The sequence below is a fragment of the Lutjanus erythropterus genome, chromosome 7 (assembly GCF_056507025.1).
Source record: "Lutjanus erythropterus isolate fLutEry1 chromosome 7, fLutEry1.hap2, whole genome shotgun sequence".
NCBI lineage: Eukaryota > Metazoa > Chordata > Actinopteri > Lutjaniformes > Lutjanidae > Lutjanus > Lutjanus erythropterus.
In genome coordinates this window covers 17,687,756-17,926,884 of record NC_139323.1, presented here as the reverse complement: position 1 = coordinate 17,926,884, position 239,129 = coordinate 17,687,756, and the positions used below count along the sequence as shown (strand labels likewise).

The 239,129-nt window shown below is 39.4% G+C and overlaps 10 protein-coding genes across 13 annotated transcripts; 4 read left to right on the top strand and 6 right to left on the bottom strand.

Moving 5' to 3' along the window:
• Nucleotides 1-1,081: 1,081 nt before the first annotated feature.
• ssbp3b (single stranded DNA binding protein 3b) lies at nucleotides 1,082-22,500 on the top strand. Of its 2 annotated transcripts, XM_084722995.1 has the most exons (18): nucleotides 1,082-1,265; nucleotides 1,968-2,040; nucleotides 2,713-2,774; nucleotides 2,863-2,947; nucleotides 12,988-13,077; nucleotides 14,218-14,292; nucleotides 14,526-14,588; nucleotides 16,120-16,183; nucleotides 16,290-16,363; nucleotides 16,521-16,585; nucleotides 16,685-16,733; nucleotides 17,011-17,046; nucleotides 17,181-17,235; nucleotides 17,325-17,389; nucleotides 18,826-18,904; nucleotides 19,094-19,122; nucleotides 19,228-19,329; nucleotides 21,055-22,500. In XM_084722995.1, the coding sequence occupies exons 1-18, from the start codon at nucleotides 1,210-1,212 to the stop codon at nucleotides 21,082-21,084; spliced, it is 1,152 nt and encodes a 383-aa protein (XP_084579121.1). In that variant the 5' UTR covers nucleotides 1,082-1,209; the 3' UTR covers nucleotides 21,085-22,500. The 2 variants fall into 2 exon arrangements, with proteins under 2 accessions (XP_084579121.1, XP_084579123.1); XM_084722997.1 differs by lacking the exon at nucleotides 14,218-14,292.
• A 6,541-nt stretch (nucleotides 22,501-29,041) lies between these two features.
• dio1 (iodothyronine deiodinase 1) lies at nucleotides 29,042-33,610 on the bottom strand. The gene is made up of 4 exons (XM_084722205.1): nucleotides 33,212-33,610; nucleotides 32,975-33,118; nucleotides 30,795-30,994; nucleotides 29,042-29,129 (listed from the first exon to the last, which is right to left on the bottom strand). Exons 1-4 carry the CDS (start codon nucleotides 33,546-33,548, stop codon nucleotides 29,064-29,066), a joined length of 747 nt encoding a protein of 248 aa, XP_084578331.1. The 5' UTR covers nucleotides 33,549-33,610; the 3' UTR covers nucleotides 29,042-29,063.
• A 5,919-nt stretch (nucleotides 33,611-39,529) lies between these two features.
• glis1b (GLIS family zinc finger 1b) lies at nucleotides 39,530-137,830 on the top strand. Of its 2 annotated transcripts, none has more exons than XM_084722993.1 (10): nucleotides 39,530-40,007; nucleotides 75,996-76,188; nucleotides 77,906-79,436; nucleotides 107,169-107,330; nucleotides 111,071-111,169; nucleotides 115,468-115,612; nucleotides 121,861-122,041; nucleotides 134,854-134,978; nucleotides 135,845-136,000; nucleotides 137,077-137,830. In XM_084722993.1, exons 1-10 carry the CDS (start codon nucleotides 39,722-39,724, stop codon nucleotides 137,211-137,213), a joined length of 3,015 nt encoding a protein of 1,004 aa, XP_084579119.1. In that variant the 5' UTR covers nucleotides 39,530-39,721; the 3' UTR covers nucleotides 137,214-137,830. The 2 variants fall into 2 exon arrangements, with proteins under 2 accessions (XP_084579119.1, XP_084579118.1); XM_084722992.1 differs by having other exon boundaries at nucleotides 111,071-111,181.
• A 1,577-nt stretch (nucleotides 137,831-139,407) lies between these two features.
• On the bottom strand, nucleotides 139,408-145,301 carry elovl8b (ELOVL fatty acid elongase 8b). The gene is made up of 8 exons (XM_084722994.1): nucleotides 144,888-145,301; nucleotides 144,738-144,795; nucleotides 143,057-143,244; nucleotides 142,800-142,880; nucleotides 142,583-142,639; nucleotides 142,377-142,491; nucleotides 140,491-140,618; nucleotides 139,408-140,401 (listed from the first exon to the last, which is right to left on the bottom strand). Exons 2-8 carry the CDS (start codon nucleotides 144,793-144,795, stop codon nucleotides 140,237-140,239), a joined length of 792 nt encoding a protein of 263 aa, XP_084579120.1. The 5' UTR covers nucleotides 144,888-145,301; the 3' UTR covers nucleotides 139,408-140,236.
• Nucleotides 145,302-146,735: 1,434 nt separating this feature from the next.
• Nucleotides 146,736-155,625, bottom strand: mutyh (mutY DNA glycosylase). The gene is made up of 15 exons (XM_084722990.1): nucleotides 155,442-155,625; nucleotides 154,067-154,197; nucleotides 152,896-152,935; nucleotides 152,743-152,816; nucleotides 152,023-152,064; nucleotides 151,858-151,929; nucleotides 151,633-151,746; nucleotides 151,367-151,464; nucleotides 149,972-150,116; nucleotides 149,655-149,730; nucleotides 149,222-149,404; nucleotides 148,605-148,750; nucleotides 148,366-148,515; nucleotides 147,085-147,135; nucleotides 146,736-146,982 (listed from the first exon to the last, which is right to left on the bottom strand). Exons 1-15 carry the CDS (start codon nucleotides 155,563-155,565, stop codon nucleotides 146,839-146,841), a joined length of 1,590 nt encoding a protein of 529 aa, XP_084579116.1. The 5' UTR covers nucleotides 155,566-155,625; the 3' UTR covers nucleotides 146,736-146,838.
• A 562-nt stretch (nucleotides 155,626-156,187) lies between these two features.
• armh1 (armadillo like helical domain containing 1) lies at nucleotides 156,188-161,440 on the bottom strand. Its single transcript, XM_084722991.1, has 11 exons — nucleotides 161,227-161,440; nucleotides 160,037-160,105; nucleotides 159,784-159,950; nucleotides 159,492-159,688; nucleotides 158,783-158,867; nucleotides 158,473-158,589; nucleotides 158,170-158,242; nucleotides 157,320-157,449; nucleotides 156,829-156,906; nucleotides 156,637-156,718; nucleotides 156,188-156,538 (listed from the first exon to the last, which is right to left on the bottom strand). Exons 1-11 carry the CDS (start codon nucleotides 161,430-161,432, stop codon nucleotides 156,516-156,518), a joined length of 1,227 nt encoding a protein of 408 aa, XP_084579117.1. The 5' UTR covers nucleotides 161,433-161,440; the 3' UTR covers nucleotides 156,188-156,515.
• Nucleotides 161,441-163,077: 1,637 nt separating this feature from the next.
• LOC146323854 (galectin-3-binding protein A-like) lies at nucleotides 163,078-165,641 on the top strand. Its single transcript, XM_084722204.1, has 5 exons — nucleotides 163,078-163,168; nucleotides 163,382-163,576; nucleotides 163,689-163,820; nucleotides 163,955-164,213; nucleotides 164,375-165,641. The coding sequence occupies exons 1-5, from the start codon at nucleotides 163,111-163,113 to the stop codon at nucleotides 165,396-165,398; spliced, it is 1,668 nt and encodes a 555-aa protein (XP_084578330.1). The 5' UTR covers nucleotides 163,078-163,110; the 3' UTR covers nucleotides 165,399-165,641.
• A 3,441-nt stretch (nucleotides 165,642-169,082) lies between these two features.
• On the top strand, nucleotides 169,083-178,300 carry mpnd (MPN domain containing). Of its 2 annotated transcripts, none has more exons than XM_084722988.1 (13): nucleotides 169,083-169,777; nucleotides 170,294-170,496; nucleotides 171,354-171,575; nucleotides 172,545-172,644; nucleotides 172,746-172,824; nucleotides 172,915-173,011; nucleotides 173,101-173,173; nucleotides 173,284-173,360; nucleotides 173,824-173,992; nucleotides 175,026-175,108; nucleotides 175,249-175,338; nucleotides 175,421-175,513; nucleotides 177,229-178,300. In XM_084722988.1, the coding sequence occupies exons 1-13, from the start codon at nucleotides 169,774-169,776 to the stop codon at nucleotides 177,313-177,315; spliced, it is 1,377 nt and encodes a 458-aa protein (XP_084579114.1). In that variant the 5' UTR covers nucleotides 169,083-169,773; the 3' UTR covers nucleotides 177,316-178,300. The 2 variants fall into 2 exon arrangements, with proteins under 2 accessions (XP_084579114.1, XP_084579115.1); XM_084722989.1 differs by having other exon boundaries at nucleotides 169,085-169,777; nucleotides 175,026-175,096.
• A 2,533-nt stretch (nucleotides 178,301-180,833) lies between these two features.
• On the bottom strand, nucleotides 180,834-197,268 carry sh3gl1b (SH3-domain GRB2-like 1b). The gene is made up of 9 exons (XM_084722987.1): nucleotides 196,848-197,268; nucleotides 190,393-190,461; nucleotides 188,615-188,687; nucleotides 188,388-188,531; nucleotides 187,967-188,100; nucleotides 187,655-187,813; nucleotides 186,127-186,230; nucleotides 185,794-185,927; nucleotides 180,834-182,982 (listed from the first exon to the last, which is right to left on the bottom strand). Exons 1-9 carry the CDS (start codon nucleotides 196,890-196,892, stop codon nucleotides 182,789-182,791), a joined length of 1,056 nt encoding a protein of 351 aa, XP_084579113.1. The 5' UTR covers nucleotides 196,893-197,268; the 3' UTR covers nucleotides 180,834-182,788.
• Nucleotides 197,269-203,766: 6,498 nt separating this feature from the next.
• On the bottom strand, nucleotides 203,767-219,954 carry rorca (RAR-related orphan receptor C a). The gene is made up of 10 exons (XM_084722986.1): nucleotides 219,539-219,954; nucleotides 210,788-210,873; nucleotides 210,020-210,161; nucleotides 209,423-209,863; nucleotides 209,182-209,303; nucleotides 207,800-207,932; nucleotides 206,561-206,668; nucleotides 206,320-206,430; nucleotides 204,524-204,636; nucleotides 203,767-204,413 (listed from the first exon to the last, which is right to left on the bottom strand). The coding sequence occupies exons 1-10, from the start codon at nucleotides 219,543-219,545 to the stop codon at nucleotides 204,252-204,254; spliced, it is 1,425 nt and encodes a 474-aa protein (XP_084579112.1). The 5' UTR covers nucleotides 219,546-219,954; the 3' UTR covers nucleotides 203,767-204,251.
• Nucleotides 219,955-239,129: the final 19,175 nt, after the last annotated feature.

Below are 239,129 nucleotides of genomic sequence, written 5' to 3'. Positions count from 1 at the left end.
ATGAAAAGATGTTTTTTTTTAAACTTGATTTCAATGTTTTCAATTTGAAATTTTCTGTCAAAGGCGAAAAAAACAATTAAGGGACCCACGTAGCTTATCTAGTCTTTAACCGAGTTCCCGAGTCTTTTTACTGATTTGCTGTGTATTTTTAGGGCTCTTGTATTTGCTAATTGAAATGTGTTTTCCAAAAAAACAACAAAAAAAAACAAACTGATTTTTCATCCTATAAGTTGCTCGCTCTTGAGTAATACACTTAAAACTTGACCCCGACTGATATATCAGCCAAACGATAATATTGGCCCAATATTGGCCTATGACAGCTTTATCAGTCGATATTGGTATCAGCACACATATGTTGTATGATATGTAAACTTTCTTTTTTTTACAGAACATAATGTAGATATATATCTATAATCTATAATATGTATATTAAATTCTAAATAAAGAATAGTGGTTGATACATCAAAATCAGAGGGTTTTTTTTACTTCCCCATTTGAGTATCGCTATCTGCTTGAAAAATCCTGTATCGGCTGGCTCTACTTCAAACCCCATAAAATACAGAAATGTAAAGCTTTTTTGATATGGAGCCTCAGATTATCAGACAAGTCAAAAATACTGACTGAATACAACCCATAAAAGTAATACTATTGGTAAGAATTGGTAATTTACAATTAAAGTGAAGAGTCATGAGAAAATATATCTACACTTTGGCTTTTAGTTCAAATCAGTTGGTAGAAAACTTTTCCAGGGCACCATTTTGAGATTATATAAGTCTTATATCATAATTACTTTATATCATAATTATTTATTACTTTATGGATACTTTCCTTTCCCATACATCAATTGAATTTATTGTAACATATTATTTTGGAAAGCTGAAGATGTCAGAATCAAGTCAAGCAAGTAATTACAGGGGAACTATTCATTTCTTCATTAACTTGATAACATCGATATCGCAGCTATGAACGTGAAAACAGCAAACTGAAAGCACGACGAGGCAGACCTTAAGGCAAACGGCGAGCTCCGATTGGCTGCTGGCGGCATCAGTCAGGCGTGGCCCCGCCTCTTCCCCCCGGACCATGCTCGGTTGAGTCTTCGGGTTGAGCTGGGAGTGCGGTTGGAGTGCGAGAGGGTCGCGGCCGCGATGATCTGACAGATGAAATAGCGAAAAAAAGAAAGAGAAGGCGGGCGTCCTCCCACACAAAACAATGTTCCCCAAAGGCAAAGGCACCCCGGTGCCGTCGGACGGCCAGGCACGAGAAAAGTAAGCTCAGAAACGTTTATTATTGTGTGTTTTTCGCCTCGTAAGTTTTTCCCTCTTGCTCTCTGTTGTTCGCTGGACAGGCTAGCAAGAGGCGATTTCCTCCTACCGAGAATGGAATTGAATGAACCGCCTTGTCTGCTCGCCATTCCTCCCTGGAGCCGTGTTTCTGCTGCCTTTGGCTTATTGCTGTTTCTTTACATTTAAACCGAGAGCAGTTTGGTTGTGTTTTAAGCGGCGGTTGTCTCATATTTTTACGGATATTCAGTCGAGAGCACGGAGAGGAGAAAACAATAACATCGCCTTGCCACACAGTACATTGTTTTCTCTGTTGCGCTCTGGATAGGCTCCGTTTTTATTTCCCTCAGCCCCATCAGTGCCACCAGGATACTGTATCTAGCTCACACACAGCAGGCTGCTGCTGCTGGGCTTTTCACATCACGACGTTAAATTATACTCCTGCTTTGGCCACTTTCTTTTCACCTTCTCATTGTGGTGAATCTTCACCAGGTTTTGGCTTGGTTACACAGACCCCATTTAATTTTTTGGCATAGGCTATTGGCAGCCATTGTTCAGAGGGCCTGTACCCGACTCTAGTCACTATGTGTGCCCGTTGAGGAAGATTTAACCTGCTGTTTCATGTTTATTTCATGTCACTTTGTTAAATTAAACCTAAATTAATGTTTTTTTTCCCCTCCCACACAGGTTGGCTCTGTATGTCTATGAGTATTTGTTACACATAGGAGCACAGAAGTCTGCACAGACCTTTTTATCAGAGGTATGTAGAATTTGGAGAAAAAGTTGGACCATACCATGATGTTCTTTTCAATATTTAAACTAGAGCCTGACCAATATGGTCAACTGATATTATTGACCCTATATTATCCGGTCACAGCATTGTCTGATACTAAACTTAAGTATCTAAGTATCTGCACTAAACTCATGAAGATTGTTTTATTTGTTAGCTTGATAGGCAGCAGTGTGTGTATTTTTGAAACCTTCCTTTATTCAGGTTTAATGTATACATATATATTTTTCCTCTATTTGTGTTTTTTTTTTTGATATGTAGTTATTCATAATTATTAAAAATAACAGTGAAAGTTTACTGTGTCAGAGCCCTGATGTCGTTTTGTTTATTGTTTAAAAATATGAATTGCCCTAAAATATTACCTATCTTTGTTATGCATTAACCAAATTTGATGTGTCTGTATGTATTATATATTCTGTATATAATATGATGCATGAAGACTATTGACGTTTATATAATTATACATTTTTTTATTCCCTAATATCTGTATCAGCATTGGACTCCAAAATTCAGTATTGATTGGGCCCTGATCTAAACACATTTTTTTGTGTAAATACATTGCTTGTGCTCCTATAGGATCAACAATATTTATATACATTTAATTGACAGCCATGGATAATTATTGAAATCCTCATGTCCTAGATCCGATGGGAGAAAAACATAACACTTGGAGAACCTCCTGGATTCCTACACTCCTGGTGGTGGTAAGAGCCAATGTTCTCATCTTCCTGTAAACATGTCCAGGGGTTGTTTGTGTGGTTTTGTTTGCTTCATGACCTGTCTTGTCCACAGTGTTTTCTGGGACTTGTATTGCGCTGCACCAGAGAGAAGAGAGACATGTGACCACTCCAGCGAAGCAAAAGCCTTCCATGATTACGTGAGTAGTGCTTACATGGGAACTGTTGCACAAATTGCTCTGTCCTCTGCTAAAGAAGACATCAACTTTGGTATATCAAGGCAAAGAAGTGGTGTAAATAATGCGCCCCTAACTCAGGGTTGTGCAATGAGTCAGAATTTTTTTTTTGTTGGAGTTATCAGAGCAAAGTCCTCATAATCTCTGTTTGTCAACACTCAAGTCCTGACAAAATCCCACATTCCCCTTCAGGAGTGATACAGCTGCTGTATTTCGAGTTATTGTGATTCTCTTTTTAGCTTCAAGAATTATGATGATTCACCCTAAAATGACATCTGTCTGGTTGCTGCTTTTTTTAAATGCTTTCTTTAGTATATTTTGCACATTGTTGCAGAAATGTAAGTCTTTTTGTGTAGCTGTATTCAACTACCTAATGCAAATTGGGATTGTAATTTTTTCTCCTCTTGAATTTACGATCGGTCATCTTGCCCTGTCGGTGGGTCGAATGATGCGCCCAACAACGAGCTTTATAGGCTTCTGGGAAAATGGTGCTGATGTCAGCATGTCCTGAGTCAGACCTGTCGAGTGCTCTCCCCGTATCCACGCCACGCTCAAGCTCCCTGCCTCCGTCGTGAAGATGAAAAAGAACCTGCTGTGTGTTCTGTCCAACTTCCTGAGGCTTTATACACACAGCTTGATTTTTGACAAAGACCTCCAGCTGACCTGGTGTGTGGTGGCTCAAGTACCTTCTGAAATATATTACCTGTGCTGACATAATCCTGATGGATTTGAAACTGAAGAGCTGTAAAGGCTGTCTCTGGTCAAAAATCTTTGTTGCTCAGAACAAGTGCACCCTCTTATGATAGCACTTCCATATTTGCATGGTATGGCTGTTTTGCATCCTGATAATTATGCCGTTTTTGAGACAGTATTTTCCCTTTTTTCATGTGCTGTATTGTTTCCTGCTTTGAGTCAGCATTCAAAAGGAACATCAAAAAGATCCTCCTGAGGATCAAAGAAAGTGCGAACTGCTTGTCAGTGGCTTCTGCCGTTCCACTCCTTGTGATTCTCGAGCCTCATCTGAAAAGATGAGGTGCATTGTGCAGCTGATGTAAATAAAATAAAGACGCTTCTTCAGGTTTGACTGTATCAGCACAGCCAAGGAGAGACGTTAGAGGTTAAGGAGTCTGCTCAGGATGACTGATGCATACATATCCCGGTTTGTAGGCGGACAGGTGACGTATCAGACAAGATGGGGTTAAAACGGAGATGTTGGTCCTGCTCTTGGCAGATAGGGTTGTCAGGGTAACAGGCCTCCTGATCTGGCAGGTGACCTGGGAGCCAGGGGAGAGGCTACAGCGTAGCTCTGCCCTTTCAATAACCACATTCCTTTTTATTCCAACTCATAACAGACAAAAGAGGAGTGCATTTTGATTGAACCCAACCTTTATTCAACTGGCTTTATAGTATTTGAATGTAATATCTTTGATTGCTTATTTTGATAGGATGTGTTTTTGTGTAGCAGCAGAAGGACACAAGGGCTGTAACTGTTTTTTTCCATTAACGATTAATCTGTTGATTATTTTCTTGATTAATCAATTAATTGTTTGGTCATAAAATGGCAGAAATTGATCACTGTTTCTCGGGGCCTAATGCCTTGTTTAGTCCACTGCACAAAAATATACTGTCATAGAGGACTAAAGAAACTAGAAAATATTCCCATTTAGCTGGAAGCTAGATTCAGAGAATTTATACTTTTTTCTTAAAAAAAAACAAACTTAAGCCAATTTAGTGATGATCAAAATATGTGCTGACTAATTTAATAGTTGACACCTAATCATTTAGTCATTGCACCACACTGTATTCTTGAAATTCTCTGTTGTAATCAAACTCCATTTTCCTAATTTAGCAGTTTTCCCTTGTATTATAATGGTAAAACCTCCTCAGACCAGTTTTGAAAGGTTCAACAGCACAAAATAAGCTGTTAGACTGCAGCTGGTTTGACTGAGACCATTTTCATAACATGGAAAACATTAAGCAAATGAGGGACCAGTGAAACGTCAGTCTGGGCTGTGGGAGCTTTGAGAGTTTCTGTGTGGCAGGCTCTCCCCGACATCTTGTGGTTGCCCATCGCTCTGATGTTGGTTCTTCGCGTGTTCGCTTGTGGATGTTGGGGGTCAGACGAGTGTGTCTGTATGTATATGTGTGTGTGTATGTGGACAGTACTAGTCCTTGGACCCTCCTCGCCTTTGTCTAGGTGTGGGGGAGGTGAGTGCTGCTCTGTTAGCCGGCAGCGCTCGTAAAGCCCCCGGCGGGCCTGATGAACGCTTCCCTAGGGGCCCCGTCGCCATGGCGTCAGCGGCTGATTGATGGCTGTCACGGTGCTGAGGGGCAGATTGGAAAAAAGGAAAGGGGAGTGGCACTGTGGCATATGCCCAGCATCCAGCACCACCACTGAGGAGGAGCTGAGGGAATAAAAAGAGGAGGGGGTGGGGAGAGGAGTGAGATGAGAAGTGGAAGGGACCTGCTGGAAGTAGAGAGAGGGAGCATCCAGTCAGGATCCAGAGTCGGTTTTATGATGTTGATTGATGGTTAAACATTTACAAGCTAAACATAGGGGCTGGTTTCTTTTGAGCGCTGGTTCCAGTGGAAGAAGTGAGGCTGTTAAGAGCCCGCTAGGTCAGGAGACGGCAGTTGGGTGGTCTGTGCTGCAGCCCAACACCCCCACATCACATCTTCTCCTTTATCCCCTTTTAAAGGAACAGTTCACTCCAAAATAAAAAAGAAATGGCATATTTTCCTATTCCCTGTAATTCCATTTATCCATCTAGATTATTTTGGGGTGAGTTGTTGAGTTCTGCAGATATTGGCTGCAGAGATTTCTGCTTTCTCTCAAATAAAATGGGACTGGATCACACTCTGCTTGTGGTGCACAAAGGGCCAAAGAAACACACACTAGATAACACACAGACCTTGTTTTGAGCAGTTTAATGTCTGTAGTAGGATCTACCAGAACTACTTTCCTTCTATTAGGGAGGAAGTAGTTTCCATATGAAACTGCTAACAACAGGGTCTGTGGATTATCTTAAGTAACCAGGTCATGGTTTGTGGAAAGAGACATTAAAGGGACAGTTCACCCAACAAAATAAAAAATACACATCATTCCCCTGGCCTATAGTGCTGTTTATCCATTTAGATTTTTTGGTGGGAGTTGCAGATTTTTTGAGATATCTGTCATAGAGATGTCTGCCTTATCTGCAATATAAGGACACCAAATGGCACTCAGGTCGTGGTACTGAAAGCATTAAAAAGAAAAAAAAAATTGGAATCTCAACAGAAATGTCTCTCTCCAAAAATCATGCCCCAGTTACTCAAGATAATCAATCTTGTTGCGACAAGTTTCGTGTAGATACTATTTTGTCTGTATTAGAAATGAAGTTGTTCTGGTAGATTCTTAAATAGTTCCAGTAGATTCTACTACAGAAAAAGTAGCTCCAACATAAAACTGCTCTCAACAACATCTGTGGATTATTTTTCACAACCAGTCCACAATTTCTGGAGTTTCTCAGACATATTTGTTGGCACTTTGAGCACCACAAGCAGAACTCCCTTTAGTCCCATTATGTTTGAAATAAGGCAGACATCTCTACAGCTGATATCTCCAAAACTCAACAGCTTTCACCAAAAAATATCTAGATGGATAAATAGCACTGCAGGTAAGAGAAAAAAATATGCATTTTTGTTCCTTTTAATGTTGAGTAGGTCTGCAACTAACAATTTTTCCAATACAATACACTCCAACGGTTTTCATTGTTGATTAATCTGCCCATCACTCTCTGGGTAAATCGATTAGTCATTTGGTCTAAAAAAAATATCAGGAAATGGTGAAAAAAAATTCAAAAATTTTGAGTTTACTGCCATAAATGAGAAAAGAAACCAGAAAATATTCACACTTAAGCTGCTGGAATCAGAGAATTTTTGCTTTTGTTCTTAAAAAACTCAAACAGAAACTGTTCGTCTCTCACTCTCTGTGTGTACCTTTGCTTTTACCCCAGTCAACCTCTTGGTCATCCTCACTCTCCTCTCTTTTTCCTTCTGTTCCCTCCCCCTTGTGTCCCCCACTCCCCTCTCTCTTTGTTTTTGTAAGAGCACAAGCACATCCGCCGTCACTCTGGCCTTTTTTAACCTCCTTCAGTGATTCAAGAAGAATTCAGGGAAAATTTGCTTGGCCAGGATCGCTCATGTGCTCTTAAGTACACACATACACGCTGAATCATGGTGGGTGCAGAGGGGGAGGTTAGTCTGTCTTAAAGGAGCTCCCCTGGGGAGTTGTAAGGAAGGCCCCAGACAAGAGCCTCATAGCCCGGGGCAGGGCTGAGACATCTGCCCCTTTCCTGTACCAGAGAATCTGTGGCGAGACAAGGTTCGTTTAGGCTAAAAAGCAGCATCAGGCTGTTTGGGACAGTCCAGCAAGCACAGCTGTGGGCTTTAGTGGGACATGATAAAGATCTAACACAACATGCCTGGGAAGCCGCCATGCACGTTGCTTTTCGGTCTAGCAAACAGTCTCTGACTTCTACAGAGCTGTGTAGATTGTTGACATTGCTTTATGACTTTGTAGTCGGTGCCTTAAATACAGCTTTGTTTTATTTTATTATTTCTTTACAAGAGAACAAAACAAATTGCCTTGGCTATTTCACTCTGAAGGGCCGGATGATGTGGTTGTATTATCTGAAATGAGCCATAAACTGTTGATCAATCTTTATCTTGCTTATAATTAGCAGAATAACCTTTTTTTCTCCAGAATGCCCTCATATCTTTAGTTTAAAATACAACACTTACTTTACCAGGGTTGAAGAATTTAATGCTGATGTTGACAAAAATATTTGTCACACCCAGAGAAACAATTAAAATTCTATCAAGCTTTAATTAATATCGTCAATGAGGACAATAACATGACTTATTAAAAACATAGAAGTGAAGCCTCGGCCACAGCTTCATTGCAGTGTCTGTGCATCCGATACATATGCTTTTGTAGAGCCCTATTACGGGAAGCTTAATACAGACCACTGAGTTTTTGCCATGGCTATAAAATTTAAGTGCTTACCTGATTTTTCTACTGATGGTTACAATATAAACACTTAAGACTTATTTATTTTCTATAGTTTATTTGAGAAATTTATTATAAAAACTAAGTACGTTTGTTGCAGATTTAACCAAGATTTGGTAGCTGTCTTTAAAGTGGTGATGTCTATAGGAAATTTCAGGTGATCAGGTATTGAGTTCCAACCAAAAAAGCTATCTGAGCAAAAGAGGGTGTTTTTTTTTTAGGATTTAAGTCATCTAGCCTTAGTAAAAAATTAAATTATCAAACATCCCAGGCAAACAGATTAGCATATGAGGTCCTACATATGCTACAAGGCCTGGGTGATACAGCTGAAAAATTTATCATGACAATAAAGTTTCATATCTGTTATCGATAATTGATCATGTAGGTTGTTACAGTCATGCTGCGTAGTCTAAAGGGTAGAAGGAGCTAAGGTGATAAAATATGATGGTTGTATTGCTGGTGTTGGTCATTAAAGTATTCCCGCACAGTTTATACACACTGATGTTCTGATAGTTGTTTTCTGTCCATCTGTCCACCCGTCTGCGTATATAAATGTGGCTTTGTGACAGGCCTTAATGCGTTGTGGAGCTGGTAAAGTTAGGTACAAGCTGCTATTTGAATATTAAAACTTACAGAAGCTAGATCTAAATAAACTCTCTGCTTCGTTATAAGAAATGAGATCACTTTAGGAGGGTGTGCTTGCCAAGAAGTTGCAAAATACTAGTTACCATGAATATTCAAGAGGTCAGGACTATGAATAACCCCTTTACCGTATAATGCAAGTGACTCATGAAATTCTTGGGCCATGGCAGAAGCTTTATACTACATTCAACAGGGTGCATAGCAAAAAGTTTTTGTTCATGTTGACTTTCTAGAGTGCAGAATAAGGGAGGTTTGTTGAAGCATCTGAAGCACTAAAATGCTAGACTACTAAGGTAAAGGGAACTGATCAAAATACTTACATCTAAATATGCTCATTAAAAACTTGCTTCTCCTCTACTTCTTCAATACCATGAACTGTCTTCTGAGTATTGTCTCTTTCTCTATGATCTCAGTGCTTTTAGTTCCTGTCATAAACCATAAGGCTTGAAGAAGTATATAATTGTATAAAAAAAGTAAAATAGTAGTGATAACAATGAGGCTGTACTTCAAGGTATTATCCTTTCCAAAGTGTTTTAAAGAACAACTCAGAATTAGTTATCTTCATAAATGGTAGCCTACTTAATTTGACATGGCACAAATAAAGTACACCATATATATCAGTAATGTTGAAGAAATCTTTATTCTGGTCATAATACCACCGTGTCAATGTGCTTCTAAGATGCTTCTCATGCATTTGATTGAATCAGTCATGAATTTTCTTTTTATAAAATAAATATTAGGGGAAGCATCTAAAGTCCCTTTCATGCATTCAGTCCATCCCTGAAATTTTCTGGAACATTTCCTGCATGGGGTCATGTGTGAATGGGAGTGGGGTTTGATATTCATGGGAATCTGTACCTCCAATTTCCCACCTCAAGACCTGGTAACAGATCTGAGAAAATGTCAGTGTGGCATGAGGGGTTTGGTATTCATAAAATGCTCCGTTTCACTTCATATTGTCTCTGCTTTAATAATTAAAATACTTGGAAATTCAGTTCAAAAACAGAAAATGCCAGTATGGCTGTGTTGTGACTGAAAGCAGTAACATTGCAAGGACAAGCATGTAAAGCGTTACAGCCATGTCCATGTGAAAGCATGGAGCGAGCAAACCAATCACAAGACTCTGACAACAATTGGAGTTATGGCGAGACACTTAATGCTCCTTTTAATGCTTCTGATTCAAGTAGGCCATGCAGAAACATTACTTCTCTCACAGACTTGTGGCTGGTCAGCCGTTCTGCCATGTACATGTTCATCTGGCCTTGCCCCATCTTCTTCTATATTTTTTTTATGGTGGTTGGCATTCATAAGTGTTGCGTTATTGCCCTCCACTGGACTGTCCCTTGTCCCATCTCTTCCTGCATTGCCATGGCTTGCGAGAAAAGTTGCAAAACTCAAATGTTTCCGAATGCAGCTGCGTGTGAGAATGGTGGAAAACACTTGCAGAGCCTGAAACGTTATCATAGTATTTTACTGAGACCTATGTCTGAAAGGGGCTTAAATAGTTACCCAGAATTCTTTGTGTTGTTATACCAGTCAGGCCAGGCAGGGTAGATGGATGACTCCTTAGTCTGACTGATGGGATCTTTACTTCATTCTTCTTTAATTTGCATGTGGATGACTTGTCTGGGCAGTTCAATTCTTGCAAAACAGGTAGTGTTTAAGTATGTAGATGATTTGGTTATATTTTCAGCAGTTGTTGAGTTTATACTCCAATATGCTGCTGACTTTGTCACCAGATTAAATGCCAAAAAGATACATATTTAGTAATAATTTGTTGTGAAGAGGATGGAAGATTTAGGCTATGGCATTTTTTTGTAATTCAGTGAAAATGCCCTTAAATATGTTGGCCAGATGATTTAATGGATTATAGCAATAGATGCAATATACTATAAATTACGATCTCAGGTCAGTTGTGTGTAAATTTCATGTCTTCGATTCATGTCATGGTCTCAATGTTCAGGGCTCTTACTGTGTGTCTGTAAACTTTGAAAAAAAAAAAAAGCAGTCAACGGTATTACAATGATGATGAGGACATTATTGTGTGAATCAAGGTTGCTAGTCATGTGATTGTCAGCCTGAATGTTCACTCATGTCAGGCAGAGATAAGAATCCTTGTGAATAAATGCATATGCAGATTGGATAAGGTAGAGAACAGCATAACTGATGCATTGGTGAAGCCTACACAAAGCTGCACTTTATACTTGGACGATACAACAAATCTACTGTGGAGTCTGAGAATGGGTGATGCACAGAAGTTTAATTTGCAATGCTTTATTTGGCCTTAAGTGAGTGTTGCATCTGCCCGTCATCACATCATCAGGATGCTTTTATTATAACCTTGTGTATGTACAGACTTTTTATTCAGAAGCTGTAATCACTGAACAAAACTTCTTCCCTCGTTTCTTGTGCCTTTGGTAAGAAAGCATCACAGACCAGACTGGTCACGGAGCATGTACATGCTGTGCGCACCTTAGTGGGATCACATTTTATGGTTTCTGGGTATGTGAGCTATTTTCTTCAAGTAGGTGCTCAACAGGCTGCTGAATTTGAGTGAGTCACTGTAAATTTAGTAGTCGGTATATGTGTTGTGTGACATTTCTATCTTTCGACATTGAATCTTAGTTAAAATGTTATTTTTACACAGATTTACCCAATTCTGAGAGCAACCATTTCCACTTGAATTGAGTGCTGGAGAGTTACTGATAAAGATGGGTGAGCAAGTTCAGCCTGTAGAGCAACTTCTTCTCCTACACATTTTAGCGGAATATGTTTTAAAAAAGAGCTCAGTTGTTAGCCATGTTTGAAGATTTCTAACTATTGCAGCTCGCTGATTTTTTTTCCCCTACACCATCCTTTGACACCTAGTAAAGAAATAGAGTTTCCAGGCTGTCTGTGTCTCTGTGCCCGTGTCCCTGTGGTGGTGGGGCCTGATGAGACGTGACTTCTCCCTGTGGCCTCACTTCTCTGCCTGCTGAGGTATTTCACAGTGGCCCTGCAGTGGCAGCCTGAGCAGATATAATTAGGGGAGGTGCAGTCGATACCAGGGAGTGTGTTGGCTATTGACCAGTGATGTCTGTTGAGCTCTGGACAGAGACGAAGCATGTTTGTGTGTGAGTGTGGGTGAGTGTGGGTTCTGGTACATCCATCCCTACTTGTTTGCGCACATCTCCTACACTTATGACGTGAGTGAGCTGTGCATTAACAGATGAGACTGAAGGAGCTTCTCTCATTGTGTAGTTGTTCTTTGGAAGCTAAACCCCACAGCTCTGAGGACATTAGCCCAGCTCAGATTGCTTCAGCTACAGGGAAGAAAAACTCAGTCAATTAGGAGCGTGTGACCGAAGCAAATGGCACATTAGTGAATTAGGGCTGTGGTTTGAGCAGGAAATCGGCCCAGCAAGCCCCCGCTGTGCAGCAGCACTTTGGAGACACTGACTCAGTGAATCCCACTGATACTTATCTGATCCACTGGATCAGCAGGGCTCAGAAACCTCAATGAGGACCCCAGTAACACCTCTTCCATACTGAAGACCCACGAATGATGTGGGTTCACAGAATGCATGTTGGTTTCTTTCTTTTTAGATGAGTAAAGGATAGGTTAAGTGGTGTTTAAACAGCAATTAAATGGAATTTAATTAATTAAGTCTGGACAAGGGTCATGAAGCCCCGACACATTACACACATTCAGATCGATAGCCAACACAGATTTAGCCTGCGTCATTGTGTTCGATTCTTCAGATGTGTTCCTCCTGTCGCCAGCTGTGCCAAGAATCTCTGTCATGAGGGGATGAAATAGATTTCCAACTAGACATGCCCAGATGGATTGGCTGCCGATTGCTATCGTAAAGTAAAAATATGCAATCATTGCAATCAATTAATACTTTCTAGTCACTGACCACAAAAAACAATAAGATATAAAAACCTTGAGCCAATTCTCAGATGAGTTTTTGTCATTGTTGCATTCTATCTAACCAAAAGGAGCGCTTTACCTCGAACGTGATTTGTACATCAATTACTTATCCTGTGTTACCTTGATCTTCAAATCATTTTTATTTTGCATGCCATTGCCATTACTATCTGCAATAACAAGACAAAGGATTGGTTGGTATTGTCCTTGTTGTGGCTGATATGGCTCATAGACGATTGGAAATCTGGACTGGTGACCAAAAAAATTTGACTGGGGCATCCCCATTTCCAACAATAACATTTCACCTGTATGTTAAAGTTCCATGTCTGTGTTAGTCAACTTGTCATGTGCAGCACATTGAGAGGTTGTAATGTTGCTGTTTTGTCTCTTTTTTTTCTTCAGAGTGCAGCAGCAGCCCCCAGTCCTGTGATGGGAGGAATGCCCCCTGGTGAGGGCATGCCAGGAGGACCCATGCCCCCTGGCTTTTTCCAGGTCAGCCAATGACCACACTGATCCCGCCTATTACCAGGAATACTCTTAAATCAACTCACCCCCACATTTACTATTAAATCACTTCATGATCAATTGTCAAAATAGTGGGAAATTTAATGGACTGATCATTTCAATAACTGCTCCTCAGCAGGCTTGGGCTTTGCAAAAATCTGTCAGAATTCTGTTCGTCTGAGGTCTCGACATTGGTGTCTATACTGCCTTTGTCTTTTGTTTTGCTTCACTCTGCTCAGTGAACTTGTAGTAAACGTCATAGACGTTCTGTCTGCCTGGGCCCCTCCAGTGCTGTAAACAGGCAGGCGTGGCCTGGCCATTTTCCCTAATGGAGAAATCGAAAGGTGCAGCACCTACTGTAAATCAATAGCTCATGAGGATAAACTCTTGGCAGGCATCTGTGTGGAACTGGCTCTAAGAGGTGACATAAAATCGCAATGTTGCTCTGCCTTCACTAGACCAAACTGTTCGCTTTAAATCCACCAGCTTATTATGTACTAGAAGCCACAAAGGCGTGACTCATTATGTGATCATGTTAATATCAGGAAAGACATTTTGACATTGATACGTGAACGCACACACACTCATACTTTCCATACCAGAATCCATTGGAGGAGGCTCAATTAGACCCCTCACTCTCTGTCAGATCAGCAACATTAGCGACACAGTGCCGGTGTTTAGTGTTGTTATACAGCTAATTGCATAGAGCTTAATTGACGCTGTTAATTCAGGGAAATTAGCACTGATAACATGCTGCATGCAGCAGGCTTCTTAATGTCTTGACTGACAGGCAAAAGAGCACACATCCTCTCCATCTCTCTGTCTCTTTTCTTTCATTCAAGGCTAAGTCATCTGCTTGCTCTTCTCTGCTCAGTCTGTCTCTCTTACTGTGTTCAGTACATGAAAATGAGCATCTTATTTTTGTACATTTTTATATTTTTTGCGCCACACTTTGGTTCTTGCACTCCGACTGTCCTCTGCCCTGCAGTAACCCTGCTTCTCTCTCTTACCCCTCTTCTTTTGTCGCTTCTGTTTCTTGCTCCCTCCTCCTCTCTTCGTCTCATCCTCCTCCCCTCTCCCTCCTCTTTATCTTCCTCCTTGCCTCTTTTATTTTGTGCGATGCCACAGGGTCCTCCTGGTCCCCAGGGCTCTCCTCACCCTCAGCCTCCTCCCCCTAACAGTATGATGGGACCTCACAGTCAGGTAACTCTCCCTCTCCCTCTTTTCTCTCTTTTTCTCTGTTTTTGCTGTCTGCAGTCATTTGGGAACGCTGGTTCTCAGTGCTGATGCTTCATGCTTTGGCATTCGTCTCAGCTCAGTGCTTTATGCTGCTTTCAGTATTCATACAAACATGCTATTAAGAAATTAGAATATCACAATTTGAGAGATTTGTGTCTTTATTGAAATCTCATTCAGCAATCTTGTCTATGTTGTAGTCCTTCATGTCGCCTCGCTTCGCTGGAGGCCCGAGAGGTCCCCCCATCAGGATGGGCAACCAGGTGGAGCACACACACACACACACACACACACGGAGGTCGCGTTGACTGAATATTTTTCGTCATTGACTGAACAGTGGTGAAAAAATCTGAAGGCTATCTGTCATTTTGACAGATTTAAACACTGAGGGCGATGTATTGTAATGATTGGTTGTGTCAGTTTCAGCGAGGGAGAGTCCACTTTAGGACATATATAAGATTGAGAAATCTTTAGCCAAGTAGTCACAAACTCAAGTAAAAAAAAAAAGACAACTCCACAAACAGAGGGTGAAAATCAAATGAACTATGTACAGATTTACAAGCTATAGGAACATCATAATCCAGAGACCTGAAGAGTAGAGTAGGAGAGAGGCTCCGGCGCTGCATTACTTTGAGCAGCATGCACAGTAATGGATTACAGTATAATATATTTCTTGTCTTTTCCCTGATGCTCTTAATAAATTGTTACATTTGTCACAAGTTGCTTTTTAGAAATAAAGTCACTAAGAGGGTCTGAAAAGTTGTGAGAAAGTGGCAAAGTTGTCAGCGCTGAATTATCATGAGGTGGTTGATAAACGAGGTTAAAAAAAGAAAGATTGATATTGTGGAGGATGAAGGACATATAAATGGCTAAAACTACATTTATCAGCCAGTGGCAGTGCATCATGCTGTCAGCAGACCTCGACTGTTGACATTAAAAGTGACCACACGGTCAGTGTCTCTGTTCATCTTTTCCCTCTATTAGAAGTGGCTGTTATGGATATTTTAGGGTATTCTGTGATAATAGTCTTGACAATACAACAAAATATTGAAAAATATTTCTGGTTTAGAACTCACATTAGCTGTTGAGCTCTTCTTGCAGGATTTTTTGTCTCTCCTCGTATGTGTGTTGCTTGAGGTGTTTCTGCTCGAGGTGGTGAAATTAGTTTGTCATATTGACTCCTTTTGTTGTTATAGTCTTCTTGCACTTTTTGTGTAATGTTAGCATGGTTTGTTGTGTGTATAATCTTCTCTAACCACACAGTCTCCACACTACTGAAGTCACTCTCCTTTTTTGGAACCAGCTCCTCTGCTGAGGAGCCTGTTGCAATGTTACTGTCACTTTCAGTGTTTCAGTGTTAAAAAACTTTCAAGTTTATGAGCGTTGTGAGGCAGAGATGTCATGTCCTACAAGTCAGATTCTACAGCCTTAAAAAAATGTTTTTCAATCAAAATAACAATAATCATGTAAAAAATAATCATCACCTCTCATATCATATCTCAACTGCAATATCAGTACATTATGGCACACCCCTACTCTCCATGCCCTTATAAATACATAATCTAAGTGTGATTGAGTTTTTGAAAATTAAATGTTATTCAATAGATTATGTCTGATTGTCATAAGAAAACTGAAAATGGCGGCCATAAATACATTATAACAGAATTTTAAGACCCTGTCCGTCAAAATGATCAACAACAAGAAAGTCTAACACAATCTCTGCACACACACAAACACGCACAAGTAATGCCAAATACATAGTACATACTTAAAATTTTGTTCTGTCCCCTGTAGCCACCAGGTGGAGGACCAGGTCCTCATCCCATGCTGCCTAACATGGACCCTACACGACCACAAGGTGTGACCCAGTGCTGTATATTCACTTCAGCTATATATGACACCTGCAGTGCAGAAATTATCACCTGGCTTCTCTCCTCATATTAATTATTTTTTCCCCCATCCAGGCCATCCTAACTTGGGGCCAATGCAGAGAATGAGCGGCCCTCGAGGCATGGGGCCCATGGGGCCCGGCCCTCAGGTAGGCTATTCTACTAACATAGAATAATATCACCACTGCCATTATATTATATCAGAAGCTCCAAACCAAAGCTATTTTGATGGTCCTAATGATTTTTCTTTTTTTTACTGTACACTGGGCCCTTTTCACAGACAGTTTTATGATTTTGTCTTCTCAGAACTTTGGTGGTGGAATGAGGCCTCCACACAACACCATGGGTCCTGGTATGCCAGGAGTGAACATGTGAGCCTTTTTTTTTTTTTTTTTTTTTTAGAAATATTCTCTCACAAGACTTTCCAACTTAATGCATTATCTAACATTTCCATTGGTCTTACCCTCCAGGGGCCCTGGGACTGGTCGGCCATGGCCCAATCCCAACAATGCCAACTCTGTGAGTACTAGCGCTCACACACACACACACACACCCAGAAAAATGCTGGTTCAGATTGCAGTCAGATCTGCTCTCAGAGCTGTCGAGGTCTAATGTGTTCCAAGGTTCTAGTCTGGGATGTAATTGTAGTATTATGTGTCACGGTTTCCACAGACAGTTGGACAGACAGCCATAATGGGATTAGGATGATCAAATGATGAATGATGACATTTTGAGGTATAGAAAGGGTTTGCACTCACCCATTTCTGGTCTGTAATGTTTGTGTTTTTGGTTTCAGATGCCTTACTCATCACCCTCTCCTGGTGCATACGGGGTGAGAACACAAACACATCCTGGCGTCTTAACTTACACATACTGAATCAATTTCAGCCCCAGAAAATAGCACTTTTTATAGACAGTTTTTACATCTAGGTTTGTATCTTGAATTTTTTGACTTACTCTTTGCAGGGTGCTTCTGGAGGTGGGGGACCCCCAGGAACTCCCATCATGCCCAGCCCTGCAGGTTGGTGCTCTCTTGAGCTAAGCTATTAATGATTACGCTATTCATGCAATATCACGTACCAATTATATGTATGATTGCACCTTTTTCAGACTCAAACAACTCTGGTGACAATTTGTACACCATGATCAACACTGGACCTGGCAACCGAAATAATGTAAGTTCTTTTCATTCTAAGTGTTTTATTGTGATTAGTAAGTGAAGTAGAAGGACAATTATTTTTCTACCTCACTTACTACCTAAATACTTTCCATTTGCACAAAGCCCACAACCCATAATAGCGTTGTCCTGTGTTGACCAAACCGTTTTAACGACACACCTAAACATCAGGGTCAGCCCTGAGAATGTAATGGGGGTTATTTACTGAAAATGTCATTAACAAAGGACAACAATTAAGTGGCTGAGGTACTGGTTGTTCTGGAAAAATTTGTACCATTAAATAAACACCTGACCTTTCTACCACCCTAACAACCAAATAACAACCATCCTAACCAGCAGTGATGATTTCGATCCTTTTGTCGATTCATTACAAACAATCTTTATATTTTCAAACTAAATGAGTAAAAATGGATTGGATGCCAACTCCACGATAAAGTGACTGAACCTGGACTGAAATTTTACTTAATAATGTCCTATGCCAAAATATTGCTTCCATTATTTGATCCAGTCTTATATCTTAGGCCACGTGTCCACCCAAATAACCCAGAACTTAGCCTGTTTTCACTGTGTTCTAATGACAAGTGAAGATTAGGAAAATTTGTCCACTGGTGTATGAAAAATGTTTTTGCATGTCATTTTTTTTACATGTAACATGGCCTATACAGCCAACAATAACAAAGATGATGCATTATAAAGTGAAATACCTGGACGTCGTCATACGCCAACGTCATCTGTCGTATGCTTTCTTCTGTAACGCCATGTTGATGTGTCAAAGTGCAATGAACAAAAAATAAACCACAGATTTTTTTGGGGGGTCAAAATAATGTCCCTGGAGCTTAATTTAAATCTTGCCCCCTCTATAGTCCCTGCAGTGGAAATTCAGGGATCATGGAGGGGGGGATTGCACCTTTTGTCACAGTTAGATATAGGGTATAAGATTTAGCACAGTTCGGATGGATTGGCACACGCATAGACCTCCTGCTACTTTAAATTGTTAAAGTACTTCTCAAAGTTTATTTTACAAATTTAATTTCCTTGTCCATGAATAGCGTGGATGCATGAGACTATTATACTGGCCTTATTATAAAACACATTAGCATTCTGCCTGTGTTGCTCTTATCCACTCAGGAATGTACAGATAAGATTTTTATAGAAACAAATGCACTTGATATACTCATTCTGTTTGTGTGTTATTTGATAGGTTACTGTTTCAGCATCTTGAAGTTGAAATGATCAGAACAAGGGTTTTTCAGTGGAATCTGTGACTGAAGCTCACAGTAGCAGAAATAATTAAATGCACTGTATAGTAACGGAGTTCCTGGTTATTTATAGTCACTTTTACTTTGAGCCTGGTTGGTACTGTGGATGTTCACTTGGGTGTTAACTGTGCTGTGATGCGGTTACTGAGTCCATGCCGTCTTGTTTCCCATCCAGTTCCCTATGGGCCCCGGCTCTGACGGCCCCCTGGGAGCCATGGCTGGGATGGAACCACACCACATGAACGGGTCACTAGGTAACACCATTCACTACAACACACTTAAACAACACAGAAATGTTTTTTTTTTATTATTAAATTAGTTAAATTTTACGTACTTCAGTAGATACACTATATTGTATTTCAAGTAGAGGTACTGCATAAAAATGTCTTATGTTATGTTGTTAAGAATCCAAACATTGTTTTTCATGTTGTTTGTTTCTTTAGGTTCTGGTGATATGGATGGAATGAACAAGGTAAATGTTGTCATCATCCAGACAGTCTTTGCACTCAGAGCTTAATCTTGACTTTAGTGAAATGTTACACATTTGAAAAAAACATTTTGCACTCTTTGTCTCCAGAATTCCCCAAACAATTTAAGTGGCATTAGCAATCCTCCTGGGACCCCAAGGGATGATGGGGAGCTGAGTGGAAACTTCCTCCACTCCTTTCAGAGCGAGAACGTAAGTCATGCCAGTTCCTCTCCTCAGCTAACAAGGCTGGACTGTAACAGTGCTTTGATGAAGCCCGAGGTAGAGCGCTGTTGACCACACAGTGAAGCCACAGTCCCAGCATATTAGCATCATTGACTACAGTAGCAGTGTGGAGAGCTAGCTGGGCGTTTGACCGAGGACAACTCTGTCGGCAGTGTTGTAGTCAAGCCCACCTAAAGCGAGACAAAGTCATGACCAAGACCAGACTGTAGTGAGACTGAGACCAGACCAAGTGCTGTCATATATCTACCTCTCTCACCCAAGTGAGGATGAGGGAGTGGTACCACATCCTGTAGCGTTTATGTTAGAGATGACATTAGCTAACATTGATGTAATGTTACTTTATAAATTAGCTCTATAGCTGTATGTGCTCTGCCTTGTTTACCACAAGCAAAAACAAGATTTTAGCTAGCTAGCTTTGTTAGCATCACCTACACTTAACTTTTCTTTTCTTTATGTTTCCTTTCTAAGTGCTGAAAGTCTGATGTGGTCCCAGTCGCCTTTATAAGCATTATATTACAGAATTTACACTCTTGTGGTTTAGGTAGACAAACTGTCCATCAATGCCATTGTCAGTTAATTAGTTGTTTTTTTTTCTCTTCTTGTAAGTTGAAAAATAAATCCAAACTTGTGGAGCACATTTGGACTTATTTTTAAGTTGTTTCTGTAAAGATTATCTTCATTATCAATCAGTCTATTGACCATTTTCTCCAGTAATCAGTTTGTTGTTTGGTCCATAAAATGGTGAACAATATTGATCAGTGTTTCCATAAGTGCAAGCTACTATCCTCAAATGTCTTGTTTTGTCCACAACACAAAGATATTTAGTTTGGAGGAGTAAAACATTTAAGATGCTGGAATCAGAGAAATTGAACTTTTTTTTAATAAAAAAAAATAGATGGAGATCAATTTAATAATCGTTTCATCGATTAATCATTGCAGCTCTAAATTTTATGATAGAAGATTTGGGTGACATCTCCAGATGGCCACAGCTTCCTCTCCTGTCTCCCATTTTCTTTGAATGTGTGTGAAGGCAGGCGGGTTGCTGTGACAGCAGTAACATAACAAACATGTCAAACTAGAAGCAGGAAGTTTTACATCCAGTCTCAGTAATGATGTTAAATAAATCAGACAATCCACAGGCAGTTCAGTGATATCTCTGCAGTAGGGCTGAAACAAAAATTGGTTTCACCATAAACCGCAATAAAATTCCAAATGATTAATTACTTTTTCAAATTTGAATTATCATTCCTGCCATGTTTGATAACCACACTTTGAAAGTCACAGTAAATATTGCTCAGCATCAACCAAAGCTAGCGATGATGGGTTTGTTTTGCATCTGTGCAAACACTGACATCACAAAGGACATGATGCCATTTCAAATCATTGAGAGATTTTCAATATATCATTTGGCAAAATGTTTTTAATGCGTGTATTAGTGAACGTTTTCACCACATTTTAACAATACTACAATAATACTGATAACTCGAGATGTGAAATTTTCATACCCTTTCATCTCTGCAGTTGTGGTCTCAACCAGTCTTGACATAAAATCCTAATTATTATTTGTCCAAGACAAGGTCAAGTAAAGACGAGAGAGTCCTTAAAAATGTCGTCTTTAAACTGAGCTTGTGTATTACAACACTCCTGGTAGGTCACAGGTGTGTTTTAATCCTCTTTTCTGTGCCTCCACAGTACTCTCCAACCATGACGATGAGCGTGTGACCCTCTCCTCCACCCCACCCGACATAATTTGCCATCATTCCGAGGATCTGAACTCACTATAGGACACGGCCAAACACATCAGCACCGAATCAGGGACAGGCGCCATTTTGGTTCCACACTAACGCCAGAATGCTGATCGGAGAAATTTTCAAGATGGCTGGCGACTACTGCTCCTTGCTCAAAAATGAAGGACAATTTTTCCATTTATCACAACCCCAAGTGTGACAAAACCAGCTACTGAAAATGCATACATGACACGTTTTATGTTCTTTGCAGAGCCCCCTCAGTCCCTCCCTCTGAACCCTAGAGCGAAGAGAAAAAAAATGGTTGAAGTTTACCTCTTGTACTTTTTAATTATTGCTTTGTGGTGCAAGATGTGCAGGAAATGTCTCCGCTTTTGTCACTTAAAACACTGGAGAGTGTGTATATGCATTGTGAGCTTGGAAAGTCTTTGTCTTGTCATTTTACTTATCGCCATGCATACTGTGTCACAAAAGTCAGTTGACATAGGACTCAGATTTTGCCTTTTACTCTGTGGCCACCTTTCTGAATAACGTACTATTCTTCCCGATGCCCACCCTTCTATTTAAAGAGGTTCATAAAGGGGGAAAGACTTGAAAGAGCGGCTTTTATTTTTTGTGCCGACCTTTCACGGTATGTAAGTGCTCAGATGGTTCTTACAATGTCGGATTGATCCCGTTTTGATCAATTTCAGTCTCTTATTGTTGACAACGACGCGATCCGGCACTCTTCGCTGTTTTAACCTAAACGGCTGGGTTGCTGTTTGCGTTCTGTCGAGGGAAGCCAGACTTCGGCATAAGAAGTGAGTGCATGAATGCTGAGAATCTGTGTACAACATACTACCTAGTGCTGCTCTTCTCTATGTGGACACCTGCTTTAAGATGTGGTGTATATCTCTTTACCTGTCTGTGCTTAACACTCTGTGCTCTTCATCGTCGTAGCCTTCTGTGTTATTTCCAAGTTTGGTTGAATTATGATGAAACGGCTATGAATGAGCTGCCCATTTTAATCTCTCTCTCTCTCTCTCTCTCTCTCTCATACATTATTGGTTGTTCATACTTCCCCCTCCTGTATCATTGGTCGTCCCCTTGGCCCCTGCCCTCCCCCTCTCTTGCCCACCCACACATTTTTTTATATTTTGATACAATCTTTGACTACATATATTGCCCCAGTTATTCAGAGTTAGTCAAAGCTTTCTAAACCGATTCTAGTAGGCATCATTATAAACTTAGCGGCAGTCTTGTAAATGTGATGAAAATTTTTTTGTTTCTTTTTTTTTTTCCTGTGAACATTACGCATTATACACATCTGTCCTATGTTGCCTTTATTTGCTGATATTTTTTTATTTCAAATTGAGGAAAGATTGCTTGTTAATATAATTTTACAATAACTTAACTACCTGTGTGGGTTGTTTTATTTTGCCTTAATCTAGACTCATATCACATTAGATTTATAACTAAAGTGAAGATCAGAATATACCACTGAACATGGACAAGTCAAGAATTGTTAAATGAATGCTTTAAGTTGGATAGATACTACAGCAACATATTGCTGCAACACTAGAACAAGAAAAACATCCGCATTCTGTTTTAGCATGAAAAGTTTGTTAAAACAAGATGTTCTTCATGTTATAACAACATATCTTCACATTATTACAATGTGCAAACCTTTCATGTTATAACGAGAAACTCTCGTTATAACTTGACACGTTTCTCGTTCTAATGCGATAACTTACATTTTATAAGGTCACGTTATAACTATTAGTTATGATCTGAAATATTTTATGTTATATCCATAAGTTATCACATTACAACATGAAATGTTTCATGTTATATCAAGATAAAAGTAAATTGTTAAAACAAAAAGTTTATTGCTCCAAGAATGTTATCGCATTCTAACTGAAAGCTTTTATGTTATATCAGGATATCCAACATAAAACTTTGTTGTAACAAGATAAATATTACTTTAACAAGAATGTTTCTTGTTATAAGTTTGTGTGTTGTAATAACATGAAAGTATCTTGCTATAATGTGAAAAATATCTTATAACAATTAACTTTTCATGTTATAGCATGATACTGATCCATTTTTCCTTTTCTGGCGTGGCAGCAATACACTTCCATAATACACAAGTATTCGACTGAAACATAAAAAATGCCAGATATAGCGGTTAGTTTTCATTCACCAGGGGTCCTCAACAAAGAATAGTGGAACAACAAGGGAAGGCATAAGGTTGCCAGTTTGATTGATCATAAATTATAGTGATCCTTGTTTGATTATGATTGACTATTAAGTCTTCAAACCTAAACATAATAATAAAAATACTCAGAGGGGATTCCTTAAGACAAAATAATCTCTAACTGGGAGTCCCCGGTCTGATGTGCATCTATTGCAGGTTCCTTACCATGAAACCATATAGCAAGATGTTTTGTGATGTAAAAGACCAGGAGGGATCCATTTTCAGCCTACACTCACTATCAGCACAGAGTAGCTCATTGTTGTGGCAGGTGTGGGAAAATACAGGTGTAAAAAAAAAAAAGGTATAATTGTCCTGCAGCTAACATTACATTCACATCTCCTCTCCTTTCACTGTTACTGCTACAGCAACACAACACACGCACACTCAGCAGCCTGCAGCGGGCAGCGGGCAGGCTGCGCCGGCATCACCACATCACCGACCTCTTCACTTATTTGTGCCTGCAGCAGAGCCAGAGGCTGCTGTAATACACACGCAAGTCAGCAGACCAACAAGAGGAAATCCTGGAGCATGAGGGAAACACACTGCATGCTGTGACAGGAGAAAGGACAAGTGTTTCTCAACCTGTGGGGCTGAGACCACTCCAGTGGGTCACTAGTTAAATATGAGGGGTTAGCAAGATGATTAATATGATAGGAGGGGAGAAAAAATTTAGTTACCAGCCACATTGAAGTGATGTATGCATTAATGCATAAATAATTCTAATTAAATAATACACTATACATTATTCTGAAAAAGGCCATTCTGCACGAGGAGTACTTTTGGTACTTCCAAGTATATTTGTACTTTTACGTAAAGGTAGAATGAGTAGGATTTGTCAGAGCTGTTCATAAATGCACCAGAAACATATTTTCTAGTTGAGCCTCATTCCTAAGATACCAGAAACCAGCGTTTAGGTCCAGAGCACAGAAAAATAATTTTAAAAAAAAGGAAATACAGGCAGAGGGCGCGGTTGGGCGGGGCATTTTATCCCTTTCAGTAAAAAACTTGAATGCATGACTTTTACTTGTAACACTATTTCTACACAGTGGTATTACTGCTTTTACTTACGTACAAGATCTGAGTACTTCTTACTCTTATGGAGTCAAAAGCAAAAAGAAGGGAACCCTTAGGTCCACATGTGAACTGTTATTATCATGTCAGATTATCCTTTACCTGCCCACTTACCACTACCAGTACTATTTCACTGCTAAAATTTTACTCAATTACAAGTAAAAGTACTGGTACTAGAAAAATACTTAAAGTACAGAGTATTTGTCTCAAAAAAGTATTAGTTACTTTTTAAGTGTTGATGTTTAATGCATTATGACTAGGGGGTTGCAAATTTTGTGGATCTTCCTTAATCAATTAACCACTAACACTTTATAATATGCAAAACATGTTTTTTTTTCTCCATTTTTTTCTGTTTCTTTGTAATTTTTTTTTTCTCATTTTATGTCTAAGTTTAAATTTCCTTATTCAACCAACAGCTCTGTCAGTCAAAAAAAAAATGATGATGATTAATATCCCTGCCCCCAAACATTTTGTCTTGTTATTTATCTGTATCTCCTGGTTTTCATTGGCCTGTCTGTGATCAGATCACCTGATTGGCTACTAAATGCAGATGAATGGTTTAGATATTAATTCAAACTGTACTCAGTGTTCAACTATGATTTTAAAAGTAACTAAATAGATTAAATAGTGAAATAAATATTTACAAGTAAATTTTGTCAGTAATGTAAATCCATGTATTACAATATTAAAGTAATTTAACTTGATTACTTTCCATTACTTTTGGATTACCTCAGTATAAGGTGAAATTGTTTAGCCTAATATAGTGTTTTTAGGGCTGCAACTAATGTTTATTTTCATCATTGATTAATTAGTTGATTATTTTCTCAATCAACTGATTAGTTGTTTAGTCCATGAAATGTCAGAAAATGGTGAAAAATGTTGATCAAAGTCCAAGATGACGTCTTCAAATGTCTGGTTTTGTCCACAACTCAAAATATTCAGTTTACTGTCAGAGAGGAGTAAGGAAACTAGAAAATATCCATATTTAAGAAAATGATTTTTTTTTTTACAAAATAAAAAATGACAAAAAAAAAAAAGATTAATCAGTTGCCAAAATAACTAAACTAAGCTGATCAATAATAGACTGATAACTGTTGCAGCTCTAAATGTTTTATGTTCATTCTTAGGTTAATTTGTCCATCTGTTCCTTCTTTTGTTGTGCGCAACTGATTTATTGATTGATTGATTCAAAGAGAAAAACCTGTGACATTTCCACCCAGCACAGCGTCTTTTTTCATGGCAGTGGTGAACTGTCACTTTAAAGTTAATATGTTTTTTTTGTTTGTTTGTTTTGTTTTGGTTTTTTTTGGGCCACTTTATTTTGAAGATGATACAAACTCCAAAGTCTTGGAACCAAACAGAAAAACTGCCTCATGTTTTTCCTGTTTGGCGTAAAGATGGCTTCACATCGCCCTCTGCTGGACGTCAGTGGACTGTCCTCCTTTGAAGAGACCTCTGACCCACACACAATATTTACCCTCCCTGAAAGCAAATTAACTCACTATAGAATCTGGCTTTGCTTTTTACCACAAGATTCACATGTGAACGACTTAACAAAAGTCCACGGTTGTCGGGATCCGACAGTGTTCTGGTTCCTGTCTAACAATAGGAAGTGAGGCTGAGCCGCTGCTGGCTGCTCTCCACAGGATGTGGCCTGGCTGGGCAGCAGCCAAACCTGCTCTCCAACTTCAGAGCCACACAGTTAATATTATGAAAGCTGTAGCCACACAAAACCGCTTTGTTCACTACCATATCCTACTAGTAGACTTGTAACCACGAGCTGTGATCCTGTGCTTTATATATCAAGGTATCAATTACTTTTTTTCAACAGGATTTACTTTTACAGTCACTTTTACACTAATTAGACGAGTCAAGGCCCACATTACCACTAATGCTGCTCTTTTGTTGCCTGAATCATGATGAAAATATTACAGAAGAATATTAAATGAACCCAAATAGAAGAGCAGATGAGGAAAAACTACAACAAAGACAAGAGGAAAGCCAATTTAACTAAGGATATAAAAATATTGGATCTCGCTTTATTTTACAGCTCTTAACTTGCTTTGTATCAAATTAAACAAAAACCCTCATTAGACTTCATTAGAGGGTAATTAGAGACAATTTCAACAGAACTGCTCTGTAAACTATTGTGTATTATTTCCCACTGTTAGACCCTTATTATACTTTATTAGAGAGTAATTAGGGATACATTTTGATTTTGGTTTTTACTTGATAAATCTGGTTCACATATCGTTTTTAAATGGGAAAGTAGCAGATATGTGATTTCACTTTAGTTAATAGTACAGTTCTGTTGAGATGTGTCCCTTATTATCCTCTAAGAAAGGCAAATAAGTGTCTAATAAAAGGTCTAAAGCTGTCTAATAGAGAACATATTTCTAGTTTCTGTGTGATTTAATCCAAATTACGGCTTGTTACGTCTTATTAGTATGCTGTAAGGTCTAATTATAGTATATCTTCTGTCTAACAAAGAACGTATTATTTCTAGTTTCTGTGTAATCTGACACAAAGTACGGTTTGTTATGTCTTATTATTGTACTGTAAAATAAAGTGTGACTAAATACTGTTGTGTAACTATGCCTACCTTGAGGAAAAACAAATATCTGTTGCATCTACAGTACTTTTCATTATCAAAATAGTTATAAGCCATTTTGTGCTCATTCAAATAGACCATGAATAAAACTCAGACCTCGAGAAGCCACAAAATTCACATTTGATTAAACTGTTATATAACACTATAGTAGACATTATTTTAGAGATACTGGAAGCCAAAATCAATGGATGTGCAAAGATTAGACAGTTAGGCATTAACTCATATCAGGATGCCACACTCCACAGCTCACATGTCTGCACGTATGCCCGCTGGATTCAGTGAACCTCCATGACCCACATACGGTACAGTACATTTACCATTTATCACTTCCAGACAAGACAGCAAACAACAGCCACATTGTCATGTGGTGGAAAACTGCTGTGTGCGTCAACATTAAAGCCCCACAGCCATTTTCTCCATTGAAACATCATGTAAGAATAAAAAAAAAAAAAAACCTCTGGAGCTTTGCAGACAATCTTATTTTGAGAAGCGACAGTACGAGTACAGATGTGGGGAACACAATGGCTTACACACAGTTCTCACGCTTCTCACTTTAATAATTTGCTGAGAGTAATAACTTAGATCATTCATGTTTTTATGTAGTGGAGTATGGGAACTGTTCGTTTGGTAACCAGTGTCATGATAAGAAAAACAAAATTCAAATTGTCAAACGTAACAGATGAACAGCAACATACTTAAGAGGTTGATGTGGGAGTCTTCCAATGTTAGTCTTTATTACACTTTAATACAATCATTTAAAAAATTGTTTTTTATCTTGATATAAGGACATTTAAAGGAAATGCAAGACTGTTTAACAAGAGGCTTATTATCCATTAAATGTGTCAAACATAACTCCTTCATAAGGCCTACTTTTAATTCATCAGATCACAGTTACCAGAGGTTTGCACTGAAATCGTCATATAAAAAGCAGGTTCATGTGAAATTATGTTGGAGCGTTCACAGACAATAGAAACCCTGAGGCTAGGTTGCACCAACAAGGATTTTTAAACCTAATTAAATCAAACCAAAACCTTACACTTAACTCTTGCAACAAAATTTCAATTTAAAATGCGATACACCATGAACTTTAAACCTCCTTCCTTTTATGAGTCTGTTCTTTCTTTCAGTCCAGTTGTTGTGTCCGTTTTTAATCTCCTATTATTTGGCCATATTGGCCTATTAATTCAGCCAACCGGTTTTTCTCAGAGAAGGAGAAATTAGGCTTTAGAAATAGGCTGACTAGGCTAACTTTTTAACTTGATATCAAACAATGAAACACTTTAAGTTTTTATTCTAGGTCCCAACAACACAAAATAACTATATATCATATTTATTTATTTATTTTAGGCAATCAAGCATTTCTACAATGATTCAAAATTTGAATTTCACAACTTGGATTTCTTAAATGGAGATTAGTTTTTAATTGTGCAACAGAGCTCTGCTTAATTTTAAATGTGCATTTACTCACTTTAAACCTAGTTTTGCTAAACTCTGAATAGAACTAATCTCATCGTAAAGGTTAGTCTTTGTTGGTACAACCCAGACTGACACAGATTTAAATGCTGGTGGTAGACTTAAAGACTTAAAGACAGTGCAAATCAAGCTCTTTCACTGACTTAAGATCTTTTAAGACTTCAGACAACTTATGCGATGTCTCCTGTGCATGATGTGATATCTCAGATACAAACTCTCGACCCGACTGTCTCTCTGTGTTTCACTTCATCTGGCTGCAGAAGCCAACGGTTTAATCTGTAGCCATCACTAAGAAACACTGAGAGGTGAGTTCAGGCTCAGAGGTCGACAGCTGAGATACGTTTTCAGAGCACGGGAGAGTGAGAAGGCAAAATTAGTGCAGGTTTGGAGCGGTTATAATACTCACACAACGGTTAACAGAAGAGGTGCAAGAGAGCAGCTTTAGGACTACAAGTAGATGTGCTAGTGTATTGATTTGAGTCTGATTACAAAAACAGTGTGGTATTGTATTAAATCAGTGACATACAGTATGTTGGTTACAAAGGTTGGCTTGGCTGAAACAACCTTATTTCATCTTCTCCAGCAACGACCGCACCTCCATGGGATCGTAGCCCCAAGGCCCCATCTTCCCCTGAGGAACATAGAGTAAGGACTATTAATGACACAAAACAAATAACATTTTCATCATTTCATCATTCAACATAACCTTCAGAAAAAACACACTTTCATTTTGATCAGACAACCACAGCGATCGACTGCTTATGTGGATGAAACACTTTGAGACAGAATCATCCCTGGATAAATGCTGTTTAAATCATTTGTAGAGATGAGAGCAACACCAATCTGCATTCCTACATATTGCCATGTGTTTACCACATGTTTTTTCTATTTGTAAACACACACAAGTTGCAGAGCCTCATCACTGCAGACTGTGAGCTGAACAACTGTATTTCACTGTTTCTCTCCATATTAAATGATTTAAGAGAAGCTCATTTTAAATTTTAGCACGATATAGCTGGAGTGAAGAAATGTTCTAGCCGCCTCACTCATGGTGTCACAATAAACCAGCACAAAAATGAAAATAGACACCATACACCAACATGTTACAACCACGAGACAAATGCATTTAAAACACTTAACAATTGCACTTTGGAACATAAAATAACAAATTTAAACTCTCATCAACACCTCATGCGAAATTATACAAATGAGGGCTGTCTCTCAGCCTTTCAGCTGCACAAGTGAATGTCACAATCCACAGCACCCCACAGTGGCTGAAAGACAACATTACGCAAGTTGCATTACACAAACTACATAAGCTTTCCAGACTGAAGTTCAGTTGTAGCCTCATTTAATCTTACTACTACTACTACTACTAATAATAATAATAATAATAATAATAAGAAGAAGAAGAACAATAATAAGAACAATAACAACAGTAATAATAATAATAATAACAATAATAATAATAATGGGTGAAATAATAATAATATTAAATAATCATAAACATCGAGAAAAGAGAGCTGTTATTGGTATAAGCAAATATCCAAATTCAGATATTGGAATATTGGAATTGATAAAAAGAGGAACAGTATCTCTCTAGTTCATTTTGGACCTTTTCATACAGGACAATATATGGAAAGAAAAAAATAAAACTATTTTTTTTTTAAAAAAACTGCTTCCACCTGCTATTGGAGGCTGCTGCTTTGTGCATATTGAAATCATGGTAGGCAAAGGAAAATCATACTTCATTAAAGTGTATTTGACTTGAACACAGTAATTTAATTTGTACAGTAATTTGAAAAGTGTTTGAAACAGCTGTTGCGTATTTTGAAACAGCCAATAAAATGCAGTAAGCTCTCCGTTTCCTTGCTTTATATTCAAGTAATGAATATGAATATGGTCATCTGCATGAAAAATAAAGAAAAAGGAGAAAATCTGATTCTAATAATCATACATTTATAGTGATCGATTGAGATGATTGATTGAGATGATTACCACAAGAGGTTTCCACTATAACAGTAACAGATGTCAGAGACATGTCTTTGCCATACAATTAAGTTCAACTTCTGGCTCAGCTAACATGAGCCTGGCTCCACTCCAAGAATCTGAGTGCTGCGTCTGTCTTTCACTGCTCCTTCTCACGCAATAGCATGAGAAAAGATAATGTGGGGACCTTTACACCCACGATGCTGGTATTACTTTAAATTGCACGATTACATAAGAGGAGCAATCAGGATCACATAAAATAAAAGAACAGGAATGTGCCTTTGTGTAAGCCGTGCACAGATCTCACCTTGTAGACAACTTTCCCAGCCTGCAGCACATAGAGCCTCTCAGGCAAGGCGCCATACTTTATGGCGGTGACATCGTTCATTTCATCCACGACCACCGGACACAGGGGCTCCTTTTTGACCAGGATCTGTGCTGCGGAGAGCCTGTCCTCCAGGCTCTGGTGCTGGCTGATGTCAAAGTTGTTGGTAAAGGCCCAACCATCTGACACAGAGATAAAGAATTTGATTTCACCGGAGTGACTCTGAATGCAGCTGAACAACAAAGTTAAAGGTGCAAGAAGTGGTCCTGAAGAGAGATAGGAGATTCTTGAGTCTGATTCCCAGGTCGTCAAATACCTGAGAATGAGACTCAACAATCAGCGAACTCACCAACTAGGGTTGCAAATCTTGTGCATTTTCCTTTAACTGCTAGTTTAACATAACAATTAATAATCTATAAATCATTGTTAATAAATAAGATGCAAAACACGCACCTTTTTCTCTGTGTAAGTTTTATTTAAACAATTATAGCAGCACATTAATTATGTGAGACTAATTAATGAAGCACAAATAATTTGAATGAACAGAATAATAAAACAGGAAAGCCTCTTGCTTGTCAAATTACTGTCATTTCTGGACTGACGAGGCAAACCAATCCAAATCGTGAAAAAACATTTGAGCGCCGCAGAAATGGTACACAAAACATACATTGTCCACTACTAAATCGATTAATCATTAACATCCCGATTACTGACCTGTGATTAGCCAAAGTCTCCTGTCACACACTAGATTTTCTAAACCTTGTAAACAGCTAAGAGGATGAGCCGAAGTCCAGCTTTTTTTTTTTTATTAAGCCACTTGAATTACAGTATGCTTAAAGGTTATCGTGGAACTTCTTCCCAATAACGTCAATAACCTTCCTACCCAGCTTTAAGGAGAAAACGTGCATTACAGTTTCAAGAGCGAAAGCTGTTTTATTCGGGTGAATTCAGCCCAGACTACGGCTTTGTTACTGCCTGATCTGTAAGCACAGAAGTTCATCTCATGGACTTTTCTACAGTTGTTTTATTTGTTTTTGGTGAACTCAACAATAGACTGATTTAAATGTTTGACTGTTTTGCTTTTCAAGAATTTTCAAGGTGCATTTTCAGGCTTTGGCAGCACCTTACAGCTTGGGTAAATTAAACAACCAAAATTATGTTTTGTGACAGCATCCTACAAAAGGGTGATGAATTAAAGGGAAAATACAACAAGGTTTCGTGTTTCAAAATGTGTCACCTGTCTGTAAGCAGACTCGGCACCCTATACAACCTGGCTGAGCCAATATTTGAATGATTTTATTTCTTTTGTGAGCAAACTATTCAGTCGAGTAGCAGTTTATTATTAAAGTAATATAATTGTAATTTAAAGCTGTTTTAAGCTAAATGAAACCACTTTTAAAAACCTGAAAACAGTGAAATTCAAGTGTTTTCAAGAATTTCCAGCACCTGCACAAACCCAGATTTTGGTTAAAAAAAAAAAAAAAAAAGACGACATAAGTCTTTTATAGTTTTCTTGTATAGAGAAATGTTTTCCATCAGGATGAAAGGTTGTGAGGGTCACTGATAAATACATATTATACTGTTTATTTGAGGGTAAGGAAAATACTTACAAGGTGCACGTCCATCTTCAAAACTTCTAACAAGCTTATTTTTGTCAAATGTGCACTTTTATGTATGGCTGAGTAATATATCAATATTATATTGATATTGTGATATGAGACTAGATATCATCTTATCATGATATATCACCAGCGTTGTATTTTCCTGGTTTTAAAGGCTGCATTACATGAAAGTCATTTTCTGAACTCATCAGACTGTTCCAACTGTTCTATTATTTGTCTTTACCCACATTTTTATTATATCCACATTACAGATGATCAGTCGTCAAAAATCTCATTGTGTGAATACATTGTGTAAGCACCAACAGTTATATTGTCGCAATATTGATAGTAATTTATTTATTTATTTATTATGAGATAGATATATTTGATTAAAAATATTGGGATATGCCTGTTGCAAAATTGCCTAAATTTAATATTATTTATAAGCCCAGCCCTAGTTATAGGTAGCGCTAATAAACTGTCTTTCACCTTATAAATATTTTATGTATGCAGCAATAAATGTAAAGTTGATTATTACTTCACCTGTCGACTTTTTCTCACCTGTTGAATGCGCCTCGGCGATGTAGACCACCAGAAAGTCAGCGACATCGCGACAATCCTTGACGAGTTGCTTGAACTCCTCAAGTTTGTAGATAAACGGGGGTCAGGTACAACTTCCAAAACTCAACACCAGCGGTCTGCTGCCTGCAGAAAAACAAACAAACATACAAATACAGCTCAAAATTAAGGAGCAGAGAGTGAAATTAACCTGAACAAATCAAGAGTCTCATGGTGCACCTTTCAAAAACTTGCAGATGGTAGTTTTCTTTCCCTCCATCGTGATCACAGGTGAGTCTGGAGCGTCTCCTCCTACAAACGCCTCCTGACCGAGAGACAGCCACATGTGCTGGGAGGCGGTTTTGAGAAAATTTGAAGAAGCAAAGGTAGGACCCCAATCTTCATACTTAAAGTTGGGATTCTGGGTCATGGTGGTCCTTTCACCCATCCTGAGGATGATCTTCTTGCTGAGGCTTGGAGAAATGAACTGCATGATCCTGGTTATGAGGCCGAATGTCATCATGAAGCAGAAGTAGCATACTGTCGACAAGTAGACCATCACTTTTTGCAGAAACATGTTTGCTCCTTGGCGGTGAGGTCCCGTTTTCACAGCGTCTTTTGCAGATCCGACTGTTTAACATGTCGGTTAACGCCCACTCGGATCAACAGCTGCTGCCTTCAAGGACCATCTCCGAGCTCGTACTTTCTAGATCCCAAGTCGCAAAGACTTTGGTGGAAACACTGAGTTTGCCTTGTAAAGTGTGGCTGAGTTCCGTTCCCCTTGAAATGTGTCCTCGTTTCTTCCCTACACCCTTCTTACCTTTTTAATTCCAAAAACCCAAATTGATGTTGTCTTACCGGACCTCCCAGAAATTATGTTACTTAAAGGTTTCCCTTAAGGAGGCTTTGTCCAAAGAGGCAGGCTCATTCCCATGTTCTCAGGGTCCTATGTTCCCCATATTTATATGGCACATAATATGGACATTAAGGGTCCTATGTTGCCTCAGTCAGGCCCTTCCAGTGGAACAACTCCAATTTGAGTTTTCATTAATTGGTGAATGCCTGTGGCTATAGCCTTGTCACAGAACTTTCCATTAAGGAAAATGGGAAATCTCATAACTCAATATATTCCCACTGTTGTACAGATCTTCCAGAAAAATTAGGTTTCTACTAGTAGAAGTTAGGTACATAACATCATTTTCATGCCAGCAGGACCTGCTGATAAAACAGAGATAATTTTAGAAGTAGTTTAATAAAGAAATGTATTTTTTTTAAAAAAAGAAGTAGTTTCGTAATGTTGAAATTACAAGATAAGAGTAATTTCAGTCCACCTACTTGTTTAAAGGTGTTATGAGGAATGAAAAAACAAATAGTTTCTGGGTTTTCTAAGTATTTCTTTTCTTTGAACCATTTTACTTTAAATGTCTGGTTCAGATTCGTAAAAATCCAACATCTCGAAGCCAACCTCAATTTTTTAATCTGATAAATTCCCCTCTTTAGGTGGTGATGTTTATTCTTCCAAACAAAATCAGTGAATATTTTGTTGATTTCTTTGCATGTGGAGTCATTCAGTGCTAAAGGACTGTGAACTGATAGACACACCCAGAAGTTGTATAAGTGACACCATGAGTTTCTCCCTCTGAAACTTAACAACGATGCAACTTAATAAAACGTTATCCACTAAACATTTACTTTCATCTGCCATGGAAACTCATTTTTCCTGTTATTTTAACACTGAATGAAGGCAGGAGAGGACACTGGGAAATAGGACTCTGAGAACGCAGAGCCTTGGGAACCTAGGACCCTGGGAACATAGATACGCTCCCTACCCCATAATGTAGAGACATGCAACCATATCAGGGCCCTTTTTTGAAGGAGCTGGCATGGCTGGAAGTTGATTATCCCATGTGTGGCCTCAGCACCCTGAACATTACATTGTGATTTGGTCAGATAACAGTTGACATTTCCCACCAAACTAAAGGGAAAAAGTTAAAAAGTCTTTTTTTCACCTGTTAATAATTCAACAGGTTGCATCTTCAGAGGAATTTTCATAATGTGACAGATGTTTACTTATCTACCCAAAATGATAAAATATTTGCCTAAACTATTATTGTTGGTACGCCACTAGAACAGGACTGTACACAAGCCATAAGGGAAAAAATGAGAAGAGGAAGATTTTATTCACAACTTTTAGATTTTATTCCCAAATTGCAAAATTATTCCTGGCTCTCAGGAGTGGGATAAGTGGTTCCCACTTGTGTGTCTAGAAAGGAACCCCTGATTTGCAAAACTCTAAAGATACTTGTAGACATTGTTTCTTCATTGCGCTCCTACTCCTAATTATGTTTTATAATGTGACAACATTGTGGTAAAATCTAGGTAGGCCTAGGTTTAGGAAAACGTTTGGTTACATTAGTGAAGAATGTTTGGATTGAAATGATCAATCGCATGAAATCTTTCGTGGGTCTGGGGTTCTCCTCTAGTCACGACCCCAAACTTTAATATCAAGGATCCTCACAATAGATGCACATTAGACCAAGGACCCATGATTTGAGAGGATTCTGTCTTAAGGAATTGCTTGTGACTTTTTTTTATTTTTTATTTTCAGGTTTGAAGATAATAAGTCAATCACTGATCAAACTAGCATCGTTATAAATTACAATCAATCAAAACAATCAACCTTATTTTTTCACTTGTTGTTCCAACTTCAAAAAAAGTGTTAAAATTTTAAAAATGTGCTCTTTCTCATTGTGCTTGGGACATACAACCCACTCAGGGACCTCTGTTGGTCCCTGGACCCCAGTTTGAAAATCATTTACTTAGCATCATTCATCTCTTCTCTGTTTCTGTCAGTTGATAAAGGGAAGAGCTTCACTGACCTGTTTCCTTGTTAGTTAGTGTTGGACTATCTCCAACACTAACTAACCTGTTGTAATAATCCGTGGCCACATGAGCTTCATGCAGTCTGCAGGACTCTGAGAGACTACAAAGCAAACTTATAATGAAGATTTAACTTGCCATTAGTCATATGATAAGATGAGCTGTGAGATTTTAACTGCACTAAGCCAAAGCTAGCTAAGTCCAAAAAGGTTTTAGAGAGACAGTTCACCCAAAATGAAAATTCAGTCATCATCTACTCACCTTCATGCTGATTGAAGGCTGGGTTTTCGTTTGAAAACTGTTCGCTATTCACTTAAATTGTTTGGGAGCTTCTGCAACGCTGATTTCTTGTGAAACTCCAGCAGTGTTTTGCGGACTGAAAAACTACATCTGACCTTCAATCGGCATGAGTGTGAGTAGATAAAGACTGAAATTCCATCTTTGGGTGAACTATCCCTTTAAAATTTACAAATTTCTTAGCATGTGAAGGCCCCATTGATTGAGTTCAAATTTATACAGTAACCTCTCGCTGTGGCTCGCAGAAGGTGGCGTGGAGCAGTTTATGTAGGAACTACCTTCTTTCTAGTAGAAAGAAAGTAGTTCTGGTAGATACTATGGAGGAAGGCAAGTAAGTTGTACATGAAACTGCTGACAACAAGGTCTGTGGATTATTTCGAGTAACTGGGTCCAAGGCAAGATTTCTGGAAAGACTCATTGCTATTGAATTTTTCAAATGTATTTTTTTGGTGCTTTGAGCACAACAGCACCATGTAGTCCCACTATATTCAAGAGAAGGCAGACATCTCCAAAACTCTGCAACTCCCACCAAAACGATCTACGTGGATAAATACTACTACAATAGTACACACTAGAGGAAAAATATGTATTTTTGATTTTGGGGTGAACTGTCCCTTTAAGTGGCATTCAGGAAAGAACTGAAAACTCACATCAGCTAGAAGACATTTGATGACTCGAGAGTTAAAGATACGTATGTCTGTACATTTCTTTCACATTTTGGCTGTATGTAAAAAATAGACAAAATAGATAACAGAATCCTGTTGCATGTAACAGTGTGAGTACTGTGAAACTACAGGCCTGTATGGTCAGACATCGTTTTTCTTGTTCTGTCCTTATTTATCAGCCCACCATCACTTACAAAGGCCCAAAAGCTGCACTTGATGTCAAAGTTGATACGACTCCCAAATGAAAGTGTAACCAGATTCAATTTTTGGCAACATTTTGTTCTAGAAATAATTTGGTCTGTAGTATTTTACAGCAGAGTGAAGAAGAGTCAGATGAATGAGATAGGTTGCATATGGCTTCTAAACCTCTTTACTGAAAGTAAAACAGCTTCAAGTTATACTGAAGGAACAAATACTGTACATAAGTGCTCCCTCTCGTTCTCTTTATCTGGCAGCATGTGATGGCAGAAACAGATCCAGTTAGTCAAGTTAGGCATTTTTCTGCATTTTTGCAGATGTCAGACTGCGCTGGCGGAAACAAGAAACACGCCCCCACTACAACATGTATAACCTTTAACTCAGACCCTTTTCACAGCAGCCATTTTGGCATGAAATAGTAGCATAAACACAGATGACAATAATTAGGGTTCTCTTCCATTCAGGTCAAACAGAGTCAAGGTGTTGCTATTGTGCTTGTTGACTCACTGGAAAGACCCTGCTACACTAAATGGAACAGGACCCTAATTAATTTAATTGGTCTGACTAAATCTGTGTTTACCTGCTGTTTTATGTCAACATGGCTGCAGTGAAAAATAACACCCTCAAGTATGTTTTTACTGACAGTGTCAACTCTGACTTGAGTTAGGATTTTCCATTCCATTGAAGACCACTAGATGGTGGTACAGAATAGCATTTCCTACATCAAAATACTGATCCAGGTGAACACCAGCTCTCTCAGCGTTGAGGTTATTACAGGAAAGAACAATTTGACGCGTGATTATGAACATCAGTAAGACTTGGACGATAATATTTTATTTTAAAACATAGATTGTTTTACAGTGAGTCAAAATTTAAAATACAAAATTCTAAAAAATATCTTAGTGATCAGTGTTTTCTTTCGTCCCTACACACTTTTGAAAGCGGTCAATCAGACGTGATGAACCAATAATTCAAAGAATAGTTTAAAGATAATTCAATGAATCATGCAGTTGAAATAGACAGCTCAAACAAAACTGGTAAAAACGAATGCCTTTCAGTGTGTAAATTTTAATATATTAATCTGTTAGTTCCTCTGTCATTTTCATTGGGGTTGCCAATCACTATATTCTATCTTGATTAATCGATTAGCTCTTTGGCCCGTAAAATGTCAATGCTGAAAAATCAGTGTTTCCTAAAGCCCTCAAATATTATTTTGTCTACAACCCAAAAATATTCATTTTAGTAACAAACCAAAGAAAACAAAGAACCAAAGAACCAAAGAAACCAGCAAACACTTACATTTGAGAAGCTGGACATTTTGACTTTGTTTTTTTCTTAAAAATGGCTCAAAATGATTAATTGATTATCAAAATAGATGACAGTGAATTTAATAGCTGACAAATAGAATTGATTGATATTAATTGATTAATCAACTAATTGTCGCAGCTCTAATTTACATGCATTTTTGAGGATGAATGAATGTGTGGGAAATTATTCAGTCATTTAGTTAAATTATGTCAAAATCCTCAGCTGCATGAGAATTCATTTCCTATTTTTCTTAAGTATCCGTTCATGGCATTTCCCCATCAGATTTAAATCGGGATGGAAAATAGAATAGCAGACAAATCCTCCATCGCCTTGTAAAAATCGCAGTAGTCTGTATTATAAAGTCAAACGGAACCGTGAAGCCCTTTAATCTGTGGCTTTCAAAGTGGAGACTGGGGACCAACAGGGGTCCTTGACCGGGCTGTACAGAGTCCCCGGCAAAAGGAGAAACAGAATATTTTAACTGTTATCATTTTTCATTATTTTGAAAGTTGGAACAACAAGGGGAAAACAGGGCTGGCCGTTTTGATTGGTTGTTATTTAAAGTGATCATGGTTTGATCATTGATAAAAAAAAAAATTGACTCGGGGGATTCCTTGAGACAAAATCTTCTCAAACCGGGGGGTCTAAGGTTTAATGTGCATCTACTGTGGGGATCCTTGACATGAAAAGTTTGTGAACCCCTGCTTTATAGCGTAATTGCTTGCGCTCTTTCCTAAATAGACTACAAAAGACATAAAACGTCTCCTGATCATGCACATGTTTGGAAACAAAGCAGAACAATGGCTGATATGATTTGATCCGTGTGCTCGTACACTAAACCTTGGACAACAGTTGTTGAGTGACCTACTTTATATTTAAATCGAGACTTGAAGGCTAAGTATTATCACACCATACGCGCATGCATGAGCTCGCAAACTTCGCTCATAACTACAAATACAGCCGTCTCGATCCAGATCTTATCCTCCCACAGAAACACGGACACAGTCTTCATTGGTGCTCCTGAATCCCGTGGAGCGGTGTGGAGCTATCGGGTGTCAATCAGCGGGAGGGAGGGAGAGGGAGACGCATGGGATGCTGATGACTGCCTCTCACTGAGAGGATGCTATCGATCAGGCGTGCAGATACTTTCCCCTCCAGTTTGATAAACATGCTCATGCGCGCAATTAGACTTTCTCTGCTCCTCATTGGCTAATTGGATAAGGTAGGTGTTACCCTCGAGTCTTCCTCTTGTTCAGCTGAATGCATGGGTCGCACAAGTGAAAACAAACCGGTTGTCTTCGCGTTGATGCAGTTTGCAGTGATTTGGTCGTTTTTCTCTTCACGTGCGCAGGTAATGTGAGCAGCGGCCGCACGTACACTGCATGGGAAAGCCGAGTCATCAATGCAGAACCCCTCAGCGCTGTTCGGGATGGTGAGCCACTGTCAGACACCAACTTTCCCAGACTTCACCGGTTTGTCGCTCGCTGTGTACGGCAGCAAGGCGGACATGTGTGCGCGGCGAGCCGGGAGCGCTGCTTTTGGATCGCAGATTTGCCGGAGCTCCCACCACGACACCCACACTCACATGAACTGCGCCAACCCGAAGAGGCTCATCCAGACGCCCGAGGAAAAGACGCATCTGTCGGCCAAAGCTCCGCGCTCGTGTCTCCCTCTGCCACCTGCGCAAGGTAGGCCCCCTGGTTTCAGGTCCAAATCACGTGTTTAATTAATGCTGTTGAAGAGTTGAGTCGCTCATTGAGTGATTTATCCACATCAAAATCATATTGATATCATGGTCTGAGATTAGATATCGTTATATCGTGATATGGCGTAGGTGTTGTCTTTCCCTGGCCTTAAATGCAGCATTACAGTAAAGTGATCTAATTTACTAAATTTACTAGACTGCTCTAACTGTTCTATTATTTGTCTTAGGGATGGAAGTAACTATAGCTACTAAAATCACTATAATAACAGGGTTCAACTTATTTTATTATTTTTACTTGCCCAATTGCTCCAAGTCAGTTTTTACTGCCCCCTGTACAAATTGTTCTATTTATTAGTGATTTAAGTTAATTGTCAAAGTCCATGTCTGCGTTGTCTTTAAATGTCTTTTTTTGTCAAACAAAAACACAAATATATTCTCTTTAATGTGATTATAAATGAAGAAAAACAGGAAATGCCATGTCTGAGAACCGAAACCAACCTTTTCTGCCATTTTTGCAAGAAAAATTACTTTAAACGTTAATCAATTATCAAATTCTTTAATAGTTTGAGAAACATTTAAATAATGTGACAGTGGTTGCACCTGAGTACAGACTGTAGGTGCTCCTTCCACCACTGGCATTTACCCTCAGTCATTATATCCACATTATTACTGGTTATATATCAAAAATCTCATTGTGAAATATTTTATGAAAGGATAGTGATCAATATAATGCTGCAAAGTATTTGGTTAAAAATGTTGTGATATTTGATTTAGTGCATCTCACCCAGCCCTGACGGTATGTTATTTTAGATATCTTATATACAGAATAGCCTAAAAATATCAAAATGTTATTTATAAGACATATCGTCCAGCCATAATTGGAATAACATTTATTGTAGTAATGATTATTGCTCTCATTAAAACAAACTAGGATGATAACAATAACAAATTCAGTCAAACAGCAGCTATATCAGTCTTTGCAATTTCACCAATTAGGAGTTAAAGCACCTGAGACTGATAAAAGCCGTCATCTGAAATAATGCTGCTTCCATATGGGCTCCTCAAGAGCATCCTTTGATGCAGCTGTGCTGTGTATTTGTGTTTGCAGTTGTGGATTAGAACTGTTAATTAAACCCAGAGCTCTTTTGGATCCACGGCCAATTCATAAATAACACCAGAATCAAAGTCTCTGTTCTGTTACACACGAAGGCCATGTGAAGCAATGTACAGTGTGTGGAATAACTGCCAAGCAAGTGTGTGTTTCCTATGGATGTTAACAAGGCATGGCAGCGTTAGTTAGTGAGATGTTGGCTCATTTAGTTAAATGTGGAAAACTTGGCAACTTTAAGTTTTAATAGTTTAAAACAATTGTTTAAAGAATAATTAATTTAGAAATATTTATTCTGTTTTTTTCTCTCAATTTCAGAAATAATAATTAAAGTCCAAATGCTGAAAATTCATATTTGAATCCCTTTTGGTGCCTTAAAAAATCAAGATAAACTTTGACATGGCCTCATTAGTGACAGCAAAAACTTTAAAACAATTACATAGATGAAATGAGCGCCATCATACAGATAGCATCCAGAGTGGAAACTGGGCTTTGAGTCTCTGTGGAAGTCTGCTCCATCCTGTTTAGACAGAGTGTTGTTGTGAGAGGGCGGAGGTAATTACAGCCCCATCCTAAATTATGATTAGACGGAACAGACTTTTATATTAGCAATCATCCTTGCAGCAAGAAGAGGATCAACGGATTTGATTATTGTTTCTTCTCGCTAAACACAAACCATATGTGTGCAGAATGTGTCTCAGCATTTATGAGTTCTCTTGGAGCACAGTTGTGCCCTCAGCCCTCCATCCCCAGCATCCCCGAACCAGAATGAATCGTCTCATTGTCTTTGCAACGCTTTTGAACTCGCTTCCCGTAAATTGTGGGAAATCAAGATGTGTTATGTGTTTGTGGATTATGTTGTGCAGATTAACAGTGAAACAGACACATAACATATCTGTTTGTTGGGCTCTGACTCTGCGAGGCAGTTGAGTGACATTTTAATAATTTCAATAACTTGTGGGTTTATGAATTAAAATAGTTTTCAGCTTTCTTTTGGAGAGCAAAAAAATAACCCAACATATTGAATCAATTGCATACCGAAACAGATGACACATTCATGATTAGTAATTCATTTTCGAATTATTTTTTACTGTAATATTTCAGAAACAAAAAGTTTTATTCGGTTCAACTTGTACTACTTATGTTTCTATCTCAGTCCAATACGATTATACGCTGTATTCCAGGCATTTTTGTGTTGTTTTATAGTCTCTTATGGTGAGCACAGAGTATGAAAGTGATCTCAGAACTCATCAGTCTTTTGTATCATGGCTCATTTCAGACTGATCGTATTACATACTCCCATTTGGGGACAGAGCTGGAGTTTAAACTGCATTCTCAACCATTACTTTAGATTTATACTGAAAGGAATCTCTGAACAAACACGGACCGTAATATTTGTCCTGATGGAAGGGAGACGGTGGAGGAAGAACTTACCTCAGACTGGAGATTTCTGACCTTTTACATGTACCCTGGGATTGCAAAATCTGAACGATTACTCAGTGATAAATGTGATTAAATATTGTTTGCCGCTGATGTTTCATCTAATTATCCTGCCGATTTCCTAATTACTCCCTTAAGTGTGTCGAATATAAAATTTTTATTATGTCAGTGTGTCTGCATCTATGTGAGGTTACAAGTATATAAATAAGTGAAAGTGATAGAAAGACTGACCGTGAGGGAGAGAGCGTTGATGTTAATGAAGGAGTGCGTTCTGGAGCTGTGTCAGTAAACGCTCAATACAGATTTGGATTCAATTTTTACAGGCCAGGTATCTTAAATGAAAAACTAAGTTAGCGTACAGTCAAAACACTGTTTCGGTGCACCCTCACCGTTGCCGTGCCGTGGCGTTTTAAATAATATTCCCAACACATATCCAAGGAAAATGATTCTATATTTTTCTTTGCATCAAGCCGAATGAAGCAAAAAATCACAGTGGCATATGTCACACCTGGTGTGTCGGTTTGGAAACTGTGTGTTGCTCTTTGTGAGTGGAACAGCGGCTGATCATCCTCACACTGCGAGTCCACTGTGCTATAAATATTAGTGCCCACCAGCAAAGAAAATATTTTGCTTGCAAAGAAAAACACTTGACACCTCCTGAAAAAGAATATCAGGTTTGAATGAAGTGTGTACTCTAGCATCATTTGATACCTTACTAAAGTTTCTCCTGGCCGAAACGAAGCTGCGGAGTGTGTGAGCTTATTTGAGGAAAATGTTTGAGTTAGAGGAGTGTGTTGGAGTCCGACACTCCATCTCTCAGATAAATGCAGAGGTCTGTCTGTTGATTCAGCCTGAAAAGAGATGAGTAATGGATTTTTGGATTTAATCATTGCTGGAACTTTTTTACATTTCTACGGCTACCAACACACATCATCGTGACATGTTTTCTCTAAACCTGCACTTACAATATTTATACATATGCACACCTGTGTGAAAGCTCACAAATGCACCAATATCCATTGCTAATACATGCTGACACTGTGCCAGCATATGCTGAACACACACATGCCACCCTCTGACACACTCACACACAAACGTATACACACACACACACACACACACATACTTTTTTGCAGTGAAGTGGCATTGGCTCCAATGTTGAATTTCCTTAAAGTGACTTAGTTTCCTGTGTTTTCCCCAGCAGCATTTGTAGACGTCAGACTGTGGGGCGATAATCTGACTGTTATGAGAAACAACCGACCGTTACAGCCCCGCTTTGAGCCTCTGCTGTGTCAAACGCTTAATGACAGCCTCCCAGTAGCTTATGAATAGTTTTGGTTGCGCATGCACAGAGAAACTCATTCGGTAAAATCACTTTTTCTAATCAAACTATGTGGTTTATTTATTATTGTTCTTTAGAGAAAGAGGAGTGGGCAGACGCCATTCATTTTTTTTTCTTTAAGACAGTTGAAAGGCTGCATAGGATGGAGTTCACTGTTAATTTCAAAGGCTGGTAAAACTTTTATCTCCATAAAAATGTGGATATTAAGCAATAATTGATAATGCAAATGTTACAAAAACATATATTACTCATCAACAAAGTAATCAAATCCTAACCTACAAGGGAGCTGGTGTACTTGTTAAACATATCTCTGTTCCTATGTCTTCTTTGGGTTGGTGTCTTGTGACATTCCAGTAAATCTTCAGATTTGTGTCGCATAAAATGTTTACACAGCTATAATTCTGGGAACATGTTTGCTTCAGCTGTTTGAAGGGGTTTTGAATTTCTTAAATGACCTTGGTCATTGCTTTAAGTTTTACTTTGCAAACCGATGTTATTCATTCATCCTGGATCTCTGTGACTTTTTTAAGGTTGTCATTTGTGACACTCTTTTGCTGAATCAGTGGTTTGACAGAAGTCATATGTCAGTTATTCAATACTTGTGTGGTTAAATTGGTTTAGTGATTTGTTTACTTGTTGTTTAATATTGAAAAAAAAACAATAAATGGTACTGGATCCCAAATCTTAGAAAAATAGCACTAATGGATGGCCTGATCAGCAGGGGGAAATGACAGAGCAAATACACACAGTGCAAATATTTAGGTTGCAATCTTATACGAGTATAAGTAATAATAAATGAGTATAATAATGATATTCTCCTTAGGGTTGTAAGGAAATATCAATACACTTGAGCATTGCAATATGTTTTGTGATACTGCATCGATTCTCAAAAAAACACTGTATCGTGGCATTGTGTTTAGGCTGCCGACCACTAGATAGCAGCATCATCTGTCTTCCCTGTATTTATTGCATAAAAAAATTAAACTTTAACTCAGATGTCGGTCAATATGGCAGAAGGTTGTAGCAGTGATTCAAGGTTATAGCAGCTATTCTTCCCAGATGTTGTGAAAGACTGATCAACCCTCAGAGGAAACATCTTGCTGTCACTGCTTCTAAAAGACATTCGACCTTTTATTGAACTTGTGGTTCACTTAGATTCACGGCCGAGGTTAACCGAGAAACATTTTTGCACCAGATTGTGAAAAGGTTATACAGTGAAATTTTTTGGCATTACTTGTCAGTTTGCACCGAGTGATAACCAACAGCCAGACATCCTCTCTTTTGTGCCTCTAAATCAAGTGGAACCATACATGCGGGCCTGTTTATGTGTATCAAAGTAGTTCAGTGATAGTAACATTCTTTTCACAAGTTTTCTCAGCATTCAGTACGTTCCCATGAGCCAAAGAGAGCGCCTCAGCCCACGTCTTTGCGTCTCGTATGAGCTCAGCAGTGAGTTATGGGCAAATGCGAGGGTGCTGCCTGGGAAGGGTGTTGCAGGGTGTAATGTTTGCAGCATGTTCCATTGATTCATAAAGCCGGGGCCCGGTGATGATTCTGCAGCGGTATTCCCGTAAACCTCTGTCTGGCTGAGAAGCTGACGAGGGAATGCTGGGTAATGGAATGAGAACGCTTCCTGAGTCACGGCCACTAGAGAGGGAGAGTGAGAGAACACTCCAGGTCTGGCATCTGCTTGGCTGAATCACCTCAATCAAACTTGGCCAAGGATACACATGACGTGTGTGGAAACAGGAGATAAGTGGCAGAGGAAGAGATGAGTGTTGCATCAGCTCAACTGAGGTTGGATTCAAAGAGGGAGAGGGAGATTTATGGGAGGTTGCGACCGTTTCTGCTCAAGTATCTTCTGATTAGTCCTCTGAAGTTGCAAAATGGATTTTGTGCATGTATAAACAAGGGCTGGGTGATTTGGCTTAGAAATAATAAAGATCACAGACCCCTAGTTTGAGAGGATTTTGTCTTGAGTAACCCCTTATGAGTAATTTCTTTTTTATTTATTTTTAAGAATGAAGATAACAAAAGAAATCTATGATAAAACTATGATTGCAAAGAATTCAATCAAACACAGTTAAAATATTTTATCTCTGCTTTTATTCAGGGACCCCAGGGTTAAACGATTTTATTTTTCACTTGGCCTGTCGGGCAAGTGGGTCTGAAATGTACTTGCCCAAAGTCAATGTTTACTTTCCCCTGCACAAACTGTTTTATTTATTATTGGTTACCAAAAAACAACAAAGAGTAGAGCTACTTGGCATGTTCAGTCTCAGGCTATAAATATATTTAAGTCTTTAAGTGTCAGAAAATAGTGAAAAATGTCCATCCCAGTTTTCCAAGGTCCAAGGTCTTGTCTTTAAATGTCTTGTTTAGTCTGTCTAAAACCTGAGCCCTGCAGTGGATAGTTGAGCTAGGATCCCTAGAAATTAAGATCAGTCAACTTTATTCCTTTCCTTGTTCTTACAACTTCCAAAAAATGTGATAAAAGTTAAAATATTCTACTTCTCCTTTTGCCAGGGATCCCCTACAACGAACATAAGGGCCCTTGTTGGACCCCATGCCCCTGTTTGAAAACTGTTGGATTAAATTACATTAAACCATGTAATGCCCAGCCATATCACCGATACAATATGGTAAAGTCAGAAAATGACATCACTTAATTGTAATGCAGCCTTTAAAACCAGGAAAAGACAACACTTATGCCACAAAACAATTTCCAGAATCTAAGATGCAATCTAATCTCACATCAATATATTGATATAAAATCAATATATTACCCAGCCCCAGTACGAACACACAAATAAACCAACACAAAGCTTTGATTTTTAGCCTCTGCCTCTGCACTGTCCTCTTCCTTCTCTGTATTCAGTGTCAGGCAGGTCAGATGTTCTCATTCTTATGTGACCAGTGTGGTATGCCTATGGCATCTCACTGTAACCAAAGGCATTCTGACTCTCTTTCTGCCAATGAATCCAAGACAAGTCACACAGAAAAAATATGATCTGGTTTGAGTAAGTGTCGAAATATCACTGGAATACCAGAAGAAATGTGCTCTGGGCCTCAGTTTAATCAAGAAAAAGCTGCATAGTTGGCTCAGATATGTCATCATAAAAATGTATTTTTAGCTTAAACCTTGCCTTGAGAAGTACTCACAAAGTTTCACGTGCTACACTTTTGCTGATGAGGGGAATGAGCTGCCAGGTCTTGTGAAGTCGACCAGATTTGTCTTACCTTTAAACTGTTTGTAGCAAAGATAAAGATGCGTGTCTAATTCTCCCTGATTCTGTTCGCCTGGACTTACATGCCACAGCTGACCACATGTCTATAGAGTCCGTATTACTCATGCATTTTCAGACAGCAGCAACTCCTCTCGCAGACCTTTCTGTGTATGACTTAGCACACGGGTGGGTTTTTGATTTACATCTCGGCTGTGCCACTTGCTGTTCTTGGCTCGACGCTGCTGTGTTTCATCAAAGAAAAATCCGCTCCACTCTGACTGTGGCAGTTAAGGCGGCCGTCCGCCGCTGTGCTGCCTCTGCCAGAGCAGGGCCGAGAGCCGACTGGGCCCTCACAGCTGTCAGCTGGAGAGAGAGAGAGAGACACAGAGAGAGAGAGAGAGAGAGATGGCAGGAGAGAGATGTGGCCATTAGGATCAGGGCTTCACTGACCTCCCTAAACAAGCTGCAAGAACAGTTTGTTTGAGTGTGAAAGGGCAGTTTTGGATGTCTGAGTCAATCGTGAGGATGCTGCCATTTCATCTTTTCCACTAGAGGGTATGCTACCACTGTATCAGCACTTTATCTCATTTTAATGGTGATCAACATATGAGTAACATTCACAACACGTAATCGTTGCTAAGTGTGCATCAGAGCTTTGTAAACAACAGATCACCGTTTAAAACTGCTACAGCAACAGTTTCAAATGCTCAGAGTCTCAGCTTTTTTAAATGGTGTCTGAAATGGACCTTTTTTTTTTTTTTTTACAAGGCTGGGCATGTTGGAGATTAATCAGCCAGCCAATCAAACACTGGCTTCAACCGAGTGGTCAAAAACAAATGAGCAAACATGATGCGAGCCGAGGCTGTTTTAATGCCTTCATTAGAGCAGAGGAGAAAGCAGCCAAAAAGCTTGAGTTTTATCCTCTCTCTTGTTCTGTCTCCGTCTGTGCCAGGAAGCTGCCATGGGGCAGTGCTCAGTCAGCTCACTGCACCATTGGCTGGCGTTGCCCCAGAGGACTATGAAAGACATTATAAAGTCTAATAGTGCAGTTTATATACTTTATTAGTGCTTGTTAATAGAAGCCCAGCATTCTGGAAGTATTACTTATTTTCTAGTCATGTGCAACGCAATCCAGCCCCTGTGCTGCATTAACTTGCTCACCAGGACTAATAAGTGCACAAAGGAACGACGGCATAAAGGTTGCTCAAAGAAAAAGTGCTCTTGCCTGTCTGTGAATGATGTGGGTCAACATCAATCACAAACCCTGAGCGTGACAACTTGCACTTCTGTACTCTGCTGCTTTGGACTCAGATATTCATACGTGCATTATGCCTTGGCAGGTGTAGATCTGTACACATTATTGTCCTAGATAAAGGGCCAAGTTTCATCACACAGAGTCAATATCTATTGAATTATTCTTTCAATGATATATTGAAAGAGCTGGCAAGCAAATCTTTGCGTCAAAATTTATTATAGCTTATGTATTGCTTGAAGGCAAAGCCTCCAATGTTCCATCATAGCGGAGAGTGATATCATCCTGTTCATCCAATGTCGGCACACAGGCAGGATTGTAGCACAGGTGGAGTGGTGTTTTGTCAAAGTGTTTCTTTTTAGTAGCAAATCTGGACAGCACGGTGCTACACGATAAGAGGAAGTTGAGGATTTTGGGAAAGTGAGGCTGGAGCCCTGTTCAGGTTAATGCTTGTAAGTCCGAGTTGCAGGGAGCTGGGAGGCTCGCCAAGCCGACTCTGGATGTTAATAAAGTTTAGAGGCTGGATGCCAGCACTGTGATCTGTAATGCTTAGGGTTATTTTTACAGACTTTTTACTGACAATTATATTTGAAAGGGAAGGCTGTTTTTCAGTGGGTTAATATCAGAGCAAGGAGATAAAGTATGTGATAAGAAGATGCAATTTCCCATGATGTGATGCATGGGAGTGAGTTTTCTTTATTGTGTGGGAATATTTTCTGTATGAGAACTTGCCGTGTAGTAGTGACACAGCAAACAAGACAATAATGGAGCAGTCCACACAAAAACGACAACCATAAAACTAAGAACATGCCTTTTTAAAATACGTTCTCACTCAAGTGGATTTTACAGCACAACTATGACAACAGCAGTGGTGAATTATATTGCACTTTCAGAGCAATTTGTTGCGTGACAGAGACACAGACAGCCAATCAAAATCCATCCAAAGTTACATTTACTCCATTGGTACCTATGATGGGAAACGTGATTATTCATCAGTTAGCTTAAAGGTAGGGTGTGCTAATCTAATCCAATATGCTTTTTGTCAGATTCAGTGATTTCACAATTCTGGATCTGTAAATTGGATATAGAAAAAGTGGCTTGGACTGGCTGGTTCTTTCTGTTTCGTCCCTCCTGTCTCTCTTATTTCCCCCCTCCTCTCTGTACGTTCACAAAGTAACTTTAAAATACATTTCTCCTCTCGTCAGCAGACAGCACAAACAGAGAGACTAATTAGCCTACTGTAAACAGCTGAACGTGGCTCCTCCATGCGTCACTGCTGCAGACAGGTTGAGACACAAGAGTGAAGGTAAATCCACTGTTTAATCTGAAAAGTTCAAAAAACAAACTGAGCTCTCCTTTTACCGGTAAGCAGGTCCACGACTCCTCCGTGGGTCACTGCCGCAGACATGTTGAGAAGCAGGAGTGAATATAAATTTGCTTTTTAACCCCAAAAGTTTGAGACATAAACTCTGGTGTGTCCCTGGCTCTCTCTTCAAAGCTCCCTGACACTCAGCAGCTGTCTGACAGTTCGTTGCTTCAGCTCCGCCTTGGTCCTCATCATATTTGTATTTTCATAATGATAAAAGATTACATTTCTTTAACTGAGGCTACCGGTGACTTACCATTGGAGATGTAACATAGTTTTTCTTAACATAGTGTTAGATTGTCATTATTCCGCTTGTTTTTTTTGTTTTATTTCTCTGTGCAACATACAGTAATTACAGTTTATCATTGTATGTGTGTGCTTGGCGCCACCATTTACAGAATATTATCATTCATCGGTGTGGATGCTCATGATTATAGTTATTGTTATGGTTATAGTTCTTGGTATGGGCGACATTTAAAAGTCCAGTGTGTACAATTTAGGGGGGTTATTGACAGAATATGGCAGAAATGGAAGACAATATTCATAATTATGTTTTCATTAGTGTATAATATCTAGAAAATAAGAACTGCTGTGTTTTTCTTAACTTAGAATGAGCCATTTATATCTACAGAGGGTGTGGGTCCACTTTGTCACAGGTTGCCTTGTTGTACTGTCATGTTTCTACAGTAGCCCAAACTGAACACTGGCTCTGGATAGGGCCTTTGCCTTTTTTGCAAGTTTCATGGCCACTGTAGTTTGTACTTCACGTTTGGAAGGGGAAGGTGAGGCATGGTGCTAGATACCAATAAATCCTACACAGTGGTCCTTTGTTAATTTTGACTTGTATTGTTTAACAGTTTGAAGGTTTAATAAAAGTGATTTTTTTTCCAAGAATGCTCTGCTTCATCATAGCCACACAGCCTAACACCTGGTAGTTGTCTACCACCATAACTACAACCACAGACAGATGGTGAAGCCTACAGGGTGCTTTGACAACATTTTATAAGGGAAGAGTGAGCATTGTTGGTTCATATTCTCAGTCTATTTTCTCATCTAAGCCAAGGTTTGTCTATTTACTCTTTTTGTTACATGCCAGTGTCTTTGTTTAATCGTCACTGACAGACCGGTTGCCGAACAGGGAGTTGAGGGAATCTAAAATGACAATAGCTTGTAGTTGTTGTAATGATATCGCTGCCCACCAGACATGGCGGCTTGATTTCATTCCGCGGAGCCGAAAACTACGTCTCACAGACGAGCTGGCTGCTCTGTCCAGAAGAGACATCTGTTATCTTCTGGCTCCTGTAGTATCTGTCTGCTTTACATTCTCTACATCAAACTGCATTTAAAGAAAGCTGTGCATTTTTAATTTGACAGTGTTTTCCTGTAATCCCCAATGGGGAAACAATTCTGCTATTAGTAGTTTTGTTGAAAACAAACTGTTCTGTGCTTCTTTAGTTTGCTGTTGCCAGGATTCAATGTAGGACCCCCTTTTTCTCCATTAAATGGATCCATATTCCACTGAGTAATAGCCTCAGTATGCACTCTTCATTAACATGCTTAACATTCCCCCCAAGACCCAGAAGTCGGCTTCTATAATACACCGCTTAACACAAACATCATGTTGGACACTTAAGATCTCTTATGGGGCTCGTTGTTGGCAGTTTTAGTAGTGAGCGGGTTTGGACAGTGTGTGTATTTGTGTGTGCGTGTGTATTTGGGTCAAAGTGGAGGACAAGATGGACACACATTGATGAACTCTGAACATAAAAACCTTGAAGTTAATAAAAAATACACAGTTTTTGCCAGCTAATTAGAGCAGAGATCCAGCAGAAAAGTCTAGTGAAGAGGTTAATAAAATGCTATTGTTTTTAGCTTTTTTTTTTTTTTTTGGCTTGACAATGAACTCTGTTGCAACACTGGTCAGCCACTTGTTGCATGTTTCCAAAACATGACACACAACTTTTGTGTTTGAAAGTAAGAAATCTCAGTACTTGGCAAAGTAAATGCTGAGCTAGTGATTTTTTCCAACGACTGAATCAATCACCAAAGAGCTACGATGGCCATTTGTTGCTTTGGGACATTTGAAGACATACCTAATATTTTTGTGTTTGAGATTGTCTGTTTGTTGGTTTCGTACATGTAGATGTCTGTTTTGATCAATATGTGAAATGTTTGCTTTGGATCTCCACCTGTTGGAGTTTCCAAACCTTGATTTTTTTCATATTTAATAAAGACAGTGGTGGTAGGTAGCTTATGTTTAAAACGGACTTTTAAAAAAATTTGAGTCTAATGGGAACCAGTGCGTATCTGTCCTTGCTGGCTTGACATTTACAGCCGTTTCCCCCAGCTCTGCATTCAACGTTTACGATGAAGCCAAAACCCATCAAGAGGAGCTTCACTCACCTTAAAACTGATACGCTGAGATTCTTGGATCCACAAAGACAAGACACATGGGTTCACACGGTTTCAGTAACCAATAAACCTTCTCGTAGCAGGAAATGTCTCTTATATATCACCAGGAGTTTTTGACAAGAATATTTAGGATGAGTATATGGCTTTTTTCCCCCAGAATGTCCTCACTGAAGCTTAGTCACAGATTTAGTAGACAGATAGAAAGAGTGAAGAAAAAAGAGTAAGATTTCTCTCTTCTCCCCTTTCTGTTTATCTAACTTTTGCCCTTAAAAAGTCAGCTCACAGCACATGTTGACTAATACCGATAAAAAGCCTAATCAGGCACTTTCAGCTCGTATCGACAGTGATCTAATAGGCATGTGTTTGAAAGTTGAAATGAATTAGGCAGCGTCAGAGCCGTGACAGCCAGGTGCTGAGCACTTGGCCCAGTGTGCCGGAGCCTCAGCCAATTGGAAAATGCTTTGCAGAATTTATCTGCACCCTTCTCCCTTGACAAATTATTTTATTGTTCCCACACAGTTGGTTTTCATTTAGTCTTTTGGCTAATGATAGGCTGAGAGCATGTGGTCTATTGTTATTCCCTTATTCAGCATAGATACTGTGACTGGAAGTGTTCACATCTGATAGCGTAGTCCCATTGAATAGAAAGCAATCGAAACATGACACACAGAAGGTCTACAATTGTACACAGATGGTATGCAGAGCAGGAAACCTTAATATTAAAAGTCCATAGAAATAAGGTAATAAATTTAACTTACGGATTAAGGGTGATTTTGGTTTTTATTAAGTTCAATTTTTACTAATTTGTTAGTGCTAAGTATAGAGACACTGGAACTCAGTCAGAGAATTCATCATACTAAATAGTGTGTGATATATAAAAAGTTGGTATCTAAAATAAAGTAATAAGAAACTTTATCTAAATCATGATTTAGTTAGTAATGTTCTCAAAATAGTCACTGAATAATAATACAAAAGTTTCTCATTATTTTGAGATAATAAGTCATTATTTTTAGAAAGTTTCTCATTATAATGACTTACAGGATCATTGTTTCATCACACTGGCGATAATGGGTTTCCATAGAGACAGACAGCGCATCCAGAAGTTCGGTGAAGAGGAGTGTCTGTAACACAGATCCAGCTGTTTTTCACTGTTAGCAGAGACTCAAGTCTGCAGTGTAAACCACAGAATTGTAGAGTCATGCTGGGGTTCATGATCAAAAAAAGTCGTGTCAACACTTATGTCCATATTCACACTGACACGAGTCATCACAGTTACACAGTCCGTTTTCCAAACAGTTCATACCAGACTCAAAATCTAACTCACCATTAGTAAAGTGGGCAGCGTTTCACTTGATGTTGCCCAATTAGAATCTCAACAGTCTGAAAACCGCATTGACAGAAAAGAGGCAGAGGAGAAAACGGCGAAATCAGCTGGTGCAGTGCTGGAGGGGGGGCATCAAGACCGCTGTGGCAGCAGAAGGCCAAACAGAGGGGGCACAATGACCACGGCAGTCGTTGTGCTGCTGTGAAATTCCTGCCTTTGTATATAATGTAAGATGGACAATCTTCATATGCTTATTACTTTCTAAATACTATAAGGGCATCTGTGGCATGACCTTAGTGACTGTGTGTCAAACTGGGTAATGTTGCTTCCTGAAGGGATAACTTCTGTACAATCTCCCCTCAGCGAACTCCAAACCCCTCGTTTCAAACCCTTTAATCACATTATTCTGTGTGTCTCATGTACCCGGACTTGTAGATATGCTGTGTGAGAGCTGCAGATGGGAGAGATAAGGTGAAACCCGCCTCGCGTCCGAGCCCTGCACTCTGCCTGACCTGATCTCAGTACAGCAGGACTAGGCCGCTAATCTTTAACAAATGCTGGGAGTCTCCATGACCGGGCCCTCGCTGAGATGGCTTAGTCAAAACAGGCTCGCTGCTCCTGAACACAACCTCAGCCTCTAGCTTAATTCAAACGCTGATTAACTAACAAATACCTGCTGCTTGTTCCACAGCATTACACAGCCTGGTGCGTTCTGCAGCGCTCCATGGAGTTTGACAGGTTGTTTGCTGTGCTGTAGAGGAACACACAGGCCTACTGTGTTACAGGCTTTTTGGGATTTGTTGCAAGACATGTTAAGTGAGCAGAAGCATAGAAATGCTGCACAGAATGAAGAGGGATTTATTGTTTAATCTGTCATTATATATTTCAAGAGTAGTGCTTTGCTGTCTGAGTTGGACTGTATAAATAATGGTTTAGCATTGTTACTGCACTGCGTTGTGAAAACCTGTGGTATTTCACATAATGGGATACAAACAAACCAAAAAAAATAGTGTACAACAAATTGACATGTTTTCCTTTCTCCCTCTAAGCATTTGTTACAATCAAACTGTGATTTACATTTACTGTGAAAATAAATCGGCAAACTCAGCAAGTACCAATTCACACTGACAACCATAAACCAAACAGCCAAGATTTTGATGGTCTGGCTCGAATTGAATGATTTTGTGATTAAGAGGAGAGCTGATTTGATGACAAAGTTGCATCATCACAGTGTCTACCGCCAACTAACTCGATGGGTAAAAACAAAACAAATGCTTCTAGCTAATGAGGCTGGTAGAAGTGATAAAAACCTGTCTTTTGCCCAATTTAAAATTTCATTGGTATCCCGTATCACCCCCCAGTTTCTATTCTTCTCACTTCCCATGTTTTCAAGAAAGCCCCTGGGTTTTACTGTTGAGTACATTTCCCATTCCACCCGATTACAACAACGGTGCTGCCAGCACTCATCGGACATGACTCTGCCTCATCTCCTCGTGCACTGTCACTGTTAACATGAGCTAGCCACATTTTCTGACCACTCTGGGCTTCAAACAAACACCATGCAGGCCTCCTGCCAGGCTCAGACAGAATTAAACTTTGTACATGGAACAGTTGGCACACCTGACATGTTAAATTAAGTATCATCGTCTTTGAGAAATATTGAAATGTTCCAAGTGTTTCATTGAAACGAAACCAAATCCAAGGGTGAACCAACTGTGATGTCACCCACTGGTTAGTGGACTACCGATCTGAAGCCTCAGTTTTGGTATTATGGGGGTGCTGATGAGGACTGTTCAACAGGTTGCAAAGAAATAGGCAATGTAGTAACAGAATATTGATTAATATTTGACCAACACTCCACTGAGCTCCATTGGAAAATAGACACACAATAGTGGTCGCCTGGTCACAATTTATTTTATATATGGCTAAACAGTACACCAAACGCTTTTTCTAAAAACAGAGAAATAGGCAGTGCAGTAACAGAATCTTAAGTGGAGTTTCCCCCTGCTGGACATTAGAGAGAATGCACGTTTAAGGCACTTCCTCATAGACTTCTATTTTTCAGACCCAGAAGCTCTGTCCACTATTTAATAGTTTAATATTTAATATACTGTTTTATATGGTCTAGCCTATGGTGTAACCTCTCAAGGTTCTTGCCTAAAGTTGGACTTTGCACATGAAACAGCTGACATGTTGAATTAAGCACCACCACTTGCGTTTTAACCCGTCTTTGACAAATATGGAAATGTTCCAAGTTATGTTTTAAGTATTTAAAATGACATTGATGCAGAATATATTGTGAAATACAACAAAGTATGTATGGTTTCAGCAGTCACTGTTAGCAATGAATAATTCAAGTTTATTTTTGAGCCATTTTTGTGCAGCTGTGGTGCTTTGATTGTCTTGGTACTCATATCTGATTGGACATAAACGGCAGTGTAGCTCTGGCGTCCAGCATTAACTGCCAGTATGTTTTTTTTTTTTTTATTATTTGTAAATTTTTGAGAATGATTTGATACACTGGGAACAATAAATCTTCAACTATTTTTGCAATAACACAGTCATTATTCTAAAGAATGCTGCTTTTTATTCCAACTACAAAAAAATTGGAAGTTCGACAGTAACTATAAACTGAAAAGAATATTTCTAAAAAAATGAAGCTTTGCGAGGATGTACTTTCATTAGAGGGTTAAAAAACGCTGCAGTTAAAGAAATATTTAATGTATAGCCCCGAAAACCACAATTCAACAAAAGTCAACAGAACTTGTTAGCCATGTCCTTGATAGCTTTAGCTGTAAATGTAAATGCACAGTTTACCACAGCGCCCACTTTTACAGGGCCAGGCCTGTCATTTGACACGAAAATATGGCCAATCTAGGCCACTGTAAAGATGCCAGTCTTCTACAAGCCTCAAGAGCTCTGAGCCATGAAGGAGTCCAGCGAGAGAGGCAAAGCATCAGTATATGTACACTGCAGCCTGCCAAAGTACACTCATTTAACAGCACAAAAAGACTTGCACTGAGAACCCGCATGTTTATGTTAGGGATGATGTAAAATGGCCAGAATTCATATTTCACATCAAATTTCTCTTTTAAGATGGCTTCTCTCAATTTTTACGTGCAAGGAAACAAACATTTGCATTTCAAAGTTCTTCAAATAAAAATAAATGAAAAGCAAACCCTTTTATGGGTTTGGAGACTATATTGGAAAACAGGTCAGGGGCGAAATGAATATTTTTTATGGTTCGTAAAAGAACTTCACAATGAATGCCAGGTTATGTGAAAGGCTTGACACATGGTACAGGCCAGAGCCCTTCAAGGTTCCTTCTTTATTCAGCCTTTACACTCTCTGGCCAAGAGCAGCCAAACAACACAAATGGCAGAGGCCAAGACGATGATGAAGAATGATTTCTTTATTTCTGCTCGTTATCGTCTGATTAGGCTCCTTCTCACCACAGACCCATCCAAAAATCTATCAGCTAACAACCTTTACTTTTTCCTTTAGGGTTTATCGCACTGTGATTGATGCATTTATAATCATTTCAGTTCTCACAGCCATTCCTGTTTAGTTGGTATTTCCTCTTTCTTTATTTTTGACTTTATTCATGAGTGGATAGAGGAAAGCCGATGGGGGTGGGGGCAGGGCGGTGGGGGGGGGGGGTGCTATATCCACACACCAAGGACGTTATGATTACAGTATATAGTATGCATCTATATATATGCATTTATTTGCAGACATAATTTAATATGGACTGCTGTAGTTTTTACTAAGTTCTCATTGCTTTTCATACATATATGTTACATTTGGATGAACTTCAACTATGTGACATACTGTAAATGTGCATATGCTGTATGCATACATACTGTGAACTATCTGATATTGATTATTAAAAAAAAATACCAGCGGACTGTCTAGGTCTAATGTAAACTTTGAATATGTGAGATGTTTTTTCCTGCGTAATTATGGTCACTTTAATAGAAACGTGTAGTTTGGCTAGTTTTGTATAATGTACCACATGTTTTGTGTATGACATACTGTACCAGTCAAAAGTTTTGGCATATCTTGCAATTCACTTAAAGGGACAGTTCACCTCAAAATCAAAATCACTTCCCTCTTACCTGTAGGGATATTCATCCATCTAGATTGTTTTGGTATGAGTTGCAGATTTTTGAAGATATCGGCTGCAAAGACGTCTGCCTTTCCTCAAATATAATGGGACTAAGTGGCACTCAGTTTGCAGTGCTCAAAACTCTAAAATAATACATGTGAAAAATTCAACACCAGAGTCTCTTTCCAGGAGTCATGACCCGGTTCCTTAAGAGAATCCACAGACCTTGTTGTGGACAGTCTCATGTAGGAACTATTTTCTTTCTACAGTAGAATTTACCAGAACTACTTTCTATGTACTATAAATAAAATAGTTCCTACATGAAAGTGCTCACAACAGGGTAATTGGGTCACAATTTCTGAAAGGAAACGTTGCTCATGAGTTTTGTATTTTTTGGCACTTTGAGCACCACAAGCCAAGTGCCATTTAGTCCCATTATACTGAAGAGAAGGCAGACATCTCTATTGCCTATATCTCCAAAACTTGGCATTTCTGACCAAAACAATTTAAATGGATAAACAGTATTACAGGCTAGAGGAAAAAATAGTATTTTTGATTTTGGGGCAAATTTTCCCCTTAAATTAGAAAGTGCATACAAACGTTTGACTGCTCCTGTGTATGTACATGTCATGTCATGTCAGCAAAATATCAATAGGATCTGTGGGAATCCTCGTTTATTTTCAGTACAAGCTCACCTTGGCCGACATTCTTGGTCAACAGGTGATTGATGATGTGTCTTATCTTTTGCTTACAGTGCTTGTATGTCCTTTTGCACCATGTGTCTTTGTTCTGCATGTGTCACGATACACTTTAAACTCTCTAAAAGAGTTCTCGTTAAAACACCAAATTTAAACATACTCTCCCTGTTTATGTGCTGTTCTTACTGTACTTATCGTGCTGTTACTGAATGTGCTGAACCCACAGTCACACAGAGTGACAGGTTTCAACTCTGAAATCATTTCACCACTGAGACAAATCTCATGTCTCACTTTGGCCGTAACTGTCGGCTGACTCACGTGGCGAAGGGACGTAGCAAGAGCAGAAATCATAATAAAAGGAATCTTATTACAGCCATTAAACAAGAGAAGGGAAAACACGGGAGGGCTTTAATGCTTGGACATCTAAAATGCTTACGCAGTGAGAATATATTTGCTCATAAAGCTCTTTGATGGTGGCCCTGTCCGTTTCAACACACAGCGCTGCTGTCTGTGTAAATAGCTGTGTATTGACCTCCCACCGCACAAGATTGAATGTGTTTCCATAGGTGTCATTTGGTACCATTTTGGGTTTTTACAGGCCCCACTGTGCCTTTAGTCGCTGTAACCGCGGGGGTGCAGGAGTCATGCCATCGCTGCTCAAACAGTGGGCTCTTCCTGAGGCTGTATAGAGATGAGAAGTGGACTATGAACTGCAGCCCCCTCCTCCTCATCCTCCTCACAGCAGCATTATGGGGCTCTGTTTGATGTGGCGTGATGTATAATGTCTGGTGGACTGTCCATCTCAAGTTACCTAGAGTACATGCTCTGTCTCTATGTGTGATCTGTATTTGTGAGTTTGTGTGTGTGTGTGGTTGTGATGGGGGGTGGTCCTCCGTGCCAAAGCCTTTGGTGAATGAGGACTCCCCACACAATAAAAGAATGGTATTGCTGACTTCCTTAGGTATGTGTGGTTTGAAACTCAACACAGGTTTGCTCAGTGGGGCCCTCTCTTATTTATTCTCTGTATCTATGAAAACCCCCAACACTGTGGTGCCCTGTGAGTCAAGGAAGAGGTCCCTCTCCAACCTGGGTTCTGGTCATTTTTCAGCCAAGTTAATGCCCTGTGGTTGCAGATGTTGACTGCTGTGTAATAGCAAATCTTGTGCACAGTTCCTCACTGTTAGTTTGAGTCAGTAACAGAATATTAAACATTTTGCTCTGTGTGTCAAAACTGTCAGCAACAGCAAAATTTTTATTTTTGGGGTGGCCGATTTTTTTTTTCTTGTTTTTTCGGTGGGTATATTATATTACCATATTACAAAAATAATAGTTGCCTGGCTCACCTGGTCTACGCTGTGGTTATAAGCCCGCCATTGGACAACTTGTTTCAGTCAGCATCGTGGCATCTGCTTTCTGTGTTTTTCTAAGTACCCAGAAAACAACAACCTCCAAGATAGCAACCTACACTCTGAAAATGGCAAGTTAGCACCTGGGACGCTGATGGTTCAAACATAAACAAGCTAGCGGCTGTTGCCTTTTCTCTTGCAGCGATAAGTTCCCCCTACTACTATTTTGCAGGGTCACTGTTGCTGCATCCTGGGCTTAGTGCTGCCTAAGTCAATTGTGATTGGTTTAGAGAAATACAAACAAGGCAGACCATTTTCTCCCTTCCCCTGAGCGCTGGGGAGATCGGTCTGGCTATGCGAGACTACAAAAATAATAAGTGGATATTCCGGTCGAAACATGATTCTATCAGCTTTCACTCTATTGGCAATGTAAGGGAACATAGCTTGTGAAAGCAGATGTGTTTATTGGCTCCAAATAGGAATGAAAATGAGCTATACATGTGTTTTGAGAGGAGTAACCTGATCCATAATTTAGATTAATTAGTAAACATAAAGTGATTAATTCTCAGAGGTAGAGAAGGGCTAAATTAGCATCTCAACAGCATTTATTTGGCAGAAAACCCAAAGCATAAATATAAGTACAACAGTTGGGATACCACAGGCCATTACATTAAGTACATTTACATACATCAGCAACAGACACACACAGCAGAAGGGGGTTCCTGTAACTAAAGCAGTCCCACATCCAACCCCCTGCTCTGGTTATTTAACTGGCTTCAAATGAGGCTTAACGTTCACACAGTTTCTCTAGAGTGAGCCTCAATATTAAAACATCAACAGTAGTTTACCATACCAGCCTGTGGGAGTGCAACAAATGCTGGCCACAGGCCCCCCAATATGCTAACGCAACATGTAGGACAGGTTAGCCTGGAAAACGAACAGTAAAGCAACTTAAAAATGACAAAGCGTACAGCTTCCGAGTTTGAAGTCAGTACTGATCCATCCGAAGCTTGCTTTGCACTGGCCCCACATTAAGAAAGCACCCCAGAGAAAAATGGTAAACTTAGCTCACACATATGGGGACACGGGGACATTTCCATCAAAAATAAAGTTGGTCCACTTTAGTCACGTCCTCAGATGTTGGGAATAGATGAAAGCTTTTGTGCTGGTTCTTGCAGTAAACAACAGAGAAAACTTTGTTCGTTACCTTCTACAGTTTGTTCTACACAGTCTGCATGTTTCTTTGAGTCTGTGTTAGTAAAAAAAATAATAGTTACTAGATGTAACTCCAATAACTCCAGTTCTAGTAACTCATAGCCCTTTACCTGTGTTTTATCGCAGCCTTGGTAAAGCACATTAAATTTAAAATGCCAAAACATTTATCGCGGTTATGTCAGTATTGCTAAATCCATGTCGTGACAGACATTGTACCACGGTTGACTTCTCTCACAGGGCCGGGCATCATTATAGTGTCTTGCATGATGCGTCCTGTGTGTAAGAACACATTTGTTTTGAGGATACTTGAAGTATTTAGTTCCTCATGTTTGAGTGGATCAGCTTACTTTTTGTGCTGAAATGTAAGGCTTCAGAAAATGGTGACATGAAACAACATCAATAATCAAATCAAAATAAAAGCTTCCCCTCTGTGCCTCTGCTGTCAAAGCAAATTGTGGGCTTTTGAAAAACTCATTTTCCTCAAAGAGCTCCATTTTGGGGCTGAGTTAACCCCCAATCATCCTGACTAGCTAATATTCATTGTGGACACTGGAGAAGCACTGGGCTCAACTTTAACCGGAAACTTCAAAAGCCAAAGCAATTACTATGCATGCTTTGAACATATCCTTTTCACAAAGTAACATTCCATTATTCTTCCTGCGCTAAAACAACAAAAAGTAACAAAGAAGTAGGAAGTGAAATTGGAGTCCTCTTTTGGTTCCCAAAACATCTGGTTTGGCCCTTGTTTTAAACAACTAGCATCCCCTCTGAGAATAACAGAAGGTTATGTGCACTGTGTGTAGGTAACAAAATAATCATTTTCAAATGTTGCTCCATTCAGATGTGATCTAATTACCAACTTAAATTCAACCTCTCAGTTGGACCACCGACCATCAAGGGAATTTTCCTCCAGACGTTTTCCTAACTATTCATTTATTTCTCTCCCACTGCTGCCTCTAAACCGTTAAAAATATACAGTAATTGCTGCAAATTGATCACTTGTTTTACAGAAGTCACATAAATCTCTGCTCTTGTCAAACTGTAATCGATGGCAGGAGGCGGCGCTGGGCGAGAAGAAGAGAGAATATCTGTCAGATGGGCCTCGATGCGTCTGCTACATGGAGATACTCTCATGTTCTGTGGTTGAGCTTGGCCACTGTCATTTCCGAGGAATTTCCTGCCATCTGTGTTCAATCGAATTCTCTCACAGATTTAGGATTGCTTGTAAATATTGGGTGCTGGCTGAAGGGGACTGAAGGAGTACTGTGAGTTTTGTACTGACAGCCTCTCGGACCAGAATGAAAGGCCACAGGCGCAGGGATGAGCTAGTCTATCCTAATCACTTTGGTGATGCCCTGACTTTTCCTCTAACACCACCATGACATTCACACATATAGTTTTCAGTGAAATGTCTCGAGCTATAGGATGGATAGCCATGAAATTTGGTACAGATGTTCATTTCCCCTTCATGGTGAACTGTAATCACTTCGGTGACCCTTTTACTTTTGCTTCAGCCCCACCATCAGACAAAAACTCCAGCATTTAAAGATATACTAAGCAGGATTTTTCCAAAACAAAAAAAGACAACATACAGAGTCATGAAAATAATCCCTCTCAATCATCACTTGTGACCCAGTCGAAGTGTGCGGTGGTATCTGCAGAGACTCTGCTCTCTACCTGCATGTTCTTTTTTTGTTTTTCTTGGGATGTTGCATAGCTTCCTGCCAATAACAGCACGCAGGGTGTGAGGTCAGAACTCACACACACACACACACACACACACACACGCACACACACACGTTTGTTTCTCTTATTCACTGCTTTGTTTTCTCTAATGTTGCTCCCTCTCTTCAGCTTGCTTGAGCTTGAGCAAGTCCTGCACAGTCTACATTTAAGTTTATAACCAAATATTTGCAAAACCAATGACCATCGACCTCAACTGTACTTCATGCTTAGTGCCAATTGACCAATGTTAGCATGCTAAGATGATGAACATGGTAAACATCGTATCTACTAAACATCAGCATGTTAGCATTGTCATGAGCATGTTGGCATGCTCATATTAGCATTTAGCATGAAACTCAAACCCCTCTTTGAGCTTTCCTCAAAACAAGGATGTTTGGAAATATACAACTGATATTTTTTTGTTGTCCTTACTCAGAATGCAATACATGAAATCATACCATAATAATAATATCTTTTCTCAGTCCATTTTTAACTAAGCTCACCACCCTCTTAACTAGTTAATCTCGTCTTGTTGTGCTTAGGAATCTTATAATTAATTGTCTAACTGGACAAATAATCAAACCCATTAAGTCTTAACATGCACAAGTTTTGGAACATAAAGATGATACCGAAACATCCGAAAATGTATTTCTTGCTAATGATAAAAAGAATCTTCATAATAATCCGAATTCTAAAACTGTGCACAAATATGCATATAAAAAGGAGGGTTACTCTGATATATTAATTGTCAATTTTGGCTTCTACAGATTGTATTTTTTCACATCCCAATGTTTTGGAACTTTTAAAAACAGATTCTTGGTATCATGATCAAGAAACAAAGACCAAATCTGTTTCTCCACACAGATTTTATGGGATTTTTTTTTTTATGCCATTTGCTTTTTTACGTAAATTGAAACATAGAGACTCTTGTGCTGTCAAGAGTCTCTATTTTATTGCCATGACAAAGAATCTAATTCAACATGAGAATAAAGCCCTCATTACAAATGACCTCTGTTTGACAAAAGTTATTTTCCTAACCCAGCAGTTCTCAACAGTATGGATTCATTGTGCTATTATAGTAATTTTGACAAATAGTGGACCACGCTGATGTTTGACAAATGGATCTGATTTCACTACAGTTTCAGAGGGACGTCTGCTGTGTTTTGATATGACTTGAGCGGGCACACGGACAAACTAAGGCCTATTGTTCAGAAAAGGGAAAACGCAGCTTCTGCACTAAATCGCTGTGTTTATTTTTTACAGGAGATTTATATACACTGGTTATTCTCAAGAGTGGACACACATACACACTGAGAAACAAAAAAAACAGGCACTCAAAGTAACATATCTAAAATCTTTCAAATAAACACTGATTTAAAATGTTTCAAAGTACTCCATAACACTATTTATGTTTAGTTGTTGCAGGAAATAACTCGATTCCGTTGAGAAGTCTACAAGTGTCACCTTTAACACTTTCTCTGAGGGTGTGGTGTGTCGAGTGCTCGTCAGTCCTCTGGACTGGCCACATTACTCTGCCAGGATTTACTGCCGCCTCTCAAAACAGAGCAGCCTCTTGTCTGGCTTTTTTTTTTTTTTTGAAGCACCTCCTGATCCCATGCCGAGGTTTCAGCACCGTTGGCCTGGCTCCGGAGCCGTGTTGTTCACCAGGCCTATAAAGGTGTCTGTCACTAAGCCAGACGTCCCTGTCACGTCTGCCGGCCAAGTGCATCATGTCTTGTCAGTCTGCCGGTCTATCAAGTCAGTCTCCGGGCCTGACTGATGCTTTGTGCACTGTTTCGCCTTTACAATTATGTGGCTTCTCAGTCAAATTATAGGATGTGGCTTGGCTGAGCACTCCTTGTAAAACTTGTGATTGTCTGTGATTAATCCTGGCAGTGTATGGATTTGTGGGCAAAATCTTGTTATGATAGTGATTATCAGGACAGGGCTGTGGCTACTAGTGGCTTTAAAGTGGTTTGATGAATATGCACATTTTTGTTAAATTAACAAATGTTCTAAAAGGGTTTGACTTAAAGATAGAGCACATGCTTATTTTTGTGATAATCAATCATTGCTGTGGTGTTTTTTTTACTGCCCTTCCCAGAGGTCAGTGAGCAAACATTGTCTTCGAGTACTATGCAGCCTGGTCCTTGGATTTCCTGGTGATTCAGTGTGGGTTTCTGTATGCTGAGTTCTGTTCTTTTTCTGTTCAGATATCATCATGCAGTTATTGTCGCTGATGTTAATTACTCTGTTCTGTTGATTCTAATTATCTCTTTGTTATGGCTGCAGGAAACGCATCACTTCCTGGGTATTGAGTTTACATTTAAAGAAATCTTTAATGAAAAGGACGCAGTCTGGATAAATACATTGAAAAACTAAACAAAACATGTTACCAGCCAGGTGAGTAACTTTATCTGAGAGCTGTCTGTTTGCTGGCCAAGGAATCACATGCAGCAAAGCTGATAATGAGCTGCTTCAGAGGCCAGCTTTAAAATTCAGTGAGACTATTACATAACTTCTGACTGCCTGATCTGAGCCCGAACCTTTATTATCTGCAGGTCTTTTTTTCAGTCTTTCTCCTGTCGGTGTGGATCACCTGTTGATAGGCTTGTTCTCATGCTGGATGGTCTGGTGGGCACGACCAGTGACAAGGTGCTACCACCAGGTGGTGACATGCACAAGTGTAAAGTTTTAATTATGTTAATCAGGGAGGACAGCAGAGAAAATGATTGGCTGTGATGGTTAGTGGGAGGCGGTGGGAAGTGATCAGGAATGACCACAGCCATTCAGTGCAGCTGCCTCTGTCAGGCTCCAGCGTGAGTGTGTTCTTTTTATGGTGGATGTGTGTGTGAGAGACGGGGAGAGAAAGAGGGTGAGGTGTGTGTGTGTGTGTGTGTGTGTGTGTGCGTGTGTAGAGTCACATAATCCCACATCATTTTCTCCTGTGTTTGGGTTTTGACTTACAGCGCCCTCTCTTTAAGCCATGTGGTGAAGTGGTTGGTCTCTGGGACTCAGCGGGCACTGAGCCTGGCACTGGGATGGGGTGGGTGGGGTAAATTGATGGTGCTGGGGATGGGAGGGTGGTTGGCTGCCAACTATTTGTTTGTGTTCATGACTGCGGTTAGCACTGCTTCATTTGATGAGCCTGGTATTATGAGGACGCCTGCTTCCCACAACATGTGCACTTCTTCTCTAAAAGGCAGGAGAGCTAATCATTTACCGACCACTGAATTCATCAGTTTGACTTAAAACTTGTAGCCACTTAGTACGAACAACCAGACATGTCCACAAAGAGGTTTGCTTGGACGACTGGGCTCATAGCTGTTTCTCAGTGTTTTAACTCTTTTGGAGCTGAAGATGCTTTTGTAAACAGAACTACTCATACACAGTTAGTATCTGCAATCATGTGCTGGTCGATCGCAGGAACATCTTAAGATCAGTATCACTGAAATGACTTTACTGTGGCTTTATTTGCAGTAGGCAGCATGTTTTGCCTGTAGCTTCTTCAGATTCACTTAGCAAAATTACATTAGCACTCACAGGTGTGAAAAAATGTGGATCACATGATTAATTGTCGCAGTCCACATCTGTATGCCTCTGCACCGGTAACTTTGTGGCCAGAGACAGGTTCTCCAGCCCTTTGTCCCATTCTTGTGAGTGCGATATCTCAAGAACACTTTGAATTCCCTCAAATTTTGTACAAACATCCACTTAGACTCAATGATAAACTGATTAAGTCAAGGTCACTGTGACTTCATGTCTGCCCCATTCCTGTGAATGTGATCTCTCAGGAATGCCTTTAGGGAACTGTACATCTGGCACAAGTGCCCATTTGTGCTCAAGGATGAAATCATTAGATTTTGGTTGTCAGTGGTCAAAGGTCAATGTCACCTTGACCTCAAGCCTGTCTCATTCTTGTGAATACGATATCTTAGGAACACCTGGAGGGAATTTCTTCAAGTTTGGCACAAATGTCCACTCAGATTCAAGAATGACCTGATTAGATTTTGGTGGTTAAAAGTCAAAGTTCAGTGTCACCATGACTTCATGACCATCCCATTCTGGTGTTGATATTTCTTGATTGAATTTCTTCAGACTTGGTACAAACATCAGTTTGGACTCAAGGATGAACAGATTAGATTTTAGTGGTCAAAGGTCACTGTGACCTCACAAAACATGATTTTGGCCATAAATCAAGATTTCTCATGCTATTATGATAAAAAAAATATTTCTTGATCATGAGGTGATGACATTTTATATCCAAAGGTCAACTTCAATGTGTCATCATAATGTTCTGCAAACCAGTCAGTCCACTGCACTCCTCTGAAAAAATAGTCTGAGTGAAGACAGCACTCAGACAGGAGGTGAATATATAACTTCCATTCCACCAAAAATACACTCCAATTCCTTCAAAGTTCTTAAATACACATATTGTATGAATCTGGAAAGACGTGGATGTAAATGGCAGCTTGACTGGTCGGCGGAGGCAAACTCATACAACACAGTTACAAGAATTACACCATTTTACAGTTAATTAGAAATCTAACTCCCAACTGACTGAACAGGAGTTCAAAATTTCTTTTTAAAAAACAACAGACTATCATTCCAACACCACTAATTGCGAAGGGCGAGTGCCAAGGGAAATTACCTTTGGAGAGATATACAAGTTAATATTTTCTTGTCACAGAAGAGAACTCGAATTCTGTGTTTCATTAAGTCTATACAGTTTGATTGTGTTCAGGATATTTTTGTGCTGTGCCCAGAATTGGTAGAGGCTTGCCGCTGGAAGCCTCTGGAGCCAAGAGTCCCTCTGCTTCACTTATGTATTCGACTTTTTAGAAGCTAATCTGAGGTTTTTGTGTGACCAAGCTGACCATGAGAAAACAGACGAGGGACAAAGATACCTGGTCGAGAGCGGCTGAAATCGGCTATAACAAATTGATTTTATCCTCATGAAAGTTCTCATGTCTGCTGGTACTGGTAATCCTTCTACAAAAACACTGACATTTCTGTGCTCCAACAGTAATTTAATAGAGTTTTTCTTCTTCCCCTTGCTCCGCACCTGCTTTAAGAGGAGCTTTCTCCGTAGACATTGTTATTTTTCATTTACTTGTGCCCCCAGGATTTTCAATCATACATCCATTACTAAGCAAACAAATAAGTTCCGGGACTATGCCGCAGACACAAATATAGACATGAGTTATGAGATTCAGAGAGGCCGGGAAAGGCTTTGGACCCTAATACACAACATCTGCACCGGACACAACCAGAGCATCCCTCTACAAAGTCTCGCTGCCTGCCTGCTGTCGCACACTTGTATCTGTTGACCTGTCTCATGTTGAAAGAGGGGAAGGAGAAGGGGGAGGACGATGGCAGGTGGGGGTGTTGTGGTGTAGACAGGGACAGAATTATCATTATTAACTGTTTAAGTGCTGAATGTTATGATTTATGGAGCCAAAGTGGGGCCAGTTGAGGTGTCACATCGGATTTCCAGAGGCATCTGTCTTGTGGTTTTGGCAGCTTGTTGTACCTTGGGTTCAGATATTTGCATCGCACTCCTCCGTTCCACCCCCCCCTCCTCCTCCTCCGACAGCCTCCTCCCGCTTTAAGTACAGTACACCTCTGATCGCTCCCCTTTCCTCTCCCCAAACCATCTATCCATCTGCACATCTGCTTTTCATTGAGGCCTGCATGTCTCCGAAGACTTGAACGCATTAAACGCTGGCACAAGCACAGTCTCACTCTGGCACTTAACACAACGCTTAGGTGACTTAAAAGGGAGAGGCGAGAATTATAGAAAATGAAGTGTCACCGAAATAAAAAATCGCCCCAGATTACCACCAATTACACTTAATAATGCTGTCCAGACCATCTGCTGATCAGATGGAGGGCTGGTATTGTCTCTGGAGGAATAATGACACCAGAGACCATGAGAAGGAGAGATTCATTGAGGGAGACAGGGACACAGACTTTCAACTATGTGATGATGTGGTTTGATCTTTTCAATACTGTATAGACTGGAATGCTTTGTATGGTAATGCAGTCATAACTGCATATCTTAGGATAATAGCTATGTTGTTTCAGAGGGGTTAAGTTCTGCTAGATTGGAGACATGTGTCTGCTCTGCTTTATTAGTCATTTATTAGTCACTGAGGTCAGGGGAGAGTTTTTTAGCCAAGGCACAACACTGCTGAACTTGAACATGACTCGGATCATCAGCCCCTGAGGCAGCCTGAATAGGTGTACAATTACAGCGCACCCTAACTGGCCATGATCCCCAATGATGTGAAATTCATCCAGCGTGTTCAACAATCAATGTAATCACCGTCACAGTGACCGCAACCTTCCACTAAAGAGTGAGTCGTGCCCTAATTATCAGAATTATTGGGTCTGCGTTCATTCACTGTTCCTGTCTATTGTCTTATTTCTCAGCCTCCACGGTCACAGTGGCTGCATTAATCAGCAGGAGAAGGATTAGAAAGCGCTTTCTGCTCATGATCATGAGGCATCTGAGTTTTACGGCTTTGTTCGCCGTGTTCCCAAAGGACTTTGACAAGAAGGGTGCATGACAAATGGATGACATCAGAGCAGGCGTACTGTGGGGTGATTGGAGCCTCGTTTCCCTCCACGACTGCAGCCAAAAAATAATCATACATGTCCCAAAACAAGTTCTCAAATAACCAAGTTTATCCATTTATAATTGCACTCTTGTAGGAAGTATTATTTTTTGTATTCAAGTGCAATGAGGCATGCAAACTGGCATACTGCTCCTTTAATTTTTCTTCTTGTACATCTCAGTGAGCTCCTCAGTTTACCTTCATTGTGCCACGATGCTCACTGAGAGGAACGTGCTGTTTTAATTATACAGTAGAGAAGAGGAGGCTGAGTGAGTGATAGATACCACGTGATCACATTTGTGGAACGGACGATGGCACTTCAGGTGTAACAGAGTATTATTAGACACCGTGTTATTAACGGGGATTGTTTCTTGCCCATAGTGCTTGTTCCAAAAGTGATTTTTTTAGGGTATGTGGATAACAATAGAGTCCTTATTTGTGCCTGTGTCTTTACTTGGCAATGCTGACATCAGTGGCTCTTTGTGAGGATGAGCCAGCACATCTGTACATAGTCTCTGTACTGAACAACAACATTTGCCCCTGGTGCTTCTGGCACTGTCCTACCTCTTTCTCTCTCTGTCTTTCTCTCTGCCCCTGCGTCCCTGATCTCACGCCCTTGCAGCGTCACTCTTAATTGGGCCTGAATGCTTGCAACTGTGTATATCAGGGCAGCATCCCACCCTGCTTGTTCTGAAGTGCGCACTAGACTTGGACACAATGCTGAACTACATTTACATAGATAATCTGCAGTGATTATCTATAAATGCAAGGAATTTTTAAAATTGCTGTGCCTACAGATTGAAATCAATTCAAAAGTGCCCTGTGGAGTTTCCGTGTGAACAAACAAAACTGTGTATTTACATTCAGTGTTTCTTGCCAGTGTCCTTGAGGTCTAACAATATGGTGGATGCATTTCCTTTTTCATAAAACATTTGCAAAGGAGATTTTTTGAAACTTGCATCATTTACATTCATGTTCTTCTTTGCATGTGCATTGCTATGCTCCTTTGCACATTACTGACACTAAAAATGGATTGTGACGTATTTCTATGTTATGAGCTGCACATCAGTTTACTTTATGTCAGTGCTATAGTTACATTACCTTCATCTACAAATTTAGTGATTTTTAAACTAGTTACTTTTCCTTTTGCAGTAAGCTTGAAAATAGTGTTTACTGTTTGTTTTGTTTTTAGTGTTTTTGAGTATTTTGGTAATCCCCTCAGTGTCTTAGATAACCATAAGCAAAGTTAGCTAGCTAGTTAGCATCATCTTCGTTCAACCTCACCATTTATTTTGGTTTCTGTTGAAACACGAGACACTGAGGTGATTATCACAATGCTTAAAAACACAAAAAATCATTCTTCATTCTTAGGTTAGGGTTAACTTTTTTGTTAATTATTTATGTGTATCAGTGGATTACACAGAGAGATATTTTTTTACTAAAATATTTCTCAGAACATAACAAGGAAAAAAAAAAATCAAATCCAGAGCCAGAGGAATTTAAAGTATGATGAACATTCAGCTGCCTTGCTCAGCAGACCACCCATTAACTCAACACATTTAAAAGAAGAATGGTCGTCTCTTGCTTTATTTCTCTTTTACACAGTCACATTCATTCATTCATTCACACAAACACACACACACAAGCACACACTCTCACTCCCACAGACTCTCCCCCGACTCTTGTCACTGCTGCTGGATGGTCTTACATTTCACCTCAGACCCCGTTGCTCTCTCTGGCTTCCACCTCCTGATCAAACTAGGCTCTAACACACAATGAAATGTTCAACGCTGAATTACCATGGCACATTCAATATAAACTGAATTTACTGTTGGGTCCCATCCAAGCCACCATATGTTGAGGAGCCTGTTTCCCCAACCTGAGCATGACTGATTCTATTACTGTAGCAAAGCTCTAAATCAGCGGCCCACTAACTTTCTGCAACAGGGGGATCAAGACCTTTAACACTCATTTAACACTCTGACTTTAATGTCCCGGAGACACTAAGGAGGTGTCTCTAAGATGGAGGCACTTGAGTCTATTCGAGCTTGCGCAACATAATGCAACACTCTTCACAAATGTTGGACAAGGGAGTCAGCGGGTCTTTTTTTAGCCCTTTTTGGAAGTTCTACTACCTGTTTGTATTTGAACGAGTAAATTAAAGCCATGCAAGGAGGGTTTCAGTGACACTCATTGTCTTTTTTTCCAGGCCAGTTGATGATTGTGCCACAAATTGTCACGCAAACTCCAAGATGCAATTAAAACACATGTGAAAGTCAGATACTCGCAGGAGGTGGACAGTCCAGATGTATTTGTAACTTCCTAGGAAATAACATGAAATGAAAAAGAGAAAGATGAGAAAGACTTTAAAGCTGCTGCAGCTTTTGCATCGTTGCTCCAAATGGAAGTGAGAGATACTTTGAAAATCCAGAAATTAATAACGTCGCTTCTTTGTTTCTCCTCATTCTTGCTGTCTGATGTAGATAGGGAACATTGGAGACCACCGTGGTGTTTAGTTAAACTAATTTACCTGTTCGCTTAGAGCATGTGCACCTCATGCTGTGTGCACGGAGAAAGCAAAGCACCTCATGTTTTATAATTTGTGTTTATTCACATTATTTTCATGAGTTTGATTGTAGGATCATGTTTATTCTCCCCAAGCAGCCAAAATACATTAGACGTAGAAGCTAGTGAGCAACAGCAGGTACCGATGGTGTGTGTGTCTGTACATTTGTGTTCAGTTCAGCCTCTGATTGGACTGAGCACTCACCAGAGACTCGGGTTGTTTCTTTTATTTTCCTCCAGTCTCTCCTCTTTTCCCCCTCTCCTCTCTGTAGGTTCATGAAGTAAAGTATATTTCCCCTTCAGTTAACGGTCAACATGGACAAAAGAGACTAGTTACAGTACATCATATGCCTGACAATGGAGGTCAGCGCCTCCATGGATCACTGCTGCAGACAGGTTGAGAAGCGAGAGTGAAGATAAATCCAAAAAGTTAAGAAATAAACTGAGCTCTCCTCCTACAAGTGAACTGATGTGGATCAGAGCACAATACGGTGTGACTTTGGGTGATAATTCCTCCAGGTGCTCAGCGGCTGTCTCTTGGGGAGCTGTGGCTCTGCCCCTCCGCTATGCCCGTTCCTCCCCACACAACACTCTGTGATACATGCAGATTTGTTGCATAAATACGCACAAATACGCAAATGACGTGTATTTGTATTGGCCATCAGAATACATGTGAATTTGCATCTCTTTACATTTACTTTGTATGTAATTACACAACATGTAAAATTCACTTTGCTGTCTGTGTGAACACACCATTAGTATTAAATGATCTAGAGATTATAATCGCCCCCTTCTCTACTCCACTTGCATCATTATCCTTGCTTTATTTGTTATGTTTGCACTATACTGTAGAAAAGCCTGCCAATCACATGACCCCAATAGCTACCCACTTCCTTGTTTTGGTATGGTAGTTTTCACAACTGATACAAACCGTACTCAGGTGCACATAAAGCACCACCTTTTCCAGTGGACCTGGACACTGATCATCACAGGTATGGTATAAAGTGTTCACACTAATCAGATGACTTTGAGGTCAAATGTACTTGGATCCAGGCCCAAGTCCCTGACGTGAAAGCCTCCTAGTTGGGTATTACTTGAAATTTTGGATACCAGTACTGACACGATACCTGACTTTTATCAACACCTTACTTGCGAAAAAAATAAATAAATAAAACTTCTACAAACCCCAGTTGAAAAGCTGAACAAATGCATTAAGAATCCCCAAATTGTCTGTTGTCTGAGTAACACAAGGAAACATTTCCTTACATTTACTTTCATTAAAAAAAAAAAAATAGTCTAAACCTAGAAATCTTTTTATTTTAATCTGGAACTATCTGATAATAGAATAAGTACATAAGTGTATGAATCTGACAGCTTTTGGTTTTAGAATTGGTTCCACGGACACATATCAGTGTTGGTGCCAAAATAGTACTTAGGGTCAATAGCCAGTCCTCTTACCAGGTGTGTGGTGTTTCGCAAAAGACTTTCAGCCTCAGTGCAACATCAATTCAGTGATTTCTGGCAGTGAAGACTCTTTCAAATATCATTTCCAAGAACATCGCTGGTTGTGTTATCAGTCTGTTTTAGTAAAATGCTTTGTCAACAAGTAATCAGTGATCTCTGTCTTTTCTCTGTGTCGACCTCCTTAATATGGTCGACTTTTCCTGGCAAACATCCATCCTGTATTGTGGAACAGAGCAATAGCCTTTAAAAGAGCATTGTCTCATAATTCCGGTTACATTTACCGGCTGCCTGGTGTGGGTCTGTGTTTTATATGGTGGTGGTGACTATGATGTGTGTGAGAGTGAGCATGTGCATCCAGTCAAGGCCTCATTGACCGACTGCCAGTCCATTCAGCGCTGCCTTGTGATGACAGTGTTTTTATTTGGTTGTTTGTGTTTTTGTGTGCATGCATATGGACAGTCAAGGCCTAATTAAAAGATCTCTGATGATGTTAGTCATCTCCATCCTGACTCATGTCACTTCTGGCCATCCTGATTGAATTACTCCTGACTTCGGGCAGGGAAACACTTGGCTTCACATCAGCGGGCCTTGAAACTTTCATACAGAAACACAGTCGCATACACTGAGCAAACAAGCACTAAAAAAAAAAAAAAAAAAAGCAGAACAATCCAGGATTTGGTAAACAGAACAATTTGTATTGCTTGAAAACAGACCAGAGCTGAAAGACATCTTGCCTTCTGTTAACGGCTTTGAGTGAAACCAGCGTTGTTCCTGCGGTCCCCTGGCGATACTGGGCCGTTTGCATTGCTCGCTTGGCCTTTTCTCCACTTCTTTGTGTTTCTGCTGTGACCTGTGACAAGACAGATGCAGAGGAGACTAATGATACATCGACTGTAGGAGGGACGTGTGTAAAGATGTGCCTTAAAACGAGGATAGCATGGCTCACAAAGTTCCTTGTTTTCTCTTTTCTTTTGTTCATCCTTGTAACCTTTTTCCCATATTCCAAAACACGTCCTCCCCTCCTCTCTTGTACTGTTTACTCTCCCCCTCCATCTGTTACTCATGTTGTAATATCTTTCTCCTTTGTTAGTCTTTTTCCCCTTTTCATCTACAGCCGGAATCCTTACTTTTGCTCAATATTTCTCACACTATTTTCACATTTAGTTCATTTTTTGCCCCTTAAATCCTTTTCTTTCATTTCAAGTACCTTTTTATGTTTCCTGTCTCATATAGGGTGTTTGGGTTGACTTTATTAATAATAGCTCATAGTGTGTGATAACATTGTCAATAACATCGTTAGGAGAAAATTGAATTTTAGAAATTGAGTTAGGAAAGTTGGAACAGGGGACATGTGGCCGCCTACACATGAGTGTGTGTGGGGATATCAGCTTACCCTTCACAAATATTTCCTCACACACCGAGGCCCTCCCTTCGTTCACTTTCATCTCTCGCTTTCCTATTTTTAATATTTTTTTTGATCAGTTGTTTTCAAACTAGGGTTCAGGGACCAACAGGGGTCCTTGAGTGGATTATCAAGGGTCCCCAGAGAAAGATCAGAATGTAATTATTATTGTCTCAGATCAGCTATATATATATATATATATATATATATATATATATATATATATATATATATATATATATATATATATATGTAGCATTACTAATACAAGTACATTTTATTTATTATAATTTAATTGTTTATAAACAATAAAATAATTATATTAAGTTTCACTGACCATTTTAATTTACCATTTTTAATTTTAATTTACCATGTTTCTATTATAAAGTGTTGCCTTGGCAATGAAGACTTTGTCTTCTTCGAGCTAAAAAAAATATAATATTAATAATCATAATATGGGAGTCTGTACAACATATTTTGTTACACCTGGAGAAGATTTGTAGGCCGCAGCATCTCTGCAGCATCACTGTACTTGTGTTGTTGTTGCAGCCTCTGTAATTTGATTATTGCTGTTGCCTACATTGCAATTTTGATGATATTTTGATTAATTGTGCAGCCCCAAGTGACATAAAACCTGAAATCACTGAACAAGATTTTTGATTAAAGAAGCTGAAGCAAGTCCAAATGTCCGTGACTTGGCACCTCTAGTTTAAATCACTGAGTACTTACACCCCACTTTAATTGCAAAGGTTTTTTTTCCAAAATAAATACTAAATTAAATAATTACAAAATGACAAATAATTTAATCAATTAATGAGGTCAGTATTTTCACAAAAGGATTGACAGCATAACATTGGAATAACTGATGATAAACTTAAAGGGACAGTATTTAATTTAGATTCTTGATTGATACAGTGGTTGTACTTTTACTCGCTGGATCTTCCGGACACATTAGTTTGAGTTAGTTTATTTTTCCAATATGGACACATCGCCGTTTGGAATACAGTTCCTCAATTAGTCCAGCAATAATGTTTGGCAATAAATCTCTCTGGCGTTATTCTTGCTGTCACCAGTCAGACTGTGCCAAAGAACAATCCATATATCACTAGATACTACAGCTGTGGCAGCCAACAGTTCTTCCTCAAGAGAATATTCATAATCTAATAGGATTTCAACATGTCGCTGATGGCATGGATCCCACTATAAACTGATTATTCTTCCAGGGCAGTCAGTACATCACTTTGGTCCAATCTGTTTAGCCAGTTTTTAATTTGAGAGTGACACCGGGTCACTGCTCTGCAAGCTACAACACTCTCTAATGTCTTCACATGTGATATTTCTCCCGCTCTTCTTTCAGTGAACGGTGCCTACTGCTCAGAGAAGGACGTAGACTCTGAGCTGGGCGACGCTGAGGGTGCCCTGATGCGATGTGGGCAGAGCTTGCCACTGCTGGTGGGGGGTCATTTAGGGGGGCTTTATACCCAGAGCCTCCACTGCGACAGACCTACACCTGACCTCCTTCTGCAGGACGGCCCTCAGCAGGACACCAGGTAAACTGTCACTATCATTGCCGTTTTGAAATGATTTTGTTCCTGTTCCAGTTTTGAATGTTTCCTGTTGGGTGTAGTGTTACTAACAATTTGCAGGTACAATGTGTTTTTGATTATCTTTGCTTTTGTGGATCAGATGCATACACATATGTAGCTGGAAAGCTTTACCCAGCCTCATAAAACACACTGAAGGGGTTCAGAGTACAACATTTATGTTACACTAATGCAATTCTTCTGTTGTGCAATCTTCGACTACTGTTGGTCAAGTCAGAAAGAATTTCCAGTGAAGCTCTCCGTTGTGGGGTTCGTCCCTCCTCCTCTCTATCCTCAGCCATCCGACCAAAAGTGCTTCTGGACAGACATTCACTGCTTTCATATTGTCTCTCAATATTTTCACTACAGCCAAACAGGAAATGGTCCTTCTGAATAAAAAGAGGAGGTGGGGGGGTCAGGTCTTTATTAACAACAACGATGACAAAGTCTGCCAGTGGCTCCCTCCAATCCTAGCTAGCGTTAGCTCTGTTTTTCCCCCGGCGTGCTCAGGGGGAAGAGACAAAGACGATTCCTTCATGAGACAGCCCGGAGAAAAGAGAGCTCTTCTCACATCACTCAGGGGCTTTGGACAAAATCCATAATGAGCCAACTGACAGGAATGATTATGTAGGAGATCACAGCAACGCATGGAGAAATCTGACCTGGCTTCCCCATTCAGCAGGGCAAAGATTCCCACCATAATACACAGTATTGTAAACGGTGACCCTTCATAGGCTGCAATTATGCCACCAAAACAGGTGACTCCCTATTTATCCCCAATGTTGGGTTGGGTTTAACCCCTTTGTGTCATCAAAGCCTGTCAGATGGACACAGTAGCCAGTGGCCTCTCGCTCTCAGTAGCCATCCATCCCTCCCCCTCTTTCTATTCTTAGTCATAAATGCCCATTCATATCCTCTCACTACCAGGAGATCCTGTTTCATTTATTCATAAAAACACTAGATATTACCTGGTATCCAGCATCACCAAATGATGCCGAATCCTTAACATGGCACACACAACATTAACGTGTTCTGTAACAGGGATTATGAAGTTAATGTTACTTTTGTAAAGTTGCATTAACTTCAGTATAGCTTTTAAATGTTTTTTTTTTTTTTTTTTTGGTAAAAACATTTGTATTGATCACATTGTAAAAACAACAAAAGAAACCAACATGAACCAATAACCTCTAATGCAACCTGTGTAGCCTGGACAGAACTTATCACAGCACACCCAGCTAGTGTGTCCTCATCAAAATAAAAACTGTCTAGAAGAAATAAGTTACAAAGGTTTCTGTTTTAATATTACTTTGTTCTAATATGGTTCAGTCATTTTGATTTCCTTCATATCCCTCGTACTTGTTTGCCAGTATGAATGTGAAATACGTCTAAATTGCATTTATGATTATGGTCTTACAAAGTCTTAAATTTGACTTGAGAAACCTGCAGAAACGGTGCATGAGGTCCCTGTTATGAATGAGAAACTTTAAAATGTTTTAGGTCAGTGGGCTTCATTTCGGATGATTTTTATGTAAACTGAGAGAATGACTGGAGCAGGAGGAGGGGTAAGCAGGAGGCTAAACTCTGACAGTGCTGCTGGTGGTGGGAAGGATCAACCAGCCAATATCTGTCATCAGTCTCTGAGCTAATAGCGCTCATATTCCTCCGTGTCTTTTTCTCCTTACAGATCCTCCTCTGCCTTCCAAAGGACCTTACCGGGGGCCTCACCCAGCCTGGGCTGCGGTGGTGCCAATGGGGATCACTCCTCTCTCCCTTACCCAATCAAACAGGAGAATTCAATGGGCTACAAGATCTCCAATTTGGCGTCCAGGGTCCATAGCTCATCTCAGGACGGGTTTCAGAACTGTAGGGCAGTTTTGGGGGTGACAAGGGATGAGATAGTTGGAGCGCCACATGTTAGCAACAATGGTAGCGGCGTATGCACGGTGAGCACAGGTAGCGCTGTGTCAGGAGACGCAGTGCAACCGTTTAATAATGAAGATGGCTCCTCCCCACTGGCTTTGTCCCCAACTGGCTCCCGTCATTCAGCGCGGCTGCTCAGTGCTAGCAGTCTGAAGAGACGCTGCCTGTCCCTGGCCTCACAGTCCACCGCCGCTGCTGGCAGCACTGCTGCCACAGATTCCCCGTCAGTTACTGCCACCACGTCCGAGGAGATCAATATCACTGCCATCATCTGCTCCTCCTCCCAGATGTCGATGGTTGCCTGCGTCAACGGGTTCCGCACTAACCTCTCGCCCAGCCACGCCAGCAGCGCCGGCTTGTCCTCCTCTTCCTCCTCCTCCTCTACATCCCCACCCTCTAACGCCTGCTCACGGGAAGCCCCCCAGAGGCCCCCACCTCACGGCAGCCCCCAGCAGGCCACACTACAGGAGAGCTGTCAGCTCTCCTCACCTGCCACCTGCCTGCTGTCTCTCTCCTCCTCCTCCTCTTCATCCACCTCGTCAGTGTCATCAGTGGAGCCAGAGCAGGGCCAGGGGCTGAGCCAGGGGCTGTGTGAGGAGCAGGGCTCCATGCTGCAGGGGCGTGGGGCTGGAGGAGGAGGAGGAGGAGGCGGCGGCTCGGACGGGTTGGGGCTACTGATGAGTGGGGGCCTGATGTCTGGGATGCTGCATCCGGGGCCTGAAGCTGGGGCTCTCCTGGATGGGGGCCAAAGATCAGGGGCTACCCTGAAGCAGGAGCCCCTGGATGATTTTTCTCCCAGTGAAGACGAACTATTTCAGCACCACTATCATCATCACCATCACTTGAGTGGTCGTAGCGGGCACCTCCGTCACCCTCACCACCCCTCTCGCCCTGCTATGCCTCCGCCCTACCACCTGCACCAATACGTGGGGCCCAGTTCAGGGGGCCTGCTGCACCACCAGAGCCAGCAAACCCCACCAACCTCTTCTGTGGGACTCAAACCGACCTCCGGAGGCCCTGCTGGGTCACACACGGCCCAAGAGCGGGAGGAAGTCGGAGGAGGAGTAACATTGGCAGACAAGCAGGTTTGTCGCTGGATTGACTGCAGTGCTGCCTACGAGCAGCAGGAGGAGCTGGTGAGGCACATTGAGAAGGTCCACATCGACCAGCGCAAAGGTGAGGACTTCACCTGTTTCTGGGCTGGCTGCATTCGCCGCTACAAGCCCTTCAACGCCCGCTACAAGCTGCTCATTCACATGAGAGTCCACTCCGGAGAGAAACCTAACAAATGTATGGTGAGTTATCATAATCCTCTAAGATTATCCACCCCACACTGGCCAGACTCAAGTTATATACACAACACATACATACATTATTGTTGAAAATCTCTTCATGCTCAGCTGCCTCACTTTTACTACTTTTTGTCTCTTTTCAAAAGGATTAAGTTGTATTTATTGAGTTAATATGAGTCTAGTTTGTTCCATAATTGCAACCATCTGTTAAAAAAATGTTTTTTGTTTGAATTAAACACACGCACATATTTCTCAGAGGAATACAGCCCCTCCAGATGATTTTTCCTCAACAAGATATGCGTCCATTTTGTCCAAAAACAAGGCTGGACTTGCTTCACTGCTGATTACTTTTCAACATAAACTTTTATTTTGTTTTGGTTGAGAAACAGCTATGATTGTAATTCCTGTATTTTTAGTGGAACATATAAAAAAAAAGATTTTGTTTCCCTGCTGAAGATGTGAGCTGCTGTAAAAGCAGCACTACCTTGTCAGTATAAATAGATTTGTGGTTATATTCTTTACAGGTAAAGCTCCAATTCCACAAGTCAACACACTAATCAATGTCAAGCTGTCACTCCCCGACGTCCCCCTAGCAAATGGAAAAAGCCCTCCAACCTTAAGAATGATTTAGTCCAAATACACAATTAGTCCACAATTTGTGTAGGGCGAAGCCATGTTTATTTTCATGAGCACTCTGTTTTTTTGAGAGGGGATTCAGATCATGAAAAGCCAACACATATGGTTAACATAACCAAACAATGCCTACACTTGATCCTTTTAAATGGGGGCTTTAAATGTTTAGCTGTCCCACAAGTATTAAGTGAATTGGCTTCATATCCAAGCCAAACATGAGCAGAAATGTAGTAGTCTGGAGAAGGGAGCCACAGAGGGATCGTCGGTAACATTTGGTAGTCTTGCTCAATTCACGGCTTCACCCAAAGCCCCCTGTCAGAAGTGGTCCTCTTCAAGTTCAGGAAGCCATCCAAATCCTAATTATTGAAAAACTTGAGTCTGCAATATTGCCACAGCACCTGTTTTATCTCAAGGCCTTTTTTTTCTTAAAAGAAAAACAAATCCAGGTCTTGTTTATTTTTCTAAATAACAGTGGCTTGTAAAATTAGGTGAGGTGAGGGTCTGTTAATAGAAAGCTGTATTTTATGGCAGTTTTCTGTGAAGTAATTCATGTTGATTCTGACTGATTCTGATACTTGTTAGTGCACATCTGAGCCGAATGCTTATTCAAGCCAAAAAGACACAAACTCGACTGTTGCTGCTGTTCTCCCTGCTTTGCGTCACTCCAGGGTATTAGAGCTCGGCTTCCTTGGCTCAGCGTGAACGAAAAATTTGGAAGTAATTTGCTGCTTTGTGCGCTTCCCAACCATTAATTCTTTAGGAGTGTTGTATTAAAGGCTTTCATTTGTCTTTTTTTGTTTTTTTGTCTTGTTGTTGTTGTTGCTGTTTGGATCGTTGTGCGAGTGTATCTCAGGTCCAACAGGGCCTGAAGTCTTATTTGGGTTAGAGCTGGGCGATATGGCTTATAAATATCATCTTCATATTTTTAAACTATACCACCACAATATACTATATATACATATGTATATGTATACACATATATACATAAAGTAGTCAGGGGCTGGGCAGTACGGACAGTGGTACATTTATAAAATATTAACACAATCAGAGTACTCATCAGTAATGTGAATATAATGAGGAAGTTCAGAAAATTACATCACTTTACTTCAATGCAGCCTTTAAAACCAGGAAAAGACACACTTATATCATACCATGATATATAACAATATCCAAAATCTAAGACAAGATCTAGTCTCATATCAATATCTCTTATCAATATTATATTGATATCAGACCTAATTTGGGTGACATGCAACAAATAGACACATAAAATATGCATAAAATATGTGAATGTAACAGGGCTGCACGATTGGTAAAAAAAAAAATCTTACTGCAATTTTTTTGACAGACATTATGATTGCAATGTGATTCATTTTACATTTTCACCGAATGTTTTCTACATCTGAAGAATTCCAGGTTTGCAGGCCAGTGCATCTCTGCAGCTTCATTACTTCATTACTTCTTTATAATGCTGTTTTGTCACACATTTTTCCTTTATTAAAAAATTGTAGCCTCTGTGATTTGAATATCACACTAGGCCATTATGTAATTTTGATAATTTTTCAATACATTGTGCAGCCTCAGTACGTAAATTATGTATGTGCAGGTTTTCCTCCAGTGTATTGCAAGCTCAGTGACCCACTTGGCCTAAGTTGACCCCTTGCCATGCCTAAGCCTCAGGGAATTTTAGTTTTGGGGATGTATTTTTTTTACAGTGGGGTGGCTCAGTTAGAAATACAGATTTAATAGTTGTAAAACTCACCAGCAACATCTGTTGATTAAAACGTGAATGCACAAGTCCCTCCCCTTTCAGTGTACCTCATGGAACGTTATTTCAGAAGAGATATCAATGGTTGTCAACGGTGAGAGACAAATAATTTTTTGTCATTTTAAAAGTCAATTTTACAAGTCAGGAAAGTTGCAATTTATTTTGTTTTGTAGTTGAAAACACAGCATTCCAAGACTCCCCTTGTCAGATTCTTTGTAAAACTCTACTATTGATTTGATTTTTTTTTTTAATGTGTGTTTAATATATGACTTATTTATCAAAACACATTACGCTGCAATACTTTCAAATCTCCAGTCAGCTGCCTGACCAACAAGGCCTTAATTTAGGGTATTATGAAATCATGTGTTGTGGCTTTTTTAAATTCTCAATTCCATGATTCCAGACGTTATTTTGTTATCACAGAAACTATAGGCCCCTTAATGCTGTCACTGGCCCACACCAGGCCCCTGTCAAAGGGTTAGGGTTAGGGTTTGACCTCTGTTAAGTGGCAACTATCTTTTAACATGGGACCAGCTTCGCTAGGGGAAATCCTCATGTGGATATATATTGTACTATATGCATACGGTATATAGGTGTATGCATGAATATGTCACTGTGAAGGTGTGTGTGTGTGTGTGTTTATGAGTGTTTTTGGAGATGTTTACCATATGTGAGTGCTGGAACAATTTGGCTCAGTGTGGACAAGCCACTGGACTCTGTCTGCGGATGTGAGGCACTGTGAAACTCTGCTACACACCCTAACCTCCTGATCACCCTTATTTCAATCACACACACACACACACACACACACACACACACACACACACACACACACACACACACACACATTCACAGCCATGCAGTAATATGAAAATGGGCTTATTGTTTCCATTGACTCTCACAATAGGAAGTATTGATTCTGCGTACAGTATGTTGGGCTGTAACACTCCTGCTTTTCTGACAGAACATAAACAGAACTGTGAAATGTTTTCAAGCTTGAATCAACACATCTAATCAGCAGGGATTGAATGTATGTTGATGTGGGACTTCGGCAGATAAACTTGGAGGGCCAGAGAAAATAAACACACTCTCCGTGTGTATTTGTAACTGTGTTTGTGTTTGCATATAGTCTATACGGAGTTAAGTAAGTACTATGTACTTTTAGGAAACCTGGTGTCTCTGTGTGCATTTCAAAGAGCGTGCATGCTCTTGTATTTTCATTGTGTCCATCCCAAATCCTTATTTTTTTTTTTGTCTGAGCTTATGTGCTTTTTGGCCACTAGCACTGATGCCTTTTGTGTTTGTTGTGCTCATGTAATAGACAAAGGCATTCAAGAATTCAAGCAATTCGAATGGAGGAAGCAGATGAGACATTCTGTTTTAGGACCAAATGCTCTAGAAAAACCGGAGCTAATCCCTTTATTATCTTTCCAGCGGCAGATTCCAGCGGGTGCTCATGAAACACGGCTCTCCTCACATCCAAACATAACACATCTCTCTCCTCTTTCTCTCTCACCCTCTTTCTCCTTCTCTACATAACATATACTGTATCTCTTTTTCTTCATACAGCTGCACAGCATTTGCTTCACGCTGCGTCTTGGCAGGAAAAAGTCATTATCACAACACACAAGTCGTACCCCGACCCCTGCGTGGGCCTGTCACAGTCTGTACCTGGCTAATATTTTAAGAAATTAAAAAAAAAAAAAAATCAGTTCCTTCCATATGTGATGATGACTGAGTCTGTGGCTCTTAAAAAGTTCTGCTACCTTTTAGAAAATATGTTTGGTTCCCTCTCCCCGCCAATTAAAGGCAGCCCTGGGCTGTTGTGTAGGGCAGGCAAGCGCTGAAGGACACACGGGCGAAAAGGAAACAGCATAATCTCTCTGCAATATCCTGTTGTGTTTCATGCCTAATTCACTTGTTGTTTTAGTTTATTACATTTTTTTCCTGTGTCTGCATAAATATTAAAAATATATCCAGCAAGAGTAGCCCTGACATGGTCCCAGACTTTGATATTGTTCTGCTTTGTCAGAGGCTGGCCCAGCAGATTTGAAGCGTCTGAAGACAGAACTGTGAGCTATGAGGGTCAGAAAATATCCTCCTAAACCATGCAAGCTCTCTGTGTGTGGAGGGGACAGAGCGTTTATATGGTAGAGTGACTTCAGGCAGGGGTACGCGCCTGTGCACTTTATTTGGTTTCTTTGGCGTAGCTTTTTTGGTCATTTTTTGTTACTCTTCAAAACAATAGTATGCTTTAAATGTTATTGGAAGAGGTTATGTTGTTGTGGGATAAATTCAGTCTGAGGTTTAAGGCACGGAACCTGATTTAGTGGTTTTGTTGAGCTACTGGGTTTAAATTCAGCATTTCAAAGTAAGAATCTGTTGGAAAGATGCAGTATTTTTAGAAAGTCTAACAAAAGCATAGATGATGTCACTAAGACAGTTTTGGCTTGGATACAATATTAAGAATTCATTTAGATTTTTGTTTTTGCACTCATAAAACAGACAAATTTATGAGGGCATGATTACAAGTTTTATGCAAGTAAAGTAAGGTGATCTTTCATAATCCCTAATTTTAATTATGCTGTATTCCTATGGTAAATTAATTTTTTCACGGTTTCCGTGGGTCCTTAAAAAGTCGAAAATCCAATAATCTGAATTTTAGCCCTAAAAAATGTCTTAAATATGATTTTGACAGGTCTTAAAAATGACTGGATTATGAAGATAGCATTACATTTATAATGTTGCATAAACTTAAGTCTTGGTTTAAACTGTGTTTTGGGGATAAAAATGTATTGATCATGCTGTAATAACTACAGAATGGAACAGAATGGTCTTACATTACACTGTTTTGATGGGCAGATCTTATGGAGAGATTAACTATTATCAAGCAATTAATAGGTGATTAATTAACTTAATTATAGTTTTTTGCTAGTATGGAGGTGAAATACTGTAGTTCTCAAATTGCATTCATAATAGTCTTTAAAAGTCTTAAATTTAAATTGTTGAAACCTGCAGAAACTCTGGTTTTGTTTATTTGATTAAAATTCCAAACTTCTTCTGCCAGGGTTCATACCATTAGGGTGATGTCACTGACAAAACATTTAAAAACAAGAGAAAATTCCTCCGTAAAAGGTTAGATTCACATGCTTTAGTTTTATTCATGTTAGAGCCAAAGGCGGGACAGAGAGCCACTCGTCCATTTCACAATGATACAACACAGCCGGCATTAGCTGCTTAATGGGAGCCTGTCCAAACAAATACACATGTGCGCACACACAAACACCAAAATGCACACACTCACTGACCCACTCAGTCAAACCACTTGTTGAAGGAAAGTTGGATGTTGAGGCCCGCTGGAAAAAAAGTGTAGATCATGGAATTTCCTCTTTTTTCACTGGTGTGAAACCAGCAAACATATATATTTAGATTTACTAGACTGATTTTTGGAGGAGAGTGGCAAAATCCCTCGGCAGCAGATGTTGAGACATAGAGTGCGGGTCGATGCCAAGATGGCGTGTGTTTTCGGGAGTAAATGGAGTCTTTTGTGAGCAATCAGCTCAGACGCAGGAGATGAAACAGGGAGTGCCATTAGCTAATTAAAACTGAGGTTCAGCACATGACCCGACTTTTCCTCTGAATGTCGCTTGAAACTGGAGCTGTCTGGGCACTGGGTGCGGGCGGCGAGTGACATTGATATTAATGTGTTTGTACCCGTATGAGCCTCTGACACTCTGGCCTGTCTGGACAATTTAGAGGCCACAATCTCTGAGTCCAGTTTCTGAACCAGCAGGGCCCAAAACTACCTGTAGTCAGGTTTCCTACTCAGTATAGAAAGGTATGGAATTTGATTTAAGTCATTTCCAGGTTTGGATCGGCATGGAAAAAGAAAAGAGAGAAGACAGAATATATAAAAATATTTGTATTTGTATTTTCAGAATAGCTCCTATTCTGTTTTCTAAAATATGAAGTTCTGAATTTCTAAAAAATAAAATGATCACACAGTGATTTTCATGGTGTTTGGAGCACATAGCCAGCAGAGAAGGCCAGAATGACCTAGATATCATTGAAAGCAATGCAAGAAGTGTGGCATGTGACTAAACACACTCCTGCACAGAGCTGCCTCTATGCCTGCATGTCACCGCCTGCGTAACAGCTCAACTCCAAGTGCTTTAAGTTATTCGGTGATGTAATTATCAGAAAAGTCAAAGGACTATCTCCTGTACATTAGGAGACCTTACCTTTATGGCTGCCTTCAGTGTCGTTTCCACAGTTATAGTGAATAAACAAGATGGCCCAGGCACCATGACAATCCAATTATTTCACTTTTTTAAAACAGATTTTTGGTTCTTGTTTATAAAAGAGACTCCAAATATGGGGGAACAGTTATATAATGTTATTTATTCAGTTTGTTATGGAAAAATAATGAGTATAGCTAGCAGCTATTAGGTTATTTCCTCTTTAGGCCATGATGTTCGACAGTAGAATATCGACCAAGTGAAGAAGTGTGGACTGATGAGGCCAGAATGGGTAAATGTAAGTTTTCAATCCCAAGTGTCAAGCCCGGTTGGTCGAAGGATTCCACTTGGGAAAAGAAAGCTAGTTGCAAACTTTGTGTGAAAATGTTCAACATAAGGGGATAGTTAGCAGTAGCCTAAAGTACCTAGCTACAATTTTTCTGACAATTATTTGGCTACATAATAGAATACATAGTTACAATTTAACACACATGTACAGTTGGATTTTAAAATAATTTATTTACATAATAAACAGTCAGGATGTCTCAGTGGTACTTTTTCATGCCCAATACCAATACAGCAACCTTGAGTATTAGCCAAGGCAAATCCAAGACCATCGTTTTCCCATTTTAAACAGCTAAGCTGTTAATAATATTTTTGTATGGATGCTTAGCCTGGCCATTTAAAAAAAAAAACTCAAACCATGGAACAAAATTATTCAACTTACCCAAAGGAGGAAATGCATAGCCCAAAATAAGACTCAGTTATTCAATAGTGCTGCTTCTTTTTATTTATACTTTTTCACACACTCAGAACTTTCAGCAGCATTTTTAATGGTCAGCACCTCTCAAAACTGTTACTTGTGACACTAATCTATCTTTACAGCATGTTGTTCAGTGTTTAGTTAAGCATATATGGGATAGTTTAGGCTAATGGACTGTAATCAGATTACCTTTTATTTTTTTCCAATGTCTGATTCAGTGATTTTAGCCGCTGTCAGCCCAATACTGATAGTGAGTATCATATTGACACATCTATAATAAGCATCTAGCCATTTGTAGTCAGATATCAAATATGGTCTGAATAATCTGCAGAGAAGTCTGTAATTTTCAAATGTGTAGAAATCGTGTTTAGTGAAAATATAGGAACACAGAGAGGCTCTGCAGTACACACATATAACTGTTATTTCTGCAGAGTGTTGAATGAATGAATGTTTAGGAGCTAAGAAAGCTTTCTCATTCCTTAAAGTGGCACATCATTCCTCAGTTAATAAAAGCTCTAAAAAAAAATCTCCAGAATTGCAGTTACAATGTTTGCACCCAATATGCAGACATCCAGACTGACCCGAGGATCTCAGGCATGCGTGGAAACCAAATTACTAACACAAAGTATTATGGATCAGCGAGGCCAAATGGTTCCTGCGGCTGTACACACACACACACACACACACACACACACACACACACACACACACACACACATTCACTACAGTGTAGTGGGAGAGGAGAGGTCTGTATATGGCTCATTTAAAGTAATCAGGGTCAATAGGCGAGAAAGGGCATTGATTTAGCATGTCAGGAGTAACTGCATGCTAAAGAAACAGAGCTCCTCAAGTCTGTCAAGTTGGCACTATTGCAAAGACCTAATCAAGCCCAAATACAGACCTGGCAGAGATCAACTTATAGCACTTTATCTGAAGGTCCCAGACCTCTGCTATCCATTAAATAATTTTCAGAATTAACTGTGTCAATCATTCCCTAGGCAAATGAGTTCACCAGGTAGCTAGATAGTCTAATTTCTTTCTACAAACCCATAATCTTGTGCAGTGGTTATCCTCTGTCTTTCTGTCAGGCCGGCTTTGCAGTGCGGTCGTCATGCTAATAGTAACACAGTAACACTGTCCACATGTGATATTGGTATGATGAAACTGCTGGCAGAGGGGCTCTGGGACTGATGTTTTGGCATCCAAATGAAAGCCCTGGATAGATGGATCTTGCTTGTTTTCCTTGTTGAGTGGACCAGGCCAACTTCTTGTCAGGCTGAAAAAAGTTTTCCAGTCAATCTTTTGCAGTAATGTGGTCCAGTACTCTGCAACCCCCCCGACACCACCCCCGCTCGCCTCTCTTTCTCTCCCGCTATCTATCATTTAGATCTGAATTTAGCTGCTTTGATACACTCAACACTTACTGCACATACGCAACCACAACATGCGCCTCTGGATCTGTTTGTTCAGCCAGACACGGAAACACTCTGTTTCAAGTAACAACTTATCTATCAGTCTATTTGTTTGTTTTTGGCATTATACACAGAAATTTGATAGAATTATTCCATGATGCCTGTGGAACATATATTTGATATTTTAGCTCTCGATAGACCGAATCACTGTGACCTCGCGCTAACAACAACAGTCACTTCCAGGAAGGCAACTGGCAGTTGATTTGAATTGCAGTTATATGGAAAATCTGCAAATTTGTTTATTTCTGTTGTCGTTGTCAGCTGTAACGATAATATATAAAGATATAACATTAAAGGGACAGTTTGCCCATAAAATGTGTATTTTCCCTGTTTATCCATCTAGATAGTTTTTGTTTGAGTTGCAGAGTTTTGGAGATATTAGCCTTCTGTCTAATATAATGGTGTTAGGTGGCACTCGGGCTTGCGGTGCTCAAAGTTTAAAAAAAAACGCACATTTGAAAAACTCAGCAATGTCTCTGTGCAGAAATTATAAACAGGTTACTCAAGATAATAAAGATTTTAAAAAGTTTTGATTGAAAAGTGCAGGAAAAGCAAAAATAAATAAATAAATAATAATTTATTATTTTTTTACCAATTTTAATTTTATTGTAGGTAAAAAAAAAAAAAAAAAAGATAATTCATACATTTATTATAAATTCTAACATTCAATTATTGCATATTCAATATACTTTGAATGCTAGTATGAGGCAAAAATGTTCTAGTTTTGCTTTAGTTTATTTTTTTATTTAATATTTAAAACCTCTGAAGTTTTACATTTTTAATTGAGAGTAAAAGTTTCAGTTGCTCTCTCTTTCTCAGTCCTTATGATGAACATCAGCATGACAAAAGCTGTGTGCTAATACCATGCTGATTTTAACAGGATTTTAGTACATTTTCATTGATTCCCTGGTAAAGTGTGCAGAGTAATGTCTTGCTCAAGACATGCCAACTTGTGCCAAAAAGTGCCACGGGTCTAAAGCTGCTGGTGCAGAGGTTCTTGCCTGTGGATTACAATCATAAATCATAAAATGCTACAACAAAAATGTTATCACCAAATAACTGCCAAACATGTATGCATGTGCATTATGGACAGCACCCTTGTAAGAAGGGGTGATTCAATCATGATTCAATCATTTTTAGTGTAACATCCACAATATAAGCAGTGGAACATTTCTTTAAAATACTGTATTACAATGAACTCATGCTACAAAAGGTCAAACAACTACAGCTACCTTGCTTTCAAACTCATCACCAGGTATCAAAGTGTGCAGGATTTACTACGTGATACACTCTAATTGCATTTGTCTGGAATGCAATATTTTGAGTTTCCCCATTTCCTCCACATTTAATCACGCTTTGGTATCGGAAACCTGAAGACCTAGGCTACGGCTGGTTATACATTACGCAGAGACTGTGTCATATTTGTGTCCCATCCAAAAGCTTAATCAGTTTAACCTCTCTACTGAGCCAGATCAGTTTACTAATACATCAGATAGATGAGGCTTGGGTGTGTATGCAGGGTCTTGTTCAGGGGTCTGATGCATGGATGCAAACCGTCTAGACTCATAAAATCTCCTCTGGTTTTAGTGCTCAGTAGTAGTGCTTTTGTTTGTCTTCCGTCATGGATCATGTGCATTGTGGAGGCGTACAGGCAAACAGATAATTATAGCCAAAGTATGTTAGTGGCATTTTATGGGGCAAAGACATAACAGGTCCTTTCTCCTCTGAGACTAGCATCCTGACCCACTCCTCACATTCACACACTGGCCTCGTTTTGTGCCCAGACAATTTGTACCACAGTAGCCACTCCACAAACATACCCACCAAACAGTCAGTAGGTAGTGTGTGTGCAGCGTGTGCGCTAAACAGAGGTAAATCTCTCGGAGCATCCAGATGTTTTTTTTGCTGACTTGTCAGTGTGGCAGACAGCTCTGCATATACCCTTAGAAATAAAGGTGCTAAATAGAACCATAAAGAGTTCTTCAGCTTGTCCCAGTCAGAACCTTTGGTCCACCCAAAACCTTCTCTCAGTTCTTTTCTTTCATCAACATGGAACTCAGGCATCTAATTTTGAACCATTCTGTGCATTTCCACCAAAAATTAACTGGTTTGGAACCTGCTCAACCCAAAAAATAACAGGTTTTTCTTGAGAACCAAAGTGAATGTGTCATATTCTACAGGTTATTGTGCGTTGTGCAGAGTCCTCTCGATAATAACCTTGATTAGATCACTTGGATCCAGTCAAAACTGGTTGAAATACAAGCTACTTAATTAAAACAGGTTCAAGAACCACAGCTCATCTGCTGGAAAAGGGCCCCCCCGAGGGTTCTAGCAAGAACCTGTCCATATTCCAAGAGTGCCAACAAGAACCCACCCAGGGGGTTCTACCAAAAACCCTATTATTTTGCAAGGGTTTCATCTAGAACCAACCCAAGGGCTTATGCTCGGAACCCTTTTATACTTATGTGGTTTCACCTCTCTTGTCTTCAAAGGGTTCCAACAAAGAGCCACACTGTATTCACTAGATGAGGCAAAAGATTATTGAATCCCATAAATTTTATACACTAAATCAGCACAAAAATGACAATTACCAGCATAAACAAACTACTCAGTCCAGCAGAGTTGGCATGATGCAAAATATGGTTCATCGTGACAAACTAGTTACAACCCGGTGCAGAAAGCCAGAGTGCCATAAACTCTGCTCCTCCTACTGTTGTATGGCATGAAATGATGCTAAGAACATTAACTATGTATATATACATTCATATTTAAAAGTACCATTTGAAACATGGGTGAACATTTGAATATTTGAGGATGAGGGTTATGCAGTCTTAAAAAGAATCTTTAACACTTTAAACAATCCTTGAAGAACTCTTTTCTCCAACAAGAGTTTTTGGGGTAAAAAGGGTTCTTCATGGAAACCCCTAGTCTTACAAAAAGCCTTAAGGAGTCGTCTCTTCAAAGAAAGGGCTCATCATAAGCAAATGGTTCTGGGTAAAACTTCAGCCCTTCAGGAAGAACCTTTTTCGGAACCCTTATTTCTAAGAGCGTAGACCCGATTCCGGAGCAACATCCATCCCCGGCTGCTTTCACATCACCCACCAAACAAGCAAACAAGAAGGACATTTATACACAGCGCGACCACTTCTGTCTCAGGGCCACGCCACAACCCCAGCATGACAGTATCCCTCCAACCAGTCAGACCCACACTGCAGCGCCACAGCAGACTAGGCTAGACCTGCAGCTAATATATATGAGAAACTGAGTTGCTACCGTGCAAAATAAACACTAAGAGAAGTATGGATAAATTATGTAGCGAAAGACGTGTTTACGTTAAGGGTGTCAAGTTTAAATTATGCACTGCGGTGTTCTGTGGTTAGTGTGCCGGGTTTAATTTGAATGTTTGAGAAAAGCAGTGAAGGCTGGAAGAAGCGGAGCCAGAGAGGCAATTCAGCTCCACTGATGTCATCCCAAAAAATGACATTTTTTGCCCAGAATTCATCACAGGGCATTATGCATGACAAGTGATTTGGTATGCACTGAATGCGGACTTGAGAGCATTTTTGAAGCATTAGTGGAGCCGTTGCGCACACAACTCGAGTGTTTGTTACAAGTCGACCAAGCTGTCCAAGCTGAGATTTGTGTGTGTTTACACTGTCGAGACCTTCAGTGTGCTTTCAAATGCCCACCAGAGAGGGAGAGAGTGGAGACAGATCCAAATGGAAAGATCCAAGTAGAATATTGAGGCGTGGATTGTGGCATTAAATGGCACATATATCAAAATACTGAGCCTTTACCAAAACCACATAGACTGTAATGATTGATAATGAGAGAGAGGGGGGAAATTACCCAGAGAAAGACAGACAGGACCAAAAATCTTTAGCAGTGGGACATATAAGGACACGATACACAGAATGATCTAATTTGTTATTAGTCTATTTTATGATTGTGTGAGCCAGCAGAGCTGGTACTATAGGGACTCTGATATTTAAGCTCGGATTTACCTCTCCCCTGTAGAGTTTTACACCCCAGTGATCTCTAACTGTCTCCAGAAAGAAGCCCTCTCGCTTTCTGTTTGCTTCTAAAAACATCTGTTTCACATTCAGCCTGTTCAGCTTCGGAATTAGTTTAACATTGATGTAAAAAGGTTTATGTGGGGTTTAGACCCAGATTGGTTTAGTTATTTGGGCAGAATTACAGTAGAAGTAAGAAGCCTTTAAGTCGGAGCATATCCTTTAGTTTTTCCTCTGTTCTTCCAGCTTCTCATAACAGCGATCTTTCATACTGGGTCACGTAGCAGCTGTCATTTTAACGTAGATCAAGCTGCATCCTCGTCAGGGGCAAAACAAACAATACAGCAGTATCACCAGTATGCCAATTTCATTATGAAGGGCACAAAGCCAAGAAATTTAGATCAGGGTCATGCATGATTTAAAGTACAGCCAGGAAATACATATTGTATATGGGGAAAAACGGTGCATTGTAATGTGCCTGCACTCTAACTGGCAAATTGTCTGAGGCCAGCGAGTACCAGGCTTGGACTCGTATTACAGCGAACGTAAACATATGTCTGATGAGAAATTTGAAGGAAATATTCCATAAATATGAAAATGTTTACCGAAGAATACCAGCGCGTAGTGGAACCTCAGGATTTTTGCCGATGGCGGGTTGTTCAAGCCCGTCATAATTGTACAGGAATGGGGAGCGGTTTTGTACTCAAATAAATGTGTTTTCCTATAGGACAGTGGGCACAGACACGTTAGCGTGGACTGAATTATTGAATATGAATAGAGAACCATACACTGAAATGTGGTGAATTGATTTATTGAAATGTGAATGAACGGTGACATGCTGGCCGAGGACGCCTGAACCTTGATTTGACTTGACACGTTGAATGTCTAGCACAGTCTGATATATTGCAACCAGCCGTATCCACAGGACTGGAAACTGGACCCTGAAACCCACAGAGAGCAGAAAAGAACACAACCTTGGCACGCTGAGGAGTGAACAAATCTAGGGGCACCGTGGCATCTCAGTTGCACCACATTTCTTGGGCAGCTGCTTTTTTACCCAGAAGGCTTTGTGGTCTGGTCCCCCTCCAGAGGGTTGCATAAACGCACTCTCTCCCCCTACACCCTGCGTCTTGAGTCCTTGGGCTGGTGTTGATCACAATGCCATGTTGACCTATTGTTTAATTTTGCTGGCATGTTTTCTGTCTGAATACTATAGTCCTTCTGGCATCAAGGTATTTGGCTTGGCAGCTCAGTGGACTTCTGCAGTGTTTATTTGTTGTCACGTCAGAGTTATAGAGTCGCCCAGTGTATGCTACAGTAGGCGTGAGCCTTTAGACAGCTGTGTCAACTCTTGCCTTGTGTGGACAACGAATCGTTTGCCAAAAAGGGAGAAGGGCTTTTATTTCTTTACCTAACAAGTCTCCAAGATACAAGAACACTGTGACTTCAATCGTGGTATTCATCAGGTTGTCACAGAAGTATTTGAAACCAGCGGGCAAGACTGAAAAATTCATCCACCTTTTCATCTGAAATCACAAAATGGGAACGCAAAAGAGACAACTATCCCTTCTTACATGTAACTGGACATAAAAGTATGTTGTTGGTTATAAATGTATATTAGTATGAAATATTATTTGACCATAGCAAAAGGGACAGTTCACCACAAAATCAAAAATGTATAATTTCCTTCTTACCTATAATCTATATTCATCTAGATTGTTTTTGCCTTTTTTAAAATATGATGCAGGGGTCCTTTGACCAAAAAAAAAAAAAAAAAAACTTGTAAATGCTCTCTTCTTCTCTCAGACTTTTCTTTTTGGGGATTTGGCATCGATAGCTAGTCATGGGAGTTGAGACCGGCCAAAATTTAGGGGAAAAGTTTCACAGCTGTAGACATGGGCTATTTTAATCCTCTTTTTCGTATTTGGTGTATAGGCTACACATTTTTACAATTGGAGAATGTAAGAATCAATTTAGAACTGCAAGCTAAAATTTTAAAAAGAATAACCGTTCTTTGTTTCCATCTAATTTTTTTGGGCCACGTGGGCGCCACTGGAGAAGAGCAAATTTCCAATGCAAGGAGGTGAACAAATTAATGTGTTTGATTCTGAAAATTAAACCAGGAAAACATCTTAAAACTCAATTTCTCTAAATATATATACATTTACAATTATACATCCTAAATCTTACAAAGAAATCTAGTGAAGCTCTCCGTTTTTGTTTTGTTAACGTAACCAAAGCTAGTATCCACTCCTCAGTTGAGCTAGCGCAGCAATAATTATACAAAAAGCAAACTGGAAAATGCACACAGGTGTGTATAGCAACAGAAAATAAACCTGATCTACAGTTGTAAAACAGGAGCAGAGTCTCACATTATTCACTCTTGCACACAAATCAAATTAAATCAGCAAGGGAGAAGGAAAATAGCGGTCAATTGTCCCTGTAGAGCTGAGATGAGCTGTCACTGTCTTGAAACCGGTACTGGCAATACACAGGTCTGTGTGCAAATTATTATTACTATTTATTTGGACAAATCATTTCTTTGTATTTTTGACTGGGACAGATCAGATTTCTCCTGGTTGCATTTAATTGAAAATAAAATTGTAGTATTGGTATTTACATAAGCATGAAATATTCTCTGACCACAGTAAGAATCCATAATAAGTGATGCACCCTAAAACACTTTCACCAAGATAAAAATCAGCTACTGCCAGTATACTTTGGTTTTCTGGATTGACGTTGTGGTTTTGCAGTGGATTTCTTTCTTTCTGAAGCATGAATGGTTAATATCAGGAATTGTTGTCAGAGCAAGGGCGTCTTTCCAGACCTGTGGCAATGTCCAAAGATGCCAATTTCTCCATTTCCAGCAGCCTCAATAGACCAAAATGCAACGCAATCGCCAGACATGTTGCATTTCGAGTGAGTAATGTGACACAATTTCTTTTTGTTTGTACAATTTTCACTCCAAGGAAATTACAGCAGAAGGCAAGGTAAAGAGATGAAAAGAAAGAGCTCTTTCCTTTCTTGCAATTTACAGCTGACGGCATGGAAAGCTTCAAATATATTTTTATGTTTAGAGTGAAAGAAGAGTAGCTGTGGAGGAGAGAGTCAAATGAACGGCTAAATACAAAAGTTACACAGCTAGAAAGTCTGACGTGCGAAGTCAGAGGATGGAGAAAATGATGGATGATTGTGATGATCCAATAAAAACTTCACTTAATAGCACAGGCCATCATCACGTTGGATTACAGTATTAGTTTAATAGTCTGACAAAAGAGCAATAAATTGGATCAATTAAGCATAATCTTATTGTCATTACTGGCTGTTGCTGAATTGGTGTCTATCGTCCCACAGTGGCGTCAATATAAAATGGAGTCATGGAGCACGTTGAGGTATATAACACCCCATTGTATGGCTGGAGCGAGAGGAGCTTATTGGCAGGACGGTTTAAAAGAGAGAAAAGCGAGACAGAGAGAGAGAAAGAGAGAGCGAGAATAGATGCAGGTGTGAGTGAAAGGTGCTGGACAGATTGAAGCCCGGGTGTCAGAGGACGCCGTAGCTCATGGGCCCGTCAAACAGGATCCTGCATTGACTGCCAGTAACATCAGTCCCGGCGCCGGCTCGGAACACAGATCATGTTTAGGATTTTCATTGCGTAACCCCCAGTCTGTCTTTTTCATGGCGGGTTCGGATTTCGTGAATGGGTTTATAATTAATGCCTTGATGGTTACTAATGGCTGTGGCACTGGAAGCTTTGTATTGCACTCTAATTAGCCTTTATAAATGGTTGGGACTGGTAGTGAGAATAAATACACTGTCTCGAGACTTTCACTGAATGAGAGGTCACAGGATCATGTGTCTCCACACTAAAGTGAACACACCAGATATCCAGTGGTTACTAGCCAATATTCAACTGCACAATAAGTTTTTCTTACTGTTTTAAGAAGCGTAGCAAGTTCTTGCTCTGTTCTTAAAACAGCAGTCACATCAAAATCTAGTGACTGTTCAGTTTACTATTAATGGAAGTCCATGGTATTTGTTGGCAGTCACAGAAGATCAAAGACTCTCTTATTATAAATCTAAAAATCATTTATTAAATCATGGATAAACCAACGCAGAGAGTCGTATCTGGCTGTGAGGTGCAATGGAAGCAGGTATTGAATTTAAATCTCATCAACAGGTCATGTGACCTGATTCTTATTAGTCGTAATCATAGTGCCTCAGACTTTTTTGGACAGTCAATACCAAGGACTGCCATTACAAGTAAGCTTTGTTGTCATTAATAATTAATACAATACAAAACACATCTTTTTCCTAGTTTACATTTTATTTTAACAATACTAGAGGCACGTAAGTTATGTGAAACATTAATTCATGAGTCATAAACAATTTAAACTAACAGAATAATTTAACAATAATACTCTTGCTTGAAACGGCTGCTCTTGTCAGCTAGCCCCTTTTCAACAAATGGTGCCGCCAAACAAAACAATGTCAAATGGTGTTTTATTACTGCTAGTCGAAAGACTAACAAAGCAGACAAAACCAATTCATGAGAAAGTCTGTGAGCTTCAGAGACGTGGTGCACAGAACATACATGGTTGATGCTGATAAATAACTTTTTAATCAGTTAAATTCTCACTGTAATGGCAGGTACTCATTAACATCCTTACTTCCAGCACAAGCCAAGTCTAAAATCAATACAGTCACTTTCAGGAAGAGGCTGCATCAGGTAAAATTTAAGCTACTACAACATTAATATTTTGTTGATTCTGGAGGCCCCTGTGGACAAAAGCAGTAGTGTTTCCACCATAACAAACACAGAATCTAAAATAATATTAAAGAATAATCTAAATCAAATCTAAATAAAATAATGAATCTCTAACTCACTGTAACTTTGCCTGGAAAACACACAGGGTCATTCTATCTGATTTCAAGGAGAATCTGACCTGGTGGCAGCCATTAAGAATAGAAACTCACTGATCGTGTTGTTTGCTTATGTAGCTCGTATAGAGGCATCAGTATTAAATTTAGACCATTTCATAACCAGTTAAAAACCAGTTGATTAAATATGTGTCTTGTTTTTATAACACTTTGTATATTTAATAACAATTTATGATGCTTAAGGAAATAAAATCACTTGAATAAACCATGAAATTGTGTCAGTGAAGCAGATTTAAGTTTTTTCTTACAGCAAATGAACAATAAAAATGTTTTCAGAGAGTTTTTTTCCCTTGTGGCGCAGGACTAAAATATCTCAGAATAGCCAATAAAAAGGAAGAGAGGCTTTTGTACTTCTGCTGCACGCCAGGGGCCAAATATCCTGCAAGCACTCTGCATGTTCAAATATACCTACTATGGAGCATTGATGTAAGAAGACCTACACAATGTTAAAATGCCAAGAAGCTATTCCTTCAACAGATAGATGAAGCCAACAATGTGACAGATTGCATGTCTGAAAGGGTCAGAGCATCAATTGTGCAACCTGCTGTTGTACTTCTGGTTTTGTTGAATCCAAACACTCTCGCTGAGAGGCATTGATATGAACGCCATCAGAAACGTGATCCAACGTTTGTTAGAAGTAGAGTCTGTTTCAAAGTGAGCTCTACAGCTGACCCCTGTTCATACAGTTGAGTGTGAAGCATGTCTGCGTGAAAATGATTTCTTGACACCCCGAGCCTTTGCCCAGAAGGAAAATTTAATATTCTGGGGCAACAGAAGAATCGAGCTGGAAGTCGGTTTGGTTCTCCTCCGCTAACTCTGCATGATAACACACAAGACATATCCTCTTCCCTGTCAGTCTGCTTCACCTCTTTGAGAACATGACCCTGTTTTCCTCTTTCCCTCAACCTGGTGAACCGGTAAACCCCAGGCTGCCCGGTTAAAGAGGAAATCACATCTTAGCTCTCTAATCTGATGCAGAGCTGGTAGACATTTGAATGAAGGCCTCTGAATCACAGCAGGTTAAGTGCTTCCATGAAGCCTCACTGTGTTGTTGTGCAGCCAGGCCTCGCGCTCTGCCAGGCCTCCACCGCAGGAACAGGGGTTCAGCTCCATCACTGCACTTCCTCCTCAATAGTCTGCGAGAGGAACAAACAGCTGGGCAGGCTCATTATGTGAGCAGCCTCATTTAGTCATCATAGGAATGCTTCCTGTTGTGCCATCCACATAGTTTTTAATCTGGCCCCCAAACTATTCAGGCATGAGTGCGAAATGGCTGTTAAGAACAATTTCTTTAGTCATTTACATGACTACTTCCTCCCACCAATTTATCGGCTGAGCTCTTGTTCATTCGCATCTGGACAACACTCCCTCGCTTTTAGTCATTTGCTGTGTGTACTCATATCTCACCATCCATAAATCTAGGCTTCCCAAAAATTAGGCAAAGTGCAGGAGACAAGACACTTCATGGAAAAACAAAGCAACCATGTGTGAATTCATTTGTCTTCTGCTCTGAGAAGAAGAAATAAAAAAAATCCACCACTATCTTCGATTCAAATTAAAGCCCTACTCGCAGCAGAGGCTGGCTGCTAAAAGGGTCCAGCTTCACAGTGGAAATGATATATGTAAACTATGTAATGCGAATGTTTTAGCAAAGCTGTGTTTAATTTTGTATCCTGACGAAGCGCATGAGAAACCTGCCTCTCCTTAGCTGTCTCGTTGAATCATATGGATATAATTTCATCCATTTACGTTTTTTCTGCTCTTTGCTGTGGTTGCCACAGGGCATTTGGAAGCAGGCAGATTAAATGCACATGTTCCTCCCATCCGCAGCCGGGGCACTCTGCTCCACAGCCTCCCCTCCGAACAGATCCCGAAGTGTTGGTGGTTTTCCTCGTTGGTCAGGGCAGAGAAAGACACCTTGTGATAAACCAACTCATTCCCCCAAACCGCTTTTTTCATACTTATAAAGTTATACAAGCTGCTTTTGAGTATTGGCACTTTAAACATGTTTTATTTGGCTCTTTATTTTACTCTTTGCCCTTCGTCATGTCTGTCAGGCTTGGCTGTGAAGGAGCCTGGATGTATTAGGTAAAACTAATCACAGTGGAGAATTGGTGGAGGCTGCTAGGCTCTGAGAACTGTTTTTTCTTTTATGGGGGCCCTCTGAACATGAGTAATGGTGAATTTCATGCTAGTAAGCAGCCGAGCAGTTGAATCCCATCTCCCCATCATTAGTCAGAGGCCTGAACTACAATTACTGCCCAGGGCCAGAGAGATACATCAGTGCTGAAGGAGATTCCCTCGCGTCTGTAGCAACCGCAGAAAAGCTCGGCTGTCAGGAGTGAAAATCCTAAAGCTTATTCTTAGGGGAAAAAAGACCTTGGCTGCAAGGACCTTAGTCAGATTTTTTATTTTCCAAAGAACCTCTATCATACGACTGATTCTTCTTACGCCATTCATTAAAGCTTTTAATCAGATTTTTGTCCTACACGTCAGCAGCCATATTTCCGCCCAACGCTCCTCCATAACGGCTGGTTTGTTTCCATCATGCGCAGCGCCTGCAGGTTGCTAATGAGCCGCCGCATGTGAGGAGGGCCGCACACTGCTGCCTTTTAGCCCCGACACTGTTTGGCCTTTTCCCTGCCAGTCAGGAGTCATTTCCCATGAAGGCCTCAGGCGCGCTGCACCTCCACTAGCCTGCATGCTGGGCCCATAATCTGTCTGTTGTGATCAGCTGCCTGTCCACCCTTTCAACCCACTCTCGCCCCCTTCGGCCGTGTCAAGACCCCGCTGTCATCCCGAATGTTTACCGAGCTACTGAACCCCCTCTACTCAAGAGTGAGATGGTGTCAAATGGGGCTCAAATCCCTTCATGCTGCCAGCGCCGCTCCCCTTGTACGGCGATCTGCTGGTTTACCTTAGACGGAGGTTTCAGAGAAGAAAACTAAACATGTTTAAAGCAATTAATGTGATTAGCGATGTCTAAACTGTTTTCATAGATAATATCAAAATCAGTCCTGTGTCAGAAGTTGCAGCCAGCACAACTCTGTGTTTATGCCACTTTACCTTTGAGTTTATCACTTTCTAAACTATTACTATGAAGGTCATCATTGTATTTCTAAAGGTACAAGCACCCCAAAACAAAAATACATATTTTTCCTCTTACCTGTAGTGCACATCGTCAGTATTTGTGTCTGTATAACCAGTACAATTAAATTAAGATGTATTCATATTCAAATAGATGACCAGAAGTGGGCATGGCTTATACCAGAAGTCAGGTTAAATCACGCAAATATTTTTATCTAACCTAATATTAATTAGCATTAAAATGATTTAGTATTGGCATATAATTAATTATTATAAAAATCACATTTTTTATCTCTCTCTCTTTCTGTCTCTGTTTTTTAGCTAAACTAAACTTTATGAACTGTGTGAAGCCCACCACTACCTCCCATTTAAGAGGAACATATTGAAAATCATAAAAAAGATTTTTTTTTATGAATTGGAAGATTCTGTTTTGCGTTGGAAATAGAAAGTAATCAGTTAAGATGTAAGATGTATTTAAGCTAGAGCTGCGACGATTAATCAATTATTAATCAATAATGAAATTATTCACCAACTATTTTGATAATCAGTTAATCAGTTTGAGTATTTTTTAAAGAAAAAAATCTAAAAATCTAAATTATCTGATTCCAGCTTCTTGAATGTGAATATTTTATGGTTTCTTTACATTTGAAGACATTACCTTGGGATTTGGAAAACACTGATCAACATTTATCATAATTTTCTGTCATTTTATTCACAAACAACTATTGATCGATTAATCAAGAAAATAACTGACCGATTATACAACTATGAAAATAATTGTTAGTTGCAGTCCTAATATAAAATATCCATCACTTGTAGGAAATAATCTTGGCGCACTGAATCAGTGATTGATTAAGGTAGATGCAGTCTTTTAATTACGCTGCTGTAATCATGGAGCTGATCTTTCAAGGATAAGAATAAGATACTTTGGATAGATTATTTGTGCTTTCCTCAAAAACATATTTGAACTTGGTTTCATCCTGTACTATTTATTCATCTAGATTGTTTTGGTGTGAGTTGGCAAGTTACCATAGAGATTTCTGCTCAAAGCGCCAAAAAATACATTTGAAAAATTCAACAGCAATGTCTCTTTCTTTCCGGAAATCATGACATGGTTACACAAGATAATCCACAGACCTTGTTTAGAGCAGGTTCATGTAGGAACTACTTTTTTTTCTGCTTAACTACTCCCACAAACTGTATCACCATGCAGAAAGAAAAATGCATCTACTCATGGACGCCATTCATGTCCTGTCTCAAATATCAGCCTCTCATCCATGAGTAGATGCATGCATCCTTCTGTATCGTGTTTTTTTTTTTAGGTATTTTTGGCACTTTTTGTCACCACAAGCCAAGTGTCATCTAGTTCCGTTATATTTGAGAAAACGCTGACATCTCCAAAACTCTGCAACTCACACCAAAACTATCTAGAAGGATAAATAGCACTACAGATGAGAGGAAAAATATGTATTTTTGATTTTGGGGTGCACTGTCCCTTTAAGTTTGGTCAATCTAGTGGGAATCAAACCCATAACCTGGGTCACTTTTGTTTAAACACCAAAATAAGACCACACATAGATCCTTCAATCTTCAGTAGCAGTGCTGGATTTTACCTGCACAGCTCTGCACGCCCCAAACATCCAAACCTAAGTAGTAGTTTTTGACAATCCATGAACTCACTGAAAGAAGTAATTTTAACCAGCAGATTGGCCACACTAAAACTTCTAACTGTAGCATAAAATTTTTCATGCAGGGTTCTGGGTAATGTCCATGCCTAGAGGTGGCAGTGCCTATTGGTTTCCCAGCAGGCAGGAAAACCTCATATTCAGCCGTCTCCCTGCTAGTCCAGCTTCCAGAGTAATAATATGCTCGACACGATTAACACGGTTTCCTCCACGGACCCGTAACTATAATTTAGCCTCAAATTTGTATTGCGGAAAAGAAAGCAATGAAAGAGTGATTATTCCCTTATACATAAATACACACATTTGGCACGTCAATAATAGCCGTGTTTGTTTTCCAAACTCAAATGCTCGGCGCCGTGTTTCAGCAGTCAGCATGGACCGTGTCTGTCATGACTGGTATGGCAGTGTGGATGTTCCTCTGCGCTGAGATTTTTATTAAACTTTCCCACCCTCGCTGCGTCTCTCGTTTCCATCCGAAATATTTGATTGGCATGACTTTAGAATAATATGTTTCCGCTGTACAACGCTGTGAGATGTGAACTCTTAAAGACATTTTCCATGGTTGCATGCTGATGCCTGGACGCTGTGTGTGTATGTTGATGAATTGAGGGTTTTTTTTACTCATACTGCATTCCAGTCCTTGCCTCATTTTGACTTTTGTGCTGCTGTCTAGTCAAAAAGTCAGTCATATGGTCATGCTTTTCTTCTGATTATGTCTCAGTCTCACCACATAATACACAGGTCCAAACATAGATTAGGTGAATCCTAATTATGCCACAGTCTTGTATGTTTGGCTGTGTATTGAACCTGTGTCTATACTACATTAAAGGTTCAGTATGTAAGATTTATGGGGCAACAGAATATGGCAGAATGGAATATTCTTAAGTATGTTTTCATGTGTGTAATCACCTGAAAATAAGACTTGTTGCATTTTTGTTTCCTTAGAATGAGCTGTTTATTACTACAAAGGGTGCTGGTCTTCTTCCACTGAAGTTGCCGTGTAGCACTGCTATGTTTCTACACTAGTCCACAATGGACAAATCAAACACTGGCTCTAGATATTCTGTGTTTCTAGGCCAACATAGGTTTTCCTGCATGCTTGAAGAAGGAGAGTGAGACAAGGTGTTTGCAATTTGAAATCTCACCTCTAGATGCCACTAAATCCTACACACTGATCCTTTAAAACTGTCCACTATCAACACTTATGGTTGAAATGTTTTGTCAGATTCTTGTTTACTTTTTCTTTGACCAGACATTTCTTGATTTAAACCATAATGTTGGATATAATATACACATATATTTAAAATACACAGGGCTGTGATGGAATTTCCCTTGTGGCTATTTAGGTTGGTTCAACAGAATGGTATGCAGTATTAGTGACATTCTTTAGTTTGTTTTTGCACATTAAGTTATGATAAATGAAGTCATTTACATTATTTATCATAAATAAATTTATGATCAATGAATTTGGTGCAGTAACACTAAGTTTAATGTTATCTGTGGATTGGACCTTACTGTCCAGAGGCCTGGTCTGAGCAGAACTGGGCTCTTTTCATATAACAAAGCTAACGCAGGTCACACTGCAGTATAACCTCCCACAAAAGCTACATGAAAAAAGTCTCAGTGTCATCTGACCTAGTACTCTCATTGTATAGTTGTTTTTTAATGAGGCTTAATGTTCATACAGTTTCTGTTGACTGTCCAGCACCACGGCCTGTGGGAGTAGCAACATTATCAGCTTAACACACTAACGCTGAACACAACAGGTCAACCTACAAAATAAACTGTAAAACAACATAAAACAGCAAAACTTACAGCTTCCAAGTTTGAAGGTGAGTCATAAACAGCCGATATCGTTCCATCTTTAAGCTTGAACCATCACCAGTCCTCATATTACATGTCGAATTTTTTTGAAGCATTGATGAAGTGTAAAACGAGAAGGGCCTCACTGCATGCAAAAAAGAAGACATAGACATTGCAGTTGTTGCCTTTTTTTGCCAGCCCCTGCGGTTCTCTTGTCAATAGTGGGGTATTTCAATATTGCAGTTAATGTGACAGATCTAGTCTCTGAATAAACTCGGGTTCTCAGTTCCACTTGGACGACACCCACATCCTATGTTTTCCTGCACCTATGTTTACTCAGTTTTTTTGTTTCAGCTCATCAACTTCTCAAGCTTAGTTTAATCTGTTAGTTTGTTGTAAAAAAAAAAAAAAGTTGGGAAGAAATATCTGTCTGATCATGTTGACAGGATACTTTTGTTTCCAAACTCATTGGCTCAAAGGTCTTACAAACTTCATGAGGAGCAGTGCGTTGTGTAGCCATAATCGAGCAGATTAAGACTCTCTTACTGAGCCGCACAGGTACATAGACCCACAGATCAGCCTGGTCACCCAACACGCCTCTACCATGGCTGGCTTAGGTTTCGCCTATATTAAATGGAGCCTCAGTGAATAGAGGGCCCTGCCTGTGCTGTGTGAGTGAATGAAGGAGACCAGGGATGAGTACTGAGCCTAGATGAAGCTGAAGGCCCATTAGAAGAATGGTGTCACTCTCTCCTTAGCCGTAACCCGACCTGTTGTCAGCAGGCTTCACTAAAGGTCAGGCTACAATGGACAGTAGAGACCGCAGCGCCCCAGCAACAGTTTGCCATGAAGTTGCATTTTAACTGAGGCCAGCTCAGCCCTTTGCAAGAACTGGTTTTAGGTGAGATTTAAGAGTAGAGAATCTTGAGTTTAAAGTCTGAGTTGCTGGTACCTTGTTTTCATCTAACTGAATGCTGTTTCTCAGTGTTTTGAAACACGTTTAGGTTATTTTAGTTGGATATTTCTCAAATTTCATTAATGATAAAAACAAAGACTTTGTGTCAGCATCAGACATCTTTTAAAAAATAAATTAAATTTGAAATAAATAAATTAGAAGAGTGTCCTCAGTAGAGTACAGACCTCCATCAAGAATATTAATATTCCTTTGTAATTGTCAATTGATTAGTAACTGTAATTTAATTACTCATTTTTTTACAATTACATTTATTTTGTAATTTAATTGTATTTTACCAGTAAATGTTACTTGTTACTCCGCAGCACTGCTAACAGGTAAACCTTGTTTTAGCCTAACAGTGATGACTTGCTGCCCAGAGATATGCTTGCTGTTTAACCACATGTTTGCATTCGCATATGTGTAGCGTTAATTTCTGAGGATGATCCCAACCATTGCTCCAAATGAATGCAGGACATGCAAAGCAGCCAAAGTGTGTAGGGGTGCCTAAGGGTGCGGATGCATACACATAGCTAACAACAAGTATATCTCCAACTTAAAAGGAGTGAAGAATCAGCAGTCAGCATTGGTTATATGTAGGCTATATATTGGTTTTTTAATGTTTTTCAAAAACTGTGAACCATCACAACTACAAAAGATAATTGAGCATACAGTCATAAATGTGCGCAAAAAATTTTAGGCTGAGTTGTCCAGTAGAATGCAAGATTAGCTGTGGACAAGCTCCACACACACACTCACACATACACTCACACACACGACCAATTTCATGATCTCCTCTGGACTTACATCTGATGGAGATAATAAGCATCAAAATCTCAGTATACAGCACAGACATGCATCGTCATGTCATCTTTTCATTCATTCAGTGCATCAGATTCAAACATCAGAATCATGCCACGGTAAAGACTGTACCGAACAATAGGATAGAAAAATTGTGTTTCAAACATCGTCATCAGTCTAATTGTTCTAATCATCACCTCCTCTGCTGTGGCCTGGGTTCGATTCCAGCCCGCGGCACTTTGCTATGCGTGGACCCTTCACTCTTTCTCCTGGTTTTCCTGTCTCTCTATGGCTGTTCTGTCATAGTAAATGCACAACTCCACCCCCAAAACAATACTTATTTGCTGTAATGTATTTCACCAGTTTCTACAGCCTATTACTCTTTTCCACCCCTACCACTTTTTGTTGTCACCTGTACTTTTCCACCTATCCTCCACCTCTCTTTTGGTGGTGGCTAGTATTGAGTCTCCCAAGGCCAGTTAGGAAGCCAAATCCAAAAAAAAGAATATAACGCTGTTGTAGTGACTGAGAAAAATAGAGAATTGAATAGCCACGGCTTCAGACAGATTTTAATTTTTGGTCGAAAATGGCTCTTTTGTTATTTAAGGTTGCAGACGCCTGTCATAGGTGAAGGATGTCAACGTGAACCCCTCACTATTGTACCCTGTGACAGTTAGGCCTCACTAATATTGATGTTAACGTACTGCTGAATACCTAATTGAGATTAACCTCAGGTACACATAAGAGTAGATATAAGTAACATTTAGCTAAGCTTCTCATACTCCTGTACGCCCATACACTTAGTGACTCTTTACACAGCAGCCCTTGTAGGGCATCTTGACATGGACTGCCTCATCAACCAATCAGCCGTGTTTTCTGTGTAAGAGCAGGAGTGGACATGCGAGACGTCTCATGAATCATTCACGTGTTAACAAATCTGTGGTGTTCATTGGCTGAGTGGTTTGGATCAAATGGGCCAAGCTGGGTCGGATATGAGCTTGTTTACAGTCACTGTCACCTGTCAGTCTAATGCACTATACGCTGCAGACCACTTATCTCATGCTATGCATTACAGCCCATTAACCGCCACTGCAATTTAGCCGCAGCGGCAGCCTTGAGGCAGGTGTACTGTCACGCACGCCGCTGTCTTTCAAGTGGACGTGGTTTTCAACAAAGGTCCTTGGATTGGCCGCGTAATTCAAGAGCCATGGAAAAAATGCTTGCGATTATACCACCCATGTTCTTAAGCGTCTCTCACTTTTCCATAGCTGGTGAATATGTGGTGTAGAGTGAACTCCTCCAGCTGTGCGAGTGATCAAGGGACTGAGGGAAAGAGTGGGACAGCTTCTTTCTGAGTCACAGACGTACACATATACAGAGCCCACATTGTACCAGAATTTGCCAGCTTTTCAATGATTGATTTCTTTTTTCTGTGTGTGTGTGTGTGCGTGCATGTGGGTGTTTGTTTATTTCCATGTGTGGTCCTGTGCATACCTGCCTGAATGTGGCTGTCTTTGTGCGTGTATCTGTGTGTGTGCATGCATTCCTCTGTCGTGTGTGTGTGCTGTCTCCTCCACAGTTCGAGGGCTGTAACAAAGCGTTTTCGCGTCTGGAGAACCTGAAGATCCACCTGAGGAGCCACACAGGAGAGAAGCCGTACCTGTGCCAGCACCCTGGCTGCCAGAAAGCTTTCAGCAACTCCAGCGACCGCGCCAAGCATCAGCGCACTCACCTGGACACGGTCAGAAACCAAGTCTCTGCTCTGTCTCACCTCCCCATGTCGCTCCAGAGCAGTTTAATGTTTAACCTGTCTCAGGCCAACAGTTAAAATTGTCTGGGTGGTCGCTGTGTTGCACTAAGGATGGCTGCATGAAATTAACAATAAATGTTTGCATGTGTCAGATACAAGCTGCATTTAGTTTCTACCAAATCCATTCAGGGATTAGATTATATGCAAAATTAAAATATTAGTTTGTGGATAACTAGTAATAAATGCCAGTCAGTGTATGTGTGTCTGCTATGTGCTCATACTGTATCCCGCCATCACTTTTACACCCCTATTAAAAACTGCACCACCGTCCAAGTCTCAATGCCTATTTCCACATCTTGACAGTGTTAGACTTTAATTTGCTGTCAGTCAGTGAGCAGTGTGGCATTCTCACTCTCTGTACACTGGCAGTGACACGACACAGATCATTAAATGATCAGTTCCATTAGGCCAAGTCGCAGCTCGGGCCGTAACAGTCTTGGATTAGAGCAGCGAGCTCAGACAGAGCTTCGCCTGTTTCTCTGACCTGTGTAAAGAGAAGGAAAGGTTGAGTCAGCCATTGCTGCCACTCGTCATGTCTCAGTAACCCCACCAATACCTCACTTTATCACCATCCATCTGCGCGCCAACACAGCAATGAAGTAAACAAGTTGTTTTCCTCAAATGATGTACTCAGCTGAGGTATTTGTTCTTTCTTAGGCTTAAGGGAACTTTTTTCCTCTACATTTTTTAAGTAACACCTTTTGTGAATACTATCTAGATGTTTAGATAGTAGAGCTCCAACAATTAATTAGTTAGTTGTCAACTATCAGATTAATCACTAACTATTTTAATAATTGATTAATCAGTTTAAGGCACTTTTTCAAGAATAAATCCCCAAATTGTCTGATTCCAGCTTCTTAAATGTGAATAATTTCTTTTTTTTTCTACTTATCTATGATAGTCAACTGAGAATTTTTGGATTGTGGACAAAACAAGACATCATTTGATGACCAAACAACTAATTGATTAATCTGGAAATTAATCAGCAATTAGAATAATCATTGGTTGCAGCCCTACTAGATTGTTTAAGATAATTTGTGATGGGTCCCTAGAAGTGTACACCTAACAGCCTTAAGCCAGCCAGTCACAAACGCAATAACATATGTCAATCATTATTTTGGATAGGTCTTTTAGGGGGTATTTACAGAAATGCAATACAATTTTTTAACCTAAATTTAGGTTTAGAGAAGCCTGTGTTTATATAAATCCAAAACTAAATTCATCTTAATGTTGATAATAAATGCTCTGCTCCCATAGAGCTGTATTTTGTCCTGTTAATTAACTTTTATTTATCTTCCCCCAAATCAAAACATTTGTCCCAGAGGTCTTTGCAATCTGAATATCTGATGCTCTCTGTCTTGAAACCCTTGATTAGGTCCCATATGTACAAACAAAACTCCAAACAACTCTTCAACACAGTTTTTTTTACCTTTATTTATTCAGGGTAGGTTCACTGAGAGTGAGGCTCTGTTTTGCAGTAATTAAGTTCATTTACAAGCATTAGCCACCATCTAAATGCTAGTAAAATATACAGGTGGCTGGTGGATTTGTTTCACTCACCAGCCTAAAAAACAGTGATCATCTATTGAGTGAGCTGGTAAAATATGAATATTAACCAGCCTTTTGGCTGGTGGACTAAAAAGTTAATTCTGAACTCTGTTTACGAGATTATTAACAATATGGAACCAATATTTTTCCTTAAAAACTACTACTAGAGCTTTAAAATTGTTAACAGTTTCCTTATGTTGTGAGACTGCAGTCAGTCTTTTTCTTTGACATGGTGGAAAGAACTTTTCACTTTTATGTCCTTCAGTCTACCTCAGTTCAGAGAGTTGGATGGAGTCTTTATGAGCAGGTACTGACAAAGCCAGAAAGAATAAAACATCGGTGATGTTTAGCAGGTAGACAGAGTGCTGTAGTGGCACAGGGTGATAATTTTTTAAATCAAGTTACTGTGAAATTCACCACTTTCTGCAAGACTTTAATTGAAAAACGATATTCATTTTGACCGTATTTTTTTGTAATATTTATATTTCCAGAATATTTCCCCCCTGTGTTCCCGTATTGGCCAGCCACCAATGCTTCTGGTACACGAAATAGTAAATCATTCAGAACTTTTACCTAAGTTGAGCTCTGAATGCAGACTTGTGTTATTCTATCAGTTAAGGGTTTTCTTCCACCACCCACTCTTTCCACAGTAGGACAAATGATACAGCTAATCTGGGACCCCGATGCTTATGGCTTCACATTAACACCCCGCTAAGACATTCCCTGTGCCTGCCCAGCTGCCTGCGCTGCCAAAAACACTTTGGGGGAAAATCATTTTCAAGCTTTAATGATATTTATTCTACACAGAAGTTGTGCTTGATTTTTTTCACTCGAGGTTCTGCGCTGTATTGGGTGCGTTGCTTGGCAAAACAAACATGGCGGAGATGAGTGGCACTGTAAGCGCCTTGCAATAACAATGGCTTATTTACAGAGAAGGTTGAGGTATGGAGGCAGAGCTAATAAAGATGTGTATCCCCTTTCACTTTAATGGCCAACTTATATTCCTGAGGATGAAAGAAAAATTGCCGTGAGGGGAAAAATCCCTCACTCAGCTAGCTACATGCTATATTTGCTTGGTTAATGAGAAGAATGTGAAATGATGAGGAAACTCCATGACAGTGCAGACGTTTTACAGATGTCATGTCTGCTACTCTAATCTGTCTCCTTACAACCAGTCTGTTTGTCAGCACACATGCCCACTAGACTGACTAGACAGGTTTGATTAATTATAACTCTTTATTAGTTCACAAAATCAAATGTAGAAAAAATCCCATTATTCCCTACCATACTTATTAAATATTAGCTGAATGTTTTACTGGGTTTGTACGAAGTCTTGCAAGTTTGGAAAATTCCTTTATCTCCAAAGCAAACTATGTATATTTCCCCTATTCTCATTTATTTTACCAGTTTGTCGTATTAACTTTGATTTTATGTTTTGATCTTGATTATTTAATGTTAAATATTAAAATGTTTTTGGTTTGCATGAGTGATTGTGTATATGAAACACCAGACTATGTTGAAAATCAAGCATTTGTCAAGGAGCATATTCAGATTCAAGCATATTTCTAACCTTGAAAATATAATGGTTAAAACTAAGCATTTGCAATTGCATGTATGGTAGCAATTATAGTGAGGTTTTGAAAGTCCGGGAATTTTTGGTTTAGGTACCTTGAAAGTGCTGTTGAAGCTGTACGAGCCCTGGTTTTCATATCAACCGTGTAGTAGTGATGTTGTCAGAACCAGGAAAAGACAGCCATTACTGCACTGGGAGGAAAAAGGTGGACAGATATATGTGCTACAGCAAGTGGAACAGAACATAGACCATTCCTAAATTTAAAAAAAACACTACAGGGAAATAATTTGATATTGGAATATTTTATAATGGATCTTATCCTTTTTCTTTTTCATGCTTTTTTCTTCTTCTTCTTACTTCAAATTCTGTCATTCTCAGCTGAAAGGTAGGACTTTAACTTTGCCTTTACTTCAACAGATTTCAGACTTACTGTTCTGTTAATTTTTACTCGCTCACACCTTGATTTCCTGTATCTCTGTCCTTAAAATACATGAATTTACTTGTATTTCACACTTTAAACTGATGTGAAATATTTTCTGTCTGCTCGTAGAAACCATACGCATGTCAGATCCCCGGCTGCACCAAGCGCTACACAGATCCCAGCTCCCTACGCAAACATGTCAAGATCCACTCGGCCAAAGAGCAACAGGTGCGTAGAAAGGTAAGACACCTTTGACAAGAGAGGAACGGATGGATAAAAAGACTTAAGTATAGCAAAAGTAGGTTTTATCAGTTGCTGTAAACACACCAAACAGGTAGTCAGCTGTGAGTCTCACTCCCAGGACATCACATCAGAAGTTTTGGGTTGGTAAAGCATCCCGAGCACAACAAAATAATGAGAAAATAAGAAGGTATGAGTGTAGGACAGGGTCTCTGCAGACTCAGTCGCCACCACATGTTTCGTGGGTGATGATTGAAAGGGATTATGAGAAAATCCTGCATAGTTTGCCTGTAATGGTCTTGCAAGAAGTAAGTTATTTGTTAGATTTCTGTCACTTGACATTTGCAAGTTCCTTGTTTTTAGTAAGGTAAAGATATGGGTGGTTTTGTCTAAGTATCATGTGGAGCAGTGTTTCTCACAATGGAGTACTTTGGAGTACTGCAGAAGATATGTGTGGTAAGTTAAATAAAAAATGTAAGTTTGATGAAACCACATTTGTTTTAAGTGTTCCTATTTTCAATGCAATCGTTAACTGCAGAAAACTCAACTGCTGTAAAACTTCATAGAAGAAGAAAGCAGCAAATGCAGTTTTGTTCACTGTGAGCGGGAAGCCAGTGTTTGATATTGAATGACAGACAGGAATCAAGAAAATTTATTATTTTTGAAACGTAGCAGTAAGACACCTAAAAACACAGAGGAAGAAGTGACAAAGAAAGTGATGGTACAGCACTGTATTGTACCTCTTTTTTATTCTACCAAAAACGTTTTGGGTTGTTCAGGAGGTATTTGGCCGAAAATTGTTTCAAAGGGAGCCCATTATTGAAAAAAGTTTGAGATCCACTGCCCTGCTGAAGAGCTACTGAGGACCTTTTTCTTAGTCAGCTTCCAGCGCAACTTAATTCAAGGTAGGGCAACATGTTTTACAAACAGACCACTTTATGTAGTCTCTCCTGTTCTGATGTGCATTATCCACAGATCCATCTAGTTGGTTTAATTGAGGGGTTTGGGAGGCCGGGGTGGTAGAGGGGTGTCTTTGAGAGTCGTTTCTCCTACAATAGATCAGGTTTGACCACATTTCATCGTGTTCATGGTCAAAAGCCTGTTCTTTCCCTGACTGGAAGCGGGTAAATAACAGAGAAAGGGCTCATTGTTGTGGAAGGGGCTGGATAGTGGCAGGCTGGATGATGTGTTCCTTTGCTTAGCGTCGTAAAGGGAAACACATGTGTGCTTGTAGCATTGTTAATAAGCTGTGCTGTGGAATACCCCAGTGGCCAGATGTTATGGACAAATGTCAAACAAACGCTCTTACTCCACTCTTGGAGCAGCCCGCAGAAAAACTGTTAGGAGTGTCGCTGTGGGGAAAACAGAGCCCCAATTACATGTGATGAATGTTTTGCAGGGCGCTCATGAGGATCCCCAGAAGGACACGCACACACACATTTACTGACGTACGGTATCTGAGTGTGAAATCATAAAGTTGATGATGCCAGCTGTGAGACTATTGAGCAAAACCACACTGAAAAGTTCGATCAACCTTGATTTCAGTGGCCAGATAGGTCTGAAAAGATGAAACTCACGCACAGATAAAGTTATTATCTGTCCACTTGGCTCATTACACTACTGTGGATGAACTCCGTGGGAATAATCGAGGGTAGAGAGGATTGTTGTGATAATGCTGAAGAATGTTTCCACCCACAGTCCAACCATAAAATCAAAATGTGGAATTGATTTTCATGGAATAACAAAGGGTGGATTTGTGGATGGATGGACAGACAGGCAGGGAGACAGATGGGCAGATTGATAGGCCTGGAATGATGAAGGAGAAAAAAAAACCTTGGTGAACATCAACTTGTCATCTTTCTTTTAAAGATATACTTGACTTGTCCTGGTCCAAATGACTCACAGCAACACTGCCAGGTTTTTATGCCTCTTGGCATCATAAAGTTATCACTTCTTACAATTAAAAGATGTAACAGTGAAGATCACTAATATCACAGCATGAGAAGCCAGCTGCACCAGCTGTTGTTCAAACTTAGCCTAGTTATAATGCAAGTGTTGACTAAAGCTGTCCACTGCATAGTACAACTTAAGTCTACTTGCTTTCGGTACTTCTATTTCTTTTTCTCCTGCAGACAGTACCTCTTCAACTTAGATGGAGCTGATCATCATAGAGACATTATTCCAACAGCTGGGAAACAACACACATGCATGGGTTCTTTTGTCTTGAGAAGCTAGAGCCTTTATAGTATTTATGAGCTGTAATCTGCACTGTACATTTATTGCCAGAGTTACACGTTCACTGCACAGCTTGTCCTCTACTTTCCTTCCGCTGCCTCAATCACTACACACACCAAAAGGATCCACTCTGCTTTTATAACAGCTCAGCACTTCATCAGTAGACCACAGTGTGGATTTACGGCGCTGCCATTTTTGAGTGACTAAAAAGTTGTGGTCGCTATTGATGGTAACTTGGCTATTAAAAAATGCCGGGGTTGTTGCGCGACCAAACAGTTGTAGTCTGTAATGTTTTCATGTAAAGTTTTAGCACTGGCTCTGCTTGCTTGAAACTCTGACTGAGGTGATGCCAAATAAACTACCAGGTACTAACTGTAGTGGAGAATCTTTTTTTAAAAAGCAAGTCGAGTCGATCCACACCATGCAGTGACATGCTGCTTAAGTGAAAGGTTCTGCATGGAAGAGGTTGCAAACAAGAGGTTACAAATGAGTTCTTACATAGAAATTCTAGAAGTTAGTTTGTCCTAAATATGGACAGACAGTAATTGCCAGGTTTATGTACTGAAGGCAGCATGATGGCACTGTGGTTAGCACTTTCGCCTCACAGCAAGAAGTTCCTGGGACTTATTCCTGATTTGAACTCCAGACTTTCTGTGTGGAGTTCGCATGTTCTCCCCGTGCTTGCGGGGAGAATCAAAAACATAAAATCTCCAGTCAGTAACCCTGACCAATGCACTGGGTTGGAACTGGAGTTAGTCCCCAGGCACTGCAGAAAGGCTGCCCACCGCTCCTAATGCTAGGGTGGGTAAAATGTATCTGAATCTCATTGCTCTGTTACGTTGCACTTTGTATGATTGTATATGTGACAAAAAAGTTTACCTAAACCTTAACTGAACCAGCTGACAAAGTTTTGCTGATGTATATCAGTTAAACCCTTTAAATTAAAGAATAATAGAGATCATTATACACGGTCTCTACATCTGGTCTAACACTTAATCAATGTTTGAACTTCTAATAATTATATAAAATTTTAGATGTTAAATGGCAATGTTGTTTGGGATTAAAATAACTGGATATTTGTTCAGCATAATTAAGAATATTTCACCCAGTGTAAAATTGTGGCTCACTGATGTGTTTTCTTAATTTGTGGAGAACAATGAAGGTCTATTGAACAGAAGAATGGCCTAAAATCAGGCTTTTGTGGATGAAAATTAGATCTGTTATAGCAGATCATATCCACTGCTGCTTATCTGATATCAGAGTCAAAGCAGATGCCATCAAGCCCTTAGTAGATTCCCGATTCTTGAGTCAGTGTCTTGATTCTGGCACACCATGCTGTATTACACACTGCTGGTCTGACATGTTGAAATGTCTTTCTACCTTCTGATAATCAGCTATAGTCCTGTTGCCATCCCTGTTTTGAATTTGCAGGTTTTTTTAAGGTAATTCTGATGAGTAAAAGACGTGGTTGTTAGTACAGTCCTGGTGTGTACCTCGGCAGCTGTAATGTTTTATTACAGAGAAATCCACTGATGTATACAACAGAGGTCAGCTGTTGCACTGATCCATAAAGCAGATGTCCCATTTCTTCAACTGATACAACTTTCCTTAGGTTTAGATTTCTTCTGTGTGGCGTGTGATCGACTCTCCAGCTGAAATGTGTCTTCAGTTGCCCCCATTACTGTTGGCAGTGAGAGAAACAGAAGCAATCTCACGTTGGCTCTGAGTTGGTACATCGATCACTTACCCGCAGTGTCCGAGGCCAACGCGTGACTCAAAAAGGAGTGTATGATCTTCCCCGTGGTTCCCCCTGACTGAGAATGTATTCTCATTTGCTGAGTTACTGTTTCAAATTAACAGTACAATCACGTTATTGCAAAAAGAGAAAACAAAACACACCCCACATAGGGTCCAATCTACAAATAGACAAAACTGGAGCTGTGTATTGTTCTTAGGTTGTGTAATGTTGCAAACCAGATGGATTTCTCTTGAAATGACTCATCATTTCTCGTAAACATTTTCTGTCTATTCTAACATTTTTTGATAAACAGCTCCGGCCCTGTCCTCACCTGGAGCAGGACGTCCTGAGTGACTGTCTGTCCATGCAGCACCTCCAGAGCTCCACCTCCTCACAGCAGCACCTCTACAACGGCAAAGATGGCCGCTCACCTGGACTGGGCCAAGACATCTTCACAGGTGCACACAGCATGCTGCTCTGTAACCTTACACCCTGATAATGTAACCTCTTATGAAGGCTTTGAGTAATCCAATACTTGTGTCAGCAGCAACATCTCATGTCTTTGGTCTCTAAGTGTTCCCTCCATATGTTTTTTCCTCTTAAATCATTATAGAGACATTGTAAAGCGTAATTAAATGCCACCCACTCTGGAGGGGAAACAATTCATCACTCACCACTGACTTGTACTGTGTGAAGGTGCTGTCTTGTCACTTTCCATCTGCTAGCAAATAACAAAAAAGCTGTTGTGTGGTCGAGTGCACCACCAACAGGGTAAAGAACCCAGAAGTGAGTGTTTATTAGCTGCCAAACTGAAAAACTGAGCCTTTAAGAAGACAGAAGTGCCTACAGACAATAAGACATTAGGCATCAGCAGACAGAATGAGAAAACTGTGGGATCCTGACTGCTTAAGTGAGTGTTAGAGATGCTAATTTGGATGGACAAAGTGCAGAGGTTGAAGGTAATGCAGCAATGAAAGGTCTGTTTTTGATATTTGTTAGGTTACAGTAAATGATGATCGTACTTAGAATATCAATATTTCAGTTATGGCCATCTGGATAATTTTTCCAAGAAAGGTGAGGTACGGAGAATGGACGATGAGATAAACTGATAATATTATGTTTGCCAATTCACCTTTTCCTCTCTGGTGGACATCTTGTGCATAGTGTGCTGTAGCTAGATAGCAACAGGCATTCTGCTAGCGTTGCAGTTCCTGATTGAGTAATGTGCAACAGATCATTTTCCTCTCCCGTGAGAGTATGATGCATTGCACACTATCTCTATTGAAATTATATTTGCAACATTAAATAATAACAGAAAAATCAGACCAGGAAATACATTAACCATTCATTGTTATTCATCTTTCCATTTCTCTGACCTTAAATCCTGGTGTTTGTTGTAGCACATGCATTAATTTTCTGCCCTTTCTGTCCACATCTCACTCTCTGCTCCACATCTGACATCTGTCAGATAACTGCTGCTGTAACTGCTCACTTCTAACCCTGAATGTAGTGAAGTAACAGACTTTTCCTGGATAGTTCATGTGTCCCCAAGTCATATTTTTGTCTCAGATTCTGGAAACTCTCCAGCTCTTCTTTCAAAGGCACGCCAAGCTGTAGTTCCCTTTTCTGCCCATTGCTTGAATCCCTGTTTATACTGAGCTGGTTTTAAGTTAATATTGTACACTACTAGGGCTGGGGATCACCTTTTATCGATTGAAATAACCCAGTACCAAGTAATATTGAAACTTCTCCGGTCAAATGATGCCTGTATTCAATCCTTTTGGTACCCGAATCTAGAAAAATAGCTATTTTTATAATTTTGGTCAAAGCAAATCAACGCAAGCATTCTTCATAAAAAGAATATTCAAACTGAATAAAATACTCCATTGGTCACTGTAAGGATACTGCTATTATCAGAATATTTTAGATGATACCCAGCTCTATACACTACTCATTTTAACACAAAATGTCCAAAAATACTTTTTTTATATTTTGAATCACAAATACTAGATGCACCGATCAACTGGTGACCGGTACTGGCTTGATTGCAGCTTGATCACCCATGACTGGTGACCAGCCGGTCAGTGTCAGATATTTATATATCTGTACTGGTCAGATTAACATGCACGTGCCACATAAAGCACACAGGAATACAGACAGTAACAGCCATATTTAGCAGCACTGGTCACAGCCACACATGTATATTACAGCATGTCGGCTGCATTAAGATGAGTGAGCACATCTCCACTACAAATCTAACAAATGCTGTTATTTAAGCCACATTAATTTTCTCCTGACACCTTCACAATATTCAGAAAACATGCTAGAATATATGCATGCAATACCTGTTATGTGACACCGGTAGCAGCACCATTCTCTGTGGTTGAGCAATTCAGAATGAGAATGCAAGAGTCTGGCCATGTCTCAAAATATCGATGGTCAGGGAGTATTTGTTCCAAAACAGAAGAACAGGCCAGCAAGTGAGGTCTGACCGCCAGAAATCCCAACACCTGGCAAAGCAATCACCGAGTCATTGGTGGTAATCAAGAGCCATGTCGACATTCCTGCAGATGTATTATGGTAATTTTGTGCTTTCAGGCAGTAAAAATCATACTTACGGCGCCTTTGGTCAAACACAAACAAATTACGGCACTATAATTTATCTTTAATTGCTTATACACATTTTATATCAACATTTTAACTGTTGGACTCTGCTTAGTTATTTAAGATTGGAAGGAAGTGTTAAAACCTTGTGCTTTTATTTATTTGATTCGTATTTCATAAGCATATCACGTGAACCTGTCATCTTGTCATGCAAAGACTGCAAAACCCATTACTAACAGCTTCCACCAGAAACCTTTATTCATCACATGTGGCCTTTAAACTTCCATTTTTCTAATTGATGAATTTGACCGTCAGCAAATGTCAACACGACTTTGGATCGGGAACAAGAGAGGGATAAATGAATTACTTTAACAATCTTAAAGACAAGAGAGTTGCCCCGCAGCTTCCTCAGTTTATGGACACATCTGTCCTTGTTTTCTGCCTGTACCCCGTCCAGGCTCCCCGTTGCTCTCTGTTATTGTTGCTGGAACTCCAGCGCACCGTTGACGACTGTGAACGCTCAACTTGTCTTTGAATGTCGAAGCAGGCCTCTGAGTCTTGGCTTTTTCCCCTCTGCCTCCCTCTGTTTCTGAGTGGATGTTGCTTGCTCTCTTGTTTTAAATGTTTTAAAGCCCGGAGGAGCTCGCTCGTGGGCTGATGCCAAAGCGTTCAGGGATGCTATTCAAGGCCAGCAAAGATGTTGCAGGTTGGCATGCAGGATCTCACATTTACATGAGCTTCACTTTGTTCCAGGCTCAATAGGATGCATGAGAAGAAGGTGGGGCAAAGTGGGCAGCCATCCCATCATTAACACTTGTGGAGCAGAAAATGAGTCATGCTTCCAGTCAGAGCTAAACTTGTTTTCCTGTTCACCGGCTCTAAGTCTGCCCTTATTCACATGGCTGCAGCGAGACTTACGAGAAGCCCCTCTCTGTTTTATAGAGCGTAATTAGAGTGTTCTCTGATTAACCAGAGGAAGGACTCATCATTATTTTAGTGCCGAGGTTTACATGCTCCTGCTGTTACGCTGAATGGCTGATATACCTCTCCATCTCCCTCTCACACAGAGCTTTCTTCCTGAACTCGACCAGAAACATTTCAGAGCCAATCCACAACATCTTCAGAACATAATCCTCTACTAACCCTTAAAGAGAGTGCCACCAGATCCCCTCTCGCTCCACATGGAACTAGCGATGAAATTGAGGCAATCACGGCCATTATTTGTCGACTGTTTTGCTGGTCTGGTAGCAGATGTTGGGGCTAAAGGGGAAAACATTTAAGGTCTGTGATTGATGATTTGGGGGTAATGAATCAAGCTTGTAACCATTTCAGAGTGCTGTCAGATCAGGCCTCGGCATGCTTCCACTTGAGAACAGCTGGGCCTGGAAACGGCAAAACCAGGAGCACCGATCTTTTCTCTTCCTTTCATCTCCTCCTGTCTTCTCCTCTCGTCACTGGTTAACTGCCCCAGACAGTCCTCGCTGGATGCTGGGAAAGAAATCAGTCGATAAACGGAGCAGAAGATGGAGAGAGCAGATTTATTGTGTTGGGAGAACAAGTGGAGCCTCTCTTATCAGAACTCGGTGTCACTATGACTTGTCACAAGTCTCTCGGGAACAACATTTCCTGATTAAACCAGTGGAAACTTGTCATGGGAGGAGCTGATGGGAAGGTCAGATGTATTACAGCGGATTTGTCGAATGATATGTGCAAGTGCAGCTCCAAAGACTGGCAGACATGCGTAATGTGGTGACAAATTAACAGGGATTTCAGAGAAAATTCACTGCAGGATCCAGCCTCTCAAATTAGAAAATACTTATTTTATCAGTTTAAGACATTTCCTTGGGCTTTGTGAACTTGTGATGGCTATTATTCACTGAAAAAACAAACAACAAAACTTCAATCTATAAACAAGAATTATTAGTTGCAGCCCTAGTTTGCGTCACTGGTGGTAATCAACAGCCATGTCATCAGTACTGCAGATGTATTCTGGTAATTTTGTGCTTTCAGGCAGTAAAAATCGTACTTGTGGTGTCTTTGGTCAAACATAAACGAATTACACCACTATAATTTATCTTAAATTGCTCATACACATTTTTTTTTATGTTTCAGCTGTTGTACTCTACTCGGGTATAAAGTTTAGAAGGAAGTGGTTCAGCCTTGCACTTTTATTGGTTTGGTTTGTATTTCATAATCATATCATGTGAACCTGTCATCTTGTCATGCAATGACTGCAAAAACCATTACTAACAGCTACTTAACAGCAACTTTTATTCATCACATGTGGCCTTTAAACTTCCATGTTTTTTAAACTGGTGAATTTGACCGTCACTTCAGGGAACACGCGTTGCAGAAAATATGCCTGAAAACTAACTTAATCCAGCCTCTCAAATTAAAAGACTTCAATAACAAATTATTAGAATTTATCTTTAATTTCTTATACACATGTCATTTCACATTTTAGCTGTTGGAATCTGCTTGAGTATTTAAGTTTAAAAGGAAGCGCTGCAGCCTCACACTTTTGTTTGTTTGGTTTGTATTTCATAACCAGATCACGTAGGCGGGTAGAAAAATATCAATACACTTGAGTATTGCAATACTATGTTTTGTGAAACTGTGTTAATTCGTGATGCATGAAAATATTTGTGGCAGTGGTTTATTTTGACCCCTAGATAGCAGTGTTGTTCTTCATCTTCAGTTGTGATTACATGAAAAAGTAAACTTTTTTAAAATTACTTTTTATGCATATGGTGGTGTGTTCTTTATACCATGACAGTTTTCCTAAAATCAGATTTAAATATAGCACTATAGCACCTTGCTTACAGTATTGCAACATATCACAATATATCGAATTGTAACTCTTAACTCAATATGTATTGTATTGATTCTTGCTAGTACACAGCCCTGATATCATGTGAACCTGTGATGTGGTCATGCAAAGACTTAAAAAAACAAAAAACTGCCTACTTAGTAACTTACTAACAGCTACGAACAGAAACTTTCCTTCATCACATGGGGCCTTAAAACTTCCATTTATCTTATTGATCAATTTTGACTGTAATTTCAAAGATTGTGTAAGATCAGAAAATATTCCTGAAAACTAGCTCAATCCAGCTTCTCAAAATAAAAGGCACATACTCACGCTCTGCTAAATGAATATCTATGGCAAATGAGCCATCGGTGAGACAAAACAAGAAGTTTTAAGACATATGCACGGGCTTTGTGAATGTGAGATGTGCATTTTTAACTGAAAGAAAACAAAGCATTAATCTATCAACAGTAATTATTAGTTGCAGCCCTGGTGTGCAGTGCATTCTGAATAGCAAAAATGGATCAGTGTTTAATTGAGGTCCACAGCTTGAAACAGTAGAAAATGTTGGCAACATGCATCTGGCTTCAGTAGAGAATAAAGCCCCCCCACAACAGACCACTGTGTCAACAAAATGTTAATCAAATATGATTTAGAAATACTCAGTGATTGAATAGTGAAAGACATGTTGGAAGTTTTGGAATAGAGTCAGGAAATGATCCCGTTCTCTTCTTTATTCTGCACAGTTCCAGCTGTGTCAAGTTTAAAGAAGTTTAAAAGAAAGGACTGATGCAGACCTGCACATGCACTAAATACATCATATATACATATATACACATGCATGTACTCTCATAACCATAACCATGAGTGTCAGCATGCACAAACACTCACGCACACACGCACACACGCACACACGCACACACACACACACACACACACACACACACACACACACACACAACAGAGGCAATTCAGTAACCTTATTCCCTCTTTTAGATGCCCTACTGTTCAAACATATGTAACATTTTAGTTTATTATAGTGTATTAAGAACAAACAGCTAAAAGGACAAACAAGGCCAATCCCCGTGGCTGCACAAACAATGTATCCTAAATTACAAACAGCAGAAACACACAGAACATAGTCTTTTAAAAAGCTCTCTGATAGGATGAAGGTTGTCAAAACAAAATGCCGTTGCCATGAAATGGCTTTTAATTTGCTCAAAGGAAATATGGAGTGCAGGGCCCTCGAGTTTATTTGGCACGTTTAATGAATTAGATTTGTTTGTCTTTCAGGCCTGTACACTGGCTCCAGCACCCCCCATCACAGCGCCTCAGTGGAGCTCCTCTCCCCCACCCCCAACCCCGCCCCCGCCTCCACCACTGACCTGCCCTCCCGACAGCACCGACTGGACCGGGACCTCGGCAGCCCTCACCACCTGTCCCCGCTGGCCACCATGGACGGCACGAGAGACGGGTGAGTCCTCTGTGAATGTGTAACATGGATGTGTTCAGCTGTGCAGATGTGTCATACTTGGGGTCACTGGTAAGGGAGGTAAAATCATAAATGTGCCAGAAGGGTGGGAAATATAAACATTAAAACTGGTAAAAGTGTACATTTCCCTGATTAATGAGTGGAAAATTCTGTGAATAGTTACGTAAGGCTTTGTCATAGTCCTGTCACATGACCAAAGCTTCTTCTGACTGGCCTCTGCAGTAAACTCAAATGAGGTAAAGTCATATGACATCGCAGTTTGGGAAGGTCAGACTTTTCATGCTGAAGTTACCAAAAACATTAAATGGATAAAGATGAATAAGAGCAACATATTCACATTTTGTCTCAAGCAAAACAGAAATCATTGCAGATGATGCCATGTTGAGCAACCAACTACAAAAGAATTAAAAATATTGTTTTTTCCAGTGTTGATGATGGAAGTATAAGGAGTGAGTCATCTCGCTTCCTTCTCATATCTGAGAGTTGCACATGTGAAGTACTGAGCACGTACTTGCAAGGAAATGGCAGTGGTTTCTGGGTTTAAGTGCAAACGAACATTTCATTTATCCGAGAAGTAGTTGGGTGGATGTGGGCAAAACTCCCAACGATATATTGCACAGTTCGGTTCAAGTTTAAGAGCAACATGGAAAAACTGGTTCGTTTTTCAAAGGCACACTGAGTTTCTGAAAAACATACTGTTTCAGTAAGTAAGTGTTTCTGCCATGGAAGTTCAACATTGGAGACATTGGAATCACCACTGGTCTTTGGCCAAAATCAGGCTTCATTGTCCTTTAGTTGTTGTTTATCACTCTTTGTTCAATGAATGCATCAGTGCAAACTTAAGTGCAAATGCAGTCCTGTTTCTGATTGGTATATATGTTGGTGGAAATTTACATAGACACAAGATATCTCATAATAAATACTTAATTAGAATTTTTATTTCCAATAATGAGTTTCTCTACTGTTGAAGGATTGTCCCAGTCACCATATCTTTGTGTCCCATGTGCTATTTTTATTGTCCCTGGGAAACGTCCCAGTGCTGGGTGATCCTACGAAACATGAATGCTGAGCCAAGTCTGGTAATGGCAAAACTGATTACAACAACATATAATGCTGGAAAAAAAATGGAGCCATCCACTGTGGACTGACTTGTGTTGGCAGTACTACACCAACATGGCTTGTCAACAGCATTATCTGATAACTGCTAATAAATAGGACAATTTGTATAGGGGCAAGTAAAAACTGACTTTGGATCTCTGACCCACTTGCCTGAATATGTGAGTATCCTCATAACTATACAACCACACACAGGTCAGCTGAACTTTCTTCTTAGATTAATCACGCTGATAGTATTATAATCCTCCCACTGATTTTGACCCACTGTGTTTCCATTGTTTTTCACCTATTTATCATCCTGAATCAAGGCAGAAAAACAGGGCGAGTCCACTTAGATCATGTTAGTTTGAGCCTCTCAGTCCTGCTGACAAACCTATTTGGCTGTCTCACTGGAAACAAATTCAATTCCACAACCCCTAAGACATCGCTCATGGAAAGAGGGGCCATGCTGGTCAGCACAGGGTCAACGTGACACATCACTGGCTCTATTTCTGGCACTAAAATCAGTGTTCATAAGGTCCCCAATCTCCACTGGATACGACAACGTCAGCGCGATGACCAAACGCTTTTGGCTGAACATGATTCACGTATTTAATGAGAGTAAACCGTCAAAGCAGTGTGAGAAAATCATCGTTTGGTCTTTATGTTGTGATTTGTTTTATCCTCAAATTACAAGAATTAACAAATTCTCTCTGAAAACATTACCAAACTAGAAGAGTACACTTAGTTAGAGTGCAGATCTGTGCCAAGCAACCTGAAAAGATATCTGGATGTAACCCACTTATTATCACCAACATTTTGATTAGAAACTGTAATTTAATTACATCTTTTTTCTCAAAAATTGTAATGGATTACAATCACATTTATTTTGTAATTTAACTACATGTAACTAGTTACTCTCCAGCACTGCTAGAATTAGACATTTGCATTAAAGTTTGTCATAATCTGAATTCTTGAGATATATCCAAAAATGTGTTTGATTTCACCATGACCTTTGAACTTCAACCACCAAAATTTAATCAATTCATCCTCCAAAGTCCAAATGGGCCATGTTTGAAGAAATTCTCTCAAGGCGTTTTTGAGATATCATGTTCACAAGAACGGGATGTCCTTAAAGCATAATGCTTCTGGCCCTGGCTGTCGCCGGTGTGGAGGCATAAAAAAGAACGTTATTTTCGAAAATTCTGAATCACAGTGGTCCTTAAACACACAGTTATGAATGTGCACAAAAATTAGTCTGATCTGTCCAATAGTGAGTGAAACTAACCGTAGACAAGCTAACGTCAGTTGGTCATGCGCGCATGCAAATGATCACATGTTCCCCTCCAGGCTTTTGACTGGCAGAGGTAACAGCTCATGTTGTTCTAATCTGCTAGTATTCATGTTTTATAAACTGTCAAACATGCTGTTAGGTCCTTGATTTGTTGAGGGATTACACATCAAATACAAACAATGAACTGCAGTAGATTATACCAGCTTGAAAGATGATCCATCTGCCTGATAATTGTTTAAATAAGTTCAACTTGGGATTTCTTTTAAAGAGAAAGCAATAAAACTGAACATAATTTCAGGTTATTTAGTAACTGTGTCAACATTGCTACATCTTTGGCAAAGCAGAAAATTAGTTTCTATTCAGTCTTGTTTCAGATTTCATGAAGAAATCAATTAACTGTTATGAAGATAAATGAAACACATTAAAACACATTTTTAGACAGCTGCGTCTTAGATTAGAGAGCATCATAGGGTGCATGGAAAACCTGCGGCTCGCAGAAGTGCAGCTGTCTTGCTCAAGGACACTTCAGCAGAAATGGACAATGCTATTCATGTATCTGTGTTGCTCTTCGTGTGTGTGTAAGAGGCTCAGCATGTTTCCTATTAGTGCCGATGATTTCCCCAGAGAGCCAGCAGAGTGGAGTTACACAGGCCCAGTGTCGTCAGGAGGCACAGTGTGTACTGTACTAAACAATGTGCCGAAAACCAGGGAGGTAGAGAAGGAAAACAGTCTTTTACAGTTTAATAACATTGAGAAAGAGTGGATGGAATCAAGCATCATAAACCCTGTGTAACAAAAGTGATCGTGTTACGTAAACATGCTTTTCTTTTAACTCTGTGGTCTTCTCTTTGGGTGTCTGTGTGTGTATATACGCTTTTATGGGAGTATATACAGCATAGGCCTGTGACAGAATGAGGTTTGATGGCTTTCTTACTCTAAGAGCCGTGTATGCATGTGTGTCTCTGTGTGTGGGAGTGTGTGTGAGTGAGTGAGAGGAGTTTACATATAGTAATCCAGGAAACACACATGATTGCGTGTGATTGGGGGTGTGAGGCACAGCAGACTTCCAGCACAAACAGTGCAACAGGCCGGCGCGGCAAAACCGCCTGCATGTAAACGTTCGAGCCGCCGCTCAGAGACGTCAGGCCGGCCTGGAAGCATCTGGAAGGTGATGTGTTGTTTCAAGCCTTGAAAGCAGGAGGAGAACGCTGTTGAAATTACCTTGCGGTTTCAGTGCCTCTCTCTCGGCGGCATGCACAATTACCCGCGCGAGGAGCGGAATGGAAAGTGAAAAGGACCTGAGTAGGGGATGCTGTAACGGCGGTTACACAGGCAGGGTGACATATTGGTTGTGAGATGTGGGCTTGTTCCTTTGGGTGCTTGATGAGGAACATCTGAACACATGTGTGGGTGTATGTGAGTGGTTAGGGGTGCTTGCACATGTAACTTAAGCGTCCATCGTGACATATAAGTAATCTCCTGTGTACATGTATATCTTTCCCACACTCTTAGAAATAAAGATGATAACTAGAACTATAAAGGGTTCTTTGGTTGGTAAGAGAACATTTTAAAGGTTTCACCTGAAACCCTTTTCAGACAGTTCTACCTAGAACTCAACATAAAGGGTTAGAACATCTGTGAAAGGTTTCACCCAGAGTCCTTCTGAAAGGTTCTATAGAGAACCCCTCTACGGTGTAGTAGTTCCACCCAGAACCCTCTCTGGGGGTTCTATCCAGAACCTTTCCACCTTCTAAGGTGCTAGCAAGAACCCACCCAGGGGCTTCTACCAAGATCCTTTTTATATTCCAAGGGTTTTATCTAGAACTCAACCAGGGTTCCACCAAGAACCTTTTCATATTCCAAGGATTTTTTCTTGGACACATTCACGGTGTTCCACCGAGAACCTTTTTATGTGCCAAGGGTTTCATCTAGAACCCTCCAAGGGGATCTACCAAGAACCTTTTTATATTCAAATGATTTTTAACTAGAACCCACTCCATGGATTTTACCAATAATATTTTTTATCCCCCAAGGGTTTTCTCTACAACACACTCAAGGGGTTGTACAGAGAACCTTTTTATTCCAACCTTTTCATCTAGAATCCACCCAGAAGGTTCTACCACGAATCCTTTTATACGGATTGTGCTACAAAAACCCCTTGACAAAACAGTTCAAAAATGTTCTCAGGATGAAATGGGTTCTTAATGAAACCCTTAGATATCGTTAAGGGTTCTTTGTAAGACTTTCTTCAAAGTCTTTCTGGGTCTGTTCTGGGTAGAACCAAGGCCCTTCAGGAAGAACCTTTATTTCTAAGAGTGCACCTTAAGCTCCTACATACTTGTGACATGATGACAAAGTTGCATTAAAATTGCAGCAATTTCCACATTTACGGATTTCATCAGATCAAGATGTTTGACCTAAAAGCACTCATAAATGCTCACACACACACACACACACACACACACACACACACACACACACACACACACACACACACACACACACACACTGTAGTGCCCTATCTGTTCATCACACGGTATGGATGGAGGGTGGGGCAAAGAGTCAAAAAGCGGGTTGTGGCAGGGACCTACAGTGCAACCAGCCGGGCATGAAACGTCTACTCACATTTGCCTGAAGATGGAGCATTTGATTTACATGTTTAAAGCCTTGAGTATACAGGCTGCTGCCAAAGTCAATATCAGTGCCGCACTTGTTTTTCCCAAACGGTTTAGCAGGACATTAAACATTTTGACAAAATTATCAAACTAACCTGCCTCTAGTGTGGCAGCCTCTGACCTCATAGCTAAATGTGTTTACTCTGGCTCAAATGGGCCATTTAGACTCCTTTTACTTTGTAAATACCAGTGTCATTTTTCTGAAGCTAATATTAAAATATGCCAGTTAAAATACATTTGGCGATCGGCGTGGCACGAGTGCATGTGTGTGAGCGAGTCTGTGTGCAAGGCCTCTCTCATAGAGATGGCTGTTGCAACATGGCGGCCTGTGCTCACAGAGAGATGGGTGGTAAATGTTGTCATTCACTGCTTCAGCCATATGTGGTTATATAATTGCGGAGGGAAGACTCCACCGCCTTTTACCTGCATATTGGTATTAGAGCCCCTCTGCAAATATTAGTCTGAGGTGGTTTGATACCTCAGCAGTGATTGACACGGGCTAATTGAATTAGAGTGGCGGCAGAGACAGCACAGAGCTACATTAAGAGTTCCTGTTCTGAAGGGGGGGGGGTGTTCACGGCTCGTAACTCAACACTGTCTTCCAGCCATTATCATTCTACAATGATCCAGAAAATGAGCGTCAATCTCCCAACCCAAACAAAAACATTTTTGAGGTAGTTGCTCATGGCAGCATGTGGTCAGTCATTCATTTTGTGGTGCTGGGTTTGAAATGCGTAGTCTTAAATTAGCCCGTCGACACAAACGGTTAACTCACAGAAAAGATTCAGATGATTTACTGTCAATATTCCTCTAAGACTTATGGTGATTAAGGACGGATCCTTTGTGTTTAGAGCAGTTATCTTACTGAAAGCTTTAAGGGCCCCGAAAATATCCTGAGCCCTGGCTGTGCTCTTCACACTGGGGCCTGAGGGGCTGGCTTAGCATTAGCTTAGCTTTAGCCAGGATGCTGTAGTCTGTCTCTCAAGCACAGCTTTAGCTTGCTAACCAGAACCAGAAGTGTTCCCACCAGTCTGCGCCAAAGAAGCCCCTGTCATCCATCAGTGGGGCTTAATGGTCGGCTACAAAGGGGGGAGATAAGAGGGGAGGCAGAGGGTGTTTGTGGAGAACATAGGGTGTGTGGAGGACATGATCTGATCCTCACTCCCTGGTGGGACAGTTCGCTACAGGTGAAAGAAGACGGACGAGGAGCAGAGCAGGACTGCTCATGAATCTTCTTTCCATCCCATCACGCCTCAGCACAAAAAGCCAAAACTCCAAGGGCAGCTTCTCTTCAACACAACAAGACTGTATCAACTTGTGGAAATGTTTCTGGATTATAGTTGCAGTCAATGTACATGCACACACACCTGAATGCAAGTCATTTTGTCTGGACTTGTGTTGTTTCAGGGTCAAGTCCAGGACACCCTTTTCATCTTTTTGAGGCTTGTTCGCAGCTAAACTTGCATACTACTGGACTGATCTGCCTAATTTTTATTTTTGCATATTCATGACTGTATGCCTTTTCATGGCTCCATGCCAGCAACAGCCACGGCTACAGACATTATGTTTTCAAGTCATCTTATTCTTGATATCTCAAGAACACCCTCAGCAAATTGTAACTAGTTACATGTAATGACATTGCAAAATAAATGTATTTGTAATCCATAATCTGGATTTTCGTCTCTAGACAGAGCATCACGAGCATCAATACAACACTTCACTAAACAATACAACACTGAAAAAACCAACAGAAACACGTGTCAGGGGCAGTAAAGACATATAAATTGTATTAAACTCTACTGCACAGCACTTGAATAAATGCACTTACTTACTTTCCACCACTGGTTGATTGTATAATGGGAATCCCAGATTCAGATGACCACTGAAATAAAATCGTGTTTTAAATTTCATGGGATCCATTCATACGTTTATGAGACCACCAAACAGACAGAAGACATACAGGAGCGAAAACATGGTCTCTCTAATAGAGGCAATAAAAAGAATACACCACAGCATTTTATTTTTTGAAGGAAGAAACACTGGGAATCTGAAATTACATGTCCCACACCTAAACAAAAAAATAATTCAGCATTGGCAAGAACTTCTTCACAGCTTCATTTACCATCTTTCTTCATCAACCGGTCTCTGCCAAATGCTGTGCACAAAGCCACTGCTAGCTACTGAGTGCTGTTGTCATTAACAGTTCAATCACTTTTTGTCATCATATTTCATCAAAATTATGATTTTTTCGCAGTCATTATGGAAGATATTTTTAGTTTGTATGTCAGCTTTTCTATTCAATAGATATCCCAAACAATCTCTCACCACTGTTCGCTCCCTAGAGGCTCAGCTTTATACCAGTTTCTGGTCAGTTTCTAGCTTTTTTGCTGGTTACAAGTGGATTTTTTGCCAGATATATGTTTTGTCTTTGTTCAGTCTCCTCAGTGTTTCCTAGATACATCACAGCACAGTTGTTTGGAGTAACATATTCCATAATGTCTTTTTAATATCTCGCTAGTTGCATTTACATTATTCCAGTAAGGCTTTAGTTTAGTGGGTATTTTCCAGGCTGCCACAGAGCCTCCAACAAGGTCTACAGCTGCCCGCTTTTGATCTGGGGTGTTATGACAAACCCAGGAGGATTCTTCCCACCAAACTCTTTTTATATCCGTGAGTCGGCAGTAGTACACTGTGTCATACATATTTTATACCATTCTTCATCTGTTGTTGTAGCATTTCAACATAAGATCAGTTTAGTCATGAACTTCAATGCTGAAACAAATCTGCTTTTCCCTCAATGACATCAGCTTTCCCATATTACTCACAAAAAACTTCACCGAGCCACTCCAGTTGAAGTCACCGAGCTGTGTGCTCAGTGAGCAAAGAGTGAGGTCTCATTAACCATCTAGCTCATCACTTTAAAAATGGAACAGCATCCCCTCCTGACAAAATCTTCATGCCGTAGTGATCACATCAATCTGCTATGGTAGACAGCATGCAGGGGTATTTTACACATCTGTCCGCACTCTCCCTAACCTTGCAACCTTCTTAATATTTATGAAATTTAGTCCATCAAACAATCTGACAGCCTCACCTTAAAATCCCCTGCAAGTCTGCCTTCAGGAATCAACAGGTCAAAGGTCAAATCACTCTCTCACTGGGGTGGGACAGGAGTGGGTGGGCTGGCTGGAAAAAGCAGAGTAGTGCAGGATGGTCAGTGAAGATGAATATCAGGGCAGAGATTAATGTGGCATATGAAAGATTCCCCTCATACCTGGAGCCTGAGTTGCTTGCGAGCTAGAGACTGTAGCGAGAGCAGGGCCGGGGGCAGCTGGCAGTGATTAGCTTATGATTCACTTTAGCTGCACATAGAGGCAGCTTGTAAAAATATGAACAGTATAACTGTTTCCTGAGTTTGTGCTGACAGCAGCTCCTGGGGGAATGCTGCTCTCTGCAGGAACACATGGCCACGCACTGGGCCTGTGCCAACCCATGGATTAGCCACGCTCGCTAACAGCTAGCTTCTCCAGAGCTGGACTAACACAAGGTGCCACACAGGCTTCCTCAATTTTGTAAAAGGTACATATGGAGGTCAAGAGCAGTCCATATATGGTTAAGCACTTAAATTTGATACCTAGATGAAGATGTTGATGAGCAGAGGGCACTCAGAGTGAAAACCTCCAGTGTAGAGCAATTCTTCAACCAGCTGTCATTGCAAAAGGCATCAGGCTTAACTCCAAGTTGTGTTCATTCGCTAATCTTGCAAAACATGAAACTTGCCTCTTTTTGTTTGTTTTAGAGTTATTAGTAAAAACACAGGAAGTATTTACATCTTTGACATACCAGCAATATGACACTACAAAAATACCCCATTATAAGAAAAGCCCTGTGTTCATACTTTTACTTGAGTATTAAAAATTATTAGCAGCAAAAATGGTTCCTCACCGTGTTAAGTGGAGATAATTTTACTACTTTTTATAATGTTGGGTACTTTCATCTTGAAAGGTACCATATGAAATAATTGTAGCTTAAAACAATTTCTTAACAGAATATGAAGAGACAGTTATGATGTTATAGCAAAGGCATCTGTGGGTTGTGTTTCAGATATTTACTCAAGGTGGCATGCTAACCAGCTAGCCTGGCCCGTCCTGCCTCATAATACCACTATGTATCTTTAAAGGCTACAGGGAGTCACTGTAGTGTCCAGTCTACCCTCAGTCTTTCTCTCCTGGATCCTACTTGCCTTGGGCCTGAAACTTCTTCTTGCAGGCGGTCCCACAGCTTCTGTTATACAGGTGTAAACACCAGTTCTATCCTGTGGCTCCAGAAAACTAGCTGCACAGCTAACTGAGCTAACTAGCTGGTGGCAGCTACAGGTAGCAACAGTTTCTCTGGTGTTATGCTGCCCCCTATTGATTTGAAGTATGAATTCAGCAGGTGGCCAATTCTTACATATTGCACCTTTAAGAATACATCATATAAAGAGTAAAAAGTCTTTCCCTTGGAAATGTAGTGGAATAGATAAACAAAGTTAAATAACAGAGAATCAAGAAAATCAATCAAATCAAGTAAAGTACCTTAAAACTCTACTGCACCGCACTTGAATAAATGCACTTACTTACTTTCCACCACTGGTTGATTGTATAATGGGAATCCCAGATTCAGATGACCACTGAAATAAAATCGTGTTTTAAATTTCATGGGATCCATTCATACGTTTATGAGACCACCAAACAGAAAGAAGACATACAGGAGCAAAAACATGGCCTCTCTAATAGAGGCAATAAAAAGAATACACCACAACATTTTATTTTTTGAAGGCAGAAACACTGGGAATCTGAAACTACATGCCCCACACCTAAACAAAAATAATTCAGCATTGGTAAGAACTTCTTCACAGCTTCATTTACCATCTCTCTTCATCAACCGGTCTCTGCCAAATGCTGTGCACAAAGCCACTGCCAGCTACTGAGTGCTGGGTGGGACGTCCCCCCACACATGGAGTAGGTCATATCGTAGACTCCAGCCAGGCCAGCAGTGAGCAGTCATCTGAGGGCTCTGCTGCCTCCAGCAACACTCTGTCATCACATTCATATAGCGCTTAGTGCAAACCATATGCTTCCACACAGCACAGCAGCACATAGTAACACAGCAGCAGTTTATGTGTTGGCATTCCTGATACGCAGTCATGAGAGGGTAGTAAGTAGCTGTTGAATAAAGCCATTTTTAAAGGCAGGTCTGTTGGCTATCAGTCTGGATTTGGACCAGATTGCTATTCCATTAAGTTAATGTCAAGTGTACAACATTAAGTTGTTAAATCAGCAGCCATTTGGAGTTTCTTATTAACTTTCACATTTAACATTTAAGTGTCTGAATAAATACCAGACTTGGTTCGTACTGCTCCTGGGTAAATTTATGAAAGTGAGCTTATGAAGGCAAAACAAGACTGACATTAAATATCTCTCACTCAGTATAAAGACTGGAAAACACTGGGAAACACCTACCCTGGCTCCGTCTGAAGGTAACAACATAAACCTCTGCAGCTCACCAATTAACACACCATATCTTATTTAATATGCGGCTGTTTGTAATTTTGATTGGATTAAATAAATAACATTCTGATCAAAGCAGTAGTCTCTTTGCTGCCTCATATCACTCTGCTATGCTCCTGTGATCAACCCACAAGTTCGACAACAGGGGGTGGGGGTGCTGTCCTATTGGGCTGTCACACCATATTAATGTATGAGTCTTTTCTTTTCCATTATTTCAGTGATTAGAGAGATTGCTTTCGGTTTTGTTACCACTACAGCAAATATCATGGTTGCACTGCTGTGCCTTGTACGTAAATGCGCATACAACATCTCTCTTACTTAATATGTTGGGAGGTTATTATTGAATATTTGATTAATAACACCAAAAGAAAAAAAAATGCATACCCCAGCTTTCATGAGCTTTAGAGGGGTCAGAGCCAGTCCTGCCATTTCTTTTTTACTGTCTTTGTGCAAAGATAAGTAAAGCAAGAAATCAATTAAGAGTCCTCCTATAGCTATTCCTTTATAGTGATTCAATTCAGACTGTCACATGTTAACAGAACTGTTACTCTGTGCAGACCCAGTGAGATAGCAGTTGTGACTTTTATGTGAAATTGACTCAGCTGCGACCCGAGACGGCGTGTAAACTCCACATTCATGTGACCCGACGCATGACTGAGAGAGTTTTTACTTTTCTGAAAATGTTTCTACAACTTTGATGATTCTGAGGTGGAATTCCCCATAAAATGCATGATGTAAGTCTCCAAATATTTAGAAATCCCTTGATGTGCTCACTTCACAGCAAAGACAAAATTAAAAATAAATAGCAACCACCATGATAATAACAGCATACTTTTCACGTTAGATGATATGATGTTATACAGAAACTTGGTCCTATCCTGCTGACAGCTTCTGCACAAACTCACTGAAACATTTCTGCAGAGCATTCACTTAATTTCTGCACGTTTTGGAGGGTGAACCAGTTCAAGTGTGACACTAAATGGTGGAATTACCATCAACTGGTGTGGTTGTAACTTTTCACCATTTGCTTTGACTTCTTTGATCTCCAGATTGTGGTTTTCGCAGTGCACAGTGTGACTCTGAGAAGCTGAGACCGAAGGAAAAACTGGGCAGCGTGCTTCAAGAGTTTCAGATAATTGTGATCTGAGACTGCTGTATCAGACCTTTTATTTAAAAGATCAATATCCACAATATCCATTGTTCCTCAGGCTAAGACTCCACAGAGTCACAAACATGTCGTCCTAATATTTCTCTTTTCTCAAAAGTCATGAATGTAAACACTATTGGGCTTTCTTCTCTCTGGGCCACAAAGCCTGGGGTTACTGCAGTGGTGGGCAGTGTGTGTGTGTGTGTGTGTGTGTGTGTGTGTGTGTGTGTGTGTGTGTGTGTGTGCGTGCGTGCATGTGTGTGTGTGGATGGAGGGGGGTGGGGGCTTGGTTTCACTTGAATGCACACTCTGGTGTTTGTTGACTTAAGATCATAATATGTGGTAGGAGGACGATTACGTGTGGGGAGCCCAAGTTTCCACACGCCTGGAATGTTTCTTCTTCTGTGTGTTTAGCATCACTAACTGCTCCGCTGGGTTTGTCGGATCATGTGGTTAGCGGGCCGGCATGTAGCTCCGGCTTTGATTGGGATGTCACAATGCATGAAGCATTTTATTGAGAAATTATTGAGACTGTCTAGAAGCGGATGAATAAATAGATTGAGAAGATTATCTGTATATTTCATCAGGGTTGGGAGGGTTACTTTAAAAATGTATTCCGATGCAATTTCTAAGTACTTGTTAAAAAATGTAGCCAGGAACCTAACCCAAGTATCAAATTAAAGTCAGTAAAATGAAATAAAAGAAACACCAGGGACAAAAATAATGAAAAAAAATGGTTAAAAATTAAAAGCTAAGGTTGTAACATTACTCCAAATTAAAAATTAAAAGCCAGATTAAAATGATAAATCTTTAATGCCCCTTTAAAACTACAGACAGAGGCAGTGAGTTCCACAGTTTGGGACATAAAAATAGAAGGTATGTAAAGAAAGTCTGTAATCTGATTTTTTTTTTCTGTAACTGTAATGGGATACAGTTACTCTTTTATGGTATCCTTATTACTGAACTCCATTACATGTAATCCATTACTTCCCAATCCTGTATTTGACCCACCTTGTCTGTGTCTCCTCCAGCGTGTCAGGTCCCCTCCTGTCCCCGGGGATGAAGGGAACAGGGACGCCTCCTCCTCCTCTGGAGAAGCAGCACATCCACCACAAGCCGTACTCCCACTATCACCACCATCAGTCTGCCAACGACGGTAAGACTGACCCAAAGTCATCTGGCTGTAACTTGTTTCAGGAAATCTGCTTTGACTTGAATTTGAAAATGTTCATTGGCGTTTCAATTTAATATCCTGAATTTCATCCTGTTGCAGGTGATTCAGGAACACATAGCCTGAGTATTACTTTTATATAACATCATATGAGAGTATTAACAGTATCAGATCACTCCAGTATACATAAGAACACCCCTGTGTCCTTGTTCAAATGCTTACTGTGGAGACCCACATGAAAGGCCTCAAAGACAGGAAGTTGTCTCTTAGAGCAGCGATACTACCCTGTGGCTCCGTCAGAGCGTTTTTAGGACAGAAAGAGATTAGAGTCGTAGAGACGGAGTGGGGAAAACCACATGCCGGAAGCCTTTTCCCTGCACTGAATTAGCCAACAAAATGCTGGCTCATGTATTCAGCTGTCTCTCAGCACCCTAACATGGCAGGCTCAGCTGTCACTCCCGAGCCTTTTTCCTAATGCTTTAAACACTGTTTTCCCTGTAAAGATCTACACATGGACGTCTCTCTAACCACGCTGTGGTCAGGGAGTTGCGTAAAAGCGCTCCAGGAAAGGCTGCTTTCCCATTATCGTGACTCCTGCGGTCGATCCTGAGTACAAACTGAGACGATGGGGACAAATGTTACATACTATGGGGGCTGGCACAGTTAGCACAAGCACAAATATAGCATTGTCATAATTTGAGATCCACATCAGGTTTCAGCCGGATGGAGCGGACGCTCACTGACCTTGGAAACAATCACCCATAGTCGCTGGTGGCAGTCACTCAAGTCTGGTTCTATTTTTCTCCTCTCTTTCTCCTCCCCACTCCTCTACATCCTCCCTCATTTCCTAGAATACCAAGGCAGCTTTCAGAGCTGCTTCCATTTCGGAGACTCCTACAGGATGGAGCAGACGGTCGGTGGCGTCCACGTCCCAGGAGATTCTCACGCCTACACCTCCCATCAGCACAATGGCTTCCACATGTCGACTAGCAACAATGGCACTGCAGGTGAGGATATTTTTCCTTGAGCCTATAGAGTGCTGCAGGGATGATGGATTTTTGCAGGCCGACCTGGAAGTCAGCATCACTCTGGTTGCCGCCATAAAAAGCCAATGGGATTTTTAACTTGGATTTTTGATTAGTATGGAGAATAAGCACCATGCCAAACAAAGGTTTATGATGTTTGTTCAGCAAGATAATCCTCACAAACACAATTTTTATGTTTTTTCAAGCATAAATGCACTGACCAGAAGTCAATAGATAACGTTAGGCCAGTGGTTTTCAAGGCACATGAGATGGCAAGGCAAAATCTGAAGGCACACCTGGCCTGCAGATAGCCTCAACAAAATGCAGCGCAGTGTTTATTTAAACAGAAATGGTGGTGCATTGAACACCCTATTGTGTGCACAGTGCACTGCCTTTTTAATACAGCAGCTTTTACATACATGTCGCTGCTGATTGGATAACACCTCTGACACACCCACCAAGTGAGAGAAAACGTACCTCTAAGCCTGTTGCACACGATACACACAGTTCTGAGATTGAACTTGCCCCTGAATTTATCTCTGTGTAAAATTGTCTGTATAACACATTATGACTCTTGTAACTGTAAATGTTTTTTTTTTTATAAATGCCAAATAAAATTTGACAAATAACACATAAATTATTTATTAAGAAAATAATTCAATAACTCATTTGAAACTCAACACTCACATTTAAACCAGACAGGTCATAATTACAATTCCATTATGTAATTTAAAATTACATAATGGAACTGGAAAAATAAAAATTAAATTATAACTTTTTATATAGTTGCATACTGAAATAGTAATGTATGGTTGTAACTCGTGGTTGAGAATCTCTTAAGCTTGTGTTAACCACAGAATTTACTTCAGGCTTCTAACCAAAAACCCATTAAAAAAACCACTGACTTCGACATGAGTGCTAATATGTTAACTCATTTTCAGGTTTTAGGACTCCTTCCTGCAGCACTGTATATGACAGAAGTGTTAAAGATCATAGAAGATCGCCTGATTGTTTTTTTAAAAATATTAAACAATCTGCGCTTTATCTTCTCTGTTAAGGCTTCAGCTTGACCCAGGAGCTGCAAGGTGGCGCGGGATGCCAGTTCTCTTCCAGCCCGGAGGAGAGCATCTTCTTCCAGGTGGGAAACTTCGACCGCAGCCTGAGCCACATGTCCTCCGTCTACACAGAGACATAGAGCAACACTGGAGCAGAGGCACACTTCACCACCACACCCACACTACTGCTCTGCAGGCCAACTCCTTCCACAGCCATCTTATCTCACCTGGATCACCTCCTCTCCACTTCCTGCTTTCTTCTTTTTTCAGATATGATATGAGTCACGTGGAACAACACAATAATTTCTAAGCATATTCTGACCTACTTAGCTGCCACCAAATGAAACAGCCATAAAAAAAAGTTTGGAAGTCAGTTTAGCATACCACAATGTGATTAACTACTTACCTGACACTATTTAAACTGTCATGATGCAAATGACACAAGTAGGTAAGAACAGTGGTTCCCAATCCTTTTTAGCTTGTGGCCCCTAAAAAGCATACTATGCAGTATTTTCCTAAAAGAAAAAACAATGCATAGACTCATATAAACATAATCCCTCTAAACCATCACTTATGACCCACTTATTGTGTGCTGTGTTTGCTCTCTGCCTGTACTTTCTTTCTTAGACACACATACACACACAGGCAGAGCAGACTGAGGATCGCTGCAGCTGTATTCACACAAAGGCCGGCGTTGTGCAGAGGTGCAGGCCTGTTTGTTTGTGCTTAAGAACAAAATGGCTGTTAAACAATTAGAATTAAAATTAATGTTTTATTTCTCTGATTCACTGCTTTGTTTTTGCGGACAGCGCTCGCTCTCCTAATTCACCGTCTTTGTCTCTTGGCCTCTCTCTTGCCAGAAAGGAGAGGCTAGTTGTGAATGGTGTATATTCTGCCTTTAAAGGGGGGGCTCCATCTGCACTTTTCTGGTTTTTCAAATGGAAACTCCCTCTCAATCGTTAACAAAAAGCAGTAGTGATGCAATCCTGCTCCCTCAACCAAGGGGGTTTATATGTAGCAGCATCATCATGCAGAAACCTGCGTCAGAAAAACAGCATTTTGATGCTAAACATATGTACTTCATCCAGAATTGATTGTTCAGATTTGAGTTTATAATACAGAAAAAGACTACAAGGTTGTTTCATCGTTCATTTGTTGCATGTCTTCTAGTCGTCTTCACAGCAAAAATATCCAGTGATTCATAAGAAAATAAGATTTGAGAAAATAAATATAATTTGAGATGTTTTCTGTTTAAAAGGGTATTTCTACACATGCAGATCAGTGAAGAGTGATGTACTACTCAGCCTGTAAAAACATTTGTGTAATGCCTTCAGTGGAAGTGAGTCTAAGAAAATAACCACAAAGATGTCATAGTGATGTCACCAAGGTTATCTCGAATTGAATTCAAGCCTTTTTAAAAGAAAATCTGAGTCACCAACTTGGAGGTGGCATGGAATTTGGAACATGTGGACATTTACCAGGCAGGGAGGGTCAAATAAAGAACATTGCTGCATTATGGGAAGTGTAGGATCCAGTATTTTTGATCCTTGATGCATATTGGAAACTAATGCTGTTGCTGTTGTTCCTTTACTCAGGTTTGATCACATTATAATTTGTGTTAATTTGCCAGACAAACAGCCAGAACACATTTGTCCCCTCTCCTCTCTGTACGCTCATGAAGTACATTTCCCGTCCATTGAGAGACTAGTTATAGGACATTATAACACCCGACAGTGGAGGTCGCACCTCTGTGGCTCTCTGAAGCATACATGTTGAAAAGCTAGTGGAGATAAATCCACATTTTTATCCCAAAACTACTACTTCTACTTAAGAATTGCCCAACGCTCAGCAGCTGTCTGTCAGCGAGCAGCGACTCTGTCTCTCTGCTCTGCCCGGTGCTCCCCACACAATGCTGCGCAAATCCTTGCAATACACATGCTTTTTTTGTGCAAATCACTAGAATTTTGTGCACAAATAGACACAAACTGGTGCAGTTCTTGACGTTGCGTGTAAATGCTTTGTGTGAACACATAAAAGCCAAGAAATCTCAACCTCATCGGTTTTCCGAGCTGCATCGATTTTGATCTATATTGATTTATAATCAGACTCTAAGTCCAACTTAAACCAGTTTAATGAAAGTGCAATGCTAAATCACTGGAAGACCCCTTTAAATGTCTTGTGACCCATCACATTTATTTTGTGACTCTGCATGGGGGCCGCGAACCACAGGTTGAGGAACCACTGGGTTAGATAGGCTGTAGGAGAAAAGAGACTACTTCATCTTTCTCTCCTGATTTTTTACTCATTTTAAATGAAGGAATGACAAGAGTCAAATACATTACAAAGAAGTCTCCTTTTTTATTATCAACGTAAAAGAAAGCTGAGGAATAATGATTTTGTAAAACATGTGTCCTTCAGTCATTTAAAGAGCCACACACTTCATTTCTTAGGTTCAAAGGGACATTTACTGGCCAAGAACTCATCATGTACAAAGAATCTGACTTACACTGGTGCTAAGACACTCACAGTACAATCAGTCTGAGCTCACACATGCCATTTTTTCAGTCATAATAAAAACTTCGAACACTACAAAACTGAATGGAAATTAAACGTCCCCGCCCTCCTCTTCATGTTTTTTTCTCTCTAATCTACATCTTTCAATCTATTTTAGACTGAAGTGTAGAAAAGAATATATCATTTTGCTGTGCTTGTTTTAACAGTGGAAAAAAAGTTTGCATTTCTGTATTTTGTTGTTAAGTGTTTTTTTTTGTTGTTGTTGTTGTTCTCTTTGGATTTATCTCTGGCAGAAGGTATGAACTCATTAATTCTGCACTAATGCAGAGAAACCAACCTACTTTATTATAATAATTATTATATGTATAAAATGTACAGTTTGTTTACAGCAATCATTTGAATGTTTGTCATTTCTCAATTTAAGAAATAAATAACTGAATGACCACAATGTCTCTTTTTTATATAAAATATAAAAAGCATTAAGTACTCAAATTGTTCACATTAGTTGTATAAAACTGTAAAATATTCACGTCTGTGTGTTTAACTGAGACTTGATGACGACCACGTGAGAAAAACCTCCAGTCTGTGGGGGTGTAGTTCCCTCTAGTGGACACTGGTGAGTACTGCAGACGCAGGAGACTTCAGCAGCTTATTTCTGCTTCTTCTTGTTGAGGTAGCTCTGATAATAGAAGTTACTGAAGAGGATGATGAGGGTGACGCAGTAACCAAACACCACTGCGTTCATAGAGTCGGGGAAGTCGCACTCTGTGAACAGGTTGTAGCCCGTGTGCAGGAGGAACAGCAGGAACTGCACCTGGGGAAACGGTCAGGAGAAATTCAGACTTCACAAACACGTTGTGCGCACGTTCACAGATCTTTTCGTCAACAGCAGGAGGCACTCACCAGCTGCAGGGATGTCAAGTATTTCTTCCACCAGAGGTACTTCTGCATGTGAGGGCCGACGGCAGCCAGGCCGTAGTAAGAGTACATCACAATGTGAACGAAGGTGTTGACCAGGCCGATGAAGAACGCTGCAGGATGTAACACAAAAATAATCAGAGCAGCAATAAAAAAATGCAGAGAGTTCCTGGTCTACCGCTACCTCGATCTGTTCATTTATTTGTGTTGTGACTTCTGTGTTTTAAAAGGTCAGTTGGGATTCACCAAAATCATACAATAACACAATTAAACTAACAGCTCGAGGCAGTGGTAGACCAACAACTTCAGTATTCTACAAGGCAAAATAACTGATTTCACCTATGAATTATGGCTGTTTGAAGAGAGTGATATTTGGCTTATATAACGACTCTTTCCCATTGGAAAAGGCTGTCTGATGGCAAAGTAGTGGTGATAATTCTATATATTGTTCTTTTTGGCAGCTGAAATCTTTTTGCTGCTGACTCTGCCCACAGCAGTGGGTTGATTGGTTTCCTACACCAGTCCTCCTCCTGCTGCTGTGTCTCCACACTGGGGATGTGTCAGCCGCCATCTACTGCAGGTTACACTATGTGCCTCATATAACGCCACTTCAAAAAATCTGAACTAACCCTTTAAGGTTTAGTTTTAGAGCACTGTAGTCATTCGTAAAACAAAATCTATGCAATGGATCAGAGAGCATTTGACCACTAAGACAGTGGAGAATTTAAATTAATGACTTGAAGGAAAGGCAGAGAAATTACTTTGTTGTTGGAGTGAATGTTTTTCTGATTAGTGCCATAGTTTTGTTCTTTTTGTCTATTTTTACAAACAACATGTATTTTAAGTTGAATTATTTTCTTTGGTCTTTTTTATTTCAATTAGCATGGAAGCTTTTGGATTATTTTTTGACTTAAATATACGATCATATAATCACACAATGAATATACCTCTCACTCTGTCTTGAGCTCCTTGGGACAAAATTTAATTCCTGGCTTTTTCACAAATGTTATAATTTAAAATATTTTTTTTTTCTATAGCTAGTGTTATTTTATGGGTTTGATACGAAAACACAAAAACCAACAATGCATTAATCCGACTTTCTGTGGCACTTAATCCCAAGACCATTCCTCCCTACTGAAGACGCAACATAAAGTTTAATTTTAATGTAATACATTTAAAAGATGGGCACTGTAGTTTTTAGAAACTGTTACTCAAACTGGGGTAGATTGTGCAACTGTTGGGGACTATTTTCTGCTGTAGATTCATGCACATTTGTTGCTGTAATGAAAATTTACAGCAGAAGTCCATGACAATGTGGGACCGATTCACAATAAAGTACAGTGTCGGTGTAGAAACACATCTTCCAGTGCACACATGTGGCTCATTTATGAGTTTTTAATAGTTTTTGGATAACAGTGGAAGTGAAGGGCTCAGAGGAATAAACTATAACACAGACAAACACTTGTTAGTGACACAATTCATTGTTGGTTTTGGTCTTTTCATTGGCTTTGTTCACAATAAGAAGAATATATCATCCATCCGAAGCTCATGCTTTCATCTGTTTGTTTTTTGTTTTTTTTTTTTGCATATATCAGTATCATCCAGGGTCAGGTGGTAATAGATTACTTATAATTGGAATTAAGTAATCAGATTGCAAAAAATAAATAAGTAGAATCCTGTGCGAAAACATATTTGCATTTAAAATGGTTTGAGATGTTACAGAAAACTTTTTTTTTCAATCAAATAGATTACTTATAATTACTAATGACAAAAATTTCCATCTAATTTTATTCAGTAGCTGACCACATTTTAAAGGAATTTGCCCCAACCCTGATAACCCTCACAGTAAATTACTAAAATAGTTGACTTACACTGTCCGCCAGCCACATACTTGACTCCTGCCCACCAGTTGAAGATCATGGTGGCGTGATGGTAAACGTGAAGGAAAGTGATTTGATTGTTCTTCTTCCTCAGGATGAAGAAGAGCTGCTCACAGAGAGGAGAAGCAAAAGGGAAAGTTATACTTTCAACTCTGCGGCTACTGAATTTCACCGCAAATGTTCTAGCAAATACTCACCGTGTCACTGAGCTCTATGATCTTGGAGAAGAAGAACCACCAACAGACTCTGGCCATCTGGAAGAGGAAGGAAACAATGGAGGAAGATTCATTTACTAACTGTCTGGTAGGATTATTATACTCTGACTGATGTTCCAGATGTAACTTGTCCAAACCAAACACAAAGACCAAACACATAAAAGTAAGTGAATGGATTAATTAAGTGAGACTCTGTTACCCTCATTGCCAGCGGGCTGGTGCTGTAATCTACAGGTTGACACAGGAGGCTGTAGTTTGCGAGCCACGCCGACACCAGGAACTGGTAAGAAACATTCATACAATTACTTAATGAAATGATACGCCACCAATATAATGAAACAGAAAGAGGAACAGCAAGAACAAAGCTGGAAATATTCAAACCTGTTAAACTGAATACATCCATATTTGATTTGGCTTCCCTGTTAAAAAGCAGCACACACACACACACACACACACCTCATAGCACATGTAGGCCGACAGCCCGACCATGGCGAAGTTGTAAACAATGAGCATGACTTTGAGGTCAACGGGTTGTCTGTGTTTCATCAGACGGGGGCCGACCCAGACCACACAGAGGTAGACCAGGAAGGTGAGCGCCACCGGGACGGGGGAGTAGACCAGCAGCCACGGGTCCGTCCTCTTGTCTGGAACGTATCAGAGATCTGCGTTAGTGACTTTAACAATCATTTACAAATGAATTAATATATTACAGGACACATCTCTGGCTTGAATTACAAGTTCAAGAGCTGCCTCGATTTCCCCAAACCTTCATCACTGATTAAAGACAACTCTTATTCTAGCCTGCACAGGCAGTTCCAGGTTTTTATAGTTTGGCAAATGTAAACCCAATCCTCATTCAAAAAGCTGTAATATTAACTAGAAGAGGTCACTCAGTGGAGTGCTGATCCCCTCCGGGCAACAGACAGTGAAGCACCTGCTGCAATGCCACCACAACTGTCAGATGCAACCTGCAGAGATTTACAAACTTCCTCTAACATTAATATGACCCTGAGCTGAAACAAGATTCAGACTAAAGCAGATGTTGTTTACATCCACGTCTGTCCAAACTCATATAATGTATGTAGAGAAGACTTTGAAGGAATTTCATAAAGGTATTAAGTGTATTTTTTGGCAAAATGGAGGTTATAACTACACGTGTGATTCCACTGAATAATTTCTAGTGAGAAACATACTGTCTTCACTTTGAGACTATTTTTACAGAGGAGGACAGAGGACTGATAGACAGCTGGACATTATGTCACAGTGAAGTTGACCTTTGACCTCTTGGATGACCTCAGCTCATCATTTTATCCTATTAGATCTGTGTGTGTGTAATTTTGCCATAATTTGCATCTGAAATATTGAGTTATGGCTAAAAAATGTATTTAGTCAGATCACTGCGACCTCAACCAAAATTTAGTCGGTTCATCCTTCAGTCCATGTGACGCCAAGTGCAAATTCCCTTCAAGCGTTCCTGAGATATCACCTTCACGAGTATGGGATGAATCAAAAACATAATGCCTGTGGCCATGGCTGGTGAAAGCATGAAGGAATTTTAAAAAAAATGAAATAAATTGTCATTTATTTTGATAATCAATTAACCAATGGATCATTTTTTAAGAAAAAATATCCAACTTTTCTGATGTGAAATGTTAGTATTTCCTGGTTTCTTTACTCATCTTTGACAACAAACTGAATATCCTTGGGTTGTGAACCAAACGGGACATTTGAGGATGTCATCCTGGGCTTTGGGAAACACTGATCATCTTTTACCATTTTGTGACATTTTATGGACCAAACAACTAATTAATTCAGTCAGAAAATAATTGACAGATTAACCGATGATGAAAATATTAGAGTGGAATCCTCATCCTGTTCCTCTTCTCCTCATATTATGTCTACCATTGTAACCAGATAATATCATTTTAAAAAGTATGGTGGCAGAGCATGTGACAAGCCACAAAGCACTGATTGTACAGACAAGCTGAGGGACACATCTGCAGCTTTCTACTCCTACACACTGAACAGGCTTGTCTTAGAGACTGGGAATGTCGTCTAGCCCTACAACTGCAACAACAGCGCAAAACTAAAGCAAAACATTGACTGTATATGTGTTGAAAAATAATGAACACCATACCTCCATTGTCCACTATCCTCTGGTGCACAGACAGGACAGTTTTCCAGGCAGAATCCATCTGCAAACATGAGGAAAGTTGAAGAAAAAAACACTCAAATCTGCAGCATTAAAACAGTTAAAAAACTCTACTACTTACTTACTACTACTTACTGATGCACACTCTGTACACGGTATTTCACCAGCAAACCCTCACACCGGAGAACCTTTGGACACCAGTGATTATCAGCAAAGTTCAACTTGCAGCACGCCCTTATGTCAGATAAATGAATGGGGGACAGACGGGAGCGACCGCAAACACAAACAGCAGCACGGTTGATCCTCAGTAAACTAAACTAACCTCTGCACACATCTGCAATATACTACAGTTAACTTCCATCTGAGTAACTCAGAGTGGCGGTCGAGAAAATATTCAGATTTGAATCACTTCCTGTTCGACTTGGGTTTTGGTCTGGAGCAGTTTTTTCTTTTTCCTTTTTGTGGGGTCGATCAGCTGGTTGTTTCATCTTCGACACAGCAGAGGGCGCTGTTTCCTCACACAATCTGACCGACTTTCACTATTTTGATTTTAATTTTAATTTGTTGTTATGTTACGTATAATTCCATGCGTTGTATTATGCAGTATGTATTTTTTTTTTTTTTTATAAAATAAAAGCACATTATTGTCTATCAAATGACATACATACATACATAGATGAATGAATGAATGAATGTTTTAAAATTCTTGAGGAAACTTTTGTACAGTGCAGTAGCAGTGCTGTACTGTTTCTATCAGTTTTTTTGTGCTCCATTAAACTTAACTGCTCTCTTAGTGCTGAAAATGGTCCTCAGTAGGGACGCACGATAAATGATCGGCTAATAATGGGAAATTTAAATTATGTATTACTCCAACAATGATTTGTAGCTAATAAACATCAGCTATAAAAATTCTGATTTGACAGATTAGGGAAATGCATCTAATCTGAAAGATCTGGCAACATGCTCTATAAAACTAAAATGTGTTTGTGAAGTTTTCCTGTACTTAACTAGGAAAATATAAGAATATTTGAAGAGTCAGGATTGTTCTTTGTTTTTGTTGTAACAGTGATTTCCATTTGATTTGTTTTGATCAGAGCTCAGGAATATTAAATATTTTCTTACCCTCGGGAGTGCATGAACTAAAGATTATGTAAAGGTAATAAATAGCAGGTAGTCACTGATCATTGCTAACAACTGAAAAAAAAAAAAATCCACTTACCCCCAGTGTAGAAAACCTTCACTGATAACTGGACTTTAATCCAGACCTGAGATCCATGTCGCTGTCTGTCTTACAGCTGGGACATACTGTAGCACCAGGCAGTCAAACTGATTTTCTTCTCCTGCTTCAAGCATTCACATACCTAACAGCAGTCATCTGTCTCATCCTACACATTAAATGAAATTAAATAAAGCTACAATTTATTATCTTAAATGGATCTTTTTTCCTTGTTATAACCTCTGAAAGCTTCAATCTTCTACAAAATAAAGTCACAATGTTGAAGTAACATGAAAGACAGTCATTATAATATTAAAGTATATTTTTATTTAATGTAAAATAGCAGATTTATTTGATTTCTGCATGACAAAAATATACATAACATCAGCAGTTCACATGTGCCATTTAGCTGGCAACCTGATGTTTATCTTGTGTCTGGGTTTTATTATCCAAACTTATTGTGGTAATAAACATGGCTGTTATCTTACAAACTGCTTGTAAAACATGTTATAACCTGACAGCAAATTGCTTAAAATCCTGCAATAAATTTTAGGATGTCATCAATGTAACTTCATAGCAAGATAAGTCATAATATCATGATAAAAACATCTAAGATGAGGTCATTATAGATCAAATTAAACTGGTGATTCAAGTCTCAGCAGGAATATTACAGGTACAATAAACTTACTGTATGGCCTTTAAAAGCTGTTAAAGGCCTTAAAGCAGTTTAAAAAGTAATCGCTAAAATAATTTTTTCGTCACTTTGGTCTAATTCTGTTAATAGAGAAATATGGTGTGGCCGTGATGCTTTGACAATAAGGTACATATGCATAAAAAATCCCCATGTCGGACTGTGACACAATCCCGTCATCAACATTCCTGTTTAACTGTCTTGAAGAAGGAGCTGAGGGAGAGCTGTCTGCTGCCGCTGTTCGCTGCACTCAGTTTGGGTTTCTTAGAGTTCTGTGGTTTCTTGTCGCTCTTTGTGCCAGCGTACTTTTGCCTTTTTACATCCTAAGTGAGACAAATGATGAAGGGGGAATCGATGAGTGAAGAATTATAGAATAAGTTGGGTTTTTTTGTAAAATATATATGTAAATAAACAGAGGTACTTACCTTTGTGGTTTGCTCTTTCTGAGTGTCCACAGAGTCACAAAGCTTCACAATCTGCAGGAGAATTCACATGTTGATTGTGTTTATTGTTCACACAGAAAACACAAGAACAGAGACCACCACCCCCTCATATGCTCTGAAACTCAACCACCACAGTAACTAGAAGACATTTTTCATTTACCTTTGAATCCACTGTGTTATATGTTGGGATGTAAAGTGAGATGTATACTCTGTGGGGATAATTTGTATATCTTAATATATTATTCTTAACTGCAAGGAAAATTATTAACTATTTATTTGTGGCAAAATCAGCCCCCTACAGTGGAACGGACTAAAATGACTGAACAATCGCAAATGAAAAAGGATATTTTTGTGCAGAGATGGACACCTGTAACTCCGTACCTGACTGAATAGAAGAATACTTTCAAGACAATATATATCCCCTCCTCATTTTTCTTTTTTGTCAAGGAAAGTCCAAGGCTGTATGTGATCAATGTATTATCAGGACACAAAATAAAATTTGTATTTGTAAAATTTGAGGTCTCACTCTGATGCTGATGCTATGAGAATATAATAAATAAAATAATATTAGCCCAAAATTAATCAAGCTCCTGAAAACTGCACGCACAAAGTACAAATGTGAACCATTAAGATACCATCCTTCACATCTGAAATTGAAAGCTGTTTTGACTGCTTAAAAACATCAATCAGACAGCTGCAGCAAATTCAAAATGCTGCTGTGCACGTCCAAGACCAAAAAAGCCACATCACCCCAGTTCTCAGGTCTTTGCACTCGCTTCCTGTCAGCCAAAGAACTGCTTTTAAAATAGCACTGTTGCAGTAGCACTGAATGGTTTCGGGCCAAAACACACTTCTGATCTGGGCTACATTATAAACCATCCAGACTTCTCAGGTTGTCTGAGACAGGTCTACTTTCTGTCCTCAAAGTTAAAATTAAATGTGCAGAGGCAGCATTTAGTTTTTGTGCACCACATATCTGGAACAAACCCCGAGAAAACTGCAAGTCTGCTGCAACTCTCAGTTATTTCAAATCAAAGAAGACTATAGAAGAAATGAAGAAAACAGAATGATAATAAAAGAAAACTTGAACTTAAAATCGCTAAAAAATCCTGTAATGTGACACAGGGAAATGTCTCTATACACCAAACTGCTGTTGCAAAAGCTTCCTGTGACTGAAAATGAAGTCAGGTCCTGGTACTGCAGGTACTGCTGACCCCAGTTACACACACGCACGCACGCACACAGTGTAAACAAAATAAGAACCTTTTTCACTCCTGTGGACACAGCAGCGTCCTGCAGAGCAGATCTGGTGAGCCACTGAGCATTTTCACTCTCCGTTTGAGCGTCTCCGTCTGTCAAACGCACAACATGAACCACGTACGTCTGGTGGATGTGGGAGAAGATGTGAACCACCTGCAAACGGCCGATACACGATGCATTAGAAGATGTTTAGAAAGAGTCTGTGTGTCTGTAAAAGTGTGTATGATAGACACGATGCTCACCTCTCCGACATACTGGAGAATGCTGTCGGTCAGGTCGGTTCCCAGCGCCCTGCTGATGTCAGCACACAACGCCTGCTTCTGTTTCTTCTCCGAGTTCTTCTCCTCCTGCAGGAGACTTGGAAACTCCCACAGGCCTGCCAGCAAACCTGTCAATACATTTTAAAAATTTCCTATACACAGTAAGAATAAAATTAAATGCAGTTTTCAGTTTAGATTTAAAACACGATGGTGTTCAGCATGCCAGAGAGATACTGGAGGGTCAGACCATGCAGGGCGAGCATTAAAATTTTAAAATCAATTCTAAAATTTACTGGATGGCAGTCTAATGACCTCTGCATTGTGATGCTTTTTTAAATATACCTGGAAGTAGCAAGTTAAAGAACTCTAGCCAACTGGAAATAGAGACATGAACAAGTTTTTCAGTGTTGCCCTGTGATAAAAAGTTCTTTAAAGTTTGCTCACCCTACCGTAAAACTACATACGATGACAAGTGGAAATAAAGTTAAAGCTGCGGGATGATTAATAAGTCTATCAGACTCATAGATTATGTATGCTTATGCAGCAATTAGTTTTGCCACCACCGCATGCAGATCCTCCGCCAGCACGCTCCACTGCACCTTTGTTTGGTCTCTGTGTGAGCAGGTACTCGTCCTCTCCGTCCTGTCCTGCTCTGATCACCACACAGGTCAGAGTTCGCTCCACTCGAGGGGGCTTCTTCGCCGGCTTTCTGGGGAAGTTTTGAACCCCCGACTCATCGTCCCAGGGCTCAGAGGGACACAGCGAACATGTCTTGCTGCTTGCTGAAGGACAGGAGAAATTATTTTAATGTAATATCATGACAACAGACATGAAGGTGTGAGAAAAGGACCCAGTAGCTTGGTCGGTCTGGTCCTCTGAAGCAGCCGCCAGTTCGACTACTGCCTGTGGTCCATTTGCTGACTGTCATCCCCTTTCTCTCTACCCCATTTCCTGTCAGCTGTCCCTATCAAATAAAGGCAAAATACCCTAAAAATAATCTTAAAAAAAAAGAAAAGGACTCAGAACACTTACAACATTCTTCTATATCAGGCAGCGCTGACGCCTTCCCCAAAAGCTTCCTGGAGTTCTTCTCTTGTTTGACATTAACCTGCACACACACACACACACACACACACACACACACACACACACACACACACACACACACACACACACACACACACACACACACACACACACGCACACACACACACACACACCATGTCCAGTTTGATCCCAGGCATTAATAATCTGTGTTAGCACTGGATTCTTCTGTGTGTACAATACAAAAGCATGAACCATAACCATCACTTACTATTACTGGTTTTACCTCTCAGGATGGTTTTTACCTTGCGGTAGGAGTGACAGTGAGCCTGTATGGGACACTGGCTGCACAGCGCTCCTTTAGGGGTGCAGACTCGTGCTCCCAGCTCCATCATAGCCTGGTTGAAGTCACCGGGTCTCTCAGGGTCCACCAGTGTATTGGCTAGACTCCTGAAAAAAGAGAAAACATGTATCTTAAGGCTATATATGGAGGAATCTTACTTTAATATACCAAAAATGTGTGTATTTGTGTTCTTTTAATGATGAATGCCAGTGTCTTCTTAAGTGACAGTTGTTTCCAAAGCCCATATAAGGGGAATGATACAACTATTTTTGCAATTTAAACCCTGTGATATTATACAACTGTGCGAAAGAGGAAAACACAATCACCAATTATTCTGTACATGTCAGCATTCAAATGTGCATCAGTGTGCTCTTGAGTGTTTGCAGATTTTGTTCTCAACTAAGACCAAAACCCACATAAGAAAACATTGGTGAATGCCAAAATCTTTGTGAAAACTGCATAAGTGGAGTTTAAGTTTTCTTTTTAAGACTGTTTGGTACTTGAGGCCCACTGACATGCTGACACAAAAAAGTGAAAGTGAGAGTGGACTACAGCATTTGGAGAAAAATCCAGCAATTAGTTTGACAAGCTAAGAGAGAGCTGGTAAATTGTCTCGATTAAAATTTTGGATTTGTCCCATGTCCAATCTTCTGTTTTATATTCTTCAGGAAAAATTCTTCAGTTTTTTAAACAGGGTTTTCTTTGAAATCTAAATATCTTCAAACAAATAAATGTTCCTTCAAAAACCAGCCGAAAAGCACAATGTGCAAATCAGTGCATCAAAATAAGACGGTGCATCTCTTACATGCAAAATGTTAATACAATTGTACCAAAACTATTTCCCACGATTAAATCAACATTGCACTGCTTTCACATTCATGCTGTGCTACATTCATAAAATGATGAACTGTACAGAATCGCTGTTGTGAAGGTCTGATTTGAAGCTGGAAAAGACTCAGTGATACTATTATTCTTCTTGGTCTCCACGCATTCATCATACGAGAATTTGTTGTGTTTTTTCAGGTGGTTGAACAGATCAGTTGTGTTGCTTTGCTTTATGTCTCAAACTTTGCACAGCCTGCTGTGACAGGGTGGCTGGCTATTAGCTTAGGAAGTGCTTGATTTGATATGCAGCTGAGTTTTGTATGAGCAAAGCATGAATTTTTAGCTTCAATATCACAGTCAATCATGTTCATTTACGTGTGGAAAGCCAAAATCATGATCAAGATTAAGATTTGATTAACTGTGCAGCAACAAAAACGTCACAGATACTACATTCATAGATACTAAGGTGGGTACTGGTATCAAAGACAATATTCAGGTTCCTTGAGGAGATCAGTTTGAATTTTAGTCTCACCAAAGTGCCTCTGTTACTGCAGGACTCGTGCAGTCAGCTCCAATGGCCCTCAGACGGCACAACACCCGAATCAGATTGCCGTCCACTGCTCCAGTAACCTAGGTAACAGTGGTAACAACAGAGATTTTCATCATCTGTGATGTACAAGGCAGCGCAGCTATCAAGTGCAGTCTTAGAATTTGCTCTGGCCCAAAGAAACACATACAGTTGTGGTACAGATGTGCATGTCTCCATGTGTGTGTGTGTGTGTGTGTGTGATGACCAACCTGTCCCAGTGCAATAGAGCCAATAGCTGCAGCAGTGTAGCGTCCCACTCCAGGCAGTTGTTTCAGCAGGCTGTCAACCGTACGAGGCATCTGTCCCTTCAGCTCTGACACCACCTGCAACATACCAGTAATTAAGTCTATTACCATGTAATAACATAATAACAAACCAGGTTATTACATGCAATTTTAAGATGCAGATGTATACGACAGAGACACAACACAAACTTTCTGAGCCCCTTCATGCAGCCTTTTTCCTCGGGAATAGTAGCCAAGGCCCGCCCACATCTGGTTCACTTCCTGCACATGAATGAAATCAGTACATTTTATTTAAAATCAACACTATTTTAAAAACACCATCGTCTTCAGTGACTGCATTTTAGTAATGATCACCTCTAGTGTAGCAGCTGCAAGATCCTGCACTGTGGGCCAACGCTGGAAACCAGGGAAAAAGAGTTTCAATAACACATAATACATGCAATGCATAGTGCTGTCACAATCATGGACTTTAGTTGATGATTAACTGTCACACAAATAATTGCAATTGTCTTTTTCTGTCCATTTTATGGCAAAATTAGAGTATAAGCCCAAACATTTCTGTTTCACTGTTCCTTTTAGACTTTGTAGACAAAAACTGCACAGGGCAGATATGACATAAATAATAACTTAAAAACACAAGGCCTGTTTCTCAAATATACCATGAAAATTAACAATGACAGGTACCAATAATCAAAATAAACAATGTACTATGGCCAAAACATGCTATATTCTGGTCATCCGCAAATTTCGAACAAATTTAAAGAAAATCGATACAAGAAAATTGAAAGTATTGTGCATTTCTATCCACTACAGTTAGCAACTACTAGAAATGAAGCACCTTGAGATAAACATTTGGTTAGATAAACAGATAAAAGAGCACCAGTCAAACCTCGAACTGTGGAAAATGATGTGGAAATATCACATTTCTGTTAGTATCATCAAAACGATTTTGACAATTACGCAAAATGATTGTGGCCATCTCAAATAATCAAGATTAGGCAATAATGTAATAACAGTGGCAGGCCTCGCAATACATCCAGTATCTCATAAGGACAATAATGCAAAGACGCCTACCTTCATCCATTTGTTGTAGTAATCTATAACTGTGGCAACTTGTGTCTGTTGCAGCATGATTTCTGAAACCCACACTAACAAAAGAGAGAAACCTGTTAACAGTGTGAGCAGCAGTTAAAGTTGACCAAATTTTTTTTCTTCTTCTTTACTTACCTGCATATGTCCTAATGTTGAGGTCTGACTCCGTCACAGCCTATGAAAGAAATACAATTAGTTATACAAGTCATAGTTAAAAGGGTCTAGACATAAACATTAATACAGATTTCGCCGCATTGAGACGTCTTATAATCCCAACCTGAATGATACAGATGCATTTTATTATTGTGTAAACAAAACGTGATATATCACAGTCATTTCTGCTGAATTACAGATTACTATACCTTTTAAAAAGGCCACAGCATAACAGGGAATAATTTAATAAAACATCACTTGGTGTCATTTAACTGAATGTCAAATACTGTCAGATATCAACATTACAGGGTTCATACAGCTTTTTAAGAGTAAAATTCAAGCACTTTCAAGGTGCCTAAACCAAAAGTTTCCAGACTCTCAAACCCCTTCATCATCACATCTGAATTTTTACAATACAGTTACAAATGAATATAGAATTGTTTATGTAACAAAAGGTTATTGTGAAAAATAAACTTTACAGAATTCTTTCATATTCACAACAATATAAACTGTCATTTTGGTTATTTTACCAGCTGTTGAGATGAACTGTGATTCTATGTTTTGATCTTTATTATTTAACTCTCGCTAATTTTGTTATCTGGAGCCAAATAAATATGACGACAAGAAGAGTATCATTTCAAATATTTTTGGTTTAAGTGGGTGATTGTAGGGATGAAACCAGATTTTGTAGAAAATCGGGCATTTTTCAATGTGCAAATTTGAATTCAAGCATGTTCCTAACCTTTAAAACATAACTGTTAAACTTACATTTTCAAAACTTTCAAAACCTTGTAGAAACATTGTTATTAAGAAATTAATAGATGATATTTGGACAGTTTTGCACAGTACCTTTGTAATCAACTGACAGTGCAATCTTGTTTTTGCTGTTTTTCTATTTTTTCAGTCTATCTACGCTTGTAACAACATAAGTGATTAAAAATACTGAAACCACCAAATTAGGTGTGAGAGAAATTATAGTGAGAAAAAATTGATTTCACATACGCTCAACGTCCACGTCTCACCCGAACTTCATACAACAGCTACTGTGCTTTCACAGTGATATTTGATTAAAATTTGTCTTTAACAACCAAATATGCGTCTAAAAAAGACAAAATTTCTGGTCAAAACCAATGAAATAAATGTTTCTCTGTACCAGAGTCCTCCATGGCAGCTCCCTCTTCTCCTTGTCGTACCAGCTGAGGAGCTGAGACCGCAGCAGCACGACATCAGAGGCGTCATGGAAAGTGTGGTATGTGGATGGTGAGGGAACATTCGTGGTTTCTTCTAAAAGACCAAAAACATAATTCTCATTGATACTAAACAAACAGGCAAATTCCACTGATGTTACAAATACACTTGAACTGATCAAATATATGCAGGAGGAGGTGATACCAGTGAGGTAACGAGATACAGGTGGTGATTTCCTGCTTCATAACTGCTTTATAAAGGCCAGGCTCCATCTGAAACAAGTTGTTTCTGTACTAAGAGTTTATTCTCTGTAACACTGTGAAATTAAACACATGAGCCACTTTCATAAAATGCAGAAATTATTAGTATTTTTTTCATACCACTTTCTACTTCTGCTGCATCACATTTCATTTCAAATATCACTTCACTACATTTATCTGGCAGCTGTAGTTCAAATAAAATATACAAGCTTATAAAATATGTATTTTTGTATGAATTAAACTACAAAAAAGTTTATACAAGTAAGCTGAAACAATTAGCTGATTAATCAATTAGCCGACTGACAGAAAATTAATTGGCAACAGCAGCTATTTTCATATTAAGTCACTTTCCATGTAAAGACATTCCAGGTAGAGCTGCAACTAACGATTATTTTCATATTAGATTAATCACTCAATTATTTTCTCGAGTAATCGATTAATAGTTGTTTTAAAAAGGCCAGAAAATTGTGAAAAAAGTCAATCAGTGTCTCCCAAAGTCTAAGATGACGTCCTCCAATGTCTTGTTTTATTCCCAACCCAAAGATATTCAGTTTACTGTCACAAAGGAGCAAATAAAAGAGAAAATATTCGCAATTAAGAAGCTGGAATCACAGAGTTCTGACTTTTTCCATAAAAAAAAAAACTACTCAAACTGAGAAAATCGATTATTAAAATAGTTGGCAATTAATTTAATAATCACTTAACTATCACAGCTCTAATCCAAGTGTTAAAATGTGAAACTACAACAATAGTAAAAGCTGCTTTTACATGAATGCATAGCAATTCAGTGATAAATAAATAATAGTACAATACAGGTCTTATTTGTCTGCAACGAGTAGTTTTACTTGTAATACTTCTCGTACATTTCCTTTCACTCAAGCAACATTTTGCAGGACTTCTACTTGTAACAGAGTAGTTTTACAGTGTCGTATTAGTATTTTTTACTTAAATAAAGGATCTGAATACTTCTACCACATGAATCTCGGATGTTTGCAGACAAACAAACATCGTGCTGGTTCATGTTCACCGTCATATTAATGTGTATAAAGAGTCTGTCTTTTCATTAAATAATGTGTCTACCTTCTTCTTTCACAGCGGTCTTTGACCTCCTCCTCTTTGCTTTTGTTGTTTCCATCATCTCCACTCCGCTCCTCTTGCTTTTGCGCATTGTTGATCGTAACCTGCTCATAAACACAAACCACATGCAGTGAAATATTTCATTCCTCCGCTCGCAGCACGGTCGCTCTGTTTACTTCACACATCCCGCCACATTCGGGACGGGAAGCCGGTGCTCTTCCAATCAACTGCAAGGAAACAGAAGACGTACTACAACGTCATCTCCGGTGGGAGGGATTTAATCGTCATTACGTAAAGGCGACCTGTACAGTTATGCAACTCTGATTTAATGTTGATTATTGTTGACTGTTGGATCAAGCATTTATTTCATTAGTACAAGTAGTGTGGGACATATTCAGGTTATTAACTTAAATAAAAAACACTACGCAATAAAAACACGAATACAAGTAAAAGTAAAAGTCCTGCATTGAACATTTTATTTAGGCATGTATGCAAGTATAATCAGGAAAATGTACTATAAATCCAAATATTCAATACAGGAAAAAAATGTCCTGTCATCGTTGTATATCATTATGCTACCCATAATATTAAAACGGGATTTTACTGTTGCAGTTGTGTTACCAACAGTATAAAAAAAAATAAATCTGAAAAAAAAACAGAAAATCTTCACCTTTGTTAAGCTTGAACCATACAGTACTTCAGTAAATGTACTCAGTTACATTCCACCATTGTGCCATGCATATAAAACAAAAATGTAAATTATCATGGAAAAATTTTTTAAAAAGATAACATTAAAAAATATATAAGGTTAAATGTTGAAATCTCTTTATGACAGGTCCTAAACAAACAATTCGGTGTAAAACTAGTGGGTGCAGATAATAACATTTGAGCTTATTATTTCCATGAAATCATATGTCAAGTCCAAATTAATTCCTTTCTACACAAATGTAAAAGGAACACAGCAAATTAAGAAACTGCCTTTTAATAACATACTTTTGTTTGCATATATTGGACATTATATTTACACAAGATTCTCTTCATCTGCATCATTAAATGATTTGTTCATCTTGTCGGTCTTCAGAGTTTATCACTGTCCAAAACTGAAATGCAAACAAAACAATTACTCTCACATAGTACAGGCAACTGAGAAAAAACAACAACAAACTTTTGATCAGTCTTAAGATGAACTAATCATTACCTTCAGTTATGTTCACCTCGTTATTTAACAGGATTTCTGTTTGTGTTTCATCCATGTTCATGTAAAAAGTGTCGGCTTTGTGCTGCAGACAGAGTGTGAAAGAAAGTGCCTGTTAGTGCTGCTGCTTTAGCAGCCCTCACATTGTCATTTTAACTAATGTTGTCATAATATTAATACATTATTGAAGCTTACCATAAAGGCTGCAAACATTGCACTGCCAATAACTCTCTGCACACGTTCCTCAACAACTGGGTATGAGCGGACGAAATGCTGGCCACAGATGAAAACAGTGTTAGTGTGTGTGTGTGCACATGCAGGCTGCAGTATGTAACCTACATATGCCAAAACGTCTTGAAGGGCTCTGTTTTTGAACAAGCTGTGCTGTGCTTTGGACTTGGATGTACAACTGTGTTGTTTGTACTTTCCATGGTTTACTTTACATTAAAAGGAAACTTGCTGTAACCTGCATGAGAGAGCTGTATTAAACTGTATCATAAATAGCAACTTTGGGGCATTTTATTGGAAGTATGCATCATCAAATCTCAGTGTAAAAGCCCCTCAGTAGCTTTTTAATTGGAGGAAATACTCACAGCACAAGTTGTGTAGAAATCATCTGACACAGAGGATTGTGTATGTATACATGTGTATGTGTGGTACATGTATATATGAAAGCATGTATGTACCTCCAATGCCAGACTGGCTTGTATTTGGGCATCAGTGTGTTCTCTGTTGCCCATAGCGTAAAGAAGAGGCTGGATCACTCCGAGAGAGAGAAGCTCACGAGAAACCTCCTGACTGTCTTCAGCCAGCAAGCTTCAACACGTTCACACCATAAAAGAAAATCCTTATGACAACAGCTAAAACTATTCAATCCTGTCTCCAAGAAATTATGTGTATACTAGATTGTTTTAATAATTACACTGTGGTGACAACTGAAATCCTGCCTGAATTGTTTGCAGACATTGATATGTTTAATTGAAAAAAAAAAAAAATTATATAATGTGTTGGATTTGCAAAGAGGTGGCTGTGGTGGATCGCAGGCATACAAAGTGCAATTAACATTAAGGTTAAAGAAAGATCTTGATTTTGGGTATGTTCAGGCAACGAAAGCATTTTGGTTAGAGTTAGAGACAGATCCTCATTTTGCTTAAATATCAATGAATACATTTCATGTCCCAATTCAGGACACACAGGACAGTAAACATTTAATTGATACTCTTAGAATCCACATTTTTGCGCCTTAATCTAAATGAATCTCCTCATTAACAGAAAACATATTTTGGACGACATTACATTTCCCTCATAATGTATTTGCTGTTCCAAATTAGTTGTGTGTAAACATGATTTCTAGGAGACAGGGCTGAACTATCACACTGTGATAATGAAAGCAATCAAAGCAACACACTGGATATATTATTTCAATCTATATTACGCATTCTTACACAGGACTTCATGTTCTGACAATGTTTGTTGCATAATTAAACATTCATTACATCATGTCTAGTTATAATTGACTAATATTTGTGTCCATACCGTACAGTTTTAGCTGCAGCAGCTTGTTGCACGAACACAGGCAGAGATCCAGTCGTCTTGATTTCATCAGACTCTGACGGGATCGTAAGTACCAACAAAACACATTAATGTAATAAATTAGATAACACATTAACTGATGGGGTTGCGCAAGTGAAAAAGTATGTATTTGTTTCAGAGATGGAGAATTCTGAGAATAACACGGGTGGTCCTGAAGGAAATTCACATTCAAAGTTGGGTCTTAAAGAGCCACTGTATCAGTCTATGGGGAAAAAAATCAACACAGTTATAGATCAAACCTGTTACCTTCCACATCCTGGTGCTGCTGTATGTCTTCTTTGGTAGGCCTCAGCAGAGTCACCAGTCCGCTGAGCAGCACTGGCCTCACATCATAACACCTCAGGTCTACAATCCAATTTATAGCTGCCAGAAACATACGAAGTGAGAGAAAAGGGGTTAGACAAGATTATGATGTGATTTTTTCAGTCACAGTCACAATGGATTGTTGATTAATCTGTTATTTCAAGCCAAGTATCAGCATACAAAAAAATAAACAACTTATCAGCCACAACAAAGGTTTACCACCATGTGGTTTTTAGGCATTTTCTCTGCGTACCTTCATCCTGAACGTCTAGGTGCAGGGACCTGAGCATATTCAGCAGAGGTTCTACAATGCTGTGATGAGCTGTCTTCATTTTGGTCTGAGAGACAGGAGAGAGAAAAAAAAAACTATTGTATTTCTTCTCATATGTTGAATATGTGAAAACTGTTTTCATTACCTTGGTTCAGTAAAAGCTGAATAAAAATTTTATTTTAAAAAATATATAAAATGCATGTGACTCAGGTCAACTCAGGAAATTAAACGTTTACGATAACAAGGTTTAATACTTCTTGCCAGGAGGATATCATCTAAATTGGGTGGTGCTCATTTAGTCTGTGTTGCTCCTCTATTCTCCTCGATCAAGCTTCAATAAATATGTCTGGTTAAAGGGACAGTTCACCCAAAAACACCCAAAGACATCAAGGTCTCCTAAAACTTTGTTAATCACATGTCACAAGATTTCCTTCACAAGGTTCATTGTGTGAAAGAGCAAGGATGAGGTCACATGCATGTTCTAAGAACTATGACGGGACATGCGTGCACTAAAGGGATAGTTCGGATTATTTTAAAGGGTCCCTCTCTGCCTCTCAGACACTGGGTTGTGCTGACCAGCATCGACTCTAGGAAATAAACTGACTATGGAAAAGTACATCATACATGCCCACTTCAAATAATCCAAACTATCTTTTTAATATGTGGCTTAGTGTGCACTCTCTTGCATTACCTGCATAGTGCGTAAGGTGTGTAGGGCAAGCTGTTGGGTCTTAGGAGAGGTACAAGTCATGAGAGCAATCAGTCCTTTGTAGATTTGGTTTTGATATTTGGGGTTTCCATGGGAAAGGGACTCAAGGAGGGCCCCTGCACACTCTTGGGTTTCATCTGTGTTTGACTTAGCCAGGCACTCTGCAATCGCTTTCACACCTGCGAGAATGTAGGAAATATAGAGGATGAAGCGGACTCCTACTGTATGAACAAGTGTTAAAAATACAGCCCCTGAAAGTTTTTTTTTTTTTTACCATGGCTTTCACAGATGATCTCTTTGAACTTGCGACCAGCATTTGAGACAGTGAGCAGAAGATGGAGAGCCTCTGTCTTGTCCTTCTCTTTGCTCTGAGAGTGGCTCAAGATCTCCAGGAGAGTGAGAACACCTCCATCCTCCAGGAACTCCATTAGGTACTGATCACTAAGGATGTGAGAAATGTAGGTCACTGACAAAAACTGTATAATAATGAGGCACACATACAGGCGTAAGTATTTCATATCACTCACTGGCTTGAGGCAGAAAGGAAAATTCCGACTGCCTTCAGCTGTAGTCCCAAGAATGTCCCAAACATGTATCTGATTATTTGGTGAAGGGCTGGGTCTCAGATGATTACATAGTAAATCAAGGTTGACAAATGACAAATGACTTTCTTTCTCTAGGTATTAAGTATCATTTTTTATATATTAGTATTGTATCAGTCATTCCAGAACAGTAACCAGTAGTCAGCCTACTCACTTTAGGACTTGAAACTTTTTTAATGTACAGCTACAAATTTGCAAATTTGTGCATGTACTTGTAGTGGTAAAATTATATGCTGAACTGGTCACTATTGTTACTCTTAGTCACTTCTCATGGATTGTCAGGCACTAACTGGTCACTCGTCCTTGACCACACAGCTGTTCTCCCTTTGGAAGAACAACTTCTGATAACACAGTCACATCCTGACCCTCCCAGTAATCACTTCAGGTCCATCCTGACACAACCTCCTTCACCTCCTAACCCTATAAAACAGATTTACATTCTTGACTCATTATCAGTTCCTTTTACACTTTCTGTGTGACTGTGTACTGATCCTTTGCAACGCTCTATTAAAACACCACAAAGACAATCTTGGTCTTTGTGCCTGTTTTCCATTTTCAGATTTTCCACCACATACTCTATGCAGAAAAGGAAATGGAGGAAACAAGTAGAAAAAAATAATCATTAATATTTGGTCTGGCATTCAGCCTGCTCCCCACCTTGACCTGTGTAGATCCCCTTCCTCATTCTCAACTTTGTCAAACTAAATATGTAGCTATGGGGTTGCATAGATTACAATATAGTGTATAAGTGCTCAAGTATTAGTGATACTGTGCAGTCTAGGAATAAAGACTTGGATACAGTCTCTAATGGGGGTGATCCCCCTTTATTTATCTATATTATTTCATTTTATTTCTTTTTTTTGTCTGTTTTTGATGTGTCATGGCCTCCCCCTTTTGTTACTTACTAATTTGTTGTTTTATTTTTGTATTTGTCTCTGCTGAAGTGCAAAACTATGTCTTTATGTCTTTATTAGGACCCCCCCCAAAAAAAAAAAAAAAAAAAGTGCAAACATATGGTCTTCAAATTCACATAATTAAAGTTTGGTTAGGCTTGGCGTTGACACTGATGTGGCAGTGTGTCCAGTGATCCTGTGAAACAGCCAAGGAAAGGATACGTGAGTCTCATCCAGGTGGTGAGTCGAGCCAGGAAGAGGCTGGCCACCTGTGCGAACTCCATCTCCAGCTCGTAAAACGTTTTCCCGGTGTTTCGAGTCAGGAAAGTGTTCAACAAGCGGCAGCGGACGGTCCTGTCACCGCGGTCCCACTCTCGAAGAAAACTGAGCACTCTGCCGATATTCGCCTGCTCGTCCTGTGTTGACATCTCGTCTGACTTCCACGTTACCGGACCTGCTGCAGGTTACACTCCTCTGTGCTCCAGGATTCAGAGCCAGGCTTATTGGTGCTCTACAACGTGATTGTAGAAAAAGCTAAAATTAACTTAAATACGCAACTTCTGGCTTCACAAACGTCATTTTTAGCGGTCTTGCTTTTGTTTCGTCTCCCCCGGTTAGCTGTTTTGTAACGGTTGCTTAGCAACGTCCCTCAATTTCCTGTGAGCAGCCAGCGTTGTTTGATCAGTCGACCATCCTGGTTTTAAAATATATGTATTGTTTGACCTTATTCTGGATCTTAATGTACATTATTTGTTCTGTATATTGTCAAACTCCTCTCATAACATTTTTGCCCCTAACTGTTGCTCTAATTGAGCATAAACAGGTAACATATGAAGGGAGACTAAAGTTTTTTTTTTTTTAAGCTGTTGCCAGACTGTTTTCCATTCTGAGTTTCTCTATGCAGGCTGATACTTTCCCTGCCTCTGTTTTAAGGCCTGGATTGGCCACAGTTTCCAGAGAGTTGTGAGGCGTGTGTAACCAGGACAGTTGTATTGCATAATAATGGGACTTCTTCTTTCTTTTTTTTTTTTTTTCTTTTTTTTTTTTTTTGTGATTCAAGTTTTTATTTTCAATATCAGCTTTTCGGTACATCACTTCATCATTTGCAATTCAAGATGAGCAGACCAATCACTTGTTGTTAGTTCTTACATGGCAAGGCACATCTAAATAAGAAAAAGGACATGGCAAAACAGTAAAAAAAAAAAAAAACAAAAAAAAAAAAAAACATACAGACTGAGAAAACATCAATGGTTAGGAGAGGATGTCAATTAAGTGTGATATGTGTCCAAAAATGGTCCCAGGTAGGAGCTTTGGATGTATTTCTACCATGTATCTTATTAAGCGTGTTCATATGACGCTTTTATTATCAGATTTGCCCTTTCTACCATTCAGATGGTACTGGTGGCCAAAATTTGGGGTCCTGGCAATTCTCTTCAATGTCTGCCACCATCCTGCATGAGACAAATAAACATACATGTTTTCTGATTTCTCTTCTTTAGTAAATTAACAATATTCCTAATAGCAATACAGGTGGACAGGTAGTTAATAAGAATGGCCAGAATTTTGGTGTAAATATGAGGCAAAACCTGAGCTCATGGCAGGACATTATACATACAGACTTACTTTTTTATCGTTTTCCATTTAAAAATAATTGGAAATACATGACTAAACTGATGTCCGGGAGGTTTGTCAGTAAGCAGTTGCAGTAGTTAATGCATGATATTATTTGTCTTAACATGCTCAGATAGGTAGGGTCAGAGCTTCCTGATGCTGCGCAGGGAAAAACGGCACGACCAAGCAATGGATGCCACGAGCAGCTTGAAGGTTTGTTGATCGTCAATCATTACACCCAAATTTTGGGCAGACCTTGTAGATGTGAGCTGGGTGGATTCAAGTTGGATACTGATTTGACATATAGAAGACTGACTGGGATGACAAGGAACTCAGTGTTGGAGAGGTTAAGTTTAAGGTGGCGTTCGTTCATCCATGTCGCAATATCAGCTATCTATTTGTCAACTATCCTGAACGTAGAATAAAAAAAAATATTTTTCCATACAGAATTTTAGTGCATGTTTTCCTTCTTTTCTCCAGTGCACTGCGATCAAAATGAAAGGAAATGCTTTATTATCTTGCATTCTCTTCATCAGCGTCAGCTTGTCTGCTGGTGAGTAGCCTGTTCTTATCCAGTGAAGCTGGAGTCTATCTGTTTTTGTTTGTTTGTTTGTTTGTTTTTGTCTAAGCACAGCTGTGAGCTGTGAACACACAGACACAGAGATGAGACAAATGAATTTAAATTAAATTTAAAATGTTTGGTGGCTTATTTTAGTGAATGAACAATATGACTTAATGTTTTTTATAACATTACACCTTTCTTTAGGTTATGAGGAAGAAGCTTTTATTAGACTGGCTGGTGGTCAAAATCACTCCGAGGGTCGTGTGGAGATCTTTCATGATGGAGTTTGGGGGACTGTGTGCGATGATGACTGGAGCATATCGGATGCTGATGTGGTGTGTCGCCAGCTCAATTTCCCTGGTGCAAAAGAAGCTGTACATGCATCTGCATTTGGCAACGGTAATGAAACGTAATTTGACACCAATGATGGAAACATGTAAATGTGAACAATATATGGTACAAAGCTGTGTTGTCACTATTGGTTTTTGATCTGTGATTGATATTGTGTCAGGGGATGGTCCCATCTGGATGGATAATGTAGACTGTACTGGAACAGAGATGAACATGCACCACTGTCAGTTTCCTGGTTGGGGGATCAATAACTGTGGTCACACTGAGGACGCTGGTGTAAGATGTGAGACTGGTAAGGCAATCAACGTTTAGGTGAATAGTAGGCAATCATAGGCAATCTTCCGTGGAGAATAAAGAGTAAAAAGTCAGATGTCAATTTCTCTTTACAACAGAACCCCTCACTTTGCCCATATTTATCTCTCTCAGGGCCTACAAACAGAGAGGGAAGCTATGAATATGACCACAGTGCCATCCTCTCTCATCAGCTGGAGGAGCTGTTTGACAGTGGACATGGCTGTGACTTGAACATTACAGTGGTGGTGGACAGCCACATAGTTGAGACAATCTGTGCTCACAGCATCATCCTTTCTCTGAACTCAGACCTCAGAACTTCACAGCCAGACTTCAGCATCCTCAGCATTGATGTCAGTATTTACTGCAGTCAATACGCCAACAACTTTGTCAGGTAAAAGTAAACTTGTGTCCTATTTTTTTTTTTAACCTGCTTTGTCTTGTAAACCTGCACCACTCGTACATGATTTTTATATTTCAAGTTACCTTCTGTCTAATTTTATGCACTGAATTAGAAATAGCTGAACCTTGCTAATGAAAATGTTTATATTTCAGACACTTCTACACAAGGAAGATTGATGCCACACTATCCTCTGCTCACTGCATTCTCAAGATGGCATCCAACTGGGGTCTGACAGAGCTTCAGAATAAGGCTGCGGATTTTTTTAGACTGACACTTCCGGATGATCCCACTTTCCAGAGTCAGGAAGCTATGTATGAGTACGCCATTTCTAGAGGTGATGAGGCATTACAGGAAGATTACATTCGCTACCTGGCATGGAACTGTGAGGCGCTGATCCGATCCCCAGCCTGGATCAATCTCCCATGTAGTGTGGTCCAAGCTCTTCTGTCTCGCTCAGACCTAGTGGTACAAAATGAAACTGTCATCCTGAATGGACTGGAGAGATGGGCGGCGGCCCAAGAAAACACAACTATTCCTGAGGAGCTTCTCAAGCTCATCCGTTTCCCAATGATACCAGCTGAGGACTTGTACACACTTGATGACTCAGAGTACCATGCCGGCAGGTTTCAGGGGTTTCAGTTTAATTCACTGCCCTCCATGCCACTGCTCAATGACCTGGAAGAAGAACAAAGTGTCTACATATCTAGGATTTACACTGGCAGGCCATGGAGCTTAACCTTTCCACACTACCTTGTCAAAACTTACAGTAATCTGGGGTTCCATCATATTCGTGGCCAACGCATCTATAATCTGACATTTGATTTCCAAACACCTGCTCATAACAGTGCCTATTATACTTTTTACAAAGTGCACTGGAACACAAGAGTATATGTCAGTGATGAAGATTGCTCAAGTGAAAATATCACCTGCCTGTCTTTGCCAGCTGTTAGCTTGAAGAGTGACAGAGAGAAGAGTAGTGACTTATCCAGTAGTATGAGGGGACTTATTCATTACAGCAATAAGCTGGTTGTTTGGTGTGAATTTAGTTATGTGGTCCATGTTGAGGAATTCAGTGCTGTTAGTGGGGAGAATTTTGTATTTGTCCCAAGCAGCAAACACATCTATCCATGCTCCTCAAACCAGTTCTCCTACCAAGTGGTGATACATCCTCAGTAATTAACCAATTAGTCTCCATCTCTGCTGAAGGGCCTATTGTAACGTTGTTCTTAAGTATAGCTTTTACTGTCTGACATCAACACATTTAAAAATATATATACTTTTCTGCTTTTTTATGGCCTTAATGTGATAGGACAGCTGAAGATATGACAGGAAAGGGAGAGTCGGGGGATGGCATGCAGCAAAGGGCTGCAGGGCAGAATCAAACCCACAGCCGCTGCAGAGGACTCATAGCCTCTGTACATGAGGCCACTACATTAACAGAACTTGTGGTAAAAGGAAAAACATGTTCAGTTGTTCCTTATTATGTACCTGTACACTCAACATATAACATTAGTGCATGCATTTATAAGATTGACTTGATGAATAATTGTTTTTAATACCTGTCTGTATAAATATTGTATGTGTATTCAGAATAATACTGCTGCGTTTGCGTAACTGCCTCATTCATCCGCATCTATCAGAAGGATTTGTCCAACCTGTTAACATAATAAATATCAGAAAGAATCTATTGTTGTTTTTCATTCACAGGATGTCAGATACTGACGTTCTGGCTTGATACAGCATCCCGAGCACAGCAAAATAATAAGAAATACAAGCAGAGGTCAGGGTCTCTGCAGATACAGCCAACACCACACACATCCAGTGGGTCAATGAAGCATGATTAAAGGGGATTTTTTCTACATGGGTCTATATATTGTTGTTGGTTTTTTTTGTCGCATATTATGCCTTTAAAACAATTATGTAATGTTAATGATACCAGTGAAGGAGACTACTAATTTTCATGACATTTTTATATTATCGGATTTAAATACCAGGAGCTTCCAGGTCTGACAATGGAACACATCTGTGCTCGATTTACCTGACCTTTCGTGACTTATTTAATGGAAAATAGCTCCATCTTATGGCAGCATGGCCCTAATGTTTAACATTATGATGGCTTCACCTCTATCAATATTCAGTACTGCCTTGACAACATCAGATGCACCTTCAGTATATACAAGCATCTGTCTAAGCCTGAGGACAAAATTGTGTCATATTGCATTTAAACTGTCACTGTATTTACTTGAGATGTGGAGTGACAAGAATGCAAAGTAATAATAATAATATAATAATTAATAATTCATTATACTTATATAGCGCTTTTGAACATTTGCATGTTTTGTTATTTCGGCTCCGTACCTAAGTAAATTGAATCTAAAATTAAATGACTATGGACTTCAAGTTCAACCTTTCAGCTTAAAGTTGTGGGTATTTTCAGTTATATCAAGTGAACCATGTAGTAATTAAAGTCATTTGACAGGGTGACAATTTCAGAGCAACAAAAGTTATAGTAGATAAGTTATTCCTATAAACCTGATTAAAATGGTCACATCTATTACCTGGTTACAGATTTTTTTTAGTTTGATGAGAAGATAATAAATACCCTCATACCAAAAATGAATATCTGCTCTTTAAACTCTTAAACATTGTTTAATTTTCTATCCAATGTGCTGAAGGACAGAACAAAAATAACCAAAGATTTTGTCATAGACCAAATACATATTGACCGACCAAACTTACACCTGTAGGCGGGACCAACACCTAAACTTCTCCCTCTTACAGTTACAAGGATCCAGACACTGTAGACATGGGGTGTGTTCCTTACATCCAGGATCAGGGGTTAATCCCTGTCAACATTTCAGCAGGTCCCTCAACGCGTCACCACTTCTGGACGACAACATGTGGACAAGTCTGGTGACAAACATCTCCCTAATAACAAAAGTAATGACACAAAAACAATTTCTGAATCATTTTATGGGTCCATCACTGTGAAAACTGTCTGTATTTTAGGTGACAGGTCGGCCCAGTGGTTTGACTGATCACACTCTCATATACACAGTCCAAGGGAGGATACAAGGGAAACCCTGACCTGAGTCTGCAGGGATATACAGGACACTCAGTGGTCACTTTATTAGGTACACTTGAAGAATCTAATGTAATCAGCACAGCCACCCATTCTACTTTTATGTTGTCTATAATGCTCAAGATTTTTACGCTGTTATAGAGGTTTTGATTCAATTATTTGTCTTTGCATTGCCTGCCTCATGCATGTAAAGACAGAGGACAAAAATTATAAACACCTTAATATAATTATAGTTCAGTACAACACCACTTTAATTAGGACATGAGTAAAAAGCATGATTAAAGTTACACATGTCCAACTTTGTCAAAAGAAGAACATTACAAACTTGATAAAAGTTCGTGGCAGAGCTGTTTGAATTGCATTAGACTGTACAGGTGTACCTAATAAAGTGGTGTGTACAACCTCCATACATTGGGGATGTCTCACTCTCCTAGTCTTGTAATGAACTGTCCCTCACAGGAGTCCAGGGAGAGTCAAAGCAGGGGGGGACTAGGCGTAGGACTTGGGGATACAGTACTGGAGGTGCAATGAGACGGGAAGAGTCAAGCTATAAATTATTTTGGAGGATACAGGAAGCTGTTTCTGACAGTTACACACTTTGTTGTTTTTTGGATCCTTTGTAAATATCTACCCTGCTCGGTCATCACACATCAGCTCTTCAACAGAAGCACATGAGATAATTAGCAATCTGCAGTTTTATTTTACTTTTACTGTTATCACCCACATTCATGCTGCTGGTTGTATCACCGTCACTGACAGTGAATCTAACAAACGATGTGTGTAATAAATAACTGAATTAACCAGGAACAAGCTGCCGACGTTACTTACTTGAGCTACATTAATTATAATCAAGAATAACGTTACTAATACGGTCACAGCTTAGTGTTGATCACGTTAACAACAAAGCTAATAACCAAACATAAGCTCTGTATGCCAACAAACGCCAATAACTGAAATTAATTTGAAGTTGAACAGGAAAACTGGTACATGGTTATGGTAAGTTAAAATTAACTGTACTTATAATATAACTTGCTATTATTAAACATGAACTAAACGGCTACATAAAAATGCGACTGCTGACTAGATCCATCAAAAGGTCAGCTCATACATTAAAATGTCAAAAAAAAAGTAGTGATTTCATCAACTTATCACTTGAGAAATCCAATGAATGAGCTTCAGTCTGGAACTATTCAGTGTTTGGAACTATCCGCCATGAACCACGTGACGTCACGCATGCGCAAATGAGCTGTGGCCGCAGTAGAACGACACTATAGGAAATAAGGAAAATAAAGAAATGAAACAAAGAACAACGTAAATTTGACTTATTACTGTGTTTTTGTTTCCTCGTTTATCTGATTTTTTCATTTCAAGCAGAAGATGGGAAAACAAACGTCTTGTTTTCAACATTTGGTTAATACAGAAAAAACAAATAAACCAAATTTTCACTCGTTTTTTTAGTTTGCCAAACTGAACTGAATAAATGAATGAACCGACGATACACGGACCGGCTGTCTGTAAAATCAATGTCAACTGAATTTTCTGAAATTCACTGGAATAGTATAAAGCATCAGTAAACGGAGATGCTAAATAGAAGAAGTACAACAAACTTGTGCAGCACTAACTTACTTTCACCCAGTAGTAAACTGCAGCTTTATTACAGAGGTTTTAAACACTGTTTGCTATTGTATGAACACAGGCCTGTGTTACCACCACGTGGGGCTGAGAGGAACTGAAGCCAGGGGAGACACACTGCTGGAGGTTTGCTGCCCTCCGCAGGCTGCTTCCCGGTAAATCTGCTTCTTGTCGGAGATAAAGAGAAGGAACATCTCGGTGTACTGAAGAAAAAAAAAAAACACAGTAAAACAGTAAAGTACGGGACAGGGTCGTATCATAACAGCACACAAGTCACTGTTTTTAGCTGCTGTGCAGTGTTTGTCATATAGAAAGAGCTCAGACTCTTCAGGATGTACTTTTAATCTACCTAAATGCCAAATAGCGGCTGGCTCACACGCACGGGGCGACACTTCATCTTTCCGGGGGAAACGAAGATTTATCGCTACATTGTTTAGATTTCCAACAACATATAAGACACCTCCTGCAACCCCAGTCGATGGTTTTATGTTTTTGACGATTGTGTGGTGTTTTTAGTGCAATAATGGCAGATATAGACCGGCATGGCACGTCAGACAAACCCGCTCAGAAGAACACAGGGAGAGTGACAAGGACGGGGAGAGGGAGAAAGAAAGGGGAGGGGAACTGACATTAAAGCAACACAACAAGGAAACTACACTGCTGCAGAGCCACAGACGCCTTCATTTTATGTTTTTGAATAATAGCCGGAGCTAGTGTGGCGAAGTGTATCTGTGAAATCTGCCCGGAGCTCAACCCCCACACAGCGGCAAGTGCCCCGGAAAGGAGCAGCTTTTGACCGAGTTGGATTTAAAGGCGCTCTCCGACGCTTTCAGAGATATGGGTGAGAATAATGAAAGAGGGGTTTAATTGTAAATCTGAGGGAAATTAACAGAGGGGGGGAACAGGCCTCTTCTTTGCGGAGGGAGCCATGCCCTAATGGGAGGTGGAAACAAAGGCCAACCGCATAGCTTAGCCGTAATTAATGAAATGCCAATTTAGATTATCTTTTGGCTATTTTGGCCCCTTGAGATTCCTTTCACCATGATAGGGCTGCTATCAGTTTAGCATGCTACACTTATGAATGATGCTGGCTGCCATTACAGTGGGGCTTTCATTATAAAGTCACTGTAATTAAAATAATGGGACATTTGCATTGGCTTTGTTCCCAATGTAACTATGATATGCAGATGTTTAACTGGTTCTCAGGTGATTTGGCTCGTTTTGAAGCCTCTGAGTAATTTGACAAAACATTAAGTGAATGCATACTAACATGCCAGGATTATGTTTTTTCAACACACACATCACTCCCATAAATCTGAGTACATTAGGATCCATGATGTGTGTTTGGTCTCCTCAGGCTCAGAGCCACCCAGCTCTCCACAGGTGGTGGAGGATGGAGGAGAGGAGGATGAGGAGGAGCTGAGTGGAGGGGAGGAGGCAGACCTGCGGTCCAGCTCCGGCCGGGGCTCCCTGCTGACCCGGCGGGGCATCACCCTGAGAGTGCTGCTCAAAGACGGCCTGGTGGAGCCAGGAGACGGCGTGCTAGGCATCCACTATTTGGTAATAACATACATCACAACATCTTAACATGTCATACCACGTTTCCACCCAAAGTACCCAGAACTTTAAGACCCAGGAACTACAACTAAAGACATGCAAAGATTAGGCAAACTGACCCTTCCTAAGTCCCGTCCTTTTTGCTCTGTTTCAATGACAGTTGAACAAGCTTTGTACCGTGGTCGACTTTTTTTTCCTGTACTTATATATGGTATGTGCTAGGATCATCTGTGTTGAAAAGAAAGCCAAATTTCTCGGAGACTTGTAAAGCAACAGATGTTCACTATTCTTAAGTTAGCTAATGTTAGCAAAAAGCCAGCTAACTAGATAGTTAATCTACATGAATCACAAAATAGATAGTAAGACAACATTTTGCTTAAAATAGCTTGCTAGTTAGCTAGAGTTTTTCTAACATTAGCTAACTTGAGATGTGACGGTATATTTCGCTTTTACACAAACAGGAGAAAGTTAACCAAGCAAAAAGGGGTGGGACTTAGGAACAGTCAATTAATCCGTAGTGACTGTTTTCACACATGAGTTTAGCCACATAAAGTGCAGGCATTATTACGTAATATTCAGAGATATTCAGAACTGCAAGCCACACCCCCAAAGTTCTTTTGGAAAGTACTACCCTGCAAGCAGGGTCTTTTTGGGGGGAAGAAATAAGATCCCTGGCACTTAGTTTAGAACTTGTTCCCTTTGGTGGAAACGCACTGAATTCCTCCAAAGGTTCCTAGTCCCTGGGGAAAGTTAAAGCAGAGGAAACGCAGCTTCTGCTTAGTACAATGTGAAGTTGTACTTTAAGGGACACACATGCCTTGTTTTTTAACTCAACACATCTCTCTTTTCTGCTCCCGTAGGGTAAAAACTTTGTAGGAGACCTGTTAACTGATGGGAAAATCAGATGGGTGGAGACGGGCCAGATCTTCAACTCTCCTAGTGCCTGGGCAACACACTGCAAACGTTTGGTCAACCCGGCCAAGAAATCTGGCTGCGGCTGGGCATCTGTGCGCTACCGTGGACAGAAGCTGGTCCAGTATAAAACCACCTGGCTGCACAAGTACCAACCCAGCGCAGACATGGTGAGAGAACAGTGAAATTTGTCATTTCCATTTTTATTTTTCCTACTCAGCATGTAGCATCAAATACTGTCTATAAGGCAACATTCTGTCCTAAGCAGTATGATGTTTAATGTTTGTTGAGGTCAGATATCATGACCTAAATGTTGCCTTGAACAATGAAAAGATTAAAAGGTGCTCCTAAACGACTACAGGTAGTTTATGGATCAGTACAGAGTCTGGACTTTTGGTTTTTGGCCATGCATGATTCTTGGAAGGCAGAGAGAAGAAGGGAAAAGCGTAGAACAAACAGAATAACGGCTGATTGTGAAAGAGTTGTGATTTAATTAGTATAACTCAAAACAACAGTACTTTGTAAATGAAAAAATAGTCTCCCCATCAAAGATCCTGGCCTCACTGTGGACATGAGCTGTGACAAAGTTTCCCCCCAACTTTTCTTTGAAAAGATGATTTTTTTTCTGTCTTTTTTGCAGCTTTAGTGCTGCACTGATTAGTTGATTAAAAATTGGCAACAATTTTGATAATTTATAAATAATTATAGTTATTTTTCAAGCAGAAATGTTTAACATTTTATGATTATACAGCGCAGCACTGTATAATTATTCTATATTTTATAGACTAAATGATTAATCAATTAAATTAAAAGTGAAAAGAATTGTAGGTACAGTAAGAGTGATTTCAGTAGTAATCACTTTATATGTTTGAATAAATAAAAATGGGACCTAAAATACTTACCAAAAAAAAGTTATTTTAGAAAGGTGTTTTAGAAAATTATTTTAGAAATAACTTAAAAAAGTTGTTTTAGGACTCCAGTGACAGGCAGAAATGTTGAGAAGCAACGATCTTGTGACCTCCCAGTTTTATTTCTCTTTGTTGGGATCGCTGCTGTAAATCTTACTAAATGTGTGATATTGTCTGTATCACTGTACTTACATCATCCTGTGCCATTATGTTTTTTTCTTGTGATGCCAGAGCCTGGTGAGTGAGGAGGATGATGACGAGGATGAAGAGGAAGGGAAAACAGCTGTGCAGGCAGATGAGAAGATTAAGAACAACAAACCTGGACTACATGGTATAATTCTCTTTTTTTTCCACACATAAGTGTTTGATAGTCTGTTAACATAATTGTGTGTAAACAAACTGGAAAACAGATGTTAATCTTAACTCTTACAGACGTCATGGTTTCACGGAGAACTGACAGAGAGAGGATCCCTGTCAGGTATTGCACCTTGGGCACCAGGGATGCTACCAGGTACCGACTTTTATTCAGAACGATCGATTTAGTTTTGTGTGATCAGGGGAGTGAATTAAGAGTGTGATGAACACTGACTTGTATCCTCAGAGATCCGCACACACTGGTGGAGCTGTCCGCCTTCTCAGCCATCAACAGATTCCAGCCTTTCAATGTAGCCGTGTCCAGTAATGTATTGCTGCTAATGGTAAGCAACAAGCACATCTAAAAACAGGGTAATGTAATGCAGATAGACAGTTAAGAGACCAAATTAGGTGCTTTTTTTATCCTCATCAGGACTTCCACTGTCACCTGACCACCAGTGAGGTGGTGGGATACCTCGGAGGACGGTGGGATACAAATACACAACGTGAGTGTGACTTAACCCCAGAGATAACTAAGAAATATACACAAGTAGGAGATAAGAATAAGGCCATCTGTAACGACTTCGCCTTCCTCTCTGTGGTGGATGTATTTCAGTGCTGACAGTCTTAAGGGCTTTCCCCTGTCGGACCAGGCTGGCAGACAGAGACTCTGCTTCTGCTGTGGAGGAGGAGGTAACACATGGACAGTGAATCAGTAGTCTGCTCTAACAGCATGTGTGCGTTCACAAAACATGAAGGTGAATGACACGCTTTTTTAAAAAATTCACAAGATCTTCCCGCGCCTCAGGACAGTTCAGCAGACAGCGCTTGTCAACATGCATCTGTCTTTCCAAAAGCCAGAAACCAAAGAACCAGCTCTCAGATTTCCATCACTGGGAGGTTAACACTGACTAATGTGCAATACAGTGTGTTAACACCAATGATTTTTGCTCATAAATTAAAATCAAATAGTAGTTCATTTCTGTTAATAATCTTTTTAGACAATTAGACTTATCCAGTTAATATCGAGCTTCTTTTGTGATGTATCCATAATTAATAACGTCATAGTCTTTACGTATTCACTTTCACTCAAGTGAAATTAAAATGATGCTGGGTTTTTATCTAATCAGCATCTGTCATGTTGACTGTCCTCCAGATCTGTCAGAACCTGTTCATGCGTGGGCTGTCATTGGTGGGCTGGTACCACAGTCACCCGCGAGGTCCGGCTCTGCCATCGCTGCAGGACATCGACTCCCAGATGGACCATCAGCTGAGGCTTCAGGGTTCAAACAACGGCTTCCAGCCCTGTCTGGGCATCATCTGTGGTGAGTGCCGGCCTTTATGTGGGACTATATTAATGCGCTCTTTACAGGGAAATTCTCTCAGACGTTATTGATACCATGCAAGGAAATTAAATCATAATGCTGCTGAAATAATACACAAGTAATATAGCAGGAGATGTAGAGGATCTGTCTACAATATATGGCAGGCAAAATGAATACAAAAAGTGTACTACAGTGTTAGATATAGTGACCCACAAGTTGCACTACCCAATCAATATGCACTTCAGCATATAGCAGCATATTCATTTGGTGACATGGACTAAAAATATATGAAGAAAGAAAAAAAAAACAGTGACAAAGTTGCAATTCAACTAACCTATAACTTTCTATACCCCTGAGGCCAAATTTTTAATATTTATTCAAATGCATTTTCTGTTAACAGAACCCAGTAATCCATTTTATTTGTTGTTTTAGTTGCCTGGTTATATTTTATGTTTTATTAGGATATTTTAATTTTTTCATATTTCAATTCTAATGTCTGAATTTTCTTAAGAGTTGCTTTTGGCAAGCTCTTTGAAAGGGTTACACCCTTTGCATTATTATGCTATTATGTATTGTGTCATTTTACCAGTGACATAAAGTGGTCTTAAAATGACAGTTATGTTATTTATGTACTTATGGGACAAGATATCATCCAACAAAAGTAGTGATCAGGACATAACTACTTTATCATGTTATCATGGTCGACCAGCTGTCACCTCAAACTGACAAAGCCACTATATGTTGTACTTTTTAAAAATCTAAGAAATGTTATATTTACTGTTTTGTGAAATGTAGGAGGGATATTTTGTAGATTTTAATTGAAAATAGTCATTGTAAAACACCAACTCTTAGAAACTTCCTGCACCGCGATGATTGATTGATTGATTGATTAAAGTTTTAAAGAGGCATTAATCTAGTTTCTAAATCAGCATCATCACTGTCATGAACTTTGGTTTTCCCAGCAGAACCTGGGCTTTCTCACCATCCGGCAGGTTTGACGGCACAAAGTTTCCAATTTTGTTTCTTTTTTCAGGTCCATATTACCACGGCAATCAAGGTGTGGCGTCCACAATAACTCCATTCTGGGTCGTACCACCGCCCGAGGTGAGGACACAGGTGCAACTAATTTTGATTGAACTACTCATCTTGTTATTTTTAAAGTTTTGTTATTTAGTTTGGCCTTTTCTGATACTGTTAATGTAAAACATTTGTGCTCATGTTTTGTCTAAATTTATGTATCATTTGCCTTCCTGCAGCAACGGCCTAATGACTACGGTATCCCAGTTGCTGTAGAGGTCACCTATGTACAGGACAACTTTCTCACCAGTGATGTTCTTAATGAGATGGTACGGCCTCTGTCCAGTGAAATACTGTAGAGACATATTTACTGTAAATACAGTACAAATGGTCTATTTATTTCCTCCACAGATGCTGCTGGTTGACTACTACAGGGCAGCTCCTGACCTCGTCCAGTTCAACCAGTATTGGTGTCCTGATACGACCATGATGGACAAGATCAAGGTAGGATGATTTTTTTTTTAGAAGACTTGCCATCTTTATTAGGTGATGACCTGAGCATTCTCACTCGTCTTAAGATGTCTTATATTCACATTTATTAATAAAGGGCCGTAAAAAGTATTTAATAGTCTTACATTTTGTTTGTTTGTTCCACCAGTATAAGAAAAATAAGTAAGGCAATCATCAGTCCAGTTTACACAAGGAAGGTGACCAGATTCATTACATAGTCCACCAGTAAGGATTGCCCTCTTGCTCGGGCCAAGTAGATTGCCAAGTTCGGCTAGTAAATCTGGCAACTTGCCTGGTTGAGCAAGTGGTAAAAAACAATGACACTATCACTATTCACTATATATCACTATTCACTATATATTTTTCATGCAAAATGGCAGAAAATGCTGTTTTCAGCTACTTAAATATGGAGTTTTCTGTCTTTCCTCTGTTTATTATCACATTAAACTGAATAGTCTTTGGGTTTTAGAGATACAAAAGGAGACATTTAAAGACATTACCTTGGACTTGGAAAAACTGGGATGGTCATTTTTCACTATTTTCTGACATTTTATAGATGTTGCAGCCATAGAATTAATATGACCGTTGTCTTTAGTCTGTTTTTATTTAACAACCGCTAATAAAACAATTAGGGCAACAGGGTTGCAGGCAAAGGCGAAGTAAAAACTGGCTTCAGGCAAATAGTTGATCCACACTCCTGACAACACAAGTGAAAAAAAACATTAACATTGAACTCTGATTACAACAACAGACTGTCAGTATGCTAAATGAGACAGGATGGTATTTATCTATTTATTTAAAAGCCATGTACAAACTAGAAAAAGACAACTACAATAATAATTCAGCCTTGGTCTAAATGACTCTCAGCATTGATAAAGCCTCATTTCAGACTCTGATTGTAGGACAGCTTGAATGATTAATATCAGTAATAATAAACGTATTTGGACAAATATTAAATCGTTTAGTGTTATTTTATCTTACTTATAATTTTTGACTGATAATTCATGTATATACTCAGAAGAGTGCACCTATATTTTTACATTTGATGTTTAGTTCTATTGCAAAATTTGATGGTGGCATTATGTAACAATTGCCTGCACAAAAATACAGCAGCGCCATCAGTGAGTCGGAGCCATAGAAGGTATATAAAATAGGTTGAAATCCTATTTAATGTACCATCTATGGTTGAAGGGAATTGTTTCCCACTGCCCCCTCCTCCTCGGACTCCAGGAAGCTCAGGCAGGCTGCACGACAAGCTTGACAAGTTGATCAGCTGTTTCTAACTGTTAGTTGTCTGTCAGTGTGAAGCTAAGCCTGTTATCCTGAAAACAAAAGCCCACTGCTCCAAAAATACACACTCTGGGGTTTGAGTCTTGAGTAAGTCTTATTGTCTGCCAGACTCCACTGACATATTGCTCAATTTAACTGAAACATCTACTCCTTCTAAAAGATTATCAATGGTTTCTTACAACTTGTAAACAGGCACTAACTCATTTGGTGAACATACGGCATTAATTCAAACGCTAATTAATGTGAAATGGGCAAACATCAACACAAGTTATGGATATGGATAGAAATTTCAAATTACACTGTGGCTGTAGCATTATATCACATATTATAGCCATTTTATGATTTACTACAGTAAATACAGAGGTTTCTCCTTTAACTTGCTGATGCATACTTGTACAACTCCCTGTCTTCTTCCTCAGGGCTCTCTGAGCTGCCATGCTCCCAAAGACCAGGCCTACTCTCAGATCTTAGAGCATGTCTACAGTCAGCTGAGCAACATGCACTGAGTGGATCTGCTGTGCATGCGTGCATGAGGCTGCTCTCCGATCTCAAGTCTTTCCATCTTAAACACATTTTGTGCAGATCTGACAGGACTGGAGAAGTGACGGATCTACAATGTAAAAACAAAAAAAAAAACTGCTCGAAAAACACATAGAAGAAAAACAGATGCCTTGAATTCTCTCACGCTTGAGTGATGCTTTATTTCGAAACAGCATTATGGTGAGTTAAAAAACACTTCAGTGACTCTGAAAGTGCTACATCTGTTATGCTATTAGCTCATATTTACCAATGATGAAAACAGTGAAATGTACAGTCGATACACCAAACCAGACAGCACCAGATCAGGGCACACGAGAAAAAATATTTTACAGCAGGACACTAAATAGAAGCATTACAGAGATCAGAAGTCAGCCTGCCTGTCCGGCATCGTACCTTTTACACATGGACCTATGTGCCTATCTGTGCCACTCTCTCATGGTTTGAGCAGATATTGCCAGATATGTACAATGTAAACTTTTAATGTGTTGTAATTGCCTTCATAGACTAAACCAATAGAACAGTGGTTGGGAAAAAAAAAGTGAAAATGAGTAGTGCAAAATATACTTAATTAACAAAGTATGCAACTGTGTCTTGGTTTGATCCGAACTGTACTCTGCAATAGATTTTGTGAATGTTTGTGTTCCTCAAGTCAAATTGGACGGCTGCATTGTGGTGCAAATAATTCCATTGTGCCATGCAAACTTTTTTTTAATGAACCTGTGAGTGAGTGCGTGCTGTGTTGTGAATGTGCCCCTCTACTGCTCCCTATTGGGTTATGTGAGACATGAGTCCTGTTGGTTAGGACAGATATTTGCTTCCTCTTGACCTGTACTGTATTTATTACTAACTGTGGATTGTGTGATGTACATGTATGAAGACAGAGCAATGCCTTAAGCCTGCTGATGATCCACAAAGCATTAAAATATACACACTGGAACTATTTAAACATGACTGGTTGTCCTTTGTTGACTTTATTTTAAGAGTCTTCAGTCACGCTAGCAGCACTGTGAGACTAAATGCTAAATGCTAACATGAGCATGCTAGTAGTAACACGCTCATCATTAGGAGATTAGGGTCATTTTATATACAAAAAACAAGCTAGGCCTATTTCACTGTCAATGTCACACAATCACAATCCTCATATCAATCAATCAGGTACGATCGTGGTTAAATTGATGATGATACAAGAGTCTTAGGACACAGCTGTGTGATTCTTTTGAATGTACAAGGCCTATCCTGCTCATTAAGTAACTGGTAACATCAGGATTTTGTCACTGAGGCCACATCACCTCATAAATTCAAAGCCTCTAGGAGTAGTCTTGAAGCACACGTTGCTCTTTGAACATGGATAAGGTGAAGAAGGAGCTAATGAGTGAGCAACAGGTTCGAATAAAGGCCCTTTTTGATGCTGGCTGGAGTTACCGCCTCATAGCCAAGGACTTGAGATGCAGTCCAAGCACTGTAAAGTACACTTTGAACCGCCACGATGCCACCAATTCACACCAGAGCCAAAAGGGGAGCGGTAGAAAAAAGAAACTGTCAGACAGACAAGGGAAGCATCTCAAAATTCTCAGTTTTAAGGACCAAAGAAAGACCTCACGAGAACTGTGTGACGAGATCAACACCACAATGACTAATGGTGCAACTGTGCGTTGGAAACTGGGAGAAGAAGGACTTATTGGCAGAACAGCAGCAAAGAAACCATTTCTGAAAGAGAAAAATACAAGTGAAATGCCTGAAATTTGCAAAAGAACACAAGAAATGGACAAAGGAAGATTGGTATAAAGTGTTGTGGACTGATGAGTCCAAGTTTGAACAGTTTGGCAACAAGCAAAGAGTGTATGTTTGACAGAGGGAGGGGGAGAGATATAGAAATGAATGTCTCTTGCCAACAGTTAAACACGGAGGGGGTAGTATTATGGTGTGGGGTGCCATTTCAACCTCAGCAACAGGTGACTTAGTGAAAATTGATGGCATCATGGATAAGAAAGTATTCCACAACATTCTGGTGAGACAGGGAGTCATCTTATTGGGCCTGGATTTATTTTCCAAGAGGACAATGACCCTAAACATTCTTCTAAAATTTGGGGCGAGTTGGAAAATAAACTGGACAGATCTATTGTACATTAAAAGGAAAACCTTTGGCTTGAGTTGCAGAAGACATGGGATAACATTAGTGTTGAAGTTCTCAGGAAATATATTGACACTATACCAGAGAGATGTGCTGCTGTAATTGCTGCAAAAGGTGGACATACCAAATATTAAAGTTAAAAGTGGATAAAAAAAAAACAAAAAACAGCAGGACTCACTTAATCTGAAGCTTGTTGTGCCCAGAGCAGCCATCTGCATGTTTCATGAAAATTTTGAAATGAAAACATGTTTTGGAGGCAAAAGGAGGTCAATATTTTCAGATCTGTCAGGTGTTCTAATAATTTTGGCCACCACTGTGTGTATATATATATATTTTTTTTTTTGAGAATGTCTTAAGTGAACTTGTATAGTTTTTTTTATTGTTTTCATTTTGTTATTAACATAATATTATAAATACAATTTTATAAAGCAGCCAACATTTGATGTCAGGAGACCCTGATACTGATCAAAGGCAACAACAACATATTTTTCTTTTTTTATTTATTGTAAGAAGGGGGAGGTGGGGGGACAAGAAAGAAGCACATACAAATACTTTGATAATAAAAGACAAAATATTGCGGTTAAATTCTGTTCTCATACCAACAGTAAAAAGGCAACTTAAATCTAAGACATACATTTACAAGGTGTAATATAGGACTACATGCAAAGATTAATTTCAATGTTTTAAGGTCTTGTATATAAAAAAATAATACTATACAGAGCCAGAATGATTTACTGCTGTCCAAAGGAGCATTTAAGACTGATTAAACAAATACATAGCCCTTTAAAAAAGAAATCAGTGGGACATTTTTTTCAAACATGGATTAAAATCTACATATAAAAGACAGTTTCCACTGGTGTTCTGCTGACAAACCTCACATTAGTCTACACAACACATGTATGGGAAACTGCCTGTAGTGTCAGAAATGTGCAGAAATGTGCACACACATGCATTTCTCATCTTTACACAGGAAAAGTGCCAATGGCTAAAAATATAAACCAAAAATAGAAAAGAAATTCTTGACCATTCTCTTAAGTAGCTAGGTTAGGTTTTGGTTGCTGTATTAGTTGCAGTTTTTTTTTTACTCCTTTCTTCTCCAAAGGCACTAAAACAAAGCTGTCAAGGACTTTTTTTTTTTTAATAACAGTGTGATCCAGACAGCACCTCCTACAGTCCTTAAACTTTGCCCTGAACTTGATACAAGCATTGAAATGTAGTAAGATCAGACATGTAAACATATTAGACAAGGACTGACAACTCAAGAGTGGGGGAAAAGTTTGGAGTGATGGACAAACACACATAAGAAGAGGGGAAGAAAGATACAGTGAAAGAGCACTCACAATTACATTTCCCCCCCCCCAAACAATTCAAATCAGCGTGACTGATGATATTGTTGGGTAAGGATTCATGTTTGGTAACAAAAGTTCTCCAAATGAGTCAAAATTGACAACAGCTTACACTAATTTTTTCCCTTGATGTTTTCCCTTTCACTCCAGGTCTTTCCCTCATACCGTGCAGTGTATGTTGGACTCCATTTGTAGGTGTGGACTAAATCCTGAACAAGAAACCAGCCTTGTCTGAATAGATTAACATCAGCCCAAATGTACTAACAAATAAATCAAATCAAAGCTGATGTGAATTATCAGAATCACAGGGTCAGAAGAAGAAGTTTCAAAGCACAGATGAGTTTCACATTCTCAAAGACAGACAGAAACAGCGGAACAGTTACGGAAATATATGAAAGACTGAGTCGCTGCCAGCAGCGTCGTCTATTCAGGCACTGCATGGAGTTTACAGGCGCCTAAAACGGGAGTCACAAAGACCGAATAGAGGAAAAGGCTGAACATGCTGAGACAAACAGACCCAAAACTAAATGAATATATGGCTGTGTTACGGAATAGTTTGCAGCAAGCGATATGTTTCTATTGCATTTTATAAACTTTTTGGCTCTGTCTCCTCTATTGAACAGACTAGCAGACAACCAACTAAGAAACTAATCATTCACTATCTACACAAACAAACACACGCCGGCCATACATGACAAAAAGGTGCAACGTCTGCATTTAACTTTGGGGTCTGTCTGTGTGCACTGGTGGAGTTAAGTCTGTCACACACACACACACACACGTCAATCTCATTTGTGGACCAAGGTGCAATTACAACGTTTTCTCACATATTCAGTAAGCAGTTCTACTTTTACAACTACTGTAGTAGGTTGAGACTAACAAAAATCAAATACTGAAACAAAATAAAGGAAACCACTGTATCAGACCTGCTGTCCTCTGAAGCGTTTATCAATGCACAGCTTAGATGCAGATCTTTAAAAAGAGCGTTACAAATAGGCCAGAACCTGAAAATGGTCTAAATCACAGATCTGAGGCTCATGTTCCTCATTTAAAAAAAAAAAAAAATCATAATTCTTTTTTCTTTTTAGATACAAAAGTAACACTTTATTTGAAGGAGTGTGCCTGAGACTGTCATAACCCCTGTCATAAATATGAAAATGACAACTGGCTGCATGACACTTGATGACAAGAGTCATAAATATTCATCAAGGCTACTTCTTGTCATGACATGTTTATGATAGTATAATTACAGCCTCATGCATGCCCCAATCAAATAAAGTGTTACGGATACAACCAGTTAAACTACATTTGTAATCGAGTGTAGTTCCATTTTAGTTTGGGCAAAAGTCATTCTCAGTCTTGCCAGCAGGTGGCATCAAGAGACGAGCTCCAGTCTTAAACTGAAGGGGCACAAACAAGGTTTCAGTTTGGAAATGAGGATAATATTCAGTCACATAACGTTTACTGTGAGGTTTGAGTTGGCCTCTTCAGTCTGAAAACTGACTGTGAAATGGTGACCAACCTGAGTTTTAACCAGACTGCGATGATATGAACGCGTCGCCCCAGTCACCATGATCACCAGATTTAATACGAATTGTCTTTATATATCAGTAATTTGTGGTTAAAGAAAAATATTGCTTAAAAATGTGTCACTAGTTAGTCCTCAAGAAATGTTTCTGACTGCCAGATAACGAGCGATGACATTTTGAGTCCATCTTAGATCCTTTTACCTTTGGGTGGAACAGGTTGATATTCTGGTCTGGACTGTGAAATGTGACCATCTTCTCCAGAACTCCAGATGACAAAAAGTGCTTGTCGGTGGTGATGATGATGACGCTGGAGCTGAAGGTGAAAATGAATATTCTGTGGACCATCCCTTGGCTTCACTTTCCTCCCTCTCTACTAATTCTACTCCTCCGCCTTCTCCTCCGTCAGTCTCCTCCTCAGCTCTCTTTCTTTACATTAGTGTGGCAGCGGAACAAGGACCTCGACGTAGTTGAGAGGGAAGAATCCCGACTGCCCGTTCAGCATCCCCTCGTACCAGTTCTCGTCGATCTGATTGGTCAGAGTGATGATGTCACCCTCGCGGAAGCCCAACTCGCCCTCGTTCTCTGGTTCGAAGTCATACAGCGCCTTACAGCTCGGCTGCTCCGGGGCTGACAAACACACAGGAAGAGAAAGAATGAGGAAGATGAAGGAAAAGTATGAAGACGCTCTCAGTCATAATGAGGAGCCACAACAGTGCAAGTTTAAGGAAAAGGTCACACTGCACATTTTAAACATGAAATCTACAGTAGCTCATACTTATTTATATATGTTAGAATAACTTCAACACAGCATTACAAACAAGCTCAATAGTGCCCAAAAACCACAATATCCTACGACGCCATGTTTCTGTATTGTTTCCTCCATCCATCCATCCCTCACTCTGTGACCTCACAAGATCAGCAGAGGAGAGTGGGGCTCCACACACAGACAAACTAGGCTTTTTTGTCTCCTAACAATTTTCTCATTGTATCAAGTTTACCCCACAGACTGCTGCGCAGGCTCGAGACGGGGAAGGCTTGGCTCAGTCATTCTCTGTGTTTTACTCCATACAGTATCAATTTACAGGGGGGAAAAAATCACGTTGAATAGAAACAACTCTGAAGCAAATTAATGACAACTACAAACACAGTACGTTATAAAGAATAAATCACAATTAGTGGAAAGTTCTCTCTTTAAAAGAAGTCTGATGAGTAGTTTGATAAACTTACAAATACTGCCAATTAGCGTGTAACCAAACAGGAGCAACCTTTCCACCAGTGTTAGTGACGGTGATTCAGTCACTTTGAAGATAAAATGGCAACTGGCCATAACCAGTTATTACGACAAGGTAAAAAAGTAAGGAAAGAATTGAATTTAATGCAAATAAGATCACACTCACCAACAGCAGTGGCCAATTTTTGTGTGTTCTGTCGCATCAAGTTTGTACTCAGTAAATGTTGTGTTGGTTATTTACCGCTGGACTCGGACAACAGTAGCTAATGTTACCCAGTAGGGTTGCGCAAGTGGACAAATCTATCAGGTTGTTTTTTTTGGGCAATATTTGTCATTTTATTCAGTTAATTTAATGTTCTTCAGAGTCATTGCTCAGTGACGTGCTCTCATCCAGCCGTACTGTACAAATCAAATCAGCCAGAGGACAAGTGCACTGAGCCCGAGGAGGAGTGGGAGATAACCAGCCTGTAGAGCCAGACTATTTTCACATTAAAATGGTGAATTAAGGATGTTTTTTGACCAAACCACAGCTGGTCATTGCTGAAACAATGAAAAGACTAACAAAGACAATTTGGTGAGTTCTACACTGTTTTTCTGTCAAGTTTGAATGAAGTGTGTTTTACTATGAGTTAATGAGGAAGTTCTTCTTAGTTTGGTAAAAGGATTCAGAAGGTATATGGCTGTATTTTTTAAAAGGAGAATAGCTGCAAGAGTGTTTTATTTCTTGGCACATTGTGAGTTTATTTTTTTATTGGACGTAAAGAATGTACGCAGCATACACATGCACACATCTATCACGTCTCCCAGCTGAAACTATGGAGGATGGGAGGAGTTGTGTGTGTGTGTGTGTGTGTGTGTGTGTGTGTGTGTGTGTGGGCAGTTTGTAAAATCACCCAACCCTAAAACCCAGAGAGGAAGCCACAGGCTGGAAACAACTATGTTATCATGACAGCAGACAACATGTGCCATGTTTATTTCTACTGAAAATTTCTTTCTTTCCCTGGCACAAAAGGGGAATAAATAACAAAAAAAACACAAATAATAATCAATATCATATCTTATCATAATAGTAGCACCAGCTGCTTGTTCTCTGCATGTTGGTTAATAATCCTGACATTAACCAAAATACTAGCTTCATAACTTCATAGCAGCAGTAATATTTAATATTATAGCATTTTGTAACAATAAAGGTAGTTTGGAAGTTTGTCACTTATCCTGTCCGTTCTTTCAGGACATGATAAATAACTGAGCCAGTGGTTGGTTTAGTAAGTCAGGCTGCAGCATGTAGAGGACAGGATGTGGATTTCACATAAAAACCATATACATGCGGTTAAACTAGCCATGCATCATAAACCTCTGATGACGTGTTGAACCTGTGAGAAGCAACTTGTATGCTGCTTCCTACATTTCACACCAGAAGCTGGGTAAGCACACTGCACTGTTTCAACACCACAAAAACCGAGAATGAAAAATGTCCCCACGCTATCTGTGACTCACACAATCTGGGTTTCCGAAAGGACAATCTGGCCAACTGAAAAGACGGCTCTGATGATGTCACAGGAAAGAGGAACAAGGTCAGTTGGAGAAAGGCCAGCAAGATGACAGGGCAGGACACACACTCTCACACACACACACCTCTTCCCACACACAGAAACAGACGTCCATTTTCTCATGGTCAACAAATGAGTGCATTCGAATCAAACGCTGAATGCATGCCACGATTTATGACGCATCAATCACACTACAGAAAAAAAAAAAAGACTGAATTTGTTTCACATATTTCTGCTCTGTGGTCCTGATTGGTTGCAGGTCTTGAGCAATAATGTTGGGAATGTCGAGGCTGTTTAATGTAGACACGCTACTTTGGCTTAGTCCATCTTCTGTGTGTGTAGAAACAGCTGGATGTTTTGTTGTTGTTGAGAACTCTGGCAAAACAGCTCTTTTCTACACATATCTTGTGTGGCTTTGAGAAGTGACATGATTATGAGGATGAATAAAAAATAATGTCCCAAAGAGATTATATTTATTTTGTTGGTTGTTTTCTCAAGACCTCATCTGTTCTTTGGTGTCAACCACTTCATCATTTTGACATTAATAGTTACATCAAGTTTACTTCACTCAAGTGTTTCTCTAAAAATTATAACATGTTGATCCTCAACAACAAATATTCAAAAATTTGTTTTTAAAGACATTCAGCTGTTTCTTACCTGAGTTGCGTGAAGGCGGCATGGCCATTGAGGTTGAATAGCCGCCATTTGAATGGTTGTCATCTCCGAAGTCAAAGATAGGTTTGGGTTTAGGTGTGTATTCACGTCTTGGTCGACTCTGAGCATCATTCATCCTTTAAAAAAGAAAAAAAAAAGAAACACGTGGTTTCAAATTCTACATTACCAAATCTTCACAGTAAATACAAAATTATGTTTGAAGTTTAACGTGACTGAGGCAGAACCCGACATGAACGGCTCTGAGCAGAAAGCTGCACAGTCAGACGCACTACACAGTATGTTGGTATTTGTGTGTGTCAGGTTTCATTACTGCACCTGTCTCTGAGTTTATCAGAAAGCTCCTCCAGCACCTGCACAGCCTGTCTGTGGTACTGCAGCTGGGACTCCACCAGAGACGAGAGCTGGCTCACCTGCTCGATCTACAGACACACACACACACACACACACACACACACACACACACACACACACACACACACACACACACACACACACACACGCAGATAATCAGTTCCCCTTTGCTTAAATTACTGTATTTGTCAGTATAATGGATAAACAGTTCCGTATTTTTTTTTTATATTTAAAACTTCTACTGTAACTTCTACTGTCATCAGACTTTTTGTTTTTACCCTAAAAAAGTGTTTTATTGATTAACTTTCTTGAATGAGCATAACTCATCACTTTCATCAACATTAATGTAATTTATGGAGCTGTTAGATCGCCCCAAGTGCTTGCCTCCCTTTGTGTGAAACAAAGAAGAGAAGAAAAGTTTTTGTTCACCACAGTGAAAAAAGATAAGATAAAAAACATTTTTTAAATGATTACTTTCTTTTTCGAAACATTTTGAGTTTACAATGCTCTGGAGTTACTGCAAATATATGGATCACACAATTCTGAAACATTTAAAGTCAATCCAACTTGTAATACTTGTCACTACACTAATATTCATGCTGTGCAGCATTCAAATGTCGATTTAGACTTTGAATGTCAATGTCATGACTGAAGCTTTGAAGCTTTGAGCTATTCAGCGCAGCCCTAGACCTTAAGTTAAAATCATTTCTAGGTTCCAAGATCAACAATGTTCTTTCACACTCAAATTGTCAATACATAGTTATTTAAATAGCCACACAGAACAGTGTAAAAGAGAGATAACAGGCAATTATTAACAGACAAATTCCTCAAGGTAACACTAGTCACATTCACACGGTTAACCAGTCCACAAAATTAAGACTAAAACCTCAAATGCTGTAAACACAAAACAATTAGACCTACATGCACACAAAAAGCAGTTTTGCTGTCCTCACCCACAGGTGTACACACCTGCTGTTATGTACGGGGCAAACAAATGCCCTAATTCTTCAATCCAAATAGTGATAAAATGTTATAACTGTTTATCTCCGGTGTGAGCGTCATTGTGCTGAATGGGTGTGTTTCATTACTCTTTACAGGTGTAAGTATTGGTGTATGTTTGTCCTGTGGGTGTGTGTTGGACAGCAGCAGCCTACCAATGCAAAAGTGAAACTGAGTCAAGGGGGACAGCTGATAAGATGTCACACAATACAGTGGAGGTAATGTGTATCACAAGAAAGCAGAGGTTGAAATATCAGAATTATATATTTGAGGAATATAAATGACGTTCTTTGACTATATTCATTGTGGATAAAAGTATGACTAGCTGTCACCCATTAGAATATATGTTAATAAGTGGGGAAAGGGATAAGATAAAAACCTCTGACTTTTAAATATACTGATGGACTGAGCTGTGGCAGGATTTGGATTAAAGTGTTGCTTCAGAGGACAAACACCAACACCAGACACAGAACAGCAATAAATCAGTCCTCACATCAGTCTCCAGCAGGTTGTACATGCTTGTCTCGGCCACTTCTTTTGACTCATGAAACTTCTCCAGGGCCTGTCGAACCTCTTCATCTGGGATCTTGCCTTGACGCTTTTTCTTGTAATCGTAATCCAGGCGACGGCCCTCCAGCTTCTTCAGGTGGTGCTGAGGTGGTAAGAGCCACAGTTAGTAAAGTAAGAGAAGATATTGTGATGGTGGGTTTGACTGTTTTTCTTTCAATGCTGCACAATAAGAGAGACTGACCAGTAAACTGACACACTGTTTATTTCCCTGCTGTAAAAGAGCATGTCCGTGTACCTGTATCTCTCTGAGGTCCTTGTCGCAGAGCCCTTGCAATGGATCAATGAAGTTCTGTTTGACATCAATATCTAGAGAGTCTTTGACTTCTGCCAATCTCTTCATGGCCTCTCCAACGTCTACTAGCGCTCCGCCTGAGACACACAGATGCAGATTAATAGCCCGGTGACATTAGATTGATAGTATAGCACCACAGAGTTACACCATCAGACCACACATCAAGTAAACAGATCGTATCTAACAAAACCACACACACTCAGTACTTAAAATAGTCAAAAAAGCATTTTATAAGCAGTGCAAACAGTTTGGGTACAACCTATCAGTATACAACAGGTACACCCAATAACCCAAAATAACAAACCCCAACATTCCCCGTCAGGAATTTACTCTCCCAAACCAGATTACAAAAACACCATCTTACCAAAATTAGTGTCCTCTCCAAGTTCTCGTCCATACTTGCCCATACACTCCCCTAGCAGCCCCTCGGCCTGAGGGTAGCCTGGATTCTTCACCTGACCTCGGATCTTAGACATGGTATTCAACATGGACAGTTTGGCCCGTGATGCTGCAGAGAGGAATTAAGAAACTGATTTCATCAAATGGTTCACACAGTTTAAATAAACGCGTGACAACAGGTTTTCTTCTCACCTGGGTTTGGCTGAAGGTACTCTGATGTTTTGGAGATTACCTCCACTACTGCTTTACTGGTCACATCTACCTTCTACAAAACACAGCAAACACACAAACACATCACAAATGTACAGCAGAGCTACTGTGATCATAGTACTAAAATTAAATAGTGACACACAAAGGAGGTTAGGTGTTAAACATTTTGTCTCTGTTGCTTGCATCTGAGTGTTCAGTTTGTACACAGTTTAAGTAGTTTTAGTTTTTAGTTTAGAAGATTAAGAATCAAGTTATTTTCATTCACATCAAGTTTTCTATTTATATTATAGTGAAACCCCTCCGGTTTGACTTAAGCATGTAAGCTGAATGATTTCTTATTTCACTCAAAGTACCTCCTCTATAGTAGATTTATCCTGCTTTCACGTAGTGTCGAAATAATTGGACAAATTAGTTCCTCTGTGGAAACATTGTCAGCAAAAATGCTGTTACAAGATTTTGCAGAGTTGCTGTTTGTTGACATCTTACATGCAGGAACATGGTGGACAAAAGTAAATGTTCGATTAGTAACTTTTTGTTAATTCATGTACTGCATATCAATTTCTTTGCTCATATGTAATTTGTAATATAGTATTAGGTTGTAACATTGGTTGCTGTTCAATTAAGTGTGACCTAGATTAGTTAGAGTTAAGTTAGTTAAGTTATTAATTAGCATTTACCTTGATAACAAGTCAGGTAAAGCAATATTTTAGTTGTTTTAGGGCATGTAATGTTTCTGGTGCAGCAACAAGTCCAGGACAAAATCACTTTGTAATAAATCTTCAAAATGATTCAACCTACTAATCTCAGCCAACCCATCACTCTGATGCGCCAACAAAAACAACCCTACCCTACCCTTTGCACCATCCATGTTGTTTCCACATTATAACTCAAAAGCTCATTTGCACACCGAAGCCGGAAGAACAACTTTCCAACTCAGGAAATGGGACCATCCAAAGCATGCAGCAACATTCATATTGTTGATGACACACAAAAACAAAAATGTAAACTTACTTGAATGATTGGTCTTTAACAAGTCAGAAAATAATGAATCATGTTTTCCCAGAGCCCAACACGACCTTTACAAATAGCTGTTTTGTTCAAAAAAGACATTAAATTGACTATCATATTAGAAAACTAGCAAAGATTCACGTTTGAGAGACTGGAAACAATGAATTTTGGATTTTTTGCTTAGGAAATGACAATTATTAAGGGTTATAAATGACCAAAATGTTGCTGATTGGTTTTCTATCTCTCAACTAAATGATTAACAGACTTAACGTTTTGAATCCAATGTAAACTAGAGGTGTATTGTGTATTGTGATATTACATTTTGTGATACTGTATCAATTCTCAAAAATACTGTATTGTGACACTGTGAAGAAATGCAAGTGTGTTCTTTATACTATGAGATTTTTTTTAGAAAATTAGACACAAAAACAGCACAACATGATCGTAATATATTCAATCTTAACATTGGTATTGTGATGAGTATCATATCACCAGATTCTTGCCAATACACAGCCTTAATGTAAACCTAACAGCAATTAGTTTTTGATGTCATCCACACAGCTTTGAGTGGTTTCATAAACTTTGAGGTCAGATTTTTTTTCTAAACCAACAGAGGATGATGCAATACTTTAAATGAGGTGTAAACATCAGCACCGGAAATCTCACAGGCTTTGTTTGTATACTGTGTATTAAACCAGCCAGGCCTACAGCTTTGGCCAAAGATGTTGACCACAGAAAAGTGCCTCTCTTACCCGTTCCAAGTCTCTGAAGTCATCATCTAGTTTAGTTCCTTCAGCTCCTCCAACTTTCTCACTAACCATCTAGAGGGAGAGACAGAGAGACAGAAAGAGAGGGAGACACAGGGCAAAGAGTGCAGATTAATTAATGTTGCTCACACGGTTTTGATTTGAGTGGGGAACAAGCTGAAGCTCATCTCTTATTCACACAAATGCCAGCCTGTAATGAACATTTCTCTTAGCAAAATATATGTATGGAACACTGCATATTGTATGTCCAGTGTTGTACAAATAACAAAATTTGAATTCAAAATAACAGATAACAGTGTAGAGATCTTTTGGTGTATAGAAATCACACAAAGAACACCAACACAGTTTTACGCAATCCTTTTTGTTTACACTTTGCAGGATGAAAAAATGTTGGACCAGATAAAACCATCACTTTTATTTCAATAAAGACAATATGCTACAACTTAAGTAGACTAAAACATGTTGATTGAAAGCATATGAATTTCCAAGTGAGATCTCGCAGCAAGGGTTTTAGGCCACAGACAAAATGGAAAACAGTTCCTTTCCTGTGCATATACGGTGCAAGTATTTTTGTACATCCTTCTTGGCTAATTACTTAAATTGGGAGCATGGCTTGTGCTTTTTCAGAGGCATAGGACAGTCACAGAGAACTGGAAAATAACGGTTACTCTGCCTTATAATGAGTCAGTACTGCTATGACTTCAAGATAGTTAAAACCCTGACTGCTGTGTCCATGAGCTGCATGGCTCTATATCCAAGTTCCTCCAAGTGGAATGAACGGGCAAAAAACACAACTTCAATCACCGCTGGTAAGATAATGAAAATGGCGTGCAACAACAGTGCCTGGGTTCAGGGTAACTTATAGACTCATTATTCTGCAAAGACAAAAGCAAACCGCATTAACTACCTTGTGTTTTACTTTAATTCCAGTCAGTTTACTCACAATAGTTTTGTAGCAATAAAGTTTGTGTCACACCACGATGTAATGAAGCTAAGGTTTGAGGGAAGTTGTAACAACCCTGAGGGAAGATCTAACAGCTCTGATGTTAATGTTTAAGTATTTCACCCACCAGTATTAACAAGGAGAGCATTTCACACTCTCTGGACAGTTAATGAAACACTGCAGGTGAGGCCCTGAGAAAGGAATAAATCTTTTAGAAGTGCATTTGTAAGATTTAAATTTTACTCTCTATAATACAAATGTTCCTGAAGACTTTGTGATGACATTATTATTTTCCTAAAATACCACAATGTGAATGTGAGCAACATGAGTGACTCCATCCACAGTTAGAAATGATTAGCTTTTAGACAACTGTATATCTGTAGGACCTGGCCTGTACTTTATACAGTAGGCATGGATAATTTAGCTCAATGGTTCTGACAACTTTACAAATTGGCCACATGATCTTTTCAGGTGGTGTGCCACTCTGAACTGGTTTATTAGACATACAATTACAGATTCACTGATCGATCAGCTTGTGACCAGATTTGGATGGTTTTCAGCTTGACTGACCATGACCAGTGTCTGGCCAATCAGAGTCAGATAAGGCTGGGCAACATATTGATATTATATCAATATGACGATATGTGATTTGGACTACATATATTCTTACATATTAGATATTATATCGTGAAATAGCATAAATGTTGTCTTTTCCTAGTTTTAAAGGCTGCATTACAGTAAAGTAATGTAATCTAATCACCCAGCCCTCTATGTTATGCGCATAGCAACACAGACAGTAACTTCACATCAACACACGCGCACATGCTAGCATTTCGTCAGCACTGGAAGTTCTTCACTGTGAGAGAAAATGACACAAAGCTCTCAATGTGCACTACATATAAGGCAAAGTAAGCTGTGGTGAAACAACAAACCTAACCAGACACTAAAAAAAAAAAAAAAACAACCCCTGAACATGCCCAAGTTGAGGAAGTTAGCAAGAGCAAAGCGGCTAAAAGTAAAGCTGGTGAGAGCGCAGAGGTAGCCACAAGCCAGCAGACTCTGCTTGTGGATGCCATCAGTTATAGTTCTGAGAGAGAAAGAAAACTGGAATTGGCCAAAATCAGATTTGGCAGGTTACACTATGACAACTGTAATCAGCCAAGAAAACTGCACTTAGTGTATCTCTATAAACAATAGTTTGGATAAGAGCTTAATATATCTTTCAAGTCAAGTGAAATTTTATTCAAATAGCCCAATTTTAGAAATCTCAATTTGTCTCATGGGACTTTAAAAGTCTGAACAGTTTCCTTCCTCCGTCAAAGTCGCTCATCTGTGACAGCAGTTTGAGTCATTGCCTGCATGACTCAAACTACCGTTGGTGACCATATTGTGATTACGGGAATAAACGAGACTTTTTGTTTCAGAGGAAAATGCCTCTTCAAAGAATATCAGGTGGGTGAGTGAACAATGCCGTTGATTCGTAGTCACAGAGTTTGACATTAGAGCTTTAAAGAAAGCAGATTTAATATGGCTTCCCAAACAAAAAACAAAAGACATACTCAATGCTCTAACTTTTCCCCTTCACAGCAGCAGACAGACTTTTGCTGCACAATCTGGGATCTTCAAATCATACTACAGAATCTCTGCTGTATGCAGAAAGCACATGACAGGGGGCCTAGAGGGATTCAGGTCATAAGTAAAGACAGCCTCAACTCTCAGCCTACTCCGCAGTTGATTCTTCATCTTCGAGAAAAGATTGCTGTCTGCATTACTTAAGTTTTGCCATTTTATATTTCTCTGCACTCTATACTTTTCTAGAGGATAAGAAGAATTGTTTTTGTAGTAAGTCACTAAACTTTAGATTTTAGTCTTTTCTCATTGTATTAAGTAGAAAAGTGAATTTTGGGAGTAATTTATTTGCCATTAAGTACTGTCATATTGTTTGTTCTGCTAATGAAACCATCGGGCTCTCGTGCAAGAGTAACATTACTATTTACATGCACACAGGCTCAAAGGAACAGAGCCCAAAAATATCCACACAAGGTTATCATCTGGAAGTTTTGGTATAAACATGCAGAGAGCTACACAGAGGGATCAGCCCATAACAGGTAGCCTTTTCAGCATAATAACTGGGTATTTAAGCTACCAGTGGTTCGTTAAATGCCAGTGCATTATCACAAAGCCAAGCCCAAGATCTTGTTTGGCTTAAATTGACCTGAAGATTGCAAAGCTCAGAAAGCTGACTTACACAGAAGCCTGGATATCAAATGAGTACAAAGAGAAAGAGGGAAAGTGGACACCTAATATAGATTGTTTACTAAAGTAGCATGTTAAAAAACAGCTTGGTTGCTTTTCTTACACGACACACTTGTCTATTTGACACGCTATTATTAAAGCCATCCTATGTAATAAAACTATTTCAAGCACAGAATTAAAGGGTAAAACGAAATTTTGTTTTACAGATGCAACATTGTGTCAAGAAAACTAGGCCAGTATGGTTAGAGATCAAAGCCAGATATAAAAAGAGAGATCTGAACCACCTCAGTTTCTGTGCAAACCACATTTCAAGAGGAAATTGCATTATTTTGATCAGATGTAAAAGCTTAGTCAGTTCAAACATGAAGACGATTCAATTAGTTTTTTAATCATCTTTCATACAGACAGGGGTCAATCACCATAGTCTTTCACGAGCATCGCTAGCACCTGTATTATGGTTCAATTTAGATTAAGAGTAATAATTTCCCTGATTTATACAGGACTTACATTGCAGACTGATTATCACTCTCATTAAGTGGGGCTTAATGCAAGATGAAGTCTGCACCAACCTTTAATCTACTTATTATCAACAACCGTTAACTAATCTCTCCTGATTGAACTGTGTCTTAACACACAATATAATGAGCATGATAGGCCAGAAACGGTAAGACCAGTTTCAGACAAACTCCAGCCGTGCTTGAAAATACATAGCTCTCTCACTCATTTCAACTGGACTGGTTCATAGATGCAACGTGGGTGCTAATTGTGAGGGCTCTGACAAAACAATACAAAGAAGGTTGAACCAGACTCTGCTTTTAATGCAATGTAAGTTGATGTCAAGGTGCTGTAAAGGCCAATCAATACTTGCAAGCACACATGATTCCAGGTGGATGATTTTGTCATGTGGACACAGTATTTCTTCTGTTTTCCTCTCAGTCGTGGTAAAAGATGAGTAGTTACCAGCGTTCTAACTTTTTAAAGTTCCTATCTGTGACAATTACAAACATTTGTGCTGTGTTTTGACGTCTAATAAACCTTTAAACGTATTAATTTTTTTCTCCAACTGGACTTCCTAAATTGTCTCATCAGTGCCTTAAACAACCCGTCGCATCAACACAGCCCCCTGAGGTGTATCCCAGCTATTGTGCAATACTTGCCAAGTGCATCTCTTTTGAGAAGGATTATGCAGTGGTTCTCAGTGTCTTGCAAGTTACATCTACCTATTGATTGTCTTTTTAGCGTTGATGTTACAAATTTAAGACATAAAAATAACCACTGGATATCAGAATTTACACTATGGCTACTATGAGTTCTTGAAACTGGTTGGCTGGTAGGTGTTTTCAGGTAACCAAACTGCACATTCTGCAGGTGATTGTTTGCCATTGTTTATGCTAACATTAAACTCAAGGTAAGGACAGCAACAGTGAAGCTTATATAGCTTGGTGTTATTTGTCTAATCAATAATAAAAAATAAATAAATAAATAAAATCTGTTGGATATTTTCGTCATGTCAGCTGGTTCTTTGCATCTGTGTCACCCATTACAAGCATAGCACATAAAAGCATAAAGACACATTATCCCTTACATAACCTTTTGATGGCCTTCACATACACATAACTGTACTCATAAAAAAGCCTGTTAGATACTGTCTAAATCTGCCATCTCCATACAGGATTAACTATTATTTCAGCTGTCACACCTAGAACTTCAATGAATGTGATTTTGTTTGCGCTGTAATTAAGTCTGACATGTCAGGTTTCAAAATTGAGAGTTTTTCAAAAAACAAGGACGGACAGACAGTAAAAGAGAACAACGAGGACGTTGGAGCTACAAAGCACAGAAATCATTTCCACAGCCAACTTCCTGCATGCCTCCAGTGTAGAAAATCTGAGCTATGTCAAGTGTTATTGACTCTCAGAAAGTTTTGGCAAGAAAAGCAGCTGCATTGCAGTCAAATAAAGGGAAAGCACAGTCTTCCCCCACCTCCTCTGCATCACTCCTTGGCTCAGTTTCTCGGGCACTACTCCACTTAATACACCTCAAACACCTTTACCATTACAGTAACAGTCCTGACATGACAGCTTCTAAACTGTTATTTTACCTCACAACCAACCCAACAGGGATCTGACTGTGTTCCTGACAGGAAGCTGGTGCAGAAACCAAATGTCTTTCCTGCTTAGATCAGCAGGGGTTGGAAGAAAAAGAGACTCAAAAATCCTTTTAATCGTCCCCGCCCATGACTAAGAGAGCTGGCCAAAATTAAAAACACTCACATCAAGGTCTAAAAGACTTAGACTTTTATATGTCCATTGCACGGCACTGGCTTTTGTTATGCAATGGCATGTTAGATGTCTCAACTCAAGTGCCCTAAATATTGATGTGGCTCGCTAAACAAAAAACTAACAAAAAAACACAGCTGGAAAATAGGTAACTGGGTCTGCACTCAAAAGAAGCACTAAAACCTGATGTTCAGGTTACACTGCCACACACATGCAAAAGGTGTCTCTGAGGAGGTCGAAATATGTTCATTTAGATATGTCAATCCTTTCTTTGTTGATATTGCAGGACTTTTTCATGTGCTGTTTTTCTTTACTCTGAGTCACCCGGAGAGTCCCTCAGGCAAACACAGCTAGCTAATGTTTACCAGAGGATGTTTACTGAATCTGAAATGGTGCACTACTGAATTAACAGCAAAAAAATATGAAAATGCTACCTGTAAACTGTTAACAGCATGTTAACTCTACTAAGCATGATCCAAACTTAGTTCAAACTAACGTTAATGCAAAACATGTCCGAATGGCGATTTTTTTTCTACCAGGATGGTGAAGATATGCCCCGGCCCACTGTGCTTCTGATTGGTTTCCTTGATATTCGTACCCTACGCCGAACCAATCACGTCCCTCATGCCTAAACCTGCGACAAGTACTACCCAATCAGATTCAGTGCAGGGCGGGTCATGACTTTGCCATCCTGGGAAGAAAATGCCTCCCATAGATGCTCATTAACTTTAACGCTAGTTAGCTGTAAAAAAAAAACACAAGAGTGCCAACTAAAATAAAATTAACAGTTGTATTTCTACATATTGAGACAAAATGATCCTAAGATAAGCCTGCTGTTGTCACAACGACAAGTATTATTACGCTTAAGTTAGCCAACTATAAACCGCTAGCTAACAATGCTAAATGAGGCTAGCTGCTAACGATACATGACAGTTGCTAGCTTAAAGAAAAGTTTTGCAAACCTGGCTGGCTTTATAAAACTGCTTCTTCAAGCCCGCTACAGACATCTTGAACCCCGGCTGTCTTCAATTTTCCGACGAAGGTGTAAATAGGTCACGATATAACTAAAGTTAGCGATATAGTTTGTTAGAAAAGGGGCCAGTGCAGTAAAAATGTTTAGGAGGAATCATAGGACTGTACAGCCGTCACTCCGAGTCGAGACACGCCAACTGACCACGTCCACGTCGAGGGTGATTCTTCCTACTGTCACAGCAGCAGATAACGGAACAAAGTGTCCTACGTCCACCGAAATCAGCAATATTATGTCATGAACTAGAAACGCAAACGATCTAAGGCACACTGGTACGTTATACGGAGCAACAAATCTGCACCAGTCACTTTGAAGAAATCAGTTTCTCGAGTTTACACAGCAGCAGGCAGACGCTGAGGAAACCTTATGTTGGTGCACACTGCCCCCTGCTGGAGGCAGCAGGTACTCACCCGTGTGTCTGCTCACCGGCCAGATGTTCCCAACTCACACGGTCCACCCCCCTGTTTTTAATGAATGCTGTTCTTATTTTACTATCAGTTACTCAGTTATTGCTTTGGGTGTGTGTGGGGTGGGATTAATTTTTGTATTGTGTGAAGCACTTTGAGTTTCATTTTGGTTGTATTGCATTGACTGACTCACTGCCTTTTTTTTTAATGCCTGAGCACAAGTGGTGGGGAAGCTAATTTGACAGCATACCAACAGAATTAATTACTTAATTACAGCTATTAATTACTTCACAGTGGAAGAAGCTGAACTACAGAAAAGCTATCTTACAGAGAAAGTAAGCTTCTCAGAAAAAGTACTTGAATCTATTTTGTTAAAAGTGAGATCAACTTCACAATATGATAACTATTTATATCAAAATATAATAAGGCCACGTAAAAAAAAAAAGAAAGAAAAAACTCAATTGAGTTTGTTGCAAAAGGTGCATGATACATGATGTATATAAGCAAAATAAAAATACCCCACTATTCATGGGAAAGTGCAAGATTTGTCAGTTTTGGTTTTATATAATGTCTGACAGTCAGAAACCCGCTTTCCAGAAACCAGAGTCCATGTTGCTCTATTATCCAGGTAACTTCTAAAATAGCAAGCAACAACTTCAGAATACTTGAATTTGTTTATACATAGCAATAATCAATACTTCAGACCAATTAACACTTCTTTACCAAAACAATCTTCTTGATACTCTGGTTATTATTCTTTGGCACTACATCCTACCAAAGATAACATATCTGTGCAAAATTCCACAAATAAACCATGCAACCTTTTTAATTACATTTATATTTATTTGTTCTTGAATTTATGTCTTCTTGCAAGAATATCTGATTTTATTATCGTAAATTTTATTTTATATATATACATTTTATTTTATTATTGTCATTTTATTCTTAACTTCCCATCCCAGCCAAACTTTTTTCATGTGATCATATAACTGGTGTGACAATGAACATCTTGAATCTCGAATCTTTGTCCCAGTAAAAACTGTTGTCATCATAACAAGGCACATGAATTGTACTGGAACTGCAGCAGATGTTACAGAGGTGGACACCTCAAAAGCTCAATACATAACACTGAAACGACATGACTTGATACCATTGTATGGAGGATAAAAATATGAATTTTCTGTGTGCTGTAACCACAGAGGGGGTGGGGGATAAAAATCTGTGATCTGATTAGATTGACTTAGAGTCCTGCAGTCCTAGGCTAGTAACACATTAAATGATGCTGATCAGGAACAAAAACTCACTCAAGCACCTGGGTGAGTATCTGAACAGCTATTATCTACCATATGTGGTAATAATGCACTACATGTTCCCAGTGCAGGGTATTCATAATCCCTGCTCTGTGAACTGGAAGGACAGAAACACACATCCGGAGGTTTTCAATGTGATATAATGCAAATATAGATAAACCTTGTTTCTGTATGCAACAGCACAAAATACAGTACAATACAAGATTGCCTTTTTGAGTCCAATTAAATTGACATCAGTGGATGGCAGTAATTATAGTGTAAATATTGTATAATATAAGCATGTAATGTTGTAAAGTATGTTATAAAATCCAGTATGACATCTATGAGAGGTGAAAGAAGTTTGTTGTTTAGCAATACCCACTAACTACACTCATCTAACTGACTTAGAAAACTAATTTTTGAATTTATCGCTTTCAATTTTCTTCTACTCAGGTGTAAAATTGCCTTAAATGGCAAATTAAGATTAAGAATTATATTATATGTATGTGTCATCTGACCAAAGGAGAACTGCCTCTACGGGAGGGGAGAAAGGAGCAAATGTAACATTTTTTTACATTTTCATTCATAACTCACAGACTACTTGAAAGTCATCTTTTGATATAAGAAACATATATATGTGCATTAAATAATAATACAACTGATATATTTTCACTATTAAGGACAGGACTGAAATATTAAAATGAATGCAAGAAGTCAAAGTGTTACAGTTGTCCCTTGGTAACAGTGGTTGGGGGACGTAACAACACTGGCAGAATAAATATGTATCTTGAATAAAAGCATACCTCAAAGTAAACACATTACCGCTGAAGTTTTTTTGTGTTTGGTTCATGTCAGGAACTGTTTACATTCAAAGCAAAAGTCTATTTTATTTTTGCAGAAGACAAGGCAACTATTGAAGGGGGTAACTAGATTTTAATTATTTGAATTGAATTAAAAGTAATTTTATATTTAATTTCATTTTCTATCAGGAAAGTCTCTCAGCACAGACAAACAAGATGCTTACAGTGCGCTGTGTGGCTCAAGGGCCATTGTGTAACACAGTGTTACAACTGCAGCCATGGTAAAATCCTGTATGCAAGCTAGCAACACCTAATAAACATAGTTTACTCATGTTGATTTTTAACCAATTACCATTAGATAAGATTGATATAAGTTTAAATTTGCAGTCATCTGAGCTTTAGTCAGAAGAAAAACAGGGCTGATCCAAAAAGTAACTTTCATACCTCAAAATCTGTTTTGTTTTTTTGTTTGTTTGTGTGTTTTTATTGATAACTCCTGCCAGGGTGAAATGATCCTACTGAGCATGTGCAGAGCATTTGTCATCACTCTAGCTTGATTCTGATTGGAAGAGTTGATTGTTATAAATGCCCCTGGTCTCCCCTAATAACTTAACTTAACTAATAAAGTTAATCTAAAGAAATTAATGAAACTAAATTTTTTTATGTGGCTATGGAGCATAACATGTTAATTTATTAACAACCAACGTGGTTCATCTGTGAAGATCATTTTGAGTGCAATCAGATTAAAAAAACAAAAAAAAAACAAAGATAAAGCTACAACAATTTCTTCTTTTAATAGTAAAAAGACCTTTATTACATTCTTAAATCCACATATTGTATCACCATTGTGCAATAACACTTTACTGTGTTAAAACCTCTTGGGCTTTATATCCATAACATATCATAAATTATTTCTTATTAAAATCTATATTGATTTAATAATAATAATCTTAAAATAGAGTGAACATATCATAAACAGAAGGATCATGACAAAAAGAGAAACTTTTAGGGAGACATCTTTAAAAACGCTCTTTAAAAAAATAGAATTACATCTCTCCAAGACAAAAAGGACACTAAACTGATGAGAAAAAAAAAACAAAAACAAAACAAACAAACGAAAAAAAACAAAACAAAACAGTACATATAAGGATAAAAATTAAGAAACAAAAGATCACAACAAAACCAACACAAGATTCAGAGATTATAATCCATCTTTTATATTTATTTTACTATATTTGCTTTTTTTTAATATCCTATTTCATCTATGACTCAAACTCAAGAAAAAAAGTCTTGCAATAATGATATTAGACAGGGGTAAAATTGTTGATACTTCTGAAATCAAACATTCACAAGAACATGTACTGTACACAGTGATCAAGGTTTTAAGGTCTTCTATGTTGGTGCAAGGTGTCTTGCTAGCTAGACTGACTGCAGACACTGTAGGACAGAGAGCCCAGCTATCTCCCTGAGTAACTCTAAACAGAAATGTTAGTGCAGATCTTCAGTGCTGCCCCCTGGACAGCATTTAGGCCTGCAAAAACTTTAAAGTACACTGACTCTTGACATCAGCATGTCTTAACATTCTTGGACTCGACGCACCAAGTGTTGCACGTTGTTACAATCTTTAAGTGTCATCTGGCCGTGTCAGCTGATAGCTCACCTGTGTAGTGGTTGGCTGTGTGTTATTTGGTACATTATATTCTGAAATAAATCCGCTGTGCTTTACTGTGCTGGAGTGCTTATGAAAATATTAACTGTAATACTATAGCTAGTAATAATGGCAACAAAGGCCCAACATACTGAGAACCATGGGAAAGACATTTTATTGCACGATCCCACCATCGTACGTACCCAGAAAAGGGTAATACCCCTTCATACTGTGAGATAATATGGCGAACAGCACTGTCCCAGCAGTGCAAAGCAAACCTGGCTGACATTTTAAATAGAGCTTCAACATATGTCATGTGATTGTCTTAAAATGCTTTAAGGGAAATTTTCCCCCCAAACTCAGAAGTACGTATTTTTTGCTGTCTATTTAATTACATATTTTTGATATGAATTACAGAGTTTTCTAGATATCGGTGGTATAAGAAGTAATTCAGCAGACCTATCATCACCAAATAATTAAATGCATGGTAAGATTAAAAAAAATGAGTTTGTTGATTTAGATAAATCTTTAAAGTTGCAAGTTGCATTTTGTGTTGACATAATAATGTTGGTAACCACATCAACTTAATATTGTGTGTAATTTAAACTCAATTCTCTGTGTTAATTAATAATAAAAAAAAAAAAAATCATCAAGATGTTGGAACTTAATCAACTAGCATGATTATTTAATTTTTCTGTACTTTGAGTTTCAAGTACTCTACTTTCAGTGTTTATGCTACCAGTTATAGGAAAAGCTAATTCCCCTCATTTTAGTGTCAGTATATCTATATATTTGAGAGAAAGCAGACATCTCTGCCCGATATCTCCAGAATTCTGCAACTCACATCAAATGGATGAATAGCACTACAGCGAGGAGTAAAAATATGTACTTTTTGATTTTGGGAGGAATTGTCCCTTTAAGATAAAAACAGCAATGTTTTCTCTGACTGTTCTTCACTAGTAGCTTCTTTAGTACACTGGTAGAAAGATATCTTGCTTTGTTTTTGTTTTTTTTTTTGTAAAGAAATCTAATCTGTCCCCTACTTTGAAGGAAAAGGCTTCATCTGGACGCACCCGTGTGTCTCCAGAGACCTTTCTTCATATAGATCTGTATCTAAGTAGGGTTTCCTGGACCTAAAGGCATGAGCTGCTCTCAAATGACAGAAAAGCAGCCAGAGAGGATATATAGTATAAGTAGATCCAGCATTACACTTTGTCTTGAAGAGCGTAATAGCATATTTTAGGATACTTTAGTCAAAAAAATAAATAAATAACTAGGGGTGTCACAATTTTCAATCCACAATTTGATTTGACTTTTTATTATAGGTCAGCAAAACTTTTAGTTCATTTCAGGCATTAGATTCTTTTGAAACTCAAAATTTAGTGAAGACATTACTTTTTTTTTTTACAGTGTTGAAATTGCGACACCCCTAAGTTTCACCACTAATTGTTATATTTTTAAAGAAGCTCTCAAGTATGACTGCAGGAATACTAACTCAGGGGGGTAGCTGATGGCTCTGTCAACCCTTTGCTGTGCCATGAAGTGTTTGAAGAGGGTGAGGTAGTAAGGGAGTGGGGGAAGAGGAACGGAGGATTTAATCGTCCAATCAGAACACCTTGGCTGCCTGACCCCAGAAGCAGTGAGAGTTGGCGCAGACAGTAAATCCCCTTTAACCGATGTCTAAGGAGCTTAAATAACACCACTGCCCACCTGCCCACTCTCATCTCTTTGCCCCTCATCCAGGCAAGAGAACTGTCATATTTCAGCATCAAACTCTCAGTTCATTCTTTGTCTTTGCTCTAAAAGTCTTGCTGGTTGAGACGCTGCTGGATGGTTCGGAGCGATGGCACTCGTCTGTGGATGGGGGGGCTGAGCTGTGACAGTTCCAGATGCTCCTCCATGAGAGCACACGACCCCCCCAACACAGTGGTCGGCTGCCCGGCACCTTGTTCACTCAGCTTATCTACGGTGGGAGGGTGTATCTAGCATTTATGACTGGTTTAACATCAGTTTCACAGATGGTAGTCTGAGTGCGAACCCGTAAAGTCTTGTGCCAAGAGTTCATTTTGGATTCTAAGAAGGACTCATAAGTGCTAATATTTATGAACCAGATTTTCTCAACAATCTCTCCATCCCAGAACCCCAAAGTTTGGGCAGGCAGTATCTGTTTTAGAGACCTGAGCACAAGCATGACATCACCCTGCTTCTCGCATCTGCTCTTATCTTACACGATTATATAGGTGTTACTATATTTATATATATATGTATATATATATGAAAATGGAACATCTGAAAATACTTTCACAATATCTCTGTGATTCTCTCACTCGTGCTCTCTAAGTGGCATTTGCAAAGGGAAAAGGTATTAGGACTGAGGTCACTGATTGCATTAAAAAAAATAAAGAGCTCACTTACATCAGTGTCTGAGAGTGTGCTAGTAAAAATACCTACAAAGATCAGGATAAGTGCTCTGTTTTGTGCTCTGTGTGTGCAAGAGTTTGTAGGTGCATGGTGGCAGCGACACTCTTGAGTGTTTGCCCGATTCATACACTTTAAAAAAGAAAAAAAACCCTGTCTGTTTGCGAGTTTGATCATGGTCCCTTTAAACAGTTTGTTCATACGTTACAAAACTGCAAAATATGGGCGCTACCAAAAAAGACTGACTGAAAAGAAAACTGTTACTAGACTGACAACTGAAACAGGCATCATTACTGCAAATCTCCACAAAGTGGCTGAGGATTTTAAGTATGTACATTCTCTATTAAGCCTAGGGCTGTGCTGAACGGTTTAAGGGAAAAAGGGGTACATTCAACAATAGCTTACAGGAACTGTGAGAACGGCGTAAGTCAAATTTATATTAGAAAGGAATTCAACATGATGAGAGGTTTCAGGTCTCGTCATAGAAAAATATTTTTGAGAATACAAATTATGTAGGCTACTTTTTAATAATTTCCATAAAAAAGAGGTAACATGCACTGAGAACCCAGCAGCAGTTCATGTAGTGTTTCGTTGGAGCTGAACGGACTAGCTTGCAGGGTGGGAGGTGAGAGGAGTGTGTCCTAAAGTGAAGCGTGCAGGATTGTCATTGAGCTGCTGGTTGGTTTTGCCTCAGCTGGTTGCCACATTTTTATCTCCCCCCTCCCTATGCCTCAGTGTCTCTATTTGAATCATGCTGCACGTAGCTAAAAGACGCTAGCCCTCTGTGGAGTCTGGGAAGGTGATTTCACTGCCAAAAACCTCCCTATACAGAGGGGGAAAGGTGTACGCTGTCTCAGGGTGAACCAGGCGGAAAAACTCCAGTTTGTCGATGTGAAGGTTGCAAATGGACTTCATGATGGGAAGTTTAGATACCATCTAAAGGAGAAAAACACAGGAGTAGAGTTAAATAAAAAAGAAAGAAATACTAATTAAATATATATTTTTTAAACTGGCAAACTGGCAAAATAATGCAACAGGCTTTTTACCTTAGCTAGTTTCTCTTCTGATGCTCCCTCTTTCTGTAGGCAGCGCTGCAGAGCCACATAGACTTTCTCCTGCAGCTTCTGTACCTTCTGCACATCTGTCAGCCAGGGCCGGTCTGAGGGAAATTATAGTGACAAGATGTTGTTATTTTGCCGGTTTGAAACAGCATCTCATTTACAATGTACAAATATCTCACAGAATAATACAAAATACACTGAGCATTACATGTGTCAAGTTGTATAACTTGCACATTGATTGATACTTTGTGTCTACATGTCTTAGCAAGTTAATGTAAGACTTTATAATGCCACTGTTTAATTTAAGGGCAGTTCTTCAATAAAACTAAATATCAAATGTAAAGCAGTAGTAAATACATATATAATTGTCAGTTGAAAATTATAAGTAAAGCAAAATGACAATAACTTGGTTGAGTTAAAGAAGATTTTTCCAAATAAGCAAAAACTTAAAAGACTGTAACAGGATAGCAGGGATATTCAAATTCAACTCTTGCACCTGGAGTGAATTTTACACCATTTCAGTCCACCGTTACAGCATTCAATAAATAAATATTTAAGAAATCCTCAAGCAGAATTTAAGACTATTTAATGCTTTTTGAGGCTTTTCATTAATAAATGTGATTTTAAGAGTTCTTGAGACTTCTGAAGCACCTGTAGCCGCCTGCTTTCACAACTGCTGATCATATTTCAAAGCTTATTGCAACTTTTTAGACTGATTTACGTCAAGGTAGGCACTGACCTCACAACACAATGAAAATAAGAATGCAGAGACACGGCAGTTGCCTGAGATAAGTGATTTATCATACAGTTTTTAGTTTTGTTAAAACTGCATGGTAATGCAGTTGTCAGCAGGGACCATTTTTAAACCTGTTCTCGTTGGCGATTTTATGACTTTTGACAGAAGGCTGCGAATTGCCTGTGCAGTGACAGGTTTGGTGTTTCAACTCTGTGCATGCTGCAGGGGCCGCCCCTTAAATCTGATTGGCCATCCCAGGTGCCACCCCATTATCCTGAACTATGATGGCTGTCTGCCCAGTCAGGGGCAGGACCTTTATTCAAACTAGCAAAATTCAGTGTTAAACCTAAGAGGTGGCAATGTTAGATTTGTATGATGCTGCGGTGTTCTGTTGTGACTGGTAGGTTTATTTATCTTTTAAATTTAAATCTTAAACACGTGAATAAGAAACAGTAAGATACTGTAATGTTAGTAATTAAAATACCTGAGAGTTGTGGAGACAGAAATGGCAAATTAAGCCTATTCCAATGTGTATGTGTGTACACACACTGCTGCTACTGTAAGCTGATTTTCATACTCTACTGTAATGAACTGAAATAAACGTCTGGCTGCAAAGGAGGTGAGTAAAAATGTATGTTATGTTTGTAAAATAAACATCATCTAAGTAAATTATATATACAAGCTTTGCAGCTATTGCATTATAGCTTGCAAAAGCATGGTTACAGTCCATTAAGGAGTTTTACACTGGCGCCAGTACTGTCGCCATGGATGCAGCGTTACTGATGTAGCTGTGCAATTATCTACTGATACAGTAATATGTACCTTTGAAGTGTATTAAAATCAGTAAATAGAAAACAAATTTCTTCTCCTTTACTATCCAGGATGTGTGAAATACTGTACAGTGCCATTTACAGGTTTATTTACTTTCAGTTTAGTATGAGTGTAAATACGACATGTATGTATACCTTTCCAGATCTGATACAGAATTGTACATACATACCCTGGCAAAATTAAATTGATTTAGTCAAAGAAATTTTAATCTCACCTGGTGATAGCAGTACAGCAGCACTGAAGAGAGCTATGTCTTCCTCGGACATCTGTATACGGCTCAGGCTTTTAGCTAAGTCAAACACTGCAGTCACAAGGTCATCGCAGCCTATAGGGAAGGAGAAGGAGAAAAAGATGGTCATCATCAAAACCAAACCTGCTGACTATGATGTTTTTGACACGGATAAAACAGATAAACTTAAAATCCCTCCTTTTATCAAGTTTATGTGTTGACTCACCAAGAGCTTTGAAAAGCTGAGCAGTTGCAAACTTTCCATCAAAGAGCAGTGTGTTATTGATGGGGTTATAGGCGCGACACATACGGATCAGAAGGACATCCATACAGCCTGTGGACAGACACACACACACACAAAGAAATACAGAGAAAAAGCTTATTAGCATATACATTATCTAAATAACTGCTGGTCTGAACAAGTTGTAAGGAGGAAAAAGAGCCTGCAAACTTAAAAGTTGTTGTTAATTCAGCCATATGGACCAGACCCAGTACATACACACATTTTCTGAGGATAAAATGAAGGAATAGTAAAATACAACCTAACATTGGATCCCTATACAAACATCTGTTTTGTGCTGGATAACTGAAGCATCTATCGTTCTTTAATGATGAGGTATACAGTATAATTTACTGGAAGAACAATGAACAACAGGAGGATTGTCACTTGTACAGAAATGGATGTGATTCATGTAATCAAGGCAGACAATGCACATTGTCATTAAGTCATGGTTTAACACGAGATGAAGAAAGTGTTTGTCTATGTGCATCTTCGTTTTTTAATCAAGCAACTTTTGCATGATCACAGCTGATTATATGGTGTCATGGATTTGACATTTATAGGAATGTATTTCTGCTTGATTGTGTTGGTAACTGGTCGTCTGCATAAATTAACAAACCTGTATTCTTTCTGCACCCTTCACCAGGTTTGTCAAATCATGTATGGACTTCTAACTGAAGCATCTAATTAGTCGAATTAAATGCATTGAGAGAAAACCTTCACACTTGTTTCCTTCAATTTAACAACATCACAAAAGAAAAAAACTTGGCTGCCACTCAAGGTCATAAATCTTCCTACTGGTTTAATTGTTTTGCCAGCCACTAACAACAATACATCGATTTCATATCTCTAGAACATGAAGAAATAGTTCACCCGTTGGCCTCCATGATATACAAGTTGAAGCACTTACAACAAAGCAAGTCTTTCTTCAGCAGCAGAACAACCATGTACCTTTTCAAGTCACTCTGCTTGCATGTGATATTTGAACTCTGTGCAGCCAACCTACACTTCAGGGTAATATACTGTTCATATGACAACAGCTATCTGTGTCACAGCTCAGTCATAAACATGCCCACAGCAGGCTTGCTTTCCTGCTGGAGGCTGTTGACTGTTATGTCTCAACACAGTATGTAGATTTTAAACTGTGTGTGTGTGTGTGTGTGTGTACTGGTGTCATCCACTGACCTGCTTTGAGGAGGATGATCTGGTCATTCTGGCAGAGGTCCATGAAGCCAGACATACGCTTGGCAAACTCTACCACATACTGAATTGCGTTGGTGATGTGAATGGCACATTGTTGCCACATCACCTCAGCGGACTGAAAGAGAAACAGACAGGGAGGCCTTAGAACCGCACAAACTTGAAGGCATCATACAAGTCGTATTATCCTCTGTTGACTCGTGTTCAGACATCAAGGACTGTCTGATTTCCACTTAAAGACGCCCTGACCTACAGTTTGATCATATTTATTGTATCTCCCATAGCAAATATGTGATAAAAGTGTTTGCATTGACTGAAAAGAATTCAATACGATGATAAGAAGGAAACGCCTCTGTTTGTTTTAGTGGAAACTTCTCTCTGAACTTTTACTGTTGATTTTTGTGCAAGGCTAAAAACAGAAAACATTCCTCTGTGAACCTTGTATAAGAGAACAAAACAGCATGATGAGCCAAACTATAGTGATATGAAAAAGTGTTTATGTGATGTACAGGAATTTAGACCAGAGGTTTTCAAAGCGGGAGGCCCACTAGTGGGGCTCCACACAGTTTCAGGGGAGGATCAGTGAACTGAAGTAAAAAAGAGAGTTTGGCAGGGAGTTTACTGTTTTTACCACTTACCCAGAGTGAGAAACTAATAAATGCCTCTGGACATACCTTTTTATATATTTGGTGTTGTCTGAAGTTTTGTTAAACAGTAATATTACACTATCTCCCATAAACGGTTAAGTGTCTATGCTCCCAATACATTTCATTGGACCAGATATCAATCATCTATTCAGTGTACATTTTCAAGAGTTAATAAACTCAATCCTTAAAATGGAAGTAAAGTGGAAGAACTTTCTCTCTGTCTTTTGATTTTTTCAGCAACTACTCATCCAATTGACTCAATACTTAATACTATTGAGAGGGGACCTCTATATACTGTCACACTACCAAATGCAGCATGCTCTTCGTCGCTCGCTACAGTACATTTAAGGACAGTTGATGAAACAGAGACCAGAGAGGTTACACTGTCTTGTAAGTCTGCCATTTTGTTTCACTACACTTCAAGCAGGAGTGGGGGAAAAAATTCTATATAACATTTTATCGCAATATTTTGTGTATATCACATTGTGTGTGTAAGATTTTGCACCCACATGATGAATTTACTCTAGCACTGCTACTGGACACAGGCGTTATGGCAGATGTATTGCTCAGGACCCAAGCAAGCACAGTTTCGAGTGCGAAGTTGTTTGGATGATTGGTTCTTGAGGAAGCAACCGGCCCGTTCCAAACAGGAACTTTTTGAACAGGCACTACACGAGTGTGTATAAAAGAGGTCGTACTGTCATATGCTTGTGTATATACCTTGGTCTGGTATAAGCGTGTCTCTTCTGGGTTATACAAGGTCCATGCCATTCTCTTCAGCTCCTCTATGCTGTACTGGCTCGTCTCAATATGGGACTTCACCACACTCTGAGTTATACGCTCTGACCGGAGGAAAAATTTGCAGTGAGATCCATGTTGTTTTTAGGACGGATTTAAAGTTCAAACACACAACAGCAGTAGCCATTATACAGTAGCTAGACATGACAGGATTTCTACTGACCTATCTCGAGCAGGGAGCAGCCCTCGGGCAGCGGGTTGAGGATAGCGTGTGAGAAGAGTCCAGAGTCGTGCAACAGCTGGTACTCATGCTTGATGCTGATGTTGCCATCTACAAAGTCCAAGTTGGTCTGTTCTGGTGAACTCTGTGAGGATGAGCTGCTGCCTGCACTACCACCCAGCATGTCCAGGTTACAGTAGTCCCCGCCGGCGTCCTCCGGGGTCAGCGGCAGGTCAAAAAGCAGGCCCTCTGGTAGTGTGGTGATGTCATCCAAATCGCTGAGCGCGGTGCTGGAGCTTCTTCTGTAGGCGCACCCATGGTCTGCCATGTCGCTATTGTCCTCGCGGACGCCAAGCCCTGCACACTCCTGGGACTGCTGGTGCTTCTGGACCTCTGCGTACAGGCTGTCACGCTGCTTTTTGGACATCCGACCAAACTTGACCGCTGCAGAAGGAGAATGTAAAGACAAAGGTTAAACATTTAAGAGGGTATGGTCTAGGACAAACAAGGATTACATTACTGATTCAATGTGATGATAAGAAAAAAATGGGAGATGGAAACTCTGAGTTAATTAAATATAGATCGAGTAGCTGAACTCACCATCACGACTCATACCCAGAGCGAGACACTTCTGCAGCCTGCAGTGCTGACAGCGATTACGGTTGGTCCGGTCAATGAGACAGTTTCTCTGTCGTGAGCAGGAGTACATAGCATTGTTCTGCTGGCTGCGTCGAAAGAAACCCTACAGACAAACACAGACAGATGGTAAGCATCTAAAATCATGTTGGGTATAGGGCCAGGGTGGGCAATTATTTTTCATGGGGGGGCATATGAGACATTGATCAGGCTGCTGTGGATCACACACAAACAATATAAGGTCCTAATAATGGTCAAATCTCTAATAATGAAATAGACATAAGTGTTTTATATAGGGCACCTCTACTGTTGGTCACCCTTTCTGAATGACCATGTGATGAATTATGGGCTAATATTTTGTTGTCAATGTCCAAAACTTGATGTTTTATAGTGTACCATGCATGCAGCATGCAGGTTGCAACAATAGTAGCAGCTAATGTAGAAGAACAGGAACATTAACAACATTGATGTGGATAAAGTTCAATATACAGTTCATTGTCATTAGCAACGAACACTGACCCCTTTCAAAATAAAGGTCTGATAATGGTTTAATGGTACGAAAAATGACTGTCTTTGCTAGATATTTAATTTTTGATGTTTCCATGCTAACCTTGCAGGCTACATGAAACCTTTCAGCGGACCACATCCAGCCCCCAGGCCACGTTTTTCTCAGGTCTGGTATACAGCATAAACAAAATGCTTTGATTAGACTGAAGTAAATGGGTAGCTCACCTTGCAGCCTTCACAGGTGATGACACCGTAGTGGATCCCTGATGATTTGTCCCCACAGATTTTACAGGGGATTACTTCTATTTGAGCTGGAGAGAGAGATGAAAGAGAAAAAAAACATTTAATTAGGTACCTGAAAATGTAAATTAGTATAATCATCTAGTTGGTTAACTAGAAAGAAATTGAAATTTATTGAGAAAAGATAGGATTAAATACTGATTGCAATTGAAACAATGATCTAGATCTGGAAGAATTAGCAAATGAATCAACTATTCAATCAACAGAGAATTAATTAGGGACTATTTTCAGTCAGCAAGTCAGTGTTAATTTCCTTAATGAACTCTGAATAGAAAGAAAGAGAACAGAAGAGAAATAAAGAGGGAAAAAAGTAAAAATTCTTTGCTGAATAATTTTCGTCAAACAACATTTTTTTACTGATACAAGCAAGACGAAAACTATAGAAATGTCAGTGTTCAACTTTCACACTGGCATCAAGAAAAACAAGATCCCCAGTAAACCGTGCTGAGCAACAATTTTCAGTAAAAACACAACAAAGGTAACATTAACAACACTTAATCATTTTTTTCAAGCTAATGTTCTTTTATCACTACCTGAGCCCAGTGTATTTTCATTTGACTTGAAATACAGAAATCTTAAAGACACCAGTGCTGTCACGCACTGATTAGAGAAGTGAGTGACCCAGAAATGCTAATCTTAGATTGTAAAGTAAAAGATCACCTGACTCACTAAAGATAACGAGCAAATTCCTTTAATTCAAACAAATATGTAACAAAAAGAAGAACGCATATTTGAAGAAATGTAGTATACTTAGTGTTGGACATTGTAAGATTTTAGTCAACTAAAATTTTAGGATATTTCATCAACTAAAGCTGGACTAAACTAAAACAATTCAGAAAACTAATATATGACTAAATCTAAAGAGCATTTTAGACTATGACTACAACTAAATCAAAACTGCAATCACTTTTAATCATTTCAGTCTATTTTCAAGCAAACTTGCCTCTGCAGTAAAATAATTTGCATAATGCAGAATGGCCATTTTTCTTTATTTTATGACATTTTATAGAAAAAGACAACTTCTTGATTAATTATCAGCAGACTGACTAAAATGATCACATTTATCATTATCAGAGCATTGTTATAATATGTTGAAGATGTTCAAAAAGTACTGATGCACACACCGAAATCATTTCACCAAGTTTTATATTGAAAACACTGTAATGATTTGAAGTGGGATCATGTCCTTTGCAGTGTTCTCAGTGATGCAAAACAAACCCACGTTGCATACTACAGCTGGGAGACTGTCTTTTGGTCGATGCTGAACCAAAGCCTTTTCAAAGCATGGTAATCAAACGTGATAATAATGATAATTAAAAATTGTAATACTAATTGGGAATTTTATCGCAGTTTAGCGTGAAACTGATTATCTTTTAATCCCTAGTTGGATCCCTCCATGATACACAGCATGAGAGGAGATTTTATCCATTTCAGTTGTTATGCAACCCCGTCTCCATCATCATATATAGAAAACCAAGCAACCCCAGAGCTATGCAGCAAGTAAACATATAGTTGGCCAACATCCAGTAGCACTGTGATATAGAGGCAAATCACAAGAACATTAAACATTTGCTTTTCAGGCCTATCATACCGAGTCCAGATATCATCAATAGAACACCACAGTCATATCAAGTCAAGTGGGCAGCCTATAATAAACCATTATTTACTCTGGACAACACTGGTTTTTCATTCAAACTGGCACAAGACAGCAAACACCTAGCATGTGATAGTACACACAGAGTAGAGCTTTAATGAATAATCAGTTAATTAATTATGAATAGATTTTTAAATCAATAGCCAACTCTTTTGATAACCAATGAATCCTTTGAGGAATTAAAAAAAAGTACAACTGAAACGTGGATGTCATGGGCTTTGGGAAACAGTGATTGACAAAGTAATTGATTAACTTAGAAAAAAATCGGCAGATTAATCGACAATAAAAATAGTCATTAGCTGCAGCCCTAATGTAGACTCACTTTCCTATTCTCACAAGAAATTCAGGTAATTTCATGATGGTCAAGTGTTTAAACTGCATTATGAGGTTGTAAATGTATCTGCTAACGATGAATGAATGTTAGAGGTTTGTGAAGAAACAAATAAGTGTCAAGAGCACAGAGGTTGCTGTGATTGACTGTGTATACATTATACACCTTGTGTTCATTGTAGCAGCCTGAGCCTTCTTACCCTGGAACAGCCTGTTCTTTTCATTATGTTGTTTATCTAAGTAGCTGGGCCTCCTCAAGCCCAGAATAGCAGGTCAATTGCATTAGCTGAGGCCCGGGGTTATAAAGTTTCACAGTTCTCTCCCTCTCCCTGTCTGTGGCTCCTTTTCCAAGATGAACAAAATGTTAGTTAACAAAGGTATACTGCTGCGCTGAACCCTCCAAGGCCTACAATTGTAACGTCTACGACTGACTGTTACTGCGTGGACTGTGTGCAAGATTTGATTTGGCTCGAGGTTCAGGGTGTGCCAAACGATTCCTAAACCACTTTTGTTGGGTCACACAGGGCATTAGGTAACCTGTAAATCGCAGCGGCGGCTTTAACCAGCCATCATGGCTCTTCAGAAAATTGCTTCTTTCTAAAGGCTCTTTTATAAACTACTCACAACCAACTAATCACATGAGTCACTCTGCGTAGGGGACAGATCTGCATCACACACTGAGGCAAAGCTAAAGAGGTTAGTGAGTGATGTTCCCTTGAAAACGCTTCAACATTTTCCTGTCTGTGTCATGCAGGTGACATATCTAACTGTTTCGGTTGGGTAGAATTCCTACCAGCCAACGCCACCGAAAGATATAAATAAATAAAGGGCAATGGAAAAAAAAATCCCTTTCTCCACTGCTCCCTTTATCGCTCCCCCCTCCAGCGCCTCACCCCGCCCTTCAGCCTGTTATATAACTGCCGTCTGGCCACATTCCACGAACACACTCATTCAAAGGTGGTTGTCTTGGCAACGGTGTGACGATCCTGCCTCACCCCCCTCCCCGCGCTCGCATTGGCCGCTGAGCAGGCGGCTTTGTCTGTGACTTGCTGCCTCACCTGCCAGTCAGCTGAGCAGCACTGTCAGGCCCAGAGAGCAGGAGCTGCTCCACTGACACAGTTTCCCATTCAGCGGAGTGGGCGGCGCCACCACTGGCAGAAACACAAGCTGAGCGCAACCTGGTTTTCTTGCAGGTTTGCAAGGTGGATCCAAATCTGACTTAAGCAAAGGGAGGTGGAGGCCTTCTTTTTGTTCTTGAAGTAAAACAATGTCAGGTTTGACGGCTGAAAAATGGATGACCAGTTGAAACCCAACTGCCCTACCGTTTTTTCTTTACAACTTGTGTAACATCTGGAAACACTTCTAAAAACAGCCAGTACAGTAAGCTGCAGCTAGGGGAACAGACATAGCTAATAGTAGCTCTTGACTTGTTGCAGCATGTCAAGTATTTGAGTGAAATTTCAGCTGCGTTTGAGCTCAACCATAAATCTATTTTTACTCTGGTGCAGTTGGCCGCCCAGAGATTCCTTCTGCTGCTCTGATCTACTGGCAAATAAATGTTGCGCAAATCACAACACAGCACAAAAGTGAGCTCTGTTGAGTGTAAACAACAGCATGTAGAGCAGTTATTAGAGTCTCAAACAGTCTATTCTGTGAACATTAATGTTCTGGTATGCTGTATGCCCGAACAACAGCTCCTTTATTCCCATGTGAGTATTTTAAAGCATGTCCATGAATCTTTGTACTGAAACAAAATGTCCTGACACAGTCAAGAAAAACACCACATCTGTGTGTTCTAGAGTGGCTGAGAAATCAATTAGCTATCAACTATTAAATTATTCTTCAACTCTTAATAATAGATAAATTATTTAGAGTAACATTTTAAAAAGTGATTTCAGTTTCGAAAAAAAAAAAAAATGGTTTCTTTACTTTACTTTGTACTTAAATTTCTTTGCTTAATGAAAATAAACTGAATATCTTTGGGTTGTAGTCAAAACAAGCTTAAACAACATCCTGTATATATTTAAAGGGCGAAACAGTAATTCAGTACACCTCATAGGAGCACTGTCGTGTAGTATCCGTACCAAAATGTTTTTTTTTTTAAAAATCCATCCAATCATAATTTCTTTGATGTTTTGAACCTTGTTACAGAGAAGCATCTTTTTATGTTAGAGGTAACACCAAAAACCTTTAAACTTAAACATATGTGGTGTTTAAAAAGTAATTAATGTGTCAGTCAGTCAGTGTGTCGATGTGACAGTTTTTATTGGTCAGCACTTTTGTTCATCGGTGCTGTAAAACCTCTGCAAGGGAGACTTTGCCCTCTCATCACAGCTAATCAAATAGAGTCCAAGGTCCTATTTACCTTGCACTTCACGTTTACCTGAAAAACTGTATACTTAACCTACATTCTGAGGGTGTTTCATGGGCCTCTCTGTGGGAGGAACAGCATATATGGTGTATTGTGCAACATGGAGATTTGTCTCTTTGTACTGAAAGGTTTGGTTAACAACAGAACAGTCAAAAGTTGGAGTTATATTAATATATGTCCTCTATATATAGAGAAAAGTAGTAGATTAGATTATGTTCTCTGTCTGCCATACTCTTTTTCTACACAACTCCCATTTCAGGGCCTCAAATACCACGTGTTTTCTATACAGCTACTGTAACAGTAAGGACTGCTTTTTATCTTCTCCACCCACTGACCTACCTAGAGAGTACAGATAGTACAGTATGGCCTGACACTAACCCCCAAACTCTTTAAAAATGCACAGCAGGTTTAGATAATTACTCAGCAGATGTAATACCAGTGGAATGTGAGGTATTATTGTATACCGTGTCCATTTAACTGTAGACATTATTTAAGGTTTTTTAGAACAGTAGACAGAAAGGAGCAGTAAAAATGTTGTATTGTAAGAAATGTTTCAGCTAAAATCAAGGGGAAGTGGTTTACAGTAAAAAAAGGGACATTTACACAGCCTGTAACTGGAAACTAGTAATGTCATGGTGTATACATTATGTACAAAGTAGGAAAAAAGAGACACACGTTGCTACCAGACCTGCAATGATCAATCAGTTAGTATCATTTCACTATCAAATTTTAATGAGCGATTAACTGATTTGACAAAAACAGTCAAAATAATCTGATTTCATCTTCTTCACTGTGAATATTTTCTGGTTTCTTTACCCCATGTGACTAACTTTGGGAAACAGAAATTAACATTTTTCACCAGTTTCTGACATTTTATGGACCAAACAACTAATCCATTAATCAAGAAAGTGATCAACAGATTAATCGACAATGAAAATAATTCTAAATTTGAGACCTAGTTGCAATCAAATATAATAGAAATGTGGACTAACTGATTCAAGAAGTTTCCCTTTTTTGTTGCATAAGTTCAGGTTTATCTTAAGGATTGAGCCACTATTAACAATTACGACCACAACTGACAATTATTTTCATTATCAATTAATCTTTGATCATTTTCTGAATTCATTCATTAGTTATTTTCTTTTAAAAATACTCAAACAAGTAATCAGTTTTCTAAACAGTTGCTAAGTCATTTAATAGTTGAGAACTAATCAATTGCAGCTCTATGAACAATAAAAAATGTAAAGTCAGTGACTTGACATAAAACTATATCTTACCAATTTATTAGTCTACATACCTTTCTACACATTTTCCCACTTAATGATAAGCAATTACATGCTGAACAGCAATGCTACCCTGCCAAGAAAACAGGCTTTACCCACTGTGCCTCCTCTGTAATCCCTCACCATTGATCAGAGGAGATAAAGTGCATTCACTTGATTTGTGCTGTTTATGCAGCTCCAACCTCAAACCCAAGTGGGCCTCTGCAACACAAGCAAAACCAGACTGAGGAATTCACTTCACAGCATGTAATTTTGCATGCTGGTCTGAGCCGCAGGAACAAATTTAGGACTATGCAGCAGTAATCACAGTCGCCTTGAATTAAAATCTCCTTACGTCTGGTCAGAATGTCACTTATCCTTACGCAGACTTGGTAAACAGATATGGCCTATCAAAATGACTTTGCTTCAGTCAGCCTGAAGACAAATATTATTTTTATGTAATCACTGTGTGCATTATTGTGCTGCAGAATGAAGTGCAGTCAACATATACAAAAAGCCACAGATCCATGCTCACATGCTGACATTTTGCCTGCATACTAACATGCAGGCTGGGTTGAGAGTTAAAGCTTTAGGTAAGAGGAATGGAATCTTAGCGTGCAGTTGTCAGAGAGAAAGGGCACCTTGACACATACTGTAGCTCGCTGTGAACTCGCCCAAGGCTGCACACTCAACAGATAGCGGCTGTGGGACTGAGCTCAGCACAGGAATGGCCTCGCAAGAGTAGAGAGCGGCCTCTCCTCTTTACTGCGACTGTACCTTTGATCCTGGGCAAACTGAGCTCCGGCACAGACTTATAAGGCTAATAAAGCTACAGCTCTGCACACCGTTAATGCACTGAGGCACAAAATAATCTAAGAGAAGTTTGTTTATTTGATTGCATCACGTCCTACCTGTCTAACCTGTCTGTGTAACTGTTTACGAGAATAACTTCTCAACAAACAACAAGTACAACAGCAGTGGTATTACAATCTATCAGGTATGAAGATGACTCAGAGAAATTACATCTATTTCTGTTATTCTCAAATAATAAATTCAATTGAAGACTGGGGATTACATTGTAGATAATGTGTTTGGGTTTCTTTGAGCCAAAATGATATTTTTTTTTGACAGAACATAATTCAGGATATTTTTCTAGTTTTATAGGCAGCATTTTTTTTTTCTGGATTTTATGACCTTTCATAGAGTTGCAAAGACTAATTGATTAGTTGTCGACTGTCAGCTTTTGGAAATACTGATCAATATTTTTCACAATTGTTTAAAATTTTATAGACTGAACAACTCATCAATTAATCGACAGTGAAAATAATTGTTAGTTGCGGCCCTAGTCTATACTGGTGCATATTTTGTCCAATATGTGCTGATACTACTTTTTACATGACATAACATTTAGTTTTATGTTTTATCCTTTCTTCAAGTTAAATACATATATATTTTTCAGTTTGTGTTTTTTATTTTTAGTTAAGTTTTTAAAAAACCAATGAAGTTTGCTATTTCAGTGATCTGATGTCAGTTTGGACAATAAAATTTATTGTTAAACTGTAAAATATCCTGCCTCCATTGCATACCTTTGTCACCACTGATTTTAGGGATCACTGCAATATTGGCTGTTATTTTGATATCAGATTTTTTTACTCCCTTATATTGTTATAAGTATCAAAAAAGCTCAAAAAATCAAAATCAGATTAACAAGCCGTGCTGGACTGTAGTGACACACACTCTGGTTGATGTAAGTAACCTTAGCTGACAGGGGAAACTGAGCTCAACTGAACCCTGCTGTGCTTCTTGGTTACATGCAGGCCTGCTGTGCCCACATCCTGCTTGTCACAGTGGTACATGGAGGCTTTCATATCACAAAACTAATATTTTTTTTTCCTGGTCTATCTTATTAAAAGTAAAAAATACTGTATATAAACAGATTATTTTATATTTCATAGGAGCATAATTTTTTTCTAAGAAAAAGTAGTAAAAGGCAGCAGTGCCTCTTGCAAGGTGCATTCAGATCAGGCTCTTTCACTCAGTGCAGCTCATATCTACAGAACACTGTGCCCTGACAACTGATTTAAATTATCAACCTTGTCTCACCAGTAATGACGGCAGACCATGCCCCTCTACCCCCAGGCAACCACACACACACACACACACACACACACACACACTTGCTGTAATCCTCAATGACAGAACTAGGTCAATGGAGCACCACCTCCCTCTCTCTTCCACCCCCTCCACGACACTGGCCGCCATACTGCTGACGCTGAAAACAAAAACACGCTGGCTGATCAACTAACTGTGGCAAACACAGTAAAACACTCCTCCAGTGTTTTAAAACACATGAAGACATAAGGCACCCTAAAGAACGACTAAAACTGTTTAAAAATTGAATTGTAAGATTGCTGTTTGAATCGTTCAAAAGTGATAATGAAAAAAAAAAGTGTAACAGCATACAACAGAGTACAGCAAACAGAAAAGAGAGACAAATCTAACAAAAAAGGACTATTTATTCATGCTAAACAATTACTGCCAACAGCTTTTCGTGCGGCTTGACAGCCTCTGAATCACTCCGCTCACTCCCTCCCTTCCCTCGCTCTTACATAACATGAGTCGCTCACCGGTGAAACAGAGTAAGCACAGCTACAACACAGGAAAAACTAGATAAATGCACGAAACCCTTGTAGTTTATACAAATATACAGTATAATGCACAAATACATTTGCGCATAGTCACGTATTTGTGCGATAATCAAAATAATCAAGAGCCAAACGCGTGCCTTTTAAGCTTAAACGTGTAAATAAGTTTCACAGTCCTTGAGGCGACATATTAAAATGCTATAAAATAAATACATCAAGATAGAAATGTTTTTTTTAATGGCCCTCCGTGTTGCAATCTGGTGTTTATTCTCGTGCGCGCCTGCAGCCTACGCACTTCGGACTGTCTCAAAGCAGTGCCTTCACACTGCAATGCAACTCAGAAGTTACAAACACCAGACGTGTCAAGCTGGCAAATGTAAAGTCTTAACAATGTAATAATTTCCGCAAACTCACCTCTCATGTCGGCGGTGAAGTGTAGCCAACTCTTCACGGCATAAAAGTCCAGGTGGAAACGAAGCCAAGAAACACCGAGAGCGACGCGCACTTATTTGCTCCGAACCGGAGCAGCTGAAAACTGTCACGGCAGCAAATCCTCATATGGATTTTCTACCGTTTTCTTCTTCAGACGCGCCGACGTTAAAAGATAAATAAAAAGCAGCGGGTGTGTTTGAGTTATTTACTTCGTGTCCGCTCAGTCTGCGCAGTCTCAGACGTGTCTGACTCTCGTGATTAAAAAACACACACCACTCTATAAAATAATAAGTCAGCAGCAGCAGCTCTGTGTCTATGTCTCTCGGCTCTGTCTTGCTGTGTCTCTGTGTCTCGGTGGCTTGCTGCTGTAACCTAGTTTGGGCGCGTGGACTACACATGATCGTCACCCCGCGGTCCGCCCGCCTCGTGCCCCGTCACGCGCGCGCGCCGCCCCTCCGCGCGCTTTAAGGAAGCTCTCTGCTCTCGCGTGCGTGGGAAAGTGTGGCAGTGTGTCAGTTCAGGGAGACACCAGAGAACCAGCGTGGGAACTGTTTAATAACAAGCTGCTGTTTTATATCATAGCAGATCTTTTTCTTTTAATAATCAGCAGCAGTGGTTTGTTTTTACTCCCCGCTACTCAGTGGATAGGAACTATGGCCCATTTTAAGGTTACAAATATTAATAGTAAAATTGAGTACAGAAGGATAATGCCCCTATGACATCCGTCTATAGGCTATAAATTATTGGATATGAGGTCTATAAAACTTTTTTATAATGACTTAAAGGGCCATGCCAGTGTTTTTTTTTTTTATTATTGTTTTCATACACCAAAGGCTATAAATTGTTGGATTTGTGAATTATAAACAGACTTAAAGGGTCACACCAGCGTTTTAGAATGTTTTGTATACACCACGGCAAGAGCTGAGACGAAGGATATTAGTTAATTAAAACTACACTAAAAAGTGAAGCTAGGTGCGAAAAAAAGTTAAGGAATACAAAACTGGACTTTAGAAAAAAGTAAGACTAATGGAAATTATATTGCGTATTTACAAAACTAACAAAAATAAAATAAAAACTTGCATGAAATGTCTTTTAATGTCTGTGTCAATTTGGTTAAATCTGTCAAGACAAGAAGCATGAGGAGAAACTGGTGTATATAATTGTTGAGACTGAGATGTGCATGTGAGTCAGTTGTCTTTACAAACAAAATAAAAATAAAAACTAATGAACAATACAAAACTATAATAACTCTTACATTCATACAACAGTATATAGCCTAAGTTAAAACATATTACTCTAGAAATAGGAATTCTACATATGAAATAACAGACTAAATCTGCTATGGTACTTTTTTTTTTTTAATTAAATAGCTATTTCTATTGGAAGAGATGTTTATTGTGTTCTCAGTTTCCCTTTCGCTTGATGCAACATTGTAAGACTTATGCATTAAATAAGTGGATTAACAAACACTAATCTTGGCAGAGGAATTAGGTGTGAACACGGGTTGTTGTGCTTTATTTTGTTTTATTTTGTTTTCCATTTCCTGAAATGATGAAATCCAGACTAAATTTAGAATTTTTAAAACAGTGAGGGTGAAGCTTGTAACCCAAAATTGTATTAAGATAAATGAAATACATTGCTTCATTACAACAGTGTATTTTATTACAGTTCATTGGGTACATATTTACTCCCGTCATTTCCCTTTGTAATATAGGTGTGTGTGTAAGACAAAGAGAGTTGGCACACCCTCCGAGTCTGCCACACAAAAACAAACCACAGTCATCAGTAACAGCACTGATGAAAATAATTGATTTGCCAGCGTGGGCAAGATGACGAGTGTATCATGTAACTTAGGCACAGTTATGAAATGAGGAGAAGAGAGAGATTATGGAAAGTAGGTTAGTGGAGCAACACAGAGTGTTCACACCCCTCCCTCCCTCACTCGTCTTTCTGGTGTGTGCATGCGTAGTGAGTCTCCCTCTTCTGTCTTTTATCACTGTGGACGCTTTTTTGTCCTGAATCATAACAAGATCAAAGATCAGACTTCTGCATACAGTCTCTCAGCACCACCTACAGTATGTGCACATTTTATCTTCTTATCTCTGTTTATTGTTCCTGCATGCTCAAGTGTACAGAGTGTTTTACCCAAACTTTTCTATAGGTCCTGCCACTCCCACTTGTGCATTTGCTAAACATTGGAAGATAAATGCAAAGCAGTAATGCACTGCTTCCTTATGAATGTACTCTTTAAAACTACAATGCTGGGAAATGTGCAGACTGACTGTTTTCCTTTATTATATTTATTCTCTGTAAACTTCCTCTTCCTTGTATTTTGCTGCATGGTTTTGTCAGTCTGATGGTTTCCTTCCTGATCCTCATCTGCTGACTTTCTCGGGTTATATTATGTCCCTCTGTCGCCATTAAGCAGCCACACATCCATCCGGTGTTTGCCTGCAACGTCACTGACCTCCTGACCCTCAATCTTATGTAACCATGGCAATACCCAAATTAGAACATGGAGCATGGAAAGAAGGAGGCGCTTAGAGCTGCACATACAAGCACGTAGCTCCCAACCAGCTTTCCAGATTAAGGCAGATGGAATGAACATGCCTGCCGCTCTGTGTGTGTGTGTGTGTGTGTTGTTCAAAAACTAAAGACGAAATCAAACACTTCCTAATCTAAAACAGAGGTGGTGCTGGTGGTGGTGGTGATCACACATTCGGAAGTGTTTTCTGCACGTTCACACTGCAGCACATGAATGCAGTGACAATTTAATATCTCAAACTGGCCTCTGCCCCACAGCGCATAAAGCCCAGTATACTGAGAGGATTATTTTGGGATCCAGGCTCTGGCTTCCATAATCCTCCGTCCTCTCCTCTCCCTCATCCTGCTAAATCCTCTCCCTTCTCCCCTTTCAGATGCCCACTAATCTCTCTCACTCCGACTCTCTGTGTGGCTGTAATCTGGTTTGTACCTATCTTTCACCTGCACCAGGTACACATCAATAGGTCAGTGTGCCAAACTGCAGGGTGCATCTTCCATTTCCTTCTGTTACACTTTAGACATGCTGGTAGCAATATTTCCAAACTAATATTTCCACCTGATGATGGTGCCAAATGAGAAGTCCAAAGATCACAAACGCATTGCAGTTCATCCTGAGGGGAACATGAATATCTGTACCAAATGTCATGGCAATTCATCCAATAGTTTGTGGGGACATTTCAATTAGAGGCAAAAATGTCCTCATGATGGCACTTGAGGAAAAGTCAGTGGATCACCAAAATCACTAGGATACATCCTCTCAGGACCTTGAGTGTTTGTACAAAATGTAATGGCAATCCATTGCATAGTTGCTGAAATTTTTCAGTCTGGACCAAAGCAGCAGACTGACTGACAAACCTAAGGGCATCTATGGGCCCTTTTACACTTACCTTGGTCTGGACTTTGGACTATTAAATTTGTCCTGAACCAAAAGTACAGGTGTAAAACCTCCACTAGACCACTGTCAGGACCAGACACCTGAACCTTGGTCTGACCAAATGAGATGGTCTTGGTCCAGGTCAAATGAAACGATGTTTCGGGTCATTTCTAGCGTGAAAACAATGGTTTGGTACTTTTGAACTGATCGTATAAAGTTCTGGCGTGCGATCATCAGAACTGGGAAAAGGATAAATAATGCAACAAAACAAAATGAGCTGCAGTGGCACATGGGGAGAGGATGCTACCAAATGTTTGATATTTGGTCTGATGACTTTATGAAGAGTCAGATGTAAAAAAATCACAAAAAAATTCTGGTACTTTTTATTTATTTTCTAAGATGATGAGAGAGAGGAATCGAACTGACAACAGCCAAAGTCATATACACACCTATCTACAAACCCAACAACTGTAAGTATAGGGAGACGCAGCTCAAATACCTGCAGGTGATAATAACAGGATGTAGGTATCTGTATAGTCCCTCAGTGTGCTCACATAATTGAAACGTGAAAGCAAAACTATCAAATTCATACAACAAAAATGTGAACCTTGGTTCATACTTTCAGCTGTGAAAAGGCCCTTAGTGTTGCTAAAAACTGCAGAGGTCAAGAAGCTCTTTTGCTCGTCCTTAAGTGATTTTGTAGACAAATGCTCACACAGAATAACCTTTAAACTGCACTAACACTGCTGCTTCAGTATTCTGCTGCTCACCTCATCATCAACTATGGTGCTGTGCTGGCGGCAAGGTGAACTAGATGTGACACGGGTAGCAGGTGCTAATGAGCTAAACAAACAAATAAGAAGCAATCTGGAGTGCCCTTCAGTTCACTTTTGACTTGGTATTTGTCCTCCGTCAGCAGCTGCTGATACCAGAGATGGCTGAATGTATTACCCCCCAGGTTCACATTAGCTGCACATCCTGTCATGGGGAGTCACGCTGTTTATTTGGTCTTGACGGGCAATATTTAAACGATAGGCATCCAATTAAAGCTGACATTTACCATGGTGTATCTGTCCACGCTGCTTCCTCACACAGTGTTTGTCCTGTTGTCTGTCGATAGCGCTCTGCCTCCATCAAGATAATATCACATCTGACAGTCATGACAGGAAGAAGCGACCACGGGCATTTGCAGAGTTGTGACAGAGGTCTGATAGAAGGATAGAGGAATAAACATCAATTTAGACAGCCTAAAAGATAATACTGGGACCCAAAAGAGATTATGGCAGAGATTATGACTGTGAGATAAAAAAATTGAGTCTTAGAGGAATATTAAGAATGTATCTGGAGCAGAGATAGAAACCTACTGGGCCTGAGATATTTATCTTCTCATTATATTACTGATCCAGTGCCTGTTTACATAAACCACCTTGATTTTAAAATTTGAGTTCGTCCCTTAAGTTAAATATTTCCCCAGGGTTATGGGTTCACATTGCATAAAGCCTCTTAAATTGTCTTCTTGCCTAAGTGCCTGAAGCTTTCAAAGCAGTTACTGTCATAAAACAGCACATGTACTCCTCAGTTATCATGGTTACGCTTTGCTCAAGACAGCAATATTCAGTTGTTAGCTAGCGTAGTTAACGCGCCTTTATAGCAAGCTTCTTGGAAATGGACAACAAAGAGTGACAAAGAGGAAAAGAAAACAGGAATGTTCTTTTTCTTGAAGAATATGAAAAGCACAAGCACATAATCCCAAATAAATTTAACCCAGTCATAACAAATAGCTTACACATAAGCAGAAGATGAGACTAGGGGTAATTGACCAAATCAATTTAAGAAACATGCTGCAAAACAAACCGTATATCAAGTAATGAAGAAATATGAAAATATTATTGTGAAAGCAAGAAAGCAAATGAGTCGAAAAAATGCTTTCAATAATGTTAATATATGAGACAGAGTAGTGTCATCTTTTTGTTACCTAGCTACAACGTTGCTAGTGCTAACATCAGTTGCACATCGCTCACTCTGTCCTGAAAAGTCCTCTAGCAACACATAAGGGAATACTTATGTCACTAAGAGCAAATAGAGAGATATTACAGTAAGTTTTCCTTTACAACATACTAAGGAAATTATTTGTGCAAATAATTTTTTTCCTGTCTCATATGGATTAAAATTTAAGGTAAACCATAGCCTGGTTTTATGCAACCAGGCACAGGCCCAGATGAGATCATATATTCAAACACAGGTGAAAGTACCGCTGAATTTGTGTTTCTACCTTTAGACACCGTCACATGCTTCTACACTGTTTTCCAACTACAATGTGACTCTGAACTTGATAATGACTAAGTCCCTTCATCTCCACACTCGTCTTTGAATAACCAGCCAGCTGCAAAAATCCAAAGGCATTTGCGTGGCTTCTGTCTGTAAGGCCTGAGCGTTCATTATCTCACATTTCATTCCTCCCATCTGCTGTTATTTTTTCCCACCCATCCCTTCATTGCTAATTAAGTGCTAATCCTGGCCTCATTCCTATGGTTACAGCACATGTTGTTAGAGTGATGTCATTCTTGCACTCTCTCTGTGAATGAATGATGAAATATGTCAACTGAAAAACTGGGCTTTGTCAACATCTACTGTCTGTACATGTCTGCACATGCCTTGTGCAGACATGCACATACTGTCCAGTGTCTGAGGCCACAGACATATACAGATATACAAGGGGCAGGGCAAGTAGGGTGGCATGGGCCTCATCAGGAAGCTGATTGGTCACCCCTGGTGACTCCCCTACTAGAGTCAGAGAAACTGTTATTTTAGTATCAACATCTCTGTATGAGTGACCAGTTACATTTTTTGTTGGGAAGTCAATCAAAGCACTACAAATATGCAGAGAAAATGAAAAATGGCCGCAAAGTGTTGCAAAACGACCACAAAGAAATCCAAAATGACCACAAATAGGGGCAAAACATCTACAAAGAGTCACCAAATGACCACAAAGAGATGCAAAATGACTACAAAGTGACACATAATGACTTTAGAGAGATAAATAAATGACTATGAATGATGCAGCTGTTTTGGTCTATTTGCAAAAATTTATTACTTTGAATAATAAATGAACAATATAATTGTTATAATGTAAATCTTAAAGTTTGTTATTGTCATGAATCCATCTACAAGTCATAACACAATTTTACTAATTTTACAAATTTAACGCTGTCTCTAAAAGACCAGTGTGTAGGATTTAGTGGCATCTAGTGGTGAGCTTGCAGATTGCAAACACCTCATCTCACTTTCCACTTACAAGCGTGTAGGTAGGAGGATTTATGATGGACGCAAAACTTATGAAAAACATGAAACATATCTAGAGCCAGAGTTTGGTTTATCTGGGCTACTGTCAGTGCAGCACAGCCTCCATGGAAGAAGACCCTTTCCCTCTGTAGATATAAACAACTCATTCTAAAATAACAAAAGCATGAGGATTCTTATTTTCAGGTAATTATACACAAATGAAAACACACTTATGAATATTATACTTCATTGGGTGCTCCAGGAGCTCACTTGGTAGATGTATAGCCTTGGTAAAATTTCTAGCCAGCGGCCATTTGCTGCATGTCGTCCCCTCTCTCTGCTCCTTTCCTGTCTCTCTTTGACTGCTTCTATTTAATAAATGCAAATAGTCCCCCAAAATATAAAAAAATATTGTATTTAATTTCTGCCATATTCTGTTAGTAGATTTCCCTAAACCTTATACGTTGGACCTTTAAAACTGCTCCCACATTCAAAAGTTCCTAAACCTTTCCTGGTCACATAACTATCATACAAGTATTTTCAATGAAAAGACTCATAAGTGTTCCACATGTTTGTCAAATAATCAAACACAATCAATCACACAGTTGTCTCTGTTACTTTGTGCATTTCCTTCATACCCACCTGCCCTGGATTTCCTCTTCAATCCAGTTTACCATGGCCAGCCTGTGTTTCAACATCACAGAGAAGAAAGAAGAGACGCCAAGCTGAACAAAGAAGATCGATAGAGTAGAGAAATATGCCAGCCAAACTTACGTACAACCAGTGGTGGACAAAGTACTCAATCCCAGTACTTGAGTCAAAGTACAGATACTCCTGGTCAGATATTACTCAACTACAAGTGAAAGTTGCTCAGTCAAAACTTTACTCAAGTTAAAGTATTAGAGTACTTGCTTTTAAAAATACTTAAGTATTCACAAGTACATGTTTTTAAAAAATACTTAAGTATTCAAAAGTACAAATTACAAAGTACATTTTCTAATATCAATACATGCTGTATTGTTTTCATGATGCATTTGCAGAAGCTTGTAACTCTCTGAAACCATCTAATGATGCACTGATGCTTGTAGAACCACTCTGCTACACAAAGCCTATAGAAACACCTATAAAAACTTCAGCATAGAAATGCAATCAAAAATTTAAATAACTGAGATTTCTTTCTGTCTTCAGGGGCAGTATATACATGAATTATGCTGTATTTTTCACCCTTATAAAAACAATCCAACTTTAAAAGCTACCTGGAATAATGAATAATTATAATAACATCTTGAGATTTAATTTTGTCTTTCTCCTGCCGTCACCATTACCGCTTTTGGTTTGAATGACAGAGGGAGAGCTTGTTTGTGCTTGTTAGTGCGCCTGGACATATTTCTGCTTTTACATCAGTCCCATTTGAGAGGAGCGACTGTGATTGGTTTCCTTCTGTGAGGAACACGGCATGTGACCAATTGCATTTTAGAAAAGAAAAAACAGCAGCAGCTGACTTTAACGATGTGCTCAGTCAAAAAGTAACAACAACCTTCCTAGAAATGTAGTGGAGTCAAAAGTACAATATTTGTCTTTGAAATGTAGTGGAGTGAAAGTCATAAGTTTCCAAAAAAACAAATACTCAAGTAAAGTACAGACACTCAAAAAATGTACTTAAGTACAGTACTCAAGTAAATGTACTTCACTACTGTCCACCACTGCGTACAACTGGGTCACGGGGTCTCAGTGTATAGTATGTCTGTGAGTGTGTTTGCACGCTAGAGTGTGGAAATTAATTGCAGATTGTCTGAGAAAAATAAGATGTGAGCCTGAGCATGGCCTGGTGTTTGTCCACCATGCAGGGAGCCATTTTAGTCGTGATTCTTGCACTGGAAAACAGAAAAATACTCAAATAAATAAGTGGCATTTTAGCATATTTTAAAATCACAGTTGTAATCTGACTCTGGACATGCATTCTTTGAAGTAAGGGTCCCAAAAAGGTTGTTCTAGGATTGATGAAAGAAGTGGAGAATTTTTTGTCAAGGGTTTGTCAAGGGTTCCTTGTAGCATAATATAAAAGGTTTCTGAGGACAACACGCTGGTTGGGTTCTAGATAAAATCTTTGGAATACTAAAGGGTTCTTGATCTTTGGAATAAAAAAAATGTTCTCAGTAGAAGCCCCTGGATGGGTTTTATATAAAAACCCTTGGAATATAAAAGGGTTCTTGATAGAACCTCTTGGGTGACCACTGAACACTGAAAGGGCTCTCGAGTGAAACCTTTATAAAAGGTTCTACCAGGAACCAAAAAGGAGGCTTCTATGGGGACAAGCTGAAGAATCCTGGTTCTAGTTAGAGCCCTAAAAAAAGTATAAAGTATAGAGTATAAATTTAGGGTACAACATTATCTGTTTTATTAATTATTTTATATCAATATGTAATGAAAAATAACAAAAACAACAAATCGTCAAAAAGTGTGAGCAACAGATGGACAGACGCCGCAGTAAACACAGAGGGAGACAACAAGGAGAAGAGAAAGAAAGCCAAGGCGATGTCCCAACAATCTGAAGATGATACTGAAAGGAGATCTGCTGTTTCCAGCACTCGCTTCCATGACAACAGCCGTCGACAGGGCCCCCGACCCCATGGCTTGCCTGTAATGAATCATCTGCCCCGAAGGTGAGATAACACCCACAAATGCACACATATGTGCATGCGAAGACTCACACACAGGCGTGTGGCAAGACACAAACACAGCTATGTTCTCCTGTCACACCAGATTGGCTTTCAGAGAACGCCTGTTTACCTCTGACAGAAGCGGAGTCGGGGAAAAAACACACATACTCGTTTACATCAAGAGGATTGTTTTTCAGCTGCGGCCTGTCGAGTGAAGAGAAGAGAGGAGTGGATTGTACGTTCGCGCATAAGAGCTGTTAACACGCCACTGCTGATTAATGACATAAGTTGATTACTGGTTTCAAGACACACCTGGAATCTGTGTGCTTGTGTGTGCATGTGAACATGTGTGTTTTTATGTCAAACTATAATCCTGCAACACACACAGGCATGCTTGTATGTGTCCGTGAAAGAAATGTTTGCTCTGTTTGCTCTGGAGAAAGAGATTGAGCAGGTGTGACGACACAGAGGAGCACCTACAATCCTCTCCTTGTGTTTCATTTGGAAAACGTTGGCCTCGGAATTTATAATAGATGACATGTGTTTTGGTCGGAGCCATCAAATGGAGGAAAGCTTCAAATTTCATGCATGCTTGAAGGACCTTAAATTATATCCTGGCTGCTCTGCATTCTTGGCCTGTAGCAATCAGAGTGTTTGACAAACCATCTATCACTCAAGTGCTGTTAAGGCCAAACCTGGGCCCCATCTTTCTGCTCATTCATCTCGCACACTTTCCATCATCGATCTATCAGAAAGAGATTGAGAGATAGAGCGCTGCCCAACAAGCTGTTTTCCTCTTTTTGCTAAACGGGAACAAAATCATGTAGTCACACTCTGCTGCTTTAAAGGTCCAGTCTGTCAGATGTTCAGGGTTTATTGGCAGAATATGGCAGAAATGGGATATCATGTTTTTATCGTATATGTTTTCATCAGTGAATAATCACCTGAAAATAAGAATCATTGTCCTTTTTGTAAACCTTAAAATGAGCCATTTATATCTACAGAGGGCACAGGTACACTTCCACATTGCCATGTTGAATTGTCATGTTTCTACAGTAAACCACCATTGTTCTCATCACACTGGTGTTTGTTTCTGTTTTAAATTTTCTGATAAATTTGGTTGGGTTAAATTTGGCTCACGATAGAGTCAACTGCGCGTACAGGTGGGAACTCAAAAGCGCGGCTCTAACCCTGATCACTTCTGTGCAGACTCTGGCTCCATATTACGTCACCAGCACAAGATAGCAGCACTCTTACTGGAGATGCGATGTCCATCTTTATTTATGTCAGGGGTTGGAATCTACAACCTCACTGCTAGAAGCCACTAAATCATACAGACATCAGTCCTTTAAGTGTTGATAATTTGATGCCAGAGGTTCCAAAATGAAAAAGCACATTGGTTGGACAGATGCTCAAAATTCTGTATTCTTAATATAATAAATTGAGTAACTTTCAGGGGTATCATCAAATATTGGATATTTATATTTCTTAATGTTATAATATGTAACATTTCCTCATTAAAATGTCTAAAAAGCTAGACCTATTTGTTTAGTTGTTTACTTACTTTATCCCAAATGTTTCTAACAATATTTAAATGCAGAGCAATCCATAATTATTTCAAGGTAACAATGCGTTTACTGCTAGCTGTTGCCAGCTAGTTACTAGCTGCCATAACTTCCAGGAACTCACAGGATATGTCAAATACGTCAGATTCATCAGAGAGGGTGCCCCTATAGCTCAGTCGGTAGGGCGTGCGCACCATGTACTGAGGCTCTCTGCAGCGGCCGCCGGTTCGAATCCCGCCTGCGGCCCATTTGCTGCGTGTCATCTCCTGTCTCTTTACCCCCCTTTCCTGTCATACCTTCAGCTGTCACTATCATTAAAGGCAAAAAATGCCCAAAAAAAAAAAAAAAAAAAAAAAAAAAAAAGATTCGTCAGAGAATGCAGAAGAAAGTTGTGAATATGACTAAACATAACTTAAATAAAACTCACAACCGTTTACAGTGCAGCCAAACAAACTGTAAATGTTTTAATGGGGAAGTCAGTCAAAAATAATTGTTCACCTGATTTCACATTGCACATAGGGCAGGTAGTTTTCAGCTGACCAGTTTTAGTGTAGGGTAGTTTTAGTTTTCTGATGATCAATTGCTATCAGCGCTAACATCAGTAACAAATACATTGTGTTTCTTGTAACTGTTTAAAATATGCTTTGCCAATTTAATGCTTTTAATGTGATCTACCAGCAGAAGGAAATGTATGGTTAGCAATAGTGGAAAATGTAATGCACCACTGATAGAGCTGTAGGACAATAAACAATGAGGCTTATATCAATGACTGAAAATTTCAAAGAATAATTCTGAATCCCTAATGTGTACAATCCAACACTGGAGTGGCACATTCCACCACCAACATAGAAAACCACTATATAGAGATGTAATTACGTAACGTAAATACACTGACATAATGTTGCTGGAAAATATAGTTTCAGAATGAAAATCAAAAATGGAATTTGATTTCCTGAAATGATTCTAAATACTTATTGTAACATAACATGTTCAACTTGTGGTTCCCCTGAAAAAAACTGGTCGGATCAACTGCTGAACATTCAGACTGGTGATTCCAGATGCCATTTTACCATGACTAAGCTAAACAGCATTCATGACACACATCAATAACAATAAAATAATACAGCATATGCGCCTTCTGAAATCACAAACAGTCTTTTAACTGCACAGGTGAGTCCTCCAGTGAGGCGGCAATTGTTATTTAGTCCTCAAGACGCAGAAGGCTGTGCCCTAAATTTCTATTGTATCGTTAAAGGGTGAATTAAGATGAGCGTGATGGTAGACTATATGTGGGACACTGCCATGCTGTTGAGGATTTACTTATCCCTGATGAATCAGCATGATATGTCATGTGTTTCTGTCCTACTTACCAAAGCATGACCCATGTATACATGAAACCACATGCAGGTATGAGCTGCATGCACACACGATTAGCAAATCACGCCAGAGCACTGTCACACCCTCGCCGCTTACAACATTACAGTCTGAAGTTGTTGACAGATGTAAGCAACCTCTCCCCACCCTGCCTCCATCTTTTTCTTTGTTTCTGTCTCTTTCTAGCCATCCTTGTCCTGCTGAGACACAAACATTCATGAAAATGAGACCACTTATCCGCCACTGTCAGATAAAGTAAATCTAGTGTTAGATTTTCTCACGTATATAACCTTAGAAAATCTTAATAAATACAATAATGTTACACTGGATCAAGTATCAAGTGGGAAGCAATGAGTGTATCCAGGGCATATTATCCATACAAAAACCTTTAGACCCACAGCTTTTCATACTAGGTTTATTTCCACATAATCATAACATTAGAAGGAGATGACAATGTTTTTAGAAATAAACTTATTTATAGGTCAGTGAATTACAGAATTAACTGCAGCTCTGCCTTTTCTGTTTTCCAACATTTGAACAGAAATATAAGAGATATTTAGACCGAAATGTATCACCCCAATACAATCCTCAAACAATTATTTTAATTTATTTAATTTATTTAATTTATTAGTTTATGTTTTGTTGTTGTATGAAAAATTTTGTTCAGTTATTCTATAGTTTTGGTCTTTTATGTATAGAATAGATATATGCATAAACAGGTGTATGCAAGGGCAGCTGTTTCATTTCATGATTGGTGGAGACAATAAACATGTCCGAATTTTAGCTACATTGGGGGTTTTCATGAGTATGTCTGCTACATTATAGCTACACTAAAATAATATAGCTACAATAAATGAATATAGCAAATTAAAATAAAATAACATAGCTAGGTTTGCATTAATAAGAAAATTGAAGCAGACGTTTAAAAAAATGCAATGCAAGTTACTTTCCCTAGTAACAAATCTTTTATGCAGTAATTAGTAAAGAACTTTTCAGAGAAGTAAGTATTAAATGTAACTAATTTCAGTAACTTGACCAATAGTCTCCTGCCTGAGGTTCATGGTGAAAAGGGAGACAGAGAGATGCTGTGCTGTTGCCAGAGGAGAGCAGCATACATGGAAATAAATTACGAAATAATAGATTTGTGCATATTTCTCACTTTCCCCCTGGTGACCTGAATAACTCACAAACTTGTCTCTAGTCACTTAATTCATATATCAAATTTCTTGGCAGTAAAAAGACACCCACTGGTATAGGTAACCAATGTGAGGCCTAATGATGGGGAGCATGCAAACTTGCAAACACTTGTTTTGCTTTGTCACAACACTGATTTTTCCTAACTAACACTGACTAGACACTAACAGAAAACAGTGATTATATTTTAATGTTTTCATTAAAATTATTGCTAGGGCCATATTCCTTTCATCCCTACCCAATTCTATGCGCTTTGGTATATGAATATTAATGTATGTGTTAAGTTGAAATCAGTGAAGACACTGTTGGAAAAAACAAGCTTTTTGAGTGAATCCCTGGATTCTCTGTCTTTGCAGCGTCCACACTCACTTTCTCTGGCCTGGTGGCCTACTTTTTCTAACCCCATCATCTCCATCCATCAGTCCCTCATTTTGAGCCTCCAGGCTTTTTTTCTGGGGTCATGTCAGATGAACTGAGGTCATCCAGTTATCCTTGTGCTTTCCCGCCTGTCTAAAGCAGAAATCACTTTCTATTGTTGTTTACAATCTTCTTTCACCTTTGAAAAACAGTTTCTCTTTACTTGCCTGTGTGCAAGAAGTAATTAACCTTAAATGTTATGTATGATGTCAAATGACCTAGTTTTTCCTGTAACTTCTACACTACATACGTGTGTTTGCATGTGTGTGTATGTATCAGTAATTTTTACAGTAAACTCCATTGTTTAAACCACAATACACTCTCTCTTGTGATTCAATGCTTTTCCCTCTCTTCTCCACACTAAAAACAAACATGATGTCTTTCTAGGCTCACTATAGGTGCAGTAGATCATTTGATTATTGTGTTTGGTTATGCCACTCAGTGCAAAATAGTCTTTTCTCTCAGCAGGAGAGACATGTCTTTGTTTATGCATGTCCCTGCTCTCCCTCTCTGGTTTTATTAGAGTCATGTGGAGAGGATTGTTTTGAATAATAACCCACTGTTGCAGAACTACGACCCCTGGTGATCAGAAGTGTGAAGGCACTCTGGGCTCCTTACATAATAGACTCCAGCGCAGCACTTTTGGCACAGCTGCTGCCTGCATCAGATGTAAATGAGAGCTCATAGAGCTCAGTGATTATAATGAGAACATTATAATTCTGTTCATGTGTGTTTGGGAACTCGGGCATTAATATTCTCTCAAAGCCAGATTAATCAGTTGAACACACACTGAATTAAAGTAGCTCCTATTATGCAACGGCTCTGCTAGAGAGGGCTCAGTGTGCAGGGCTTTGCAAGTTGTTTCTGTGCCTTGGGGCATCTTTCTCATACAATCTTAGCACTAGATTTTGACACCTTTCCAGGTTTTGAAAGCAGATGTGTCAATTTCAGTAATTGAAACAGGTCTTTGTGGCAGATCCTCAGTCTGTAAAACCAGTTAGTCAGGAAATCGAGCAGCTCCGTGCTGTCCTCTGTCCTTCAGAATATAAAGGAGATGAGGTGGGCAAACCTTAAAGTCACAATGGGTACATTAAATCATTAAATCATTACAATGGCTGCCTGTCTGTTCTCAGATTGTTTTATTTTTTCCTTTACTAGTTTAGAAAACTCTGCATGGAGTTTTAATATTAGCCTATCTGAGAATGTGAGAGTTGCTAAAAGTGCTGATATCTATAACATTAACTTAAACCCTACGTCTTTAGCCTCATTTTTAATTAAAATGTAAATTTATTTATTTTTAATAATTATTTTCTTGTTCTAAAGGACTAGTGTGTATGATTTAGTGGCATCTAGTAGTGGGGTTGTAGATTTACCCTCCCTTCCAAGCTTGTAGGGGGGGGGGGGTTGTTAAATTGTGAAAAAGCACCTACGTAGAGCCAATGTTTGGTTTGTCCATTCGAGACTACTGTAGCAACATGGCAGACTTTGGCAGGGATAAGATAGCTTGCTAGGTTTTCTGCCCGAAGTCCCTTCTTGGTTTGAGGTAATCTGACTCACCAGATCCAGATTGTGGATATAAACCACCAGTGACTGTGTGTTTCAGGCAGCGAGGTGGCATCTGCTATCTCTGTTTCCAAAGACCAGATCCCTACACGAAACAACAACAACCTCCAAGCTAGCAGCCTACATGCTGAAAATACCTGGTTGCTAATGGTATGAATGAAAACAGGCTAGCAGCTGTTACATTTTCTTTTGCTGGGATTTAGCTATTTTAATGTCAGGGGTATAATGGCTTTAGAACAATTTTAATGTCTCCCAATATGCACATGTTCCAACAAAACACGTCCCCTGCAGGCTGTATTTAAGCTGGATTTATGCTCGCTGTAGTGTGTGTGGCATGTGACAAAAATGATGTCATATCCTGTGTTGGCTTGGGCTCGAGGGCTCCTAAAGGTGTCGTGTCACTTGGTTGTGCACCTCTGGATTTTGTAACGTGTCCGGCCTGGCACAAGCCACGCCTCTCGTTTCAACATGGAGAACGACTTGGCGAGCAGGATCACACGGATACAAATATCATATGTTAAGACCAGGGTGTAAGTAACAGTCAGAACATCTCATCTTGCATCAACAATTATAAGCAGATAAATTCTTCTCAGCAGCCACGAGCTTTGGTCAGCAGGAGCAGGAATGTTAGGTAATGACGTTCCTCTGGTTGAATATTTTGTCTGTGCACCCACTGACGTTTTGGAGAACACTGCAACAAACAACACGTTGAGCATAAACGTCTCTCTGCCAGCTCGTAAGTCACACATCGTCTATGGGGGCCCGCATAAACATAAACAAACATAAACAAGGCTTTAGCAGTGGCACCATCGCTACCTCATGGGGATAGCACCATCCAAGACAATTGTGATTGGTTAAAAGAAACACAAACAAGCCAGGGCATGTTTTGCATTTTTTAGCAGAATGATCATTTGTCAAACAAAACCTTCCTCCAGGTCTGGGGAGAAAAATTTTGGTTATAAGAAAAGATTTCTGCCAGAAAGCTATGAAGGCAAATTTCACCCATGTACTGCCCTGTGTAGAAATACTTCAAGGGCTCATTCTAAGACAATGAACATGGAATGTTTCTTATTTTCTGGTGATTATATATAATAAAAACACAATAAAGATTAGATTCCTTTCCTGCCATATTCTGCCAATAGATGCCTGAAAATCTTACACACTGAACTGTTTTTATCGCCTTTTATCAATCTATCAAAATTTGCTATTGTCTTTGTAATTCCACATCTATCATGAATTGAATTGTACTTACATGCATTGTATGAAAAGTTCTTTATAACTAAAATTAGATTGATTCATTGATTGGCTGAAGTGCAGATCAAATCTGAAACACAGGAGGTCTGCTATCACTAATACACTGATTTATATGTATTTTAATGCAGAAAAACAAAATGTAATGTAGATTATAAAGGAATAAAATAATATTGCCTTGTCTTGTACTTAAATCACATGTAATAGGTTAAAAAATGCCTTTTGCCCTTAAAATGATGTAGTTTGTACAGAGAAGAAAACTTATCGCAGTCCTACACAGTAACCTATAGTATTATATTTCATCACTGACAGGTAACACATACCACAGAGGTGAAGAAATGAAATGTGGGAGAAAAGGGAAGAAGACAGGAAGTGAAAGATGAGGAAAAGTGGACAAGGGAAGAGAAGTGAGAAGGGGGAGAGGTAAAAAGAGAGGGAGAACAGGGAGGGAGGGGGACCTACTTACAGCTCAGGGCTGTGAGGAAAATTACTGCGTACTCACCTCCTCATCCTCTACATCCTGTACAGCTACATTTTGTATTTACATTCGTACATAAAGCCATCACATTTCACATCAGTGAAGCACTGAATGCACATGATATCACTGCGAGAATTACCTGCAGTGACAATATATCTTTTGTAAGAGGCAGTTGGAGAGCAGTTCATTAGTTTCTAGAGATGATTCAAGACATTTAGAGCTTGCTGGGATGTGACAAATCTGTGCTTAATACATTCAGAGATGATGCCATCCTTTTTTCAATACAGCCCGTGAGTAGAGCACTGAAAACATTTATAGCTGCATCTTTGTGTAGAAAAAAAAACAAATTATAACAGCTGGATTTTTTTTTTAGAACGTATACAGTACAGTTGATTGTCAATTGCAATAAAGTGGATTTCAGGAGAAATTTAGCCACAGATTTATTATTTCCTGCTCATAAACCCCTCAGTCGTATTCAGAGACATCCCCAGGAGCTTTAATCTAATCTCTGTCCAGATTCAATATAGAGAGACATTAGATGAGATCAGAGACACTTTATTGTTTTCTCATGAGAGTTTCTAGGTTACCTGGGAAAAAAGGAAAGGTCTTTCAATGTCATTGTCTGCGTAAAGCTGCTGTGAAAAGTTTTCACATTAGCACATTAGCCACTGGTTTCTTAAAGGGATAGTTTGGGTGTTTTGAAATGGGCTTGTATGCAGTTCTTATAAACAGTGTATTACCAAGATGGCGGTCTGCAGGCCCCCTGTTTGTAGCAAGTGGCAACCTCTGGGGCTGAAAACCGCAGATCCTCAAACGACCACTTGAGACTGGCTCCAAAAGTGAGTCAATCCCCATAGACCTTCATATTGAAATGCAAATTTTTACAGCATAAATAAACATTTACACCCTGATATTAGCCTAGCTAATTTGTCCATTCAAGAAGTGCACAGGGGGTGAATTTGTATACAACTCACCCACTTAAATAAGGTAATTTGCTATAGTCTGTTTTCAAATGTGTTTTGTATAGTAACATTTCAAAGTTTAAACACTTTCTTCCGCAAAATGTGCAATGTTACATCATACCAATAAAGCCACAGGACTTTAAAATTAAAGGATCACTGTGTCAGGAAGATTAGATTAACATATTCAACTAAGCAAACCCCTCTGCCCTGCGCTCTTTCTGCTATTTCAGTATGAAAGAGGAAGGGGGATGGTAGGTTAATGAGGGGGATTCATTTTGGTCATCACCCCTCAAATTGCCTCCTGAGTACGGTTGCTGGAAGCAAAACAATGTGCTGTGTATTCTTTTAGGTGGTTAAAATATATTTTGTTGCTCACCCTGTCCACACCAATACATTGCTTAGCTCCCTACAGCAGTCCTCCTTCTGTTTCTACAAATTGAGGGCGTGCTGACCTCCATCTACTGTGGGTAAAACGCTGACTACTCGTAACAACCACATATAATTCCTCTTCAAGTAAACCGAACTATCCTTCTAAAATGAGGTCTGTACTCAAAACAGCAGCTCACTGTACTTTTAATGGCAAAAAAGTGAGAGTAGTGTTAAGTATAATGATTAAATTGAATTTAATAATAAATTGTAAAAGGCTCACATTTAAATAGTTGAAAATTTTCAGAAAGAAATAGATAAATGAATTACTCATTGAACCAAAGCCTCTTTACTGTACTGCTCTTTGAAACAATTTATCAAACTGAATTACCTGAAACTGCTGCCTGCTATAACTGAATTATACATGCTAAGCTATGAATAAGTAGCACATTATTACCTCAGTAACTGCAGTGTCTGGTATTAGTTGCTACACATAATGTAATGTAAGCATTACTTACTTCTCTGAGTGTGTAGAATTTCTCATTACATAACAAAGTATCAGTAAACAATCCCAACTAATTAGTCTGACCTGATGGTAATTGTGCCAGAAGTTGTGAATAATAGATCAAACATTGTCCCAGGATTGTTCAACTGACCCAGATCTGGATTTTCTCACTTTATTTATTCAACGTGTCTTTTTTTAAAAAAGTCTTTTAAGTGTTAAAGACGTCCTACATGCACCTGAAAAACCTGGGATATTTAATTATACAGTTTCTGAGGATAAATTGAATTTGTAAAAATGTGGCGCAGCACGTTGTCCTCTGAAATGAGGACACAAACAAGACAACAAAGATATTCCTGTTTCCCCCGTCCTGTTTCACAGACTTTGTGATCGTTCCACATCTTGTGATTGCAACTTGTGATCAGTTGTGCAATCTGCTGTGGATAAAAGCAGTAAATGGATTATCGACAGTCACAGGAAGAGAGAAGTTGAGACGTTTTTGAGGCTTATAGTGTTACATCTGTAAGCATTATGAGTCAAA

Coding starts and splice junctions, on each gene's coding strand:
- mutyh (XM_084722990.1), bottom strand. CDS start 155,565: ATGTGGTTTGTGTTTATGAGCAGGTTACGATCAACAATGCGCAAAAGC. Junction 152,936..154,066: donor AGCTGCCATGGAGGACTCTG/GTACAGAGAAAC, acceptor TTTCTTTCATAG/GCTGTGACGGAGTCAGACCT. Junction 147,136..148,365: donor TGTCCACAGGAGTGAAAAAG/GTTCTTATTTTG, acceptor ATTCTCCTGCAG/ATTGTGAAGCTTTGTGACTC.
- armh1 (XM_084722991.1), bottom strand. CDS start 161,432: ATGTCAACACAGGACGAGCAGGCGAATATCGGCAGAGTGCTCAGTTTT. Junction 158,243..158,472: donor GCAGCACCAGGATGTGGAAG/GTAACAGGTTTG, acceptor CGATCCCGTCAG/AGTCTGATGAAATCAAGACG. Junction 156,539..156,636: donor CGAGGTGAACATAACTGAAG/GTAATGATTAGT, acceptor TTTGCATTTCAG/TTTTGGACAGTGATAAACTC.
- rorca (XM_084722986.1), bottom strand. Junction 210,162..210,787: donor TCACCTGTGAAGGCTGCAAG/GTGAGCTACCCA, acceptor GTTTGTCTGTAG/GGTTTCTTTCGACGCAGCCA. Junction 209,864..210,019: donor TCTGGGTATGAGTCGTGATG/GTGAGTTCAGCT, acceptor CTCCTTCTGCAG/CGGTCAAGTTTGGTCGGATG.
- mpnd (XM_084722988.1), top strand. Junction 175,339..175,420: donor GTGATGTTCTTAATGAGATG/GTACGGCCTCTG, acceptor TTTCCTCCACAG/ATGCTGCTGGTTGACTACTA. Junction 175,514..177,228: donor CCATGATGGACAAGATCAAG/GTAGGATGATTT, acceptor CTTCTTCCTCAG/GGCTCTCTGAGCTGCCATGC.
- sh3gl1b (XM_084722987.1), bottom strand. CDS start 196,892: ATGTCTGTAGCGGGCTTGAAGAAGCAGTTTTATAAAGCCAGCCAG. Junction 188,688..190,392: donor ACTTCAGAGACTTGGAACGG/GTAAGAGAGGCA, acceptor TGTGTTTTGTAG/AAGGTAGATGTGACCAGTAA. Junction 187,814..187,966: donor AGGACCTCAGAGAGATACAG/GTACACGGACAT, acceptor TTACCACCTCAG/CACCACCTGAAGAAGCTGGA.
- glis1b (XM_084722992.1), top strand. CDS start 39,722: ATGCAGAACCCCTCAGCGCTGTTCGGGATGGTGAGCCACTGTCAGACA. Junction 76,189..77,905: donor GGCCCTCAGCAGGACACCAG/GTAAACTGTCAC, acceptor TTCTCCTTACAG/ATCCTCCTCTGCCTTCCAAA. Junction 107,331..111,070: donor AGCGCACTCACCTGGACACG/GTCAGAAACCAA, acceptor GTCTGCTCGTAG/AAACCATACGCATGTCAGAT.
- LOC146323854 (XM_084722204.1), top strand. CDS start 163,111: ATGAAAGGAAATGCTTTATTATCTTGCATTCTCTTCATCAGCGTCAGC. Junction 163,577..163,688: donor TGCATCTGCATTTGGCAACG/GTAATGAAACGT, acceptor ATATTGTGTCAG/GGGATGGTCCCATCTGGATG. Junction 164,214..164,374: donor TACGCCAACAACTTTGTCAG/GTAAAAGTAAAC, acceptor TTTATATTTCAG/ACACTTCTACACAAGGAAGA.
- elovl8b (XM_084722994.1), bottom strand. CDS start 144,795: ATGGATTCTGCCTGGAAAACTGTCCTGTCTGTGCACCAGAGGATAGTG. Junction 143,245..144,737: donor GAGGATAGTGGACAATGGAG/GTATGGTGTTCA, acceptor GATACGTTCCAG/ACAAGAGGACGGACCCGTGG. Junction 142,640..142,799: donor CCAGCCCGCTGGCAATGAGG/GTAACAGAGTCT, acceptor TTCCTCTTCCAG/ATGGCCAGAGTCTGTTGGTG.
- ssbp3b (XM_084722995.1), top strand. CDS start 1,210: ATGTTCCCCAAAGGCAAAGGCACCCCGGTGCCGTCGGACGGCCAGGCA. Junction 14,589..16,119: donor CCATCAGGATGGGCAACCAG/GTGGAGCACACA, acceptor TGTCCCCTGTAG/CCACCAGGTGGAGGACCAGG. Junction 16,184..16,289: donor GGACCCTACACGACCACAAG/GTGTGACCCAGT, acceptor TCCCCCATCCAG/GCCATCCTAACTTGGGGCCA.